The sequence below is a fragment of the Eleutherodactylus coqui genome, chromosome 7 (assembly GCF_035609145.1).
Source record: "Eleutherodactylus coqui strain aEleCoq1 chromosome 7, aEleCoq1.hap1, whole genome shotgun sequence".
NCBI classification, from domain to species: domain Eukaryota; kingdom Metazoa; phylum Chordata; class Amphibia; order Anura; family Eleutherodactylidae; genus Eleutherodactylus; species Eleutherodactylus coqui.
The window spans coordinates 136,075,042-136,363,399 of NC_089843.1; the positions used below are offsets into that span (position 1 = coordinate 136,075,042).

The 288,358-nt window shown below is 42.7% G+C and overlaps 1 protein-coding gene across 1 annotated transcript; it reads left to right on the top strand.

Moving 5' to 3' along the window:
• The first annotated feature begins 3,233 nt into the window (after positions 1-3,233).
• On the top strand, positions 3,234-223,468 carry SLC7A11 (solute carrier family 7 member 11). Its single transcript, XM_066573742.1, has 12 exons — positions 3,234-3,748; positions 26,946-27,072; positions 34,151-34,266; positions 49,694-49,819; positions 66,069-66,168; positions 75,004-75,048; positions 138,328-138,451; positions 141,234-141,337; positions 142,553-142,649; positions 175,731-175,880; positions 176,815-176,992; positions 219,224-223,468. The coding sequence occupies exons 1-12, from the start codon at positions 3,460-3,462 to the stop codon at positions 219,286-219,288; spliced, it is 1,521 nt and encodes a 506-aa protein (XP_066429839.1). The 5' UTR covers positions 3,234-3,459; the 3' UTR covers positions 219,289-223,468.
• Positions 223,469-288,358: the final 64,890 nt, after the last annotated feature.

Below are 288,358 nucleotides of genomic sequence, written 5' to 3' on the forward strand. Positions count from 1 at the left end.
CATGACTAAAGTTTCTCTGCAGGTTATCATTATTGTTTGTTTTATAGCATGCAAGTGATATTCAGCTGCTGATTTATGTTTTATCACAGGGATTCAAGAACAGGAAAAGTGAGTAAAATATCTCTAGCCACATATTGATTTAGTCTTTTAGATCATACTTTACAAATCCAAAGGATAATATTCAGATTGTTAAAGGTGGTTTACTGTATACACACAGATTTTCATCTAACTTTAACCAATCGGCTCAATGTTAATCTAAATTGGGTTGAGTATATAGTACAGAATGCCTAAAATGTGATTAAACAATGTGATTTGATTTCCTATTATTCCAATTAAATATGTGATAATTAGAGATGAGCGAGTATACTCGCCAAAGGCAATTGCTCGAGCGAGCATTGCCTTTAGCGTGTATACCTGCCCGCTCGAGATGAAAGGTTCGGGTGCCGGCGGCAGGCAGGGAGCTGCGGGGGAGAGCGGAGCGGAACAGAGGGGAGATCTCTCTCTCCCTCTCCCCCCCCCCCCCCCCCCCCGCTCCCTCCTGCTGACAGCCGCTACTCACCGCTCCCCCGCGCCGGCAGCCGAACCTTTCATCTCGAGCGAGCAAGTACTTGCTAAGGGCAATGCTCGCTCGAGCAATTGCCTTTACCGAGTATACTCGCTCATCTCTAGTGCTAATGAACAGGTTATACCTGCCATTTAGGTATGGATATTGGCCTTAATTACTAGCCAATATCTGTGTGTACAAACCAACCCTAAAACTTATCATATGTATATAGGATCTACCTACAGTCACTGTTTGAGTACAGTCACATTGTACTCTTTGTTTTCTTCTGGATGGTTGGTCTGGCCACAAGTGGTTATCTTCCTCATAAGGAAATCCCATGTATGCTTAGTAGATGTAAATTTGCATGTTAATAGGAGAGTCAAGCAGGTTTCATTCTATGGATATGGCAAGGCTTAAGGTAGATAATTATGTTAGGTGACTCATGCTGATTTTGATGGCATAAGCAGACAACTTGATGTGTATTAGGGAAGTCTGATTGTTCTGTGTGGTGCCACGCTAGTAACCAGCACACATGGCCAGCCACCTCACCAGCCCACTCTGCCTAAGCAGCAACTTTTAAAGATGCAAGTATCTATAAATTAAAGAATCTAAAGAAAAATTCTTATAAAAACATGGAAGATTGAGTGGTATTCATGCCTGAGGAAGATCCCAGTTTGTGATTGAAAAGTGTTGCATATTTTTCATCAAGTATTCTCATATGGTTTTAATAAAATTGAATAGTGGTACTTTTAGAATCCCGGAATGACTTAGGATACTTCACTGTGAGTATAGCCTAAAGGAGTAGTTTTTTTCTTACATGTTGTATACTCATCGAGCCGTGTCACAGCAGCTGATCATCCTGAGAGAATGACAAACAACAAGGTTAATAATAATCTTTATTTGTACAGCACCAACTTATGTGAAAGCAGTGCTTTCAAAACACATGCAATGCAACAGTTAAGGCCCATTTAGACGGGACGAATGTCGGGCAAACAATGGCCAAGACTCATCCCCGCACATACTTGCTCTCGTGCTGCTGCACAGTATCACTGGCTCACAGCAGGGCAGCTGGAGGAGATTTCACTCTTCGCTCTCCTCCGCCCCTCTCCATTGACATAACATAGTGGCCGTTCAATACTGAACGGCTGCTCTTTACACTGAACGCTCATCATTCAACTCATCCATCATTTCTGCTGCATAAATGATGGACGATGAGCTGATCGCTAATCGTTCAGTATAAATAGCAGCCGTTCAGTAGTGAGTGTATGCAGGGACAAGTGAGTGTATGCAGAGATGAGTGTGGGGCATCGTTATCCCGACATTCGTCCCGTCTAAGGGGGCTTTTACATGTACTATTTGAATAATGGATGACAATAGTGGTGGGGGGCCTGAGCCAACAAGCTTACATATAATAAAGAGGAGGTGATGCAGGAGGTACAGGGGAATGGGGTGTACAAGGTAGGCAAAGTGGAGAATGTGGGGTGCTGTTGGAAGACAGTAGTCTAGGCATGCAGGAGGAGGGGGGGAGCATGTTGTTGGACATGAGTGGGTGAGATTTGTTAAGGAGATTTGATATTCTTCTTTGAAGAGGTGCATTTTTAAGGTGCATCTGAATTTCTGCGTGTCAGGGGTTGTCTGGATGCTTTGGGGTAGTGTGTTCCAAAAGACTGATCCAGCTCTGGAGAGGTCCTGGAGGCAAGCATGTGAGGTTTGTATTACAGGGGCATCTAGTCTGAGTGTGTTTGCAGAGCGGAGTGTGCGGGATGGGTGATGTATGGAAAGGAAGGAAGCGATGTATGTTGGTGCGGTGCCATTGAGAGCTTTGTGAGTGAGGATAAGGAGTTTGAATTGAATTTTGCCTACCTAGGCACACCCCCAAGAGGTGAGTGCAATCTGTTTAAATTTTTCTTTCCAAGATATTTTAATAGTATTAACAGACTCCTTAGTGCTGTGCAGACAATGTACCCCTATAGACACTACACATGGTGAAGATAGTTAGGATACTAATAAGCTAAAACCTGTTTTTGAGCATAGGAGGAAACCAGCATACCCAATAAGAGTGTGAATGTATAAAATCCATATACAGATATTACTCTAGTTGCATCCCAGTAAATGGGATGAGACATTGCCACTGAGCTATAGTACTGCTCTAGGTTAAAGTTCTTGAATTTCTGGTTTATAGTGACAGAAATGTGTTCTAAGGAGAAAGTTGTGAATTCTATACCGTTCCTTGTAGACACATCAGCAGATTATATAAGTGAATGCAGAAATTTCAGCATCTTACTGTACTGGATTTCCCTGTTCCTGCCAACATTTCTTCTGCACATGGAACAGCTATTAAAACTTTTATTTCTAGGTGTGTGCATAGTCACGGCGATCAGACACCACAATCTGGAGCGAGGAAAAGTGAATTAGAAACACAAAATGTTTAACTTTCATAGATAGCTTGTGAGTGAATAAATAGGCTTAATTCCGTATCTTGAAAAGCAGATTTGCAAGTCACAATGATCTGCTTAGAACCACAGGAGTTCCTGTAACTCCCCCAGATTTTGTGTAAGAAGATCAAACTTTTCCTTGTGCAACATGCTTCTTTGTAAGGAGAACTGCTGAGTAATACAAACTTTTTTTTTTCTTGTGGCTGATGCAAACCTGGGGAATTTGCATCATCACTCGGCAGCAATAACCCGGTGTGACAGCAGTCTAAATGCTATACAAATCATCAAACCCATGAGGAAGCTGACTTGGTCTCCAATTATAGGGCAGCGAGGCAGCAGGTGTTACTGAGAAGCAAAAACCCAGCAGCTACAGGTTGTAGCAGTTTACATTGCTGATTATACATTGCAGAAGTGGAGACAAGTTCTACCTGCACTGCACTTTTTTTTCTATTTCGCTTTGATACATTTGTTATTTTAACCATGTTTAAAAAATCTGCTTCGGCTGATGTGTCCGTAATATCCAAAGGCAGCTGCCACCTGGCAAAGGAATCGCAAGACATGTTACCCTTAAAAAAGGGGAAAGAACCTGACAGAACTGGAAAGGTAGTCCTCAAAAAGAAAGTGACCCTGCTAAGAGGAATCTCTATAATTATTGGGACGATCATAGGCGCAGGGATTTTTATCTCCCCTAAAGGAATCCTACAACATACCGGCAGCATAGGAATGTCCCTAACCGTGTGGACTGCGTGCGGCATTCTCTCTCTTTTCGGTAAGTCATCGTTTGTAATATTCGTATTATGTTGTACCCGTGGACTCTTACTGTACATCTGTCATTGAGAATCTTCTCATGTGAATACGCTAAAAGTAATTTGAACTGTTAGTAGCCTGAAGGACATGATAAAATGTCATATTTAGTGACTTCAAGTGCCTTTGGTTAATTTCATTAAACTTTATATTAGTTTATACAATGATTAAGTTATGGCTAATTGAATTTCCTTTGTGTTAATATCTAGTTAATGTAATATAATGACAGATTTTTGTGAGAGTGACAAATCCATAGGGACGGCCTTTGTATCGGAGACTTGTACATACACTTCTGCTAAATACATATATGAATACATCTGCTCTTCTCTGGGCAAACTGCTACTAGTGTGACGTATAGAGGGTGTGTCGGTAAATAATAGGTCTTACCTTAGTCACATTAACCTGCTCCTTACCAAGTTCCTTAACTACATCTGTTGTAGAAATGTGGTTTGAAGGGTCTTTGTGGCCAAAAAAAAAGAAAAAAATCAAAAGCAAGCATGTTTTTAGATATTAGCACGGGGCATGCTGTGTAATTGGTTGTATCCACAGCAGTCCATATGTTTAAGGTTTTCTTCACACTTGTGTATGTGTATTTGCATGCAATACGCAGAAAATGGAGCTCATTGATTTCATTTCAATGGGTTTGTTCACATTACAGTGCTTTGAATGTGCATTTCGGTTGCACAAAAAAATTACAACATGCTTCATCTTTCTGCGTATGCGCACCAAAGGTCCCCATAGATGTCAATGGGGGTGCATGTGCAATATGCAAGGAGATGAGTGAAATACTGCGTTATTCTGCTAAACTACAAGAACACATCTGGAACCGATTAGCCATTTCAATCAATGCATTTGTTTGCTGTGCGCAAATGAACATGTCCTGTGGGCAGAAAAAGTACAGTAAAGTATGTCGATGCGTGTGCAAAAAAGCCTCGTTCAGTGTGCAAAGGCACACGCAATTACACTCACGCTCATGTGAAATCGCCTAACAGTAGTAAAGTAGGAAAAGTGGTATGTGTATTTTATAAATGGCATATAAAGAATTGCTGCAGTCTATTACAAGACTAAATACCAAATGTGACATTCAATATATGAATTCAATAAATGCAATATATCAGGGAATGGCTTAGTGATTCCTGGAATGTTCTTATTGTCGCTTCATGCGGATGAACATTGCAGTAATTTTCATAGATGGATTCCATAGATGCTTTATAGTATATGTATCCGGCACAAAGTATAAGGCTCCTTTTGTCTCAATGTTTAGCACATATGCCATGGAAATCTTCCAACATATTTGCCGAATATATTCCTCAAACAAATGCAACATATTCCATACAGATATACATCGTTCATTGACTCTCACTGTAAAACCTGTATACTGCATGGTGCACTTTATTCTGCAGGTGAACATAAACTTTCAACATTTACTTACATAATTCAATGCTTGCAAGTAATATTACAATATATATATATATATATGCAATATTGTAGCCATGTCATTGGAAATAACTATTGATTGCTCTAAAACTTTGAAAACCCCTTGAAGTTATGTAACAAATTGTTACATAACTTCAAGAGTTTTTCCCGTGACTTAAAATTGCTTCACAACATGTGACTGCAGCAGCCAATCACTGCCTATAGAAAGTTACTGCTGTGGCCAGTAATTGGCTGTCCCATATTCTGGTCAGACACAATCAGGGTAGACAAAGTGGTTGTGAAGCAATTTTAAGTTGTAGAAAACCTGTTTAACTTACACTAATACCAGATGTACATGTTTTTTGCAAGGTTTATTTACATTGACCTGGTCAGGTTATTTTCAAAGGTATTCACCTTCTCTACACAGGACTTATCTTAATCTAGATGGTGTCCTGTGAGATACTTTTTGTTGGTGCCCTTTCCACCATATGGTGCACTGTCATTGTGCATATAACCATACCAAAGAGTGGATAAGTATATTCAGCACAAAGTACTCTAAAATACTATATGACCCAAATAACAGTGCCACATTCTGGCCAAATAATTCCTCCTAAATAGCAATTATTTGGCCACAATACAATGCCAAAATAACATAATCTACAATGTCTAAGGAGCCACACAACAAGGAGGTAAATAGCACTATACAGTAGTTCTATAAAACCCACATAGTGACCGAATATAAGCTCCAATCTAATGAACGTGCTACACATTGTCTAAATAATATGGATATACAAATAATATATAAGTTCATGATGGCCATACATCTTGCCTTGTACCAGGCCATCTAAAATGCCCCCTTTAGCAGGTGAAGCATCCTATGTGAGCACAAAGATCACACATCGCATGCTTTATCAATGCGTAACTCCTCCCAGACAGGATCATGCCCTACCAACTGATGTAGACAATTGGTCCACATTGCCCATTAATTGCCCATTGACAAGACCATTCTAAGACAAATGATTTTGGTACCATCCAGGCTGTAGAGAACATAGCCTATGGCATTTATAACATGAGTAGTTCCCCTTTAAAGAAGACAATCTCAGACCAGATTAGGTGTAATCAATTCAACTTTACAGAACATAACTGTAGTTACAGTTTCACAGAGGTCACTGTCACAACATATGTTGGACAGCACATGGACACCTGTCTGTGTGCTGTCCATTTTGCACTTCGACATTCATTAGCATGTCCTATTCGTTGTCCAAGATATGGATAGGAATAGGACATATGATGAGTTTTTTGGTCTATGCGAAAACATATCCATGTGACTAGCCTCTGACTATAATGCATTAACACAGCCCCATATTCACTAGTATTGTGGTGGCCTAAGGTCACAAGCAAACTACTGAGCAGCATCAGTTCAATAATAGAAAGATGTAACCATCAGTAAAGGATACAACTGCAGTCCATGCGCTATTAAATGGTATACAGTAGTAGCTATACAGTTTATAAAAAGTTTAGTTTGACTGGGTAATATCATCCGTCCATCCAACATAGAAGTGTTATAACGGCCTACATCCAGCAACTCTAATCCAGGTATCTTTATTTGCCAGAAAGGGGATGACAGCATTGGCGCGTAGTTTTTTATGGTCAGTGACATGCCATCTAGGCTTTACTCCCAAAGGTAATTCCACACTGAGCTTTTATTATTTTGTTAAAAATCCACATTTTTAGTTATTTTCTTTTAGCCAAAGAGAATCAACAGAGAAGAAATCCTCCCTTCACATATGTTTTAAGTCCACTCTTTGCCTTAAAAAACATGTTAAGAAACTGCCACAAAATAGTTTTTTTTTCTTTAACCTGTGTGAAACTATCTTAATATTTGGAAAATAGCACCATGAATTAGGAAAATGACAGGCAGTAAACCCAGCGAGAATAGGGAAGCAGCTTAGGGAAGAAGTTTAGCTGAGGTGGGCTGTTTAACAGCAGTTGTCTATTCTTTTGAAGTCTAGACATGTTTTAATTTCACAGTCTATCAAAGCCATATACTTTCCCAGAGCTATGCAGAGGCGTCCCTGCTTTTCTAGGTTGATGCATCTGAAGCCTCTGAGACAAGTTGATTGAGTTGATTAAAAACACAAATAAAGTTTTGATCATTTGCAAATTCCAAATATATTCATCACTTTCTATAAAACTACAGAACTCATACGAGAAATTTCAAGTAAGTTTCATGTTATTTTACTTCCGTTTTTAACATATTTTTATTGCTTTATGTAATGATACGATTTTTAACCATTTCCAATCCACTGTCTGACGTCTGAAGACATTCTGATTGAAGGCTGTACAGATCCGATGTCAGAAGACGTCCGGCAGGGTATTCTTACTGTATGTTACTGGCCACTCTGTTGTCGGGGGCCTCTCCAGCATGTCCCATACCGCAGTACTGGCTCTAGCCAGCAGATGGCACCATTGTATAATGGCAGAAAAAGAAAGCCCCCTAGGAAACCCTGTATCCAAAATTGGATTGCAAAGGGTTAAAGTGGCATTCCAAACATGTAATGTTACGGAATATACCTTAGCAAAGGTGATTTCACATACATCACTTCTCAGGAAAATGTCGCTGTTTTTGTGTCAATTTTTTCTTGTGATTTTTGAGCCTGAGCCAGAAGTAGATTCAAAAAAGTATGGGAAACAGAAATGAAGGTTTTATATGTCTCCTTCCTGCAGGATCCATTTCTGGCTTTGGCTCAAAAAAATGCATGCAGTGCGTATTTCCAAAACACTATGGATCAAATTTACTTTGACCACAATTTTTACGCCAGTCTAAGTAAATGCTGCACTCAAGTGAAGTGTGGCAAATGTATTATGAGGCACACATCACTTAATACATTTGGTGCATCCTCCGTTTTTCTGTGATCCAAATGTGAATCCTAAGGCAACTGCAAGCTGGTGTAAATTTCAGTTACAATTTATCCCAGTTCCTAGTGTAAATCATGGGAACTGTGAGAGACCACAAGCAGCCACACACTTTAATGCTAAGCCCCACCCACTTAAAAAAAAGGAAAATGCAAAAAGTGCCACATTTTTGCTCCTATGATGGCCTGCACTAAAATGTACAACCTTTCTACTCCAGTTTTCTACCACAAAGGCCTTTGATAAATCTCCCCCTGTATATAAAACCACCTTAATGGAAGCAAACCTTGAAGAACCTCCAAAGGCCCATTTAAACACCACGATTATCGCTCAAAATCTACTCAAAGGCCGTGTTTTGAGCGATAATCGTTGTGTCTAACTGCACTAACATCGTGCAGTTTGTGTTAAGCCGTCGCTCATTGCTGTCTTTCAGCGTGCTGAAAGACAACGATCAACCTTATTAGGGATTCACAGCTGGATACAGCTGATACTATTGTTTCAGCTGTATCCCGTTCCCTGATGATAGGCTAGGTATTAAGAACAGAGTGATTCAGCTGTGTTCTCCATATCCAGCTCGGAGCGCTCGGCTGTATAACAAGAGAATAAGGCCGCCTGCAGACGAGCGGGTCGGATCCGGCGGCGAGAATTCTCGCCGCGGGACCCGACCCGAGCGCCTGCAGAGAGCAGCGCATACTCACCCGCGCCCAGCGGCCCCGGCTCTTTAATGTGCCGGCTGTCGGGCAGCCGGCGCATGCGCAGACTGGAGCCGGCGGCCGGGTGAGTGACGTATCTGTGCGAGGCTCTGCAAGCCCCGCACAAAAATAGGACATGCCGTGGTTTGTTTGCCGCGCGACATTTCGCGCAGCCAAACCGCGGCCGTCTGCATAGGAGTGCGTATTGTAATGCACTCCTATGCAGGCTTTGAGCGGCGGAAATCCCGCGGGAAATCCCGCCGCGGGATTTTCTCCCATGTGCAGGTGGCCTAACAGAGAATAGCTGGATGCAGAAGACAAGCAGCCCCGATCAGTCAACGTTTAAACAATCATCTTGTGCTGTAAATGACACAACGATTATCGCTCAAAAGTCACTCAAAATATATCTTTTGAGTGATAATCGTTCCGTCAAAATAGGCCTTAACACTATAGTCTACCAAATCTGCATTTTTTGAGGTATATCTTTTTATTATTTCACATGTAGAAAGAACAAACATTGCCTTGTTGTGTTTAGAATGTTTTGTAACTTCCTGGGTGAGAAAGAGTAAGACAAAATGCATTGGTAAATTTCCACCACATATTTAAATGCAAATCAATGGCAAAATCTGCAATTGTTACACTTGTTTGTTTTCTTCTGCTGATTGTTGGCAGATTGCATTGAAAAGGGGGATATTTTTGCTGATTGGTCAGTAGCATAACAGAAAAACATGTTGGGGATTTGAAAATCTGCTGTAAGCTCTGATTTCTATGTGGAAATTTTCCGGGTTACCACAGCCCCCTCCACTTGTACTTGTGCGGTAAATTGCTATATACTAGGTCTATAGCAAATTCACTACACCTGGACCGGGCCTAATTCTCCATTTTTAGATGACTAGTGCTGTGGTAATTCTTCAAATTTTTGTAACCAGTTTTTATAACTTTTTATTAAGTACACCAAAATCAAAAAGTAGGAAAGCTTGGCTTTCGGCCCATTTACATGCAATGATTGTTGTTTTGAATGAATGACTTTTTTGCTTTCAAATGATGAGTGTTTACACGTAAAGATAATTGTTTAAAATCCTCACCATTTCCCTCTTTTGCGGTCCTTTGGTAGTGTTTTTTATGTAAAGTGGACATAGATAAGATAAGATAAGTGGATGATTGTCCTCTCAGGTGGGTGTGTATTTGCAAAGAATCTCTATGTGGGTGGTTTTTAATTAGTGTAAAGAAAAAGCCATTGTCTACTGTGGCAGTATGTGAATTGGCTTTTGAATGAGTCATTTTGTTTAGCTGGGCAAACAATCATCCCTCTCCTCAAGTTGTTTGAAGGACTGAACAACTGCTGTTTAAATCTAACAACAAATGAATATTTCTATACAGGCTGAAACTCAGCAACCAACGGCAAGTGAACAAATAGTGCATGATGGCTTTACATTTACACTTAATGATTATCGCTCACTCTCGCTTGTTTAGACATATTTTGAGCAACAATCATTGCGTGTAAATGGGCCATTTGCTCATGAAGAGCCTAGAACACCCTCCTTAATTACTGCTTAGATGAAGCAGTATACATGTATGTATATGCATTTAAGTATTTACATTTTTAATCTGTTTATAGATGTATGTTTTTCAGACTGCAGACTAGTTCTGTATTTCCATAACGGATGGCGCTCACACGGCAGTGTGGCAAGCTGCTTCAGTCTTCTCCCCACTGTCATCTCCTTGGCTTGGTTTTGAATTCCCCCACCGTCAGCGCTGTGTAACTAAGCGCTGTGATTGGATCGCGCACCAGCCAATCACAGCCAGCGCTTGATCATTCACAGCCATTCAGTGAATGACATCACTGAATAGCTGTAATCGGCTTAGTTACTCAGTGCTGACGGCGGGAGAATTCAAAACCAAGCCAGGGAGATGACAGTGGGGAGAAGTTTGAAGCAGCTTGCCGCAGCGCTGAGGAAAGCATCACGCCGGGGACACAGATGCCGGCTGAGAGGTGAGTATTGCGTTTTTGTTTTTTTTTACCTAGTATATACTCGATTATATCTAGGCTTATACTTGAGTCAATAGGTTTTACCTGTTTTTCGTGGTAAAACTTATTGACTCAGCTTATACTCGGGTCGGCCAATACTCGAGTATATACGGTAGTTTCTTTAGTTTGACTCCTTTGCCTGAACAAATAACGGCAATGTAAAATCTACTTTGTTTTACTTCCAGTGTGAAACTAGATTTATCTAATTTTGAGACGTGTTGAGGACGAGATGTTTGTTAATTATCTCCTGATATGTAAGAAAACATATTTCAAAGAGAAATTACTTTTTGTCACATCAGTGTACTTATAATTGTCAACTTTTATTTTATTGTAAATTCAGTTATGCTTATCGCTGTGCCGATCAATATTTTAATAGAAATTTCATACTCATTATTCTGTCTCATACTTGTTTTTTTTAGAACTCATTTCTTATTTTCTTATCCAGGTAAATGCCATTGATCTCTTATTAAATGTTTCATCTAACCCCTAGACCCTTACAGTCTTATCTGTGTGCTATGAGAAGTTCTAAACACAATTCTTGTTTTCACGTTCATTAAATTATATGTGATTATACCGTACTTGGGTACTAGCGGGTATTTTTTAAGTTTATTTAAACTGTGCCTGGAAGCTGAAGACAATCTAAAGAGATTTTTTTTATTTTGCAAAAGACTTTAATTACTTGAGTCTCATTAGTAATCTCTCAGGGATAGTTTCTAATGTAGCAAATAATCCAAGTTATCCATTATTTCTCTTTTATTGCTTTTACTACTAAATAATTGCTCTTGTTTGTACTAAATGTTATATCTACTATGTTATCCCTAATGGAATGCTCTCAAGTAAATCCATAGACAAATCTAAAGAATTATGTGACAGAAACATTTAGCTGCTATCTACTTGTAGAGGAGATAACAATGTGGGACACTAGAGAGTCAATAATCAGCTCTTCATCTTTTGGTCTAGAGATAATTACTATTTGTTTTCTCATCCTAAAAATAACACATAACTTTTGATCATAGTTCTTAGGACGGGCACAACAAAGGAGTTTTCTCTTCTCTCCTAACATGTAAATAGTGGCTCAATGGCTAAGTGTCCTGAATGCAAAACAACACACTGGGCTCATAGCTGGAAATGATGATCCTGATCCAAATCCTGCTGTTAGCTAAACATCAGTTTACTTCTCTAGGCAGGAAAGCTGTAGGAAACGCTTTGTAAAGAATGATTGTAACTTCAACCATTCGTGATCATTTTCCTTGCTGTTCAAATCCTATCTATGGTAAAACAATTAATGGTGAAAGAGTAAAGGCCTATTTAGACGCAACGATGTTCGCTTAAAAATCGCTCAAACGACACTTTGAATGACAGTTTTGAGCGCTCATTTTACATAAACTGCTAAGTAGCTACTCAGCTAAGAGTTTATTAGCGTGCAAATGAAGCCTTTCGGCAGATAGCAGCTGGCGGTCTGTTATCTGCATTCAGCTCCATTGTTTTCCAGCATGATAGCTGAAAGAATGCTATCAGCGCTAACCGTGCATACAGGCCCATTTACAGGGAGCGATGATTGCTCAAGAATTGCTAAAAAAGCAATAGTTTGAGCGATAATCATTGTTTTGCGATCGTGCACTGCTAGCTGTTTGTTAAACTCAGTCCAACCTAAAAATCGTCGTTTTGCCTTATCAACAGTTCTCCACGGGTAGTGCTGATAGCATTGCTTCCAGTCGGAGAACAAAGGAACTGAAAGCAGATAAGAGCCCTCAGGCTATTAACTGCTTTTAGCTAAAGGCTTCATTTACACACTAAATTGCTGTTAAGTAGCCGAGTAGCTACTTAATAGTTTATGCACTATGATCGCTCAAAGCTGTCACTTAAAATGTTGTTTGAGCGATTATTGCTCCGTGTAAATAGGCCTTAACTTAGCATACGGTTCGGATAAGCAGGAACAACAGTTTTCAAGCTAGTTTGGAGTCAACAATGCTGCTTCTTTCAAAAACAACACCCCACCCGTATATGGGTTGTGTCTTGTATTGCAGCTTAAGGAATGATTATCGTTCAAACGAGCAAAAATTAATCATTCAGTATAACTGCAGCCAATGTTTGAATGACGAATGATAGATCATTTGCTTTTCATTCATTATTCATTTTATGCAGGCCTAAAAATCATGGTGGGCTTCTTCACTCACTAATAATATGGTTTAAATACTGATTGTTCAGTCATTCTTCATTGGTTTTTCAATGACGGAATGATTTCTCATTTGAACAAGTCAGCGATGTATCTCTCTGTATTAACAGGCTGCCCGAGTAAATGAGCAAACTCTGACTTTTTTGCTCACTCCTATGACTAATCGGCAAGTCTAACCGGACCTTTAGCTTCTTTTGATGTGAAAGGAGCTAAGCTGCAAGACCACACAGCACTGTCAACGGGTGGGGTGCGCTTTTTGGAAGGCAGCCGTCATTTTTTCTATTATAGATAACCCTTTTAAGCCTCACTATGCATCTAATTGAACTAATACTTCCAAGAGACTATTAATATTTCAAATAATATGAAAAACACATGATGCATTATTGCCTTTTAGCACTTGTATATATTCCAATTGTGTAACACTCGTATGACAATATAGTATATATTCCAATTCTTTTGTGACTTCCATTATTTTTGCCCAGTGGCCTTTCCTTACTATAAAACCACATTGTAAAACAGCATAAAAAGTAGAGAAGAATAGGACATTACTCTGACATATAATTTTTGTAATCAGGTATGCAGCGAAATCTGTCAGCAAGCACTTTATCCCCCTGAAACTCCACCATGGGGTATATTGAAGTGACCAAATTTTTGTCCCAGTAGCAGAGGGGGCAGAAAATATGTTACCTGCAGTTATTCTTCTATGGCGTCCATCCAATCCGCTGGTTTGAGGCCCTGCTTTTGGCCATCCAAGAAAGTATAAGTAGTGTACTCAATTAATATATATATATATATATATATATATATATATATATAGTCTTATGGTTCCATTACAGATTTCTAGACCCATTTTCTAGACCCATTAAAAAGCTGAAATATATCTAATGGTAGTCATATTGTGGGGACTTCTTACTGTATAATGCATCGTATAGCTGCTATAACATCCAGTGCAGAATATCCTTTAAATCATGATTCACATCTGTCCTTCAGCCCTTTTCTAAACATAATGAGTAATATGGAGACTTACCACACATTGAGATACATTGATGTAAATGGTTATTCAGTTTGTTCATTTTACATTTGATAATTATCATTATGTTTTTCTTCCATAATTACAAGGCTTCTTTCTAAAATGTCAAATCCATTGCTCTTCTTTTTACTGCTTCCCAGCATTAATCAAATTGTACACGATGTAGAAAATGTGAAAGCTGACATTGAAGCTAAATTCACTGTGTTGCTTAGTTTCTTATAGATGTTACATTGTATCAAAATCATAGAACTTAGTTTGAGGTAAATGATAAACCCTTTTTAAACACTTTTGCACATACTAATGAACACTTGTACATCACGTTTTGGTGTGAAAATGTAACAAATCTTTGCACAAACAGGTATTTACGCAAAGTTTTGTGATTTTTTTTATAGCTCTTTGGATCAAGTAGTGTAGAATAAACGGACAAGGCAGAGGTGAGATTTAGGGCGCCCACCCACTGGCGATTTTTTTTTCTTTGCGTTTTGCGTTTTTCCTGCAGAGCAATTAGAATTGAATGTACTCCTGTCCACTGGCGTTTTGCGTTGCGTTGCGTGGCGTTTTTTAACATAGGAACTGTCAGTTGCATATGTGTCCTTATTTTTCTCCTAATGCACCCATGAAAGTCAATGGAAATTAATGGAAAAGCCGCGAAAACGCTGCGTTTTTCACGCACGAAAATCGCAAACGCCAGTGGGTGGGCGCCCTTAGACACAGCAAATTGTAGGTTACATGAAAAAGAAAACAGACCAAATGAAAAATCTGTGATCCCATGTACAATATCAGGTTATCCCCTATCCACATAGAGGGTCTCACCACTGACAAGCTTACCAATCTCAAGAACTGGGGTCCCTTTTCCACCGTCCGCCTCACTGCAGATTTACTGCACCCCTCTCAGTAAGTAGGAGACTGAACGGAGTGCTGGTCGCTCAAACCCACTAGTGCTCTATTCACTTTCAATGGGACTACTGAATAACCGAGCAGTCCACTCCTACTGAAATGAATGCAGTGCCCCCACAGTGATAGGAGAATGGGATATGGGAGTCTCATTCTCCAGATTGGCAGGGATCTCAGCAGGAAACCCCACTATATACATTTATGATGACACATAAATGCTTTATACAAAGGTACGTGCATAGTACTGTACATATTTTAGTTATATTCCTTATAGTTGAGCAATAAATGTACACATTGAATAGTTGTGTAATAGGTTAGACTGGTATAAGGATGCAGTTGGGTGGAAGTTTCTTTCTAACTATAGACACCCAATGTGCATTCGGGATACATTCACAAGGCCCATCACACCCATTGCCCTTTTACACCAAACGATTATCATGAATATTTGCTGTAAATATTAAGTAGGGGACAATGAACATATACCGTACGGTATATTATGTTGGTGAGGTGATAAGCATGATGTGATTAGATACAATATGCTGCCTTGGACAGATATATAGTACATGTGTTAATATGTCTCTGCAGCCTAATATTTCACAGTTTCACCCATTATAGCCAATTGTTCTGTTCTCACTGTTTCTATGATTTTATCAAAGCTCCATTAGTTCAGTGTTTTAGGCTAATAGACATAACCTGGTTTCAAGATCCTGTATAGAATGTATGGATAACAAAAAAATGAAAAAGATGCAGAAATATTCATGAAAGAGCCTATTGTTTAGCTAAGTCACGAATCCAGTCTCAATAATTACATGACATTTAGCATTCACACGGATGACTTCCTTTGCTTGCATGCATTAATTCTTAAAGAACAGTTTTTTTTAATATATACAAAATAGGTGATTCTAAACATTTTTGCAATAGATTCTCTCAACCTATTTTGAACATTTTACTTACAAAATCCCTCTTCAGCTGTGCAACTTAGTGAAGACGGTGCTAAGACAGGGCTAGGAAATCCATCTTCACCTCACTGCATAGCAGTAGGGAGAGCTCAATCCAGCTGTGTCTGCTGCCGTTCTCTATAGAACAGCTGTAGACATGATGTTGCCAGTATACAGTTCCATGTTTATTAATAGTTGCATTTTATTTAATGTTATCTCAGTTCTCCTGTGTCCCCCAATGTGTTTATCCCACCAACAGGGTGTTCTATAACTCTTCTGGCTTTTGCCATTTTGCTTGGCGGCATACTGTGTCAAAAGAAGCCATTCTATTTTGCAGATGGTTTCTCCTCCTCACTGTGTACCTGCTCACTTCCAGACCCGATGCACCGTTTTTTGCAGCGATTTGCGGATGCGCATGCGATCTGCGCATATATAGAACCATTGCTTCGCAATGGGATTGGTCACATGTCCGCTTTTTATGCGGATTTGCGATATATTATAGGACACGAGGAATCGCAGATCATGCCTATCTGCGTTCTGCGATTCCTTGTGTTCTATATATGTGCTCAATGGGGCCGGCAGCAGCAGCGCCGACCCCATTGAGAACATATAGTATAAAGATCATTCTCCTCTGCCACAGCTGTTACAGCTGTGGCAGAGAAGAACGATGTTCACCCATTGAATTCAATGGAGCCGGCAATATAGCTGGCTCCATTGAAAGCAATGGGCTGCCGGCAAGTGCAGGATGAATTTTCGGGAAGGGCTTAAACATATAAGCCCAGGTATCCAAGCAAAACATAGACACCAGCTGACTCGCAGAACTAGAGTTGCTCTACCCTATGGCTACTATAGGGAGTTCTGAGCCAAAACCAAAAAGCACCATTCAGATAAAAATAGCAGGATAAGTATAATACATGGAGCCTTTGCTGTGTTATACTGTATGTTGGACGTGTGGCACTAGTGTGGACAACCAGACTTTAGCCACAATTATTTGCTGTGCACTTTTTAGCCAGCACAGTCTTTCTATAATCTCTACCTTAGATAGCTGATATTAAAATGATAGATTTCTTTAAAAAATAAATCAGCAGCTGGAATTACAATATATCAAAGTGCTGCAATTGTCTAATATTCATAGCTCATTATTACTTTATCACACCTTGTGAAACAAATGTATAACAACCATTTAATCATCCAGTGCTGTCAGACAGGCACAGGGCACTTCCTGGATGCTGCAAAATTCATTCACCTAAATCATGGGATTTTCCTAGGATATAAATCTTCTTATTAAGCATTAATATTGTATGGCAGAACTTGCAGTAAAATGCTCCCTGTGGGAACATTCTGAAACAAAAAGGACTTAGTTCTATAATTGAAGAAGCTGGAATATTTTGGAGAGTACAGACATCTCTCTGTGTGATTACTTGACCAACATGGAGAAAAACCGATAGCCTCACAAGTCCCATTTACAAAATGCATAGCTGTGTGTGCTTTATATACAGTAGTCACAAGCCTATGAATCATGTAGAACAATCATTAATAAACAGGACACCATTACAATTGTGCTGCAAATGCTAAGAAAGCATGACATCGCACAATGCAGCTCCCCACCCTCTGAAGTCTACACATTATTTAACTCTTGATTCATCATACAAATCCAAAAAGAATTATGCAACTTAGTTTATACTTCTAAATCAGCCACAATGACTGTAATTAAAACAATATATATAAAATTTGTTATATAGTAACAAACAGAAAAGTTCTGAATTTTATAAGACCTGATATATCACTGGAGGGCAAGATGACCGGACTCAGGATCACGGATTTTGGCCATGTAATGCGAGCAGAGTCACTAGAAAAATCTATAATGCTTGGAAAGAGCTGTGGCAAAAGAAGACCCGGCCGGCAAAGAACACGATGGCTGATACCCCTTTAAGGTCACAGAGGGTTGTAAACTACTAAATGGCTAATAACAACAACAACAATATATATATATATATATATATATATATATATATATATATATATATATATATATATATATATATATATATATATATATATATAGTGCAAAGTAAATAAACACCAGCATAGCGAAAAGAGCCCTGCTATAGTGCTGAAAAGATTGCGTTAACGAGCTACTTCAAGCTACGTGAACTAGCCCATTCACACGAACCGAGGAGGCGCTTTCAAGGCTCCCATAGGAGCCTATGGAAAGCATGCAGCAAAGATAGGACATGTCCTATCTTTGCGCACACCTCAGAGCTGACATGTGAGTCTGCACTCCCATGTCCTATCTTTTTTAGATGCGCTAATTCAGTGCATCTAACAATCCATGTGAACATCCAAGTGACGCTTCTATAGGAGCCTATTGGTTCCTATAGAAGCGCTTCTGTGTGCTGCTAACAGGGTGAGGATAGCGCTCATCTGAACAAGCCCGTTGTTCCTCAGCCCCAGGTGAATTGGGAAGTGCTTCATCTTTTCTCAGCACACAGTAATGCTATATCTACTGTAGAGGCGATGCACGCAACTGTTTTGCAGCCAAGATGGGAAGGATACAAAGCATTAAATTCATTTCCCTGTCTGCTTAGATACTGTCAAAGCAGGTGCCTGCAGCAACCACTAGGGCCAATGTACTGCATACGGATTTACACAGCTCCTACTTATTTGAATACTTGTATAAATTTTTATGTAGATACAGTTGTGTCTTCCCTTAAGATTTTCTGTTTGCTCCACATATCCCAAGATGACTGGCACATATGAATGGCATAGGCTCACATGTTAAAAACGTATACCTGTGGTAGTGCCTCTGACGGATGCTATACGTTGGCCTTCCGTCTCTCATAGACTTTCAAATTGGAAAACAAAAAAAAACTTTTAAAGGGAATCTGTCACCATTAGAGATGAGCGAGTATACTCGCTAAGGCACTACTCGCTTGAGTAATGTGCCTTAGCCGAGTATCTCCCTGCTTGTCGCTAAAGATTCGGGGGCCGCCGCAGCTGACAGGTGAGTTGCGGTTGGGAGCAGAGGAGAGAGAGGGAGAGAGAGATCTCCCCTCCGTTCCTCCCTGCTCTCCCCCGCAGCTCCCCGCCCCGCGCCGGCCCCCGAATCTTTCGGGACGAGCGGGGAGATACTCGGCTAAGGCACATTACTCGAGCGAGTAGTGCCTTAGCGAGTATACTCGCTCATCCCTAGTCACCATCTTTTTGTAGCCCCCACAGAGAGCAGCACAAGGTAGCAACAGGCTTGCTGATTTGTATCTGTGTGGTAGTTTGGGAGAAACTTGCATTTTATTAGTAGCAACCATGCAGAAAACTAGTCCTTGATATTCATGAGCTTCAGACTAGCCACACCCACCGCGTCCTCCAGCCCATGATTGGCAGCTGTCTCACTATGAAGCAGTCATTCAGTGATTGGAGGGAGGGCTCAGCGTGGCTAGCCACAACTCATGAGTATTGAGGACTTTTTCCTGTTGTCCTGTGTCTAGCTGCTACTAGTGAAATCCAAGTTTCTCCCAAACTACTGCACAGATGCAGTGAGTCTGGAAAGTCTTTAGACCCTTTCACTTTTTTAGATTTTGTTATGTTGGGGCCTTGTGCAAATTAAAATAAAAGTTTTTCCCCATCATTCAATACCCCAAAATGACAAAATAAAAACAAAATGTTAGAAGTCTTTGAAAATATTTTTAACCCCTTAAAGCTACAGGATATAAGGTTACATCATTCTGTTTTCACTTTGCCATAATGGGTTATTTAGTGTAGAGTGATGGGGAAAACTTTTTTTTTTAATTTGCACAAGACCACAACATAACAAAATTTAAAAAGTGGAAGGGTCTTAAGACTTACCATCCCCACTGCAAAAACCACTGCAATCAGTGTGACTGTCACTATCTTTTGCTGCCCCCAGAGATGCCTCTGAAAAGATGGTAACAGATTCTCCTTAAATAACCTGTCTGGTCATCTGACAAGTGTGACTGGCTGCATACGTTTACAGCTACATCCCATCTGATTTCGCCAGTGCCCTGATTTCTCTTGTAACACCCCTGTCCACCTGCAATGGCTCCTGCCATTTATGCCCCTGATAGTAGTCTACTGTCATTGGCTAATTTCCATCCCACTCCCTAGCAATGGCTGACATAACATTTGATTAATACTGAGCATTGGAGACTGCTCACTTGATAGTAGATTAGTAGCATGCGCTGGAAGGAACAGGAGCCATTGTAGGAGAATAGGTGATGCAATCAACAGGGGCATGGCTATAAAGGTATCCTGTCTGTCCTTTGGGTCAGAAGATCTGACAGGTTCACATTAACATATGTACATTTTTTTACGGGGTGGTTGTGGCAGATATCTCTAACAGTTGCCATCCATTGCTTATAGGTTCCCACGTTAAAAAGGTACATTTAAGCTATATGTTTTTTACTGGGAGGTGCAAGATGATATTTATTTTGCATCATGAGAAATTGGAGTCCTTAATGGAATTCAACTAAGTTAAAGGAATTTTCTGAGTTATTTATTTTATATAGTTGTGGGTCTTCCGTGATCAAAACTGTATACAATAAATATACTCCAATAACCTAGGAAAATGTCTTTAAAGGGGTTGTCCCGCGCCGAAACGTTTTTTTTTTTTTCAACCCCCCCCCCGTTCGGCGCGAGACAACCCCGATGCAGGGGTTAAAAAGGAACACCGCACAGCGCTTACCTGAATCCCCGCGCTCCGGTGACTTCTTACTTACCGGTTGAAGATGGCCGCCGGGATCTTCTCCCTCCGTGGACCGCAGCTCTTCTGTGCGGTCCATTGCCGATTCCAGCCTCCTGATTGGCTGGAATCGGCACGTGATGGGGCGGAGCTACACGGAGCCCCATTGAGAAGATAAGAAGACCCGGACTGCGCAAGCGCGTCTAATTTGGCCATTAGACGGCGAAAATTAGTCGGCAACCATGGAGACAAGGACGCCAGCAACGGAACAGGTAAGTGAATAACTTTTGATAACTTCTGTATGGCTCATAATTAATGCACAATGTACATTACAAAGTGCATTAATATGGCCATACAGAAGTGTATAGACCCACTTGCTGCCGCGGGACAACCCCTTTAAATGGGTTTTGCCAGAATAACAAGTTATCTCCTATTCACAGGAAAGGTGGTAACTTGCTGATTGGTGGAGGTCTCACCTCTGAGAGCCCCGTTGATCTCGAGAACGGAACTCCCTTGTCTACTATGAATAGGGGATAACTTGTCATTCTGGTAAACTCCTTTAAGGATGGACACGTCTATAACTCCTCAAAGTGGTGGCTGCATGAAGTCAGAATAATATAATTTATCAAGTTAAAGAAGCACTTACTTGTGCAGAAATGTTACAAAATTATTCAACACAGAAGTTTAGATCTAATGTTGGACATCTGCAGTCGGTGCTTAATTGTATACATGAAGTTCTGTCTATTGTGATTATCTATTAATTATGCTCAAACTCAGACATGTTGCTCCCTCTAAATATAATATCGATATGTAGCAACCCATTACTTTGTTTACAAGGATAAAGCCTTGTTTTCTCATTAGAGACAACCCCTTGAGAATGCGGTCTTCTGGGCAAATAGTTGACCACCCCAGGTCCAGCTCCCGATACAGCCAGGAAACAGCTGAGTCTGCCAGGGAAGCTGTAGCAGGCCAGGCATTTTTCCTGCAGTGACCACTGCATGGAAAGTGTTATAGTGTACCGTATGATTGTCATTCAGATGAATTGCTGTCTTACAAGGGCAGCTTAAAACCCACCAAAACAACTCCTACTCATACAAGGAGATCCTGCTTTATGACTTTCATATGTCCTAATAGGGCATAAAAACAGAGGTTGTCTTCTTGGGTACCCCTTTTAATGTCCTCTTTATGTTGCAAACACAATTAGTTAGGGGGTCCTATACTTTATTTTTATTTCACGCCTTTTATCATATTTGCAACCATGAAAAAAAAAAAAAAGAAATGCTCTTTGAGAATTTTCATGCAAAAATGCATAGAAAACTGCTTCATTGTATCCTAAACCTGTTAAAAGTAGCAATATCAGTGATACAATAAATCCTGCATAAAAGAATGGTCTTCTTACAGACCCTTATTTTCCATTTTTTCCTCTAAAAACATATACTGTTGTTTTCATTAGATTATTTAGTAGATCCTATCTTGGTCACTTCTTAATTTTCATAACGTTCCTAATGTGTTAACATTGTGGTTGTGAAATATCCTGCTACAACTGGGAAAGCACCTTAACTGTGATGCACTTTGGTTTGCAACACCCAGTCTGGGCATCACATGTAGGAATTGGGCTGTCATTATATTGGTGATTATGGAAGCAATTTCCCCAGGACAGAATTAATTATGTTGTTGATATTGTGCAAGTTTGTAGCATCAGTGTTGTAGTGGGTGGCTGACAATATGTCTTGTCATTTCCTCTTATGTAACACGAACATTTCCTCTTAAACCGATGATTCATATACCTCAGTATGTCATTTTGGTCTATTCATATTTGAATGCTGTATTTATTAATTTATTGATTTATTTATTGATGTATTTCTTAACTACATCTCGTCTTAATTACATAGAATTGGTGGTTACAGCTTACACATAGGTCTGCAAAATGATAGCAGATTTTTAAGTAAGACAGTTTGCAAAGTTGCTTCATTTTTCATTTTAGTGACATTAAAACAATAACATAAATAGTAAATTTGTGCAAAGCATTGAAGTAATGATTGTATTCATAACTGATCTTTATCTTCATGAAAAAGGTGTGTATGTATATTCATGTACTTATGAAACAAAGCACATACAGAATGGGAGGAATTGGTCTAAGCAGCACATGTGAAAAAGACTTGGGTATACTAATAGATCATAGACTGAACATGAGTCAACAATGTGATGCAGCAGCCAAAAAGGCAAACACAATTCTGGGATGTATTAAGAGAAGCATAGAGTCTAGATCATGTGAGGTAATTATCCCCCTCTACTCTTCCTTAGTCAGATCTCATCTGGAATACTGTGTCCATTTCTGGGCACCCCACTTTAAAAAAGACATAGACACACTTGAGCAAGTTCAGAGAAGTGTTACCAAGATGGTGAGCGGTCTGCCAATCATGTTCTATGAGGAACGGTTAAAGGATCTGGGAATGTTTAGCTTGCAAAAAAGAAGGCTGAGAGGAGACTTAATAGCTGTCTACAAATATCTGAAAGGCTGTCACAGTGCAGAGGGATCAGCCCTATTCTCATTTGCACAAGGAAAGACTAGAAGCAATGAGATGAAACTGAAAGGAAGGAGATGCAAATTAGATATAAAAAAAAAACTTTCTGACAGTGAAGGTGATCAATGAGTGGAACAGGTTACCACGGGAGGTTGGGAGTTCTCCTTCAATGGAAGTGTTCAAACAAAGCTTGGACAGACATCTGTCTGGGATGATTTATTGAATCCTGCACTGAGCAGGGGGTTGGACCCCCATGACCCTGAAGGTCCCTTCCAACTCTACCATTCTATGATTCTATGATACAGGGTTCGTTCACATGGGATAGAATTGGTAGGGAAATAAATTGCTGCCTACTTGCTGTGGAATTAGTATTGAAATCCATAGTGGAATCTCAGCAAGACACACTTGCAGATTTTGCTGCATATTCCATCTTGCTCATTCAGAGGCATGAAATCCACATTGATAATGCACACAAACAATTGACATGCTGCTGAATTAAAATCCACATTGCATGTCAATTCCGGTTCTCTGGTGACTTTTTACATAGTGTGTGCATTTGTTCAAATCTCATGCACTTTGCTGCTACTGTAAATACTGTGGATTTTCCACCCAAAAAATTCAGACAGAAAAGCTGCAGCAAGATAGGTCCTTGTATATATATACCAACGTAAAGGTGTTTAGTATAACACAAGTTTGGATGGAAAAGCTGATGGTCATAGATGCAAAGTGTTCTTCTCTACTGCAATTTAAGTCCAAGATGTAAAAATGAAGCCAGTTATTTTTTCTTAAGGGCTTATGTCCACAGGCGGATCGGATCCCTCAAGCAGGAGCCCGTAGTGGAATCTGACCCTGTCCAGGTCTTCTGCATGCTGTCCGGGTCTTCTATTGCAGATGCATGCGGAAGCACCAGCGCATGTGCGCTGTACTTTTGTTTTTTTCCTGCGGACATCAATGGAAGCTGTCCGTGCAGGATCCACACTGAAATGGAGCATGCTGTGATTTTTTTTTTTGGATTCAAAGGTCTGCAAATCAACTCTGCATGCTTCATTTCATTTGCGGTTTCCCATTTATCCCTATGGGTGGATTGACTTGCGGATCTTCTGCACGGTTGACCCGCGCGGATTACAAAAATCAGATCCGCTGGTGGTCATTGGGCCTAAGTCATGCTTTTAGTTTTCAAACAGATGGAAACTTTAAAAAAAACTATACTGTATATATTTGGCATTACCGTAAAAGTAAATTGTAAAGGCCTATCCAGTAAAGAAGCTTGCGCCACCTCTATGCATTAGATGGAAACCTAGGCCAGATACATTTCTGGTGTATATTATAGTAAATATGATGGGCTATGTGCTTACCCCCTTACACTAGACCACACTCAGTTTTTGAAAATGTGTTGGGAGCTGGCATAAAAGCTCCAAATGTCACAATTTTGGCATGTTCACCCAAATTGTGAATTTTTCACATCAGAACACTGGCATACAAAAGTTAATAGATATGTCTCAATGTCTAATGTACAAGGCGCAGTGTATGGCATAACAAATTTCTAAAACTGTTGCATTTTCACCTCCTTTCCCACAATTAAGAAATTACTTAATTATATGTTTATGTCAAAATGGTGCCATTAAAAAATAAAACCTGTCTCTCCTCCTAATTGTCCCTCCCCTCAAAAATATAAAAGATACAAAACAATTATAAAATAATCTCCCGATAGTACAAAACACCAGATCTTCTCCACAAAAGACTCAACTCAAAATAACCCATGACCTGTTGGAGATGCCTCAAAGCGAAAGGCACACTTTTACACATTTGGTTTTCATGCTCATCCTTACAACCACTTTGGCTTGAAATGCAAAAGATATTAAATTTTATCCTTGGTTAAGGCCCATTTAGACACAATCATTTTCGCTCAAAAGTTGCTCAAAAGACACATTTTGAGCAATAATCATTGTGTGCATTCACATGGCAAGATGATCGCTAAAAATTCGCTCAAATGGCAGTTTGAGTGACAGTTTTGAGCGTTCACTTTGCATAAGTGTGTAAATGAAGGCTCACGCTGTATGCTGAAGACAAGCAGGAACGCTGTCCTCTGCATACAGCTGTTGTCTTCTCAGAGCATTCAGTGGTATACAGCTGAATGCTCCGAGTGGCATATGCAGAAGACAAGCAGGGCCGCGTGTCTTCTGTATACAACTGTTTCCTTCTCGGAGCGCTCAGCTGGTATGCAGCTGAGCATTCCAAGCGGGGTATACAGAAGACAGCTGGTCCGCTGTCTTCTGCATACTTCTGCTGTGTTCACAGAGCATACTGCTGGTATATAGCTGAGCGCTCCGAGCAGCGTATGCAGAACACAGCTGGAGCGCTGTCTTCTTCTTACTCTGGCTGTGTTGTCCAAGCAAGATACCAGCTGAAACAATAGTATCAGCGGTATCCCGCTGAGAACTCAGCGCGCGGCACTGTCAAAGCTCATCGTTCTCTTTCAGCTTGCTGAAAGAGAACGATGAACGACACGTTAACTAAAACTGCATGATGTCTGTGTAGTTGGACTCAACGATTCTCTCTCAAAAGTTGGCTTTGAGCGATTTTTGAGTGAGAATCATTGGGTCTAAATGGGCCTTTATGAAGTGGTACTCTTACCCAAACTTTTCCTGCTTAACATGATCCCCCCCAACTGAAACTGAAAAGAGAAATCCATTGCTCCTGTTCCTTTTCGACGCAGCCAAAATAATAATTCTTAGACATTGAAAAGAAACACACACCCCTAGCATTCAGGAATGGCTCAACGAGGTCTACAGATTAAACAGCTTAGAAAAAGCTGATGTCTCCAAGAAGGAAATGAGGAGAAATACCCTAAAACATGGACTAAATGCATCTCTTACAGAACTAGATGATTCCTACCCTATGCTCACCAGCCAGATAATATACTCCTTCAACGTTGTTCATCTATTGCATAACCCTCAATCTGGATCATAAAGCAAAGCTACCCGAATCCCCTTTTATTCATTTTCTTTTTTCTACCTCTTTTACTCTTCTCACATTTTTTTTTATTACTTGTATTGCAAGTGTAATTATAACATTAATGATGTGAAAAGGGTTTTTTCCTGCAATCCCCATATCCCCTCTTATCTATTCTTTTATGTACCCATTCCAATTTTCATAAATAAAGAATTTATATAAAAAAATACAAAACAATAGACTAGCTTCATACAGCGAATACAGCTATACTGACCGAGAAGCAAAAAAAGGTGGCTGTCGGAATACGGTGATGAGAAAAAAAAACAAAAAAAAACAATGTTTTTACTGCCCTTAATAAGCTGCTTGTAAAGGAATTAAAAGAACTTGATTTCTTTTGTTTAATTTTCCTGCTTTTCCTGTTCTTAACAAACTTATTCTGTACAGAATAAAATTAAACCAAATGTCCATCATGTTTGACAATTCCGTCTTGGTATTCTAATATATGATATAGCTAGGCCCTTTGTATTTGATACTTGGGTCTGTACTGTAAAGTGTGATTGTTCTCAGTAAGAGAAACCAAGTAATCTTGTAGATATGATAGCTTTTAATGGCTAACAAAAATACATGATGTTATAGCGAGCTTTCAAACCTCTCATGCCTGAGGAAGAACCCTGTAAGATTTGAAAGCTCACTATAACAGCATGTATTTTTGTTAAGTATTAAAAGGTATCATATCTATAAGATTACTTGGTTTCTCTTACTGAGAACAATCACACTTTACTCAACTGGCTTACACGGTACTAACTTTAGCCTGTACTGTCGCATAGACACAGTATTTGTACAATATTTGACACTGAGCTCTAAATAAAGTAAAATAACATACTGTGGGTTTTTTTTATAGGTGCTCTTTGCTATGCAGAACTCGGAACATGCATAAAGAAATCTGGTGGCCACTACACATATATCCTGGAAGCATTTGGCCCATTACCTGCATTTGTGAGAGTATGGGTAGAACTACTTGTTATTCGGTGAGTAGTATATTTGCATTTCCCCTGGTTTAGTTTGTTCATAAAACTGAAAATTTTAACTTGCTCAGGGATGCCTTCCAATGGCAGATTGTAAAGGAGGTGAGCAGCAAACTGAACATATTAAAGTGGAATTCTAAAAAGTTTTAAAAGTGACATCTGCATGGAGTTTGTATGCTCTCCCTGTGCTTTTGTGAATTTCCTCCCACACTTCAAAAACATACTAATAAGCACTAGCATAACTATAGGGGATGCGGTTGCACCTGGGCCCAGGAGCCTTAGGGGGCCCATAAGGCCTCTCTTCTCCATATAGCGCATCTAGTACTATGAATAAAGCATTATAGCTAGAGGTCCTGTTACAGATTTTGCATTGGGACCCTGGAGCTTCAAGTTACGCCTCTGTGTTAAGGGGTTAAGAGATGTTGGGTGGCCCCAAGATAAACCTTTGCACCTGGACCCATGAGCCTTTTGCTACACCCCTGCTAATAGGTGAATACAAATTGTGAGCTCCAATCAGGACAGAAACTATCAAGAGACATATAGTCCTGTGTAATATGTATGTGCTATATAAATAAAGGAGATTATCATGAAACACAGAAAGATCATACACACTCCTCGCAGATATTGTCAGACTTGAACCTAAGACGGTGCTAACTGTTGAGCCACAGGACCATCACCAATGTTATACATCAATTTTAGGGGTATTGTTGAAATTCCGGCTTGGTTCAAATTAATGTGGACCAAACAGTACATTTTACCTTGAAACCATCATAACCGAACTTTTCAAAGTTTGCTCCTCTCTAGTTAAAGGTGGTTTCACACCTGTGTTGGAGCCTCTGGTCAGAGGTTCTGTCGCAGATCCGGCTCAAATTACAGGAAGAAAAAGAGCTGCACACAGCGCTTTTTGTTCTGTCTAAAAGCCGGGCAGCTGAGTGGAAACTGATAATAGTCAATGGCATCGGCCAGGCACTGTTCAATTCCATCCTGAGATGGACCTCTTCGGCCACAGGGATTCCCCTTTCCTGCTCCCTGATCGGGACAGGAAAGCAGAACCCTGGGTGTAGGTGTGAAACCACCATATTACCTTCAGCGTGAAAACAGTTTAAGGCCTTATTCACATGAGCTATTTAGCCGCGATCGAACATGGGACGCAAATCGTGACCATGTGAAGCATTAGATTCCAATGTATTCATTCACATGGGCAATTTTCGAGCATGTTAAAACTTCAAATTGGTGGCATTTTCGGTTGCAAATTTTCATGCTGCTAGCTGCGTCAAAAGATAGGTCTTGACCTATTTTTTGACGAAAATCGCTGGAGTCTCCCATAGACCCCTATTGGAGCTGAAAAAAAGGGAGGGGGGGCGTTTACCTGCATTCGCCACTAGTAAAAGAAGACAGGTGCCTCTAAGCATTAGAAGTCATTCTGGGGACTATTGCCGACCGACGGAATTCCGCGATGCAGCATGTTTTTCCCACAATACGCCCATGTGAATGGACGAGAAACCGCTAATTAATCTCAGGACTCGATTACGGCTATTCTATGCGATTTTCACCCCCGATGCATCCAGCATAAAAACGTATCGCCCGTGTGACTGAGGCCTAAAGTGGCTCCTAAATTCCTTCCACTGTTATCAGACAATTAGATAATAGATGCGAATTATTCTTTTTGGCTGATCTGGTGATTGCTTATAGAAATTAGGACATGTGGTGGTCACAGTAATTATGATACTATGTACTGTATGTCATTCTCATTATTGTAATTGGCCAATTCACAAGTCAGAAAAAAAAAATGGGTCATTGTGATGGATACAGAAAATGTGATGGAAGTAAAATTACCCCGTCTCTATTCAGGATATGCTAGCAGAGTAATGAGTAATAGCTAATCACATGTACATAAGATAAGCATAGGTTTTAAAATCTCTTGTGTTTCAGATAATACAGAAATTGCTGCATTCAGATCTGTGCATAGTATTATACAAGTGACTTCCTTTGAGAGATGGAAGATTACAGAGTAGAAAGCTTTTAAAAAATATGCAATATCGTTTCCCTATTATCTATCATTTTAGAAAACTTTTGAGCGTCCTATAATTGCTGCATTTTCTTGACTATAATCTGAACCAGTATTTTCATCTATTTTCCCAGTCTTATGCCACTAGGTATTTCCACAATTTAAGCTTGAAAGTAGATTCCACTCTAAAATCTGCTGCAAGGTTCTTTTAACAAATTTCCTCTACCTCTGCATAGATCACAAATGGGAGTTGAAACACATCAGCTACAGAAGCGATATCACAATTGTCTCCATTCACTTTTCATATCTCTAATGTTTTACATTAAGGCTGGAGTTTTGAAAATTTACGACTATTATGTCACCTTAGGCAAAATTCATGACCAAAAATGACCAGTAGAGTCAAGCCATTACTTCTCAATAGAAACCCCTAAAATCACTGTCAAGTATTACAGACCACTGGCTTGTTTCATATCTCATCTTTGTTCACCACAAAGATGTTCGCTGTTTAGGAGATGAAAACAGCGTGCTTTGCAGTTTTTATAAAAAAAATGTAATCTTATAAAATGTAATAATCTTATAATTCTACTTTGCCAGATATTTGGAACTCAGTGGTATATAAGTGTAAGGGCTCTTTCCCACCAGAATATATTGGCTGGTGTTTTCACAGCCGACCGATATACACTATCATCTGGGGGCGTAAAAGCTCATGAACGGGTGCATAAATCTAACATTTATGTGCCTGTTCACATGGCATGAGCCACAGCGCATTTACGCCAAGGTCACCATGCCATTGCCCCTTTCCCATCCTTCCCCATCGCAGGCTTACTTCTGCTCTCTTCCCCACTCGTTCTTTGCAATGGGAGGGGTCGGGACGGGGCTATAGACAAGGCCTGGGGAGAGAGCGTGAGCTTAGCTCTGTTCATGCCCTGCCCCTTGTCCGCAGCCAACAATGGGAGCAGGAGGGACGGCACTTAGCTCCGCCCCACCTGCCCTCTCCCATTGCAGAACGAGCTGGGATGAAAGCAGAGATGAGCCTGCATGGGGGGAGGAGAACAGAGGGAGGGAATTTAGCAGCCACGCTGCTAAACTTCCTCCCGCCGCCGACCGCTGCCATGGGCTTCCATAGGAGCCCATGTAGTGGCCGACGTATTCCGGCTCAAAAGATAGTTTCAGGACTATCTTCTGGGCCCGACGTAAAAACTCCCAGCGCTATATTGGCCCGGCCGGGCGCTTTTACATCTCAGGAATACAGCCATGTGATCTGATGCATTGGTATCCAATGCATCAGATCACAGCGTGAAAACGGCCGTCAGATATACGCTCATGGGAAAGATCCCTAAAGAGAGACACTAGATTAGACTGTGACTACATACTTTACCTAGACAGGATACTCTTCATTGAGCATAATGTTTCACACTAATTGCATCCAACAATACTGAAAGGAACAGTAGCATGCCAATTTTCATCACACCTATCAGAAAATAGTCAATGGTTCCATCACTTCCACATACTGTACATGTATATACATGCTAGTGACCTAATTAGAATGAAAAACACTGAGAATTAGGCCATAAGATTAATACGGAATTCAGACAGCAAAAACCATTGGCAGAATCCTACAGACTGCCTGCCAAGTACTGTAGTAAGTGTGTCTATTTTTTATTTGCTTCCAATAGTTTGGCATCTCTGATAATCCTGTACTTTGGCTCTCTTGAGGATGCCAGATTATTGGAATTTTACAGTATTATCATGAAAGCATTAGAAAACAGCAGCGTCTGACAACAAGCCTATAACTTCAAGCACTGCTTAAAGTTGGTAAGTAGTAAGATTTAAAAAATGCTACTTTTCAGCCGTGGTTTCAGTTGAAGAACCTCTTATTCTGAGACTAACGTGCAAGCAGACTGGTGCTTAGCGCCAACAACGTCCTCTCCAAAGACCTGTCACTCCTCTGCTCTTCACATCATTAACCTTTATATTGGTTAACACATAGGCCTTCTCACGAGAGCCTATTCTGCCTCTTCTTCACCTGCACAACTGCAATCTAGCCGTACAAGAAAATAGTGCAATCCAACAAAAAATGTTAACTATGGAGTGGTTGTAAATATCAATGAGCACAATTTAGCCACAGGGGCTAAGTAACAGGGTACCCCTCTTATATTCCTGCTGGGTCCTACCATGATCAGCTGTTATTTGTTGATCAACCCAACAGTAAGTATTCCATTTCCACCAAAGGGGGAATTAAGTATTACACAGTGCCCAATCAAATAACTGATCAGATGTCATGCTTTCGGACAAGGATGCAGAGTTACATGGTGGTAAGCAAGACCAAGTTGGATTTAAGAGAGTTAGAAGAAGCTCGGTAACAAGGCAGCGAACAGTTCCAGAAGACGTTATTAGGTTGTTGAAGGGTAACCTGGATTGCGGAGTCTAAGGTATACTCCGTTCTTCAGCTTTAAGCCTCACACATGAATATTAGGTTGAAAAGTGCTATCAGAAGACAGGATTAGAATGTCAGGTGTACAACATGGAATATCCAAGAATAAGCAAAGTCAGGCAAGCTGGGTCAAACACAGGAAATCACAGAAATGCAAACAGTAGAATAGTGAAAAACTTACACAAGGCAGACTATTTGACTAGTTCCCCTTACAGTTCATTGGAAATGATATCTCAATGTCACAACTGGGTGTTGGAGTTACACATCACACATAGCAGAGAGCCATGGTGTCTGGTGGTCATAGGAATACCATGGCTCCAGAAGGCTGACACACCATCCACCGGGTAGATAAAGCACTCCAACAGATCCTGTTAGCCCATAGCTGACAGAAACATTGTTTGGAGCCGTTCCTGACTTTGGCCAAGAAGTGAGGATTATGAACAGGATATAACCCTTATTTATCTCAGAATTTTCTCAAAGGGGGAATATAAAAAATGGATTTCTAAACTGGACAATGTTTAAAGACTTCAATGCCATTGTGTAGCATTTCAAAAGTGTGATAAGCAAAAGATGTTGTCATGGTCCGCTGGTGCCAGTTTCTACTATGTCTTGGGATTGGTCCAGAGTGACGTCACAATATCAGTTCCAAATCATGTGGTGCGCCTACCGACATACAGATGTTTCAGTCAGTTCTGGTCCTCAAGGGTTAAATATTTACCTTCTGCTGTTTTGCTGAAGGAACAACTGGCAATTAACAATCTAGTCAACTAATCAGTAGTCTTATTAGAGTTGTTTAGTTGATTGGCTGGCTAGGCTGATTGACAGCTGAGGCAGCCAGTCAGCAACTTTCTCATGATATGTAAACTATTTCCTCCTTTCTGAGGGCACTGACTATGCTTCTTGTATTCTGGCCCTGTCAAGATTCCTGCATACCTGTCATTCTTGGGAGCTTCAAGGTGTTCCATTCAGAGATCTGTATCCCAGTGTTTTGTCCGGTCCTGCACCTAGCTACCATTATTCTCCTGCATACATCTAGTGGAAAGAAGGTTTCTACACCGACATAGAAGGGGGTTTTTTACTGTAAGAGCAGTAAGACTATAGAACTCTCTGCCTAAATACGTGGTGAGGGTAGATTCTATAAAAGAGTTCAAGAGGGGCCTGGATGTCTTTCTTGAGTCATACAACATGTAGTCGAAACGTTGCCTTTTACTATATGGAGCAATAAAAGGATTTTATACTTTATTCTACACCTTTGATGCTGCCGCCTCTGCTTTACTACTATGTATTGACCCGGGATTGGAGGTCCATGATCCCATTGACTGGTGGCTGTGCATATACCTATCTCGCCCATCTGGGAAAGCTGTGTTTGAGTGCTGCCGGATCTCTATGCATTGGATGGTGTCAGGAAGGAATTTTTTTCCCCTAAGTGGGAAATACTTGCCTCTACATCATTATTTATTTTTTACCCTCCTCTTGATCAACATTGGGGGGTAATAGGCAGAACTGGATGGACATATGTCTTTTTTCAGCCTTACTATGTTACTATGCACGCCTGTCCAGACAGCTCTGATATCCTGCCCGGCCTAGTTTTCTCAGCAGTCCCAGACAGATGTGACAGATATACTCCAACCTATGAATTGGACAAACATACAAGTAATGTGAAATATGGGTATTTAGATAAAACCCGTAATGGTGGAACGTAGTTGGACTTGAGAACTGTTGGCAGTGTTGGCCTTGTACAGTCACACTTTTCTTCTGAATTTCTTCTGGCAGTGTTAAGTGGCATTTGGCCTTGCACAGAGACACTTTTCCTCAGAATTAAAAAGACTTTGACAGGAAAAAGTGGATTTTTATAATTGCACAACACTTCAGCATTATTACTTTACGTGTTTTTGAATATTTCTTATGAATTCTAATGAATAGTTCAAAGGGTCAAACAATCTCTCTGCTGGAGAAGCAATACCAAGGCAATTTACGTGTCTAAAAAGCAAACTTTGGTGAGATTTAAACCTATAATTTATCTACTCATGTGATGGCATAAGACATGTCTCAGCAGACTGAGCTAGCTTACTGGATGAATTCCGACTGTCTACAACACTCACTGCATGGCTGATCCTGTCCTCACTAATTGCCCTAATACACATCAGTAATTCATACATTCTCTTCTCTCACTTATTCTCCTAAGAGATGTGAGATTTCTGTCAGTTTTCGCCTGTTATTGAAGCCAAAAGGCAAAATTTAAACCATGCAATTTGTTTCAGTAACAGTTTCTGCTCAATATAGTGAAAATACCCGACGTAAATCGTATAAAATGGCCTGTCTTCTCCAGCTGATTTCGCATTGACAAAAAAAATGCACTTTAATGAATAGTCCTATAATCTTTACCTTCACGGTCAGTGCTACATTTCCACAGAAACTAACAGTTATAATTATATCTCTGTGCATCTGCTTGTAAAACTACTATACAATAAATGTATTTTACTTTCCGACTATGCATAATGAGAAAGATGTGCTATAGAACAAAGCAGACCGAAGAAGCAGCTTCTACCACAGAGAATGTAATGCATTTATAATCCTTGCTTTGAATTACTATATACTTTACATTACAATGATTCTTTCTCTCTATTTTTCGGTTTTAGGCCAGCTGCTACAGCAGTGATATCACTAGCATTTGGACGCTATATCCTAGAGCCCTTCTTTATTCAATGTGAAATACCAGACCTCGCTGTCAAATTAGTTACAGCTACTGGAATAAGTAAGCATCAACTTCATGTAACTTACTTTTGTTAGGAATGATTTCTACATCAGTGAACTCAGCAGGTTTGGTAAGATACCCAACGCATCTATGAATTTGTACTTCAAGCCAGTTTTCTACTCTTCTTATAGCTTTTTGCACTTGGTCAGTTGAGTTGATCAGCAGCGGGTACCGAAGTAATGGACATTAATGTGGTAAAAAAAAGGTCATCCCCATTCTAAGGGCATGTAAGAGTATACTGGGCACTGATGCATAATATGTAACTTGGCCGCCCACATATTTCGCATGTCACCGTACAATTGTAAAGTAAAGGACATGTGACATCATAAAATGGCTTCAAAAGACCTATTGTTTAAATCAAGCATTTGGGCTATATCAGAGGTGTAACTTGAAGCTGCTGGTCCCAGTGCAAAATCTGGAACTGAGCCCCCAACTATAAAACTTCATTGATAGTATTGGTTTACAATATGGAGAAAAGAGACTCTATGGGTCTAGGTGCGACCGCAACCTCTGCACCCCCTATACTTGCAGCCATCGGCTATATATATTTATTTATATAGTTTTGGTGATTTTTTTTGAACTTTTCATGTCACTATGTATATTTTTTAATGATCCCAATATCTTGCAATTTTCACTCTGGCCACTAAACCTAATAATATAATTTAATACTTTCTATCTCAATGAACTATAGATAAGTAGACATTAGATAACTTAATGAATTCTATGCTTCTATGGGAGAGTATTATGGGCATGTTCTGAGATCTGTGCAGAGGTCAGTGTACAGTGACAGGGAGGAGGTGAGCTGTGACTCTATTGTGAATGGTGGATCTTGTGTTATCTACATATAGGTACTATTTTTCAGCTTGCATGTGATGATAATGAAACGACGGCTGAAATGTTTTCTTTGCAGAAAACGGAGTGTAAAGGCCCATTTGTACACAACGATTATCACTCAAAAGATGTCTTTTGAGCGACGTTTGAGCAATAATCGTTCCATTTACAGAGCAAGGTGATCGCTCAAACGTTGAGCGATCACCTTGTGCTCCAAACAGGGGATACAGGAGACAAGCGGGGCTGCTTGTCTTCCGCATCTAGCTGTTCTCCTCACAGAGCGCCCGGCTGTTATACAGCTGAGCGCTCTGAGCGGAGGATGCAGAAGATGAGCTCTCTAAGCAGAGGATGCAGAAGACAAGCAGGGTGTCTCCGCTTGTCTTCTGCATTCAGCTGTTCTCTGCTCGGAGTGCTTGGCTGTTATACAGCCGAGCAATCTGAGCGGGGTATGAAGAACTTCGCATATCGATTACGTATAATCCAAAATATTACAAAATTATTTAATGAAAATCTCCCTTTTGAATCATTTACAACACTTCCAAGTTGACATCTACGTAAAACAGTTGGGGGTTTTCTGGGGCTCGAAAAAATATTTATAACTAAAGATGAGCGAACGTGTCCGTTACGGACACATCCGCACCCGGACACCGGCTTTGCCGAACACTGCAGTGTTCGCGCGTAAAGGTCCGGGTGCCGCCGGGGGGCGGGGAGATGCGCGGCGGCGCGGGCGGCAGTAGCGGGGAACAGGGGGGAGCCCTCTCTCTCTCCCTCTCCCCCCCACTCCCCGCCGCACCCCCCCGCGCTGCCACGGCGGCCCCCGAACTTTTTCGCCCGAACACTGAAGTGTTCGCAAAGTTCGGTGTTCGGGCGAAAAAGGGGCGGGGCCGAACGTGTTCGCTCATCTCTATTTATAACCATAGAATGTTGTTAAAGAAAGAAAAGTCATACCTACTTCAGTGGCACCCTGTCCAGCCCTGGACTCCCCACCGCACTGAACCTGGAAGACACCGGCTATGAGTATGTGCGGTTACGGTAATTGTGCATCTGACTGCTCAACCAAATACAGGCTTAAGCAGTCATGGCAGAATTACTATTGCAGCCTGTGATTGACTGAGCGGTGACATGAACCATGAACGGAATTTGGCCACAGCTGGCTACTTCTGGGTTTGGTGGGGACCGAGGCTGAAGCGCTGGATAGGTAGACAGTGTAGGAGGTGATTTTGACTTTTTTTCCTTATTTTACAACATTTCACGGCTGTAAAAACCAAAAAATAAAAAATTGAGTGCCGAAAAACCTGTTTGAGAGACTTAGCATACATAAAGATGTAGCAAATGTTTAACTTGACATTTAAATTCATTACGATTACTTGACTACAATGTATTACAATGGCTGTTAGTAGAGGCTACCACAATGTACTAGTCATGTTAATGACCGCTACATCTGTAGGTTTGGTAAAGACTAATAGAAGTTTTTGAATGCCATATTACAGCAATATAATATAAAAAATGGAAATTGTATAGTATTGCAATATGGTCATGTATGGGGGGGGGGGGGGGGGGGGGCTTTAAGAGAACAGTATGGCCACATAGAATTGTATGCTATTTATGGACAGGTGCATCTCTATATTTCCGGATTCTTCTTTCCCAGTTATAAGTTGCAGTTATATGTATTCTGTGCTGTCCTATCTACATCTAGCAGTGTGTTAATATTTTCTCTTTGCAATCATATTTTTCTCAAATTTCTAATAATGCTGTCTGCAAACCCCACGGAGACAGTTATCAGCAGCACTCTAATTGCTCTAATGAATCCCATTGCTTCTGTAAAAAATTGTAATGATAATTGTCATGACAACAATGACACAAATGCCTAATATGTAATCTCATTAAGACAATAGGTCATAGTGCACTACACATGAATGCATAATTAAATGCAAAATAAATATTTGCAAAGGATAGAACATTTTCATCGGGTGCATGCGATGGAATGACAGTGAATTAATTGCTAAACTGAATGCCAGTGCCTTCAAAATGTCAAGTATAGCAAATCTTCAGTTTTTGGAAACAAAAACTTATTTTACGTCTTTTTTCTAAACCTCCCATAAAAAAAGACAAAAAAACAAATTAGCAAGCCGACCACCTGTTATAAGTAAAGACTTATATGAACACATGGGTATTAGTAATTAAATGGTGGCTGAAATGCCAGATTGAGTTTTTGAGGTTAATTAATTTATTCATACTTCTTTATAAAAAAATGAGAAAACCGGAACATAGCAGATGTTGAAAAACATCAAGGTCACTGAGATCATAGGAGCGTGAGAAAAAAGCCCTACAGGCATAGCAGTGCTGCTTGTAAATTCATCACAAAGTGAGCCCTCAAAACGCTGTGTAGTAATGTAGACTGGTGTAAGTAATTATGGACAAACATATTGCCAGAGGGTGGAGTTGTCTTGTTTTTTTTCTTATCCTAGTAGTATAGAATGAAAAACAAACTTTGTTTGGATACGTTGCGACACACAAAACTATTATCATGAGGTGGTGTTACTTCTTCCTTCACATTACATTGCATCATCCTGAGTGTTACTTCTTGGAAGGGGTGTGACTCAGTGATTCACATCAATGTCTGTGCTGGGAGCTGTTTCATTGGAACCATGGTGGTTTTCAGGATTGCAGATCTTATTACATCTTTCCTGTAGATATTATATAATATAGTTTAGTATATGCCAAATGCAATGCAATGTCATTCCTTGCTGTGGGCTACATCAGTGTTTTCATGAAGACTGGTGTGGGCTTAGCTTCTCTCATGGAGTAGGTAGAGCAACAAATTGCACTGCATGGCATTTATTGAAGAACGATACATTATGTTTCAGCATATTATTTCTGACCTAAGGAAATCACAGTTGCAGGGGAGTAGAAAAATCTGGACCGCTATCACTGGCAAACTCCTTAAAACGTAACCTTTATTTAGACATTTATAAAAACTGAGGGGGAGCGGCTTTCAAACAAAGACAACCCAAACATGTATAATGCAGAGACAGGCACTCTGCGTGGTATCTGATTCAGTAATTGGTTACAAATTGCAAACACAACTAGTGTAATGCCGATTACTGAAATGAATAATACAAAAAAAGGTGGTGGTCTTTAAAATAGAGATGGGAAGGAAGAAACCAATGTTTAAATTCCCTGACCACTACAATCCCGCCTGTTCGCCCATAACTAACGTAAATTTAGGCCCGTCCACAATAATTAAGGACCCACAAAAATAAAGATGAATGATATAGAAATAGAAGGGGAAACAGATCCGCCAAAGGGATGCACCAGAAACGCGAATATAGAGTGGTTATAAGGCCCGGAAGAAATTTTTATTTTCTGGGTAACCCTTCAGTTTAAGTATCTGATTCACCATAAACCAGGTATGTAATAACTCATCTGGTGTAAAGCACAAGTCAGACCCAGGGCCCCAGGATGACTTAAAGTAAAAGGGCGATACCCTATCTAGGTTGCTGCTAGGCTCTGTCTTTATTATTTTGGGTTCCTTTACCTATACACTTTCTTATGATCTATGACCTAGGCCATATTGGGCCATAATTCTAGGTGCTCCTATTTAGTTCCTTGCATATTTTTCTGCACTAGGGAACTTTAGGAGGGTAGGTGTTTGGTATCTCATTTTTTATCACCAGCAATTTTTGCCAGGTGTATCTACACCTGTTAGGTGATTCTTGCAATAGGCAAGTGGATACTGACCCTAATCAGGGACCTTCATTCCTAGCAGTATAGGGTATCGCCCTTTACGTTTAATTTTTTTCCCTAGGTTATTTCTAGGAACTACCAACCTGCTTTGTACACCAGGCAGTTGAAATTAATAAATATCAAAAACCTCACTATTAGGTTCTGTCCTCACGTTTTAAGGAGTTTGCCATTATTTCTGACCTAAGTGATGAAAAAATCTAATGATCTGTTAAAAAAAATATATTTTTGCATCAAGAACTCTCGAAGAGAGAATGGCAAAGACTATTATTCTAGAAACAATGACAGAAACAAATGCTGAATTAATTCAATATCCTCTTACTGTAATCTGCATTTCTGAATTCTATAGGTGGTCGAATACATTAGACTGAAGTTGGTCGAATTTTCTGAATTAGGTGGAACCATTCAACAATCTGATGACCACTGTCTGATGGTCATTTGGCAGATATTGAGGGGAAAGGATTGGGCATGTTGGCTTTCAGCATGCCTAATCCTTTTGTTCTTAAGGAAGCATTTGGCTTACTCCTCTCTCCCTTTTGAGAACATATGCACATGCAACAAAACCAAGCATGCATGGAGGAAGATCAGGTAGATCAGCTATTGATAGCCTCCCCTGAAAAACTAAAAATATGCTACATTGCATACAAACTTTTGTATAAAAAACTAATTACGGTATATACATGGAAGGAAACATTAAGAAATCTCCGAAAGAGTTCACTGCACTTATCTAAATGTGCCATTTTCAGCATCATTTCACAATACATCTTTAGTGAGGTCAGAATCGTATTCTTCACACACAGACCTTTGAATGTCCTGCTAAAAATGGAGTTTCTCACAAAAGATGACAAATAAAAAATGTGTCATAATTCTTTGGAGCAATTTCCTGTATAAAACAAATTTTAATATATTTGTGCGGCAATGTGGCACTTAAAGAAATCACAAATAGTAACACCAAACTAAGGTCTTATACAGTTAATCTAAAATGTAATAACAGTTTAAATGAAATAGTTCTCAGGATCCTTTAAGTCTTCAGGGCAAAACTGAGTGGTCATCATGGGTTTAATAAAAGAAGATACATAGATATATTTTGTATGTCAAATTAAAGTATGTATCCTATGCAAATTAGCATGGCACCAGCGACTCAATTTCCATAGCCATGACCACGTGCTGCCTCTCAATAAATGTACCGTATTTTCCGGCATATAAGACGACGGGGAATATAAGACAACCCCCGACTTTTCGTCTTATATGCAGGGAATACAGTGTTAAAAAAAAAAAAAAATCAATACTCACCACCGGCGGCCCTGCTGCAGGCTTTTACTCCCTCGTGCACGCTGGCAGAGCATTGCTTTCTGCAAGCGGGCTTGAATGCCCCGCCTCCAGAAAGATAATGCTTTGATTGGCTAACTTAGTCTGGCGTTAGCCAATCACATCCATTCAATGACATCATGAATGGCTGTGATTGGCTAACACCAGACTAAGTTAGCCAATCATAGCATTAGCTTTCTGAAGGCGGGGCATTCAAGCCCCACTTGCAGAAAGCAATGCTCTGCCAGTATGCACGAGGGAGCGAGAGCCTGCAGCAGCGCCGCAGGGGGTGAGTATTGATTTTTATTTTTTTTTTGGGACATGTAGACCCGGCGTATAAGACGACCCCAGACTACAGAGCAGATTTTTTGGGGTTAAAAGGTCGTCTTATACGCTGGAAAATATGGTAATTATTATTATAATACATATCCATCTAGTAGCATATTGGACCTCTTCTGGGCTTCAGAATCTCAGCAATTTATGATAGCATAGATTATACTAAGTATTGAACTGTTGTGTAGGAATATTGGCCCTAACAGACAGGATAGCTTCTTGCAGTTGTGACAAAAATTAGACAGAGATACTGACATACTTTGAACAGCTGATATGAAGGCGTGAACAATTTATGCTCCTATGGCTAAATTCTGATCCCTATCAGCTTTGTGTAACAGAAATCTGGATTCATCTGACCAGGAAATATTTTTTTACTGCTCAGTAATCTAATTTTTGTGCTATTTTGCTCACTGGAGTCTTGTCTCCCTGTTTCTCTTAGATAGCAATGGCACTCAAACTGGTCATTTGCTGCCATAGGTAATCTGTGCCAAGGAACAATAATTGTATGTTTGGACACATCAATTGGAGCACCGACAATGTATTCAGCTGCAATTTGCTTGGCTGTGCATTCCCTGTTCATCAGAACGATTCCTGACAACCTTCTTTGACCCATTTTGTTGATGAGAAGTCTATGTCCATAGGATCCCTTTATGCTACATGTTATTCTTCAGTCATATCATTCTCAGTACACTCTCGACACCGTTGCAACAAGAAAACCCCCCAAGGCTGTCAGTCTTTGAAGTATTGACCCTGCTAGTGTAGCAATGATAACCATGCCTACTTCAAAGTCACTCAGATCACTCAATTAGCCATTGTAATGTTAATTCACACTTAGACCGGCTGCAGACGAACAAGACAGATTCCACATGCGGGAACCCGTAGCAGAATCCGGCTGTGACCCTGGTCAACAACCCCGTGTACCAGCAAAATCTGTATTTCGGATGACCATAGAGGCTCGTTGCCGGTTATGCGCAGTACAGATTTTTAAAAATATATATTTGTATTTCCCGCACCATCGCTAATTGCTGATTGGCTGCAAGTCAGATGGCCTACATTGACTTCAATGGAGGCCATCCATGCAGAGTCCGTAGCATGCTGTGATTTTTCCTCTGCTCGCAGGATACGCAATTCGTTTCCACAAGTGTGAAGGAAAAAAACGAAAGTACATACCTTTCAATACGTGCGATTTGCTGAGGACGCTAACTGCAGATTCCACAATACGAATCAGTTTGTGTGAAAGTGGCCTGAAAGGGATCCATTGGAAATTTACTCATTAGATTTTATATTGTACTTTGGGGTCATGTGTCTAATTACCAAACAGTTAAGCTCCAATTGCAAATGAGCAGGTGTTTGTAATAAGTAGCCAATGTAGATAGCACATTCGGGGGTTATCTTCAAGCCTCCAGGTGCCATAGCCACCCATCAGACCCACACAATAACATTGCGGAAATCCGATGGGTTACAGAGGGAGCCCCCTCCACCACTCATTTACATCTTGCAGTCGCATTGACCGTTCCATGTAAAGGGTTACATTTCTGTGATTGGTGGTTTCTCCAATCACTGTTGTTTAAACTAGTGCCAGCTGTGGTTAGACAGCAGAACCCCCTCTTCCTCCAGCAAGGTAAATCAGTGCTAGGCTTTCAATGTGGCACCATAAAAAGGAATAAAGCCCCTCAACATCTGCCATGAAAAGACGTATGGCTGGTTGGTAAAGGGTTAAGATATCTGAAGGACTTTCAAAGTAATAATTGCAATGAAAACTCAATTTGCTACCTAAATTCCTTTTTAAGTAGATGTATTATAAGGTAAAACACCTGGGGACAGCCAGCTAATCTTAGGAAATATACATAATAGCATAGAATGAGAGTGGGAGATGAATGGAAGAAATACTTATTAGTGGTCATAATCCTTTTGTAGCTAGGCACAGAAGTATTACCTCTGACTCACAGCATTGGTGAAACATGAAACTATGTGCTGCAATCTCTTTATGTTCTCAGAATAAATAACTTTTTCTATGATCCCAAGATATGACATCTTGTGTCAAAATGACCAGAGCACAACATATTCGCAGCTCCTTGACCTTCTAATATCCTCAGTATCCTTTACAGAGAAGCAAGTCACAATCTGATCTAATCTCGCTGAGCTCTTGGCAAAACGGAAGTAAACAGAAAGAAAAATGAAGCCCTCTGTACAAGCGCTGCTCTTGTAATGCAGCTTAGACAAGATATTGTTAATCCATATTTAAAAGGTCACTGGTACAGCCAAGCGGGGCGAGGAGCGAACCCCAACCTAACCGGTTTCACTGAGTAGAAGGCTATTTATGAGCTTACACCTGGCAAACATATTGCCTTGTGTATTCTTGAAGGGACATATTGCCAAAAAGATTTTTTCATACTTTAGTTGTTTTTTTTACTTTGCTTTTTTTTTTTCTAATTACAATATGTTATACTGATTTAATTTGCTTTATGCCTCTTTTTAAACTCCGGGAAGCAATATTGAAGTGCAACTCCTCTCTTCACAGCGAAAGATGCTTCACAGTTAAGTTAATGGATTCTCGAACAAGCTCCCCAGATAACTGTACAATAGTCCTGTCATCCTGTCATCAATCCTCTCTATTCTAGTGTTAATGTAATGATAACATCCGCTTCTCTATAGACTTAACACCAAATACTTTCGTAACCAGTCTTTAGTGGAGCCTTATTGGCCACTAGATGTCAGCACTTGTGATAACTACTATATTTCGGAATGCAGTCTAAAGCCCCATTTACACTGATACATGATCGCTCAAAAGTCCCTCAAACAATAGTTTGAGTGACAGTTTTTAGCAATCATCTTTGCATACTTTATAGTAGCTAATTAGCTGCTATAGAATATGCAGCCTGAGAGGGAAACAGCCACTAATAGAAGAATACAACTGTTTTGCCTATGCAAACAGCTATAATGTTCTTGGCTCTGACTGCCAGTGTCCCCACTGTGAATTCACAGCAGGATACAGACACAGAGAATCTTATCAGCGCAGCCAGCTGTTATAACAGCCTGCTCTGCTGATAACAGCTGATCGCTTAATTCTGGCAAGCTAGAAATCAGCAATCAGCAACTCCTGCACAAAAACTGCATGATGTCCCTGCATTTAGACAGAACGAGAGTCGCTCAAAAGACTGCTATGAGCAATTTTTGAGTGATTCTCGTTGTGTCTAAAAGGGCCTTTGCATGGCCAGACGTGACAAATCTGCACTTTAATTTTTTTTTAAACTCTACTCATATGCAGCCAACTAAAATAGTCATAGATTATCCAGAATTCGGAGGAAATTAAAATGCACCCTAAATGACTCAGATTTGCTTGTTTGTGCCAAAATGAGTGAAATATGTGGTCAAATTCACATGTAAATCCATATTATCAATAAATAACAAGAAAATAAATCATTGGTAGAATGTGCTGTCATTTTCCTACTTTAAGTGCAATAAATTTTGATGACAGAATTTTTGGTTTTGAGAACTCTTATGCTGTAATTAAATGTAGAGAAGCAAAGAAATGAGTAAATGAGCCCACACATATAATTAAGCGTGCTAAGATATTTACTTTTTAAAATACTGGCAGAAAGAAATGGATTCAGACCAGTATCAGAAAAAGTAATTCTGATGCCCAAGGCAAGGTTGGCAAAATGCACCAATTAGAGCTGGCTTACCATGCTAACCATTACTGCTTTCTCTAAATCTTCAAGTAGCGCTTTTTGCTCTTTGTTTGTTTTTAGGATATAGTATATTCTGCTCTGTGGGGTTTTAAATTGAAACTTGTGCACTTGGGAATGTTTTAATTTGACAGCCTTGCTCTCTTCTGTAGCCAAGAAGTGCGCCCAGGATCAGCTATGGTGCCCTGCAGCATGTATGGGATACTTTTCCAGGAGAACACGAAGGCGCTCCAATAGTTCTCTTTTTGTTTGCATTTTCTTGCTTGATATTAAGTGAACAAAGGACTTGCTGTTAAAGAAAACACAGGAACTTCAATACTGCCTCTTCAAACACCTTACAGAACCACAACTATTAACTATAGAGTCTCCCAAGAAACGTATACACGCTGTATCAGTTTATAATTCACTATTTCACTGGGGAAGGTAAATCAAAACTGATGCAATGGAAAACCCGCTTAGGTGCCCATAACAACCAATCAGATTCAACCTCAAGAAAAGGAAAGCAAAGACCTGATTGGTTGCAATGGGCAAGTAAGGCAGTTTTCATCTGCCCAGGTTTTTTAATTTATCTCCCCCACTTAATTTTCACTCCTTTTTAGGCTTATCTGATTAGAAATAAGACTTGAACTAAGATTTGAACAAAGGAAACTTATCCTTAAGTGCTCCTGGAAGTTTAAAAACACAGTTAAAGTGCAAAAGACTGTTTTGGACAGTGTTTCAATTAAATCCACATATGTAACTCACTATCACTTGAATCGGAGGAACTAGAGATAAGTTTCCAGCAGATGGAACCATTCAGAATGTTGACAAGAAGTGTTTCAGAAGATTGTGGACATCAATGAGCCCCACAGAGCAAGAAGGATTGAAAGAAAAGCATGTCAATAGTCCAAGAAAAGCTGTGCATCAAGTAGGGGAAAGAGGAATTTCAAAATCGACTGTCCATTGCTTTTTAAAGCACTGTTATTGGAAGATTTAAATTCCATGAATAATCCATGATCTCGAAGACGATGATCCAGACCAGAAAGTGCAGTTTTACGAGTGGTATTTGGCAAGATGTGCGAAGGATGCAGTTTTCAAGAAAGATTGTTTAAAGTGATGAAGCTACATTTAAATTAAATGACACCATTGTACTTACCGGGGCCTGAGAATCCACATATTGTGGAGGAACATCAGGTTAATTTACCAGGAGTTACAGACTGGTGCAGTTTATGAACAAAGGGATTCATTGGATCATTCTTTTTTTATGCTACTGTGATTGGTGCCGTTTACTTGAACTTGCTGCAATCTGTTATGCCACACAATCAAGAGGACTTCGAGGTTTAGGAGTTTTATTTCCGATAAGATGGATCATCCTTCACACTAACATCATGATGTAAGGGTCTACCTTGATGACAATCTGTGAAACAGATGGATTGGACGAAGAGGAACAGTAGAATACACTGTGCGCTCACCGGACCTCACGCCACTAGATTTATGTCTTTATGAGGATACTTAAAAGATAAAGTTTATTGCAAAGAAGGGTGGCCTCTGAACAAGCATGTGCACATATATAAATGAAATGATGTTTGATTCCATTGCTTCATGTTATCTGCAGTGCCAGGACCAGAATGGTCATCAGTTTGAAAACAGGCATGACAAAAAGACAAAAATGATTAGACAGACCGCACACTCTGCGCTGCCCGGAAAGAGCTTATAACAGCTGATTACATTGTCTCAGCTGTCAGCCCCTATGGCAGATCAAAGGGAATGTAATCAGGGAACAGCGGGTGATCTGTTCCCTGAATACAGCTCCAGAGGGCTCACATGCTACTAATTGGTACTAATAGGCATTAGTACCAAGTAGCAGTTTATGCAAAATGATCACATCTTTCCTTAACATATATGTGTCTGAGATAGGGTAATTAGATTGTATGGTAAGCCATAAACATAAGAAAAGTATCATCCAGAATGCTTCCTAACAATCATATGAAAGTTCTGGCTAATGTGCCAAAGTATAAGGGAGTGGGCTTGCAAAAAGTGACAAATGATTGATTTGAAGGGAAATGACTGATCCAGTCATGCTATACACTTGCATTTTCAGATGATAGTGGTTGAAAAATCCCACCTGAAAGATTAAGTAGGCAATGAATCAGAAAATAACCTCAGCGGTCCAGAAGGCAAGCCATAGGCTGGTAGTGAATAGATAAGTCACTTACTTCACTAGGGTGTCTCAGATGAGAACACCCCTTAATCCTGGTAGACAGTCAATCACAGGATGGTTCCACAGTAATCCAGCAGGATGGGATTTCAATATTGTTTATTAAGTTAAAGTGTTCATCTTAAATAGCTATGTAAAGACAAACAATAGTTTACAAACACATCCACTGGTGAGCAACGCGTTTCAGTGTTATTTTAACACCTTTATCAAGCCTCCCACATGACAAATTGCACTTTTTGAAAACAATAATCTATCATTGGCCATTGTGATTATTTGTGTATAATTTTTAAACAATCATCGCCCAAAATGCCTAAAATTAGCCATTCCAGATAACATTTATCTTATCTACAGCATATGGGCAGTTAAGCCCTACTGGTGCCAACAATTGATATAAGTGATGACTATCTCTGTACAGCACTGCAGAATACGTCAGTGATAGGCAAGCATGAGGAAATTACTAATAATATGTCGGTAAAGAGTGGCTTTACAGTCACCACTGATGTACGGTGTTTTCCCACATTTCTTTAAAAATTGGCAATGAATAACGCCAGCTGAGATCTGCATTTATTCAGAGGGCGCGTTGCGTTGGTGAGTACAACAAACATTACAGTTCCGAGAAAAGTGTAGCATGCAGATATTTTGATAGTTGCCATTCATGACCCAAACTGAGCCAGTCACTTGTATTTGTTATGGTTTATTAGTTTAGTCAACCTCTGTTGACACATTGGAATGACGTTTAGCAGCTTCTGACTCAGATGTGTAGTGCTTAGTCCGTTTGTATTGAGATTACATCAGGGTAGTTCATACAAAATAATCACTCTACTCCCTTTTCAGTAGTTCAGACGATAGTCATATCTTCTTATTTCAATGGGTACCGTACGTTCATATGAAAATACTTACGGAAACTGACTAGTGCTAAGGTTGAACTCACCTATATAGGGGTGCACACCACTTTCCCCATGCGTGATGATGTGCATCAGGCACTTGTTTAAATGCATTGGCAATTATGCAAATGATCTTATTATACTTTCTGTTAGTCCATACATTACTTACAAAAAATATTTTGATACTGGAGGTTTCATTAAGACCTTTTAGTTGCATAGCATTTAAACTAGTGCCCATTCCACGACATCATGTATAAGGCATAGCATGACTGGGGGTCTGTGTTTGTGAGTTGGACCTCAGCACTAGCCAGTTTCTGTAAGTATATTCCTATATGAATGGCATTACCCACTGGAATAAAAAGATAAGAAGAAATTCCTATAATTTGAACTACCGAAAAGTGAGTAGTGTGATTATTTCCTATGTGCTACTTAGATATAACCTGAATACAAACTGATAACTATTGCTGAACACAAGGAGAATGACTCTTGGAAGCAGGTGCGGAGAGTTGCTAATTAAGTCTTTTGCTCTTTACTATATAGTGTGGCCAGATGTATAGTGTTCATGTCCTGGTGACTAGTGTGCAGTTTTCTTTGTCGTATAATCCAGAACTGCGATATAAAGTTTTGGTAATCCTAACTCTAGGGTACAGTAAAAAAAGAGTTCTGTGGTCACTTATAGGCCTTTAGGATCCAATGGCAAATATATATGCCTAACTTTTGTGTATTGATATAGAACAACCTCTACTATGGTTACTTCATTAATTTTGTTTGGTTGTAAACACACTGAACCTGTACTCAATAAACAAGTAATATGCCATTTTTATATATTTTAAATAAATTACCATAATCTAGCTGACTCACATCTTATACTACAAAGAGTGAAAAAAGCAGGCTGTTACAGCTGTGGCAGAGGAGAATGCTTTGTCTAGTATATGGGGTCGGCGCTGCTGCCACCGGCCCCACTGAGCGCATATAGAGAAGAACAGGAATCGCAGATCGCAGATAGGTGCGATCTGCGATTTCTGTTCTATAATTAATCGGACGAGCGCATAAAAAGCGCTCATGTGTCCGATACCATTGCAAAGCAATGATTCTATAAAATCGCCGGACGCATGCGCATGCACAAATCGCATGAAAAAATGCCCGTCTGACCGAGGCCTTAGGGAGTATAAAAAAGAAAGAACAGGTGATAAGGAGGGCTACAATGGGGGGAAAGTGAAGTGTGTTACAATATCCAACCGAACATCTTCTCTTTTTGTTTCTTATTCCTCTCTCGCCTTTCTTTCCCTCCTTTCCTCATCAGAGAAGAAAAAAGAAAGCATGATATATTGAGATTAAACTAGGATAGGTTAACTTCTTATTTATATAATATAAGAAAAAATCAAATCAAGATAACCAAGTAAAAAGAAGCAGTCATTCCAGGCATCTCGCTTATGCAGGGCCATTCTTGAAGGCATTACTAAAAAGTTACCCAGAGAAGAGAATGATAAATACCTAGTATAGGTAGACATAGTTGGACACCCGAAAACAATGAAGAAATAAACATAGTCTGTCTCATTGATATGCCCTAAATTCTGATGTCTCTAAATAATATCCTAAGCTCTTGCTCACAACCTGAAGGTTGCAATTTCAATCCTTGCATGGTTCAGGTAGACGGCTCAAGGTTGACTCATCCTTCCGAGGTTGATAAAATGAGTACCCAACTTGATGGGGGTAAGAAATAAATTACTTGAAAGCGCTGCGGAATAAGTTGGCACTATGCAAATCACAAGAATTGCTTTTAATTTTTTTTACTACTGGGTGAATCCAGGCTATTGGCTGACCATTTCTAAGTGCCTATAGAATTAATTCTGCATCACCCTCTATGTTTTTGTTTATTATTTTCTGTCTGCTTGTGATCTGGGGTTCATATAGATTGATATATATATATATATATAGATTGATTCTTCTGTAAATTTAGGATGATGGAAGAAATCTAAGATTCTGGTTGCTACAACAGACATGTGATATAATAAGCAACTGGGCAAAGCTAAGCCACCAGTGTGTTTCTTTCTGATCAACATGGATTTAGCTACTCAGGAAGGTTTGTTAGCCCATATAAATGCAGAAAATAATGCAGAGAGTTTTACAAGAAAGGGTCTGAGAAGGACAGAGGGGAGTAATATATATGGTTTTATACTGTGTGCAGGAATGGTAATTACACCACTATGCTATCTATCTATCTATCTATCTATCTCATATCTATCTATCTATCTATCTATCTATCTATCTATCTATCTATCTATCTATCTATCTAATCTAATCTATCATCCTCATCCTATAAATCTAGCCAGAATGAATTCTCATAAAGGACTATTATCAAATTATTGTATTCGCATTATAGTTACTGTAATGCTAAAAGGGTTCTAATGCTATTCTTTTTCCTTGTCTGTTTCCTTTAGCCATTGTAATGGTCCTGAACAGTATGAGTGTTAGCTGGAGTGCTCGGATTCAAATATTCTTGACCTTTTGCAAGCTTATAGCAATTCTGATAATTATAGTCCCTGGAGTTATGCAGTTAATTAAAGGTAAGCACTAACATTTTTGTAACAATTATTGTACAGTATGTGTACTTCTGTTAAAGTCTGCCAGGTAGTATATGCACTGTATAGAAATCATCATCTTTTCTCTAAAATCAAAAATATAACAAATAAGACATATAATGTACAATTCTCATAGAGTGCTCTAACCACAAACTATTTACCATATGTATTTTATAGTATTACATAGGAACAGTGGGGTAAACTGACAATGCTCATTGGATAGAAAATGTATGTTCATCTTTGAAGATCATTTTGTTAATTGCTATAAGTATTGACTCAACAATTGAAAATAGTCTGTAAATGTATAGATAAAGTCAGTATGGAACTGAATTACATTGTATCTACAGCAGGAAACCATTCTGAGGGCCCACCTTTTATCCATACAGAACATGTGCAATTTCACTTTAAGGGCGCCCACCCACTGGCGTTTTTTTTCCCTGCGAAATTCGCAGCATTTTTTTCTCTGCAGGGGTCTATGGGACTTGTAATGTTAAAATCGCGATCGCGCAAAATCGCGATTTCGCGGTAAATTGCGATTTTGCGCGATCGCGATTTTAACATTACAAGTCCCATAGACCCCTGCAGAGAAAAAAATGCTGCGAATTTCACAGGGAAAAAAAACGCCAGTGGGTGGGCGCCCTAAGGGCTCAGTCACACAGGTGCATTGGCACCCGTACACCGGCGCTGATGCACCCATGTGACTGATCCCTCACTGCAGGAAGAAGACAGCCGTACTTTAAGACGGATGTCTCTCTGCCGCGCTGAAGAAAGAACACATGACCGGCAATGAAGCCGGTCACATGTTCTTTCTCCCGGCGCTGCAGAGAGACGTCCGTCTTGAGGTACAGGCGCCTTCCTCCTGCAGTAACACGGGCGCCGATGCGCCCTTGTGACTGAGCCCTAAAAGAGTTTTCATCATCAAATCGTCCCAGATCCTACTTCCAGCAACCCTAACAAACTGTATATTCTGAGAGAGACCCAGCCAGCCATGCTTTTTTACTGCATCAACCATGTAGTTTTACATGGTAACCATTCAGATAAATGGCCATCCATGTAATAGAGTAGGACATAGGAGATTTTCTTCATAAGTGCATCATACACTTTTTTTGTCAGCGATGCACAGTCATACCATCAAGATACAAACGACCACTTGTCTGTGAGTGACTGAGTGAGTTACATGCTCCAACCCTGATGACATGACGGTGAGGTCATCACCGGTCCTTCATTCCAGCCACTATGTCACCTCATGGACCATCTGAATCACCGGAGCTCTGAGGTTCTCCCCTGATGACATGATGGTGACTTCATCACAGGTCCTTCAATATTTTTACCAACTCCAACCATCATCACAGGTCCTTCAGGGAGTTACATGTGATGATGTCATCCACTATAGTATAAGTGGCACATTGTGCCACCAGAAACACTTGTACTATAAATAATACTAATAACTAGTATAATTATAAAGTCTAAGAAGATACTTATGAATACACTCAACAGAACCTAGTATTACATAATTGTCTTCAGAAATGACCTCATATAAGATTAGCATCTGTTGGACCTTTGAGCCCATTGGACGTTCTTTTAGTGGGCCACTATTTCTTCAACTAAAGGGTTTATCCACTCACAAACAATCCCCTTAATATGAGAACTGCTATAGTAAACGCTGATTTTTCCATGGAAATTTGCAGTTAGCTGTTGTCTTCCCTCCTAAAGCGCTGACTACAGGAGAGATGTAGAGTATGTTCATATGGAGGAGTTCCACCTATACAAATCACAGCAAAATCCAGCTCAGAAAATCGTATTTCTGCATCAAGAACTAATATGTTACTTCTTGACACTGAAACAAGTGGAAATATGTTGGAATTCAGCATGCAGATTTTGCCCATTGACGGGCCTGAATCTGTGCACGCATCTGCGGCAGAATGTTGTGGATTTTGCAGCAGTTTTAACCCTTTCCAATCCACTGTCTGACATCTAAAGACTTTCTGAATAAAGGCTGTACAGCTCTGATGTCGGAAGACGTCCGGCAGGGTATTCTTACTGTATATAACTGGCATCTCTGTTGTCGGGGCCTCTCCAGCATGTCACATATCGCAGAACTGACTCTAGCCAGAAGATGACACCATTGTATAATGGTAGAAAGAAAAAGCCCCCTAGGAAATCCTGAATCCAAAATTGGATTGCAAAGGGTTAAGAGTCGAAATTCACATGGAAAATTCCGCTGTGTGAACATACCCATATAGTTACATGTTGCCATTCAAGTGAATTCCGGTATATGCAAAATATGCAGAAATTGGGCCCGGAACAGCAAGAGCTGATACTTGTTAGTAATTCTCCGCTTTGGCTTATATGCCCTATAAAGCCATCATTTGCTTCAAAATGTAATCAAATAACCCCATAAAACTCTGCCAAGTGTAAGTCTACAAAAACTGGCATCAAGAAACTTAGGGAAATAAACATATAACATAATATTGCAAAATGTGTTATAAAGTTACTCACAGATGTTATTACTATAGACAGCTGTGCGCCTGAATAACATGTGCAAATGTCAGAGGAAAACACGTACAACGCTGTGTTAATGAGTGTTAGAAATTCTTGGCAGTATAACGCTATTTGATAATATATGAGTGCGATATATTACAATGAAAAATAGCCAGCCTTGGCAAGGTTAGTGACATGCTTGGGAGCCTACAGATGTATCCCCTGTCATAATCATGCACTTTGATTACATTTTATGTAACAAGTACCTAGTTCTCAAAGAAACTCAATGTCAGGATTGCTAACAAAGTGTGATCTTATGTGAAATTCTGAAATGTGGTGATGATTTATATATTAACGTATGCATCTAAATGTACAATTTAAGTCTTCACTGCTGCAAGTATTTCAGAAACAATGTGAAATAATAGGGTGCATTAGTATATTCGTATCATGTAATGGGTAGACCCACAATGTGAGACTCCTAGTTTGTGTGCTGGGATTTTATATATGCCTTTACATTTCTCATTATTGGTATACAATAATGAGAATCTCATATATTGGTATCTCAGTACTGGTTTACAGGTATTGCTTATTGACTAACATTTCTGTATACATGTAAAAACTATGTATGTGTGTTAAGACGAAGATGCCATCCTTAGGAATAAGAGATAATGGTCCCTTGCAATAATGCAAGAGGTCTTTGTAATGCATAAAATCCCTTATAGTTAGAGTTTAGACACATGGGCGTGTTTTTGTCCAGTTTTGTGGGCGTGATTTCAATAGTTTTGTTTTCACAGGATTCTTGCTCATTAATACCACTTGTGAGAAAAGTTAGGACTTGCCCTAGCTTTCTTACATGTAGTTAATACATCATCCAAGAAAGTTAGAGCAGGACCTATCTTCCCCCTTTTTTTTTCAAACTCGCGTGCAATAGTGCGAAGTTTGAATAAGCTAAAGCGTATTAGCGCATGCACCCATCTGTTTAAAGGGGTTGTCCCGCGCTGAAACAGGTTTTTTTTTTTTTTCAATAGCCCCCCGTTCGGCGCGAGACAAACCCGATGCAGGGGTTAAAAAAGAAAACCGCATAGTGCTTACCTGAATCCCCGCTCTCCGTTGACTTCTTACTTACCTGGTGAAGATGGCCGCCGGGATCTTCACCCTCGGTGGACCGCAGGGCTTCTGTGCGCTCCATTGCCGATTCCAGCCTCCTGATTGGCTGGAATCGGCACGTGACGGGGCGGAGCTACGAGGAGCCGCTCTCCGGCACGAGCGGCCCCATTCAGAAAAGAAGAAGACCGGACTGCGCAAGCGCGTCTAATCCGGCGATTAGACGCTGAAAATTAGACGGCACCATGGAGACGAGGATGCTAGCAACGGAACAGGTAAGTGAATAACTTCTGTATGGCTCATAATTAATGCACAATGTACATTACAAAGTGCATTAATATGGCCATACAGAAGTGTATACCCCCACTTGCTTTTGCGGGACAACCCCTTTAAGCCCTTAAGGTATCTTCACACAGGGCGATTATTGTCGGAATAATCACTGGAAACAGTCCTGTAGAAATGGCCAACGACAGGTTGGTTTCTAGCAGAACCAAAAACCAAGCGGCTATCGGCCCATGGAAACAGGAGTCGCTTAATCTTGGGCAGGTGGGCAGAAGAGATCTCTGGCCCATTCAACCTCCATTCACAGAACTACTATTGCTCTTGTGTAAAAGCTCAAGCGTAATAGTTGCTGAGACAGCTGTCAAGCACTAATGCACCCAACAATCGTCCGATGAAAAGGGACCTTTAGTTGGAGATTTCCTTCACTGTGTTAATACATTGAAACCTTGACCAAAATTAGCACATCTTGAATTTAGTTGGATACTTCCATCACAGAACACAAAACTTGCAATTAAATTGCAATAGCACAGTAGCGCAAATTTTCAAGGCTGTGCGCTTTACAGAATGATTCCTTTCTATTCCATAATAGTTGAGGGAAACATTTCCCCAATGGTGGCAGTTAGATGTCCTTGTTACATGGCAGATGATCAAAAGTTAATTGCCCATTTAAAGGTCTTGTCTTTACTTGGCCATTCCTTTTCTGATATCAGTCACCCCAGCAGTAAATTGAACTCTGTAGGTCAGTTTCTGAAACAACCACTCATTTCTCCTGCACAGCAGCTATAGAATTACGTGGTGACAATTTGAATGAATAAATGACCATGACAAGTCTTCTACTGGGAATATAATCTTTGTTAAGGTAGCCATTAGAGATGAGCGAACACCAAAATGTTCGGGTGTTCGTTATTCGTAACGAACTTCCCGTGATGCTCGAGGGTTCGTTTCGAACAACGAACCCCATTGAAGTCAATGGGCGACCAGAACATTTTTGTATTTCGCCGATGCTCGCTAAGGTTTTCATGTGTGAAAATCTGGGCAATTCAGGAAAGTGATGGGAATGACACAGTGACGGATAGGGCAGGCGAGGGGCTACATGTTGGGCTGCATCCTAAGTTCACAGGTCCCACTATTAAGCCACAATAGCGGCAAGAGTGGGCCCCCCCCCCCCTCCCAACAACTTTTACTTCTGAAAAGCGCTCATTAGCATGGCATACCTTTGCTAAGCACCACACTACCTCCAACAAAGCACAATCACTGCCTGCATGACACTCCACTGACACTTCTCCTGGGTTACATGCTGACCAACCGCCCCCCCTCCCCCCCACAGCGCACACCAAAGTGTCCCTGGGCAGCCTTCAGCTGCCCTCATGCCACACCACGCTCATGTCTATTTAGAATTGCGTCTGCCATGACGAGGGACCGCAGGCACACACTGCAGAGGTTGGCACGGCTAGGCAGCGACCCTCTTTAAAAGTGGCGGAGCGATAGCCCACAATGCTGTACAGAAGCAATGAGAAATAGAATCCTGTGCCACCGCCATCAGGAGCTGCACACGTGGGCATAGCAATGGGGAACCTATGTGCCACACACTATTCATTCTGTCAAGGTGTCTGCATGCCCCAGTCAGACCGGGCTTTTTAATTCATAGACACAGGCAGGTACAACTCCCTATTGTGAAGTCCCTGTCGACCCACAGCATGGGTGGCTCCCTGGAACCCACCGGTGGTACACAGAAATATCCCATTGCATTGCCCAACACAGCTGAGGTAGTAATGTCGTGCTTAATGCAGGTGGGCTTCGGCCCACACTGCATGCCCCAGTCTGACTGGGGTTCTTTATAAGTGTACAGATGTAGTAAAAACTCCGTGTGCACCTACAGCATGGGTGGGTGCCAGGAAGCCACCGGCGGTACATAGAAATATCCCATTGCATTGCCCAACACAGCTGAGGTAGTAATGTTGTGCTTAACCCTTTCCAATCCAATTTGTATATGGTTTTCCTAGGGGGCTTACTCTTTTTCTGCCGTTATACAACGGCGCTATATGCTGGCTAAAGCCAGTACTGCATGAGCTGACACGTAGGATAGGCTCCGACAGCAGAGAGGCTGGCAATATACAGTAAGAGAACCCCGACGGACGTCTACCAACAACGGAGCTGTACAGCCTTAAACCCTAATGTCTTCACGGGTCACACAGTGGACTGGAAAGGGTTAATGCAGGTGGGTTTCGGCCCACACTGCATGCCCCAGTCAGACTGGGTTTCTTTATAAGTGGAAACAGATGCATTTATAATTCCCTGTGGACCCACTGCCTGGGTGGGTGCCAGGAAGCCACCGGCGGTACATAGAAATATCCCATTGCATTGCCCAACACAGCTGAGGTAGTAATGTTGTGCGTAATACAGGTGGGCTTCGGCCCACACTGCATGCCCCAGTCAGACTGGGGTTCTTTAGAAGTGTACAGATGTATTAAAAACTCCGTGTGCACCTACAGCATGGGTGGCTCCCTGGAACCCACCGGCGGTACACAAAAATATCCCATTGCATTGCCCAACACAGCTGAGGTAGTAATGTCGTGCTTAATGCAGGTGGGCTTCGGCCCACACTGCATGCCCCAGTCAGACTGGGGTTCTTTACAAGTGGACACATGTAGGTTAAACTCCCTGTGGACCCACTGCCTGGGTGGGTGCCAGGAAGCCACCGGCGGTACATAGAAATATCCCATTGCATTGCCCAACACAGCTGAGGTAGTAATGTTGTGCGTAATACAGGTGGGCTTCGGCCCACACTGCATGCCCCAGTCAGACTGGGGTTCTTTAGAAGTGTACAGATGTATTAAAAACTCCGTGTGCACCTACAGCATGGGTGGCTCCCTGGAACCCACCGGCGGTACACAAAAATATCCCATTGCATTGCCCAACACAGCTGAGGTTACGTCAGCTGTAATGCAGGTGGGCTAAAAATTAATTTGATTACACTGTAGGCGAGGGCCCACAAAAATTGCTGTATCAACAGTACTAATGTACATCCCAAAAATTGGCCATGGCCAGCCAAGAGGGCAGGTGAAACACATTAATCGCTTTGGTTAATGTGGCTTAAGTGGTAACTAGGCCTGGAGGCAGCCCAGTGTAACGAAAAATTGGTTCAAGTTAAAGTTCCAATGCTTTTAAGCGCATTGAAACTTTTAAAAATTGTTCTGAAAAATTATTTGACTGAGCCTTGTGGCCCTAAGAAAAATTGCCCGTTCAGCGTGATTACGTGAGGTTTCAGGAGGAGGAGCAGGAGGAGGAGGAGGAGGAATATTAGACACAGATTGATGAAGCAGAAATGTCCCCGTTTTGGATGGTGAGAGAGAACGTAGCTTCCATCCGCGGGTGCAGCCTACGTATTGCTTACGTATCGCTGCTGTCCGCTGGTGGAGAACAGAAGTCTGGGGAAATCCAGCCTTTGTTCATCTTGATGAGTGTTAGCCTGTCGGCACTGTCGGTTGACAAGCGGCTACGCTTATCTGTGATGATTCCCCCAGCCGCACTAAACACCCTTTCCGACAAGACGCTAGCCGCAGGACAAGCAAGCACCTCCAGGGCATACAGCGCGAGTTCAGGCCACGTGTCCAGCTTCGACACCCAGTAGTTGTAGGGGGCAGAGGCGTCACCAAGGATGGTCGTGCGATCCGCTACGTACTCCCTCACCATCCTTTTACAGTGCTCCCGCCGACTCAGCCGTGACTGGGGAGCGGTGACACAGTCTTGGTGGGGAGCCATAAAGCTGGCCAGGCCCTTAAAGACTGTTGCACTGCCTGGGATGTACATGCTGCTCGATCTACGCACATCCCCTGCTACCTTGCCCTCGGTACTGCGCCTTCTGCCACTAGCGCTGTCGGCTGGGAATTTTACCATCAGCTTGTCCGCAAGGGTCCTGTGGTATAGCAACACTCTCGAACCTCTTTCCTCTTCGGGAATCAGAGTGGGCAGGTTCTCCTTATACCGTGGATCGAGCAGTGTGTACACCCAGTAATCCGTCGTGGCCAGAATGCGTGCAACGCGAGGGTCACGAGAAAGGCATCCTAACATGAAGTCAGCCATGTGTGCCAGGGTACCAGTACGCAACACATGGCTGTCCTCACTAGGAAGATCACTTTCAGGATCCTCCTCCTCCTCCTCCTCCTCAGGCCATACACGCTGAAAGGATGACAGGCAATCAGCCGGTGTACCGTCAGCAGCGGCCCAAGCTGTCTCTTCCCCCTCCTCCTCATCCTCCTCATGCTCCTCCTCCTCCTCCTGTACGCGCTGAGAAATAGACAGGAGGGTGCCCTGACTATCCAGCGGCATACTGTCTTCCCCCGCCCCCGTTTCCGAGCGCAAAGCAGCTGCCTTTATGGTTTGCAGGGAATTTCTCAAGATGCATAGCAGAGGAATGGTGACGCTAATGATTGTAGCATCGCCGCTCACCACCTGGGTAGACTCCTCAAAATTACCAAGGACATGGCAGATGTCTGCCAACCAGGCCCACTCTTCTGAAAGGAATTGAGGAGGCTGACTCCCACTGCGCCGCCCATGTTGGAGTTGGTATTCGACTATAGCTCTCCGTTGTTCATAGAGCCTGGCCAACATGTGGAGCGTAGAGTTCCACCGTGTGGGCACGTCGCACAGCAGTCGGTGCACTGGCAGCTTAAAGTGATGTTGCAGGGTGCGCAGGGTGGCAGCGTCCGTGTGGGACTTGCGGAAATGTGCGCAGAGCCGGCGCGCCTTTACGAGCAGGTCTGACAAGCGTGGGTAGCTTTTCAGAAAGCGCTGAACCACCAAATTAAAGACGTGGGCCAGGCATGGCACGTGCGTGAGGCTGCCGAGCTGCAGAGCCGCCACCAGGTTACGGCCGTTGTCACACACGACCATGCCCGGTTGGAGGCTCAGCGGCGCAAGCCAGCGGTCGGTCTGCTGTGTCAGACCCTGCAGCAGTTCGTGGGCCGTGTGCCTCTTATCGCCTAAGCTGAGTAGTTTCAGCACGGCCTGCTGACGCTTGCCCACCGCTGTGCTGCCACACCGCGCGACACCGACTGCTGGCGACATGCTGCTGCTAACACATCTTGATTGTGAGACAGAGGAGGAGGAGGAGGAGGAGGGTGCTTTAGTGGAGGAAGCATACACCTCCGCAGATACCAGCACCGAGCTGGGGCCCGCAATTCTGGGGGTGGGTAGGACGTGAGCGGTCCCAGGCTCTGACTCTGTCCCAGCCTCCACTAAATTCACCCAATGTGCCGTCAGGGAGATGTAGTGGCCCTGCCCGCCTGTGCTTGTCCACGTGTCCGTAGTTAAGTGGACCGTGGCAGTAACCGCGTTGGTGAGGGCGCGCACAATGTTGCGGGAGACGTGGTCGTGCAGGGCTGGGACGGCACATCGGGAAAAGTAGTGGCGACTGGGAACTGAGTAGCGCGGGGCCGCCGCCTCCATGATACTTTTGAAGGACTCCGTTTCCACAACCCTATACGGCAGCATCTCAAGGCTGATGAATTTTGCGATGCGGACGGTTAACGTTTGAGCGTGCGGGTGCGTGGCGGCGTACTTGCGCTTGCGCTCGAACACTTGCGCAAGCGACGGCTGAACGGTGCGCTGAACTACACTGCTGGATGGGGCCGAGGACAGCGGAGATGAGGGTGTGGGTGCAGGCCATGAGGCGGTAGTGCCTGTGTCCTGAGAGGGGGGGTTGCATCTCAGTGGCAGGTTGGGGCACAGGGGGAGAGGCAGGGGTGCAAACCGGAGGCGGTGAACGGCCTTTGTCCCACCTTGCGGGGTGCTTGGCCATCATATGTCTGCGCATGGTGGTGGTGGAGAGGCTGTTGGTGTTGGCTCCCCGGCTGAGCTTTGCGCGACAAAGGTTGCACACCACTGTTCGTCGGTCGTCAGGCGTCTCTGTGAAAAACTGCCAGACCTTAGAGCACCTCGGCCTCCGCAGGGTGGCATGGCGCGAGGGGGCGCTTTGGGAAACACTTGGTGGATTATTCGGTCTGGCCCTGCCTCTACCCCTGGCCACTGCACTGCCTCTTGCAACCTGCCCTGCTGATGCCCTTGACTCCCCCTCTGAAGACCTGTCCTCCTGAGTAAGCGTTGCACACCAGGTGGGGTCAGTCACCTCATCGTCCTGCTGCTCTTCCTCCGAATTCTCTGTGCGCTGCTCCCTGGGACTTACTGCCCTTACTACTACCTCACTGCAAGACAACTGTGTCTGATCGTCATCGTCCTCCTCACCCACAGAAAGTTGTTGAGACAGTTGGCGGAAGTCCCCAGCCTCTTCCCCCGGACCCCGGGAACTTTCGAATGGTTGGGCATCAGTGACGATAAACTCCTCTGGTGGGAGAGGAACCGCTGCTGCCCAATCTAAGCAGGGGCCCGAGAACAGTTCCTGGAGTGCTCCCGCTCCTGAGCAGGTGTTATTGTAGTGGAGTGAGGAGGCTGGGAGGAAGGAGGAGCAGCAGACAGAGGATTCGGATTGGCAGCAGTGGACGGCGCAGAACTGCGGGTAGACGATAGGTTGCTCGAAGCACTTTCTGCCATCCAGGACAGGACCTGCTCACACTGCTCATTTTCTAATAACCGTCTCCCGCGTGGACCCATTAATTGGGCGATGAATGTGGGGACGCCAGAAACGTGCCTCTCTCCTAATCGCGCAGCAGTCGGCTGCGACACACCTGGATCAGGAGCTTGGCCTGTGCCCACACCCTGACTTGGCCCTCCGCGTCCTCGGCCGCGTCCACATCCTCTAGGCCTACCCCTACCCCTCAGCATGCTGTATTACCAGTGATTTGATTTCACAGGCAGGAAATAAATTGGCGCAAGACTGCAGGCCAAATATAATTTTTGCCCTTTTTGGAAAACGAAAGGCCCCACTGCCTCTAGTGAATGAATTATCTAAGTTTAATAACTGTGCTGTGTCCCTGCTTATGTGTCACAGAACGTGAGGGTAGCAGAGTTATTATAACTCTGGCAGAGCAGGTATTTTTTTTCCCAATCAAGGAAAGCAAATGGCGAAGCCAGCAGTAAAGCGTAGCTGGGTGCGTATGATTTAGCACTGTTCTTCACGCAGCTCACACGTCTCCACCGCCCGTAAGGACGGACAGAGGCTGGACAAATAGATTTGTTTTCAGTTTTTTCCCACCAAAAGGCAGCACTGCGTATATTCTATGAACATGAGAAGTTTAATAACTGTGCTGTGTCCCTGCTTATGTGTCACAGAACGTGAGGGTAGCAGAGTTATTATAACTCTGGCAGAGCAGGTATTTTTTTTCCCAATTAAGGAAAGCAAATGGCGAAGCCAGCAGTAAAGCGTAGCTGGGTGCGTATGATTTAGCACTGTTCTTCACGCAGCTCACACGTCTCCACCGCCCGTAAGGACGGACAGAGGCTGGACAAATAGATTTGTTTTCAGTTTTTTCCCACCAAAAGGCAGCACTGCGTATATTCTATGAACATGAGAAGTTTAATAACTGTGCTGTGTCCCTGCTTATGTGTCACAGAACGTGAGGGTAGCAGAGTTATTATAACTCTGGCAGAGCAGGTATTTTTTTTCCCAATTAAGGAAAGCAAATGGCGAAGCCAGCAGTAAAGCGTAGCTGGGTGCGTATGATTTAGCACTGTTCTTCACGCAGCTCACACGTCTCCACCGCCCGTAAGGACGGACAGAGGCTGGACAAATAGATTTGTTTTCAGTTTTTTCCCACCAAAAGGCAGCACTGCGTATATTCTATGAACATGAGAAGTTTAATAACTGTGCTGTGTCCCTGCTTATGTGTCACAGAACGTGAGGGTAGCAGAGTTATTATAACTCTGGCAGAGCAGGTATTTTTTTTCCCAATTAAGGAAAGCAAATGGCGAAGCCAGCAGTAAAGCGTAGCTGGGTGCGTATGATTTAGCACTGTTCTTCACGCAGCTCACACGTCTCCACCGCCCGTAAGGACGGACAGAGGCTGGACAAATAGATTTGTTTTCAGTTTTTTCCCACCAAAAGGCAGCACTGCGTATATTCTATGAACATGAGAAGTTTAATAACTGTGCTGTGTCCCTGCTTATGTGTCACAGAACGTGAGGGTAGCAGAGTTATTATAACTCTGGCAGAGCAGGTATTTTTTTTCCCAATTAAGGAAAGCAAATGGCGAAGCCAGCAGTAAAGCGTAGCTGGGTGCGTATGATTTAGCACTGTTCTTCACGCAGCTCACACGTCTCCACCGCCCGTAAGGACGGACAGAGGCTGGACAAATAGATTTGTTTTCAGTTTTTTCCCACCAAAAGGCAGCACTGCGTATATTCTATGAACATGAGAAGTTTAATAACTGTGCTGTGTCCCTGCTTATGTGTCACAGAACGTGAGGGTAGCAGAGTTATTATAACTCTGGCAGAGCAGGTATTTTTTTTCCCAATTAAGGAAAGCAAATGGCGAAGCCAGCAGTAAAGCGTAGCTGGGTGCGTATGATTTAGCACTGTTCTTCACGCAGCTCACACGTCTCCACCGCCCGTAAGGACGGACAGAGGCTGGACAAATAGATTTGTTTTCATTTTTTTCCCACCAAAAGGCAGCACTGCGTATATTCTATGAACATGAGAAGTTTAATAACTGTGCTGTGTCCCTGCTTATGTGTCACAGAACGTGAGGGTAGCAGAGTTATTATAACTCTGGCAGAGCAGGTATTTTTTTTCCCAATTAAGGAAAGCAAATGGCGAAGCCAGCAGTAAAGCGTAGCTGGGTGCGTATGATTTAGCACTGTTCTTCACGCAGCTCACACGTCTCCACCGCCCGTAAGGACGGACAGAGGCTGGACAAATAGATTTGTTTTCAGTTTTTTCCCACCAAAAGGCAGCACTGCGTATATTCTATGAACATGAGAAGTTTAATAACTGTGCTGTGTCCCTGCTTATGTGTCACAGAACGTGAGGGTAGCAGAGTTATTATAACTCTGGCAGAGCAGGTATTTTTTTTCCCAATTAAGGAAAGCAAATGGCGAAGCCAGCAGTAAAGCGTAGCTGGGTGCGTATGATTTAGCACTGTTCTTCACGCAGCTCACACGTCTCCACCGCCCGTAAGGACGGACAGAGGCTGGACAAATAGATTTGTTTTCAGTTTTTTCCCACCAAAAGGCAGCACTGCGTATATTCTATGAACATGAGAAGTTTAATAACTGTGCTGTGTCCCTGCTTATGTGTCACAGAACGTGAGGGTAGCAGAGTTATTATAACTCTGGCAGAGCAGGTATTTTTTTTCCCAATTAAGGAAAGCAAATGGCGAAGCCAGCAGTAAAGCGTAGCTGGGTGCGTATGATTTAGCACTGTTCTTCACGCAGCTCACACGTCTCCACCGCCCGTAAGGACGGACAGAGGCTGGACAAATAGATTTGTTTTCAGTTTTTTCCCACCAAAAGGCAGCACTGCGTATATTCTATGAACATGAGAAGTTTAATAACTGTGCTGTGTCCCTGCTTATGTGTCACAGAACGTGAGGGTAGCAGAGTTATTATAACTCTGGCAGAGCAGGTATTTTTTTTCCCAATTAAGGAAAGCAAATGGCGAAGCCAGCAGTAAAGCGTAGCTGGGTGCGTATGATTTAGCACTGTTCTTCACGCAGCTCACACGTCTCCACCGCCCGTAAGGACGGACAGAGGCTGGACAAATAGATTTGTTTTCAGTTTTTTCCCACCAAAAGGCAGCACTGCGTATATTCTATGAACATGAGAAGTTTAATAACTGTGCTGTGTCCCTGCTTATGTGTCACAGAACGTGAGGGTAGCAGAGTTATTATAACTCTGGCAGAGCAGGTATTTTTTTTCCCAATTAAGGAAAGCAAATGGCGAAGCCAGCAGTAAAGCGTAGCTGGGTGCGTATGATTTAGCACTGTTCTTCACGCAGCTCACACGTCTCCACCGCCCGTAAGGACGGACAGAGGCTGGACAAATAGATTTGTTTTCAGTTTTTTCCCACCAAAAGGCAGCACTGCGTATATTCTATGAACATGAGAAGTTTAATAACTGTGCTGTGTCCCTGCTTATGTGTCACAGAACGTGAGGGTAGCAGAGTTATTATAACTCTGGCAGAGCAGGTATTTTTTTTCCCAATTAAGGAAAGCAAATGGCGAAGCCAGCAGTAAAGCGTAGCTGGGTGCGTATGATTTAGCACTGTTCTTCACGCAGCTCACACGTCTCCACCGCCCGTAAGGACGGACAGAGGCTGGACAAATAGATTTGTTTTCAGTTTTTTTCCCACCAAAAGGCAGCACTGCGTATATTCTATGAATAATAACTGTGTTGTGGCCCTGCCTATACAATTCTTTCCCTGCAGTATCAATGGAGGGTGGAATGCTCTGCAGAGGCGATTTTGAGAAGCCCAAAAAAAATGCAGCACAGCTAACAGCAGCCTGGACAGTACTGCACACGGATAAATATGGCCCTAGAAAGGACCGTTGAGGTTCTTGAAGGCTACACTCACTCCTAACACTCTCCCTGCCTATGCAGCACTTCTGTCCCTAATGCCAGGTGCAACGGTCTGCAGAGGCGATTTTGAGAAGAAAAAAAATCCCACTGCTAACAGCAGCCAACACACAGCTATCAGTGGCCCTAATAAGGACCTTTGGGGGGTCTTGAAGCCTACACTAACTACCAATTCTTTCCCTACAGCAGCTCCGGTATAAACAGCACTGTCCCTCATCTAACTCACACCGCATCTGAGGCGAGCCGCGGGAGGGGCCGACTTTTATATTAGGCGAACACCTGATCTCGCCAGCCACTCACAGCAGGGGGGTGGTATAGGGCTTGAACGTCACAGGGGGAAGTTGTAATGCCTTCCCTGTCTTTCAATTGGCCAGAAAAGCGCGCTAACGTCTCAGGGAAGGAAGTGAAAGTAACCAGAACACCGCATGGTGTTCGTTACGAATAACGAACATCCCGAACACCCTAATATTCGCACGAATATCAAGCTCGGACGAACGCGTTCGCTCATCTCTAGTAGCCATGCACATTATATAGCTGTTGGCTGAACACTAGTAGTTTGGCCAACAGTTATATTTCCTGACACTCCTATACATTTGGATGCTTAGTTGAGCATGCATGTGTTTATTCATTTATTTTATGCATACTTAATATGCCGCACTGTACATTACTTGATGTCCCATTGAAGCTCACAGTCTAAATTCACCTATTAGTATGTTTTTAGAATGTAGGAGGAAACCAGAGTACCCAGAGGAAACCATGTAAAAATGGTGAGAACATACAAACTCCATGCAAATGCTGTCCTTGTTGGGATTCGTATCCATGACCCCAGGGCTGCAAGGCAACAGGGCTACCCACTGAGCCTCCATGATGCCCAATAAAAAGGGGTGAAAAGCCACAGCCAGACAACTCTGGAAGTGTTTTTTCTCCCCAAGAACAAAAGGATCAGACAGTTGAAATCCAACTGTATGAGCTGTATTTTCTCCAATATCTGCTATTAGCTAATGAGAGGTCACCATTCAGATTAGAGGATTGTCCAAGCCTGCCAAAATAAGCAGATTTGACTGCTATACTTTAGCACTGTGGCTAAAAGGGAAGGGAAAGCAGTATTTACCAGAAGAAAGTGATACTCAGGACTGCGACGATAACAAAAGGGCATCCGCTATGTCTAGAAGAAAGCAGGTTTCATCACCAACATAGAAGGGGGTTCTTTACTGTAAGAGCAGTGAGACTGTGGAACTCTCTGCCTGAAGACGTCGTGATGGCAAAATCAACAGAGGAGTTTAAGAGAGGACTATATGCCTTTCTATTACAGGATATAGACATTAGGTGACCAGCGTTGATCTCAAATGTTGATCCAGGGATTACTCTGGCTGCTATTCAGAAGTCAGGAAGGTTGCCTTTCTCTGGACCAACAAGGGAGGGGTTGAAACAGGCTTAACTAGATGGATACTGTCTTCATTCAGCCTAACATACTATGTTACTATGTAGAACAAGTGTGGAAATATTTTACGGCATAGATTCTAGACATGTTAATTCTAAAGACATGAGCATTGTAAATGCTGCTCACAACCTTTCATGTAGCTGGTAAGAAACTTGTCAAATCTATCAAGACATTTCTGACAGCATACATGTGCTGAACAAGTTAATCAATTATGATTTATAATTGTACTTGTTCTTGGTGCACTTTTATTGACATCCTTCAAAAGGCACATTTATCTCTGCTTCAATCTGTGTTGTTTAAATAAAGCTGGCTATTGGGAATGTCGGTAGATGGGCACTTATCTACATAGTGTCTGACAGCTACATGTTTATAAGTGACCCATGCCATGCATAATTCTATGTAAACAGCATTGAGTGACAAACTACCTTATTTCATGTCAATAAAAACTTGTGCATTTCAGGAGAGACGCAGAACTTCAAGGATGCCTTTGTTGGGAAAGATGTCAGTGTTATGGGGTTACCCTTAGCGTTTTATTCTGGAATGTATGCATATGCTGGCTGGTAAGTAGAGGGAAATATCAACAAGAACATCTATTCATAGAGCGAGAGAATAATTATCCCTCTAATTAATGTATTCTATATGCCAAACACTCATTAAATCAAACAGGAATATTAAAATATATGTTCGCCTTTCAACAGCATTTCACAGTTTATATATGAAATTAATCTGCAGTACATAAATAGTTGAGTAACTTGTAAATACATTGCATTACTTATTTTCTACTGATCCTTCAACTCACAGCATGTCTTGCTGCTTCAATGTCAGAATCTGCTCTGGTATTTGTATTCTGAAAAGAGAAATTACATAAAGATCTGTCATTATTTCTATGACCGCTTGGCTGTACGACTCCAGATTTATCATTCTCGCCATAAACCAGCTTGGTAAAAGGGTCGTCTAGGACTTATTTAGACATAATGATTATCGCTTAAAATTAGCTGAAAAGCCTTCTTTTGAATGATAATCGCTGTGTCTAAACTCCTGCCCATTGTGCATTTTGTGCACTATTCGTTCATCTCTGACTTCAAGCCAGCCTGTCAGTGATGAGCCTTATCAACGCTGCACGCTGAGTTCTAAGTGAGATAGCACTGATAGTATTCTTCTGCTCAGAGTTCTCAATGGGATACCGCAGACAGCTCACAGAACAAAGCAGCTGAATGCAGATAACAGATCTCCAGCTGTTATCTGCATACAGCAGGGGCCTCATTTACACGGTAATGAACTCTTAAGTAGCTAATTAGCTACTTAAGAGTCTATGCAAAGTCATCACTCAAAACTGTCACTCAAACTGCCGTTTGAGCGATAATCTTTCAGTGTAAATGGGCCTTTAATGGTGGGGTTTCAACTTATGGAACTCCCACTGTTCAGACGATTGAAGGCATCATAGCGCTTGGAAGAGTACTGCTGTCTCTTCTTCAACTTGTGACGTCACATTCACAAGTCACATTGTTTTTCTCCAGCTCATTCCCATTCGTGCGAATGGCATTGAGTTTTAATACCAGGCTCTGTGCATGGTATATAATGAAGAGTCTGTGACGCTCAACTGAGTGCCATTGATCTCTTCAAGCAACTGATTGCCTGAGGTGCAAGTGTTGGGCTCCACTGATCTAATATTGGTGACTTATCGTATGGCTTACCCCTTTTTACTGAAGAATTGAATGTAGTCAAGATTTCAACAAAATTGGAAATCTTTAATAATACTGGTGCACACTACTGGTACATTACTAGATTGATCATCAGTCCATAAATGTCCCTTAATATGTTTGGTGTATGTGCCAAATATGCACTGTAGGTGCATTGTAAGCATAACCTTAGGTATATGTCAATCAACATACTAGTGGACAGCTATGGACTAATAATACTGGCTGTAGCTCGAGAGCAGTACATGAACATATATCACTATATTACAAAAGTAGGTGGACAACCCTCTTTATTACTGAGCTCATGTATTTTGCCCACACGTGTTACAATCCAGTGCATAAAGTGAGGTACATGGCTAAGCAATCTCTATAAACAAACATCTGAAAAGATAATAACTAGAGATGAGCGAGCATACTCGCTAAGGCAAACTACTCGAGCGAGTATTGCCTTAGCCGAGTATCCTCCCGCTTGTCTGTAAAGATTCGGCTGCCGGCGTGAGTGACAGGTGAGTTGCGGTGGTGAGCGGGGGGGAGAGAGGGAGAAAGAGATCTCCCCTCCGTTCCTCCCCGCTCTCCCCCGCCGCTCCCCGCCGGCCCCCGAATCTTTACAGACGAGCGGGAGGATAATTGGCTAAGGCAGTACTCGCTCGAGTAGTTAGCCTTAGCGAGTATACTCGCTCATCTCTAATAATAGCATAATGAAAAATATGACAAACAAATGTCCCATACATAATCCTACAAAAGAAAACGTCACTTGATAGATGAAAAAAAATAAGAGTACAAATAACAACATAGAACTTGTAGCACTAGAATAAAACTGACATAGTTGTTACACTTTTTCTAGTGCTATTTATAATGCAAATCTTCTTGCGCTCGTCTCTTTATTCTTGCTGCATACTCTTTAAATCAAGTGAACTGATGGTTGGAACCAGCTATCAAGCTGTCTGCAGTCGTATAATGTAATCTGTCAGATGCTTAACACACCGTTTCTTAATAACATAGCAAAATGTAACAAATTTGTTTTCAAATGTGATGGATTTGATGCCACATCCACAGGCAACACAAGGTTAACGCATGTTAGAAAAATAATGAGAGTAGGTAGAAGTATAAAATCACATTAAAATATGTCACAAAATAGCTCCTTTTTACTATATCACAGCATGTAATTATCATCCAACTAGAGGAAAAGAGAGAGACAACTGGAGGGTGTTTGAATTTATCAAAAAGCCTTACCAGTATATTGCAGGCTGAATAGTTCATAAACTATAATATAAAACATTTCGAGATCTGTGGGATGTAGGAACTGCATTGTAAATGATGATAGGTTAGTGCAGATGGCGGGTGCTGGCATAGAACCACTTGAACTAAAGATGCACGTAAGTCTACAAAGGGAATTGAACTAAAACAGTCTTGCCTCTTAAAGTAAAACTCTAGCATAGATTAACAGGAGTAGTCAGCAAATTTAGCACATAGTGTCCCACAATCATATGGACCCCGTTGAGTTTGGACATGGAGCACTGCAAACCACTCATTGCATGGCACATAAAGCAACTCTTTCGACAGAACTCCCTCTATAGGATATCCTTCCATGTTGCATATAGAAAGATGTTGTCTGCATTGACAGATTCATTAAAGAGGTTGTCTGGGGAGATAAAAACTTACCCAATCTAGTCTGAATTGCTAACAACTCCACTTCCAACCGGTTCCAACTCTGGGTCATGTGCTATGCATTCTTCCTCTCCCTTCTCGTTCGTGACATTATTGTAGTGGGCTGGCTGACTGGCTTATTTCAATAACCAAAGACCCATTTACATGCAAAGACAATCTTTGAAACGATTGAAAGATTGATAGTTTTAGCGATCGTTTTGCACAAAGTGCTAATGGACACTTATGTCCATTAGCACTTTATAATCTTTTTTGTATAAATGAGCCTCCGGGAGCTGTTTGCAGAGCTCAGCAGGTGGTCTTAGATTTGCAGACAGCTCCTTTGTTCTTGCAGGGGCTGTCGGCTGAATACAATGTAATCTCTGACTTCCATGCACAACACAGTGTGCTGTCTGTATTATCTACTGTCCGTCTGAACAATGGATTTTAAGCTCACCTTAAAATCATCATTCAGCTAAAAAGTAAACAATGATAGCATTGACATGGAACAATTATCGCTCATATGCCATCGTTTGAATGAATTTTGAGCTATAATCGTTACTTGTAAATGGGGCTTTAGTCAGCTCCCTTCTCTGTCATGGCTCATGGGAAAGGAAAAACCCATAGCACATGACGTTGTATTGGAACTGGACTGGAAGTGGATTTACTGGGACCGCTAGACCCAGACTGGATTGGGTAAATTCTTCTCTCCCTGGACAATCCCTTTAACTTTTTTTGTTGCCTTCACTTATATTATGACTTGGCAAGTAGTCTATTTCTTTTTGGAAACCTGTTGACATCTACATTAGTTACATTTAATACTGGAGAGCTGGTGCAGTAGAAATATTAATTTATCTGTCATAAGTTCCTAATTAATTTCATTTGTCTTTTTAGTCCAGCATCCAGTAAGTAATAGCACACATCCATCTTCCGAAATAATAGTAATAAAAAAGTCTCCACTGTTAATATAAGTTCTTGAGTTGTTTTCTTTTTGCTAATTATTTAATTTTCTATTTATCCAAAGAATTTACAGTTATGGGAAAGGCAAGCAGGCTTGGCAGTCAACAGGTTCTACAATCCAGCCCAGAATGATGCCAAACTATGCAGTGATGCAGGAACAAAAAACTGTGACAATATATGTATAGTTATTGTCCGAGTAGAATTTCAAAACAATTTTACACTTAAAGACAAATAGAACTCTTTCGAAAGTTAAATATTCGTCGAAATACCAAATTTTTCCCATTTCTAACTCTTTCTAACAGTCCCCAACAGTATATTCTCGTTATATGGTGGTAATAACTAGTAGAGAAAGTTAAGTAGTTGCTGATCGCAATTAGATTCCTGCTCTCATTTTTCTGATTTTTTGGAAAATAGAAGCAGCATCTGATTTGGGCAACTATTCAATGTTTCTGTTATAAGCCTTTTTCAAACATTCCCTGTTTTTATTACCTATCTTCTACTTCTTCAACCTGTATAATAACGCAGAACTCTATTCTCTGTTTTCCTGATTGTCATTTGAAAGAGCTTATTGTTCAGCCGGCCACACCGCGAACAAAAATCGCATGGACGAAAAAAAGTCGTGACCAAAGTCGCGGCTACAACTTGTGTTTTCTTGTCCATTCACATGGCTGGGTGCTGCGTATATACACCGCAGTTGGGAATTCCTTTGGCCGACATAAATCCTTCTAATGGCTCAATAGAGCCAGCTGACATAGTTTAGCAGTGCTAGCCGCTGCTAAACTCCCTCCCCCTCCCTTTGCTGGCAGCTCCCATCGAAGCCTATGCGAGCTGCCGGCTGATCCCAGCCGAAAGATAGGGCAAGATCTATCTTTTCTGGATGCGTCAAAACATCGTCCGGCATTTTCAGCCGCCAGTGTCCTATCTTTGCCGACTGGACGTTTTCACATGGCTAATACTCAGCCAACTAAATAAATGCATTGGAATCCAATGCTTCCGATGGTCGCGATGTTTTACTACTGTTCAATGGCTGGTGTAAAGAGGAAATTTCCCTAAATTACCAGAGAAAGCCCTCTATCGACATTGACTCAGCAAAGAATGTTGGGAGTTTTAACTTCGGAAACCTGCAGAATTGTGAATGTAACTCTTCACAGTAATAGCATAAGAAATTAATTGTTTTCACAAACCTATTTAACTGTATAGGTAGATTAGCTCTATACATAAACTGTAAAATAATATTCAAAAATGAGCATTCAGTTTAAAACTTTAGCCAATAAATATTACTAGTCCTCATCATGGATCATAGAGTCTATTGTTTTTCAACCTATAGAAACATTACATGAACAAAACTGGAACAATACACTAATTTCTAGTCAAACTATGCTATAATAGCTTTGTGAGCAGCAAAATGGTGCCAAGCAAATGGACTGAAATTTAATCTGACTCCTATTAAAATACCAATTTGCATAAAATTAATTTCCATCAAAGCTTGTACAACCTGCTACATTTTACACAGAATAAAGAAAGAAATCCCATTTCCATTCGATTTAAGGGAGACATCCGACTAGCACGAATTCTATAACAATGTGTGATTTCCCATATTCTGAAGTATTTCCAGAGATGGTTTAAGAAATCTCCTGACCTTCTAATTTCTGCAGGCATGTCTGAACTTAGATAATGCTGGCATTTGTTTTAGACTGAGTCATCAATGGCTTGAAATTAATATGAGCTTTGTGAAAGTAAAGACCAGTAGTTTTAGCTGCTGATAATGGAATGGATATTGTACTGATACACTATTGTACAGGCCTAGAGGAAAATGAAAATGAAAAATATAGAACATACATAGAATGATGCAAACACTGAGCCAAATATCACAATGAACATGAAATGAATTAAAAGTAAAAGACTGAAAAGAATAAACTGTAGCCAAGAAAGTTAATAAATGCCATATTGCAGTAGCATCTGACAAAGGCCCAAGTGCCAAATATCCGTTTCTAAATTGACAACTATTTTTATCTTAAATCTACGAGCATTTTAACATCTTTTTTAGAACATATTTGAAAAATCTGTTTAACAGAAAAAGAACACCTAACGTACAAAAACCCCATAGCGATTAATGAATAAGTACAAGCTATATTGGCATCCTCCACTATAGGGATCTTTCACACGTGCAGAATATTTTTGCAAAACACAGTTAAAGATGTAGAGAATTCTGCACCAAGATCCTCATGTATATATCCCGCTTATGGAGCAGATGTTCACAGCAGCGGATTAGGCTACATCTTTAGGTACAGCTTTAGGTGAGTCTTGCAGAACGATTCTGCACGTGTGAAAGGTCCCATATAGTGGCAGCTAAAATTATCTGTGTACTATCACTCACAGACCTACCCATAGTGTTAGCCCATTTTTTATTACTTTCCCTTTAAAGAGATTTTTTTTCAATTATGGGAGGCAGAAAAAGCTAGTAGGGTCCTTTTACAATACAAGATGTAGCGCCAATAGCAAGTAAGATTGATCAATGAGATTGATGCTCACCTACCCAGCCTTTAGAGTCTGATTCCGACTCTATGAAGGGACAAATGATCATTCATTTAATCATTCGTCTGCATATAGTATCATCAGGTAGCCGGCTCAGGTTCAGGTAGCCGGCTCAAGGTGGACTTAGCTTTCCATCCTTCTTCGGTCGGTAAAATGAGTACCCAGATTGGTGGTGGTGGTGGTGGTGGGGGGGGGGGGGGGTAATAAATAAATTACCTGAAAGCATTGCAGAAAAAGTTGGCACTATACAAATAACAAGATTTTTTTTTTATCATTGTTGGCAACACATCCTCCCTCCATTTACACAGGGGAATGTATTACCAGTAACAATTTTTTTTTTAGCCCAAAAAGGTGCAATCACCCGATGAACACATATGTATTCATATGTCAATTGATTGGCAGCACATTCAGAAGTGTTAATTATCAGGCAATCAAATATTTACGTGAACAATTGTGAGTGATATTGGCACAGTGAAAAAGCCTTTAAAATAAAGAATAAAGCTATTGTCACTTCCATGCGGCATACAAGCACCACGCTCAGCATGGACACAGGGTGTCGTTCACAACCACTGCAGCAGATAATACTTTGCACTGTAGAACAGTGCACACCACAATAGGAGTACGAAAACCAGTATGTGAAGCCCGTGCGACACAAGAGTACTATGCTCAGCACGGTGACAGCGAACGTACACACTGCTGTAAAGAGACGCCCACCACGCTATGCTGAACAGTTATACCACTCCAGGGAGAAGAAAGCCTGGCCCTAATCTAACTGGGGGGTGAAAAGTCCCTGCTTAGAAGCGGAGTAATTGCCTCGATAGAGGCAGTCCCGCGGTCTTTTTCCTGGGCCCTGATTTTCCCTATAGAGGCCCCTGGAGCGATGAACAAAACAGCAAAGTAATACAGGAATGAAAACAGAAAATATAACTGAAAAGTAAACTGCAGCAACTTATCTGGAAGTAGCAGTACCCTCAGCACAAAAGAGCTCCACTACTCCTCCATGGAGCTGAATAAGCAGCTCTGAGCAAAGGGAGGGGTGAGAATAAAAGGCTACTGCATGCCTGAGGAATAACAGAGCAATTAGAGAACCGCGCCTCTAACCTTCTCCCAGCATGAATAATCTAGCATGCATCCATGCAGCAAAGAGAGACAGCACCCAGCAGTCTCTGCACATGGTGCATTAACCCTTGTCCTGCATAGCAAGGTGACAGGTCTTGGCCAGTGTCAAGGCCACCATGCCACGATGCTGTCGCGACTGACAAGCCGTGAGAGCTATACTTGCCTTTCTATTTCTCTCTGCAGCCCAGAGTTGCCAGTCTGATCCGAGAAGCAACTATAGTGGTCACATACCATTTATCTATCATGTGACAGATCAGCCAGTCACTGGTCTTATTGGGGCATTTGTGCATGAATGCCACATGACCACTGAGGCCTGTGATTGGCTGAGTAGTCATGTGAGCAATAAACAGCATATGAGTACTGTAAATGCGAAGACTGAACAATGTCTTTGCAGCTCCACCTATTGGAAGACAACATTCCTGCAAGTCAGTATCAGGCCTTTTAACAAGACTTATAACAATGACTGGGAATATAAGCCAATGACAGAGTCTTCTCTCACTGTAAAATATAAACTGTAGACAGATATTTTGGGGTACTTCCTCTCTCTCACTCTCTCTCTCTCTGTGCAGTAGATTATCTAGCTGTTTCGGGGTACTTACTCCATATCAATGTGTAGTAGGTTTGCTGGCTTGGCTAAGTGAGAGGCCTTTGATGTAGTATAGCTTCATCTTAAGGCCCATTTACATGCAAAGATAATCTTTTAAACGATTGAAAGATTGAAAGTTTTAGTGATCGTTTTGCATAAAATGTTAATGGACACTAATGTCAGTTAACATTATATCAGCTTCATTTGCATGTAAATGGGCCTCCATGAGCTGTTTGGAGAGCCCAGCATGTGACTAATTACACACCCTGCTGTGCACACAGCTGCATTGTTCCCCACATGGCCTCCGGCAGAATACAAAGTAATCTCCCGTCTCCCGCGGGGATAACAGCCTGCAATCTGTTGAGAGATACTTTATCTCTCTGCAGCTGATGGATTTTAAGTTTACCATAAAATCATCGTTCAGACGAAAAGTGCCCGATGGCAGTGTTTACATGTAATGATTATCGCTCATTTTCGGTCATTTGAACGAAATGTGAGTAATAATCTTTATGTGTAAATGAGCCTTAAGGGAGAGCACTATTGAGGAGACTTATTGGGCCATCCACACTCCTCTGAGTATTGTATACAAATGGGAAGATGGAAAAACGCCTCTACAGCACCACCTATCAGAAGTCTGCATTCCTGCAAGTCAATATCAGGGGTATTTACCTCTCATTAGGGTGCAAATGCATCCTTAGCCGAACTGAGCATGTATGTGTATTGGGTTGGGAGGAATAGGACGAGAATTCAACTGACCGATATCTAATGACTTTTGCCACTATTACTTGTATAGCCTATGAAGCTTTATAGTTATAATTGAATTTACCAATGTTTGGTCTCCTTTATTTTTTTAGGTTCTACCTTAATTTTGTTACGGAAGAAGTAGAAAATCCTGAGAAGTAAGTGACGATACAAACAATATCTATTATTTTACCAGCTGAATTACAAAGCTGCTAATTACTATTGAAAGGATTGCTGCTAGAAGTTTAATGTTCTCCCTCGTTTACTTTTAATGAATGTGTCCACATGTTGCACCCTTTATATCACATATATTTCAGGATAAAATGTTAGATTTTAGTGTCTTGAATAAGAAACCAACAATGGGGTTGGTCGGGGTTCCACTGCAGTTTCTGCCATTTGCTATGAAAATAACAGAACTGCATATTTTCTAGTGCCGAGTAGCTTAGCCTCAGCCCCCGAATCATCTTGTACATGGGCAGTGGGATGATTCCTGCTACTATACAGACCAGCCAATAAGAATAAGCTGCTTCTTCACACCAGCCCTGGACATATTAGGTAAATGTTCTGAGAAGGAATGAATTGAACACCATCTGGGGCCACAAAAATATCTAGAATCAGAAACAAAATTAAATTGAAAATATGCTTTATTTATTTGATCTTACAGAGAAAATAAATATTTAATTGTACAAAACCCCCTTTAGGCCTTAGTCAGACGGGCGTTTTTAGCCGCGATTTGCGCATGCGCATGCGTCCGGCGATTTTATAAAACCATTGCTTTGCAATGGTATCGGACACATGAGCACTTTTTATGCGCTCGTCCGATAAATTATAGAACAAAAAATCGCAGATCGCACCTATCTGCGATTCCTGTTCTCTTCTGTATATGCGCTCAATGGGGCTGGCGGCAGCAGCGCCGACCCCATTGAGAACATATAGAAGACAAATCATTCTTCTCTGCCACAGCTGTAACAGCTGTGGCAGAGAAGAACGATGTTTGCTCATTGAATTCAATGGAGCGGCAATACAGCCGCTCCATTGAAAGCAATGGGCTGCCGGCGTGCGCGGGGTGAATTGTCGGGAAGGGGTTAAATATATAAGCCCTTCCCTGCAATTCATCCTAAAATGTGTTAAAATAAAAAAAAATTGTATACTCACCTTTCCGCTGCAGCCGGAGTCCAGCCGCGGCCGCTGTCAGTTCTCCTGAACTGCTTCTCCGCACTATTCAGCCGGCGGGGCTTTAAAATCCCCGCCTGCTGAATGATCTGCCTCTGATTGGTCACAGCCCTGACCAATCAGAGGCCAGTTTCACTCACACACCCATTCATGAATTCATGAATGGGTGAGTGACTGCTGCCTCTCAGCGCTAAGCCAATCAAGGGCAGGTCTGACTCACATCCATTCATGAATTCATGAATGGGTGTGAGTAAGGCATGCCTCTGATTGGCTCAGCGCTGAGCCAATCAGGGGGCAGGTCTGACTCACACCCCCTTCACACCCACTGCAGGACGGCCGCGTGGAGCTCCGGCTGCCGGGAGAAGGTGAGTATACAATTTTTTTTTTATTTTAACACATTTTAGGATGAATTGCAGGGAAGGGCTTATATATTTAAGCCCTTACCGACAATTCATCCCGGGCTCGCCCGCAGCGCATTGCTTTAAATGGAGGCGGCTCTATTGCCGTCTCCATTGAATGCAATGCGCTGGACAGCTCCGGCCCGTGCCCGTTTCTAATGAAACGCGGCTAGGAGCAGATTTTCGGGCGATTTGCGGGCGACTTGCGCGCACCGGTCACGCGATTTGCGGATGCGCATCCGTCATGCGATCCGCAAATCGTGCGAAAAAACGTCCGTCTGACTAAGGCCTGAAAAGGAATGTTAAAATTGCATACTATTTATTAGGGTTTTATTATAGATATGCTGTATTTTTTTAATTTTTGGTGGTGTTTTTTAATTTTGTTTTGTTGCTATTCATGTAAAAAAATATTCCAATATTTATTCTAGCCACTTATGCAATGAAATAAATTTGACAGCTTTTCTTTCTAGGGGGTTCCTCAAGTTTCTGTGGTCTCAGGTTACAATATTTTGAATAAGCAATCATCTGTCCTGGACCATCGTAACTTGAAACCACATTCAACACACAATACCATAAATACTGTCAACCATTGGCATGTGTGATTGACTAGACGATCCAGCCAATCATCATGGGCATTTTATTGGAAAACACCTGTATTACTGTATTAATACATCTATATTACTCAAATGCATGCACTGATTTTCTACCTAGTAGAGCCTCTCTACATTACAGTCAAGTACTTCATGCCAGGATAAGCTAGTCTTTTGAACACCAAGTGAAGGCGGCTTTTCTAATTGTACACTGTGTATTACACAAAATGCTAAAGATGCTCCTGTCCTCTACATAGTAAGTGAGTTGCAAATCTTAGGTATAACACACCCTAAGGGCTCAGCCAGACGAGCCAATGTATCACACATGTATAGGCGTGTTTTCAAAATGGATCTATTAGAACCAATGCTTTCCAATGAAAGCGGTCAACTTGACGGTTTTTTACAAGCAGAAAAAATTAGCACCTACAAAAGATAGGACATGTGAGTGCAAATGCACCTGGTCATGCGATTTTTTTTCTACATGCGATGTGTGATTTTTTTTTCCCGCGCATATACATGCTTGAAAAGTCACTCGTCGGACCGAGTCCTTAGGCTAACTTTACATGGGTGATCGCGATAACAGCCTGGCATCACTTTGGGGATGCATGGATCCTTCGGTGCAGCTGTGGAGGATAGTGAAGTTTCTCCCATTGTTTTCAATTGGAGATCTCGCATTGCGTGCACCTAGCACATGGTGTGATGCTACAGTCGGCCCCATTGAAAACAATGGGAGGTGCGATGAGAGAGCACGCACAAGATATTACATGCCACGATTTGTTTCCCGCATAGCACTGAATAGCGGTGGGATGCAGGAAAACAACGGTCATGTTATGACCCTATTCAAAATAATGGGGTTCATTGTTGTATGAAATATGTGCGTCACGCAACTCACAAATCTCACGCAATTTTATCGCCCATGTGAAGCCAACCTAAATCCTGTCTTGGAGAAATTTTCAGCTCACCCAGCCTTGCTATTCCACCCCACCAAGTGTACGGCAGCAAAGAGCCACTGCTAGTGGACATAGAAGGAGAAATGAAAATTTTCCAGCAACTTGAGCAGTATGAAAGGATTCCTTTACTTCAACACTTAAGTTAAAAGATGGACAAAAAAAACCCAGCATGGATATTTCGAACGCCTACATGTTTCGAGTAAGAGCTCTTAGTCATGGCAGATGAGAGTGGCTTTTATATTGTACACTGTGTGCTAAACAGGATGCTAAAGATGCTCCTGGCCTCTACATACAAAGTGAGTTACACATCTTGCCTTTTCTAAGTAAGGACTTAGGGTACTTTTATATGGGCCAACTATCACCTGAAAAAAACACTCAAATGAGAGATTTTAAGCTATAGTTAAACCTGAGAGGATACTGAGTGAGAAATCACTATAGTGACTAGTCGCAAGTCATTTTGTTTCAGCTCGAAGTGACTAGCAGGCAAATTCTCACTTAGTGTAAAGAGGTAGTCGCTCATCTTTGAATAAATGACTATTCTCAGTGAATGGAGGCCAGAAGAGATCTCTAGCACACTTCACTTTCATTCACTGAATGATTATTGCTCCTGTCTGAAAGCTCAGGAGAGATAGTCAGTAGGACAACTGTTAGTTGCTTCTGTATTTGTAATAATTAATTATCTACTTTTTTTTTTTTTATTAACATTTTCACTTATTTTGGGATAACATGTTGGGGATTTCAGAATCAGTTGATCAGCTGAGGTATGCAACTTGGGTTCCTGATCAATAGTATTTGCCCCAGAAGACCCCCTTAAATGCATCTATTGATAGTAAAATTTAATATATCACATATTCCTTTTAAGACTTTAAGATGAAATGATCTTTAGGGCTCAATCAGATGAGCATTTTTTTTTTTGCACACCTATGTGTGCAAAAAAACCACCATTCCACGCATGTTAAAAACGCGCATGACCGAAGCTTCGTGCTCATTGCTTTTAATGGTGCCGGCGCTACTGCAGCCAGCCCCATTGAAAGTAATGGGAATCAGGCAACCCCTGCAATGATTTTCGGGGAAGAGCTTGAAATATAAGCCCTTCCCTGAAAATCATCCCTTACTGGTTTTCAAAAATGAAAAAAAATATATACATCACCTTCCACCGCTGTGAATGAGGGGTAAGGATATCTGTGTCCAGGTTTCCTGTCTATTTAGATTGTTCGACTCGGTCCTCAGAGCTGAACAATGAAAGTACCAGAACTGGCACATGTAGACCAGTACAGTGCCGGAGGACCTCACTAACTGTAATGGGATCCGTCCAGCTTCCCACACTCCAGCTGGCATTTTTACAAACAAAATAGTCATCTTCATCACAATGATCCTTACAGTTAGACTGAGAACGTTCATTAATTTTATCATTTTTCTTCAGTCTTCTCTTTTGTCATTGCCTATTTTTATTTCCAGTCTGTAAAAACAAATGCATGAATTGTGCTGATAATTGGCCTTTGGGTTATATGTATGTCCATCCAGTTTTTTGGCCACTGCTAGGGTTGACAAACTTTTCAAATAAGCCAACTTTTTTTTGACAATCACACTGGTAATCTTGTATTGAGTTTTTTAGAATGCATCTGCACAGAATGATATGAATGAGAACAAATAGTGATAATGAGCCTTGATAAATATCTTGATCATGCATATCATTTTTATCTTGCACATGTAAATGAAGGTTGACGCCTCTTCTTTGCTTACCAACTCATGAGAAATCTGTTTATCTAATCTCCCTGCAAGATGGTGATGGTTCACTAATCACTGGATTGTTTGCAGAAGTTTCACTCTGTTGCTATTGTACATTTTAAATTAATTGTTTAAACAGGCAGATGCTTTTACTATGTTTCCTCCAGCTGCTGGCACTGAGAACAATCTGCCTACATTATTGTCAAAAGCATTTACTGTACTCTTTTTTTTCAAGAAGACATATCATTATTTCTTATAAATTGCACAATGCAATTGTGTTGCAGATAATATTATTGTTACATGTGAAAAGAGACAAGAAGACATTTCTAGTTTCGAAAAAAGCCATTACAGATAGAATGATATGCAGAAATTCCCTAATAGTCAAATAACTAGACAAGGAAGTGAAAAGATTTTGTGAGGTGACTTGAGTGCATACAGTGGATATAAAAAGTCTACGCATCCCTGTTAAAATGCCAGGTTTTTGTCATGTTAAAAAATCCAAAAAGGATGAATTATTTCAGCTTTGTTTCCACCTTCAATGTGACCCATTTATCTGTACAATCCCATTGAAAACACAAACTGAAATCTTTGGGGTGGAAAAAATAAATAGTGTGGTTAAATATACACACCCTAAAACTAATACTTGTTGAAGATGCGATAGTTCCATGACTAAGATAGTACAATACATTACTTATGCAGTGCATTATAATTGGATCCTCACATGCTTGCCTCCAGGACCTCTCTAGAGCAGCATCGGTGATCTGGAACGCACTACCCCAAAACATCCGGACAATCCCTGATGCATGAAACTTCAGGCGAGCCTAAAAACACACCTCTACATGGAGGCATACCAAATCTCCTGATCCACTCCCCTAGCCCCCACTACACCACAACATGCTCCCTGTCCCTCCCTATGGCTCCCACACCTTTCACTTTGCCTATCATATACATCTTCTACCCCTGTATCTACTTATCTGCCCCCATTCTGTTTCCTAATAATTAAATACTATATGTAATTTTCGTGCCTCCTCTCCTACCCCCGTACCTCCTGAACCACCCCACACCGTCTCTCTCCAAATAAGTGCATACCACATGTAATTGTCTTGTTTGCGTTCCCCCGTACTTTGAAAGCACTGCGGAATAAGTTGGCACTATACAAATAAAGATTAATATTATTAAGATTAATATTCTACTAAATCTACGTCAGGAGCCTGTTAGACTCTGCCAGCGGTGGGGTCTAATAGGCTGAGCTACATGGCAGACAAAGCAGCCTTTATCAGGCTTCTGGCTGCTATGGGTACTCACTGGTGCAATCACACTGCAATGGGTGACAGAAAGACCCCTTTCCCTTCTGTTATCAGTTTGAATGCTGCAGTTGCTTTACATTGTGACATGTATGGGGATAAACTGCTAGGATCTGAGGTTTCTCTGCATATGTTGGTTAGAGCAGGAGCCTGGCTGTCAGTAGTTAGCTGAGCCACCACCTTAAAAATATGTATATGCAGATTAAAATCCCATTAGTGATGTCAGTAGAAAGGGGATAATACATTTTTAGCAGGAATAACAGGGTTCTAAGAAAAGATGCAAAATTCTTATTTCAAGAGGAAAGCAATGAACAGTATTTATTAAAACAGTCATGTCAGGAGAATTGATAGGTCCTCTTTGAAAATCCAACCCCGCTGTCTGAGTGCGTCCGACAAACCCCAAACTAACACCTCTATTTCTTTTATATTACTTTAGAATTTTTTTGTGATGTTTTTTCTGTATTTTTGGGACACTTGACCTGTCCTGTTTTCTGCAGCTCATGTTCCAGGATGATGTGGTAAAATTCCATATAGATGTGTAATATCTTTTAAATCAATGGAACCAATCTATTAGCACAAGTGTTTACTATGTTATGTTTTTGGAATAGGCTAGGTACTTAAGACCAATGAAAGAAATTCAGCCAATAGATCCAAAGCCTTTCATCCAAGTTAGGAGCTATTTCAGATCTTCAAAGAAACAGTTTGTGCCTTTTTGTAGAGTTCTTTGAATTATGTATGCACTATAAGATGGCAAATGGAAACTAATAGGCTACATGAATATCAGTGCAATCTATATAAATCATTCCAACATCAAAAGTAAAATTATCAATAACTTCCAACTCTCCATGACTCTTACAAGAATTGAGTAAAGTGTAGGGGAATGTAGCTATCAGCGTATAAGGACTTGCAGCAATACTAGAAATTGCTCTTCTATTCCTCCACTAAGCATTCATTTCCCATTCGCTTTCATTCACTCAATAGCAGCCATCTACTATGTAATGATATGCCACTGTCCATTTAAATGACATACTGGTATTGAGAAATACAGTAGCAGGAGAAGATGCATCTAAAATGTAACGCGTACACAATCAGTTGTTGAAAAATATGGGCTGGAGGTCCCCATTGGCAGGGTTTATATGTTCATTAATAAAAATAACAATGCTACATCCCATATAAATTATAGCATGCAGACATCGCCAAGAGGTATGAACTCCTATGCACATTATTAACAGCCGTGATCATAAAACAGAAGATAACAGTCCCAAATCAATTTTTTCATTGAATTTCATCCTATGCAGTTCCCTTGCGGAGGCAGCAGCATAAAAGAAGTGCACTGTACCAAAGAAATAATGTAGACTACATTACAGGTTACAAACAAAGCAGAAAATAAAGCTTGAGAAAAATAATATACCCAAGAATAACAGACGTTTTAATTAAAATCGAACCATAGGAGTGCTGAATGGATTGCGGTAAATGAGGCTTTAAAGAAAAATGCATGACATGTATTTATTTAAAATAAGGATCTAGTGTTGGTTTTACATTTATTCCCTTGCTTCCTGGTCTAGGAGATAAAGCTGTAAATAGCATTGCTTGTTCTGCATGTTTCAATATTACCCATCCTTCAAATGACCTCTTGAATTCATATCACTGTAACACTCTCAATATGAGTCCTATGCTGATAGCATGGGGTATGGGGGCAGGAGAAATAAAGGGAGCTAATGGCTCCTTAAAGGGAGGTTAGAGCTTACCAGTCACATTAATTCATTGAGAAGCTAGAGATGAAGACTGGAGTGTTCGCTGATATCTCATTGGTCTTAAGGGATTGCTTATGGGCCATTAATATTAGCTACAGTAGATTTATTCCTAGCGACTCACCTATGTGCTTTAAGGTTCATGCACACTAGTAAATTATGGCTCTATACAGCCTCTAAGATGTACAAAGCTCTTAAAAGGCACACATAGATCACAATAAGCCTACAATTTTGAAATATTGGTATGCTCTATCAGATGTCATGATTTTTTTTTTCCCCTAGACTTCGTGTCTCTCCTTCTGTAAAGGAGTATGCCAGTAATGTAGTTCCAAATCTTTTTATATGTAGCATCTAATTTTCTTCCTAGTACCAATTCAGCTTTGTAATGGAAAATCAATGTAGGGGCTACTTTAAAGACTATATAAGGAATTGACATAAATAGTAACTCCGTAATGTGTTGTTACAGGGAATTAATCTTATAGTAATTACAAGGGACTGCAAGGAATTCAAATTTCTTTAAGCTTCCGTGTAGATCTGTATCACAGAATATAGTCTGATATCCATTAGCAGACTAGTTACTGGAATTGCATATGTTGCATTTTATGTGTGTGAATGAGACTTGAAGAAGCAGTAGTAGAAGAACTTCATATATTAGAACTGTTTCTTTAAAGGCCACATTGGTGAAAACACATTTTTCCCGTCTGATACTTATCAGGCCTCATCTTGATGATGAGATTTTTCCTTGCTCACTTTCTCTACGCTATGCTAACACTTTCATGATGCATCAGCACAGACTGGACTATCTCTGCCTGCAGGGAGGACACTATCATTATCCTCTGTACTCTATATTCACTTACATAAACTAGAGAGCATACATATACAGTCAGGATGATGAGCTGTCATGTCTTCTATTATAACTGTGTGGCAGGAGCTGTGTGATCATAATCAGTAACTATGAGAGGAGTGCCTGTGTTGTCCATCTAAAGAGTTTGTGGGGTACAGTCCATGTAATTTCATCACACAGGGATTATACTGACTGAAAAACTGATTAATATGAAAATACATAAAGTCAGTTAAAAGTGAGTTGGTTAGAATTGACATCACATGACTACTGAGGAGAAGGAGGCCAAGAGTTTCAGATTAATAAGAAATAACTAAACAAGGTAAAATTAGTCGAATGGGGACATAATGAATGATTTATTTTTTTTTACTGGAGTGGCCCTTTAAAAAAATGGGAGTAGCCATGATTAATATTAATATGCCATGCTTTTTTGCTGTGTGATTATGAAAGTGGTATTCCAAAAAACTAAATATGAGCATGGCCTTAAAGGAATATTCCAAGATCAGGAAATAAAACCTATTTATCGCACAACCCCAATTTAAAAAATGTTGGCACGCTGTGTAAAATAATAAGAGATATAAAGAAATAAAGAATCCAATAATTTAGGAAACTCATCTAATCATAATTTATTCCCAACAGAACATAGAACACATATCCAAAGCTAAAAGTGAGACATTTTTCCATTTCATAAAAACAGAATACTCTTTTACAAATCTGTGACAGCAACACGTCTCATAAGTGTTGGGACAGGGTTAACAAAGGGCTGAAACATAAGTGGTACTAATGAAAAACAGCTGAAGGGTCAATTTTGTACTAAGTCACATGACTGTGTACAAAAAGAGTATGTTAGAGACGCAAAGTCTCTCAGAAGCAAAGAGGGTCAGAGGTTCACCAGTCTGTGAAAAACTGTATCTAAAAATAATGGAACAATTTTAGAAAAATGTTCCTTAACATACAATTGTGAAGTCTTTAAATATATCCCATTATGTACAGTACAAAATATCATCAAAAGATTCTGAGAATCTGGAGAAATTAATGTGCACAAGGTACAAGGCCGAGGGTCAATATTAGATGCTTAAGATCTATGGGCCCACCGGTGGCACTGCATTAAAAACAGGCATGATTCTGTAATGCAAATCACTGCATGGAGTCAGGAATCATGGTCTGTGAACACAGTTCACAATGCAATCTATAAATGCAAGATAAAGCTGTATCATGCAAAGAAGAAACCATATATTAGTACAATTCAGAAACACCTGCGTCTTCTATGGGCCAAAGCTCATTTAAAATGGACTGAGGAAAATAGAAAACTGTTCTGTGGTCAGATGAATCAAAATGTCTTATATATCAGCTCATCAGCTCCTCAAAGTTTCTGCTTGCAAATCACTGCATAAAAAATTGAATTGTTCAATTCTTTACATCCAGAGGTTGAAAATCTGCCCTGGTCATGTGGTGATCACTCATCTGCGCAGAACCGATTACATGTAGGTAGAGGTGAGCGAGCACCAAAATGCTCGGGTGCTCGTTACTCGGGACGAAATTATCGCGATGCTCGAGGGTTCGTTTCGAGTAACGAACCCCATTGAAGTCAATGGGCGACTCGACCATTTTTGTATATCGCCGATGCTCGCTATGGTTTCCATTTGTGAAAATCTGGGCAATTCAAGAAAGTGATGGGAACGACACAGCAACGGATAGGGCAGGCGAGGGGCTACATGTTGGGCTGCATCTCAAGTTCCCAGGTCCCACTATTAAGCCACAATAGCGGCAAGAGTGCCCCCCCCCCTCGCAACAACTTTTACTTCTGAAAAGCCCTCATTAGCAATGCATACCTTAGCTAAGCACCACACTACCTCCAACAAAGCACAATCACTGACACTCCGCTGCCACTTCTCCTTGGTTACATGCTGCCCAACCCCCCCTGCACGACCCAGTGTCCACAACACACACCAAATTGTCCGTGGGAAAGCCTTCAGCTGCCCTCATGCCACGTCACACTCATGTCTATTTATAAGTGCGTCTGCCATGAGGAGGAACCGCAGGCACACACTGCAGAGGGTTGGCACAGCTAGGCAGCGACCCTCTTTAAAAGGGGCGGGGCGATAGCCCACAATGCTGTACAGAAACAATGAGAAATATAATCCTGTGCCACCGCCATCAGGAGCTGCACACGTGGGCATAGCAATGGGGAACCTATGTGCCACACACTATTCATTCTGTCAAGGTGTCTGCATGCCCCAGTCAGACCGCGTTTTTTTATAAATAGTCACAGGCAGGTACAACTGGGAATCCCCAACTCCGCAATGGGAATTCCGTGTGCACCCACAGCATGGGTGGCTCCCTGGAACCCACCCGCTGTACATAAATGTATCCCATTGCAGTGCCCTGGACAGCAGAGCTAACGTCAGATTAAATGCAGGTGGGCTTCGGCCCAAACTGTATGCCCCAGTCAGACTGGGGTTCTTTAGAAGTGGACACATGTAGTTACAACTCCGTGTGGACCGACAGCATGGGTGGCTCCCTGGAACCCACCGGCGGTACATAAATATATCCCATTGCAGTGCCCAGCACAGCTGATGTAACGTCAGCTGTAATGCAGGTGGGCAAAAAATTAATTGGATTACACTGTTGGCGAGGGCCCCAAAAAATTGGTGTACCAACAGTACTAATGTACGTCAGAAAAATTACCCATGCCCAACCAAGAGGGCAGGTGAAACCCATTAATCGCTTTGGTTAATGTAGCTTAATTTGTAACTAGGCCTGGAGGCAGGCTAGTTAAAATAAAAATTGGTTCAGGTGAAAGTTTCAACGCTTTAATGAGCATTGAAACGTATAAAAATTGTTTACAAAAATTATATGACTGAGCCTTGTGGGCCTAAGAAAAATTGCCAGTTCGGCGTGATTACATCAAGTTTCAGGAGGAGGAGCAGGAGGAGGAGGATGAATATTATACACAGATTGATGAAGCTAAAAGGTCCACGTTTTTGATGGTGATAGAGAACAATGCTTCCATCCGCGGGTGCAGCCTACGTATTGTTTAGGTATCGCTGCTGTCCACTGGTGGAGAAGAAAAGTCTGGGGAAATCCAGGCTTTGTTCATCTTGATGAGTGTAAGCCTGTCGGCACTGTCGGTTGACAGGTGGGTACGCTTATCTGTAATGATTCCCCCAGCCGCACTAAACACCCTCTCTGACAAGACGCTAGCCGCAGGACAAGCAAGCACCTCCAGGGCATACAGCGCGAGTTCAGGCCACGTGTCCAGCTTCGACACCCAGTAGTTGTAGGGGGCAGAGGCGTCACGAAGGACGGTCGTGCGATCGGCTACGTACTCCCTCACCATCCTTTTACAGTGCTCCCGCCGACTTAGCCTTGACTGGGGAGCGGTGACACAGTCTTGCTGGGGAGCCAGAAAGCTGTCAAAGGCCTTAGAGAGTGTTACCCTGCATGTGCTGTACATGCTGCCTTATCTCTGCACCTCCCCTGCTACCTGGCCCTCGGAACTGCGCCTTCGGCCACTAGCGCTGTCGGATGGGAATTTTACCATCAGTTTGTCCGCTAGGGTCCTGTGGTATAGCATCACTCTCGAACCCCTTTCCTCTTCGGGTATGAGAGTGGAAAGGTTCTCCTTATACCGTGGGTCGAGCAGTGTGTACACCCAGTAATCCGTAGTGGCCAGAATGCGTGTAATGCGAGGGTCCCGAGAAAGGCATCCTAACATGAAGTCAGCCATGTGTGCCAGGGTACCTGTACGCAACACATGGCTGTCCTCACTAGGAAGATCACTTTCAGGATCCTCCTCCTCCTCCTCCTCCTCCTCCTCCTCAGGCCATACACGCTGAAAGGATGACAGGCAAGCAGCATGGGTACCCTCAGCAGTGGGCCAAGCTGTCTCTTCCCCCTCCTCCTCATCCTCCTCATGCTCCTCCTCCTCCTCCTCAACGCGCTGAGATATAGACAGGAGGGTGCTCTGACTATCCTGCGACATACTGTCTTCCTCCGACTCTGTTTCCGAGCGCAAAGCGTCTGCCTTTATGCTTTGCAGGGAACATCTCAAGAGGTGTAGCAGAGGAATGGTGACGCTAATGATTGCAGCATCGCCGCTCACCATCTGGGTAGACTCCTCAAAGTTTCCAAGGACCTGGCAGATGTCTGCCAACCAGGCCCACTCTTCTGTAAAGAATTGAGGAGGCTGACTCCCACTGCGCCGCCCATGTTGGAGTTGGTATTCCACTATAGCTCTACGCTGCTCATAGAGCCTGGCCAACATGTGGAGCGTAGAGTTCCACCGTGTGGGCACGTCGCACAGCAGTCGGTGCACTGGCAGATGAAACCGATGTTGCAGGGTGCGCAGGGTGGCAGCGTCCGTGTGGGACTTGCGGAAATGTGCGCAGAGCCGGCGCACCTTTCCGAGCAGGTCTGACAAGCGTGGGTAGCTTTTCAGAAAGCGCTGAACCACCAAATTAAAGACGTGGGCCAGGCATGGCACGTGCATGAGGCTGCCGAGCTGCAGAGCCGCCACCAGGTTACGGCCGTTGTCACACACGACCATGCCCGGTTGGAGGCTCAGCGGCGCAAGCCAGCGGTCGGTCTGCTGTGTCAGACCCTGCAGCAGTTTGTGGGCCGTGTGCCTCTTATCTCCTAAGCTGAGTAGTTTCAGCACGGCCTGCTGACGCTTGCCCACCGCTGTGCTGCTGTGCCACGCGACACCGACTGCTGGCGACGTGCTGCTGCTGACACATCTTGATTGCGAGACAGAGGTTGCGTAGGAGGAGGATGAGGAGGAGGGTGGTTTAGTGGAGGAAGCATACACCACAGCAGATACCACCACCGAGCTGGGGCCCGCAATTCTGGGGGTGGGTAGGACGTGAGCAGTCCCAGGCTCTGACTCTGTCCCAGCCTCCACTAAATTCACCCAATGTGCCGTCAGGGAGATATAGTGGCCCTGCCCGCCTATGCTTGTCCACGTGTCTGTTGTTAAGTGGATCTTGGCAGTAACCGCGTTGGTGAGGGCGCGTACAATGTTGCGGGAGACGTGGTCGTGCAGGGCTGGGACGGCACATCGGGAAAAGTAGTGGCGACTGGGAACTGAGTAGCGCGGGGCCGCCGCCGCCATCATACTTTTGAAAGCCTCCGTTTCCACAACCCTATACGGCAGCATCTCCAGGCTGATAAATTTGGCTATGTGCACGTTTAACGCTTGAGCGTGCGGGTGCATGGCGGCGTACTTGCGCTTGCACTCCAACACTTGCACTAGCGACGGCTGGACGGTGCGCTGACAGACATTGGAGGATTTGGCCGAGGACAGCAGAGGTGAGGGTGTGGGTGCAGGCCAGGAGACGGTAGTGCCTGTGCCCTGAGAGGGGGGTTGGATCTCAGTGGCAGGTTGGGGCACAGGGGGAGAGCCAGCGGTGCAAACCGGAGGCGGTGAACGGCCTTTGTCCCACCTTGTGGGGTGCTTGGCCATCATATGTCTGCGCATGCTGGTGGTGGTGAGGCTGTTGGTGGTGGCTCCCCGGCTGATCTTGGCGCGACACAGGTTGCACACCACTGTTCGTCGGTCGTCTGCACTCTCAGTGAAAAACTACCAGACCTTTGAGCACCTCGGCCTCTGCAAGGTGGCATGGCGCGAGGGGGCGCTTTGGGAAACAGTTGGTGGATTATTCGGTCTGGCCCTGCCTCTACCCCTGGACACCGCACTGCCTCTTGCAACCTGCCTTGCTGCTGCACTTGCCTCCCCCTCTGAAGACCTGTCCTCAGTAGGCGTAGCAAACCAGGTGGGGTCAGTCACCTCATCGTCCTGCTGCTCTTCCTCTGAATCCTCTGTGCGCTCCTCCCTCGGACTTACTGCCCTTACTACTACCTCACTGATAGACAACTGTGTCTCATCGTCATCGTCCTCCTCACCCACTGAAAGGTCTTGAGACAGTTGCCGGAAGTCCCCAGCCTCATGCCCCGGACCCCGGGAACTTTCAAAAGGTTGGGCATCGGTCACGACAAACTCCTCCAGTGGGAGAGGATTCGGAACCCTTGCTGCCCATTCTGGGCAGGGGCCCGGGAACAGTTCCTGGGAGTCTGCCTGCTCCTCAGAATGTGTCATTTTCATGGAGTGAGGAGGCTGGGAGGAAGGAGGAGCAGCAGCCAGAGGATTCAGAGTTGCAGCAGTGGAAGGCGCAGAACTCTGGGTGTTTGATAGATTGCTGGATGCACTTTCTGCCATCCACGACAGGACCTGCTCACACTGCTCATTTTCTAATAAAGGTCTACCGCGTGGACCCATTAATTGTGAGATGAATGTGGGGACGCCAGAAACGTGCCTCTCTCCTAATCCCGCAGCAGTCGGCTGCGATACACCTGGATCAGGAGCTCGGCCTGTGCCCACACCCTGACTTGGGCCTCCGCGTCCTCGCCCGCGTCTACGTCCTCTAGGCCTACCCCTACCCCTCAGCATGGTGTATTACCAGTAGTGCAGAAACAGAACGCTGTAATTAAATGTGCCGCTTCTTGGCCTGTGGTTGGAGGCTGACTTCGCTTACGGAACGCACAGCAGAGCCAGGAAATAATTTTGCGCAAGCCTGCTGTAACACTTAGCTGGCTGCGTATGAATTAGGAGGACAACTACCCCCAGCACAGACCCAGTACACTGAGGACAGTCACAGGCAGCCCAAATAGATTTTTTTTCCCAAATGTTTTTGGAAAGGCCCACTGCCTATATTCAATAAATATGTCTTCTGTCCCTGCCTCACCACTACTGGCCCTGGAGTTTGTAAAATAACTGCAGACTGTTGCACTGTGGACTGGAATACAGCGGTGATGTAACAGCCAACACAGAGCCAGGAAATAATTTTGCGCAAGCCTGCTGTAACACTTAGCTGGCTGCATATGAATTAGGAGGACAACTACCCCCAGCACAGACCCAGTACACTGAGGACAGTCACAGGCAGCCCAAATAGAATGTTTTTTCCCAAATGTTTTTGGAAAGGCCCACTGCCTATATTCAATAAATATGTCTTCTGTCCCTGCCTCACCACCACTACTGGCCCTGGACTATGTATAATTACTGCAGGGCGCAATGCTCTGCATGGCCGATATACAAAAATAAAAAAATGTGCAACACTGCAAAAAGCAGCCTCCACACTACTGCACACGGTTAGATGTGGCCCTAAGAAGGACCATTGGGGTTCTTCAAGCCTACAATAACTCCTAACACTCTCCCTATAGCAACTCCTGCAAGACAGCACTTTCCCTGATCTCTGTCAGAACGCATCTGTGGCGAGCCGCGGGAGGGGCCGATTTATATACTCGGGTGACACCTGATCTCGCCAGCCACTCACTGCAGGGGGGTGGTATAGGGCTTGAACGTCGCAGGAGGAAGTTGTAATGCCTTCCCTGTCTTTCTATTGGCCAGAAAAGCGCGCTAACGTCTCAGAGATGAAAGTGAAAGTAACTCGAACATCGCGTGGTACTCGTCACGAGTAACGAGCATCTCGAACACGCTAAAACTCGAACGAGTATCAAGCTCGGACGAGTACGTTCGCTCATCTCTACATGTAGGCTCTTTTCACACTAAAATCTCAGTATACATTTTTCCTATGTCTGATAAAGCTCCTGTTGCTTATGGTAAACTAATCCTCAAACCTCCCCATTCACTCGAAGGAGATCAATTTGACCACTGTTTGTGTGAGTGGTATCCATCAGGATTGCCATTTTTGTACTGCATGGAATAATGCCTTTTAGAGGCATCCAGTAAAGTCATATACTATGCAGTATACATTTTTTTTTTTACAATGGCAGTCTATGGTTGTTGCATACGACTAAGTGGCCATTAAATGTAAACATCTAAAGTTTCCATCAGAAATCTTCCTGACTAAGAACTTAGACGAAATGTATCCAGACAAACATCTGTGGATCCATTATATGTCAGACAGATTTCAAACCATTGGAACTAAACAAAATATAATGCCCTTTATAAGACTGTAAATCGTAAAAGTATAGTGTTTGACATATTTTGTCACACTGCTTGAAAATGAAGTAATTAATTCTCCGTTAAGCACCGTTCACATTAGTTTCTTGGCTTTCCTTCATAATGGAGCCTATGTCAGTTCAGTTGTCAAATTCTCGAAGAATTATGATGGACCCATCAACTGATATTTTTGATGGCAAGAATATTACTGCAGAGAAAGAAAATCCCTCTATGAATATTACATATAGTTTACCTGATTCCAAATGCGATATTTTCTTCTAATAGTAAGGCTAAAGGAATAGTCAGGCTATGTACCAAACCTCTGTGCTTCACAAGCAGTAAACCAGCTGTGGTCACTCAGCACGATAAAACTTCCGGTTTAGATCACTTATCAACTAATACTGCAACAGATGGTATTTTTTCTCCCATATTACGCATATTGTCCAATCCCCACACCAATTACGTCTATTACATATATAAACACAGCACGGTAATTGATTTTTTTTATCCAAGATAGAAGAATGCTTTATAGGAAGCATGTGGACACAGTAAGAGACCTGGCAATGGGGGGACAAGAATTGCAATTTCTAATAGAGAACATCTGCTCACAACATGCAAAGGCGCTTCCATTATAAACTGTCATTAAAGAACATAACTCACACTGACACGGGCTGAATGTATACTTCTTCACTCCTATTAAATAGCCCTGCATTTATACAGTGTTGCTACTGTGAAAGATTACTTACTGTAGATCATTACGGGAAATACTATTGGGAAGGTATATTACACACATATTCTAGCTTGTTAAAGAGCAAAGTGATTGCAAGTACAGACTATGTGGGGGAGAATTGATTATCTGTAGTACAGTCTTAGTGACAGCTAATATGTTGGCTTCATGGCGATTATGACACTCGAGCTCGAAGCTATTATTAAGTCCCTTGCTGGCAATCATGTGACTACTGATTAGCAGAGCCAGCTTGCATAGTAATTCTTAAAAAGTGAACTATGAGTAAACATTGCATATTTAGAAATTGGGCTTAACTCCTTAGGGACTTAAGGTGGCTTCACACAAGCGTGTTTTTGTGCGTACATAGGTGCGTACATAAGTGCGCACCCATGTACGTACAAAAACACGCGTGAATGCCAGTCCGTGTATTGCCTTCAATGTAGCCACATCTGCTGCCGGCGGCTCCATTGAAGGCAGTGGTCTGCCGGCACCCCTGAATTGTTTTCCACGGAAGAGCTTTACATATAAGCTCTTCCGTGAAAAAAAACGAATTTGAGTGTAAAAAAAAATAATAATAATGCACACATTCTCTTCAATGGAGCCATGGCTGCTGCCGGCGGCTCCATTGAAGACAATTGTCTGCCGGCACCCCTGAATTGTTTTTCAGGGAAGAGCTTTACATATAAGCTCTTCCCTGAAAAACAAGAATTTTAGTGTAAAAGATAAAAAAAATACTTACCTGTCCACCGCTGCTGTGTCCCCATGGGGATGAAAACACATCTGCCACATGTGGCAGATGTTTCCTTCATCCCCGCGAGGAAAAATAATTCCCTGCTGCATCTGCCGCATTTGAGACAGATGCAGCAAAGGAATTCTTCATCCCTGCGGAAAATAAAGAACTCCCTACCACAAGTTCCAATGCATTTCAATGGGGAAACTAACTATATATAGGAGAAAGCCCTCACTTACTCACTCACTGACTCACTTGTCACTAATTCTCTAACTTGCTGATGTGCAAATGTAAGATTTAGCACGCCCATTCTTTAGGTCCTAAATAGGAAAGGTAAAAGGGTCACAACTTGATTATTCAATACTAGGTGCAAAAGTAAGAGCAACTCTATGTAATGTACCTAAATTAATTCAATAACTTCCTGATGTCAAAGAAACATGAAATTTAGCATGACCATTCTTTAGGTCCTAAATAGGAAAAGCAAAGGGGTCAAAACTTGATTATTCAATTCTAAGCATGAAAAACTTCTCCCTGAGAAAGAGACTAGTGTCTCGATACGCATTGGAGTTTTGGGGGCTTTTTTAGCTTCCAAAGTGAGGCTAGGTAATGTCACCCCCAGCCCGCAGTATCTGTGTCTGCAGCCCCTACCGTCTGCGGCTCACACTTGTGCTCTGTGCTTTTGCTCAATTGCTGGCTATTGCTTTCTGCTCCCATTCTCTATCCACTGATGCTGGGTGAGTGTTTTTACATTGACATATTGTTGTTTTTTACTTTCACTGTCACTTTTTTCTTGTATTTTTTAACACTGCTATAATGCCTTTTGTACTACATCCTGCAGCGTGTTATATGCCTCTTTTCTTCATTATACTAATTTAGGCACATTCATCAAGTTCAGCGTACCATTTGTACGTTATTGCTTCTGAAAAGTAAAGGGGTCACAACTTGATTATTCAATTCAAAGCATGAAAAATGATGCAAAAATCTGCAAACTTGTAGAGAGTTCTTTTTTCAGAAACCATGACGCCTAGAGAAATAATTTCTATACTGAGGAGAATCTACCTTACCTCTATTTGTATATACTGAGGAAAATCTAACACTCTTCTATGTGTTTATGCTGAGGAGATTCTACCTCACCTCTATGTGCATATACTGAAGAGAATCTAACTCACCTCTGTGTGTATGTACTGAGGAGAATATAACTGACCTCTGTTTATATATACTGAGGAGAATATAACCGACCTCTGCGTGCATATACTGAAAGGCTGTAAAGTATATAAGGAAGTGGCTATGGACTGCATGCCTTTAAGGCAAGAAGGGGCTACAACCTCCAGTCTGGGGGTAAATCTGAATAAAAAGAGGCATTACCTTTAAGGGTAAAAAGTGAGGAGAGTGGAAGGGGTAGCACATTCTGCAGAGGGACATTGGTACATACCAATGAGAAGAATCTAACACTCCTCTAAAATATACATATTTTATTCCTCAGTTCCTCTGAAGTAACCATGACTTCATAAAATTTTCCATGTGGACAACAGGTAAACACTTGTACGAAATTAACTCAGGCGAAGCCGGGTATATCAGCTAGTAGTCTATAAAGAGTTTATTTACATGCTAAGTAGTTATGCTTATGGAAGTACTCAATGAAGTCAAAGCTGAAATGAGGTGTCACTAGATGGAACTGGATAGATAATGGTATGTCTTACTAATCCAAGGTACAGTGCTATAGACACACTTCAACTATTTCGTAGTTGAACAGTGTCACATGCTATTCCCCTATGTAAATGTTCCTGTGCTCTACCACATTATATTTTTGACATGTTGTACTAAGCAAAGCTCCAAAATTGAGATCTAGTCCAAAATCGGGATGTACCTTGAAATGTTTTGCTTGCAATAGACAGTCTACAGAAGTCCAGTATTGGTTTTTCATGCCACAACATTCTATATTTCATTCCATTACCTTATGGTATCATACGTTGCCCACTAGAAGCAAATTATTTCGTCCCTTAGTAATAATGAGACACTTTTTAGTTACCGTAAAATGAATTACATACAAAATCGCTAAAGTTTAGACTTGTGTCAGCTATAGTTTACCATGTATTTTTATATTTAACATGCCCTACTTATTGGAAATGTTGCTTCAGACACATTTGGGAGGAGTTATTATGGGTTTTTTTTTCATATTTTTTACTATTATTTTACTACCGTTTGGTTTGTACAAATGTAGCAAACATTAACTTGACATTTACTGCATTATAAGAACTCAACACATTTGTATATATTATTATTTTAAATTTTGTCCTCCCCCCTGCAACTGTCATAGCATATGGTTGTATATAATTAGGGCTGTGCAGGACCCAGCAGCACCATTACCTTCCAGTAAAAACGTTAATAAGTCCTTTTAATAATTGTAAGCCAGCCTCCCAGTATATTTAAATCAGTATAACCTTGTTTAGTAATTCCTTTTTACTTAAAAAATTCCCTTCAGTTGAGTCATGTGAGTTCATGGTGACCTCCAGGGCATTACTTGCCTTTCTGTTCTCTCTAGGGGCCACTATAGCTCAGATACAAGAACTTCCTGTGTGATGAAATTACATGTAATGTACAACGCATCCTGTTCTCAGGAGGACAGAAACGCCTATCACAATGCTGATGATGATTGGAGGCTCCTGTCACACAATTATAAGAAGATAATAGTTCATTCTTCATGAGTATATACTGATGGGCTTTAGCTTATTTAGGTGAATGCAGAGGTTAAGAATATATACACTGTCCTCTCAGCAGGCAGAGGTGGTAAAGTCTACAACTGCACATTTAATGCTGTGCTGATGCATCATGAGATTGAGATTAAAATAGTACCTGAGAAGTATCAGGCAGGAGGCTGCACTGCATGGAAGTGACTGCAATATACATAGGTGATATTCAAAGTGTGACAGGCAATCAGGTGTGTGTGTGTGTGTGTGTGTGTGGGGGGGGGTGTCAGGAATGGAAAAATGTATTTTCAGGCAAGTGCTACTTTAGGCACAACACACTATGAAAACAGGGCCACCAACGTATTACACCAAAAACGACATTTGTCTAATAACCACAAAAAAGGAATACAGTGTGGAATTCTGTCAAGTGCATTTCAATATCAGGTATTTAGGGCTCTGTGTATAGAGATAGTGCTTTAACCAATAAAGAAAGATATATATAAATAAAGGATTCAGCACAAAATGTTAGATCTATACTCAAAATGATGATAAAAGATGGATATTCACTTTAAGATTTCTGAATAAAAGCAAAATGTCACTGTTACACTTGTAATAAGTCAACTTTCTGCAAACAGTTAACAATTAATATAAAACCGCAGAACAGCACCTGAATTAATCTTTGTAGGAATGTAATGGAACAAAGTGAGAACACACTGGTACATTTTCAAGTACATTATAAATTATCTTCTCCTTCCATATAGAAATAGAAAAGATGTAATGGTACAAAAGAAAGACTGACACAAAAGAGAAAAACATTCAATAAAGTAATAAATCTAAATGCATATTCTGGAAAACCATGACATAAAGTACTTGACATATAATCAAGGTGATAGCTGGATAACTGTAAGCGATTCTTTGACGACGTCAACAAGTAAACAGAGTATTCTTTGTCTCCATCTATAAAGTGTATGGGTTTACAAAATAATGGGCGCATCTGGAGAAGAGCTTTTAAGAGATTAGAGGTTGTCCAGTGTTACAAAAACATGGCTGTGTTATTTTACAGCACCATACCTGCCCACATCTTATGTACGGTTTTACACATTGACCCCATTCTCTTCAATACAGCTGTGCTACAGTACTAGACATAACTCATGGATGGGTGCGGATAAACACAGCCACGTTTCTATCATCCTGCATACCCTCTCTGATACTGTGGATTTCATCTTAAATACATAAATGTGCCACTTTGTTAATTATGTTTTCCAACCCTTGGTTGTGTAGCTTAAACATATGACCATGTCTTCTATTGACCATTAGCCACTTTATTCACTTGACTAATTCACTTAACCCATGGGTGTTACATCACTAGGGATGGGACATCATCACTGTCATATTGAATATACTTTATCACTAGAGATGAGCGAGCATACTAGTCCGAGCTTGATACTCGTTCGAGTATTAGGGTGTTCGAGATGCTCGTTACTCGAGACGAGTACCACGCGATGTTCGAGTTACTTTCATTTTCTTCCCTGAGAAATTTGCGCGCTTTTGTGGCCAATAGAAAGACAGGGAAGGCATTACAACTTCCCCCTGCAACGTTCAAGCCCTATACCACACCCCTGCAGTGAGTGGCTGGCGAGATTAGGTGTCACCCGAGTATTAAAATCTGCCCTCCCGCGGCTCGCCACAGATGCCTTCTGACATAAATCAGGGAAAGTGCTGCTGCTGGTGCTGCTGCTATAGGGAGAGCGTTAGGAGTTATTTTAGGCTTCAAGTACCCTAACGGTCCTTCTTAGGCCATAGAAATCGCAGATCGCACCTATGTGCAATCTGCAATTCCTGTTCTCTTCTCTATATGCGCTCAATGGGGCCGGCGGCAGCAGCGTCGACCCCATTGAGAACATATAGAAGACAAATCATTCTTCTCTGCCACAGCTGTAACAGCTGTGGCAGAGAAGAACGATGTTAGCCCATTGAATTCAATGGAGCCGGCAATACAGCAGGTTCCACTGAAAGCAATGGGCTGCCGGCGATCGCAGGATGAATTGTCGGGAAGGGCTTAAATATATAAGCCCTTCCCTGCAATTCATCCAGAAATGTGTTAATATAAAAATATATACCGTATATACCGGCGTATAAGGCGACGGGGCGTATAAGACGACCCCCCAACTGTCACCTTATACGCCGGGAATACAGCGGAGCAAAGAATAAAAATCATTACTCACTTCTCCTGGCGTTCTGCGGCGCTGCTGCAGGCTGTCGCTCCCTCCTGGTCCCCGGCAGAGCATTGCTTTTTGGACACAGGGCTTGAAATCCCCGCCTCCAGAAAACACACGTGCCTTCAGCCAATCACAGCTAATGACAATGATGTCATTGAATGGCTGTGATTGGCTGAAGGCACGTGTGTTTTCTGGAGAAATGCACGTGTGTTTTCTGGAGGCAGGGATTTCAAGCCCTGTGTCCAGAAAGCAATGCTCTGCCGGGGACCAGGAGGGAGCGACAGCCTGCAGCAGCGCCGCAGAACGCCAGGAGAAGTGAGTAATGATTTCTATTCTTTGCTCCGCTGTATTCCCGGCGTATAAGGTGACAGTTGGGGGGTCGTCTTATACGCCCCGTCGCCTTATACGCCAATATATACGGTATATATTTTTATTGTAACACATTTCTGGATGAATTGCAGGGAAGGGCTTATATATTTAAGCCCTTCCCGACAATTCATCCCGCGATCGCCGGCAGCCCATTGATTTCAGTGGAACCTGCTGTATTGCCGGCTCCATTGAATTCAATGGGCAAACATCATTCTTCCCTGCCACAGCTGTTACAGCTATCGCAGAGGAGAACGATCTTTATGCTGACAGTGGGGGGGGGCACTCTTGCCGCTATTGTGGCTTAATAGTGGGACCTGTGAACTTGAGATGCAGCCCAACATGTAGCCCCTCGCCTGCCCTATCCGTTTCTGTGTCGTTCCCATCACTTTCTTGAATTGCCCAGATTTTCACAAATGAAAACCTTAGCGAGCATCGGCGATATACAAAAATGGGGTTCGTTACTCGAAACGAACCCTCGAGCATCGCGAAAAGTTCGTCCCGAGTAACGAGCAACCGAGCATTTTGGTGCTCGCTCATCTCTATTTATCACAGGTTTGAAGAACAGATGTGTTAGCAAAGTTTTTAGTGTTAGTGTAGGAGGGTAGTTGTGGGAATGGGGGATTGTGAAGGTCCTCAGCAGCGATGACCGAACTTTTGAAAAGTTTAGTTAGCCTATTGCCTAACATTTACAAAAGTTCGGTTCAGCCTGAATTAATTCAAACCAAATCGGAAGTTCATCAAAACCCCTAAAACTAGTTATAACAATGTTGAAAAGCCATGAAAGCCCTATATAAAAGTCTGACAGTTTTATATAAGATGTTTAATGCTCTTAGATAGTATTATATACCAGTGTTCAGAACTAGTGTTGAGCTAACTGAACCGGTGGAACTTTGTGCCAAACCAAATTTTTAGCAGAGCTCGACCTAAAAAAGGGTTCTACTGACTCGGTTCTCTGAACACTAGTCCTCAGTATATGGACAGTGTGTGTTGTTGATATGCAAGGTGCTGTGGATCTGTGTAGTGACACACTGTGCTGTGTAAGATAGCAGATGGTCATTTGAGTAGAGAGAAGCCTGCCTAGGGATAGGGCCCGTAATGAGTGGTGAGCATGTTTCCAACACATAGAGAAAAAATGTCCTCTAGTGTGTTGAGAGACTTGTAGCAAGCAGAAGAGAGAGGCCTGATGAAAGGGACGGGAGGATTGCTTGTAATGACTTGATGAAGAGTGATAAAAGTGAGCTCTGAGTTGAGTAGCTAACACTGGATGTAGTTGTAAGTCCGCTTTTGCTGCCTACTCCATGGTAATCCAGATAGAGTACATATTTTCTTGAGCTCCATACCACAGTGTATCCTAACATACTGAACTGTACCAGCATAGAGCTGTAATGATCCCAAAAGTCCAAGTTTATTGTTTGTAACTGTTTAGGACCTGAGCCACGAAAGGAGTACTATTGATTTTGCTGAAGCAAATTCCAGTCTCTTCCGATATAGTAACATAGTATGTTGGGCTGACTGAAGACAATGTCCATCTAGTTCAGCCTATTTCCACCCTCTAGTTGATCCAGAGGAAGGCAAAAACCCCAAGAGGCAGAAGCCAATTAGCCCTGGGATATATATATATATATATATATATATATATATATATATATATATATATATATATACTCCATGGGATATATTCAGACTGTAAGTTAATTTAACTCGTAACATTAGAATCATACTGTTCTAATTAATGGCATTTATTTTTTAACAATTTTTCATTATATTTTACATTTCTCCCATTAATTAACCCAATCTGATGTTCTATTTTCACTAGTGGCCTATATTTGTGTAATGTTTAATTGCAATGTATACTGAACAATTAATTCTACATACATATTGTACTAAGGAATTGCGACCTAGTGAGATTTTCCCTGAATAAAAGCAATATGTCATGGCTCAAGTAGTAGATAGTGCATAGAATATATTATTGAGATACATAGTGTTTCAAGATGTGGACTGATAAATCAGTTGTGATGCTGCTGTGAAATGAATTGGCTCTGTGTGACCTTGAGGTTTTGAGCTTATCACATTTGCTTATTATCATTTTTTTTCCTAAAACTTGTAATTTGAATTCTTTAGGTCCTTGGTATTTTCCTCTATCCAAAACGTTTTAAATCCATGTAAGATCTGTGTTATTATATTAAAGCTCAAATCTGAATTCATGTTTTAATATAGAAGCTTGTATAGTTACAATGTAAAAACAGATCAGTATAGATACGAATGTAGCAAAGTTTAACCTGACATGTAAAGTGCTAAGAAAAAGTTCTTGTTTCAAAGTGTATTTGTCTTTAATACATGGCTTTATTCTAAGATATGATAACGTGTTGTAGGAAGACAAGTTAAACTTTGCTACATTTGTATCCTTCTGTCTCGATAGACAACCTGCATTGTAAACTATACCACTTCTTTAAAAAGTAGGTTTTGAAGTGACCCTAATTGTCACACTGTCATGACTTTTGAGATGTAGATTCTATTGTGCCCACCCACGCTGCCTGTTTAATTTCCCATGAAGCATGAATAGGGAAATGCAACCCTGTAATCTGCGATTTAAAGTATTTTTAGAAAGTGTATGCAAAGAAAAATAGCAATAAGTGCAGTGGAAGTCATTATTTCATTATGGTTAATCCTCATTAGGTTACACTTTAGGCATGTATTTATAACTGTAGATCAATTCATCTATCCTGCTCTGCAGTAATTATTATATTTATGGTGTTGCTGTTATATAGTTATGGCAGACATTACAATGGAAATTTGATACAGTAAGAAACATGTTAGAGACTTTCACTTTTTAAAAGGGTTTTCCGGACAAATACTATTAATGACCAATTCTGAGGGTAGGTCATCAATAGTTGATCAGCTGAGGTCCTCCATTCGGAATCAGCCCGCTGTCAGCGCTACAACACACAGGGGTTCAAAGCAGAAGCAGTTAGCGCCAACCTATGTGTAGTGGCAGGCGCTTGTAAATGCAGAAGAAGCTCTCATTGATTTTAATGGGACCTGCACTTGCAATTATGAGCATCTGCTTCTACACTGGGGTCAGAGCTAACTGCTTCTGCTCCGTACCCCCGTGTTGTGACACTGACAGTGAGCATCTGATTAGTTGATCAGCCACTCAATTAACTATTGGCCGCGGATCATCGGTAGTTTGGCCGGGAAACCCCTTTAAACTACAATCCTAAAATAAATAGGAGTCAAGTGTTCTCATTGGAATGTACCCATAGTATGTAGTTAACCACTTAGTAGCCAGCCAATTGATTGCACTTTAATGATCAAACAACTTTCTTACAGTAGCTTTTCATTGTCACATTGCAAGAACCATAACCTTTTCATTTTTTGTCGACACAGCAATATAAGGGTTTGTTTTTTAGTGGCAGCACTTTACAGTACATATAATGTGTTTTATAGCGTCTATTAATGCTAACTAATAATAATTTAAAAGGGTTGTCAGGGAGTTATAAAAAGTTTTTAAAAAATAGGTCTAACTCTATTAAAATGATAAAAACAGCAGTACTTACCTGTCATCATACCTGATGATCCAGCGCTACAGGCTCAAGGTCCTCCTGGTCTTTGTTGTGGAATGGCTATCACCAGCCCACTGCAGCCAATCCGAGGTCTCAGCAGTCCGCTGTCATACTTCTGGCAACACTGCTCAGATGCTATAAGCGAATACGACCTCTGATTGGCTGCAGGAGCTAGGTAGTAGCCATGAAGTTTCAAAATATTAATAGGCCGAGTTCATACGGGGCGGAATTGCAGCAGAATTTCCACATGAAACTTCTGTCGGCAATCTTAAACCTGAGCCTAAGCAGCAAAGTGGACAAAAAAATCTCATCCACACGCTGTGGACAGTCCGTTGCAGACAAGCCGCAATGAAACTGATATGCCGCACGGAGTTTAAAGCCAATTGAATCACTGTTTCCGCTGCAGGCTCTCTCCTCTCTGTATGGAGAGATGGCCATGGGATTTATGCCCCAGTTGACTGCAGCCTTAGGGCTCTTTCACACGAGCGTATATCGGCTGCCGTTTTTACTGCCGGTTGATATACGCTACAATCTGATGCATTGGATCACTCCCTCCCTCTTCTCTACTCCTTACTCCTCCCCTCTGGCTTTTTGCAATGGGAGGGGGCAAGATGGGGTGGAGCTCCGCCCCTTCCCATTGCTGGCTACGGATAAGGGGCAGGGAGGGGGCGGGTGCTTAGCTCTGCCCCCATCTCACCCACTCCCATTTCAAACAGCCAGAGAGAAGGAGAGAGGAGGTGAGCCGACAAGGGGGAGGGAAGGGGAGGCAACTACATTGCGGCCTCAGCGTATATGCGCCTGGGCCTGTGCCATCTGAACGGGCGCACAAATGTTAGATTTGTGTGCCTGCTCATGCGTTTGAATGGCGTCCGCACGTAAAAACGCCTATGGCCATGTGAAAGAGGCCTTAGGGTGCACAAAACAACTGATTTGCTGTTGATTTTCAGCAGCAGAAAAAAACTGCAGCAAATCTACACCAAAATGTGCAGCCTTTTGCGGTGGATTTACTGTGTTTTTTTTCCACTGCATTAAATCAGCTACCAATCGTGTGAATGCATCCTTAGGCTTAGTGGTCAGTGGGAAAACTGCAATATTTTAGGACTTTTTAAAAAATACATTGAAAATTTAAAAAACATTTCTTAAACACGGTTAGGCTTGTCAGCGAAGCATGATCCCCCAAGCCAGACCTACAGTGTATGTTTAAGGTTGCCTTGTCTTCTGCTAATACTGTGGCTGCTGGAAGGGGTTAACTCACACATTGGCTGCCATATTACATGCTGAGGCTCTACATAGCAGAGCTTCCTCACTTCTCTGCCTGCCCGACTCTAGTGCTCTCTCTATTTGGAGCATTGCTTCCGGACGGGAAAGGGGGGATATTATTACTAAGCAGGGTGACAGGGGTTTGTAGAAGGGTGCATTTACATGGGCATTTGTAGTTTTGTTCCGTTTCACGGACTGAAACTGTATGTATTGCATATTGCAGGGTTTTTTGCATGCATATTCATTGCGTTTTATCATAAATGCAGGAAGGCTCCATTGATTTTAGGCATAAATACACAGGGAATATGCATGTATCACGCATACTACATATTTACACCATCCTTTTGACATTAGTGGGCAATTTCGTGGACAGAATTAGAACATGCTGTCTTATTACTAAGTGGGGTTAAATATTGGGTCTAATTACTAAATGGGGCCAGATTTGTGGTCTTATTATTAAACAGGGCCACAAACTGAATTTTATTACAAGGTAGGACCACATACGGGGTAATATTACTAAGCTGCGCCACAGAGAGGGTATTGTCTGGGATGATTTAGTGAGTCCTGCACTGAGCAGGGGGTTGGAGCAGATGACCCTGGAGGTCCCTTCCAACTCTACCATTCTATGATTATTACTATGGGGGACACTGAAATTTGCTTAGAGGCTGTAGCAGAAGGATGGGGAGAGTAAGAAGAGGGGAGTCATGGCTGTTTTAAGTCTCAGTGGCTGGCTGGCCCAGAAAGAAGAAAACTGAATACGGACAACTTCAAAAAGAGACATTATCACCTGTGATTACTGTGGGTCACTGAATATATATATTTTATTTCAGGGGTTCTGGTGCTGTATTTATGTAATTAGCTTCATTCTGCTACTGTATTCATTTTATGAGCTTAGTTCTGGTGCTATATGTATGCACTGAGTCTGGTTCTGGTACTATATTTATGAAATTAGTTTGGTTCTGGTGCTGTATTTATGTAGAGAGCTTAGTTCTGGTGCTCTATTTATAAACAGCTTAAGGGTGGAAGGACACGGTGGGGCTGGATAATGACTGCATGATTTTGTCAGTAATTCATGTGGCTATGGTTTTGCTGGGTGTGGACAGCTGCACTGTGTGTTCCTATCCTAAGGGTATGTTTACATGGAGCAGATTTGCTGCAGTCTTTCCAAAGCAGAAAGTTTTGAAGCAAATTTGCATTAAAACTCTACGTCGAAATCTGCAACTTTTTGTTGTTGATTTTAACGCACATTTTAGCATAGATTTGCAGTAGATTTTTCACCCCTTTTGTTAAAGCCTAAAAAAACACATAGAAATCCACAAGTGTGGATTTGCTGTGGATTTTTTTTGCTACAGAAAATCTGCAGTAAATCCACCAGGTGTGAATATACCCCAAGAGTGAACCACTACTCATGGGCAAGTGTTCTGGGCTCTGCCCCCCAGGCTACAATATGCTAGCCAGCCTCTGTTCCTAAATATGTTTAATATAAAAACTTGATTTACACAATACATCATTTTCTGATGGCAAACTCTCTTTAAGGGGATCAGGAAAATAAGGGGCAATAACCTTCAATGTGTATGAGGGGAATACAGTTGACTATATAGGGGGCATGTCCAGAATATGCAACACTGTATACAGTATGAGGGCTTAGTCACATGGGCGCATCGGCGTCTTGAAGTACGGCTGTCTTCTTCCTGCAGTAAGGGCTCAGTCACACAGGCGCATCGACACCCTACATGGGCGCCGATGCGTCCGTGTGACTGAGCCCTTACTGCAGGAAGAAAACGGCCATACTTCAAGACGGACGACTCCCCGCAGCACTGAAGAAAGAACACATGACCAGCAATGAAGCCGGTCACATGTTCTTTCTTCCGGCGCTGCAGAGAGACGTCCGTCCTGAAGTGCGGCCGTCTTCTACCTGCAGTAACACAGGCGCTGATGCGCCCGTTTGACTAAGTCCTCAGTAGAATGTGGCAATGTATTTAGGAGTTTTGTAATGTCACTATGTATGGGGCCAGATAGCTATTTCTATGTGAGATTCTGAGACTGTATTCACATTCTAAAGCTGACACTCGTGGTAACAAAGGACGTTTAATGTAATGTGTATCCTAGGGGTGGAGTCAAGACTACTTCTAAAGTCCCCATAATGTGGTGCTCTGTCCACTACTGTTCTGGGGGAGCCGATCATCAATGCTAAAGAGAACAAAAGAAATGGTTTACGGACCTCAGAAATAATAATACTGGAAAAACTGAAAACAATATTTATTTGATTATTTGTTTAACTAAATATATTTTTCTTTAGTCTTAACTTTGTAATATAAAAACCCGTATTGGTAAAAACTGTAACAATTTTTCTAACACAAAAGGTAAAAAAGTTAAATAACATGTAAAAGATGAATAGCAGTGTCCTCGCTGTTCCCTAGAATACGCAATGCAATCTTTCAATATCAGAGACATGGGTGGCCCATTGTAATCCAGTTTTGCTCAATTCTCCAGTTGCTTTGTGTCATATTGGCAGCTCAAGTCTTCGAAGAGGTTCATTTACTGTCATACTATGGCAAAGGAAAAAGAAATTACATGCAGTTTAGACCTCAGTAATTTCTGCCACTGGAGGCTTCTTTCTGACAATCTATATGACCTAGAATTATTTTTCTTCCTCAGAAGTGCCAGCTGCCTGTTCTTTAGAAGCGGATGACTTTTCTATCATGCTGGTGGCTGCCTCTAAAGTATTGTCTCTATTTTAATGCGAAAATGACGGAAGTGTGAAGCTCGGCAGTTGTGTTTGGCAAATTGGATACCATAAGAGACAAGCTATTTTAATAATGGACTAGTCCGGGCTCTGAAACTTGCTTCGAATATTATGGTCCTGGTGGGAGAAAATAACAGAATACAGAAAGAACTGTGCAGTGCAATAGGGAAAAGCAACAGTTGTGCTTTCATAGCAAATTAAATCATCACAGTAGGAAGGCCTGGCATGTAAGTATAGTTTACATAATGGAAAGAGAATCAAGAGCTGCTAGAATTTATGGAAAGCAGACAAAACGGTATAAAAGATCAAATATCTGTACCTGTTCACAATAGCAGCCATTCACAGTGATGACATTATTATATGGAAGTGACTAGCAATGAGATACAGTACATAGACAGTGTCTACAAGGTATTCAGACCCCTTAGAGGAAGTGGAGGAATCTTTACAAGTGGATTTACATTTCTTATGTTTATTTAACCTAAGAAAAACCAAAATTCTTAACTATTCATGACTTAAAATAAATATTTAGTCAGGGGTTCTTGAGTAGCCATTAGTCTTTTACCAGCTTTGGACATGTGGACACTTGTGTCAATTGTTATCAAGCTGTTAAAAGTTGGCCATACAGAATTTGATGGGATTAAGCGATGATCTAATAAGGACAATTTTGCATTTTTTGTTGTTAATAGCAACCAATCATAGCTCTGCTTTCATTTGTTATTTTGCTGAGGTAACAGGAAAGCTGCGCTGTCATTGGTTGCCATATATTATACTACTGAGGTAAAATAAAAGCTGTGCTGTGAGTGGTTGCTATAGGCAACAGCTTTTATTCCTCTTGGTGCTGAGATAAAATGAAACCTGTGCTGTGTTTGGATGCTATGGGCAACAGCTTTCAATCCTCAGTGCTGACATAAAATAAAAGCTGCTCTGTGATTGGTTGCTATGGGCAACAGTATTTAATCCTCTTAGTGCTGAGGTAAAAAGAAAGCTGCTCAGTGATTGGTTGCTATGGGCACCAAAAACTGATTTTTTTACTGTTTGTTGATTTACTTTTAGACAGTTTTGATAAATGAGGGCCGGTGTTTATAAGTTTGCTCCATGTATTCCTGTCTGGGGTCATGTCATTTTTGCAAACTGTTATCCACACAAACATCCAAGGCGAAATTAGGAAGGACAAAATGGGCAAATGATTGGTGGCTCCACCAGGGTTAGACTGGGGCTAAAAAGCAGTCCTGAAACACAAATTGTCAGCGCTCAGTATGACTCTTCTAGTGGGAATTACCTGTTGGAAATAACCAGCAATATTAAATCGAGTCCGTAGAATCCATTGGTGAAAGCAAATTTGGGGGTTGCTGCATTAAAATTCAAGCAAAGGCAAAAAAAATGCAAATAACGTCCAGACAACAACGTTTCAGATTTTCATTTTAGCCTATAAGCTTCCCCGGGTCGAGATTATATCAAGTGCAAAATGTGATGTCAATCAGTCATACAGTTTGTGCGTGATGCTCCAACAAACAAACAGATATTGACAACTATATGGAAGATATCTACTCTGTATGGAGTCAGGAGAGATAGTTGACAATTGAACAAGTTAAGTGTTTGGTCAACAGCTATTTATGATTTATGGCTAGCTCAAGTTGCAAAGAGACACACTGTCAGTCAGGAAAAACCTGCGCTCCTGGAATATGTGCAGTAGATGACAAAAATGATGCAGAGAAAGCAACAGAATGACACTAGAGATGAGCGAGCCTACTCGGCCACGCCCCTTTTTCGCCCGAGCGGCGCGATTTTCGAGTACTTCCGTACTCGGGTGAAAAGATTCGGGGGGCGCCGCGGGTGAGTGGGGGGTTGCAGCGGGGAGTGGGGGGAGAGGGAAAGAGAGAGGGCTCCCCCCATGTTCCCCGCTGCTACCCCCCATGCCGCCACGCCTCCCCCCACCCCCTGGCGCCCCCCGAATCTTTTCACCCGAGTACTGAAGTACTCGAAAATCGCGGTGCTCTATCGAGTAATTACTCGAAATGAGTAGATTCGCTCATCTCTAAATGACACTCTAAAGGGGGGGGGGGGGGTAGGGATTTTTCCTGTTTGGCTAGCTCAAGTTGGTAGAGTTGCACTGTGGGCATAAATAAATAAGTACAGTATTGGACTGTCCTAAAGGGGTTTTCTGAGTAGTTTTTCTTTTTAAACCCCATTCCCCATGCAATAAAATAACTAACCGGCATGTACTTACCTCTCACCGCTCTGCTCTGTCTTCTGCACTGCATTAGTTGTTCAGTTTTTTGCTTTCGTAAGGTGCAAGTGTGATTCAAGTGCAATCCGTCTTTCGTCTGCTTGAAAAGAATGATAGGTGGCCCAATTGATAACATGTAAAACTCCCATTGATGTCAAGGGGTGCATGAAAAAATGGAATGCACTCGCGAACCTTGGAAATGCATTTTTTTTTAATGCACCCACTGACTTGAATGGGTGAGTCTGGTCCAAAGATCACACTACAATAGGTCATGTTACGCCTTCTTTACATGGACCATTGGTCCGTGAAAAAAAAAAATCACATGTGAATATACAGATTAAATTTAATGTGTCTGAGTTGTGTCAATTTCAAATTCGGACAGAGGTCGGTCATTTTTTTTCATTAGTAACATAGAAGATTGATGGCACATGGTCCATCTGGTCTGCCCTTCTAATAACTCATTTTTCTTTCTTTCTTAGAATAGATATATTTTTATCCAAGGCATGTATAAATGCACTTACTACTGATTTTCTAACCACATCAGCTTGCAATGTTTCAATCATCTACTACTCCGTCTATAAAATTATCTATAAAGTTATCCCAAAACTCTTACAATGCAGTCCAAAAGTGTTGAATGACACATTAATTCCCTACTTCTCCATTACCTTATGAGTCACACTGATTATCTTACCTGAATGTTCCCTACAATCGTAACTGATATTAAGGTATAATAATGCATAATAACATTTAAGATGATAAATGTGCTGCTCGGATCCAGAACATTTTCATTCTGGATTGTAAATGGGGACTATGTGTTCCAAGAAAATCCACAGCAGTGAAATGAATCAGAAGCCGAATGCTCAGACATCAGAAGAAATCTCCATTCTTCTCAGCATGGGGTTTGTGATATTGATAAACAATGTGCCAAGATGCTATAAATTAGACTGGTTGCTATGAAAAAGCTATTTAGCGTTACCCTTTTGTACTGAACACTTTCGTCAAGGAGTATTGTATTGGTCTTTACGTACAGTACGTGTATACACAATAAATATACTGTTTTAATGCAGCCTTGACATTTCCGGCTTCAAAACAGTTCAATCCACAGGGTCTGCAAGAGAATACTATATTACAATTTATACAAGTCCATTACATAAGTGACGCCTAAAGAGAACCGTGGGTACAAGCGACATGATTTAGTTGCTGATATGTGACTCCCTGAACTGTCGACGCACAAATAATCACCTCTGCATTCTAACCATCTTTTTAATTGAAAATTCAGAGTACAAATGATATTTTGGCTTGAGAAGTAAGTGAAGATAATTATAATCAATATTGCTATAGTACTTGCAATGTCAGGGGGAAAGGAGATTAGTGCTTATTGCTTCTAGATCTTACTTTCCAAAAATATTTTCTGTAGCACATGCATTGGGAAGAAGAGCGTATGGTTGAATGCAATTACCCCTCAGGCCGGGGCAAAGGCACAGTGTCCATTGTCAGGCAGTGAAAAACTGCGCTGCATGTACTATTTCAATGGCGGAATAAAACACCGCTCATGGATAGTTCATCTGGAAGAATCATGACCTGTACGGTCACTGGAACTCCTTCTCCTCCTCCGTCATGATTTAATCACACTCATGCTTTTTGTAAGAACAAGGCCATACATTTATTCAATTACAAAAGGGACAAGGTGACCCTACTGGGATACGTGTCAGTTATTCGGAGACTGTGACTATTCTGCACTTTCTGATGCCAGGCTCAAGTCAAAGACCATTAATGTGATAGAATGATGAAATTCTCAACAGTATTTTGGTAAAGAAATCATGAAGCTTGGTTAGGAAAAAGTGACCTGTTCTGCGTGCTACAGATGTAACGGACAGACAAAACCACTTCTAAGGAATGGCAGCGGTCTTGCCTTGCCTCGCCTCCTACAGAAAGTGGAGCTGTTACTTCAGTGAGGAGTGCTTGAAGGGTCAACTTGGCACCTACTACCTCCACCACCACCACCCCTACAGACACATTCTTTACCCCTTGCCTTCTTTCTTTATGTTTTTTTTATTTCGTTCTTTTCTTTTATTGTTTATGTTTTAGTGTAGTTTCATGTAACTTAGTAATTTGGAGAAAACCAATGCTAGCTGCATAAGGCCTGCAAATACAAATTATAATTTGTAGTAGACGACTTTGATCAACGTCTTTTGCTGCTTCCTTGTTTGGGTCTTTTTGCTTTATATTCACAAAAATCCACCGCCAGCTAACTAGGCTGCAGTCCCTGGGAGGCATGATATGTGAGACCAGAAGGCCACAGAATATAGGTGGTATATGGTTAACTGTCCCTGTTTTGTGCACTGTAAATTAATTCACCTCTACCCCACTGCTGGAGGTGTAAGGCCTGCAAATAATTTGTATTGGCCGGAGTTGCAACTTTGAACATCTGGGCCCACAAGCAAAGAACTGCAATATCCGCCCAAAGCATAGTTTGTCGGTCCGTTTGACTGCTCTATATGGTGACAGCAGTAGAAATATATGCTCTGCAGAATATCTCAATGTATGCAACACATATTGTAGATATAAACATGATGCAGCTTCTTTCTCCGATCCCTCCGACACAACTCCATTCAACTTCTCTGCTGGTATGCAAGCTTTTACACCAGCAGCAATATATCCTCTACAGAATATCTCTCCTAAAGTGCAGATAACATTTTATATAGGCATATAAACGTGATGCAGCTTCTCTGTCCTATGCTCAGCTGTAAAAGGGTCGCTGTTTACAATGTGCCTATGTCATATATGACTAGGTCATGTGATGCAGTTGACCGATTAAACTGCTGCCCACATGCAAGATGGAGGACACATTTGGTGACATCATCATCATGGCACCCTGACTGTTGATTAGCTGCACTCTTACCTTTGTATCAGACATTTTAGGAAATTTCAATTTCCTGCAATTTTCATCAAAAAATGGGTTGGACTTACCCGATTCAATTTAGCAAAACTCGGGGCGATTTTACCGCCCAGCTGATCATGACAAGCAACACTATTAGTATTGCCATTGCTGCAGCAAGAATTTGAGAGCAGCAAGGCACCGATGAAAAGGAAACAGCAAAAGAACAGCTGAGTTAAGACTTATTTTATATTCTTCCAGCACTCTGAGTTGCTTTCATTTTTTTTGTTAATTTTGAATGATCTTCTCTCTCACTGCCGGTGCCCCCCTCTCTCCCAGCGGCTGAGTCACATGCACAGGCAGCGCCCCTAGCTCTACTCCTGCCTCAATATCACCTTTGTTCAGGAGGTATGTATACGTGAGAGTCAAGTAAGCTTTTAAAGCAACTTTTTTTGAATATTCTAATGGGATTGTTACCATGGCAATTTTCCGATCGTATAGTTTAATTGATTTGCAAAGGTTTCTATATTGGCTACAATGTGTAATTCTAAAAAAGCATCTGTGCTTCTGTGCTCAATGATGACTTTCTATTACTATTGTTTTGTTGGTTAATGATATTCTGGTTACCATGGTGCTGCTGAGGATACAAGCGGCTCTATTCATAAGTGAATGGTGCAATTTCTATTATTACTGTAATATCATCGGTAGCATACATCAGCAAATTGTTCCTTTATGATCCTTGACGCTGTTAAAATTCCCTCTTTAGAAATTAAATGTCAAAGATTCTCAATAATATTAAAATCCAGCCTGAGTTTCTTACCCTTATGAACTTTCGTAAATCAGCTTTTCTTATTAAAATGCTTATACATTACAAGCTCTCTTTCTGAAAACATGCGATTTGTTTTGCTATTACAGGCAGTATTTTATCCGGCACCTGTTGATCAGTTTGTGTTGGGTTAAAGGGATCTCGAGATTATTTGAAGTCTTTTCATTTTTACTTTGCTGTTTTTAAAATAGATTTCAATGGGCAGAAGAACGTTATGGCTCTTAAGAATCACAGCAAGGAAAATGTATTTCTTTACTCGTGCTATACTATGGACATCTTATTCCATTTTACATCCATCGATTGCCTACTTGTAGAATGAAATAAGCCTGTTAGCTCTTTGAGAGGTTCAGCACATCCAGATCGCCAGTAAAACAGCAATTTCTGGTAGTTTTCATAAAAGAAGGTGCAACTATGAGTACAATTCAAACTGTAACACAGAATATGTCTTGACCCTTTCCAATCCAATTTCCTAGGGGGGCTTACTTTTTTCTGCTGTTATACAACAGCGCTATATGCTAGCTAAAGCCAGTACTAAATGAGGTGACACGTTGGATAGGCTCCGACAGCAGAGAGGATGGCAATATACAGTAAGAGAACACCAAAGGATGTCTTCCAACATCGGAGCTGTACAGCCTTAAATCATAATGTCTTCAGAGGTCAGACAGTGGATTGGAAAGGGGTAAAAGTAACACTGTAGAAAAAATTTGGGCTGATGGGCACATACAAGGGGGACTGCCCCTTAAACAATTCACAAAACCTTACACGCAAACTACTAGTAGATCCTTGGAGTTGTCGCTAAAGCTATTTTACTACAGGAGCAGCTTTCACTGACTATGGTGATGGGTCCTTTTCAGATAGGGAAGTATATGGGTTTATGTGCATATCCCACCAGCAGATGCACTTCAAATAGTGCATGCAAATACAAGGGCATCTATACCAACAGCTCCTGGTGATCTATTAAAAGTCCTGGGATTTATAATGATTCCTCAATATCTAGATCTTGGTCAACTTTATCAATAAAACATCACTTATTTTAATCCAAAACTATGACCAGCTACTTTTAGAATGGTTGGCCATTGCCTTGATTACAGATCAGACATTTCATGTTATTCATTATTTGGTTGTAAGTGTGGCAACAAATACAAATATTACATTAAAAATGTAATATTCAATCCAAGAACACTTTGTTAAATCTAACTACTATAGGCCAAAAATGATGTGCTTATTACTCTGAGAAGAACTCAATTCTTTTCTGGTGTGGAGCTCCAAATCCATGCAGAATTGTAGAGTAGATAATGAGATTCTGACTGCCTGCAGTCACCACTAGGGGGAGGTTAGGAGCTCACTGTATACAGTTTCCACATTGAACTATACAATAAAACAGTGTGCATTAATCTTGTAGTCTCCCCCACATGAATAATTATTTTTTTAAATCTAGGTCTTTGCAGGTAGCTTGCAGCTGTGTAAGGCTATATTTACATAGGTGAGTGTGATATACCAATGTAGCAGTACTAACGCATGCTGCGTTAGCACGCTACTTTAATAGTGAGTCATGTAGAGCATCCACGCGATGCAGCTATGCTGATTGTGAAGCGCGGCTACTGTTTCAAGTGAATGGCAGAGGCCATACTATGCAATTAGTGTAGCATTGTGTATAGGTGTCGGATGGGCTGTGCTGCAGATATAATTTGCCATCCTTGAAGGATGGTCCTGCTACATCGGTAGGTTTGAGAAAATCTGACTTATATTGCACTTGTTTTCTCTGCAATTTTGCTACATCTGTAATGTGTTATAGCATTAAAAATGCACAATTGACATTGCTGTGCATGCATTTTTCACATGCATGAAAAAATTGCAGGTGTTTCCAATAGTTAGGCCACTCCCACACTGGTGCTTTTTACCGTGATTGGCGCGGCTTTTTAAACACTGAGCTAATGACGTTATGCCACCCCTATTGATTTCAATGGGGGATCGCAGACCTGTGCTCAAACACGGCGTTTAGAGCGCTGTCTGTTTTATTTTTGTGCATTTTTGCATTTTTTAACGCACCTCATCACCCATCACAATGATGGGGTGTATCAAAAAGCACTGTTGAACGCAGTAATCTGCATTGGAAAACGCTGATCATAATCGGTTCAAATGTGGCGTTTTACTGATGCGGTGTGTGAGTGGCCTTAAAATGGGAAAAACACTGTGCACTCGCATGCAAATCACATGGCATGCAAGTGGGGTGTTTTTTCATGCTCCCATAGAAAATAATAGGTGATTCTTACAGCGGAATCACCCCAAAATAGGACATGCAGCCATCTTTTGATCTCTCGCAATCAGTGTGAGTGAAAAATCGCTCATGTAAATTATCAATTGAAAATAATGAATTCTTTTCATGTGCCAATTCTGTGCATCTCACAATTACATAGAACTTGTTCGTGAATTTCACCTGTGTATACACACCCTTAACCCTTTGCTATCCAATTTTGGATTCAGGGTTTCCTAGGGGAATTTTCACTTTCTGCCATTATACAATGGCGCCATCTGCTGGCTAGAGCTAGTTCTGCGGTACGGGACATGCTGCAAAGGCCCCCGACAATAGAGCGGCCAGTAATAGACAGTAAGAATACCCTGCCGGACGTCTTCCGACATCGGAGCTGTACAGCCTTCAAACAGAATGTCTTCAGACGTCAGACAGTGGATTGGAAAGGGTTAAATGAAGTCTCTACAAATATAAAGTATTCAATTCATCAGCACAGATCGTTTGACCTAACAATACAAGGTGGATATTCACTTTCAGGATGCCTAACTGTGTATTGTCTGTAGCTTCAATTCTTCTCACAGTGAATATGATTTTTCCATTATGATCTCTTTTTGTAAGATCCTACAAGGTTTACTCTATTTTTTCCCATTATTGGATAGAATAATAGACTACAATAGCATGTCATGCTATTAGGGTGATCAAAGAGCAATGGAAAGCTCACCAAAATGTGCGAACACAACCTTGGGCTAATTTCAGATGAGAATATTATGCGCACATTTTTGCCCCTACTTAATACGCCCATATAAAATGCACGTCTGGAAGCGGCCTAAATTGAGTTTTAGTTGTAATATTTATATAACCTGATTAAGATTCATTTTCATAATGAAATTGAAAGATGCAGTCCATGAACTGTGTATACAGACATGGTTCCATTGTTATTTTATGTTCGGAATGAATTTAAGGAAGCCTGACTTGTTTTATTAGAAATGATTTGGGCTTAAGGCAGTGTTATCCAGCTCATAAATCAGGTATTCAGGAAAATTCAATAATTCATTCATATGAGAATCTGCTGGGATAAAATACACATTTTCTAATGTTGTTAAAAATACCTTCCATTCTTTTTAGGTTTTTTTTCAGTATATATTTAAAGCTGGAATACTGTGCAAGCCAACTAAAAGAAAACCAAGAGCTGTATCTGTGTAGTACAGCTGGGCTTTGCTGATTAAAATAAATTATTTCTAAGTTTAGAAAAGAAAAATAGCACATTCTGGGCTTTTACCATGTCTCCAAAATTCTACTCAGTCCACAATGCACATTTTTTTCAAATTGTGTTTTCTTATCCAACTAGCAAAATATAACTGTGTACTGAGAAGCACTCCATAAGTAATGCAACCAAGTACTGGTCTACTGATTGGGAACATTTCTTCTTCATTTTTGGGGGCTCTACAAATTTTTTTTAATACATTGAATTCATTTATACAATAAAATTCTGGGCAAAATGTGGTACTTGTGGGATCAATAGGGATCATCCTTGGAAATATAAGATCACTAAAATCTTTCCTGTTTCTGATTCCACCGGGCAGCATGGGAAGAGTGTCCACTGCAGGGGATTTAGTTTCTGTTGGTGTTGTGTGTTGGCTTTAAAAAGTTGCACACCATCATAAGAAGGAAGCGTACATAGAAAGACCCCTAGTTCTTGTCTGCCAACGCGTATTGATATAATGGTGGTGGTGGCACTGGGCAGCTCTTGTAAAGAAGTATCACTTGCTGCATTTAATCTGGTTGCTACAAGTTGTACATTTAGACTGAGGGCCCTTTTATACGGGACAACTGTTGGGCACAGAAGCGCCTCACTGTCATCCCAGTGATACTCACTCCTGAGCTTTCACAGAGGAGTGATGGTGGCTCAGTGAATTGAGACAGAGAGGGCTGAAAGTCTCTTCTGTCCGCCAACCTCTACACACTGTGAACAGGCAGTTGTGCATAGATGCATGACTGCCTGTTTACACGGGTCGATATAATTTGATTTTATATTTGCAGACATTTATACTAGACATTTTTTTCAGCGTTTAGCGATGCGCTTTCAGCACGGCATTAAATGCTTCCATTGTTTTCAATGGAGCCTCCCACACAGCCTCAGACAGCACTTTTTTAGTGCCGCGATTTTTGAGCGGAGTTTGTTCTATTTTTGGACGTTTAGCGCTCCTCATCCAAGAGTCAGCATTGGTCACAGCATCGTTGCGGCCAAAAACAAAAGTAAAACGTGGCAAAGCGCCAAAATTGAAATTGCAACGCTTTAATCAATTCCTGTGTGAGGGGGGCCTAAGGCTCCGATGATGGTATAAGCCACCCTTGGTCAAGAGAGTGCAGTCAAGGCCCTGGATGACATTTTTATGAAGAACCTGATTGTAGCTAGCCTTAAATATTGTTAGAATGTAAGCATGTGATCATATTGTGTTTTTCATGTGGACCTGTATGTAGTTAATCTATATAGAGGGGTAGTTTTCCATCATGACATGTATGTTTTTGTTCTGGCTGTAGACAAATATGTTTAGTTGAGAGAGCCAGTGAAAAAGCTGTGAATGTAATGTGATGCTGTGAAAGGATATTCCCATCTCGGGAATCCTATTTCAATGTGTTAACATTTTGCAAAAGACTGCACACACCCATAAGATGTTTATTTCCAAAATGCTCTGTTCTCCAGATCTTACAGCTATTGATTCCTCTGTTCTCCGATTGTTACTGCTTGTTGCTAGGAAACAGATCACCTTTTCTATGGAAAAAAATAGTATAGGAGGCCAGCACTTGCACACTTCTTTCATCTAAATATGATGGCTAGTATCTCGGGAGCACATCCACACTAGCTTTTGGCCCAGGGCCAGCAGCCACCATTGTGCTCTGCTGTTTCTTTCCATATCAGAGGTGGTTGGTTTCCCTGGCAAAAAGCTGTAAACAACCAGAGGAATCAATGGCAGCAAAATCTGGAGAACTGAGCATTTTGGAAATAAACATCTTATGGGTTAATGCATTGTTTTGTGATTTCAAATACATTGAAATAGGATTGCCAAGATGGGAATACCTCTTTGAGCCCAGGAAAGCTGTTGCTGAGATCATCATTGAACATACACTCCTGCAACAAATGTTTTCCCCTCGAAAGAGTGGTCCATCAGAGTGGGTCAGATGGAATACTCTGACTGAAAGTGTGTCTATGGCAGCTGAGAGAAGCCAAATTTGTCAGAAGGGTGATCAGAGCTATGGGCAATGTGTCTGAGACAGGAGGGCAGAAGGAGACAACTGACTGGACACCAAGTAACTGGGTGAAGCTGAAGTGGGAACAGTTTTGTTGAACATCATCCCTGAGACCACTACACTGTACAGCCTGTTGTAATACAAGTATTGTGCCTCTCCTACTACAGGAGAACAACATTTGCTTACACCAAAGACTTGAAAAACTGTCAGGAGCACCTAAGTTTAGGACATATAAGAACAACATACAACCTTATACATTATATTTTGATATGTTACAACTTACAGTATCCATATAGTTTATTATACATACTGAGACAGTACTAGGCTATTTTTAGTAGACATAAAGTAATATAAGTACTGGATTTAAAATGTCATCAAAGCAGGTGTAACTGCTAGAAGCACACTGGAACCTATGAGGGAGGAACATTGGCACTTAGTAAAACTCAGCACCCCATTTAGTCTAGGCATCATGTTTTCCAACAGTCCAACACTCACCAATCTTATATGGATAGATGTAATGTACATGCCATTGGTGAATGAAACCCTTTATTTGCCCACTTCCTTAACAGAGAGTAGAAGAAAATTGGGGTAGGGAGAACAAGAAAACAGGGGCAACAACAACTGGTCACCCTTAACAGCCTGCGATGTGAACTGAGATCTGCCATATGTCAGAATCTCAATGCCAAAAAAGAAAAATAAATTGTGTGTGTCAGGGGTTGGGGTGCGTCCGGCCTCACCGCTCATTTAACTCAATTAAGTAAGATAGGAGTATAATTGGTGGATTCTAAATGGCAAGCTGGGTTGAGTATGAGGATTTAACAAGTATAGCCTGAGAACTTCAACCAATTCCACCACTGTTTTTTATATTTCTCAAGGCATTCTAGTTTGGACGCAATCATATGCTCCATTACACAGTTGTATTGAGGCATGGAGAAGATTGTAGATATGCCTGGGATTTTAATGCTTCTTCACTCTCTAGCTATAGCTATTCTTGTAGCACTAAGGAGGTGTGAGACAACCAGAAGATCCCCATGACCACATCTCTCAAGCCCCAATGAGAGTTATACTGAGCCTGGCCCCCACTCAAGATCAGTTTGAATGATAGAGCAAATTGCATAATGTAATTGCTCCCATAGGGGCCTGATGGCGCTGCATGATAACCACATATATAGAAGGGAACCAATTTCTTTATTACATCTCCAGCATATGTTAGAATTTTGTGCTGATAATTTTGCCTTGGTTGCCCACTTCTAAACCTTCTCCAGCTCTGGTTTTGTATCTTTTTAATCTAAACTGGTGCCCAAACCTATGCACAATGTTACATTGTTGTATTATGCACCTAAAAATGTATATATTTATAAATAAATTATCTGCCCCTTATTGCCTAAACCGACTTCCTGACTTAAAAAAAATAATTCTTTCAATTTTTTTTAAATTTTTTAAAATTATTTTTTAAGACACTAGCTGCAATCCCATTGGTACTACAGGATATTAATTTCTGCCCAAAACATCACAATTCATTGAAAATCTGTCTACTGTCTTTAAATTTACTTCAACCATCATCCCATTTTTCCAAAATATTGATTTAACTTGATAAAACTAGCCCAGAACACAACAGGCACCACGAAAAAAAAAATCTATGTACTATATAATCTTTAATGATAAAGACTGTTATAGTGGTTAACTGTTCAATACCTATTATAATAATCTGAAAACAATATTAAAATGCATAGCTTTGCCAAAGTGAGCTTCTGTGAAGATCCCGCTGTGCCTCTGTGGAATGTACACCAAGGATACACATAAGCAAGATAAACACACTAAATAGAATGAAAATTGAGCTGGTATAACATGCTGAATAAATAACCTTGATTGCTGCATGTTGTCTGCAAACAATTAGGTACAGTAGATGCATAATCACCCAAGAAAAACTTCAGGAATGAATAACATGTTTATGCAAACAACACTGTTTTGCTTAAAGTTTGAAAGTCTGCATAAAAGCAAGAACAAAACAATTTCAAAAGATGACCCTTTGGTAACAATCCCTACGGCACATCAATTTAGACCTAAATTAATGCTGCTTTTCATCATGGTAAAATGATTACTGATCTGCCACGCAACCCCTGGGAAATTCAAGCCTTGAATTTGATGATGATAAATAAATTCAGTAGGAAGAACTTTTTTAAAGAACTTACAGAAAAGTACAATTGTATTATAGCTATAATAATGGCCCTGCTCTAAAACATTTAGAAGCATTTTATTCCCAAATTATAATATCTAGGATTGTAGAACTAAAAGCTTATAGGCAGTAATAAAAGAACAATCCCAAATGTCCACCATTGCCACTTTTTAACTTCACAGTTAAAGGAAATGTCTGGATTACCACTATATACTTTCCATGTGTGTACTGTATACTCATATGAACAGAGCTCACTCTGGAAGTAACGGTGTTGGCACTAAGGGAGATGGGCTTGTAGTAGAGCCAGGGGGGGAAGAACGAAACCGGAAGTACTGCGCGTAAATAAACATGGTGTATCATGAGTGCTATGGGAGGTGGCAGCAGAGTGACAAAAACTAAAATTACATAATGGGCATATATTTTGACAATTGGGATTGATTTGGCCAGTTTTGGGATTTTATTGTACCCTCAGACAACACCTTCAATTATAGTCATGCAGCCTGGAGCAGCAATAGTTGAGAACCTCTTTGAAGAGTAAAGGCCCATTTAGATGGGATGAATGTTGGTCAAACGATGCCTGACACTCGTCCCCACACATACTCTCCATTAAATTAACATAGTTTCTGTTCAGTACTGAACGGCTGCTATTTACACTGAATGATCTGCTCATCGTCCATCGTTTATGCAGCATAAACGATGGACGATGAGTTGATCACTGATCACTCAGTGTAAATAGCAGCTGTTCAGTACTGAACGACCGCTATGTTATGTCAATAAAGAGGGGTGGGGGAGAGAGAGAAATTTCCTGCAGCCCCCCGCTGTGAGCCAGTGATACTAGCTCCTGTGCAGCAGCACAGGAGGAGTGTATGCAGGGACGAGTGTCGGGCATCGTTTGCCCAACATTCGTCCCGTTTAAATGGACCTTAAGATTACCCTTAATTGCTTTAATTATTTCCCTAGAGGCAATTGAGCTGTGATCGGAGTTACATTGAGGTTGTTGTGCGCACAAAATGACAGGTACACAAACATTAGGTAAATGTCAGATGAATCTGCTGATTTTGGCAATGTGCATGGGGAACATGAGATGATCTAATGTGCGGAGTAAACAGAAAGAAGGATTGGGTTGTTTGATTTCATGCTTGACCTTTTCTGTCCACAGGAGATAAACCACTGCTATTGCAGTCTAGCAGTGGCTTATACCACTCTCCCCATTGAAATCACATAGACGCTTGACTAGGTCAAACCTACATACATATGGGATTGCTGCAGACCAAATCAACGTTTGATCAAGAAGTATATGGACAGCTGAAGTGTTCCGTTTGTATTCATCCTTCTGGTTAAAATTGCACATGTAGACTATGTCATCAACAAGGGCAAAAAGATTATGAATCACTCTTTGTAACAAATGGTTACCTCTACAACGGGTGTCTTTTGCTGGACCTTTAGGGACTATAATTGACTTAAGATTTGGACTCACTATAGAACCTCTAGATTTCTGATGGGCCAGTTTGTTATTCTGATATTAAAGGGGTTGTCCCGCGCCGAAACGGTTTTTTTTTTTATTCAATAGGCCCCCCCGTACGGCGCGAGACAAACCCAATGCATGTGTTAAAAAAAAAAAACGTTTAGTACTTACCCGAATCCCCGCGCTGCGGCAACTTCTTCCTTACCTTAGCAAGATGGCCGCCGGGATCTTCACCCACGATGCACCGCGGGTCTTCTCCCATGGTGCACCGTGGGTTCTGTGCGGTCCATTGCCAATTCCAGCCTCCTGATTGGCTGGAATCGGCACACGTGACGGGGCGGAGCTACGAGGACCAGCTCTCCGGCACGAGCGGCCCCATTCACCAGGGAGAAGACCGGACTGTGCAAGCGTGTCTAATCGGGCGATTAGACGCTGAAATTAGACGGCACCATGGAGACGAGGACGCCAGCAACGGAACAGGTAAGTGAATAACTTCTGTATGGCTCATAATTAATGCACGATGTACATTACAAAGTGCATTAATATGGCCATACAGAAGTGTATAACCCCACTTGCTTTCGCGGGACAACCCCTTTAACCCCTTAAGGCCTAGGCTGTTTAGGACCAGACACTTTTTAGGGATTTTAACCATGTGGTAGTTTTACTGCCCTATTCTTTTTCCTTCAGCTACCAAAATTATTTTTGCAGCGTTTTTTTTTTCCCGAGACATATAGGGCTTTTTTTTTTAAATATTTTTTTCACTGACTTTTTTTCCCCGTTTTTTAGTTTTATTGGGAGTAAAAGGCTAAAAAAAATATTTTTTTTAGCATTTTTTTAAAATTAGTATATTTACACTAAAATAAAGTATGGGAATGGGTTCCTCATTTTGTTTCGGACGTTTTGATATATAATATGTATGGTTTTAGTTTACAGGGCGGGTACGGCTATGGTTTTGGTTGGCATCGGTTTTGGGTTATTTTCTTTCTTAAGTATATATTGTTGTTGTATTCTGTAATTTTTATCTACTGAAGTATATAATTATGTTTTTTTACTATCTATGTACCCCATGATGTCATGTAAGACCTCATGAGTGAACACTACCAACGACTGAATAAAATACAATAATTTGTTTGTCTATTGTTCGTCGTTCAGTTACTGCAGACAGAAAAATTAAAAGCCAAGCTGCCTGTGTGAACAGGCAGTCATTCATCTATGAACAACTACCTGTTTACTGTGAATGGAGGCGGGTGACCAAATGCAATCTCTGGCCAAACCCCGCCTACATTCACTGAATAATAATCACTGGGACAACTGCCCATACAGCACCAATTTACAAAGCAAAATCGCTATAAACATAACTAACCTAAAGAGTTCAGTATGGGAGATAATGGAAAAGGTTTAAGCTCAGTTGACCCCTTATTCTAGGATTTAGTGGACTTTTTGTGTTTTCCTTGTGTATACCTATCTTTTAGCTTTTATAGACTTTTCCCTTAAAAGATTTAAAAATGGTAATAGCATCTTCAAGAAACACTAATGCTAGTATGAGGTCACATTATACACTTTCTTTAATAGAACTAAGTAATACTTTTCAAGATGCTACTATATTGAAAGGCTGTACAAGCAGCTCCTCTGATATGTCCAGGGACATGATCGACAACCACCATCCATACCATATATTCTGGTTTTTAGCAGTACTGTGCCTTAAATGGTGTCTATTAGAGATGAGCGAGCATACTCGTCCGAGCTTGATGCTCGTTCGAGTATTAGCGTGCTCGAGATGCTCGTTACTCGAGACGAGCACCACGCGGTACTCATCTCGATTAAACGAGCACTGACCATTGAATTCAATGGAGCCGGCAATACAGCCGACTCCATTGAAAGCAATGGGCTGCCGGCGATCGCGGGATGAATTGTCGGGAAGGGGTTAAATATATAAGCCCTTCCCTGCAATTTATCCAGAAATGTGTAAAAATAAAAAATATATATATACTTACCTGGTCCCGGCAGACGGAGTTCAGCGCGGCAGGCTGCAGTTCTCCTGAACTGCTCTAAACAGCTGTGAGTAGTATTCAGCAGCCGGGGATTTAAAATCCCCGCCTGCTGAATGAGATGCCTCTGATTGGTCACAGCCTGACCAATCAGAGGCATCCCTCACTCACACCCATTCATGAATTCATGAATGGGTGAGTGAGGGCTGCCTCTGATTGGCTCAGGGGCAGCTCTCAGCTGTCCCTGCGCTTAGCCAATCAGAGGCAGCCCTCACTCACCCATTCATGAATTCATGAATGGGTGTGAGTGAGGGATGCCTCTGATTGGTCAGGCTGGGACCAATCAGAGGCATCTCATTCAGCAGGCGGGGATTTTAAATCCCCGGCTGCTGAATACTACTCACAGCTGTTCAGAGCAGTTCAGGAGAACTGCAGCCTGCCGCGCTGAACTCCGTCTGCCGGGACCAGGTGAGTATATATATATTTTTTATTTTTACACATTTCTGGATGAATTGCAGGGAAGGGCTTATATATTTAACCCCTTCCCGACAATTCATCCCGCGATCGCCGGCAACCCATTGCTTTCGATGGAGTCGGCTGTATTGCCGGCTCCATTGAATTCAATGGGCTAACATCGTTCTGCCGGGACCAGGTAAGTATATATATATTTTTTATTTTTACACATTTCTGGATGAATTGTAGGGAAGGGCTTATATATTTAACCCCTTCCCGACAATTCATCCCACGTACGCCGGCAACCCATTGCTTTCAATAGAGCCGGCTGTATTGCTGGCTCCATTGAATTCAATGGGCTAACATCGTTCTTCTCTGCCACAGCTGTTACAGCTGTGGCAGAGGAGAACGATCTTTACGCTGACAGTAGGGGGGGGGGGGGTCTCACTCTTGCCGCTATTGTGGCTTAATAGTGGGATCTGGGAACTTGAGATGCAGCCCAAAATGTAGCTCCTCGCCTGCCCTATTCGTTTCTGTGTCGTTTCCATCACTTTCTTGTGTTTTGCAGATTTTCACAAATGAAAACCTTAGCGAGCATCGGCGATATACAAAAATGCTCGAGTCACCCATTGACTTCAATGGGGTTGGTTACTCGAAACGAACTCTCGAGCATCACTGAAAGTTCGACTCGAGTAACGAGCACCCGAGCATTTTGGTGCTCGCTCATCTCTAGTGTCTATCATATACTGTGTATAAGAATTAAGCAAACTATTGAAATATATGAATAATGGAATAGAAGTCACAAATCTACATAAATTAAGTTATGTGAAAGGTTTTGTTGTGATGAAGCATTGTTAACCTTTTCCAATCCAATTTTTCTACCACCGACATACTCATAATCTGCTGAGAAACGACGAGTGCTATCTGCTGGCTAACACATTGGACAGACTCCGACAGCAGAGCAGTCGAGTAAATACAGTTAAAAAAAACCTGTTGGACGTCTTCCGACAGCAGAGCTGTAAAGAGTAAATCATAATGTCGGAAGACATCCGATATTGGATCGGAAAGGGTTAAGGTTTTGGTGTTTTAAATCACCAAATATTAGAAAAAAATCATGATATATTACTACATAATGAAGAATCCATAGAACTGATCTGTCAGTTCATGTTATGGGGAGCATGTCATCTTTAAGAAATGTAAGGGAGAGGCACATGTGAAAGGTCCATAAAGGCTCCTTTAGATGAGTGTGTTTTTGCTTGATTTTGCGCAAAGAATCTCGCCCACAAAACACAGAGAATGGAATTGATTTGGGTTCATTCTCACTTCTTTTTTGGGAACCCACTATATTTTATGCATATTTGCATACCAAAGAGCCCTATGGGAGGTGCATAAACACACACACATCTGCAAGTTCGGATATGTGATAAATATTGTGCATAACTGCGATCCCTGGCACCTCGTTAGGCTAATTAGCTATTTAAATCAGGGCAGGGTGATTCCCTCACCTGTGAGAAAGAGCATGCAAAATACATTCCTTTTCTGCGCAAACAAAATGTGCAGGAGTCAGTGTATTGCAAAACACGCTGTTCTGATGGGCAAATACGCCTGATTGAAGCCACCATAAGGGCGCCTACCCACTGGCGTTGCTGATTTTCGTGCGTGAAAAACGCAGCATTTTTTGCGCGTTTTCCGCACGGTTTCCGCGCCTTTTTTGTTAATTTCCATTGACAATCATGGGTGCATTAAGAGAAAAATAAGGAGACATATGCAACTGACAGTTCCTATGTGAAAAATTGCAACGAAACGAAAAAAAAAAAAACAAATGGACAAGAACACATTCTATGCTAATTGCTCTTCAGAAAAAACGCAAAACGCAATTTAGCATCGCAGGAAAAAAAATCGCCAGTGCCTAGGGTGCCTACCCACTGGCGATTTTTTTTCCTGTGATGTTTTGCGTTTTTTCTCAAGAGCAATTAGTATAGAATGTGTTCTTGTCCATCCGGGGTTTTTTTTCCGTTTCGTGGGTTTTTTTCACATAGGAACTGTCAGTTGCATATGTCTCCTTATTTTTCTCTTAATGCACCCATGATTGTCAATGGAGGGCTGCAAAAAATGCACAAAAAACGCGCAAAAAACGCCGCGAAAAACGTGTGAAAACGCCGCGTTTTTCACACGAGAAAATCGGCAACGCAAGTGGGTAGGCGCCCTTAGAATGACTACCCACTAGCGTTTTTTTACTGCGAAATTGCAGCGTTTTTTTTTTTTCTGCAGGGGTCTTTGGGCTATGGGACATGTAAAGCTAAAATCGCGATCGCGCAAAATAGCGATTTACCGTGATATCGCGATTTTGCGCGATCGCGATTTTAACATTACAAGTCCCATACACTCCTGCAGAAAAAAATAAACGCTGCGAATTTCGCAGTGAAAAAACACGCTAATGGGTAGTCACCCTTAGGGTGCCTACCCACTTGCGATTTTTTTTCCTGTGATGTTTTGCGTTTTTTCTCAAGAGCAATTAGTATAGAATGTGTTCTTGTCCATCTGGGGTTTTTTTTCCGTTTCGTGGGGTTTTTTTCACATAGGAACTGTCAGTTGCATATGTGTCCTTATTTTTCTCTTAATGCACCCATGATTGTCAATGGAGGGCTGCAAAAAAACGCGCAAAAAACGCCGCGAAAAACGTGTGGAAAATGTGCGAAAACGCCGCGTTTTTCACGCGCGAAAATCGGCAACGCAAGTGGGTAGGCGCCCTAAGATATGCAGGTTTTGATGCAGATTTGTGCTTGGCTTTGAATCAGCATTAATATCAGGGTTGAGAGAAGAGGAGGGCCCATCATCATACTGGATGGCCCCACTGTGACCTGCCCCAGCCCCTTCGTGACAGCATATTGTTTTTCAGTGGAATGCCGCCACCTCTCAGATGGAGAGTCCGGTCTACTGGAGGATTCCCGACTCACCAGTTGGCCAGTCCGAGCCTGCCCCACTCCCTCGATGATGTTGGCAGTGACGCAAGTAGTGGCTGCTTCAGCAGCGATAGGCTAATAAACAGTCTCTCTCCTGCTGCTGTCATATGTGGGCATGAGTAATATCCCTATCTGGAGACTGGTGGTCACAAGAGCTCATACTCTGGCCCATGCAATAATCCTTAATGGCCACAGAACTCTGGGGAGAATGATACCCTTAGTAAATGGCCACCACTGTAGGAAAGGAGACCCTAAGCTAAAATAGTCACCCATTACATTGCCCCTGTACCTGAAGAGGTCTCATTTGTAACTAACAGAAAGACAAATTCGAGACTTTGTATATAGTTTACCCCATAGGTAATTTGTTTCCTAAACAATCTGACCCTTCTTTTCCAGAGGTCCCGGTGGTTTATTTAAGTGTAAAAACAATGTATTATTATTCTAAGAAAAGCAAATATAAACTATATAGAGTCTATTAAGACCATTCCATTGTTCAGGTAAAAGCTAGATTACTACAGTGTTTCAATATGCTTACTTCTTATTGTAAGGACGTCCTTGTCCTTCTTTTCTCGTTTTTTTTTGCACACCTTATAAAATGAATACAAACCTACAAACAAACAAAGTGATTCAGCTCCTTGGAGTCTTTTTGTTTTCACCATGGGACAAGGCTGGGCAACGTTATATCACAAAGAATAAAATCATAAGGATATGAGCATGCAAGATTGTTTCCTGCTGCAGATAAGATATATAACCTATAAACAATGTCATAGAACTTTTTACACATGGGATACACAGTCCTGCATCTTCTTTTAGTTCATGAAACAGTTGGCTGTGCTGTGCCTACCACAAATATATTTTTTACATTTTCCCTTTGAGCCTCATTATAACAGTGATCAATGTTAAAAATGTGTTGAACAATTGTTGTCACAGTCACATGACATTTACCATTAATTTTTTCATTGAGGGCTCAGTCAGATGAGCGTTTTTTGTACACATAAGAATTCAATGAATGGCTGAGAGCTGTGACCAATCACAGGCAGCGCTCAGCTGTCATTTAATGAATGGCTGAGCACTACCTGTGATTGGCTGAGTGCTCAGCCAATCAGACCCAGCTCTTGCAGGAGGCGGGGATTTTTAAATCCCCAGCAGGAGACAGAGCTTCAGAATACTGCCGGGAAAGCCAGCGAGAAGACACGCCAGAGCTGCATAGCGGCAGAGAGGTGATGTATATATATATATTTTTTTTTTACAGCAGCTAGGGATGATTTTTCAGGGAAGGGCTTATATTTCAAGCCCTTCCCCAAAAATCACTGCAGGGGTTGCCAGCATCCCATTGCTTTCAATAGTGCCAACTGCAGTGCCGACCCATTGAAAGCAATGTGAGAATATTGCGATCCTCTGCCATAGCAGTGACAGGGGATTTCGTTGTCCCCGCGGGGAGTGCCCTTATCACTGAACACTTAGATAGTGCTGTTACAGTGTTCAGTGAGGAGGAGACTCCCCATAGGGAATATTTATGTGCCGCACGGACTTTGCTACTGCACGTGTGTCCTATCTTTTGCACATGCAAAGAATTTGCGCCAATAAAAGACAGACATGCGAACACTGCATAGGGAACCAATGGTTCTATCAGTTGCAGAGTATTGTGATGTTCTCCCATTGCTTTCAATGGGGCCGGCGTTGCAGCCGCCCCATTGAAAGCAATTGGAGGCAGGCCACCCCCGCAGTGATTTTGGGGGAAGGGCTTGAAATATAAGTCCTTCCCTGAAAATTATCCCTAGGTGTAGAAAAAAAAAAAACATTACTCCCCTAGTAGCGCTGTCCAGGCTCTGGCACTTCTTCTCTCTTGCATGCCAGCACTGATCTAAAGCAGTTTCTTCTGGCTCGGGATTTAAAATTCAATGAATGGCTAAGAGCTGCCTCTGATTGAAAGCAATGGGCACAGAGCTCATCTTTCTCGCACATGGTTTATCCACCTGCAAGGACAATAGGGCAGGATCCATCTTCTCGCTTCTTTTTTTCAAGCCTGTGCACAATAGTGCAGAGTACTAATAGTCAAAAAGAAATCCAGATTCATGTGCTAAAATGCTCCATAGCGGCTAGCGCATTAGCTCATGCACCCATCTGTTAAGCCCTTAATGCGAAATTTTATAGGGTGTGCAGTGAGCATGATTGGTCATCAGAGGTTACAACTGTTCCCCATCACACCAAAAGAGGAGGGATAATGGTTCCCTGTTAACATAATCAGTGGTGGTCCCAGCAGCCATGATGATAATAGGCTTTAAGTGCTAATGAGGGAATACCTCTGTAATGCAGTCCTATGGTTGTGGCTATAATACACCTTCAGATATGTGCTTAATCTACTTGACTAACCTCTTTGAAAGCACGATAAAGATGAGCATAGAAATACCCTTGCAGTGTACTATTTTGTTAGGTTTCATTTTGCCATTGGTTTTACTTTTGCATAGTTTTTGTTCTTCACAATCACATTTTTGTGTTTTTGACCCTGTTTGTAAACTGAATTACTTGCTAAGGGAAGTTCATAATTCTACGGTACAAGCCTTTCCATTTCTCCTCTGAGCTGCTAGTGAAATCTCACCAGACTAAAGAGATTTCTATTACAAATGTATTTTTATTTATAAACTCAGATGGAGACTGAAGAGCAAAGAAGAACCATAACCATAATATAGTGACATTTTCGCATGATATGAAATTGTCATTCATCACAAACATAGGCCAGTATAAGCTTTGATAGATAATATTTGTAATTAGTTTACAACCTGACCTTTGTAATATCATCATACAAATCACAGAAACGATGAATGAGCATTACTCTTACCTGACAGACCATTTATAAAACGCTTCCATTGCAATTTGAAAAGAACAACTTTCTTGCACATTGTAATCATAATTCCAGAATTACTCCATTTGCCGATAAACAATGCCTTAAGTTGGTTTCGAAATAGTAAGAAAAATGGTCGCAGCTGTACCAGACCTTCCAATGCCTATGAGGCCGTAAGGCACCTATGTATCATAATAGAACAGCACCACCATAAGTGTTCAGTGATATATTGTATAAAGATTTGTCATTATGACCTTATAACACTCGGATGTGAATAAGATCCATATTGTGCACTATATTGCATTCAGGACTCTTGTATGAGGGTTCAGTTTAGCGCACTGTTAGTTTTTAAAATGAAAGTTTACTTTTGGACAAATTGAGATCATTAGCCATAAAATATTACAGTATACTGTACCACTTTATGATATACTTGTGACCTATTAATATTAACATATTAATGACCTATTTGTTGCATATGGTAGTCTTGTTCCATTCCTGAATATATTTGCTGCTGGTGTACAGAACTATGTGCTAAACTAGTTGATCCTGACTACAAACAGTCTTCTCTGTAGTCAGGATCAGTAGAAGCAGCTATTAGGTTTCCCAAAACACAGACTGCTTTAATCATTGATATCGTATATCAGATATCACACAGTGGACTACAGTGACTGAGAAAAATCATCTCTGCAGCAGATGTAGAGAGGAAGGAAAGATTGAGAAGACAGCCTAGAGTGGAGAGAGGAGGTAGTAAGAAGTGAGCTGCCTCAGAGTAGGAGTGAACGATTTCATGCAGCAGGCTCCAGATAGAGACTATGTAGTAGGTTCCAAAATTTACTTAACTATGATAAGGGATCCTCCGTCTACTGGGCTTCAAGTACTATCTTAGTACCCAGGGGGGTAAATATAGGGAATGCGGTTGCACCGGGGCCCAGGAGACCTAGGAAGCATATAAGGCCTATCTTCTCCATATAGGGGGCCCTGTACTATGAATAAAGCATTATAGTTGGGGGCCCTATTACAGGTTTTGCATTGGAACCCAGGAGATCAAGTTATGCCTCTGCTAGTATCCAAATTATCGTGGATACATGGGAATACGGACATATCAGATGATTTTTCTTTGCTTTATTCTTTCATTATGCTTGTACAATCAGGTACATGATACAAACAAGCGCGTTTCGGCGCAATGCCTTGAACAAGGCATTGCGCCGAAATGCGCTTGTTTGTATCATGTACCTGATTGTACAAACATAATGAAAGAATAAAGCAAAGAAAAATCACCTGATGTGTCCGTATTCCCATGTATCCACTATCATTTGAACAAGCCATAGGACCGAATGGCAGAACGAATGTGAGTATGATTTTCTCTGCATGCACAGACTACAAGCACCGCAAGCAGCTAAGAAGGTGAGACAACTTCTTATTATCCAAATTATCAGCTCACTTATGAGGTAGTATATTCTTTATTACCTCCCGGAAAACATAACTACGCTATTTTTCTACACCCAGTGGAGTTCTTCAAAACTACAATAGACACTCAACTGTGGTTTTTCCCACCAAAGATAAGGTGGCAGATCTCCTGTAAACTACCGATTTGAGGCTGTGTTCACAGTATTTCAACCTACAACCTGCGGTTCCTTCCTGGGGATTGAGAGGAAACCCTAAGAAAGAAACATAGGTTTCCATTTCACATGGAGACCCATAAGTTCTCCACTTCAGCAGCTTTCTGCTTTGTTTCTGGCATTTATCCTGGATAGAATAACGTAGTAGACCACCCTTTTTGGTCAAGCACAAATGCCAGAAATTTGCTCAAATGGAGTACCTATGGTTCTTTATTTGAGCAATAGAAACTTATGGTTCCATCCTGGAGTTTCATCTCAACCCAACCTTCAGAGATTCAGATGGAATCCGGAGATGGAATCCCAGGATAAAGGCTGAAATACTATGTGAACACAGTCTAACAAATGCAATGTGTAGATAATAATAATAATAATAATAATAATCTTTATTTATATAGCGCCAACATATTCCACCATGCTTACAAGACAGAGGGAACAGAAACAAAACCACGGTTACATGAAGTAATCAATTGATGGAAACAGTAGAGGTTAGGGTCCTGCTCCAACGAGCTTACATACTACATATAATGGGGTGATACAGAAGGTAAAGGGGCTGGAGATGTGCATGGTATGGTGAGGTGGAGAGTGAGGGATGCTGTACACATAGACAATGGTCAGACTTAAGCCGTATAGTGGCTGAATTGGTATGACTGCAGGGATACAGCTAGCAGGGATTGCAGTCAGTAAGTCAGGGAGCATGTTATCAGGCAGAGTGCAGAGGGGTTTGGTTTAGGAGATATGGTATGCCTCCCTGAAAAGGTGCGTTTTTAGAGCAGACATAAACTTTTCTTCAGTGATAGCGTATTGCCTTAAAATATTACACTGACATTGCACCTCAGATGGCAGTTTTTGTGAATTACTTTGTATGCAGTTTTGTGAACTTGTAGATAAAGGCCACATATCCTGCGGGTTGTTTATTATGGTTACTTCCCTCTCTCTTGGCTGGCTGAAGCTTTCCACATTTAACAAGGGTCACTGTTACCTGTTAGTATACAGGACAAAAGCACAGCTGGCAAAATGCATTGTACTTAGCAAAATGGCATTTCATTATTGACTTCAGGCTCCCATTTTCATAGGAAGTGATTGTTGATAAGTAGCTAGCAAAATGGTAGTTCTTCCTCAGGGAGCTTATAGTTTGCAGTCAGGAAAGGTAACCTAAGTTTTCTTGTAATAACAAAGGTCAGTCGCTTAACAGTTTTCTGTTCTGTATCTTTCCTAATGGTTCCACACTTACCTATTTTATTCTTTGTGTTTTCAGCTCTTCTGTTAAAAAATACATTATTAGAAAAAAAGTGTTATTTAACAAAAAAGCATTATTAAATTCTAGTCGTCTACCAAGAACAATTTCATTCAGAGTAGATTTGACAAAGGGTAAGAACATTGCATCAGCATTTTAAATGTCATATAAAAGTCCTGAAGAAGTTCCTTTCCGTGAGTTATTTTTGATGGGGCTCATTTTCAAAGGTTATGTTCCCTCTTATTCCCCTCCACAACTGTAAAAATATCAAGATTAGTAAATGTGTGCACTGCAGTCCTCTATTTGATGTACACTATATATGTGCAGATTGCATCCTTAGGCAAACAAAAAACAACTTCAGTATAGCCTATGACTAAAGAAAAGCTGAAATATGGAGATATGTTTACTCTGGAAAGCTTCCTTAGCTTCTGCTATTACATGAAGTATATGTGGTAGTAAAGTGGAAGTACTAATTTAAACTTGTGTCCATGAGTAGTCAAAAGTGCTAACTATTTAGGCCAGTTAACCCTACCCTGCTGTCTTCTTCACAGAGAAACAAATTACTAATAATTACATTAACCCTTTCCAATTCACTGTCTGATGTCTTAAGATATTTTGATTTAAGGCTGTACAGCTCTGAAGTTGGAAGACGTCCGTCAGGGTTCTCTTACTGTATATTGCCAGCCTCTCTACTGTCGGAGCCTATCCAACGTGTCACCTCATGCAGTACTGGCTTTAGCCAGCAGATAACGCCATTGTATAATGGCAGAAAAAGAGTAAGCCCCCTAAGAAAACCAGGATACGAATTGGATTGGAAAGGGTTAAGGGCTTAAATAGATGGGCGTGTTTTAGTCCGCATAGCGGGATGAAACACAGCTATTGATTTCAATGGTTTCATTTCCACTATCAGGAATCTTGCGCATTAATACTACGTGCAAGAAAGATAGGGCAGGACTTGTCTTCCCACTTTTCTTTTTTAAACTTGGGCGCACCAGCGCGAAATTCGAATAGTCAAAAAAAAGCAAAAGCGCTAATATGCTCTCTAGTGGCGAGCGTACATGTGCCCATGTGTTTTTGCTCAAAGGATGTGTTCGAAAGTCACTGATTTGCTATGGATTCTGCAGCAGATTTCACCCTTTTTCAATTGAATTCAAATTGAAGGGTGAAATCTGCCCAGATCTGCATTTAAATGTGCAAGAAAATCCACAACAAATCAGCGACTTATGAGCACACTCGAAAAAAGATGTTTTCCCACTAAACAAAGTTTTTTTGATGCATGATTACCCACATGTCGGATACATTTTAATGCAAATGGGCCATTATTTTTTTTTAATACTTACTTTTTCACACTTTGTGCATCTCTACGGGCTTTGATTATTTCTGAGCTGTATATGGGTGGGCCGTGTCTTTCACCCAGTATTCCACTTTCCCACAATTCCCTATTGCAGAGATCATGTGGCTCATACAGTGATAGTACCTTGGGCCTCGGTCACACGGGCGATTTTTCACTTGATTTGCACATGCGATGTGCGATTTTATAAAACCATTGCTCTGCAATGGTATCGGACACATGAGCGCTTTTTATGCGCTTGTCCGATTAATTATAGAACAGAAATCGCAGACTGCGCCTTTCTGCGATCTGCGATTCCTGGTCTTCTCTATATGCACTCAATGGGGCCGGCGGCAGCAGCGCCGACCCCATTGAGAACATATACAACACAAATCATTCTCCTCTGCCACAGCTGTTACAGTCATTCAATAGCTGAGAGCTGCCCCTGATTGTTCCCTGCGCTGAGCCAATCAGAGGCAGCACTCACTCACCCATTCATGAATTTATGAATGGGTGAGTGAGAGCTGCCTCTGATTGGTGAGGGCTGTGACCAATCAGAGGCAGCCCATTAAGCAGGCGGGGATTTTAAATCCCCGGCTGCTGAATACTACTCAGAGCAGTTCAGGAGAACTGCCGGCCGGCCGCGGCTGAACTCCGTCTGCGGGGACAAGGTGAGTATATATATATTTTTTACTTTTTACACATTTTTGGATGATTTTCAGGGAAGGGCTTATATTTTTAAGCCCTTCCCGAAAATTCATCCTCAGATCGCCCGCAGCCCATTGCTTTCAATGGAGCTGGCTGTATTGCCATCTCCATTGAATTCAATGGGTTGGACAGCGCTCCACTGCTCGGGCCCGTTTCAAAGCGGAAACGAAACGCGGCTAGGAGCAGATTTTTCAGGCGATTTTTCGGCCCCGGTCACGCGATTTGCGGATGCGCATCTGTCATGCGATCCGCAAATCGCGGCAAAAAACGCCCATGTGACCGAGGCCTTAGGCTGGCTCCACATGTGCGATTGGGATTTTGCCGCATGGATAATACAGGGAGAGTACCCAACTCTTGGAAAGTACTAATACATGGCCATGAATTCAAAGTGTCACTGGTGGACATTACCACCAGCAACAGATTCACAAACAATATTAACACACAGGGCACTGGTTATTACTTAACGTTTTAAAAAATAGACATAAATGACTTAAATGTTATCATTTATCAAGATTTGATTTAGATCTGCTTGTTAGTGGGGAAAACCCATTTAATGCCTTAATGAAGGTTCATTGGGTTTCCTTTATTAGAGCTACAGTAATTCTCTTGAATGTTTTATACTAATTGGTTTATTATGAGCTTTCTATAATAATCAATTACCTTTGTATGATAAATAAAAGTACTGGGGGCCCTTGGTAGTTTAATCACTTTACTGTATGTAATGAAGGGGCTGGGTTATACATTAGGAAAACAGAACTTTTTAAAACAGGATTAGGATGGTTTTGACTAACATAACATACATCCAGAATATCATGTACAAGTTCCCTCTACCAGATTGTTGCATAGTAACAATGAACAATAATTATAAACTGAATGACAAAAATAGTGGCTTGTAACTAAAGGCTTGTTTCTGAAACTGACACAGGATTTTCTCTAAGATTGGATGTTAATAAATGAAGGTTGCACAATTCACAATGTCCCCCTGTCTACATCAGTCAATCAGACAACATCATTTCCCTTCCTGCAGACACTCTTGGTGAGTGTAGTAGAGCTACAGTTCTGTGTAGACATACACTACCGTTCAAAAGTTTGGGGTCACCCAAACAATTTTGTGTTTTCCATGAAAAGTCACACTTATTCACCACCATGCGTTGTGAAATGAATAGAAAATAGAGTCAAGACATTGACAAGGTTAGAAATAATGATTTGTATTTGAAATAACATTGTTTTTACATCAAACTTTGCTTTCGTCAAAGAATCCTCCTTTTGCAGCAATTACAGCATTGCACACCTTTGACATTCTAGCTGTTAATTTGTTGAGGTAAGCTTGAGAAATTGCACCCCACGCTTCTAGAAGCATCCCCCACAAGTTGGATTGGTTGGATGGGCACTTCTGGCGTACCATACGGTCAAGCTGCTCCCACAACAGCTCAATGGGGTTCAGATCTGGTGACTGCGCTGGCCACTCCATTACCGATAGAATACCAGCTGCCTGCTTCTGCTGTAAATAGTTACTGCACAATTTGGAGGTGTGTTTAGGGTCATTGTCCTGTTGTAGGATGAAATTGGTTCCAATCAAGCGCTGTCCACTGGGTATGGCATGGCGTTGCAAAATGGAGTGATAGCCTTCCTTATTCAGAATCTCTTTTACCCTGTACAAATCTCCCACCTTACCAGCACCAAAGCAACCCCAGACCATCACATTACCTCCACCATGCTTAACAGATGGCGTCAGGCATTCTTCCAGCATCTTTTCATTTGTTCTGCGTCTCACAAACGTTCTTCTTTGTGATCCAAACACCTCAAACTTGGATTCATCCGTCCACAACACTTTTTTCCAGTCTTCTTCTGTCCAATGTCTGTGTTCTTTTGCCCATCTTAATCTTTTTCTTTTATTGGCCAGTCTCAGATATGGCTTTTTCTTTGCCACTCTGCCCTGAAGCCCAAAATCCCGCAGCCGCTTCTTCACTGTAGTTGTTGACACTGGTGTTTTGCGGGTACTATTTAATGAAGATGCCAGTTGGGTACCTGTGAGGCGTCTGTTTCTCAAACTAGAGACTCTAATGTGCTTATCTTCTTGCTTAGTTGTGCAACGCGGCCTCCCACTTCTTTTTCTACTCTGGTTAGAGCCTGTTTGTGCTGTCCTCTGAAGGGAGTAGTACACACCGTTGTAGGGAATCTTCAATTTCTTAGCAATTTCTCGCATGGAATAGCCTTCATTTCTAAGAACAAGAATAGACTGTCGAGTTTCAGATGAAAGTTCTCTTTTTCTGGCCATTTTGAGCGTTTAATTGACCCCACAAATGTGATGCTCCAGAAACTCAATCTGCTCACAGGAAGGTCAGTTTTGTAGCTTCTGTAACGAGCTAGACTGTTTTCAGATGTGTGAACATGATTGCACAAGGGTTTTCTAATCATCAGTTAGCCTTCTGAGCCAATGAGCAAACACATTGTACCATTAGAACACTGGAGTGATAGTTGCTGGAAATGGGCCTCTATACACCGTTGTAGATATTGCACAAAAAAACAGACATTTGCAGCTAGAATAGTCATTTACCACATTAGCAATGTATAGAGTGCATTTGTTTAAGGTTAGGACTAGTTTAAAGTTATCTTCATTGAAAAGTACAGTGCTTTTCCTTCAAAAATAAGGACATTTCAATGTGACCCCAAACTTTTGAACGGTAGTGTATGTCTGAACTAGGGGATAAGTAGAAAACAATGGTATTACCAGGGGTGTAACTATAGGGGATGCAGAGGATGCGGTTGCACCCAGGCCCAGGAGCTTTAGGGGGCCCATAAGGTCTATCTTCTCCATATAGGGAGGCCAGTACTATGAATAAAGCATTATAGTTTGGGGCCCCATTACAGGTTGTGGATTGGGCCCCGAAGCTTCAAGCTACACCTCTGGGTATTAGTATTGTACATAAAGCTAGGCATTCAAATAGGTTAGTAAAGGGAAGAAATTGGGTGGAATGAGGTTTAATTTGCACATAACAAATGTAAAGGTACCCATATACCTTCAGTTGTTGACTGAATACACATTTAACTGACAGCTGTTCAGCTGCCCCACTTGAATGCTCAGCTCAAAGGAAAAAATATGGAAATACCATACAAAATGCATGGGATTTTAGTCATTAGCACTAAGCTGCCCTTTTGACCCTTGCTTCGTTGAGAGCTTTTCTGCCAAATTTGTGTTTACTTCACCTCTTGCCCTGCTCTGGGTGGCTTTGGGAGCCAGCTAATAACAGCAGCGGAGTGGCTCAAACCCCTGACCAATGGAACCTTGTTGCTGAGGCAGATGTTCACTTCTGCTTGACAACATCTGTGTCATATTACCTCCACTCACAATCAGTCTCTACATATCTTCTTGAAATATGATTTATATTCCCATGTAGCTTAAGGCATTTATTTCGTACAGTGTTTCCATATTTTTGTCCACCCCCTGTATGTGTCCAGTAGGGAGAGGGAAATCATCACCAGATGCCTTTAGGAGCTTTTCCTTCCCTGTGAAAACAGAGGATCCTGCATGTTAAAATTTTCACATGCTCACCTTTTTTTCCACCATCTGGCATCGTCTGGATCCCCCTATGCACACACAAGATAATCGGACGGTCCTGGCAGAATTGTCATGATCAGTCATTAGAGATGAGCGAACGTACTCGGATAAGCACTACTCGTCCGAGTAATGTGCTTTATCCGAGTATCTCTCCACTCGTCCTGAAAGATTCGGGGCGCTCCGCTGCTGACAGGTGAGTCGCAGCGGGGAGCGGGGCAGAGCGGGCGGGAGAGAAGGAGAGAAAGATCTTACCTCCGTTCCTCCCCGCTCTCCCCTGCAGCTCCGCAGCGCGTCCCGAATCTTTCAGGACGAGCAGAGAGGTACTCGGATAAAGCACATTACTCGGACGAGTAGTGCTTATCCGAGTACGTTCGCTCATCTCTAGTAGTCATCTTTCCTTTAATATGTATGGCCACCACTCAGCTAAACTAATGTTACATACAGAAGTGAGTCTGAGAAAGATTATTCTCAGATTAGAAAATGAATTTGTAAAGTTTAAGCCAAAGACTGAAAACACAACTGAAATTCAACTACATTGTGACTAAAATGAACAAGTATAAAGCTAATTGTTTTATTCTTCTGACAAATACTGGGAATGTGATATAAGACGTAGAACAGAAATAATGTCATAATATAAAACTATTAATGTAACCTTTCTCCTTTTCTTCATCAGAAACATACCTTTTGCAATATGTATATCAATGGTAATTGTAACAGTTGGATACGTCTTAACCAACGTGGCCTACTACACAACCATCACGGCAGAAGAGCTGGTCCTCTCCAGTGCAGTTGCAGTGGTAAGAAAGCATAAATGGACACAATGTAATCAATATACATCACTGATATTAGCTCGAATGAAGATAATCATCTTGCCGTACTTCTATAGTGCGCTGTAGATAATTTTTAGGGCTCCAAAATGTCAAACACTTTCATTGCAGGAAAGGGTGATGAGTAGAGTTGAGCGAACGTACTCTGTTGAGCTTGATGCTCATTCGAGTATTAGCGTACTCGATGGTGCTCATTACTCGAACAAGCAACAAGCCGTGTTCGACCCCGCCCCAGTTTTTGGCTCCTCCCCGCTGTGACGTGCCTGTTTTGGCCCCTCCCCGCCGCGATGCAGCACGCGTCATTGCAAAAATTTTTTGTCTGGTAGTGGAGAGAAAGAGCGAGAGAGTAGAGCTCTCAAACTTTACGAAAAGCTTGACTCGAATAACGCGGACCCGAGCATTTGGGTGCTCGCTCATCTCTAATGATGAGCAAAGTCTTTTCTTGCTGCAGATACTTGGAGGTCAATACTGAATCTATGGAACTGTAAGGCCTCTTCCACACGGATGACAGCGATATCGCTGCTATGTACACGCAATTTTGAAGCGTCAGTGATACTTCTTTCTCGATAAAATCGCACAATTTTATAGCAAGAAAGTTAAAAGCTTTCTAATATTAAAATCGCATTGCACGAAAATCGCAAGTTCGTGCTATGCGATGCGATAAATAAGAAGGCTCCGTAGGGAAACGGGCTACAAAACCTCGCAAATCGTGACAATATTTAGCAACCGGCAATTTTTTTCTCGCACTGTAGCAGGCTACAAAACATCACTAATATGAAGGAACCCATTGGAAAGCATGACTTCACATACATGCGATTTGTAGCACTGTCACATGGGGAGAAAATCGCACAATTTTGTCATCAGTGTGAAACCGGCCTAAATGATATTTCTGACCTTGCTTAGAGTAGAAGGCATGCGTTTCAAAAACACATATGCAGGTTTGCATGCAGTTTCTGAGCCCTTTATGATAATTTAGCTGTTCCACTCATCTGATTGGACAAGCAGGACACTTCTGTCACATTCATAGCAAGTTACAACATTAGCAGCAGCTGTTATAGATGGGTGTCTGCTCTGGTAACATATTTTCCTTGCATTCTCACATTCAGTTTTTAGTTCAGCTTTTGGTGTATTTTTAATGCAGTTAATTAAGCCAAAGCCAAGAGTGGATCTAGTGGGGAGAGAAATATACAAGATTGACCAGGGGCGTAACTATAGGTTGCACCCAGGCCCAGGAGCCTTAGGGGGGCCATAAAGCCCCTCTTCTCCATATAAGGAGCCCAGTACTATGAATAAAGCATTATAGTTGGCGGCCCCGTTACAGGTTTTGCATTGGGGTCCAGGAGCTTCAAGTTACGCCTCTGAGATTGACTAAAGCCCCATTTGCACTGGACAAATGTTGGGCAAACTATGCCCGACACTCGTCCCCCGCATGTACTCGCTCCTGTGCTGTCACATAGGAGCAAGTATTGCTGGCTCTCCGACAGAGCGGCCAGCAGGTGTTTTATGGTGCGTTCACATTTGCTGCAGATTTTGGTGCAGATATGCAGCAGATTTCACCCCTTCAATTTGAATTCAATTGATGAGTTGGGATCTGCACCAAAATCTGTGATAAGATCTGCAAACCACCTACATAAAGGTTTATGAATTGTACATTATACCAGTATTATAATATACCATAACATAATTAGAGACTTGAAAGAATGAAGCAATTCTAAAATCTGCAATTTTGTTAAGTATCACATAGCCTTTACATTTTACATGGAAACATGGAATTACTTAGCAACAAACAAAACTATTGACATTCATAGAAATCATTTAAATAAATTGCACAGTGATTATATTTCAGCTGCGACTCCCTCATATAGTTACACAGCCAATGTATGCATGGGGAAGGATACAATTCAAAGGCTTCGGGCAATTCAACAATTTTAGAGTAAATTCTGTACAGATAATCTAATTTGAATGCATATTCAGTTGTATAGAAAATGACAGGATAACTTTTGTATTATACAAAAACTCAACCCAGTATATCCCCCCCCCCCCCCTCTCAATACTACAGCTATGTGATATGCAGTGCAGATAAGAAGGTGGTAAAACAAATAACTAGACAAATTATAAAGGCTCTAAAAGATAGGGATATTGATAAGAGACTTTCTGTTTGACCCAAGATGGTACTTTGTAAATAGGAATTGAGCCAACAATGGAGCAAATCTGAAGTGTACAGCTAGGGGGATTAGTCACTCAGGATCTTCATCTTCCTACATAGGATGGTTGACACATACATAGAAACTCAATGTAATACTAGAAACTCCCTCTTTTCTAGCTTCAGCCGGCTGTATTATTTATTCACACAGTAACAGTGTATAGCATGTAAACAAACATCTGGCCATCTGGTCTCTAACTAAACATTCTACATTGCACTTACTAACTGGCTAATGTGCCCCAGAACAAACATGTTCAGTTTCCTTCAATGACATAGGCTCCCACAGGTCCTAGCCACTACATAGGCCAAAATAGAGAGGCTCACCTATATATTTCAAGAGCCCTCTCAGGTGTCTCCTAATCAGGCTCAATATACAGACTAACACCTTTTTTTCCTCTGGGTTTCACTCTTATTATCAATTACAACACTTTACAATTAGGCCACTTTATTAACTGCACCCCTACAATGTTCGTTGTCAAGCATCTTATAGTGAATAACCTCTAGCAGAATAAATTTAAGATAAAGTTTCTTCTATCAAATTCTTTTCAGACATATGCAGAACGTCTCCTGGGAAATTTCTCTCTGGCGGTTCCCATTTTTGTTGCTTTATCTTGCTTTGGCTCAATGAATGGTGGAATTTTTGCTGTTTCAAGGTGAGAAATATAAAAAAAAACCACTCACAATCATTATTGTCAGAACATAATGAGTTGTGTATTGAGGTCATAACATTTGGGTTTGGTAAAGTTGACTTCAGGTAGCCATCAGAATATTTTTAATACAGTGATACATTGGGTTAAGAGTGCCTCAGCTTACAAGCTTTATGACTTGAGAGCAGGCTCTCTCCTGAATTTTTGCTCTGATTTAAGAGCAAAAACTTAGCTTAAGAGCCTTGCTCTCAATGGGGCCGCTGCTGCTGCTGGTGGCCCCATTGAAAGCAATGGCCTGCCGGCAACCCCTGCAGTAATTTTAGGGGGAGGGCTTAAAATATAAGCCCTTCCCTGAAAATCTTCCCTAGCTGTAGTAAAAAAATATATACTCACCTGTCCGCCGCTGCCGGGGCTCAGACGTGTCTAGCCGCAGCTTATTCTCCCTTCATTTGTAATCCCCGCTTGCCGAAAAGCTTCAGAGCAGTGCAGGGAGAACAAGCGGCGTCTAGACTCGCCTAAGTCCGAGCATGCAGGTGAGTACATATTTTTAAAAATTTTTTACTACAGCTAGGGATGCTTTTCAGGGAAGGGCTTATATTTAAAGCCCTTCCCCAAAAAATCACTGCGGGGTGCCAGCGTCTTATTGCTTTCAATGGGGCAACGCCATCCCCATTGAAAGCAGTGGGTAAGTTTCGCGATCCGGAACGGATTAATGGCTTTTCCATTAATTTTAATGGGGAAAATTGATTTGACTTACGAGTGTTTTGGGTTGAGAGCTCTGTCACGGAACAAATTAAACTCTTAACCCAAGGCACCACTGTACAGGGCTATAGAGGTGATTTGGAACCTTGCATCAGAAAAATAGAGCTCCAAAAGCTATAAATAAATATTAACAAACTAATGAGCATATCATATTAGAAATGATGATAAAAGGTGGAGATTTGCTTTAAGGCACATTTCCACATAGAAATTATTGGTAAGATCTCAGGAAAAAAAAATAACCAGATAAAACCATAATGAGCAGTTGCTTCCCATAAGCAAGCCTTTAGCATTGCACTATCTGTCGGTTAAATATTGAAAGCATATTCAAGTATGTGAATTTTTCGCTCATAGTAAAATAAATTTGGCAGTTCTCATATCTCTAACATTTTGCAAAAATTATTTAAAAAACTAACTCAAAATATGTATTGCTATTTGTAACATTTGTATTTATTCCATCAGGATGTTCTATGTTGCCTCTCGAGAAGGTCACCTTCCAGAGATCCTCTCTATGATTCATGTACACAAGCATACTCCTTTGCCAGCTGTCATTGTTTTGGTAAGCTAAGAACATCTTTGACTGTTTCTACTCGCAGTGATCTTAATCGCAATTATTTATTGGTGTTTATTAACGGCAATATATTCACTTACGCTTTATATACTCTGCCACAGCACATCTTCAAAGATAACATGGTTATTGTAAGTGTTTTGCAGATGCTAGCACCATAGACCAGACTTTTCATTAGCTAGGTTTAAACACATTACTTGACTGCATATACATAGTGTAAGAATTAAAGATGAGCGAACACCAAAATGCTCGGGTGCTCGTTATTCGAAACGAACTTCCCGTGATGTTCGAGGGTTCGTTTCGAATAACGAACCCCATTGAAGTCAATGGGCGACCCGAGCATTTTTGTATTTCGCCGATGCTCGCTAAGGTTTTCATGTGTGAAAATCTGGGCAATTCAAGAAAGTGATGGGAACGACACAGCAACGGATAGGGCAGGCGAGGGGCTACATGTTGGGCTGCATCTCAAGTTCACAGGTCCCACTATTAAGCCACAATACCGGCAAGAGTGGGCCCCCCCCCCCTCCCAACAACTTTTACTTCTGAAAAGCCCTCATTAGCAATGCATACCTTAGCTAAGCACCACACTACCTCCAACAAAGCACAATCACTGCCTGCATGACACTCCGCTGCCACTTCTCCTGGGTTACATGCTGACCAACCCCCCGCCCCCCCTCCCCCCCACAGCGCACACCAAAGTGTCCCTGCGCAGCCTTCAGCTGCCCTCATGCCACGCCACACTCATGTCTATTTATAAGTGCGTCTGCCATGAGGAGGAACCGCAGGCACACACTGCAGAGGGTTGGCACGGCTAGGCAGCGACCCTCTTTAAAAGGGGCGGGGCGATAGCCCACAATGCTGTACAGAAGCAATGAGAAATATAATCCTGTGCCACCGCCATCAGGAGCTGCACACGTGGGCATAGCAATGGGGAACCTATGTGCCACACACTATTCATTCTGTCAAGGTGTCTGCATGCCCCAGTCAGACCGGGCTTTTTAATTCATAGACACAGGCAGGTACAACTCCCTATTGTGAAGTCCCTGTGGACCGACAGCATGGGTGGCTCCCTGGAACCCACCGGCGGTACATAAAAATATCCCATTGCATTGCCCAACACAGCTGAGGTAGTAATGTCGTGCTTAATGCAGGTGGGCTTCGGCCCACACTGCATGCCCCGGTCAGACTGGGGTTCTTTACAAGTGGACACATGTAGGTTACACTCCGTGTGCACCTACAGCATGGGTGGCTCCCTGGAACCCACCGGCGGTACATAAAAATATCCCATTGCATTGCCCAACACAGCTGAGGTAACGTCAGCTGTAATGCAGGTGGGCTAAAAATTAATTTGATTACACTGTAGGCGAGGGCCCACAAAAATTACTGTATCAACAGTACTAATGTACATCCAAAAAATTGGCCATGGCCAGCCAAGAGGGCAGGTGAAACCCATTAATCGCTTTGGTTAATGTGGCTTAAGTGGTAACTAGGCCTGGAGGCAGCCCAGTTTAACGAAAAATTGGTTCAAGTTAAAGTTCCAACGCTTTTAAGCGCATTGAAACTTTTAAAAATTGTTCAGAAAAATTATTTGAGTGAGCCTTGTGGCCCTAAGAAAAATTGCCCGTTCAGCGTGATTACGTGAGGTTTCAGGAGGAGGAGCAGGAGGAGGAGGAGGAATATTAGACACTGATTGATGAAGCAGAAAAGTCCCCGTTTTGGATGGTGAGAGAGAATGTAGCTTCCATCCGCGGGTTCAGCCTACGTATTGCTTACGTATCCTTGCTGTCCGCTGGTGGAGAAGAGAAGTCTGGGGAAATCCAGGCTTTGTTCATCTTGATGAGTGTTAGCCTGTCGGCACTGTCGGTTGACAAGCGGGTACGCTTATCTGTGATGATTCCCCCAGCCGCACTAAACACCCTTTCCGACAAGACGCTAGCCGCAGGACAAGCAACACCTCCAGGGCATACAGCGCTAGTTTAGGCCACGTGTCTAGCTTCGACACCCAGTAGTTGTAGGTGGCAGAGGCGTCACGGAGGACGGTCGTGCGATCGGCTACGCACTCCCTCACCATCCTTTTACAGTGCTCCCGCCGACTCAGCCTTGACTGGGGAGCGGTGACACAGTCTTGGTGGGGAGCCATAAAGCTGGCCAGGCCCTTAAAGACTGTTGCACTGTCTGGGCTGTACATGCTGCTCGATCTCCGCACCTCCCCTGCTACCTTGCCCTCGGTACTGCGCCTTCGGCCACTAGCGCTGTCGACTGGGAATTTTATCATCAGCTTGTCCGCAAGGGTCCTGTGGTATAGCAACACTCTCGAACCCCTTTCCTCTTCGGGAATGAGAGTGGGCAGGTTCTCCTTATAGCGTGGGTCGAGCAGTGTGTACATCCATTAATCCGTTGTGGCCAGAATGCGTGCAACGCGAGGGTCACGAGAAAGGCATCCTAACATGAAGTCAGCCATGTTTGCCAGGGTACCTGTACGCAACACATGGCTGTCTTCACTAGGAAGATCACTTGCAGGATCCTCCTCCTCCTCCTCCTCAGGCCATACACGCTGAAAGGATGACAGGCAATCAGCCGGTGTACCATCAGCAGTGGGCCAAGCTGTCTCTTCCCCCTCCTCCTCATCCTCCTCATGCTCCTCCTCCTCCTCCTGTACGCGCTGAGAAATAGACAGGAGGGTGCCCTGACTATCCAGCGGCATACTGTCTTCCCCCGCCCCCGTTTCCGAGCGCAAAGCAGCTGCCTTTATGCTTTGCAGGGAATTTCTCAAGATGCATAGCAGAGGAATGGTGATGCTAATGATTGCAGCATCGCCGCTCACCACCTGGGTAGACTCCTCAAAATTACCAAGGACATGGCAGATGTCTGCCAACCAGGCCCACTCTTCTGAAAAGAATTGAGGAGGCTGACTCCCACTGCGCCGCCCATGTTGGAGTTGGTATTCGACTGTAGCTCTACGCTGTTCATAGAGCCTGGCCAACATGTGGAGCGTAGAGTTCCACCGTGTGGGCACGTCGCACAGCAGTCGGTGCACTGGCAGCTTAAAGCGATGTTGCAGGGTGCGCAGGGTGGCAGCGTCCGTGTGGGACTTGCGGAAATGTGCGCAGAGCCGGCGCGCCTTTACGAGCAGGTCTGACAAGCGTGGGTAGCTTTTCAGAAAGCGCTGAACCACCAAATTAAAGACGTGGGCCAGGCATGGCACGTGCGTGAGGCTGCCGAGCTGCAGAGCCGCCACCAGGTTACGGCCGTTGTCACACACGACCATGCCCGGTTGGAGGCTCAGCGGCGCAAGCCAGCGGTCGGTCTGCTGTGTCAGACCCTGCAGCAGTTCGTGGGCCGTGTGCCTCTTATCTCCTAAGCTGAGTAGTTTCAGCACGGCCTGCTGACGCTTGCCCACCGCTGTGCTGCCACACCGCTCGACACTGACTGCTGGCGACATGCTGCTGCTAACACATCTTGATTGCGAGACAGAGGTTGCGGAGGAGGAGGAGGAGGAGGGTGCTTTAGTGGAGGAAGCATACACCTCCGCAGATACCACCACCGAGCTGTGGCCTGCAATTCTGGGGGTGGGTAGGACGTGAGCGGTCCCAGGCTCTGACTCTGTCCCAGCCTCCACTAAATTCACCCAATGTGCCGTCAGGGAGATGTAGTGGCCCTGCCCGCCTGTGCTTGTCCACGTGTCCGTAGTTAAGTGGACCTTGCCACTAACCGCATTGGTGAGGGCGCGTACAATGTTGCGGGAGACGTGGTCGTGCAGGGCTGGGACGGCACATCGGGAAAAGTAGTGGCGACTAGGAACTGAGTAGCGCGGGGCCGCCGCCTCCATGATACTTTTGAAGGACTCCGTTTCCACAACCCTATACGGCAGCATCTCAAGGCTGATGAATTTTGCTATGCGGACGGTTAACGTTTGAGCGTGCGGGTGCGTGGCGGCGTACTTGCGCTTGCGCTCCAACAGTTGCGCAAGCAACGGCTGGACGGTGCGCTGAACTACACTGGTGGATGCGGCCGAGGACAGCGGAGGTGAGGGTGTGGGTGCAGGCCATGAGGCGGTAGTGCCCGTGTCCTGAGAGGGGGGTTGGATCTCAGTGGCAGGTTGGGGCACAGGGGGAGAGGCAGGGGTGCAAACCGGAGGTGGTGAACGGCCTTCGTCCCACCTTGTGGGGTGCTTGGCCATCATATGTCTGCGCATGCTGGTGGTGGTGAGGCTGTTGGTGTTGGCTCCCCGGCTGAGCTTTGCACGACAAAGGTTGCACACCACTGTTCGTCGGTCGTCAGGCGTCTCTGTGAAAAACTGCCACACCTTAGAGCACCTCGGCCTCTGCAGGGTGGCATGGCGCGAGGGTGTGCTTTGGGAAACACTTGGTGGATTATTCGGTCTGGCCCTGCCTCTACCCCTGGCCACCGCACTGCCTCTTGCAACCTGCCCTGCTGCTGCCCGTGCCTCCCCCTCTGAAGACCTGTCCTGTGTAGGCGTTGCACACCAGGTGGGGTCAGTCACCTCATCGTCCTGCTGCTCTTCCTCCGAATCCTCTGTGCGCTGCTCCCTCGGACTTACTGCCCTTACTACTACCTCACTGCAAGACAACTGTGTCTGATCGTCCTCCTCACCCACAGAAAGTTGTTGAGACAGTTGGCGTAAGTCCCCAGCCTCTTCCCCCGGACCCCGGGAACATTCGAATGGTTGGGCATCAGTGACGATAAACTCCTCTGGTGGGAGAGGAACCACTGCTGTCCAATCTGAGCAGGGGCCCAAGAACAGTTCCTGGGAGTGTTCCCGCTCCTGAGCATGTGTCATTGTAGTGGAGTGAGGAGGCTGGGAGGAAGGAGGAGCAGCAGACAGAGGATTCGGATTTGCAGCAGTGGACGGCGCAGAACTGTGGCTGGACGATAGGTTGCTCGAAGCACTTTCTGCCATCCACGACAGGACCTGCTCACACTGCTCATTTTCTAATAACCGTCTCCCGCGTGGACCCATGACTTGTGCGATGACTGTCGGGACGCCAGAAACGTGCCTGTCTACTAATCGCGCAGCAGACGGCTGCGATACACCTAGAACAGGAGTTCGGCCTGTGCCCACACCCTGACTTGGCCCTCCGCGTCCTCGGCCGCGTCCACGTCCTCTAGGCCTACCCCTACCCCTCAGCATGCTGTATTATCAGTGATTTGATTTCACAGGCAGGAAATAAATTGGCGCAAGACTGCAGGCCAAATATAATTTTTTCCCTTTTTTGAAAACGAAACGCCCCACTGCCTCTAGTGAATGAATAATCTAAGTTTAATAACTGTGCTGTGGCCCTGCTAATGTGTCACAGAACTTGAGGGTAGCAGAGTTATTAACTCTGGCAGAGCAGGTATTTTTTTCCCAATTAAGGAAAGCAAATGGCGAAGCCAGCAGTAAACCGTAGCTGGGTGCGTCTGATTTTTTAACGTTGTAAACGCAGCTCACACGTGTCCACAGCCCTTAGGACGGACAGAGGCAGGACAAATAGATTTCTTTTCCCTTTTTTTACACCAAAAGGACCCACTGCGTATATTCAATGAACATGAGAAGTTTTATAACTGTGCTGTGGGCCTGCTAATGTGTCACAGAACTTAAGGGTAGCAGAGTTATTAACTCTGGCAGAGCAGGTATTTTTTTCCCAATTAAGGAAAGCAAATGGCGAAGCCAGCAGTAAACCATAGCTGGGTGCGTCTGATTTTTTAACGTTGTACACGCAGCTCACACGTGTCCACAGCCCTTAGGACGGACAGAGGCAGGACAAATAGATTTCTTTTCCCTTTTTTTACACCAAAAGGACCCACTGCGTATATTCAATGAACATGAGAAGTTTTATAACTGTGCTGTGGCCCTGCTAATGTGTCACAGAACTTGAGGGTAGCAGAGTTATTAACTCTGGCAGAGCAGGTATTTTTTTCCCAATTAAGGAAAGCAAATGGCGAAGCCAGCAGTAAACCGTAGCTGGGTGCGTCTGATTTTTTAACGTTGTACACGCAGCTCACACGTGTCCACAGCCCTTAGGACGGACAGAGGCAGGACACATAGATTTCTTTTCCCTTTTTTTACACCAAAAGGACCCACTGCGTATATTCAATGAATAATAACTGTGTTGTGGCCCTGCCTACACAATTCTTTCCCTGTAGTATCAATGGAGGGTGCAATGCTCTGCAGAGGCGATTTTGAGAAAAAAAAAAATATGCAGCACTGCTAACAGCAGCCAGCACAGTACTGCACACGGTTAAATATGGCCCTGGAAAGGACCGTTGAGGTTCTTGAAGGCTACACTCACTCCTAACACTCTCCCTGCCTATCCAACACTTCTGTCCCTAATGCCGGGTGCAACGCTCTGCAGAGGCGATTTTGAGAAAAAAAAAAAAGTCACTGCTAACAGCAGCCAACACACAGGTGTTACTGGCCCTAATAAGGACCTTTGGGGTTCTTGAAGCCTACACTAACTGCTATTTCTCTCCCTACAGCAGCTCCGGTACCAGCAGCACTGTCCCTCATCTAACTCACAAGGCATCTGAGGCGAGCTGCGGGAGGGGCCGACTTTTATATTCGGGTGACATCTGATCTTCCCAGCCACTCACAGCAGGGGGGTGGTATAGGGCTTGAACGTCACAGGGGGAAGTTGTAATGCCTTCCCTGTCTTTCAATTGGCCAGAAAAGCGCGCTAACGTCTCAGGGAAGGAAGTGAAAGTAACCCGAATACCGCATGGTGTTCGTTACGAATAACGAGCATCCCGAACACCCTAATATTCACACGAATATCAAGCTCGGACGAATACGTTCGCTCATCTCTAGTAAGAATCTTTAAATAGTGAGTTCTTTGCACATTAGTTGGTGCTCTTTTCTGGACTCTACACTGTAAGCATATTTTAATTATAACAAAATGATCAGCAGATATAGTTGAGGAAAGTCTTAGTGGAGAAGAATTTATCCACATTTTTTCTGATTTATTATTAAATAGGTAAAATATTATGAGTATGATATACGACTACTGTGTGATCAAGTATTAAGGGGACCGTGGACCTGGGGTTGTTCAAACAACTTAGGCCAAATGTAAAATATTCTCTGGTTGACCATTAAATAAGCAACCACAACAATAACCATTGGGTGCAGACTTTGTAGTGGATCTGCACTATATTTGACCCCTTTAATTGATAGAGTGATATCTCCTGTGAATCCATACCAAAATCCATGTCAATGTCTGCATCAAATGGTGTGGATTTTGACACGAATTTTCGTGTGGAGTTTCTAAGGATGTTTCCACTGTGGAACATTTCCAGCAAATCCGCTAAATGTATATTTGCTCCACTCCCCCCCCCCCCAAAAAAAAAGAAATATATTCTATAATATACACCACCCTTTATAATGCAGCAGGTTAAAGGAGATGTCCCGAGGCAGCAAGTGGGTCTATACACTTCTGCATGGCCATATTAATGCACTTTGTAATGTACATTGTGCATTAATTATGAGCCATACAGAAGTTATAAAAAGTTTTTTACTTACCTGCTCCGTTGCTAGCGTCCTCGTTCCCATGGAGCCGACTAATTTTCGCCCTCCGATGGCCAAATTAGCCGCGCTTGCGCAGTCCGGGTCTTCTGCTGTTCTCTATGGGGCTCCGTGTAGCTCCACCCCGTCACGTGCCGATTCCAGCCAATCAGGAGGCTGGAATCGGCAATGGACCGCACAGAAGAGCTGCGGTCCACGGAGGTAGAGGATCCCGGCGGCCATCTTCACCGGTAAGTATAGAAGTCACCGGAGCGCCGGGATTCAGGTAAGCGCTGTGCTGTTCTTTTTTTCAGTCCCTGCATCGGGGTTGTCTCGCGCCGAACGGGGGGGGGGGGGGGGGGGGGTTTGAAAAAAAAAAAAACCCGTTTCGGCGCGGGACAACCCCTTTAAGGGCTCGATCACATGAACGCTGTAGGTGTGCAGTATAGCGGTGTGCAAAGATCGCAGCTATACTGCTCTAAAGATCACATGAACGTGTTAATTCCTGCTACTTGAAGTAGCCTGTTCACACAATCCAAGGTGTGTGGTGTCTGCTTTCCAGCTCCCATAGGAGTCTATGGAAAGCATGCACCAAAGATGGGTCAGGTCCTATCTTTGACCGCACCACGGAGCTTAGATGCGACCTGCAGTCACATGTCCAATCTTTGTTAGGTGCGTGAAATTAGCGTGCCTAACAATCGTTCATGTGAACGCTTTTATAGGAACATATTGGTACCTATAGAAGCACCTCTAATGCCAGTAGACAGCACTCAGGTGAATGAGGCCTTAGATACAGCTTAGCTTTAGCATACCTCTAAATAGTACAGTTACCGTACAACAGACTCAAATATTAGTTCTACACAGGGATAGTGATTGTAGTGCATTTACCTCTAATGATCACAGGTGATGTCATCTCTGCTTGGAGTCATCCATATTTGGTTTTCTTCTCTCAGGACCCAGACAACCATTGAGATTTCTTCAAGCCATGACTCACTTCCCTCTTGCACTCTATCCCTATCCACCTGCTGCAAACCCTAGGCAAATTTCAGTGCTCCCCATAGTACTAATGAGCCTGCTGTGGCTCCACTTAGTAATAATGGTACCAAAGGATTCACTGTGTGCCTGACTTAGTAATAGGACCTGCTGTTTCCCCCAAATTAATAATAGTGATCCTCTCTGTGGCCATACTTAGTAAAATAAGCTCTGCATGCCCTAACTAGTAATAGTGATCCCATCTGTGGCCCCATAGTAATAGTGTTCTATTACTATGGCGCCACAAAAGGGATCCCTATTACTAAGTAAATCTCATGACCATAATTAGTACTAGGGCACTCTCTGTGCCCCCAAATAGTATAGAGCCTCATCTGTGGCACTTGTTGGATGGTAGAGAACCCTTTCTACATCTGATGGCCTAACTCTCAAAAAAACATGACATAGTGATTATGGGAGATTTTAACTATCCAGGCATTTGTTGGGAATTTCTCTCATGTAAAAGTAATGGATCCAACAAATTCTTATCAGCTCTTGCTGACAACTTTATCTTACAAAAAGTAGAAGAGAAAACAAGGGGATCTGCTATCTTGGAAATAATTTTTCTACCAACAGGGAGGGAATGGTTGAGGAAGCAAATGTGGGTGGGACCTTAGGAGGCAGTGATCATGCTACCCTTGAATTCTGGATAAAAAGGGGGGAGACCTGAGAAAACTCAGACCTCAAGGTTGGATTTCAGAAAGGCAGATTTTAATGGACTCAGAAAGAGGGTAGGGAAAATCCAATGGCTAGATGTTCTTAAGGACAGAAATGTCCAAGAAGATTGGGAAATACTGCAAAATGAGGATCTCAAAGCACAATCGTTAACAATCCCTAAAAGAAGGAAAAATGGGAAGCATTTAAAGAGACCAGCATGGATAAACACAGAACTTGCACACATGTTAAAAATGAAGAAAAATATGTTTATCAAATGGAAAGATGGGGGAATATCTAAAGAAGAATACAATGCGGTCTGCAGAAACAGGGCAAGTGTCAGAAAAGCTAAAGCTAATAATGAATTGAGGCTTGCAAGAGAGGCCAAAAGCAATAAAAAAAGGATTTCGGAGGTATGTCAAAAGCAAAAGAAAAGTCAAAAATGCTATTAGATGCTTACAAGATGAAAATAGTGAATTGGTTAAGAATGATGTTGAGAAGGCCCAACTTTTATCTGTTTTCTCTCAGAAAGTAGATGTAACATCAACTGATCTTCCCTGTGCTATTGGTGGAATGAAAGAAGGCTATCTATAGAGAGATGGTGAGGGAACACATAGCTAACTTAAATGAAATCACATCTCAAGAACCAGATGAATTACATCCTAGGATACTAAAGGAAGCAGCAGAGGTAATTACTAGAGATAAGCGAGCACCAAAATGCTCGGGTGCTCGTTACTCGGGACGAAATTTTCGCAATGCTCGAGGGTTCGTTTCGAATAACGAACCCCATTGAAGTCAATGGGCGACCCGAACATTTTTATATTTCGCCGATGCTCGCTAAGGTTTCCATGTGTAAAAATCTGGGCAATTCAAGAAAGTGATGGGAACGACACAGCAACAGATAGGGCAGGCGAGGGGCTACATGTTGGGCTGCATCTCAAGTTCACAGGTCCCACTATTAAGCCACAATACCGGCAAGAGTGTCCCCCCCCCCCTCCCAACAACTTTTACTTCTGAAAAGCCCACATTAGCATGGCATACCTTAGCTACGCACCACACTACCTACAACAAAGCACAATCACTGCCTGCATGACACTCTGCTGCCACTTCTCCTGGGTTACATGCTGCCCAACCCCCCTCCCCCCTGCACGACGCAGTGTCCACAGCGCACACCAAACTGTCCCTGCGCAGCCTTCAGCTGCCCTCATGCCACACCACCCTCATGTCTATTTATAAGTGCGTCTGCCATGAGGAGGAACTGCAGGCACACACTGCAGAGGGTTGGCACGGCAAGGAAGCGACCCTCTTTAAAAGTGGTGGGGCGATAGCCCACAATGCTGTACAGAAGCAATGAGAAATATAATCCTGTGCCACCGCCATCAGGAGCTGCACACGTGGGCATAGCAATGGGGAACCTATGTGCCACACACTATTCATTCTGTAAAGGTGTCTGCATGCCCCAGTCAGACTGGTAATATGTACCTTAACAGTAACCGCGTTGGTGGTAATGTGGTGGTGACTGCGGACCTAGTAGCGCGGTTGTATTTTGTTGGTTTTCGGAATGTGGCCAGGATTAAGTTGGCCGTGGCAGGGGATGTTTTTGAGGCACTACGTGTCCTCTCCACGTGTCCATGGTTATATGCACCTTAACAGTAACCGCGTTGGTGGTAATGTGGTGGTGACTGCGGACCTAGTAACGCGGTTTTATTTTGTTGGTTTTCGGAATGTGGCCAGGATTAAGTGGGCTGTGGCGGGGGGATGGTGGGGGGGCTCTCTTGTTGTGTCGGTAAAGGTGAAATTCTTGGACTGCCACCAGACGAACCAATGCAAAGGCATTTGCCAAGAATGTTTTCATTGTTGGAGGAGGAGAGGGATGTTTTTGAGGCACTACGTGTCCTCTCCACGTGTCCGTGGTTATATGCACCTTAACAGTAACTGCGTTGGTGGTAATGTGGTGGTGACTGCGGACCTAGTAGCGCGGTTGTATTTTGTTGGTTTTCGGAATGTGGCCAGGATTAAGTTGGCCGTGGCGGGGGATGTTTTTGAGGCACTACGTGTCCTCTCCACGTGTCCGTGGTTATATGCACCTTAACAGGAACCGCGTTGGTGGTAATGTGGTGGTGACTGCGGACCTAGTAGCGCAATTTTATTTTGTTGGTTTTCGGAATGTGGCCACGATTAAGTGGGCCGTGGCGGGGGATGTTTTTGAGGCACTACGTATCCTCTCCACGTGTCCGTGGTTATATGCACCTTAACAGTAACCGCATCGGTGGGAAATGGCCTCGCCGCCATCATGTCTTTGGGAAGCCTCTGTTTCCACACCCCAGAGACATACCATTAGCAGCGGTATAGGCAGAGCCCATAATTCGTAACATTTCAGCCGTAGCATTAGGACAGGCCCCACTAACATATCACTAGCAGCATTATAGGGGGAGCACAGTATTAGTTCCATTTCAGAAATAGTAGCACTCAAGACAGGCCCCAGTAACAATTCCGAAGCAGCAGTATAGTGGGAGCGCAGTCTTCGTTCCATTTCAGTAATAGTAGCACTCAAGACAGGCACCAGTAACAATTCTGAAGCAGCAGTATAGTGGGAGCGCAGTCTTCGTTCCATTTCAGTAATAGTAGCACTCAAGACAGGCCCCAGTAACAATTCTGAAGCAGCAGTATAGGAGGAACATAGTCTAAGTTCCATTTAAGTAATAGTAGCAGCCTACACAGGCCCCAGGAACAATTCCGAAGCAGCAGTATAGTGGGAGCGCAGTCTTAGTTCCATTTCAGTAGCCTTAGTATAGCCAAGGCCCAAGTTACATTTATGTAGCTAAAGTGTAGGCCAACCCCACACACCTTTCTGTACCATGAGTGCAGGCGAAGAACATAGAAATTGCTATGATTACACTGTAGGTGAGGGCCCAAAAAAATTGGTGTACCAACAGTACTAATGTACCTCAGTAAAAATTGGCCATGCCCAACCAGGATGGCAGGTGAAACCCAATCGCTTTGGTTAATGTGGTTTAAGTGGTAACTAGGCCTGGAGGCAGCCCAGTTTAACGAAAAATTGTTTCAAGTTAAAGTTCCAACGCTTTTAAGAGCATTGAAACGTATAAAAAATTTTTAGAAAAATTATATGAGTGAGCCTTGTGGCCCTAAGAAAAATTGCCCGTTCAGCGTGATTACGTGAGGTTTCAGGAGGAGGAGCAGGAGGAGGAGGAGGAGGAGGAATATTATACACAGATTGATGAAGCAGAAATGTCCCCGTTTTGGATGGTGAGAGAGAACGATGCTTCTATCCGCGGGTGCAGCCTCCGTATTGCTTAGGTATCGCTGCTGTCCACTGGTGGAGAAGAGAAGTCTGGGGAAATCCAGGCTTTGTTCATCTTGATGAGTGTTAGCCTGTCGGCACTGTCGGTTGACAGGCGGGTACGCTTATCTGTGATGATTCCCCCAGCCGCACTAAACACCCTCTCCGACAAGACGCTAGCCGCAGGACAAGCAAGCACCTCCAGGGCATACAGCGCTAGTTCAGGCCATGTGTCCAGCTTCGACACCCAGTAGTTGTAGGTGGCAGAGGCGTCACGGAGGACGGTCGTGCGATCGGCTACGTACTCCCTCACCATCCTTTTACAGTGCTCCCGCCGACTCAGCCTTGACTGGGGAGCGGTGACACAGTCTTGGTGGGGAGCCATAAAGCTGTCCAGGCCCTTAAGGACTGTTGCACTGCCTGGGATGTACATGCTGCTCGATCTCCGCACCTCCCCTGCTACCTGGCCCTCCGAACTGCGCCTTCTGCCACTAGCGCTGTCGGATGGGAATTTTACCATCAGCTTGTCCGCCAGGGTCCTGTGATATAGCAACGCTCTCGAACCCCTTTCCTCTTCGGGAATGAGAGTGGGAAGGTTCGCCTTATAGCGTGGGTCGAGCAGTGTGTACACCCAGTAATCCGTAGTGGCCAGAATGCGTGTAACGCGAGGGTCACGAGAAAGGCATCCTAACATGAAGTCAGCCATGTGTGCCAGGGTACCTGTACGCAACACATGGCTGTCTTCACTAGGAAGATCACTTTCAGGATCCCCCTCCTCCTCCTCCTCCTCCTCCTCCTCAGGCCATACACGCTGAAAGGATGACAGGCAAGCAGCAGGGGCACCGTCAGCAGTGGGCCAAGCTGTGTCTTCCCCCTCCTCCTCCTCCTCCTGAATGCGCTGAGATATAGACAGGAGGGTGCTCTGACTATCCAGCGACATACTGTCTTCCCCCGCCTCCGTTTCCGAGCGCAAAGCATCTGCCTTTATGCTTTGCAGGGAACTTCTCAAGATGCATAGCAGAGGAATGGTGACGCTAATGATTGCAGCATCGCCGCTCACCACCTGGGTAGACTGCTCAAAGTTTCCAAGGACCTGGCAGATGTCTGCCAACCAGGCCCACTCTTCAGAAAATAATTGAGGGGGCTGACTCCCACTGCGCCGCCCATGTTGGAGTTGGTATTCCACTATAGCTCTACGCTGCTCATAGAGCCTGGCCAACATGTGGAGCGTAGAGTTCCACCGTGTGGGCACGTCGCACAGCAGTCGGTGCACTGGCAGCTTAAAGCGATGTTGCAGGGTGCGCAGGGTGGCAGCGTCCGTGTGGGACTTGCGGAAATGTGCGCAGAGCCGGCGCGCCTTTACGAGCAGGTCTGACAAGCGTGGGTAGCTTTTCAGAAAGCGCTGAACCACCAAATTAAAGACGTGGGCCAGGCATGGCACGTGCGTGAGGCTGCCGAGCTGCAGAGCCGCCACCAGGTTACGGCCGTTGTCACACACGACCATGCCCGGTTGGAGGCTCAGCGGCGCAAGCCAGCGGTCGGTCTGCTGTGTCAGACCCTGCAGCAGTTCGTGGGCCGTGTGCCTCTTATCTCCTAAGCTGAGTAGTTTCAGCACGGCCTGCTGACGCTTGCCCACCGCTGTGCTGCCACGCCGTGCGACACCGACTGCTGGCGACGTGCTGCTGCTGCTGACACATCTTGATTGCGAGACAGAGGTTGCAGAGGAGGAGGAGGAGGAGGGTGCTTTAGTGGAGGAAGCATACACCGCCGCAGATACCAGCACCGAGCTGGGGCCCGCAATTCTGGGGGTGGGTAGGACGTGAGCGGTCCCAGGCTCTGACTCTGTCCCAGCCTCCACTAAATTCACCCAATGTGCCGTCAGGGAGATGTAGTGGCCCTGGCCGCCTGTGCTTGTCCACGTGTCCGTTGTTAAGTGGACCTTGGCAGTAACCGCGTTGGTGAGGGCGCGTACAATGTTGCGGGAGACGTGGTCGTGCAGGGCTGGGACGGCACATCGGGAAATGTAGTGGCGACTGGGAACTGAGTAGCGCGGGGCCGCCGCCTCCATCATACTTTTGAAGGACTCCGTTTCCACAACCCTATACGGCAGCATCTCAAGGCTGATAAATTTAGCTATGTGGACGGTTAACGCTTGAGCGTGCGGGTGCGTGGCGGCGTACTTGCGCTTGCGCTCAAACAGTTGCGCTAGCGACGGCTGGACGGTGCGGTGCGAGACATTGGTGGATGGGGCCGAGGACAGCGGAGGTGAGGGTGTGGGTGCAGGCCAGGAGACGGTAGTGCCTGTGTCCTCAGAGCGGGGTTGGATCTCAGTGGCAGGTTGGGGCACAGGGGGAGAGGCAGCGGTGCAAACCGGAGGCGGTGAACGGCCTTCGTCCCACCTTGTGGGGTGCTTGGCCATCATATGTCTGCGCATGCTGGTGGTGGTGAGGCTGTTGGTGGTGGCTCCCCGGCTGATCTTGGCACGACAAAGGTTGCACACCACTGTTCGTCGGTCGTTAGGTGTCTCTGTGAAAAACTGCCAGACCTTAGAGCACCTCGGCCTCTGCAGGGTGGCATGGCGCGAGGGTGTGCTTTGGGAAACACTTGGTGGATTATTCGGTCTGGCCCTGCCTCTACCCCTGGACACCGCACTGCCTCTTGCAACCTGCCCTGCTGCTGCCCGTGCCTCCCCCTCTGAAGACCTGTCCTGTGTAGGCGTTGCACACCAGGTGGGGTCAGTCACCTCATCGTCCTGCTGCTCTTCCTCCGAATCCTCTGTGCGCTCCTCCCTTGGACTTACTGCCCTTACTACTACCTCACTGCAAGACAACTGTGTCTCATTGTCATCGTCCTCCTCACCCACTGAAAGGTCTTGAGACAGTTGCCGGAAGTCCCCAGCCTCATCCCCCGGACCCCGGGAACTTTCGAATGGTTGGGCATCAGTGACAATAAACTCCTCTGCTTGGAGAGGAACCACTGCTGCCCAATCTGAGCAGGGGCCCGAGAACAGTTCCTGGGAGTCTGCCCGCTCCTGAGCATGTGTCATTGTAGTGGAGTGAGGAGGCTGGGAGGAAGGAGGAGTAGCAGCCAGAGGATTTGGATTTGCAGCACTGGACGGCGCAGAACTGTGGGTGGATGATAGCTTGCTCGAAGCACTTTCTGCCATCCACGACAGGACCTGCTCACACTGCTCATTTTCTAATAAAGGTCTCCCGCGTGGACCCATTAATTGGGCGATGAATGTGGGGACGCCAGAAACGTGCCTCTCTCCTAATCGCGCAGCAGTCGGCTGCGATACACCTTGATCAGGAGCTCGCCCTGTGCCCACACCCTCACTTGGGCCTACGCGTCCTCGGCCACGTCCACATCCTCTAGGCTTACCCCTACCCCTCAGCATGCTGTATTACCAGTGATTTCCCAGGCAGGAAATAAATTGGCGCAAGCCTGCAGGACAAATACAATTTTTCCCTTTTTTGGAAACGGAGGGCCCACTGACTATATTCAATCAGATAAGATATGTGTTGCACAGAAATGCAGTTATATGAAGTGCAGCAGAGCGGAGACTTTTCACAGGCAGCAAATAAATTGGCGCAAGCCTGCAGGACAAATACAATTTTTCCCTTTTTGGGAAACGGAGGGCCCACTGACTATATTCAATCAGATAAGATATGTGTTGCACAGAAATGCAGTTATATGAAGTGCAGCAGAGCGGAGACTTTTCACAGGCAGCAAATAAATTGGCGCAAGCCTGCAGGACAAATACAATTTTTCCCTTTTTGGGAAACGGAGGGCCCACTGACTATATTCAATCAGATAAGATATGTGTTGCACAGAAATGCAGTTATATGAAGTGCAGCAGAGCAGTTACTTTTCCCAGGCAGGAAATAAATTGGCGTAAGACTGTAGGACAAATACAATTTTTCCCTTTTTTGGAAACGGAGGGCCCACTAACTATATTCAATCAATAATATATGTCTTCTGGCCCTGCCTACACAATTCTCTCCCTGCAATGCTCTGCAGACAACCGATTTTGAAAACAAAAAAATATGCAACACTGCTAACAGCAGCCTGCACAGTACTGCACACGGATAGATGTGGCCCTTAGATGGACCGTTGGGGTTCTTGAAGCCTACACTCACTCCTAACACTCTCCCTACCTAACCACCACTTCTGTCCCTGTAGTATTACTGCAAGGCGCAATGCTCTGCAGACTGCCGATTTTGAAAAAAAAAAAATTTGTGCAACACTGCTAACAGCACCCTCCACAGTACTGCACACGGATAGATGTGGCCCTGAGAAGGACCGTTGGGGTTCTTGAAGCCTACACTCACTCCTAACACTCTCCCTACAGCAGCACCAGCAGCAGCACTTTCCCTCAGCTAACTCACAAGGCATCTGAGGCGAGCCGCGGGAGGGGCCGACTTTTATACTCGGGTGACATCTGATCTCCCCAGCCACTCACAGCAGGGGGGTGGTATAGGGCTTGAACGTCACAGGGGGAAGTTGTAATGCCTTCCCTGTCTTTCAATTGGCCAGAAAAGCGCGCTAACGTCTCAGAGAGGAAACTGAAAGTAACCCGAACACCGCGTGGTGCTCGTTAAGAGTAACAAGCATCCCGAACACCCTAATATTTGCACGAATATCAAGCTCAGACGAGTACGTTCGCTCATCTCTAGTAATTACTGAACCACTTGCCATAATCTTTGAAAATTCCTGGAGAACAGGGGAAGCCCCAGAAGTTTGGAAGAGGGCAAATGTTGTCCCTATCTTCAAAAAAGGAAAGAAGGTGGATACAGGAAACTTCAGGCTTGTGAGCTTGACTTCTATACCGGAAAAGATCTTTGAACAAATTATTAAACAGCATGTATGCAAGTACTTGGATAAGAATTGAGAAATTAACCAGAGCCAGCATTTGTTTGTAACAAACAAATTATGCCAGATGAATCTAATTTCCTTCTATGACAGAATCACTAACTGGGTTGATCAGGAAAATGCTGTAGATATAGTATATCTTGACTTTAGTTAAGCATTTGACAAAGTATCTCATACCATAATTATTGAAAAAAATGACTAAATATGGGATTGGCAAGGCAACTGCTAGGGCAATTCACAGCTGACTGAATGATCATACTCAATGGCTGCACATCCAAGTGAAAGAATGTATCAAGTGTGGTACTACAAGGCTCTGTCCTAGGCCCAGTGGTGTTTAACATTTTTATAAATGATCTGGAGGAGGGAATTGATGGGAAACTGATCAAATTTGCTGACAACACAAAGCTAGGAGGGATAGCTAACACTAGGGAAGAGAGGGTATTCAAAAAGATCTAGAAAAGCTTGAACAGTGTGCAGCACCTAATAGAATGGTATTTAACAAGGAGAAATGCAAAGTCTTACATCTGGGCAAAAAAAATGAAAAAAGCACATACAGAATGGGAGGAATTGGCCTAAGCAGTAGCACATGTGAAAAAGACTTGGGTATACTAGTAGATCATAGACTGTAGATTAGTCAACAATGTGATGCAGCAGTCAAAAAGGCAAACACAATCCTGGGGTGTATTAAGAGAAGCATAGAGTCGTGATCACGTGAGGTAATTTTCCCCCTCTACTCTTCCTTAGTCAGAACTCATCTTGAATACTGTGTCCAGCTATGGGCACCCCACTTTAAAAAAGACATAGACAAACTGGAGCAAGTTCAGAGAAGAGTTACCAAGATGGTGAGCTGTCAGCAAATCATGTCCTATGAGGAATGGTTTAAGGATCTGGGAATGTTTAGCTTGCAAAAAAGAAGGCTGAGAGCAGACTTAATAGCTGTCTACAGATATGTGAAGGGCTGTCACAGTGCAGAGCAATCAGCCCTATTCTCATTTGCACAAGGAAAGACTAGAAGCAATGGGATGAAACTGATCAATGAGTGGAACAAGTTACCACAGGAGGTGGTGAGTTCTCCTTCAATGGAAGTCTGCAAACAAAGGCTGGACAAATATCTGTCTGGGATGATTTAGTGATCCTGCACTGAGCAGGGGGTTGGACCCGAAGACTCTGGAGGACCCTTCTCACTCTACCATTCTATGAGTCTATGATTTATACCTATGATGCCGAGACTCAAAATCCTCATCTAAACATCATCTATCGGCCTGTGAACAGGTCCATAGAGTTTTCTTACTAGACAGTGAGACCTACAATATACAGGCAGTTGACAGCATAATATAGTGTAGTATCACAATGATAAAAGAAAAACATCTCACATTGTTTTATCTTGCTATCATTTTTTTTCAATAATAAATACTGCAAAAGCAAAAGCACCCAGAGATATTTCGTATGGCATTCAAAGTCTTAGATTTATGCAATTGCTAAAAATAAATCCTTTAATTTTGCCTTGACGACAATGAGTTATTAATAATTATTGATTGTCTCTTTAAACAGTATTTCTTGGTTCTCTAGAGATCTAAACTTGTCTATATTGCTTAGAAAGAAAATGATAAATCATTAGTGTAACATTACTTTTACTTTTTTCCATTATTTTATTACATTTGAAGGCCATGCAGCATCATGCTGTTATCAGTTTCACTGGCAGATTTGTGCATCTGCTCCTGGTATTTAACTCTCAGAGGCAGGAAAGTAAATCACTTCTTATTAGTGTGTGTTCCCTGGGATTGTATGGATGGAAAGGGACTGATTATTTCAGGCTCCTTCCCAGACATGAAGTCTTTTGAAACAGAGGTATGACTAATAAAAGCTAAATTTGCTTAATTGGAAGTGAAGTAAAGCTCTATCTTCTGAGAATTCGCAATGGGCTCATCAGAGGCACCACTGTAATGAAGGACACAAACAAGTGTACACATTTATAATGGAAAAAGACTAGTCAGTAAATTGATTCTGTGGTTAAAAGTATGTTTTACAGGCAAAAAAAAAAAAATAAGATATAAAAACATACGCTTAGAGAGAGGAGAAGGAAATAAACCACAAAGTATGCATTTCATTGAAAAAGTAGAGCATCGAATTGTATAGAAGATGCATTTCCTTGAACAAAATAATCCTAAATTAGCCAAACAATTATTCCATTATCAAGAACACACTTTCATTGTTTACAATATTAACAGTGATACATGTACGCCAATTAATTAAAATGCACTGGTTGAGAAAACACAACATGGTCATTGCTTTAAATTAATGAGTACTCATAAGGATTCTAGCAAGTTTCTAAAAATGGTTAAAAAAAAGAAATCATTGGATATGCCTCTGATGAACCATTATCTTAGATTTCCTGGCATAAGATCTTTTGTGATATTTCAGAATAGCATATGCAGAAAGTGGCTACAGGGGCGTATAGGTGGCAGTTGCACCTAGGCCCTGGTGAGGGGACCTAAAGACTGCTCTCTAGAGATGAGCGAGCATACTCACTAAGGCAAACTACTCGAGCCAGTAGTGCCTTATGAGAGTACCTGCCTGCTCGTCTCTAAAGATTCGGGTGGCGGCAGGGGGCGGGGAGCAACGGGGGAGAGCGGGGAGGAACGGAGGGGAGATCTCTCTCTCACTCTCTCCCCACCGCTCCTCCCTGCTTACTCCTGCAACTCACCACTCTTCCCTGCCGGCACCCAAATCTTTAGAGACGAGTGGGCAGGTACTCGCATAAGGCACTACTCGCTCGAGTAGTTTGCCTTAGCGAGTATGGTCGCTCATCTCTACTGCTCTCCTATATAAAGAAATGAGTATTAGAACAGTAGATGAGGGTTCCTGTTACAGGTTTTGTATGAATGGTCCAGGAACCCTAAAGGAAATGTGTTATCAGATAATGGCCTACTGTTTTTTAATCAGGTTTTTATGTTAAACATATTTTTATTACATCTTTGGTGATTTTTTTTCATTTTCCTACGACATTAGTTTTCTCTTGTAGCTATATATAAATAACATAAGACCCACAATTGACAATAGGTGATGATCAGCACTCACCTCCTCTCCCTCCCTAAACAATAACCTGTGCACAGATCACATACCATGCCCACAGCATTCTACCATAGAAGTCAATAAGCCCTTCCATATGGTCTATGAAGCTGCTGTACAGAACATAAAAAATCAGCCTAATATTAACCCTTTCCAATCCACTGTCTGATGCCTTCCTACATTCTGATTAAAGCTTGTAAAGCTCCAATGTCAAAAGGCATCCGACAGGATATTCTTACCGTCTATTGCCAGCTACTCCGCTGTCGGAGCCTCTTTGGCGCACACTCACTGGCTTTAGCCAGCAGATGGCACTGTTGTATAACCGCAAAAAGAGAAAGCCTTTTAGGAAACTCTGAATCCAAAATTGGATTGGAAAGGGTTAAGTTAAGTGGCCAGAATGAAAACTGCAAGATATTAGGATTTTTTTTCCAATATTTTATAGTGACATGGAAATTTAAAAAAAATACAAATATACAAAAAATATGCCTAAAGGGACACTCCTGTGATTTTTTTCCCCTATTCATTATGTATCTAGTCCCTCAGTATATAAGTCAGCTATCTGAAAAAATATTTGTAATTAGGTTATGTGATCTACTGCTGACCCCCTATTTTATTACTTGCCTTTTTGTTCCCTCAAGGGGTCACAAGAGCTTTTTTTATTATGAAATTACATTGTTAGGAAAATATACAGGGTAATGATGATCACACTGTCCTCCCAGCAGTCAGAGACGGTACTGGATCTAGCTGCTTATGTAATGCTGTGCTGATGCATCACAGGGTTGTTGGCACACCAGAGAATAAGAGAAAGCAAGGAGAAATCTAAAAAGCAGGATGGTGCTTGACTATTATGAAATGGAAGTGACTACAATATACATAGGAGACATCCAGAATGTAATAGATGATCGGATGAGGGTGCAATGATAGAAAATGTGTTTTCACTGGAGTTTGTCTTTAACATAAAAACTTGATTTAACCCCTTAACGACGGCCCCATCGGGAAACTACGTCCTCAGAAAGTGGGCCTTAATCCTAGAGGACGTAGTTTTATGCATCCTCTTTGGATTGATGCCCACTGGCCTGAGGACGTGACAGCTCCATGCTGTCGGTGCCCGCAGGTAGCCGACAGCATGGAGCTGTCATCCCAGGATGCGGGCAGTCCCCCCCGGCATTGCGATCGGCGCTATAAAATGAATAGCGCCGATCGCAAAAAAGTAAAGAAAACAGTGTGAAAAAGTAGTAATTCAGCTGCTATGATGGATCGGATCCATCACGGCAGCTGAAAATACTCACACGGCTTGTCGGCGGTGTCCCCCGGAGATCTGGTCCTCCCGGACCCGCCGACGGCCTTCTGCGCATGCGCGCCTGACGATGACGTCACGCGCACGCGCAGAAGCCCGGGTGTCCCCGGCAAATTTTAAATCTCCTGGCTCCCGGCTCCTGAAGGTAGCCGGGAACCAGGAGGTGTTACCGGGGACCACTGTGAGCGGTCCCCGGGCCCGCGATCACCGCTATCCATTGCGATAGCGGTGATCGCGAAAAAGTTTAAAAAGTAAAACAAAAGTAAAGTTTCACCTCCCCTCATGGATCGGATCCATGAGGGGAGGTGAAGATACTCACCCCCGGTCCTCTGCGATGTCCCGATGTCCCGGGACCCGAAATCCCCGTCTGCGCATGCGCGCCCGATGATTGACATCGGGCGCGTGCACAGAGGGGCTCGAGCCCCGGGAAATTCAAAATTGCTCTGCTCCTGGCTGCCATGTGTAGCCAAGAGCAGAGGGATGTCACCAGGGACATGATCACTGTCATCCAATGGATGACAGTGATCATGTAAAGTAAAAAAAAAAGTGCAAAAAGTAAAAAAATAAAAATAAAAAAAGGGGTAAAAGGTAAAAAAAAAAAAAGTGCAAAAAGTAAAAAAAAAAAGTTTAAAAAAGTTAAAAAAAGCTTGCGTTTCATCTCCCCCCACGGATCATATCCGTGAGGGAGGATGAAATGACGTACCTAAGGCCTGCGGATTTATCCGCGGACCTCAACCCAGCTTCTGCGCACGCGCCCGTCACCAATGTGGCAGGCGCATGAGCAAAAGCCGTGGTTTTTTAAAATCTCCCTGCTCCTGGCTACAAAACTTAGCCGAGAGCCTGGAGATTTCACGGAGAGCCGCGGTGAGCGGTTCCTGATCACGTGTTCGCTGTTATCCAAAGAATAATGGCGATCACGTAAAAGTTAAAAAAAGGTGAAGCTTCATCTCCCCTCACTGATGCGATCGGTGAGAGGAGATAAAAATTTTTACCGGAGGCCTCCATATTTGCGCCCCGACGCAATCTTCTTCCGTGAACTTTCCCGTATTCTGCGCATGCGACCGCTGGCAAAACACCGGACACATGTGCAGGAGTCGGGGAGCCCAGGAAACTTAATATCTCCTTGCTCCCAGCGACCACCGGTCACCGAGAGCCTGGAGCAGTGACGGGTGGCCGCGTTGAGCGGTCCCCGGTCACGTGAAAAAATGGTAGCGATCTACCTTTGGCCGGTCTCACATGACCGGATAGGAATTACGGATTCCGCATGCGTCTGATCCGCGGTAATACGCAGATCAATCGCATTGGATTACACAATTCCGCTCACATTAGCGGGTTGGAATTGCGTAATCCACTCACAGAAAAGAGAACGCAGTAGGTTCTATTTTACCGCGGATATCCGCAACATAGAGCCCATTGTGCTCCATGGTCATGGATATATCCGCTGCCCATACGCAACTACGTTGTATACGGGCTGCGGGTACCCGCGTCATCGCTAAGCGACGGTGCGGGAAATACAAACAACAAAAAAAAAAAGTGTACTGCGCATGACCGCCCGTGTAAGTACGCAGTTATGCGCAGTACATTACGCGGCCGTACGCAGGGTCACAGCCGGGCTCACAGCCGGGATCCACCTACGGCTGTGTGAGCCCGGCGTTATTCAGACCGCTACCTGTAATACGCAATTTACAAGAAGCCCCGGGAACGCTCGCCTTCCTGCAGTTCCAGGAGCAGCTTGTTGAGCGCCTTCTGTGTGAGACCGCCGCACCTCATCAAGCTTACGGAGACTCACAGAGCGCCACTTTTTACACCCCATACCCGCCACTGAGGTCAAAAAATGACTCCCAAAAAGCATGAAAGGAGGGGGGATACCCGGTTTTATTGCCCCATGTGCCCATCCCAACCAGCCTCCATAATTACCCGTCTTTGGAAATACTACACAGTTCACATTATTACTTTTATCTAAGATTTGGGGAACGCTGAAAAGGGCGTGGAGGGGGGGGGGGGGGATTTTAGGGAGTCAATTTTTATTCCGTACAAATGAGCAATGGGGCCTGGAATTTATTCAGTTATGCCCTGCAATCCAGCTGGTGTTCCCTCCATTATAGGCCTTGCCATGTTTCCTGTAAGTAGATTAGGGCCACAATGGGTATGTTTTTGAACACGGGACAAACGGGGGTATCCATTTGGGGGTGAACGTCTTCATTCCTATGTAAACTGTACAAAAAAAAAGTTTTTAAATTGACAAAATTGACAAAAAAATGAAAATTGTAATTTTTTTCTTCTGCTTTGCTGAAATTTATTCAAATACTGTGTGGTCAAAATACGCAGTACACCCCTAGATGAATTCGTTAAGGGGTCTAGTTTTTAAAATGGGGATATTTGTGGGGGTCTTTATAGTTTTGGACGCTCAATGACTCTATAAGTGGGCAATGGGGCCTGGAATTTATTCCGTTGTACCCTAAAATCCAACGGGTGCTGCTTTCATTATAGGCCTAGCCATGCGTCCTTTAAGTAGATTAGGGCCACAAGGGGTATGGTTCTGAACACGGGACAAACAGGGGTATCCATTTTGGGGTGAAAGTCTTCATCCCTATGTGTGCTGTACAAAAAAAACTGTTTTTAAATTGATACAACTGCCAAAAAAATGAAAATTGTAATTTTTTTCCTACTGCTTTGCTTAGATTTATTCAAAAATTGTAGGGTAAAAATACACAGTACACCCCTAGATAAATTCGTTAGGGGGTCTAGTTTTCAAAATGGGATCATTTGTGGGGGTTCTCTGTCGTTTTGGCCGCTCAAGGGCTCTACAAGTGTGCAATGGGGTCTAAATCACCTTCATGCTACATTTCTGTTCTGAAAGCCACCGACTACTCCTTTCATTTTGGGCCCCGTTGTGCATCCATACAAAAGATTAGGGCCACAATGGGTATGTCTCTGAACACGGGACAAACACGGGTATCCACTTTGGGGTGCAAGTCTTCATTCATGTGTGTGCTGTACCAAAAAAGCAGTTTTTAAAACGACAGAATTGCCAAAAAAACGAAAATCACAATTTTTTCCTTTTGCTTTGCTTCAATTCATTCAAAAACTGTTGGCTCAAAATGGGCAGTACACCCCTAGATAAATTCATTAAGGGGTCTAGTTTTCAAAATGGGGTCACTTGTGGGGGTTCTCTTTGATTTTGGCCGCTCAAGAGCTCTACAAAAGTGCTATGGGCCTAAAACTCCTTCAAGGAAAATCTATGTTCTTAAAGCCACCGACTACTCCTTTCGTTTTGGGCCCCATTGTGCATCCAGACATAAGATTAGGGCCACAATGGGTATGTCTCTGAACACGGGAGAAACAGGGGTATCCATTTTGGGACGAAAGGCTTCATTCATGCGTGTGCTGTACAAAAAAAGCTGTTTTTAAAATGACAGAATTGACAAAAAAATGAAAATCACAATTTTTTCCTTTTGCTTGGCTTGAATTCATTCAAAAACTGTGGGGTCAAAATGGTCAGTACACCCCTAGATAAATTCGTTAAGGGGTCTAGTTTTCAAAATGGGGTCACTTGTGGGGGTTCTCTTTGGTTTTGGCCACTCAAGAGCTCTACAAAAGTGCTATGGGGCCTAAATCGCCTTCAAGCAAAATTTATGTTCTGAAAGACACCGACTACTCCTTTCATTTTGGCTCCCGTTATGCATCCAGACATAAGATTAGGGCCACAATGGGTTAGTTTCTGAACACGGGAGAAATGGGGGTATCCATTTTGGTGTGTAAATCCTCATTTTCATGGGCTCTATAGGAAAAAAATATGTCTTTAAAATGACATATTTGCAAAAATATGAAATTTTATTTTTTTGTCCCCTAAATTGAACTAATTCCTGAAAAGAACTGGTGGGGTCAAAATACTCATGACACCCCTCAGTGAATACACTAAGGGGTGTAGTTTTTAAAATGGGGTCATTTGTGGGTGTATCTATTATTCTGACACTTATGAGCCTCTGCAAACTTGGCTTGGTGCAGGAAAACAAAGTGCTCCTCAAAATGCTGAAAAGTAATGTTAAATTTGTACGTCCTCTAAATGGTTAAAAAAAACACAAAAGTTTTTCAAGTGTGCATTCAGAATAAAGTAAACAGATGGAAATACATATCTTATCAAAAATTTGTACAGTATGTTTGGACATATTTGAGATATTACGGTTGAAAATGTGAAAAAATGACAATTTTTTCAAAATTTTTCCAATATTGGTACTTTTAATAAATATACACAAATTATATCGGTCTCTTTTTACAATCTAAATGAAGTACAACATGTGGCGAAAAAACAATGTCAGAATCACTGGGATATGTAAAGCCTTTACGGAGTTATGCCACGTTGAACGACGCATGTCAGATTTCCAAAATTTGGCTCCGTCACTAAGGCGCAAACAGGCTTCGTCACTAAGGGGTTAAACAATAGGTCATCTTCTGGTGACATATTTTCTTTATCTTATTGCATATTTACAGAAGGAGCCCAACTCACGTTTTGTGAGACAATAGTCCATCCAATATGTTCTTGCATACCTTTTAAGTAGAAGTAAGAGAGGGAAATTTGTCTTTGCAGGTACTTGGCAAATCTTACTATCCAGTGAGAAAATAATCTGACTAATATATTTGGATTAAGCTTTTTTTCTTGTTTTTTAAAGGGGTTGTCCCGCGCCGAAACGGTTTTTTTTTTTTTTTTAAACCCCCCCGTTCGGCGCGAGACAACCCCGATGCAGGGGTTAAAAAAACCACCCGCACAGCGCTTACCTGAATCCCGGCGGTCCGGCGTCTTCATACTCACCTGCTGAAGATGGCCGCCGGGATCCTCTGTCTTCATGGACCGCAGGGCTTCTGTGCGGTCCATTGCCGATTCCAGCCTCCTGATTGGCTGGAATCGGCACGTGACGGGGCGGAGCTACACGGAGCTACACGGAGCTACACGGAGCCCCATTCAGAAAAGAAGAAGACCCGGACTGCGCAAGCGCGGCTAATTTGGCCATCGGAGGGCGAAAATTAGTCGGCACCATGGAGACGAGGACGCCAGCAACGGAGCAGGTAAGTATAAAACTTTTTATAACTTCTGTATGGCTCATAATTAATGCACAATGTACATTACAAAGTGCATTATTATGGCCATGCAGAAGTGTATAGACCCACTTGCTGCCTCGGGACAACCCCTTTAAGTCTATCCAGATTCTTGTGAGGGTCTTTAAGGGGGTCTTAAAAGGGATCTTATCTGATGCCAATTATTATTTGGCTGCGCTTTGTGGTTTTCCCATTGCAAAACAACATTGGAATGTTACAAATACAGAGCTCTACAATAACCCCAAACATCTATTTGGTACAGCGCGCTCTGTACATGTTACCGATGAAAAAACTGGAAAGTGTCGAGAAAACCTGTCAAATCATAAATACAGAACAGACCTGACTTTGTTTAGGTTGCTTTATTTCCCAGCAAAGCATATCAGAAAATAACATAAAAGAGCAATGTTGCAAATTCTCCAACTTAGCCCACAGTACACGAGTATTTACAGTACTTGCACTGAGCTTCCTATAGGATCATCCCCTTAACAGAAGATTGCCATAAATATTTAACTAGACATAGAAAGACATTCACTTCTGCTGGTCTCAGTAGGTAATGTCTGCATTCTGTCTTATAGCTACAATATGTTTCTGCAATCCCCTTACGTTTTGGTAGCAAAAAACAAAATCCAAATGGAAAAAAATAACAATCCCAGTGATAATCCTAATTAATTTAATTTAATGGCAGAAATGATTGAGTTCCTACCATTTTTTTTAACAAAGATTATAAAATCCGTATTTTTATTTTAAACTATTGAGTCACGTCAAATAAAATTGTATAGAACAATATGAGTGCTAACACTCAATCTCCATAAATGTGCTTTTATATAAAAAGAACTGATGGAATTTTTATTCTGTGTAGCATTAAGTATTAAAAAAAATAACAAGTGTGATCCACATTACAGCACTGACGAATCCAGAGTGACAATCATACAACCATTTAATAGCCCGTTTCATACATAAGAAATAATTCATGCATTGCTTGAGGATGGATTAAGGCTTGTCTGAAGTACCTGCTATCAGGAGACGGGCTAAGCCTATTGAGTGTGCAGCATACACACATATACCCATAAATCTACCTTGAAATGAGAAAATCTGTGGATTAAACATTTTCTGTAGTTTTAAAACAGTTTGGGAAAATAACAGTCTTGGTTCTCCAAATTGTTATAGTTTTGACCTTGAGTTGTCAAATGTGCAAGTATGAAGTTGGAGAGAAACAGCTACATTTATGTTGTCTTATGTACAACGTATTGTATGAGCCATTATAATAAAAGTGTATCAATTTGCACCATATGTACTCTATTCAATGTCTATGAGATTGATGGAAATGGGTAAGTACAGCACTAGTTCACATGCATTAATACCATTCTATTCTTGTAGGGGTCCCAACATTGGGGGTCCCAGCAGTCAAAACCCCAGCGATCATACATTTACCCTGTTTCCCTGAAAATAAGATCTACCCAAAAAAATCAGCCCTCCCTGATTTTTGGGGATTTTCGCGGAGGCTTGAAATATAAGCCCTACCCCGAAAATAAGCAGTTTTACAGCCAATTCATATATCCTGCCTCCACAACGCGATGATCTATCTATCTGCCTCATATCTATCTATCAATCCATTTCACATCCCTCTATCTGTCTATCTCATATCTATCTATCTATCCATCCATCCATCTCACATCTATCTATCTATCTATCTATCTATCTATCTATCTATCTATCTATCTTACATCTATCTATCTATCTATCTATCTCATATCTTTCTATCTATCTATCTATCTATCTCACATCTATCTATCTATCTATCTATCTATCTATCTATCTATCTATCTATCTATCTATCTATCTGTCTCATATCTATCTATCTCATATCTATCTATCTCATATCTATCTATCTCACATCTATCTATCTCTCCCATATCTGTCTATCTATCTATCTCATATCTATCGATCTATCTATCTATCTATCTCACATCTGTCTATCTCATATCTATGTATCTATCTATCATCTATCTATCTCATATCTATCTATCTATCATCTATCTATCTCTCTCATATCTGTCTCTTATCTATCTATCTATCTATCTATCTATCTATCTATCTATCTATCTATCTATCTCATATCTATGTATCTATCTATCTATCTATCCATCTATCTATCTATCTCATATCTATCTATCTATCTATCTCATATCTATCTATCTCATATCTATTTATCTATCTATCTCATATCTATCTATCTATCTATCTATCTATCTATCTATCTATCTATCTATCTCATATCTATTTATCTATCTATCTCATATCTATCTATCTATTTATCTATCTCATATCTATCTATCTCATATCTATCTATCTGTCTCATATCTATCTATCTATCTATCTATCTATCTATCTATCTATCTATCTATCTATCTATCTATCTATCTATATATCTATCTATCTGTCTCATATCTATCTATATCTATCTATCTATCTATCTCATATCTATCTATCCATCTATCAATCTATCTATCTATCTCATATCTATCTATCTATCTAAATATAGATTTTACATAGACAAATACATACAAAACATCCATGAAATACCTCGATATGTTGGGCTATATTTTCTTATTTTGGTAATTTGGAAAAATCTTTCATTTTGAGTTGTCTACACACTGCAATAATTGGTTGATCTATCACAAACGTGAATCCATGGTGGTGCTGAGTAAACAGCTCCATGTCTCCTTTGGCTTGTGTACTGATATATATTGCTCTCCATCTTTCATTGTTATTGTAGTATCTCGACAGGTTTTATTTCCAGAGCTGAGTGCTTCTCATCTCCACTACTCAGGGACCAGGAAAGGTCAGGTTTTAAGGCTATCTCTCTGACTGAGCACAGACAGTCTAATGCACTAGATTGGATCATTGCTTGGCATTGATCAAATAGGATAAAACCTAATGTCTGCCCAATTTGTGCCCATTCATTAACCTGTATGTTAACTTTTATAAATTAGCTACCAACCAAATGATGAATATGTTGCAGACATAGTTCAAAGTAAAAACATCTATAAATGTTTACTACTTTTAATACATGAAACAGAGATGGTAGAGCTGGATGAGTTGTTCCAATTAACAGCTCAGCCCTGCTACATCAACTCACTGCATTAGATGAAATGTTGTCTTTAGCAGAACTTGCAAGTAGGGAAGATTGTGTTTGCTATTTGGTTTCCTGTAAGACTGCAGGAAATCCTTCACTGCAAGGCTACATGCATGCGGACGTGTTTTTCGTCTGATTTTTTAACAAAAACGGTCCAAAAATCAGATGAACATAGCACCCATTCATTTAAATGAATGAACATTTTTTAAGTTGCATGAAAAGTTGAGCAAAAAATAAAAATTTGCAGCATATCCTATTTTTTTTGCGATATATGGACAAATATTGTACATGTCAATGTGTGGTATCCTGCACATCGAACAGCACACGGACGGGATGTCTGTGTGCTGTCTGACACATGTACACAGATTAATAGAAAGTTGTACCAAAGTTTCTCAGGCACGACTTTTTATTAGTCTGTGGGCATGTAGCCTAAACTGTAAGTCCCCTACTAACATTGTACAGTTTTAGGGCTCCTTCAGACAAGCAGAGAATAGAACCCATTGATTTCAAAGGGTGCATTTTCATGTATTTATTTTTTTCACGACAGGCGCAGAAAATAGAACCTTCTTTATGTTCTGTGATTTTGCACACAAAAGAACCTCATAGAGGTCTATGGGAGGTGTGCAAATGTGCACATATGTATGCACGGGTATGCACTTTTGCAATACACTCATGTGTCTCTGCCCTGCAAGGGGTATTCCGGAATGTTTTTATTTTTTCTATTGATGACCAACTGCGGTCATCGCAGGAAGCAGAGTGCTGATCATACCTCAGTGGCTCAGGTTGGTATTGCAGGTGCAGATCCCATTGAATTCAATTCCAATCCTGACCCCTGAGCTATTGTCAGTGCTTTCTGCTTCTTGCACGGATATCAACGACGGTAGCCCTGGGAATCAGCTGATTGGTGGGGGGATCCAAGCAACGTATCCCTGATGATCATCCATTGATGACTTATCAGTCAGCAATGAGTCCAATTCTTCAGATGGTATGCAAAATAGCCACAATAAAACGCTTGTGTGAATGTAGCCTTAATCTGTATGCAAATATATAAAAATGTAACAAAAGCATTCATGTCTTATTCGCTCCTCATTCATACACACAACTGCTTATAAACTTCTAACATTTGCTCTTGGAAAACAGACAATTTTCTGTCTAAAATGTGACCTATTATGAAACTTAAAATATATTGTGAGTTTCCGAAATGCACAAATATAACACTAAATGCCATATTCACCTCTGCTGCATTTGTAAATAAGCGCCCATTTCATGTTTAGTCTTACATCCTATATTCCGCTTGCATTACTAGTTAAAATGATAGATTCTTCTCAAATGCAATCCAGGTATAAGAATAATATATGAATCCACTGAAGCATCATCATAATAATCCATTTGCTCCTCCTCAATCTCACTGAAGCATGATGAATGGCTAATAAAAGCCTCAACAGCTGGAGCGTTAACTATATCCTGTTACTAACTGCTGGTTACAACAAATTGACATAAATGAGCATCAACCTTTCGGCTCCATGAATTGTAAAACACATCTTGCATGATCAGTATTTAGTTATGTCTTATGCCACCGCACACTGCATTAGATTCACATAATCATTGATTTACTTTTGGCAAACACTATTTAATTTCCTCTTTTGTTCTCAGTAAGTAAAAATCTGGGTGAATATGAAGCAGATACAGTATGTCACCGCATTATGCTGTCCAGTTTAACAGCAACATTATGGGACAGGTCCACTATACTAGAATGGATATTTTGCAGTCAGCAATCCCTGGGGAGAGGTCGGAGGAGTGCTGCCCTCATTAATACAGCAGACTGATAACTGTTAAGCTCTCCTTACACATTAGGAAAATTTGGCCAATCCCGCCATTTTTGGCTATCACATGGAAGCTCCCAACTGTATCTCGACAGATGATGTGGAGGAAAAAGAAGGATCAGGCACATTGAATTTCAATGTCTGATTATTTTGTTTCCCCTGAATTTATGCTGTGACAATAACTGTCCGAGACAGCTCTCTCCACTCTCCCCATTGAAAGTAAATGAACTCTCAGACAAGCCGAGCATTTATGTGTATGGGGAGAGTCAGGAAAATAGTTGTCAGCCAAACAAGGGTTTGAGTAACAGCTATGGAAGGTGAATGGGCATCTGTAGTCCACTTTATTCTTGCGGAGCTGCTTTTAGCCAAATGGCACAATATTTGTTTGTTCCATTTTGGCTAATAGTGCAGCTGACTTGTTCCCATACTATACTGCCCAGAAAATCTTCGGGGCTTGCTGCACTGACCATGCAGTTAAACCCTGGAAGATTTCTGTGGACAGCTCTAGTGCTGAAATGTGCAGAACACCAAGCTGTCATCTGAAATCTTCCAGGGTTTTTACCGCATACTCAGTGCAGCAAGCCCCCGAGATTTCCCTGCTATAATATAATAATAATAAACATGCCACTGAAGGGGTTAATCAAGACAGGTCATGAGCGAGAGCTAAGGACTGCATTTCTGTTGCCTTAACACTCTGCGCCACACAAGACTCTAGACTGCCTACTCACCGTGTCTGAACCCAAACTTAGGCCACTTTCACATGCCAGTATTTTGGTTACTGTTTTACCTTAGTGTATAAATCCAAATCAAGAGTGGGTCAAAAACAATGAAGGAGTGCTGATAGTCGCGTTATACTGGTTTTAGCTTATAAGTGTAGATGCAAAAAAAACTGACCAAACTACAACTGTGTGAAAATGGCCAAATGGTACCTATATTCTGCTGATAGACAGAAACCTTATGCCCACTGTACGCTATTACCAAATGGTTACCATTTACAAAGGGACCTATTAGCACAAATAACTACTATTAAGGCAGGGCCCTAATAAAATAAAGTGCTTTTCAATGTAGAGCTTCACTTTAACAAGTGAGTAATTCAGTAATGATATATTTTCAACAAGTAGTTCACATTTTGTACTAATCTATAAATAAGGCTATAAATAAAGGGGAACATGCAGTGACCGGTTTATAAGCCAAAACTGATTTATAGATTTGATAGCATTTTTAGTAAACACACAGATGTGGATAATCCTTTCTACCGGAGTGTATTGATTCTGTAAATAATAATCTCTTCTTTTGCAGTATCCACTAACAATGGTAATGCTTTTCACTGGGGATATCTACAGCCTGCTGAATTTTCTCAGTTTTGCTCGGTGGCTTTTTATTGGCCTGGCTGTTGTTGGACTCATTTATCTACGGTACAAACGACCTGAGATGCATCGCCCTTTCAAGGTACACTCACCTCTGTGTCTGACTGACATTAATCTTGATATGCTGCACAGAACCTTTCAGTGTCAGGGGATATTGAGGAAGATTGTGTATCGCCAACTAATATTCATCCTTCTGTATGTGTAATTGTAGTAGACAACATGGCTAACCACTACTAGGAAATGGCTTGGCAAAGTTTGCAGCCTAGGCACAAAGTTTGTGTTATATCATAGAGTATTTGGTCTCTGACTTTAAAATAAACTGAATATTTCCTTATAGTTTTTTATAAGTAAGAAGCAATAGGCTTTATTTATGATTTTTTTTAATGATTTATAGCTGTTGCTGGGTCATAAAATGTTCTAGCATAAGATGGTTGAAAGTACGATATTAGCATATTCTCATCCAAGCTTTAGTCGCGGTACGTCAGTGGTTCAAAACCTGCTTTTGAATGATGATGCTCTCAGCTAATATTTCAAAAGCATGCCAACTTAGTTTACCAGAAACCATGCTTATTTATGCTAGAATTATTTTGAATGATATTTACATAGTTTTAGCTCCAAACTCACTTACACTATACATTATTTTATGTGCTTCTTAGGCTTGTTAATGGTGTGATTTTCATTCTTGTTGACTGCCTGTGGCATGACCATAAAAAAGTTTCGAACACGGTTGAGAGTGTAGATAATACAGTATGTTGATACAGTTATCGATATAATTTGGAAGCTGTAGGAACGCTATTTTTTTATGGCACCATATATTAAGAAAAGAAGGAAAAAAATGGGGGATGGTTCAGTCTCTTGCCTTATTCGCAAATCTAAAACCCAACATGTAGGACTTAACTCAATGTGATACATTTTCATTAAGGATACGTTAAAGGAACTGTGTGTATAAAAGGCAAGCTAAACATAGCAATGTGTTGGTATCTATGTAATTCAACTTTTCTTCTTCTTCTTTCCAGGTGCCAATCTTTATACCAGCTTTGTTTTCCTTCACCTGTTTGTTTATGGTCACGTTATCACTGTATTCAGACCCCATAAATACAGGGATCGGTTTTGCCATTACCCTGACTGGAGTTCCCGCTTACTATCTCTTTGTTATCTGGGACAAGAAACCAAAATGGTTCAGAAACTTTTCAGGTAACGTTGGTCAAGTTGCACCATAAATCATAATTAAACAGAGTTAATTACATTTTTGATTATTTTCTTTAAAGGGATGTAGAGAACGTAAAGGGTTTTTTCCACTACCTAAAATTGCTTCACAAGCACTTTGTTCTTCCTGGCTGTTTCTGACAAAGACATGTGACTGCTACAGCCAATCAGCAGTCACAGCAAGTCAGACACCCTGGTCAGCAGCAACCAGGGAGGAGAGAGTGATTGTAAGGCAATTTTTGGTAATGGGAAAACCCCTTTAAATATTATGGACGCTGTCGTTAGAAATTATTTTGTACAAATCCATGTATTTTTGCATAAAAAAACATTTGTCTACAAGGTTGTCGTTAAAAATTTTGAACTACGATTTTCAACTTTCGTACTTCTTAGCTGTACTTGCAACATATTCCAAAACACTGCAAGCTGGAGTCAAGCAGATTGACAGATTGCATTTCAGCTCTGATTGTAATGATAGGAGGAGGGGCTAAAGAAGACGATGGATGAATAGTTAATTGTTGGGCGTAAAAGAAGTTCAGCCTGCAGTGTACATCACATTACCAGCTGCCTGTGGCTATAAAGGAGGGCAGACTGTGCAATGTCTTGATCATGCAGTAGGACATAGCACAGCAGATTCACAGGGAAAGCTCTCCAGCACTGCATCTACTCTGCTCTGTACTACTGTAAGATCAGGACATTGTACTGTGAGCCCTCCCTCCTGCCCACAGATAGATGGCCTGTTCATTCCAACTCTATGCTACTATGCATATTGCATGTCTACCTGATAAATGGTTTTGGTTCTATATAACGTTGAAAGTGTCTATTTCTGTTATAGTAACCTTGTACATTTCTCATAAGGCATTATCAATACACAATGCATCTGTGCAATGCTTGACTATTACTACAGTATTACTTAAAGATAACCTTGCGCAATGCTCACTAACACTATAGCATTTATCCTATTACACTGGCTTTAACTATCATCACTACAAGGCCAGGCTCACACGAGTGGGTCGGATTCTGCATGCAGGAGCCCCGCAGGGGAATAGAGCTGTGACCCCGGCCGGTGACTCTGTGTATGGCTCTTTACTGTATTGCCTATGACTGGAGAGCCATACAGGCGGTCATGTGCAGTATACGTTTAAAAAAAAATTCTTAGTATTTTTCGTGCCATCGCTTATTGATGATGCGGGTCACATGCCTCCATTGACATCAATGAAGGCCATCTGTGCGGAATCCGAGGTAAAATAAAGCACACTGAAATTTTTCTTCCGCTTGCGAAATACGCAGTTCGTGTGAAGGAAAATTCAAAAATACAAGCCTGTCAATGCCCACATTTTACAGTGGATCATCCGCACAGATGCCGATCATTGCCGAGTCTGCAATTCAAATCCGGTCGTTTAAAACCAGCCTAACTTTCTACATAGACTGACAGTCCTCCAGCTTGCAGTGTATTGGAACATGTTGCAAGCACAGCAAAGAAACTGTTGAAACTTTTTAATGACAAGCAATTAATGCCAGATATATAGAGCTAGTACTTTGTTCCATATTCCACTGTTATTCAATTTATGAAAGACTTCTAAGTGGAGTGATATGGATATAAAATAGAGATGAGCGAACGTACGCGTCCGAGCTTAAAGGGGTTGTCCCGCGGCAGCAAGTGGGTCTATACACTTCTGTATGGCCATATTAATGCACTTTGTAATGTACATTGTGCATTAATTATGAGCCATACAGAAGTTATAAGAAGTTTTTCACTTACCTGCTCCGTTGCTAGCGTCCTCGTTCCCATGGAGCCGACTAATTTTCGCCGTCTAATGGCCAAATTAGCCGCGCTTGCGCAGTCCGAGTCTTCTTCTCTTCTCAATGGGGCTCGGTGTAGCTCCGCCCCGTCACGTGCCGATTCCAGCCAATCAGGAGGCTGGAATCGGCAATGGACCGCACAGAAGAGCTGCGGTCCACGGAGGTAGAAGATCCCGGCGGCCATCTTCACCGGGTAAGTAAGAAGTCACCGGAGCGCGGGGATTAAGGTAAGCGCTGTCCGGTGTTCTTTTTTAACCCCTGCATCGGGGTTGTCTCGCGCCGAACGGGGGGGCTATTGAAAAAAAAAAAAAACCCGTTTCGGCGCGGGACAACCCCTTTAATACTCGTTCGAGTATTAGCGTGTTCGAGATGTTCGTTACTCGAGACGAGTACCACGCGATGTTCGAGTTACTTTCACTTTCATCTCTGAGACGTTAGCGCGCTTTTCTGGCCAATAGAAAGACAGGGAAGGCATTACAACTTCCCCCTGCGACGTTCAAGCCCTATACCACCCCCCTGCAGTGAGTGGCTGGCGAGATTAGGTGTCACCCGAGTATATAAATCGGCCCCTCCCGCGGCTCGCCACAAATGCATTCTGACAGAGATCAGGGAAAGTGCTGCTGGTGCCGGAGCTGCTATAGGGAGAGCGTTAGGAGTTATTTTAGGCTGCAAGAACCCCAACGGTCCTTCTTAGGGCCACATCTGACAGTGTGCAGTACTGTTGAGGCTGCTTTTAGCAGTGTTGCACAATTTTTTTTTTGTATATCGGGCGTGCAGAGCATTGCGTCCGCAGTCTGCAGTCATTGTACAGAGTATAGGCCAGTACTGGTGAGGCAGGGAAAGAGATATTCAGGCTATATAGGCAGTGGGCTTTTTCCCAAAAATTGGGGAAAAATACTATATTTGGGCTGCCTGTGACCGTCTTCAGTTTACTGCGTGTCTGCTGGGGGTAGTAGTCCTAATTAATACGCAGCTAAGCGTTAGAGCAGGCTTGCGCAAAATTGCTTCCTGGATCTGCTGTCTCTGTTACATCAGCGCCGTCATCCCGCCAGAGGGAAACAGTATACATAATATTATACGCTGCCTACAGTATCTATCTGCTGGGGGTAGTAGTCCAAATTAATACGCAGCTAAGCGTTACAGCAGGCTTGCGCAAAATTGTTTCCTGGATCTGCTGTCTCTGTTACATCAGCGCCGTCATCCCGCCAGAGGGAAACAGTATACATAATATTATACACTGCCTACAGTATCTATCTGCTGGGGGTAGTAGTCCTAATTAATACGCAGCTAAGCGTTACAGCAGGCTTGCGCAAAATTGTTTCCTGGATCTGCTGTCTCTGTTACATGATCGCCGTCATCCCGCCAGAGCGAAAGAGTATACATAATATTATACGCTGCCTACAGTATCTGTCTGCTGTATCAGCTCAGCATTTAAAAAAAATAGAAGCAAAATACTTAAGGCCTACTACTGGCCTTTGGCCACTTGACTGCTTCTGCGCTGTGAATTCCACTAGCTCACTCATACGCACCTATGTCTCACTACAGGCGTGCGCAAAATTGTTTCCTGGCTCTGCTGTGCGTTCCGTAAGGGAAGTCAGCCTCCAACCACAGGCCAATAAGCGGCACATTTAATTACAGTGTTCTGTTTCTGCACTACTGGTAATACAGCATGCTGAGGGGTAGGGGTAGGCCTAGAGGACATGGACACGGGCAAGGACGCGGAGGCCCAAGTCAGGGTGTGGGCACAGGCCGAGCTCCTGATCCAGGTGTATCGCAGCCGATTGCTGCGGGATTAGGAGAGAGGCACGTTTCTGGCATCCCCACATTCATCTCACAATTAATGGGTCCACGCGGTAGACCTTTATTAGAAAATGAGCAGTGTGAGCAGGTCCTGTCGTGGATGGCAGAAAGTGCATCCAGCAATCTATCGACCACCCAGAATTCTGCGCCGTCCACTGCTGCAACTCTGAATCGTCTGGCTGCTACTCCTCCTTCCTCCCAGCCTCCTCACTCCATTACAATGACACATTCTGAGGAGCAGGCAGACTCCCAGGAACTGTTCTCGGGCCCCTGCCAAGATTGGGCAGCAATGGTCCCTCTCCCACCGGAGGAGTTTGTCGTGACTGATGCCCAACCTTTGGAAAGTTCCCGGGGTCCGGGGGATGAGGCTGGGGACTTCCGGCAACAGTCTCAAGAGCTTTCAGTGGGTGAGGAGGACGATGACGATGAGACACAGTTGTCTATCACTCAGGTAGTAGTAATTGGAGTAAGTCCGAGGGAGGAGCGCACAGAGGATTCGGAGGAAGAGCAGCAGGACGATGAGGTGACTGACCCCACCTGGTTTGCTACGCCTACTGAGGACAGGTCTTCAGAGGGGGAGGCAAGTGCAGCAGCAGGGCAGGTTGGAAGAGGCAGTGCGGTGGCCAGGGGTAGAGGCAGGGCCGGACCGAATAATCCACCAACTGTTTCCCAAAGCGCCCCCTCGCGCCATGCCACCCTGCAGAGGCCGAGGTGCTCAAAGGTCTGGCAGTTTTTCACTGAGAGTGCAGACGACCAACGAACAGTGGTGTGCAACCTGTGTCGTGCCAAGATCAGCCGGGGAGCCACCATCACCAGCCTCACCACCACCAGCATGCGCAGACATATGATGGCCAAGCACCCCACAAGGTGGGACGAAGGCCGTTCACCGCCTCCGGTTTGCACCGCTGCCTCTTCCCCTGTGCCCCAACCTGCCAATGAGATCCAACCACCCTCTCAGGACACAGGCACTACCGTCTCCTGGCCTGCACCCACACCCCCACCTCCGTTGTGCTCGGCCCCATCCACCAATGTCTCTCAGCGCACCGTCCAGCCGTCGCTAGCGCAAGTGTTGGAGCGCAAGCGCAATTGCGCCGCCACGCACCCGCATGCTCAAGCGTTAAACGTGCACATAGCCAAATTTATCAGCCTGGAGATGCTGCCATATAGGGTTGTGGAAACGGAGGCTTTCAAAGGTATGATGGCGGCGGCGGCCCCGCAACATTGTATGCGCCCTCACCAACGCGGTTACTGACAAGGTCCACTTAACAACGTACACGTGGACAAGCGCAGGCGGGCAGGGCCACTATATCTCCCTGACGGCACATTGGGTGAATTTAGTGGAGGCTGGGACAGAGCCTGGGACCGCTCACGTCCTACCCACCCCCAGAATTGCGGGCCCCAGCTCGGTGGTGGTATCTGCGGGGGTGTATGCTTCCTCCACTAAACCACCCTCCTCCTCCTCCTACACAACCTCTGTCTCGCAATCAAGATGTGTCAGCAGCAGCACGTCGCCAGCAGTCTGTGTCGCGCGTCCTGGCAGCACAGCGGTGGGCAAGCGTCAGCAGGCCGTGCTGAAACTACTCAGCTTAGGAGAGAAGAGGCACACGGCCCACGAACTGCTGCAGGGTCTGACAGAGCAGACCGACCGCTGGCTTGCGCCGCTGAGCCTCCAACCGGGCATGGTCGTGTGTGACAACGGCCGTAACCTGGTGGCGGTTCTGCAGCTCGGCAGCCTCACGCACGTGCCATGCCTGCCCACGTCTTTAATTTGGTGGTTCAGCGTTTTCTGAAAAGCTACCCACGCTTGTCAGACCTGCTTGGAAAGGTGCGCCGGCTCTGCGCACATTTCCACAAGTCCCACACGGACGCTGCCACCTGCACACCCTGCAACATCGGTTTCATCTGCCAGTGCACCGACTGCTGTGCGACGTGCCCACACGGTGGAACTCTACACTCCACATGTTGGCAAGGCTCTATGAGCAGCGTAGAGCTATAGTAGAATACCAACTCCAACGTGGGCGGCGCAGTGGGAGTCAGCCTCCTCAATTCTTTACAGAAGAGTGGGCCTGGTTGGCAGACATCTGCCAGGTCCTTGGAAACTTTGAGGAGTCTACCCAGATGGTGAGCGGCGATGCTGCAATCACTAGCGTCACCATTCCTCTGCTATGCCTCTTGAGAAGTTCCCTGCAAAGCATAAAGGCAGACGCTTTGCGCTCGGAAACAGAGGCGGGGGAAGACAGTATGTCGCTGGATAGTCAGAGCACCCTCCTGTCTATATCTCAGCGCATTGAGGAGGAGGAGGAGGGGGAAGAAACAGCTTGGCCCACTGCTGAGGGTACCCATGCTGCTTGCCTGTAATCCTTTCAGCGTGTATGGCCTGAGGAGGAGGAGGAGGAGGAGGAGGAGGATCCTGAAAGTGATCTTCCTAGTGAGGACAGCCATGTGTTGCGTACAGGTACCCTGGCACACATGGCTGACTTCATGTTAGGATGCCTTTCTCGTGACCCTCGCGTTACACACATCCTGGCCACTACAGATTACTGGGTGTACACACTGCTCGACCTACGGTATAAGGAGAACCTTTCCACTCTCATACCCGAAGAGGAAAGGGGTTCGAGAGTGATGCTATACCACAGGACCCTGGCGGACAAACTGATGGTAAAATTCCCATCCGACAGCGCTAGTGGCCGAAGGCGCAGTTCCAAGGGCCAGGTAGCAGGGGAGGCGCAGAGATCAGGCAGCATGTACAGCACAGGCAAGGGAACACTCTCTAAGGCCTTTGACAGCTTTCTGGCTCCCCAGCAAGCCTGTGTCACCGCTCCCCAGTCAAGGCTGAGTCGGCGGGAGCACTGTAAAAGGATGGTGAGGGAGTACGTAGCCGATCGCACGACCGTCCTCCGTGACGCCTCTGCCCCCTACAACTACTGGGTGTCGAAGCTGGACACGTGGCCTGAACTCGCACTGTATGCCCTGGAGGTGCTTGCTTGTCCTGCGGCTAGCGTCTTGTCAGAGAGGGTGTTTAGTGCGGCTGGGGGAATCATCACAGATAAGCGTACCCGCCTGTCAACCGACAGTGCCGACAGGCTTACACTCATCAAGATGAACAAAGCCTGGATTTCCCCAGACTTCTCTTCTCCACCAGCGGACAGCAGCGATACCTAAACAATACGTAGGCTGCACCCGCGGATGGAAGCATTGTTCTCTATCACCATCAAAAATGTGGACCTTTTAGCTTCATCAATCTGTGTATAATATTCCTCCTCCTCCTCCTGCTCCTCCTCCTGAAACCTGACGTAATCACGCCGAACGGGCAATTTTTCTTAGGCCCACAAGGCTCAGTCATATAATTTTTGTAAACAATTTTTATACGTTTCAATGCTCATTAAAGCGTTGAAACTTGCACCTGAACCAATTTTTATTTTAACTGGGCTGCCTCCAGGCCTAGTTACAAATTAAGCCACATTAACCAAAGCGATTAATGGGTTTCACCTGCCCTCTTGGTTGGGCATGGGCAATTTTTCTGAGGTACATTAGTACTGTTGGTACACCAATTTTTTGGGGCCCTCGTCTACAGTGTAATCCAATTAATTTTTTGCCCACCTGCATTAAAGCTGACGTTACATCAGCTGTGCTGGGCACTGCAATGGGATATATTTATGTACCGCCCGTGGGTTCCAGGGAGCCACCCATGCCGTGGGTCCACAGGGAGTTGTAACTGCATGTGTCCACTTCTAAAGAACCCCGGTCTGACTGGGGCATGCAGTGTGGGCCGAAGCCCACCTGCATTAAACATGACATTACCTCAGCTGTGATGGGCAATGCAAGGGGATATATTTATGTACCGCCGGTGGGTTCCAGGGAGCCACCCATGCTGTGGGTCCACAGGGAGTTGTAACTGCATGTGTCCACTTCTAAAGAACCCCGGTCTGACTGGGGCATGCAGTGTGGGCCGAAGCCCACCTGCATTAAACATGACATTACCTCAGCTGTGATGGGCAATGCAAGGGGATATATTTATGTACCGCCGGTGGCTTCCTGGCACCCACCCATGCTGTCGGTCCACAGGGAGTTGTAACTGCATGTGTCCACTTCTAAAGAACCCCAGTCTGACTGGGGCATGCAGTGTGGGCCGAAGCCCACCTGCATTTAATCGGACGTTACCTTAGCTGTGATGGGCACTGCAATGGGATACATTTATGTACAGCCGGTGGGTTCCAGGGAGCCACCCATGCTGTGGGTGCACACGGAATTTCCATTGCGGACTCGTACCTGCCTGTGACTATTTATAAAAAACCGCGGTCTGACTGGGGCATGCAGACACCTTGACAGAATGAATAGTGTGTGGCACATAGGTTCCCCAATGCTATGCCCACGTGTGCAGCTCCTGATGGCGGTGGCACAGGATTATATTTCTCATTGCTTCTGTACAGCATTGTGGGCTATCGCCCCGCCCCTTTTAAAGAGGGTCGCTGCCTAGCCGTGCCAACCCTCTGCAGTGTGTGCCTGCGGTTCCTCCTCATGGCAGACGCACTTATAAATAGACATGAGGGTGGTGTGGCATGAGTGCAGCTGAAGGCTGCGCAGGGACACTTTGTTGGGAGGGTGGGGGGCCCACTCTTGCCGCTATTGTGGCTTAATAGTGGGACCTGTGAACTTGAGATGCAGCCCAACATGTAGCCCCTCGCCTGCCCTATCCATTGCTGTGTCGTTCCCATCACTTTCTTGAATTGCCCCGATTTTCACAAATGAAAACCTTAGCGAGCATCGGCGATATACAAAAATGCTCGGGTCGCCCATTGACTTCAATGGGGTTCGTTACTTGAAACGAACCCTCGAGCATCGCGAAAATTTCGTCCCGAGTAACGAGCACCCGAGCATTTTGGTGCTCGCTCATCTCTACTGCTGTATTCTGACAGCTATAACTTTTAAAATTTTCCGACATACTTGTGTGCAGGATCATTTTTTGCGGGATATCATATAGTTTCGATGGGATCATTTTGTACTACATATGACTTTTTGATCGCTTTTTATTACATTTTTTCTTGGAGATGGGTGACCAAAGAAAGCGCAATTCTATCGTTTATTCTTTTTCTGACAGCATTCACTGTGCGGAGTAAATAATGTGTTACTTTGATAGATTGGACTTTTATGGATGCAGCAATACCAAATTTGTTTTGGGGTTTTATTATTTAGATTCTTTTATATTAAATATGGCAAAAGTTTTTCTTTTAAACCTTTATTAACTTTCAGTTTTTTAAATAATTAATAAAACTATCAGAAAGCCTGTCAGAAAGCCCCTGGCTGCTATGGCAACCCACGATCTCGTGGTGGGTGGTGGGGGAGGGGGGGGGGCAGTGTGGGCCCCCTGAACATTGTTCGAATCCTTTAAATGCCACTATCAGAATTTAAAGGGTTAACAGCTCCAATGAGCAGCACTCCCTATCAGAGCTGTTGCGGGCAGATGTTGAAACAGCCAGCACTCGCATTGTATGGAATAGCACAATTACCATTTGTGCGTATATGTAGAGATTAAAGAAACAAAACTGGTGGCTCGGCTCAGCGCTCCAGGAGCAATAAAATTTGGAGAGCAATTGGGTTCAATGTATATGTAACACTGAAGTCCAGAGGGGTATCATCACTCCTTAAGGAGAGCATCTAGAAGGTGAGTAAGGAGACTTATAAGGCCATGCATGCTCCTCTGGGAAATATATGCAAATAAGGAAGACATACTGAGGACATACATGCTGTCTGTCATTTTTAATCAGCAACTACAACAAACCCCATTATGTAATGATGCACTGCAGCACTTTAATATGAGTCTTTCTTTCTGGGTGTTGTCCTTTTACGAGTGAAAGTCTGATCTTTGCATTTTCTCATCTCACTCGATAGTAGTACAAGGATTAAAGTGCTATTTTTACATCCAGTAATTACTGAGAGTTTCCTAAAGATTTAGATAGCATGGAGCAAGGAGAATAGTTATCTAAATGGTGCTGAAGAAGTCAAGGCGGTGCTGGGCTCCAGTGAATCAGACACTGCGAGACAGATTTATAGGTAGAACTTATTCCCGTCTATTAAAACGTAAGATGTACTATTTTACCCAGTAAATGGTTTGGTTGCAGCATATTTTTTAACCCCTAGTTTGGTATTTAATAATAAGGTGATTTTATGTTTTTTTTTATCTCCACTTTTAAATGTGATAACTTTTTTATTTTTCCGTCAACATTGCCGTATGTGGGCTTGTTTTTTGTGTGAGTTGTATCTTTTATTGGCACCATTTTAGGGGCATATAATATATCATATAAAGTTTACTAATTTTAGAGTGAAATACACAGCAACTCTGCTATGGTTTTTTGTATTTCATTTTTATGGTGTGCAGTATATTGGCATGATAACTTTATTCCGCGGGTCATTGTGGTTGCAAAGATACCAAAGTTGTGTGTCTTTTAAAGGTTCTTCTACTTTTCCACAATAAAAACTTTATTTTTGAAGTAGCTGCATTCAAAAACCCATAACATTTTTCCATCAAGCCAATCACAGGCAGCTCTTGCCCGTCATTCATTCTGGGAGAGCTGCCTGTGATTGGCTGAGCACCTTAGCCAATCAAGTTCAGCTCTTTCAGCTGGCGGGGATTTTAAATCCCCGTCTTTTGATAGATCAGCACCACAGTGCAGGGGACAGCAGGAGAAGACCCGGCTGAGCCCCTGCAGCTGAAGGGAGGTGAGCATCTATTTCTTTTGTTTTTTTAAGCCACTTTTACTTGATTTCCAGGGTAGGGCTTATATTTAAAGCCCTTCCCTGAAATCAATTGCCGGGAGCAGAATCCTCTACCGCAGCTGACATGTGTGACAGCTGCGGTAGAGAATTGAAGAATTCCCCTGCTGCATCTGCCACAGATGTGGCAGATGTAGCAGCAGGGAATTCTTTTAGCTAGTGGGGATGAAGGAAACATCTGCCGCATGTGGCAGATGTGTTCTACATTCCCACAGGGGACACAGCAGCGGTGGACAGGTAAGTAATTTTTTTTTTTTTTACACTAAAATTTTTCTTTTTCAGGGAAGAGCTTATATGTAAAGCTCTTCCCTGAAAAACAATTCAGGTGTGCCAGCAGACCGTTGTTCTCAATGAAGCCTCTGGCAGCAGCCTGCTTTTTTTTTTTGTACACCAAAATTTTTCTTTTTCCAGGTAATATGTAAAGCCTTTCCCTGAAAAAGAATGCAGGGAGCCGGCAGACCATTGTTTTCAATGGAGCCGCCAGCAGCAGCCGCGACTCCATTGAAAACAATGCGTGCATTCCCTATGGTGCACGCATGTCCTATCTTTGCAGGCACGCACCTGCAAAGTACGGACATGTGCACACACCACAGGAAATGCATTGTTGCAAATAGAAGCGTGTTTTTGTGCATGCGTATGTATGCACAAAAACACGCTTGTGTGAACGCACCATTTTAGTTAGGTGGTACAGGACGCCTCAGTGGCTCTTTGATCACAGGCTAGCGACGCAGAGCAAGTGCTGGAGATGCGACGTTGGAGTGGGCTCATACCTGCACATTTGGTGGGAGTGCCCGATTATGACTCCTTTTTGGCTAGAGGTTGAGGCGACTCTCCGGAAGTTCTCACCAAAATTTACACTTACCCCAGAGATCTTGTTTCTCTGGAAGCCCTCAGTAGGGTTCCATCCACTGAGACAGAGGCTGATCGCCCACTTACTTGACGTGGCTAAGGCACTTGTTCCTCTTTTTTTGGCTCCAAAAAACCCCGCCCTCTGACCCAATGGAAGGACAGAGTAGATCTAACCTACAACCTGGAGGAACTGGTCAGCTGGTCGAGGGGCACCCATGATGGATTCCTGGAAACATTAAGTCCCTGGTATAAAATAAGAGCAGGTGTTTAGTCCATGGGTGACACGGTTCTGGGTCCAGGAGATCTGTGGGGTGGCTGTCTGGGTCTGTCAGTCTGGAGACTGTGCCACGGTCTAGCTTTCCCCACGGTGGAGCAGGTGTCCATGTGCCCACCAAGACAGCCACATGCTTTTGCCTTTATAGGCGGCATGTGGTCCCCCTCCCCCTGCTTGAAGCCTCATCAGCCAGGTATGCCCAATTACCTGTATGATGCACCAGAGAAGAACATAACATGGAGCACTCAAGTGTTGTTCCCAAACTCTTCTTAAAGAGCCCACACACCAGAGTTTTTATTGCTAAAACTAGAACAAGGAAGTCTAGAATAGACCTATCATAAGTGGAAAATACCCTGTGTTACATCGTTTGCAGTGTTAAAGCAACAAATAATTATAAAAAGTTTGATAACACATAATATGCTGCTTAAATACATCCTTATGTGATAAAAAGTGCAAAAATTCAGACACAATGAACTTTATGAACTGCTCAAACTCTTCCAGGATCCCAAAGACCCAATGTGTCCATAAGGTTCACTTGAACTGCTATATTACATATCAAGCAGCCCTCTTATACAGCCAGCTGCTGTCAGTATGTAACATTCTACCATGTAATATAGAAGGCTCCGAATAGAAATATTGCTAAATAATGGGCAAACTATATAAATTCTTATGCTCACCTATGGAGTATAATATAAGTAAGTTGGTATAGGTGGTTAGTATGGAATGGCTGCTATTAATTGCCATCAATGAGAGCAAATTCTCTGTCCATTAGACGCTGCTGACTATGATCCAACCTGTCAATACTTCTTTTAGACTTCTTGTGTTCCCCTTTAAAATAATGGACTTGATAATTTTATATAATCTATAGAACTATAAGCTACTCTATTGAGCAGTCAGTCAGCTCTGAAAAAATAGGCATAAAGTTTCCCCTGGAGAAATTTCGATAAACTGGGATTGTCCCTTGGAATAAAATACTGCTGACATTAATATTCCTCTGTTTGTGAAAAGGTCAAATACATAATTTGTTAGCAAATCTGTTTTTGTGGCTTGAATATCACATAAAACCCTGCGCACACGATCAGTCTTATCTGGGGTTTAATAAAGAATTATTTAAATGGTTGTGCAGCACATAGTTATTAGGTTCATTTACAAATAAGCATGCATCGTCCTAAATCAATACATGAAGCAGTACATATGGCCAGAGAGGTCTCATTTGTTATCAGCTGCATAATTACAGGGGAGACGGGAAAGTGGCAAATTTGCAATGCAAAGCATTCTTTCCAATAGATGCAGTAATCTTTAAATTAGTTGATCCGCTGCTAAGGACATGCAAAATGTTACCTGTCACATTCGAGTTAGCTAGCCCAAACTATACTGGCCAAAACAATTTAACCCATTCTATCTCAAGGTTAGTGAGGAGGACAAACTTCAAGCTCCTTTATTTCTGATTATGTAAGAATAGATTTGATCAGAGCTCTTAATTGACACTAATACATGTTACCCATTAATGTACCTGTGCATAAATATGGCGTGTGATTTTGCCTCGGTCTATAAACAAAAGCTGAATAAATTGGATATGAGATTAACAGAACTATGTGATCCTAGTCCATCAAGCGTGAAAATCTATTTTCATAGTATTATAGGTAGGAGTCGTGAAATTATACAGTTTTGAACTATGGATATGTTTACAATCTGCCAAAGCTAATGGCAGTTCCATGGAGCAGTATCTGAAAGATGACCTAGGAACATCAAAAGAAAATCCTTTTACCATGGCCTATGATTGGGCATGGACATTCATAGGAACATCCATTTTCCGTATCATTGGTCTGAGTGAATTTTGCCCACTGTCAGCCAACAAACAGGCAAACGCTTGGCAATATTAGATCTTATATGCAGGCATAAAAAATGCTCTCTCATCGATGGCACATCTCCCTCTGTAAAAGGGGTGATGTGTTGCTGACAAACGCAATGTGTATGGGGATAATCGGCCATAATAACAATCTTTTGTTCCATACTAGCAATCGTCCACCATGCAACCAGCTGAATAAGTGCTGATCAACATACTGTATTGCCAGTCGATGCTCGTCACCACGGGCAGATTATCTGCCCATGTAAAGCACTTAGTTAAGCCAACTTTCCTATTGAATCCCACTCCTGAAATGCTGGTCACGGGCTGAACATATTTGCTTTCTTATTAGGTTTAGGTCTTATCTCAAGGGGACACAGAAGACTTAAATGGGTATTCCCATTGGAGACATTTATGGCATATCCACAAGATATACCATAAATAACTGAAATATGTAATGCTATGGTAAATCTGCGGCAGTCTTTTAGGGCATCAATACAGGCAATTGGCCCTTCAGGTTTCTAATGCACGTCACTCAAAAGAGTCAGAGCCCATGACTCATATGTACAGTCCACCAAACAAAGTAGGAGTGATAGCATATCTGGCGGGGGGAGAGAGCGGGGAGGAACGGAGGGGAGATCTCTCTCTCCCTCTCTCCCCCTGCTCCACCCTGCTCACTGCCGCAACTCACCTCTCAACCGCGCCGGCAGCCGATCCTTTTCTTCCGAGCGGGCAGGTACTCGCTAAGGGCAATGCTCGATCGAGTAATTGTCCTTAGCGAGTATGCACGCTCATCTCTACTGGTCACCTCTTCAGTTTGCCGTGCTCTGGACGTGGCAGGCAGCATAGGATTAGGAGACTCATGAGTCTAGGTTCTGTTTTTGCTTCTACTAGACATTTTTTGCATGTCATGCGGATATTCCATAAATGCTTCGGATCAGAATATTCCCTTAACAAGTTGAATTGTTAACTTTACTTCACTTGTTTTTCCTGACATGAGGTGTTGGTGGACAGGTGGACTAACTATTTACTCTGTCCATACCAAAAAAGTACACAGTTGTACCATCATGTTCCCATTCACTTATATGGGGTTAGCCTATGCTAAATAAGTGTCCAGGTTTACATCTGGATATATTTTAGTACTTAACAGCATAGCCTACTTTTGCCCCATAGCCCACCTTGACCTAAGTTTGCTAATTTTTTACCTGCTCTAACTTTTACTTCACCAGGGAAAGGGCATTCCTCTTCTATATTCCTCGCTGGTTGCTATTTAGTAAGAATGATTTCACCAACTAGTTTAGCCAGACTGTGGGGTTGGTTTGGGGTAGTCAATCTTAAAAGGCTGCATTTTCCTTAGTTTGATCATCAAGTATGTATTATTTAAACATCATGAACATGGCCATGAGCATATTTTGAGTTGATGCACTTCTACATATTAATTTTAGATGACTTTAATGCATATGATAGCTAAAGAGAGAAAACACTGATGGCAGCTAATGGCTGGTGGCAGAGATCCAGAAAGAGTGATGTGAGGTATCTATAGATGGCACTCTGGGATCTAACTTTAAGTCTATGCTATATTCTTTTATTGTAGTTGTAAAGTTATCAATAAACAGAAGCCTTAAAGAAAACCAGTTACAAATTTCTCCTCACTTATTTCCTGCTAAGGAACCATATTTCAGACAATGAAGGCTAAAATATCTTGAAGCTTGCAATAATTTTAATTGGGTCAAATTTTGCAAATTGGTGAACTTTTAAATAATTAATGTTTTCAGCATTTCTAATTGGATATTTCAACTATCCATCAAACTCCCTTCTCTATGAATTTGGAGAAAGCTTTCTAGAATAGGGTTAGATGTATATGAAAATATTCAATATCGGAATGAGAGGCAAGATCCATACTAGCACTTTATTATTTCTCTTTGAATGTAAAGATTTTCCTCTAACTTGACTAGTCTTCTGATTTTTAGGCTTTGAAATCAGAACACTTATGGGGGAAATGAAAGGAATAGATATTTCAAGTTGTATGAGGTTTTATTATAGAAAATTGTTTGTATAGTGAGAAATATTGTGCAATTGCTTTGTCCTACATATGCTTTGTGAGGAAAGAATTCCCTATATGATTATAGTTCTGCTTGTCTGCGCTCTAGGCTGCAGTGGATAGAACCCACTTTGCTGATTAGATGAAATAACAAAAAAGGAAGAAAAAAACCACAGTGGATAAGCCTTTAAAATTAAGAAAATAATGTTACCAAAATAGAGGTAACGTACTTCTGAAAGGGGATATTTAGATCATATTAAGTTGCCTCTATTTTTAGTCATGTTATTTTATGATTTTTTAAGGCTTACCCTTGAAAAGCAGTTTTTTTTTTTCTTATATGTTGCTTAGTCTAATTCTCTGGTACCAGAACCATTGTGTTATGTCCAACCTGGACGCAATTGCGCATACGTAACACCAAATGATAGTGAACTGCAAACTGGACTCACAGGCAGACATACAGAATGACTAACAAATGACCAAAACACTCACCTAGCATACCTGCATGCAAAACCAGATGGAATAGAGCGGTAAATGTATTAGTTCCGATTTTGGCCAAGACACTTAAGCCCATAAGCCCGTGACAAGGGTCCTCGTTGTCTCATGTGTCCCTACTCTCACAAGACAACTTGTCCAATGAATCCTGCCTTCAAGCAGGGTGATCATCCCCATAGGGACAGCCCCATGCTGGAACCTGAGGAGCTAACTAGCTCTAGATGGTAAATAATCCAAGCAGACAGGACACAGTTCACACCAACACACCAGGGAATGAACACCACACAGAACAGGACTGTTCCTACCACATGTCGGCCCAGCTGCTCAGACCCACAGAACATGTCACTGCTCACACCATACAGAACACCATGTATGGAAGCAAACACCAGGGTGCTGGGAAACCAGCATCCTCTAGCCAGAGAGGTCGGTATATATGTGCAGCAGACCAGTGGGGATTGGCTTACTGGCAAAACTCCACACCCAGCCAGCTCAATTATTCTCCACCTATGAAGGTGTGCTCCTGGAAATCCATAGTACTACAGGTCCCAGGAGCACAACCTAACACATGGATTTTTTTTAGGACAGCATTAATGCACTCTATTTGATGTCTGATTGGACTAGGGGTATTCATCCATCAAGTCAATTAGTTATTATTGAGAACAGTTGTGGGCTCTAGGTGTGATGGTCTGTCTAGGCAGGGCAGCACCACCATACCTGGTGAGCCTTTCGTATAATTACTATCTACTAATCTCAGCTGCAGTTCTGTCTTTTTTTCTTCCTTGATTGCTGATTCTTTTTCCATTTTGGAGATGGGTGTAATGCTTTGTAAATGGGGCTACAACTGCTGGTATATTCTATCCTAACTTCACCTTCTACATTTGTGGTTTAGTGACTTCTAGGCGGTTGCATGACACTAGTAGCTATTTGGCCGTTAGTATTTAATTGTACTGTATTTTCAATTCATTAACAATGGATAGAGAGTTTTTGCAATGCTCTGCTCTTACACAAACTTGCTCTCACTCACAAACACAAGTTTGAAATTTTAGTTCTTACCGTAGAAAGAATTGGAATAATATTTGACTTAGCATGTCTCCAAGAGGCACATTTAAAGAAAAGTTTTGCAACGTATCTTAAATGTGCAGTAATTTCATTGCCATAAACATCATCACAAAGTATCATTAGATATGATTTTAACTACCACTGCAGTCCAAAGCAATGCTGGCACCGGCGATTAACTATAATTAAAACTCATCTAATTAAAATATGTCTTTCTAGCAAGCTGTTCGTTTTATGCAGGTCAGAATTCTTTTGAACCCTCTCAGCAAGGGAGAACGGGGCACCTTAAAAGAACAGCTTGCCTCTTTTAGTACACGTACTAGCTAAATGCCTTTTCCTAGCTATTTATTACACACAAAATCACAGCCAAATCTGTAGTGTTCCTCAATTCTGCTACACATAACATTATGTTCTTCTCATGACTCAGAATTAAATCCCAGAAAACACTCTGCATGTAGAGGATAACTAGATGTATGCAGTGGAAACACTTTGTGCCTTGTGTATGTGCGGTATTATGTAGTTATCTATACGTGTTCTTCTTAAGTGCAGCTTATAGTCTCTGTGTCTCTTGAAAGCCTTGCTCACACAGATATAATAGCTCTATGCGTTCTGCATCTAAATGGAAGTAAACTATGACCATAGTTCATTGATAGAATAGTCCAAGTCGGAGCGAGAGGAAAGCTATGTGCATTGATGTTGCGCAATTGTTAAGTATGGATAACAAATCTTTTTCTTTCTCGCTGGTTGGGAGATGATTTCTACTTAACACATTATGTTAAGATGTAGCTGTACTGTGTGGGGTTGCTGGTTCTTTTAGATGGCACAGAAATATGCAGGAAGAGACAAGGTTCAGTTTTCAGCAAACTTTAATTTTTACCATACATGATATATACAAGTGTATAAGAATAACACAGGGTATCCATAGAACAGTAAGGCCAGCATTTGGTAGAAAATCCAAACAAATCAGTATTGTGTATCACTCCACCATATATTAAATTACAGCACAAAAGAATGGAGTGAGAACTACATACTATATATTTTTTATTATTATTAGGCCTCAGTCACACGGTGCATCGGCACCCGTACACCAGCGCCGATGCGCCCGTGTGACTGCAGGAAGGAGACGGACGTACCTGCAGACGGCCGTCTCTCTGCTGCGCCGGAGGAAAGAACACATGACCGGCAATGAAGCCGGTCACATGTTCTTTCCTCCAGCGCTGCAGAGAGACGGCCGTCTTCAGGTACGGCGGCCTGCTGGTGTCAGTCACACGGGCGCATTGGCGCCGGTGTACGAGTGCCGATGCGCCCGTGTGACTGAGGCCTAAAGGTCAACACAAACCTCCAACATGTGGTGTCCTCAGGGCCTATATGCTCACGAGCTGGTCACTCCCAACAATTAAATAGACATGGCTAGGTAGCCATGGCGTATGAACGGCCAATTCAAACATAAGGTCAAAACCCAATGAGTGGCTCCACAAGTGATAATAATTAGAGTGCTTGATGGATGGATTCTTGTACCTATCTGCATGCCACTGCCGCGAACACCAATCATTACTGAGCATTCGCTTCTAATGGGCAGCTTAATATGGCAATCTCAGTGCTCCTATAGCAAGCGCTTGATATAGTCGGGCACTAGCATCAATAGTAGACAGACGCTCGCAACTGGATAGTTGAAGTAACTTCCGCCATTTAGCGCGCATGCACCCTGCATGTATTCTGACACAAGTCCATTACTTTCAATATCGGATTTAGAAAAAAACTCATTCAAATATCAGTTGGTACTGGAATTTTAGCACAAAATTAGCACTTAGAAGTGGTATATAGACCAGGTACAAAACATTATATAGAGCAGGTATTGAACCCATGTAATTCAAATATGTTGAAAAGAAGCAGGCTGACTATGAAGTTTGTGTGATACATAATACATATCCCAAATTTGGGATACTTAAATATTAAAAATGTAGGGGCTGTTACACCATCAAATCTAATAGTTTATAGTATTGATAAATACACCCAACTAGGGTGAAATCTGTGATTGCCTTTTTTCCAGCACTGTCATTGTTAAATTAGTTCTGCCTCTTCCACCCAGCTGCAGATTGTTAATCATCTCTTTGCCACTATACAGAGCCTCAGACCTGACAGCTCCTGCCGCAGTGTATGAGCCCTCATATATGCACATGTCTCAGCTGCTCCTGTTTGTTCTGTGTTTGCAGTTTATGCTTTGTCTTCAGTTTGCTCAATACTTCCAGCTTGGTCCTGAATTTACTCACTCCTTGGCTCTACAGATGACGGGGTGTTATCCAACTTCCTGGCTTCCTGGTGATTAGTTCTGACAGGGTTAAAGGGGTTGTCCTGCGAAAGCAAGTGGGGTTATACACTTCTGTATGGCCATATTAATGCACTTTGTAATGTACATTGTGCATTAATTATGAGCCATACAGAAGTTATCAGAAGTTATTCACTTACCTGTTCCGTTGCTAGCGTCCTCGTCTCCATGGTGCCGTCTAATTTTCAGCGTCTAATCGCTGGATTAGACGCGCTTGCGCAGTCCGGTCTTCTTCTCTTCTGAATGGGGCCGCTCGTGCCGGAGAGCGGCTCCGTGTAGCTCCGCCCCGTCACGTGCCGATTCCAGCCAATCAGGAGGCTGGAATCGGCAATGGACCGCACAGAAGCCCTGCGGTCCACCGAGGGAGAAGATCCCGGCGGCCATCTTCAGCAGGTAAGTAAGAAGTCACCGGAGCGCGGGGATTCAGGTAAGCACTGTCCGGTTTTCTTTTTTAACCAGTGCATCGGGTTTGTCTTGCACCGAACGGGGGGGCTGTTGAAAAAAAAAAAACCCGTTTCGGCGCGGGACAACCCCTTTAATCAGCACCTAGGTTCCCACGCAGAGCCGCCCTTGTCAGGGCGAATTCTCTGCTGTTGATAGGAAGGGACATTGCATCTCCTGCTTCCAGCATAGGGCTAGATCTCATGGTCACATTGCATTCCAAGTCACGCCTTCCAGCAGTGAGCATCCGGCTTTCCAGAGTTGGTTGTCTGCCCGGCCCATCTGTTCCATCTATTGGTTGGGCAACACAAAGGATCCACCTCAAATCCCTAACAGGCGCTAAGACCCAATTTGCCATTTGCTTGTCACTCAGGACCCTCCCTGCTTCATCAGCTACTACAGAAAGTGAGATAAATGCAGTCCGTGTGCACTATGCCACACTGGCTACACAAAATAGTGCTCTTCATCCAAGAGGCCCACAACTGTCTTATTGCTGTCTGTTATTTACATTGGTGGTGCAGAAGCACCATTTAGCAGTTGGCGTGAGTAAATACCCCACTGCACAAAAGTCCACTATGCCTCCCCTTCTTCACGGTCTGTTCTTTCAGTCAGGACACAGTGAATTGGCACCGCTGCTCGTAACTCTAGGACTTCCCCCAACTTACATAGTGCAGCAGAGTTTGGTATTGCATGCTGTCAAAAATCACAGTTTCCAATTAGTTGTTAAAGATGGAGGTCATTAAAATTGTGGTGTTTAATTAGTTTGAATCAGTGGCGATATAAAAAGAATTTCCAAACAATGGAACTAATTTTTCTCAGGGAATATCTTTCTGATCATTACTGATATCTGGCTGTATGTGACCTTTTTTCTAGCTGCATCTGATTCATGTTTGCTTTTCTTTAAGCTTTTAACCCTCCGCCCACCCCCCATGTATGTTTACTTTCTAAATATGATTTTATATAGTTGAGCTGTCACAGTAGTGGTAGGGGACTAAGTCTTCAGCACACGTTCATTTTTATGAATGCAGGATGTCCACAGGTAACCGGTTGATGCTACCTTGACAGCCACAGAACAAGCAAAATATTTTACATACTACAGAAGTATGCAGATGAAGAAAAAAGGGGGAAAAAACAGCAAGGTTTATATTAGAAGTGTTTTGTTTCAATGAAAAATCTATTTAGTCCCATTTTTTATACAGCATAGCACTCCATGAAGAAGTTGGCCCATTAGAATAAAGCCCCATTTAGACCCAACGTTTCTCACTCAAAATTTGCTCAAAGCTATCTTTTGAGCAATAACCGTTACGTCTAAATGAACGGGCATTGTGCAGTTTTCACGCACGAGTCGCTCCTGCTCAATGCTAGTTTTCTAGAATTGAGTGATGAACTTTTATCAGCAGTTCAGGCTGTTATCATAGTTGGCAGCGCTGATAAGATTCTTTCAGCTTGTGTCCCAGTGATAGTTCAGAGCAGAATGTGAGCTGTAAGTGCGGAGAACAATGCAGCTGTTTGCTTATGCAAAACAGCTGTATTGTTTACCGAGCGATAGCAGTGGTGTTCTGCTTCACCTGCATAGCTCTTTAGTAGCTACTTAGCTACTATAGACTATGCACAGATGATCGCTCAAAACTGTCACTCAAACTATCGTTTGATTGATTTTTGAGTGATCATTTTTCAGTGCAAATGGGGTCTAACCCATATCCATGTGCTTTATGAAGACATATAGAGGGATGTCCTTTTCTCAGGACACCCTATTTATTAAAAGTAGTGAGCTATTGTAACATATGTCTAGCTTTGGAGAACTCGGATCTACTATATACTACATGGTTGCCCATTCATTTCAATAAGCACCATATGATTTTACACTACTATTATCACTCCAGGAGACATATACAGCCAAACCGTTTCTTATGGCTATATCAACTTACTGGGAATCTCAGCTGCTGATTCAACTGATCATCTTTAGGACCAAAGTAGTTGGCTAAATAGTATAATCCCAATATTAAAAATGTTAGGGGCTAAATTATAGCATTTGTGCAAAATAATCTGTTGCATAAATAACATTTATATGTTATACATGGTTTTTAAAGACTTTTAGTGGTTATGATTTAAATTTTTGATGCCACACCCTGTATTTAAGAAAAAATCCTAAAATGTAGTTTTCACACTGGCCACTAAGCCTAATAATAGTCTGACACTTCTTGTTCTGTAGAGAAAACTTTTCAGCCCCCATCTCATTATCATCACAGACAGAATAGCAATGAAATCTGAAATAGGTGATGGTCACAGCTCACCTCTTCATCCTCTGCACAGGTCACAGAAGATGCCTAGAATATCTCCCATAGGAGTCATTGGGTGAGCTCCTGTCTATTGTGTGAATCAGGCTACTGTAAAGCTTCAGCTTAGCCACTAGGGCAGCCCCCATAGTTATATACAGCTTAGAAATATGTTTCACTATCTGCTTTTAATTTGTAGGAAAAGAAAAAAAAAACATATATAGGCAATACATTCCCTTTAAGTATACATATCTACCGTTAACTGTCAATGATGTTTATATGCATGTCATTAAGCATTAATGTCAATCCCTTAAGTGTGTACGTCTCGTATTTACCTATTATTTTCAGTCTCAGACAGAATACATATCTCTTTAGCTGCTAAAATCCCAGTATAATAGAATGAATGTTTTTTTTTTCTGCATCAGTAGGCTTTTTATTTTCTTTGCATTGTCCTGCTCAGTAATTCCAGCTCCTCTAGTCTCTGGTCATATTTCTTTCATTGATTTTTCTTTTTGCATTGTAGGTGGTTAATCCTCACCTTCTAACGATGCAAATCGTGGCACTATCTGACTTAAAATGTAATTTCCTGCAGGAGTGCCCTGATCAGCACTACTGGAGTTTAAAAATAATAACATGCTCTATCACACTGTCACTTCTGTGCCTAATACCCTGACTCTTTTATCCACTTGTGTCAGAATATTAAAATAATTGTCTCTGGGGGATCAAGGAAAGTATTAGATGCTATACTTTTTCTCTCTGCGTGTCTACGTAGACATTCCATCATGTACATACAGAGCAATGCAAATGCTTCCGTTATTGACCTGAATCAATATGAACTATATTTATAAATACTAATATCCAATATCTTTATCTGTATTTCATCATACCTTCATGTGAATCAAGTATCCTGCATCATATTCATAATAGTACCATTTGTATAATGGTGATAATTTATATAAAGCAGCGCTACATTTCCAGGACAAAATTCTGTCCCGGGACTACCGGTGGTATATAACTTGGATTTATTCTTCTCTGCCAAACTTCCAAGCTGCCTGTTTTGGGTCCAAGATGACTGATATAATCTTAAAAATATTTAATCCCTGTAAAGCATTGGTAGTGTTAGACTACCAATGCACTATACCTGTTCTCTGATTGGCCAGTGCTGCTCACATGATCAGCACTGGCCAATCAGGGGGCAATCAATGCACAGTGTGCATTAGCTAGTTAGAAAAGATGGAAGTAGACATCTTTGATGGCTAAAAACTGGCAGATTAAATGGAGAGAAGAACAATGCAGCTAATATACTCCCAACCCCAATGGTCACAAGGACAAAATTTTGTCCTGAACCTGGGTGGTCACTTTGACCCCTTAAAAATGAAACAGATTTATCTGGATTACAAATGAACTGATTACGCAGCTTCAAACTAGTATGTTTTTCATAAGTATTCAAATCTTACTCTGTGGAAGATCTAAATTTATACAGATTAAAGAGAATCGAAAATTACCTATTTTATAAATGAAGTATTTATGTTAAACTTATGTTTAAGTTGTTTTTTTTTATTATTCATGTTACTATGTTCATTAAAAACATATCCTAATATTTAGCGCTTTTAACTCTGTCCACAAGGCCAAAAATTATAGACTGACACTTCCTGTTCTGTATAGCAGCTGTATGGATTATAAACAGAATAGACAGGGAATGACTCATTGACTTCTATGGGAAAGTGTCTTGGGTATGCTCTGTGACTAGTGCAAAGGTCATTATGCAGGGTGGAGAGGAGGTGAGCTGTGACATCACCTATCATGAATGATGGATTCAGTGTTAACTATATTTTGAGGTTAACTTTCATTGTATTCCTATCTGTGATGATAATGACATGACTGTTGAGAAGTTATCTTTACAGAACAGGACAGGTCAATTCATTTGACTCAGTGGACAGTGTGAAATTGCAGGATTTTAGGATTATTTTTTAATATACATAGTGACATAACATAAACAAAAACTTGATTTAAACAATAGGTCATTTTTAGAGATGAGCGAGCACCCAAATTTTTGGGTCCTCGTTATTCGAATCGAGCTTCTCGTAAAATTCGAGAGCCCTACTTGAGTAATGAATGCCATTGACTACAATGGGAGACTCGAGCATTTTTGTATGTGGGCCACCGGGTCCCGAGCTTTTTTTTTTGATTCGTGTGTTCTCTCTCTCTCTCTCTTTCTCTCTCCTAAATTTGCCGTTGACATGCGCTGCGTCGTAGCGGGGAGGGGCAAAAACTGACACGTCACAGTGGGGAGGGGCTAAAAACTGGGGCGGGGTCAAACACATAGCGAGCACCATCGAGTATGCTAGTACTGAAACGAGCATCAAGCTCGGAAGAGTACGTTTGCTCAACTCTAGTCATTTTCTGATGGCATATTTACTTTAAATTTATTGTCCTACCAATTGGCTTTACAGTTGGCATCTACCATGCTTCCCTGATAATAAGACACTGTCTTATATTAATTTTTGCCCCAAAAGAGGCACAGTGTCTTATTTTCAGGGGGAGGGGGCTTATACTCTCCTGCCTTGTGCTGCTGATCTCTGGTGCCTCGCGTAGATAGTTTCCCACAGCGATGTGGCAGTGTGCCGTGTCCTCCGAGCTGAGATATCCCTTTCTTTCTGGTGACGGGGCTTTGAATACCCTGCCTTTTCGCAAAGCGAGCACTGCGATTGGATCAAGTGCCAGCCAATCAGAGTCGGCGCTCGATGAACCAATCACAGCCATTCAGTGACGTCATTCACTGAATGGCTGTGAATGATTGAGCGCTGGCTCTGATTGGCTGCAGCAGCACTGGGGACCATTGCAAGGGACTCAAACTCTGCTAGCCAGGTGAGTATTGAAGGGTTTTTTCATGTACTTTAGCTAGGGCTTATTTTTGGGGATGGCTTAAATTTCAAGCATCCACCGAAAACCAGGGTGAGGCTTACTTTTCGGGAAACACGGTACCTGTGAATCAATTCAGAAAAAAATCATGTATAGATAAAAGACCCCTTAATTCAAATATTACTGGTTATATTTTGAATATGGAGGAAAGCTGTGAAAACACAGACCAAGGAGCATTGTTAGGAGAGTAAGAAGAGAGTTACAGTATAGACATCCGACAAAGGCTAACAAATTAGATCCAGTTGTTTGGAATGTCCTAGGCAGCTTTATGGAGGGAGCTAGCCTTTAGGGTCACCGAGGGTCGTGAACGACTAAACAACTAGCAACAACAAGGCAGTGCTGGTGGATAAATTTTGAGAAAACTAAATAGAATCATATTACCTATCTAAATTCAGCAACAGAGCAAGTAGGAGATGAAAAAAAAAACATGACTGAAGGAAAATTCACATGAAGGCATGTATGGATTTTGGTGTCCTAGCTAAAATGTATAGGAAATATTTTTGGTCAGATGAAACAAAAATGGAGCCTTTGTGGTGCAAAAGTACAATTGAAGTATGGGGCTGGCAGCATCATGTTGTGAGGATACTATAGATTCCTTGCATCACTTTGCGTAAGACTTAAAATCTATCAGCATGCAGTTTTATGGGATCTTTCATCTTCTTTTTTTATATCATTGAGGTTCAAGGGGTTGACCACTATTCTATACAGTAAGTATAGCTACAGCACATGAATTTAAATTAAAGGGGTTGTCCGGCCATAAACATTAGGTCTCATTACTTCTGTTTGCCCATTTCCATGCACTTTGTAATATACATTGTGCATGGAAAATGAAGCAAACAGAAGTTTTGGACTTACCTGAAGGGATGCCCCCCCTGTGTTGCTCCTCCGTTGTCCCTGGTTACCACAAGAATCTTCTCTTCTTCTTGTCGGGCCGCAGCAGCTCTTGTCGGCGCGGGAACGAGCCCCTTCTCATCCGCGCATGCGCAGTTCTTCTCTCTGCAGCCGGGACCGATATACGATCTTCTTGTGTGCAGGGGGGGGGGGGATGATGGAAGAGCCTCAGAGCAGGAACTGAGCTCCCGCCCCCTCTCTGTCTCCTCTCCGCCCCTCTGCACTATTTGCCATGGGGAGAGCCGAGACGGGGGCGGGGCTAATTCTCGGACCTTATCCCCGCCCCCGTCCCGCCTCTCCTCATTGAAAATAGTGCAGAGGGGCGGAGAGAAGGCAGAGAGGGGGCGGGAGCTCACTTCCTGCTCTGAGGCTCTTCCATCCTCCCCCCCTGCACACAAGAAGATCGTATATCGGTCCCGGCTGCAGAGAGAAGAACTGCGCATGCGCGGATGAGAAGGGGCTCGTTCCCGCGCCGACCAGAGCTGCTGCGGCCCGACAAGAAGAAGAGAAGATTCTTGTGGTAACCAGGGACGACGGAGGAGCAACACAGGGGGGGGCATCCCTTCAGGTCAGTCCAAAACTTCTGTTTGCTTCATTTTCCATGCACAATGTATATTACAAAGTGCATGGAAATGGGCAAACAGAAGTAATGAGACCTAATGTTTATGGCCGGACAACCCCTTTAAGGGAAAAATACATTTACTAATCCCATTACATTCATGAAAGGGATGACGTTCAGTAGTGAGGTCATGTGATGATCTCTAATAGTACCACTGGCTTCTGAATTATTCTTCCCCCAATCACTCTGATAACTCAGCGTTTTTCTGCCCAATGCAACGGAATGGATGGTGCAGTGGAGATAAAGGAGTAAATCGAATTTCTCTACACCGATTCCGATTCATCAATGCTGCGCTGCCCTGCCTGGACCGTGGAAAATCGGCTGTGTGTGGTTGCACAACCAAGCTCAATATTTTAGCTTGATAGAGCATTGTGCAGCACTGTACTTGTGACAGATAATCCCCAACTTTTCAGCCATAGATGAGCTAGGACAACCCCTGTCCAATTGCTCTGTTAGGGCTTAAGGACATCATAAGGAGAGGTCTTCTGCTCGAGACCTCAATCTTTTTCCCACAGGTGTAGCAAACTTTAATGGTCCATTTACAGGCAAAGATGATCGCTCAAAATTCGTCAGAAACTGACAGTTTTAAGCAATCATTTTGCATAGGTACTAATAAGCTAATCAGCCCATTAGTAGCTGACAAGCTTCATTTGCATGTATTTAGAGAACAGCAGGTGGTCTGTTCTCTAAATATATCGCTTTTGTTCTCCCATGGGCTGCCGGCTGCATACAATGCTATCAGCGCTGCCCGTGGAGAACACAGCATGCGGTCCATCTTATCAGGGATGAGGTCTTTTATGCTGAGCTGAATCAGCCATGGATGAAAAGTGCACGATAAGTGCATGATGGGCACACATTTACACGCAACGGCTATCGCTCAAAAGCCATCATTTGGGCAAATTTTGAGTGATAATTGTTGCGTGTAAATCAGCCTAAGGCTTCAGTCACACGGGCGCATTGGCACCCGTACACCGGCGCCGATGCGCCCGTGTGACTGTAGGAAGGAGACGGACGTACCTAAAGACGCCCGTCTCTCTGCAGCGCCGGAGGAAAGAACACATGACCGGCAATGAAGCCGGTCACATGTTCTTTCCTCCGGCGCTGCAGAGAGACGGCCGTCTTCAGGTACGTCCGTCTGCTGGTGTCAGTCACACGGGCGCATCGGCGCCAGTGTACGGGAGCTGATGCGCCCGTGTGACTGAGGCCTCAACTTAACACATTAAATAGTTTTTTCTGGGCATTTTCAACAATCACCTTTTAATTCCCTTTATTTATATAGTGTATGCATTTTATGCAGCACTTTTATATCATTTGATATTGGGTTCTGTTCACTAACTTTTCAATAGCTTTTGTTGTGTTAAGATAACTTGTTGCAGCAAGTTATCAGTGTTGAAATCACAGAAAAGGGAAATATTACAGAAAGCGGCCATATACATACTGATAAACTGACACGAGAGGGCAGGTAAAGATACAAAGATACCACATATCCCTCAATATGCGGACAGCCAAACTGCCATATGAAGGAGCAAATAGCACGGGTGCAAGGTACTGATGAACAACCACTCACGCACCTTCCGTATATTGAGAGGGGGCAGCTGATTAGTACTATTCCTGCACAAAAAAGCAAATACAGGGTGTCAGGCCGCATAGTACCTATTAATGATGCCATATTTCAATCCAGCCGGTTGTCCTGCACCACAATTTGGCTGTCTGCATGTGAAGGGTTATGTGTTATCTTTACCTGCCCCCTTTTATCAATCAGTATATCAGTAAGGCCCAATGCACACGGGCTTATTTGCATTGTGGAATCCGGAGTGGGTGTCTGCTACTGGTTTCCGCAGCAAATACTGCCCATAGACATGCTATGACAAAATTGCTTTTCCATGTCCACAAGCGGAAATCAATTGGGATTTTCCACTCATGGAAGGAAAATCACAGCATGTGCTATTCCAGCATAGATTCTGCGTGGACGGCTTCCATAGAAGTCAATGGAAGCTGTCTGATCTGCAGCCCTTCCACAATGACATTGCGGAAGGGTCGCGGATTCATCGTAAACGCCTAGCGACGGCACAGCATTTTCTGTACTGTACATGTGCGCCGTTGCATCAGCCGGCACATTTGCAATACAGAAAAGATGACTGTGGACTGGTTCACTGGGTTCCCCACCCGGGCACCGGGTCAGACTGACACGGCCGTGTGCATTCGGCCTAAGTATAGTTATCATTGTTTTTCAACATCTGTATATGAGCAAGAATGCTTGTAAGAAGCGGTTACATTGACTCTACCAGACGTAGTATTACATGAATGGTCATTCATTTGAATTGTCTGAAATAATCCTATGTAGTGACCACTGCAAGGGAATTGAGCAGCCCACGTCAACTATTAACATCCGCTGTTTGCTGGGGGTCTTGGGAGCTAGAACATCATTGATCAACTGATTGCCACTTCTCCGATACAAAAGGGGGGTCTGGAATGAGACTCATCATTGTAAACTGTTCATTCTAATTAGTGCACAACTTTAGAGCATTTTTTGGTAAATTGTCAGCTTAAGGCTAGCCAAGGAGGTTTTTATGAGGGATTTCACATGACTATGGCATTGTTAGGAGGTTCATTAACATAAGTACACGTTTCTCCAGATAATACTGTATGTCTTATTATGTTTAAGCTGTTTTCTGAATTAAGTAAAGCAATTTTTAACAGGTTGCTATGGTTAATACTAGACTGGCATGTTAATGAGACTTAAGATGATTTTCTTGCAGTGCTGAAATTTCCATAAGTGTTTTATAGCAATTCTTGATGAAATATCTGCACAGCACAGTCTATAGTTCCTACTTATACCAAATGATTTGGTGCAGTTTATGAAATGCAGATACCGGGAATTATCTTTGTAGCTATTACCATATTCTGTATCCTCTCTCCAAAACTTCAGTACAAATGCCGCTGGTTTTTAGCTGCTCTTGTATATACACCGATTATGGAGCTGGATGGTTTTCTGTTTGAAAGCTGATAAATCTCTGCTTTTATTCATCTGCAGATGTGATATTTGTACCACTAGATGGCAGTGTTAAATCAGATTTATCTAGCTTTTATTTGACATAAAAGAAGACTTGTTTTTAAAGGCACTTAAAGCATTTCATCTGTCGCATATACTCTCTGCCTATTTCAGGTAATAGATAACTGTTTAATTTATTTATTAGATAAATATAGCATTCCTTCAACCATCTTTATATCTCTAATGGTACAACAAATGAGAAATTGGAATCAGCAGTAGATAAATAAGGAATTATCCATCTGTCTGTCTATTTACCTATGAATATTCACTCAGTGCAGTCTCAAGAGTTAAAGACAAAATCAGCTTGGTTGCCAAAAAGTAACACAGCTGCAATCCAATAAAGGGTGTAGTAGCAGTCACATCCACCCTGTTGTCTGAGTGGGCTGTGATGTGGGCTTATATTATAATAGCATATGTTAGGTGGCGTGTGTGTCTGTGTGTGTGTGTGGGGGGGGGGGGGGGGGAGTGTGCACAGGGGCTAAAGGGCTTCAAGTTACACCTCAGATATCATGAGCATATTTTAAGCTGCTGTGATGAGGCTCCTATTGGTAAAACGTACAAAAATCACTAATGTTATTAACAATTTACTCGTTGGTAAATAATGTAATTAGTACTCCTTAAACCAGCTTCTGACATGATGATCCCACCTTTCTTTTTCCTAATATTTTTAGTTTTTTTGAGCCTCTTCAAACAGGAGCTTTTGATGGGACACCCGACTTCTGGCACTTTGACTTGTTGGCTTCTTTATATTTCATCATTCTTCAAATTATGAAGATACTAAAAGTTCTAAAGTCTTGAACTCTTTTTCATCTTAGCAAGAAGTGCACATCCACGTGAAGTGGACTCTAAAAAGTGCCCCATCTGAGACTCTTTGCGATGGAGCCACTCCAGAGAATGCAATCAGCATTCGCTCATAGGCCAGATGGCTCTGGTAGCCCACAGGGGACAGGCCATGCAAGAAGAACCCAAGACTGCGTCCTTACACTTTCACTATCAGACCTACTCTGTCCACTCCCGGCATCCCCTACTGATTCTCCAGTCCTGCACACCTGCTGACATTCTTAAAGTCATATTACACATTTAAGTAACAGAACATTTACTTATAGATTTTCACAACCCCAGAACGCTCCCCTCTTACACTGTAATAGTGCCCCTTCAGTGGCGTCCACTTAGTAGAAGGCACTAAGAAGACACTTGCACTAAGTAGGAGGCACTAAATGGATACATTTCCTAAGTGAAAGTGTCCCCTTAGTGCCTTCCACATAGTAATAATACACTCAAAGTGGAATAGTGTGCCTACGTAATCCCCAGCACCATACAATTGCTTTGCTAGGCCACCTATATCAATAGTGCAACCTCAGAAAGCTCCAGTACAGTAAAACTGTCCCATTATTCCCACGGTCTACAAATAATAATAGTGTCCCCTAAGAACTCCCCAACACAGAAAAAGTGCCTGCCAAAAATAATACCCACCCGTTCCCATGATTAAGGTTTCTTCTGGCCTGTAACTTCCACTGTGAGTGACACATCACAGAATGGCTTGATAATGTCATTGCATTGCGTTGGATTGCTCTGAGATTCCACCGTCTCGTAGGTCTGTGACATAAAGCAGCCTATGGCCTACAAATACAAATGGTGGGGCAAGAAGCTGATGGACTCCTGCTCTGACATAGTACAGTATTTAGCTGCACCCATATCCTGAGGGCTCAGTCACACTGGCATTTTTGGTCCGATCTGCAGACGCGCTTGCGATCTGCAGATCTATAGACCCAATGCATCCCAATAGGATCGGTCAAATGTCCGCTTTTTTTGTGGATGTGCGATAAATTATAGAACACAACGATTCGCAGAACACGCCTATCTGCGTTCTGCGAATCGTTGTGTTCTATATATGCGCTCAATGGGGCCAGCAGCGCCGACCCCATTGAGAACATATACTGAAGATCGTTCTCCTCTGCCACAGCTGTAACAGCTGTGGCAGAGAAGAACGATGTTCGCCCATTGAATTCAATGGAGCCGGCAATACAGCCGGCTCCATTGAAAGCAATGGGCTGCCGGAAAGTGCTGGATGAATTTTCGGGGAAGGGCTTAAAATGTAAGCCCTTCCCTGAAAAGCATCCTGCAAATGTGTAAAAAAAAAAAAAGTATACTCACCTTTTTCCAGCAGCCGGAGTTCAGCCGCGTCCGGCCGGCAGTTCTCCTGCACTGCTCTGTGTAGTATTCAGCAGACGGGGATTTAAAATCCCCGCCTGCTGAATGGGCTGCCTCTGATTGGTCACAGCCCTCACCAATCAGAAGCAGCTCTCACTCACCCATTCATGAATTCATGAATGGGTGAGTGAATGCTGCCTCTGATTGGCTGAGCGCAGGGACCAATCAGAGGCAGCTCTCAGCTGTCATTCAATAGCTGCGGAATCTGCAAGAAAATAGAACATGCTGCGCTTTAATTTCTGTGAGTGGAAATCACTATTGCTGTCCGCTCATGTGAGTGGACATAGTGAATGTTCTACTTTCTCAATGCATGTGGAATACTGCAGATCGTCTGCGTGGGTGACGATCACAAATTCCACAATGCAAATCTGGTCGTGTGAGACCAGCATAAGAAGAACGGAAGAAGAAGGATTAATAAGAATCAATACTATGGAGTAAGGACCACATTCTTCTCCATAGGTGTTGCCTAACTCTCCGGGCCAGCATCTTATTACACTGCCGGCTTCCTTATATGGCAGGTGTTGGTAGTAGTTCAGGCTACAAGTCTATCTTCTGACCTGTGGTCAGATCTGTCAACGACATGATGCAGGTGAACACAGCGCCTCCTTGGCTCCTTTTATGATAAATCGTTTGCACAATTGAATCATGACAGAGTTTGCCCGTTCAGACAGTTTATACAGGCAAATAAATCTTTATCATTAATAGAGATGAGCGAACGTTCTCATTAATGGCGATTTCGCAATCGAGCATCACTATTTTCGAGTACCTAACTACTCGGGTGAAAAGATTCGGGGGACGCCGGGGGTAAGCGGGGGGTTGCAGAGGGGAGTGGGGGGGGGGGGGGAGAGCTGATACCCCCCGCTCCACCACGCTGCCCCCCGCCCCCGGTGCCCCCCCTAATCTTTTCACCCGAGTAGCCAGGTACTCGAAAATAGCGATGCTCGATTGCGAAATCACCCTTAACGAGTACGTTCGCTCATCTCTAATCATTAAAGATTAAATTAAATATTCATTTGTTTAGTCCTTCACATTGACCGCACTGGTGAATGTGAACGACTAAACGATTGCTGTTTACAAACAAATGAGCAAACTTATTTTTATGCTTCATTAAATAAACATCAAATGAATTCTCATTTGTTGTTCAACTGTTGGCCATCTTCACACTGAATAATATAGTTCAAGTTTGTACGACTCAACTTTTTTTTGAAAGATAGTCGCTCCATGTAAAAGGGCCCTTAGGCTGCAGTCTTAAGTAACCTATGGCCTGTGAGAGTGAATGGTGAACAGAAAGTCAATGGCTTCCTGCTGTACATAGCATTTGTGCTCTGAGGACATGGATGTAGTCGAAAGCGGCAATATGCAGCATTTCTCTTTTTAATAGCATCCTGCCAGCCAACAAAAAGTGCTGGAGTGATGCCCGGGCCTGATGAGCCCTATGCTTAGTTTTTGTGTGCAGGTAGGCAGTGACTTCCTTTCGCTTTGAATGTAGTTTTCAGATAGTGACTTTCTTCAGGGATCTTATTTACAGTTGGAAGTGATTTTCTTCGGCCTTGGTTATTGTATGAAAGATCACGATTTACGTATATAATGTATGTTAGCGTGGCAACGGATGAATACGTAAATGGTGGCACTTAGTTAATGAATGCGCTTGTCAGATTATTGTCTTTCTTTGTGTTCCTTTGTTTTGTTCCCTTGCTTTGCACTTCCAATATGTTTCAATTCAAGCAGCAACTACACATTTTTAAAAGCTGTTGTGATCAATATCACATTAGATTACTGTATTTTATGACACTACAACTTCCTGAAAAATGTTATTATCCTCTGGAACATGTTTGCAATGCAGCTGCTGTTGAGGGTTTATTTTTCAATAAATTTCAAGTACTTAAGTACAGTTTACCATCTCCTCCAAAGTAATAAAGTATGTTCTTAGGAAAACAGTATCTATAGCGCATTATAGTTTTCCTCTGAAGCAATGAATGAAAAATGCTCTTTACTGCAGTGTCGAGTTCACTTAAGTTGATACTCTTAAGGTCTGGAGGACAATACATTCAGTCTATTGCAGTATTCTGGCATTCCTGCTGTCCTTTGCAAACTAATTGAACCAAACAGAACTGTGATAAATGTGCCATCCTAATTGATTCAATGCACTGTCTTTCTTTCCATAGACAGCAGTGTGGCCCAGATTCATTGGTATAGTCTACTGTATTGCGTACAGATCATTTGATGGCTTCATTTACATCACTCTCAGCCTGCGAAATTAGTAGTCTAATAAACACATAGTTTTGTGCGCGTCTTTCATTCACTGTGTTAGGAATTCATTAATAATTTACACTAAAAGCCTGTATAAAAACTACTATATTCTATTTATTGTATTTAGTAGAAATGAATACATTCCTTCCCCTATATGCTAAGAGATATTGCTAGTTACTTCTCTTAGTATTAAGTAGCCTCCATAAGTTGTATATCTGGATTTGAAGCGCATAGCTATAACGGAATATAGTAAATCTTCACATAGGAAATATTCACGTTTACCCTTAAATGAGCAAAATACAATTACTCGCTTGCGTTTGATAGTTTTCTTCTTTAATGACTGAGTGGTGTCATGCTGATGAGTGGGAGGCATTGTCTGTTTTATAAATATTGTTTTACACTTTAGAATAAGGAAATTCTAAATGATCGCACAAGTAGAAGGAATATTTTGATGAGATATATCTTATATTGTACTTATATATAGATATCTATTTAACCACACGCCTTCATTTATCAAGCTACTTCGAGATAATTCAGGTCTGTCTCTAAAAACTACAGCTCCAATTCAATCCCAACTCTTCTTTTAGCAATAGCATGAAATCTTTTAGTGTTGTTTTACGGTAATGGTAATGGTAACCATTGGCCGACAATGAGCATGTTGGTCAGCTCTCATTTTCTCCGTGTCCATGGGCAGATTATCTGCTCTACGGGCATGAGTGATTATTAACATGATCATTTTTTTGCCATACAGCTACCATTGATCAGCTACACATCTTCCCATTTACACGGAGAGATGTGCATCTGACCAACAAGCACTTTCATGCTCCCCTAAGCAACACAATTAGCCTACAAACTAGCGTTTGCTCATGCATCAGCTAATTGATTGTCCTTTTACATGGACCGATTGTCAGGCGACGAAGCGTTCATAGGAATGTTCAGGAATCAGCCTTGTAAAAGCATCTTTAGCCTGTTAATACTTTTCATTGTCATGTGCAATCCTATAGTTTTTCAGAGCAGGAATTTGATATATTAACCCTTTCCAATCCACTGTCTGACGTCTGAAGACATTCTGATTGAAGGCTGTACAGCTCCGATGTTGGAAGACAATCCGGCAGGGTATTCTTACTGTATATTACTGGCCGCTCTGTTGTCTCGGGGCCTCTCAGGCATGTCCCACACTGCAGTACTGGCTCTAGCCAGCAGATGGCGCCATTGTATAATGGCAGAAAGAGACAAAACCCTAGGAAACCCTGAATCCAAAATTGGATTGCAAAGGGTTAAATAAAATAAATATAAATCTTGTTATTGGTATAGCGCCAATTTATTCCACAGCGCTTTCAGGTAATTTTATTTATCACCTTCCACCAAGCTGGGTATTCATTTTACCAACCTCGGAAGAATGGAAGGCTGAACCAAGAAGGGATTGAACTTGTAACCTTCAGGTCGTGAGCGAGAGCTTAGGACTAGAGATGAGCGAGCATACTCGTCCGAGCTTGATGCTCGTTCGAGTATTAGGGTGCTCGAGATGCTCGTTACTCGAGACGAGCACCACGCGGTACTCGTCTCGATTAAACGAGCACTGACCATTGAATTCAATGGCGCCGGCAATACAGCCGGCTCCATTGAAAGCAATGGGCTGCCGGCGAGCGCGGGATGAATTGTCGGGAAGGGCTTAAATATATAAGCCCTTCCCTGCAATTCATCCAGAAATGTGTAAAAAAAAAATATATATATATATATACTCACCTGGTCACGGCAGACGGAGTTCAGCGCGGCCATCGGCAGTCCTCCTGAACTGCTCTGAACAGCTGTGAGTAGTATTCAGCAGCCGGGGATTTAAAATCCTCGCCTGCTGAATGAGCTGCCTCTAATTGGTCACAGCCTGACCAATCAGAGACAGATTCCACTCACACACCCATTCATGAATTTATGAATGGGTGTGTGACTGTTGCCTCTGATTGGCTCAGCGGGACCAATCAGATGAGAGACCCAGCTCTCTATATCCCTATAATTTATATCGTTCTCATATGGATTGGGTTGAGCCAGAAAGTGGGCTTGGTCGACTTTAGTTTTTAATCATATTTAATCTAGCCATAAAATTCCCTTTCTCCCCAGACACCCTAATATCTCCCATACCTTTCCATATACAATTTGAAGTTCTCAATTGCTTCTATCGCTAAATATTACAAAGGGGGGGGGGGCTTAGGAATCTCAGCCGATGTTATTTTTTACTTAAAATATTTTATTATAAAGCACAATAAAGTTTTACACAATGCATAATGACTGCAGTGTTATAGACAGGTGCATGGGTTAAAGGGCTTGTCCCACCAAAAGGCATCCCATATTTACATTAAAGGGAAAAACTATCTGATTGATGGGGGTTTGAATGCTGGGGTCCCCTATTGATACCACAAACTGTGTTTCCAAAAGTCACGTATGTACAGCAAAGCTTCATTCATTTCAGTGCAACTGCCAGAGATAGCTGAATGCTTGAACTCCACTATTTTTGCCAGTCCTACTAAAATGAATGGAATGCCACTGTTCTATTCATTAAAGGACATTTGGAACCCTCAATCTTCTGATTGGTGGGTAATTCAGTGGTCAGACCCCATATATCAGATACTGATCCCTTATCCTGTGAGCAGGAAATAACCTATTTTCGTGGTACAACCCTTTCAACCACTGTTCTGATCTGTATTTGCACACAAACATACAGCTCCATTGGTCTAAGTCTCCAGTGCCCTACTGATGAAAAACACCTCAAGGTCCCCAGAGCTCAGCAGCGTTTCTATTTTACACATAGCACCTGGTCACATTTCCCATTCTATCTTATCCTCTTTTTTCTTCATATTCATCGTTATTCATAACCTGATTCAAGCTCTGGCTCAAAATGGCATTCACAACTACTTCTAGGCAAATAAATATTTAGTTTGTAAAGAAAAAAGTCTATTCATCTATTCTAGAATAAAATTAATGACTATATTTGCAGAGGAATAATGGAGTTCTGAGGGTTCTGTACAATATAGCTTTATAGGTTTGAGGGCAGTTGGTCCAAGATTTCTTGTCCTTTCATAAGTTTGTCCAAGGAAAACCTCATCCAGGTAGACATTACGTCCAAGATCTTCCTGCCCTTTGATAAGTTTGTCCAAAGAAAAACTCACCCGGTTGGACAATTCGTCCAATCTCAATTTGTCCTATACATCACTCTTTTACACTTTGCACGTTATCGCTGATAATAAAGTGAGGAGACTCAAATGGCCACGCACGCTCCTCTGGGTAATATGCAAATAAGGGAGATGGAATAAATCCTCCATAGTGCCACCTATTGAAAGGCAGCATTCCTTCGAGTCAAAGTGGGACTTTTTATACAAGTCTTCTTACAATGACTGGGAATCAAAAGCAAAGCCAGACTCCATGTACATACAGCTGTTTCCGGGTTATTGCCCATCATCAGTGTACAGTAGGAGTCTGGCTTTTGCTAGTGAGAGGCCTGGGACAGGGGTCAGAAACGCTGTTTTCTCCTTAGGGAGAGCAACTCTATACTATAAACTAAGTGAGGAGACTCAAATGGCCACGCACGCTCCTCTGGGTAATATGCAAATAAGGGAGATGGAATAAATCCTCCACAGTGCCACCTATTGAAAGGCAGCATTCCTTCGAGTCAAAGTGGGACTTTTTATACAAGTCTTCTTACAATGACTGGGAATCAAAAGCAAAGCCAGACTCCATGTACATACAGCTGTTTCCGGGTTATTGCCCATCATCAGTGTACAGTAGGAGTCTGGCTTTTGCTAGTGAGAGGCCTGGGACAGGGGTCAGAAACGCTCTTTTCTCCTTAGGGAGAGCAACTATATACTATAAACTAAGTGAGGAGACTCAAATGGCCACGCACGCTCCTCTGGGTAATATGCAAATAAGGGAGATGGAATAAATCCTCCACAGTGCCACCTATTGAAAGGCAGCATTCCTTCGAGTCAAAGTGGGACTTTTTATACAAGTCTTCTTACAATGACTGGGAATCAAAAGCAAAGCCAGACTCCATGTACATACAGCTGTTTCCGGGTTATTGCCCATCATCAGTGTACAGTAGGAGTCTGGCTTTTGCTAGTGAGAGGCCTGGGACAGGGGTCAGAAACGCTCTTTTCTCCTTAGGGAGAGCAACTATATACTATAAACTAAGTGAGGAGACTCAAATGGCCACGCACGCTCCTCTGGGTAATATGCAAATAAGGGAGATGGAATAAATCCTCCACAGTGCCACCTATTGAAAGGCAGCATTCCTTCGAGTCAAAGTGGGACTTTTTATACAAGTCTTCTTACAATGACTGGGAATCAAAAGCAAAGCCAGACTCCATGTACATACAGCTGTTTCCGGGTTATTGCCCATCATCAGTGTACAGTAGGAGTCTGGCTTTTGCTAGTGAGAGGCCTGGGACAGGGGTCAGAAACGCTGTTTTCTCCTTAGGGAGAGCAACTATATACTATAAACTAAGTGAGGAGACTCAAATTGCATATTACCCAGAGGAGCGTGCGTGGCCATTTGAGTCTCCTCACTTAGTTTATAGTATATAGTTGCTCTCCCTAAGGAGAAAAGAGCGTTTCTGACCCCTGTCCCAGGCCTCTCACTAGCAAAAGCCAGACTCCTACTGTACACTGATGATGGGCAATAACCCGGAAACAGCTGTATGTACATGGAGTCTGGCTTTGCTTTTGATTCCCAGTCATTGTAAGAAGACTTGTATAAAAAGTCCCACTTTGACTCGAAGGAATGCTGCCTTTCAATAGGTGGCACTGTGGAGGATTTATTCCATCTCCCTTAATCGCTGATAATAGCGCACTCATGCCTGGGACTGCAAACCGCAGACCCTGATGTCTTCTCCCTGCTACTACAGGACCTGTGATCAGTTAAAAATTTGTGAAATTACAACTTTTTTACTACAGTATTAGGTCAAGAGGTGGCGACGTCGTCCTTCGAACAGTGATTTCATATAAACTATATGTTCGAGAGGAGAACACACGTCTCTTTTCTTAAGTATGGCAGAAAGTATCAATGGTGAAATGTCAAATGTCTTACTGGACGAGGAAAGCAATTGGACGAAATATGGATAGGACAAAAGAAATTGGTCGAAATGTCCTAAAACCATTTTTATAAGACATAATTAGCTGTATAAGAGGAGTCCCAGTGGCCATAAACCATTATTAGATATTGTTACAACATTGGATGATCTGCACAGGTAGTCCGCACTCTTAGGGCATATTTACATGGGCTATTTATAGCATTGGGAGATGCTCAAAACCCGAACAAAAATAGAACTCAATTCAATGCTGCGAGATAGAGAGGTCATAGCATGCTCCAATATTTGGGTGACATCCCCCTTTATTACCTATGGACATTAAAAAAAAGTTGCACTCGCAAGGAGATGTAAGTTTTATGCGAGTGCGATGCAATTAATATGCTTCCTATAGAAATAACATGATTTTCACACGTGTGAATATCACATGTGTAGATATGTCATGTGATGCATTTTTCCAGCTAAACACATCCCACTCGCAGGAATACAAGCGTGATATTGGTCCGACTTCCTCGGACTGATATTGCGCTCATCTGTGTAAATACAGCATTATGGTAATAGAGTGTGTCGGCATTGACTGATTGACAGGTTATGAGAGTCGTGGTTCAAGATGGAGTACTGTATCGCACTATAAAGTCTATGCTATATCTGGAGTTCTACTGATCTTATAGCTGCAGTCCTGGGGGCTAGCAGGAGTGCAGGTCACATACATCAATGATCTTCATGTCAGATGAATTTGTCAAACAGATAAGATTCGAAGACTAGAAACTGTTTGAAGTTGAGTACAAAGTGATTTTAAAAAAGCATACTAAGTGTCTATTTGTAGGAATTTCCAGCAGTCTTTTAATATCTCTTACAATGAAGACGCAGGACTAGAGAACAGCGGGAAGCACCATGGTTAGGTCATCCTAGGATTTGTCACGGGATCCTCTATTCTATATGGCCATCAGAAATCCTGTCTTTGACAAACTGTTGACAGATAGAGATTTATTACTCATTTCTAATATTGATATTTGATACATTTGCTTCTTCTTACTGTAATACCTTTTCTTGAAGCCATTTTCTATGACCAGTCAGTATTATATAGTGTAGGAAACATTTTATACTATATGATAGAATGTTGTCAGTAGAGATGAGCGAACGTACTCGTCCGAGCTTGATACTCGTTCGAGTATTAGGGTGTTCGAGATGCTCGTTACTCGAGGCGAGCACCACGCAATGTTCGAGTTACTTTCACTTTCATCTCTGAGACGTTAGCGCGCTTTTCTGGCCAATAGAAAGACAGGGAAGGCATTACAACTTCCTCCTGTGATGTTCAAGCCCTATACCACCCCCCTGCAGTGAGTGGCTGGCAAGATCAGGTGTCACCCGAATATTAAAATCTGCCCGCCTGCGGCTCGCCACAGATGCGTTCTGACAGAGATCAGGGACAGTGCTGCTGATGCCGGAGCTGCTATAGGGAGAGCGTTAGGAGTTATTTTAGGCTTGAAGAACCCCAACGGTCCTTCTTAGGCCATAGTCAGAAATCACAGATCACACCTATCTGCGATTCCTGTTCTCTTCTCTATATGCGCTCAATGGGGCCGGCGGCAGCAGCGCTGACCCCATTGAGAACATATAGAAGACAAATCATTTTTCTCTGCCACAGCTGTAACAGCTGTGGCAGAGAAGAACGATGTTTGCCCATTAAATTCAATGGAGCCGGCAATACAGCAGGTTCCACTGAAAGCAATGGGCTGCCGGCGTGCGCGGGATGAATTGTCGGGAAGGGCTTAAATATAAAAGCCCTTCCCGACAATTCATCCCGCACATGCCGGCAGCCCATTGCTTTCAGTGGAACCGGCTATAAGCATGTAACCCAGGAGAAGTGGCAGCGGAGTGTCATGCAGGCAGTGATTGTGCTTTGTTGGAGGTAGTGTGGTGCTTAGCTAAGGTATGCATTGCTAATGAGGGTTTTTCAGAAGTAAAAATTGTTGGGAGGGGGGGGGCACTCTTGCCGATATTGTGGCTTAATAGTGGGACCTGGGAACTTGATATGCAGCCCAACATGTAGCCCCTCGCCTGCCCTATCCGTTGCTGTGTCGTTCCCATCACTTTCTTGAATTGCCCAGATTTTCACAAATGAAAACCTTAGCGAGCATCGGCGATATACAAAAATGCTCGAGTCGCCCATTGACTTCAATGGGGTTCGTTACTCGAAACGAACCCTCGAGCATCGCGAAAAGTTCGTCTCGAGTAACGAGCACCCGAGCATTTTGGTGCTCGCTCATCTCTAGTTGTCAGATACAGGTTGTATACCAGTATAGGTCAAATACACACGGCCAGGTCGGATTCCGCATGCGGGATTCTGCAGCGGAATCTGACCCGGTGCCGGGCCAGTGACCCCTGCGTACCTGTCCACAGTGTTCCTTATCTGTAATGTGGATGTACTGGCTGGCGCACATGCGCAGTACAGATGATGCCACTAGCGATGACACGATTCCACAGCCTGTCGGCAGTGACAGCTGCGGATGGGCCGCGGATCAGACAGCTTTCATTGTCTTCAATGGAAGCCATCCGCGCCAAAATAAGACATGCTGCGATTTTCCCTCCGCAAGCAGAAAATCGGAATTGATTTCCACTCGTGGACAGGAAAAAGCGATTCTCTGTAGCATGTCCTTGGGCGGTATTTGCTGCGGAATCCAGAGGCAAGCGCAATGCAATGCAATGCAAATACGCCCGTGTGCATTGGGGCTTACATAGTGATGATTATTTCCTTTTTTTCTTCCTTTTTCATTCCACACGTGTCATTGACTTTCTTAAAAAAGTCCTTTACTTTTATGCAAAACCATCATTATTATTCCAGTTTATCCATGGCTTTTAGCAAACTCTATGCATCTTTTTTTCTTTCTAGGCATTTATCATTATGCTAATGTTCTAATCTAATATCTAGGGCTTTAAGTCTAATATATTTTTCGGAAACTCCTCTTAGCATCAATCTTTGATTTTTCTATTTCATTTGTAGTCATTTGCAGTGAGACCATTGATTTGACCTTCCATGTTATTGGGATAAAGCATGCTGGGGATGGTGAATGTCACAGAGAGATGCCATGTAAAATAAAAATGCATTATGTATATTTTGTTATGACAGGTAAAAGCTGCACCAGATGATGAATACTGATGGATTAATCCATAGAGAAACTCCTCCTTCAGTATCCTCTACTTACTGGTATTATTGTCCTCTTTTACAGATAGGGTCACCATGCTGCTGCAGATATTACTGGAAGTTGTGCCAGCTGAAAAGAATGTTTCCTGAACAAAGCATATGCTGGAAGACGTCATGTGCAGTTCTACAAGTTGTTTCCATGGTGCCTTAACATAAAGTAGTATGAGATTTTGAGGACCAATCACTGCTTCTGTAGTGTTTAATGTTTTAATTTTCGTTAATGACGACTGAGCTGCTATTTTATTTATTCCACTGCACTTTTGTATTAAATTATTACCATCTACGAACACACATTAGCTTATTCTATAATCATAGTATTCACTTTATGCATATTCTCTGCCAATCAATATGCCACCCCACCCCCCGTTTCTGCACACATAATAAGAACATATGGTTATATTATGTTTCCAGCTCGAGGGAAGTGATACTATGTACCTGTCACCTAGCACTGACATCCTTCACTTGTCAATGATTTCCCTTTGGATTTTTTTTTTAATTTGACAACTAACTTTTTCGCATTTAATTTGTCACAGAAATGATGACATGCCGATGTAGCAGAGCTAAGTTAATGGATACAGTTGAATGATAAATTCACATCCACATCTGTATATGTATAACTCCATTCATGTTTTTTTTTTCTTGTATTCATTATAATTGTCACTATCTATATGTAGCAGGTTAGAAAGACTTGTCCTTAAAGTGGATGGCTACCTTTTATCATTGTCATTGTTAAGTTGAAAATTATGTGTTGATTCATTTTCTAATAGGTCTTTGTAGCAGCAGCAGTTCCATTTTTCTGATGCAGAGCTTGAAGTTCAAAATATAGACATAGATTTAAAAGATAACATATTGACTGCCTAGAGTCACCACTAGAGGGAGATGCACACTGTTTTATTAGATTTAGTTCAGTATGTATGCAATAAGCTTCCCAGCTCCCCCTAGTGGTGACTACAAGCATCATGCATCGAATATTTTAGTGCATAATACGTTATTAAAATATTTCATATACAAAAAAAAAAATCACATTTCAACACCTGGGATCCCCACATAGGGGGAGTAAACTTAGAAATACAATTCCAAATCCAGATCTAAGTCCATTATTAAAGAAAAAGCATAGCAAAGGTTCATGAAAACTGCAAAAATAGCCTTTTTATAATATTTCAAACAGAAAAAGGCTATGGTGCATGATATGGGGAGATAGAAATGACTTTTATGAAAGTGGGTTACATTTGGGACATAAGTGAACAAAGATATTATTTCAACGTGGAGTGGACTTTATTTATGATGATAGCATTAACCCTTTCCAATCCGATTTTTGATTCAGGGTTTCCTAAAAGGCTTTCTCTTTTTGCTGTTGTACAACGGTGCCATCTGCTGGCCAAAGTCAGTGTGTGTGCACTGGAGAGGCTCTCACAGTGGAGAGGCTGGCTATAGATGGTAAGAATACCCTGTTGAATGTATTCTAGCAGTAGAACTGTACAAGCTTCAATCAGAATATAGGAAGACGTCAGACAGTGGATTGGAAAGGGTTAAGTTGCGATAAGGTGTCATAAACCAGGGGACTTTAAATAGCAGACCCAGTAGAAAGGCTTCCATCGCATCTTACGTAGTAGCATGAATTGTCTCACATACCATCATATTTGAGACTCTGTGTACCTCACTGTAAATTAACTTCCATTGTGAAGCAGTATGTATCCGGGCCGGCCGCCATACATATATATTGTGATAATTTATGTGCAAATATATATGTGTATTGATACACAAAGGTTTCCATGGACTTTAACTGTAATTGTTACAAGTGTAATTATTCCATTTTTCACAAATGTTGCTTTGATGTTGTAGCTTTATGAAGTGAAGCACTGTTTCCCTATATTATACTTTAGCTAACTCATATGACTTATCTATCTAGAACTCTGGGAAATTGGCTGCATAGTGCCTTTTTATAGAGCAATAGTAATGTAATGCGCACTACAAGTCTCAACGTACTCTGCTCCGTGTTCTGGGCATGACCATCAACGGGAACTCAGTAGTTGTCTAATAGGCAATAGTTTGCAAACTTTGTGTAATTGTGAGAATAATTTTTTACAGTGTATTCGCTTTCTTGATACTGCATATTTTTGCCATGTAACAATGTACTGAATTATATTGTGTGCTTTAGTTAAGAGTAGAACACAAACTGCATAGAGTATCACTGCAGATACCCTTCATAATCAATTGTTCCCTGTGGCCCACTAAAGGAAAAATGAAGCATCATACAGTGCATATTGAAGTTAATGGATGTTCATTGACTTTACTGGACATTGGTGGTTGAAATAAAAAACTGTACTTACACTGATTTGTAAGGGGGTTCCCAATTAAGAAACCAAACTTTGTTTCTTTAACCCATTAAGGACCAAGCACTGTAAATTTACTGTTCTTGGTCCTGGGCTTTAATACAGCCGGTAGTAAAAAATATTATGTGGGATTAAAAGCTCCTGAGATGTAGCAGCTGCATCTCAGGTCCTCAGGCTGAGGGCCCGTAGGAGAAGACAGAAGTGGTTTTTAACCATTTCTGCTTCCCTCTTGCAGGCTATACATCACACAGTGAGGGCTATGTAGTGAATAGCAAAAGTGGGGAACACATGACTGCTGGGTGTTTCCTGCTAGGGCAGAGCTGCCAGGTCCTGGCAAACCCAGATCAGCTCTGTAAGTGACTACTGTTACACTAGAGGGATATATAACCCTGTAACTGGGGATCCTATGAAATCCCCAATTACAGTGGAAAAGTGTGAAATATAAAAAAAAAGAAATGTTAATTTCCCCCATAAGTCTTATATGACGTAATGGGGGTCGTAGATTTTACAAAAAAAATACTTACAAAGATAAGGGAAAGAAAATTACAGAATAAAATAAAAATAAAAAAATATATATATATGCATATATATATAAAGAAATCGAAGTCCCGCCTGCGCCAACCTCAACGGTCACCATATGAGCCCTGTAATTCAAGACTATACAAATTATATCTGTCTGAAACAGAATGAGGGACCCATTCCTGTACTTTATTTTAGTGTAAATATACCAATTTTAAAAATAAGCAACTATAAATAAAAAAAAAAATTTTTTAGCTTTTTTCCCCTAATAAAACTAAAAAGCAGAAAAAAATTTCTGTGAAAAAAATACAATAAAACATAGCCCTATATGTCATGAAAAAAATGCTACAAAAATAATTTTGGTAGCTGAAGAAAAAAAAATAGGGAAGTAAAACCACCACATGGGTAAAGTCTAGAGATGAGCGAGTACCCAAATGCTCAGGTCCTCGTTATTCGAGTCGAGCTTTTCGTAAAATTCGAGAGCTCTATTCGAGTAACGAACCCCATTGACTTCAAGCATTTTTGTATGGCATCCGCCGGTTGCCGAGCTTTTTTTTTAGTTCTCTCTCTCTCCCCCAAGCCAGCCACAAACCACCATTGACATGCACAGCGTCGCAGCGGGGAGGGGTCAAATCTGACACGTCACAGTGGGGAGGGGCCAAAACTAGGGCGTGGTTGAACACGGTGTGATTCTCGCTCGAGTAGCAGGCACCATCGAGTATGCTAATACTCGAACGAGCATCAAGCTCGGCAGAGTACGTTCACTCAACTCTAGTAAAATCCCTAAAAAGGGTCAGGTCCTGGTGGACTGAAACACCCTGGTCCTTAGGGGGTTGAAATGTCCCAATAGAGCTTTCTGCAGTGTTTTACCATGCCTTTAGCAGTGCTATTAGAAAGATGTTCATGCTCCCAATTATCAGTTTTCTAGCTTTGCTTCTGTGTAAGTAATTGGCAATATGGCAATATTCAACAGTATAGCAGTTTTTACATTGTGTATTCAGACAGCAAACATTTTGTAATATATTCCAAGCTAGTTGTTCTAGATCATACATGTTATTTGAATATCAGCCACTGTATTTTCTCACATTGAGAATTGCTTTTACTACTAGAAAACAAAATATGGTTCTTGAAAAAAGTATTTACCCAGAACAACAATAAATATTCTATTACACAAAGAGATTGTCTATTATTCCATATGACATTTATGTTTTAGGAGGATTACTGTTTTTGTTCCATATCTAATGTCAGAAATTGGTGGTTTCAGGAACCAAAGAGTCAAATCTGTTTTTTATTTTGCAAAATATGCAAATAAATATATTGTGTATGATAGCTCGCCGTTACATTTGACTGAATGAAAGAACAAGATGTATGAAGATTGAGTTTTTAAATACAAGAAAAATAAAAAAAGCCCTAGTTTATTATGTGTCAAGATGTCAACATAATTATTATTTTTTGTTGTTGTTTAACCGAAAATGCAAATATGGATAGAAACAAAGGGGTTTTCCATTTCTTAAATGAAATCTACAGTAGAGGTCATCAATAGCTCTTTGGCAGTGCTCACCAAAGCAAAATACTCGCACCTGCCAAAGATAGGACATGCTAGTGCAACTTGCATCTAGGGTCCGTGGTGCGCACAAAGATAGGATCTGACTAGAGATGACCGGGCACGCTCGGATAAATCAGTTACTTGAGCGAGCCTCGCTCTTCTCGAGTAACTGCATTCTTGTCCGAGCGTGCTGGGGGGGTGGGGGGCGGCGGGGGAGAGAGTGAGAGAGATCTCTCTCCACCTGCTGCCCCCCACTCACCCCAACCGCCCCCCCTAGCACGCTTGGACAAGAATGCAGTTACTCGAGAAGAGCGAGGCTCGCTCGAGTAACTGACTCATCCGAGCATGCTCGCTCATCTCTAGATCTGATCTATCTTTGGAGTGTGCTTTTCATAGACTCCTATTTGAGCTGGAAAACACGAACCATGCACCTCCGATTGTGTCAATGGACTACTTCAAATAGCTGGAACTCACCCGGTCACGCAATGTTTTCCACACGCAAGGGGTGATCTTTTCACATGCCTATTTGTGCGCGGAAAAAACGCTCTTCTGACCGAGGCCTTAAAATTGCAGCTTTGCCGGATCAAAAAACAGTATCTCGATTTTTTGAAGAAAAACATCTAGATCAGCTCCACGCTGTGAAGACCTTACCAAGCAACTTTCCATATGGTATTTTAACTTCCTGGATTCTTGCAAGTCATTATGGGAGTAGGATATTGTTAACTGCCAGTCACACATGGAAATCCATTTAGTTATTTATTGTTTTTGGCTTATTTTTTTGTCCCCTTTAATTTGAACAACTGTTATATCTTGTATTTGTCACTCTCGAATTGTCTTTTGTGACTTTCAGTACTAAGTGCCAAAATTGGTAACTAACCATGCTGTACTATTAACCAGGTCCGAAGTTAGTATTTTGACCTAAGTCACTGTATACAATATATAATTTCACTTTATCATTTCTTGGTTTTGATGCAAAACTTTAAATAAAGTTGTTTACTATACTATATATTACTTTATGTTCCAGTTGCACGTTATAATAGCCATTAAACGTTTTGAGCTAAAGTCATGATATGTCCAGTATATAATAGATACAGCCGCTCTTACTTCCAGAACTCTGTGATAACTTTGTGAGAGTATAAATCTTAGGAATTTCCTCATCTTCTGTTGTAGTCATGAAACCTTTCAAAATTGGGTTCACAGGTGCGTCACCTTTAGCTCAACAAGACTGTTTTCCTGACTTCAAGCATACTGTCTCGATCTTTTTCCATGTGCACTATGACCGAGGTTTAGAAAATGATAAATGTCAAAAAGATTTAGGAAATGCTCCCACTGAGAAGAAAAGAATGAATTGCTGTTGTATTGGTTCTGTTTTAATGTGCCTGAATAGTGTGATGTGTTCAGAGGCCAAGAAAACATTTTTAGTTTGTAGAGCTGTTTGTGTAGAAGCCAGAGGCACAAACCGAGGTACCGACAGACATCAACATTTAGCAAATGTAGATGAACCTGAAATAAACCTGTACACTAAAGCTACGGGGAATATGAGCTCCAGCCAGGTCGCTGATCTTAGATTTACAGTTGTTCTGCAGAGCAATATGCCCTTTAATTAAAAATATATGATAAGGATCATAAGGGCGATGTATGGGATTTACCATTAGCTAGAAAATGCAGCTTGAGTGAAAGGTAATGTAATATCTCCATATTACAGTCTAGGTAAGCTCTTTCTACATACATGAGTAACATGATCACTTAGTAAAGAAAAGCATTTGCATTGATGCTTTAGATTGAACCACATTGATGTCAATAGGAAATAACAAAAATAGAAATTTTCCAATATATATGTATTTATTTCTAGTTCCTTATATAGAACCAACATATTCTGCAGTGGTGTACAGAGATTACCATTAGTCCTATCAGTCCCTGTCCACAAAGGGGCTCACAATTTCAGTTCCCCATTCTTTGGGATACTTTCAGAGGCAGCCAATCAAGCTATCAGTGTGTTTTTGGAGGGTGGGAGGAAATTGGAGTACCTAGAAGACTCTGTCAAACACAGTGTGATGTCATTATCTGAATTCTACCCTCTAAAAGCAGAAACAGGAGCAATTCTACATGTTACAGAGAATATAAAATTAGCCACTGCTGTCTTTAGTGTAATATAAGCAGAAAACTACACTATGACAGCTCCTAAGGCTCCATAAACTAGGAGAAGTGGTGCTGAGTCCAAAGTTGTGATTTTTATACTCGTCTTCTCCTCGATTCCTGGTTATGCATCCACAAAGCCACCAATCCCTGCATATAGCAGATTATATGAGCGCATTAAGCGGACTAGTTCAGGTACAAAACCGGTGAACATGTGGGGGAGGAAGGGGGTGGATTTAAGTATAAAAATCACATTTTCAGATTTTGCCAACTTCGGCCTCATGCACACCGGTGGATTTTTGCTGCGGAATCCGGAGCGGGTGTCCACCTCCGGATTCTGCAGCAATAACTCTCCATAGCATGCTATGGAAAATGATTCTTCATGCACATGAGCGGAAACCTCGTTATCTGGGAGATGACAGAGTCCATTAAAGATATAGAAGTTCAAGTAGGTTACAAAGTTAGTGGAGTTATTTTCTTCTAGAAGCAGTCTCACTCTTGGCCAAAGTCTTTGGTTACGATTATTGGTCAACTGAAGGGAGCTGAGCTGCAATGTCAAATACAGCCCATAGATTGGAGTAATGCTGTTCCTGGAAAAGAATATACCATTTTTCTTATGTCATATAACACCTTTAATCCCTAATATCTAATTTAAGCAGGTTGTGATCTGAACAGGAGTGTGATGTTAAAATTATACTTTGTATGTATCGAAATACTGTAGGTTAAAAATGTAAATTCTGATTACAAGAATATATGATTGAGCTCTGAAACTTAGACCATTCATTTGTGCCTAAACTATCAAAACACATAAAACACTTATTATCCTGACACACATGGCATTAACTATTATACTATGTACAAGTGTGCAGATGATACGATCAAGGCTCTGTTCACATTAGAATCTTTCACTGGAGGAAAATTTTGGCAGTGTTTCCAAACTTATGCCTCCAACAGAAACTTTGCTTTATAGGCATACAGTGGCCTATATATGTCACCCAAGAAATCCCATTGTACAAAATGCTGTTTCTTTACTGGATGTCTCTATTTGGAACAGTGTAGTCTACAACACTCTTCCATACAGTAGAAGAAAGTATGCCAATGCAAACTGGAACAACAAATACCAAAATGTCAGTCTATACATTGGGTCAGCTAGGTGATATGCATACATTCAGCATAACAGGAAAATTTATAGATGTTAGAAAATTAAAGAGAACAATCTCTGTCGTTTCCTTCAAAATGTTCTAATTGCTCTAATTAAACAGACTGTATAGACCTCAATATCTGTTAGTCAGGTCAACTATGATGCTGTGGTTACTATTAATATTTTAGAAATAACACAATGGCAAGATTATCTGTTGATCCCATTGAGCAACTATATATAATGCTCTGTCCAGATTTCCATTTTTCTTCTATTGAAGAGAAAAACAAAAATAAAAGGTTGACGGGTCTGGCAAAATGATGGAACCCAGTGGTGCCATTAACTATGATGGGCTCCATCTGGTTCTGTCCAGCAGTTCTATCATCTTATCAGAAAAAATAGGGCAGCATGCTACACTATTTTTCCAGGATTGATGGCAGGACCCTTAGACAGAAAGAGCTGAGGGAACCTGAACAGAGCCTAAAATGTTCTTCAATGTTACTAATAGAGATGAGCGAGCACCAAAATGCTCGGGTGCTCGTTACTCGAGACGAACTTTTCGCGATGCTCGAGGGTTCGTTTCGAGTAACGAACCCCATTAAAGTCAATGGGCGACCCGAGCATTTTTGTATATCGCCGATGCTCGCTAAGGTTTTCGTTTGTGAAACGAAGCACCACACTACCTCCAACAAAGCACAATCACTGCCTGCATGACACTCCGCTGCCACTTCTCCTGGGTAACATGCTGCCCAACCCCCCCCCCCACGACCCAGTGTCCACAGCGCACACCAAACTGTCCCTGCCCAGCCTTCAGCTGCCCTCATGCCACGCCACCCTCATGTCTATTTATAAGTGCGTCTGCCAGAGGAACCGCAGGCACACACTGCAGAGGGTTGGCACGGCTAGGCAGCGACCCTCTTTAAAAGGGGCGGGGCGGTAGTCCACAATGCTGTACAGAAGCAATGAGAAATCCAATCCTGTGCCACCTCCATCTGGAGCTGCACACGTGGGCATAGCAATGGGGAACCTATGTGCCACACACTATTCATTTTGTCAAGGTGTCTGCATGCCCCAGTCAGACTGCGGTTCTTTAGAAGTGGACACATGCAGTTACAACTGAGCCTTGTGGGCCTTGTGGGCCTAAGAAAAATTGCCCGTTCGGCGTGATTATGTGAGGTTTCAGGAGGAGGAGCAGGAGGAGGAATATTATACACAGATTGATGAAGCAAAAAGGTCCCCGTTTTTGATGGGGATAGAGAACGATGCTTCCATCCGCGGGTGCAGCCTACGTATTGCTTAGGTTTCGCTGCTGTCCGCTGGTGGAGAAGAGATGTCTGGGGAAATCCAGGCTTTGTTTATCTTGATGAGTGTTAGCCTGTCGGCACTGTCGGTTGACAGGCGGGTACGCTTATCTGTGATGATTCCCCCAGCCGCACTAAACACCCTCTCTGACAAGACGCTAGCCGCAGGACAAGCAAGCACCTCCAGGGCATACAGCGCGAGTTCAGGCCACGTGTCCAGCTTCGACACCCAGTAGTTGTAGGGGGCAGAGGCGTCACGGAGGACGGTCGTGCGATCGGCTACGTACTCCCTCACCATCCTTTTACAGTGCTCCCGCCGACTCAGCCGTGACTGGGGAGCGGTGACACAGTCTTGCTGGGGAGCCATAAAGCTGTCAAGGGCCTTAAAGAGTGTTGCCCTGCCTGTGCTGTACATGCTGCCTGATCTCCGCGCCTCCCCTGCTACCTGGCCTTCGGAACTGTGCCTTCGGCCACTAGCACTGTCGTATGGGAATTTTACCATCAGTTTGTCCGCCAGGGTCCTGTGGTATAGCAACACTCTCGAACCCCTTTCCTCTTCGGGTATGAGAGTGGAAAGGTTCTCCTTATACCGTGGATCAAGCAGTGTGTACACCCAGTAATCCGTAGTGGCCAGAATGCGTGTAACGCGAGGGTCACGAGAAAGGCATCCTAACATGAAGTCAGCCATGTGTGCCAGGGTACCTGTACGCAACACATGGCTGTCCTCACTAGGAAGATCACTTTCAGGATCCTGCTCCTCCTCCTCCTCCTCAGGCCATACACGCTGAAAGGATGGCAGGCCAGCAGCATTTGTACCCTCAGCAGTGGGCCAAGCTGTCTCTTCCCCTTCCTCCTCATCTTCCTCCTCCTCCTCCTCCTCACCGCGCTGAGATATAGACAGGAGGGTGCTCTGACTATCCAGCGACATACTGTCTTCCCCCGGCTCTGTTTCCGAGTGCAAAGCGTCTGCCTTTATGCTTTGCAGGGAACTTCTGAAGAGGCATAGCAGAGGAATGGTGACGCTAATGATTGCAGCATCGCCGCTCACCACTTGGGTAGACTCCTCAAACTTTCCAAGGACCTGGCAGATGTCTGCCAACCAGGCCCACTCTTCTGAAAAGAATTGAGGAGGCTGACTCCCACTGCGCCGCCCATGTTGGAGTTGGTACTCCACTATAGCTCTACGCTGCTCATAGAGCCTGGCCAACATGTGGAGCGTAGAGTTCCACCGTGTGGGCACGTCGCACAGCAGTCGGTGCACTGGCAGATTAAACCGATGTTGCAGGGTGCGCAGGGTGGCAGCGTTTGTGTGGGACTTGTGGAAATGTGCGCAGAGCCGGCGCACCTTTCCGAGCAGGTCTGACAAGCGTGGGTAGCTTTTCAGAAAGCGCTGAACCACCAAATTAAAGACGTGGGCCAGGCATGGCACGTGCGTGAGGCTGCCGAGCTGCCGAGCCGCCAGCAGTTTACGGCCGTTGTCACACACGACCATGCACGGTTGGAGGCTCAGTGGCGCAAGCCAGCGGTCGGTCTGCTCTGTCAGACCCTGCAGCAGTTCGTGGGCCGTGTGCCTCTTATCTCCTAAGCTGAGTAGTTTCAGCACGGCCTGCTGACGCTTGCCCACCGCTGTGCTGCCACGCCGCGCGACACCGACTGCTGGCGACGTGCTGCTGCTGCTGACACATCTTGATTGCGAGACAGAGGTTGCGTTGGAGGAGGAGGAGGAGGAGGAGGAAGGTGCTTTAGTGGAGGAAGCATACACCGCCGCAGATACCACCACCGAGCTGGGGCCCGCAATTCTGGGGGTGGGTAGGACGTGAGCGGTCCCAGGCTCTGACTCTGTCCCAGCCTCCACTAAATTCACCCAATGTGCCGTCAGGGAGATATAGTGGCCCTGCCCGCCTGTGCTTGTCCATGTGTTCGTTGTTAAGTGGACCTTGGCAGTAACCGCGTTGGTGAGGGCGCGTACAATGTTGCGGGAGACGTGGTCATGCAGGGCTGGGACGGCACATCGGGAAAAATAGTGGCGACTGGGAACTGAGTAGCGCGGGGCCGCCGCCGCCATCATACTTTTGAAGGACTCCGTTTCCACAACCCTATACAGCAGCATCTCAAGGCTGATAAATTTGGCTACGTGCACGTTTAACGCTTGAGCGTGCGGGTGCGTGGTGGCGTACTTGCGCTTGCGCTCAAACACTTGCGCTAGCGACGGCTGGACGCTGCGCTGACAGACATTGGTGGATGGGGCCGAGGACAGCGGAGGTGAGGGTGTGGGTGCAGGCCAGGAGACGGTAGTGCCTGTGTCCTCAGAGCGGGGTTGGATCTCAGTGGCAGGTTGGGGCACAGGGGGAGAGGCAGCGGTGCAAACCGGAGGCGGTGAACGGCCTTCGTCCCACCTTGTGGGGTGCTTGGCCATCATATGTCTGCGCATGCTGGTGGTGGTGAGGCTGGTGGTGGTGGCTCCCCGGCTGATCTTGGCGCGACAAAGGTTGCACACCACTGTTCGTCGGTCGTCTGCACTCTCAGTGAAAAACTGCCAGACCTTTGAGCACCTCGGCCTCTGCAGGGTGGCATGGCGCGAGGGTGCGCTTTGGGAAACAGTTGGTGGATTATTCGGTCTGGCCCTGCCTCTACCCCTGGACACCGCACTGCCTCTTGCAACCTGCCCTGCTGCTGCCCTTGCCTCCCCCTCTAAAGACCTGTCCTCAGTAGGCGTAGCAAACCAGGTGGGGTCAGTCACCTCATTGTCCTGCTGCTCTTCCTCTGAATCCTCTGTGTGCTCCTCCCTCGGACTTACTGCCCTTACTACTACCTCACCGATAGACAACTGTGTCTCATCGTCATCGGCCTCCTCACCCACTGAAAGGTCTTGAGACAGTTGCCGGAAGTCCCCAGCCTCATCCCCCGGACCCCGGGAACTTTCCAATGGTTGGGCATCAGTCACGATAAACTCCTCTGGTGGGAGAGGAACCACTGCTGCCCAATCTGAGCAGGGGCCCGAGAACAGTTCCTGGGAGTCTGCCCGGTCCTCAGAATGTGTCATTTTCATGGAGTGAGGAGGCTGGGAGGAAGGAGGAGCAGCAGCCAGAGGATTCTGAGTTGCAGCAGTGGACAGCGCAGAACTGTGGGTGGACGATAGATTGCTGGAAGCACTTTCTGCCATCCACGACAGGACCTGCTCACACTGCTCATTTTCTAATAAAGGTCTACCGCGTGGACCCATTAAATGTGCGATGAATGTGGGGACGCCAGAAACGTGCCTCTCTCCTAATCCCGCAGCAGTCGGCTGCGATACACCTGGATCAGGAGCTCGGCCTGTGCCCACACCCGGACTAGGGCCTCCGCGTCCTCGGCCGCGCCCACGTCCTCTAGGCCTACCCCTACCCCTCGCATGCTGTATTACCAGTAATGCAGAAACAGAACGCTGTAATTAAATGTGCCGCTTATTGGCCTGTGGTTGGAGGCTGACTTCGCTTACGGAACGCCAGGAAATAATTTGGCGCAAGCCTGCTGTAACACTTAGCTGGCTGCGTATGATTTTGTAGAACTACTACACCCAGCACACACAGACCCAGAACACTGAGCACAGTGACAGGCAGGCCAAATAGATTTTTTGCCCAAATTTTTTTAGCAAAGGCCCACTGCCTATATTCAATCAATAATATTAATATGTCTTCTGTCCCTGCCTACGCACTTCTGTCCCTGGAGTATTACTGCAGGGCGCAATGCTCTGCACGGCCGATATACCAAAAAAAAAAAAAAGGTGCAACACTGCAAAAAGCAGCCTCCACAGTACTGCACACGGTTAGATGTGGCCCTAAGAAGGACCGTTGGGGTTCTTGAAGCCTAAAATACTCCTAACGCTCTCCCTGCCTAAGCACTTCTGTCCCTGGAGTATTACTGCAGGGCGCAATGCTCTGCACGGTCGATATACCAAAAAAAAAAAAAGTGCAACACTGCAAAAAGCAGCCTCCACAGTACTGCACACTGTTAGATGTGGCCCTAAGAAGGACCGTTGGGGTTCTTGAAGCCTACAATAACTCCTAACACTCTCCCTATAGCAGCTCCAACACAATAGCACTTTCCCTCAGCTATGTCAGAACGCATCTGTGGCGAGCCACGGGAGGGGCCGATTTTTATACTCGGGTGACACCTGATCTCGCCAGCCACTCACTGCAGGGGGGTGGTATAGGGCTTGAACGTTGCAGGGGGAAGTTGTAATGCCTTCCCTGTCTTTCAATTGGCCAGAAAAGCACGCTAACGTCTCAGAGATGAAAGTGAAAGTAACCCGAACATCGCGTGGTACTCGTTACGAGTAACGAGCATCTCGAACATGCTAATGCTCGAACGAATATCAAGCTCGGACGAGTACGTTCGCTCATCTCTAGTTACTAACCATTGGAAGAATGTAACTTGAATTATCTTGGATTTGGGAAAGATATTTTTTTTTCTTATTTTATCCTTTAGTTCAAGCTCTTGTCCTTCCAAATAATGACTGGGTATCATCTTCCATGAATTCTTCTGATCTCTCCCAAGACCCTGTTTGTCTTATTTATTCAAGCTAATCTCTTTATTACTTTCAAAAACTGTACACAGCCAGTATAAAAACATACATAGCACAGGACAGATTAAGGCCACCTGCACAAAATTTTTATCTCTCATGGGCCTTTGCTAGACCATGATGCCAATTGCGGAAGGGCTGCAGGTCGGACAGCTTTTATTGACTTCAATGGAAGCCGTCTGTGCGGAATCTGAAGGAAAATAGAGCATGCTACGATTTTACCTCCACTCAGGGAAACCGCAACTGGTTTCTGTGAGTGTGCAGTTAGAATCGATTTCCCATAGCATGCTATGAATGGCATTTGCTGTGGTAGATGGCCTTTTTGTCTTATTTTCTGTGGCCATAACAGTTCAGTTGTAGTCTGGCACACTGACATAGAAATAGTAGAAAAAGGAAGCATGCCAGCAGCACAACGTGAAAAACCGTTAACGGCGAGGCGCATCTCTATGCACAGCCACACTGGAGTCGGAATCACGACCCCACATACACATTCAGAAAAAAAGGGATATGCGCACCAGACATATCCCTTCTTAGGCCTTAGTCAGACGGGCGTTTTTTCACGCGATTTGCGCATGAGCATGCATCCGGCGATTTTTTAATACCATTGCTTTACAATGGTATCGGACACATGAGCGCTTTTTCATTGAATTCATGAATGGATGTGAGTGAGACCTGCCTCTGATTGGCTCAGCGCTGAGCCAATCAGAGGCAGGTCTGACTCACACCCCCTTCACACCCACTGCAGGCCGGCCGCGCTGAACTCCGTCTGCCGGGACAAGGTGAATATATATATATATATTTTTTTTTTTACACATTTCTGGATGAATTGCAGGGAAGGGCATAAATATTTAAGCCCTTCCCGACAATTCATCCCGCGCTCGCCCGCAGCGCATTGCTTTCAATGGAGCCGGCTGTATTGCCGGCTCCATTGAATTCAATGCGCTGGACAGCTCCGGCCCGTTTCTAATGAAACACGGCTAGGAGCAGATTTCTCGGGCGATTTTTGGGCCCCGGTCACGTGATTTGCGGATGTGCATCCGTCATGCGATCCGCAAATCGCGCGAAAAAACGCCCGTGTGACTAAGGCCTTACACTGACATAACAAGTGATTTCATTTGACTGACAAGCACAGACAGGATGACATTTTTGGGGCAGAAAGAAACATTACATAGTAAAAGGGGTTAATCATATTACATAACAAATTGTAAATATTATACTATATGCTGTTTCATCACTGAATATAGGGTTTAAAGGAATCTGCACTTTTATCATGTATTGCCTTATTTTCTCCACCTGTATTCTACTAAAATCAGAGAAAAACACATTCAACTTCTAAGTATATATCCATTTTAATCAGTTTTACTCTTGGCTTAGCCTTAAGCAGTTTAGGACAAGCTGTGTTTGTTCTGCAGGAAAAATACATTACAGTTTCGGACAAACAGAGCTCATTCTACTTTAAACGGCTATAGCTCTGATTCTATCAGGCCTACGAATGTGCTTTTGGTGTAATTTAAAGATTCTAAGATTTCTGGCTTAAATACAACACCAAAACCATAGCACTAACAGGACAGGAGCTGCAGCCATTTGAAGTGGGTTCAGGAATACTGAATTTACAGCTGTCACTTTTCAGTCAATGGGTGCAGAGCAGAAAGTGACGGAGAGGGAGAATGAGACTATAGCAGAGGAGAGCTGTCATTCTTGTGTCTCTCTTCCGTCCCAGGGAAAGGGTGATATGAAGTTTTTTGTTCATATTATAATCATCCCCCCATCAATCATAGAGCATATTTTCTCTCTGATTGTCACATATGGGGTCTTTTCTTCCCCCAGAAAATAAGTGAAAAGATGAGAGAGTGCTCATCCAATTACTGCAATACAACCTTTAAGGTTTTTATAAAAACAAGAACTCGTCCTACAAAATACGAATTGTTATATAGCTACATTGATGAAAAAATCTATAATAAAAAGGTGACATTTTTGGAAGGGTTTGTCCAATTGTTATGTATTATACAGCAGGGGGTCTGAAGACTGAATTAACAAATGCATTCCAAGTTCACAAGTCCAATGCTTATGGGTAACATTTGACTCTTCGAGCATACATTCAGTCAATTTCCATCACATGTTGCGAAATTATCTTTTACATCCACCTATTTCTCCCCCACAATATGACCAAAATGCACTTGTATTTATTTGCCCTCATGATGTCCTGTTTGAACAAATGTAACATCCTTCCATGTGGCTTACCATGAAGCAGACAAGTGTCTCACTTCTTTTGCTCCTCAATCCACTTCTCTTGCTCCTCTATGTCCTCTTTGTCTTCTCCCTAAACTATTTGCTGATTATTTAAGTAATAATTCTTCTACTAATATAAAAACTGCCTTTAGATCTGTGCACTGATCTCCAAATACTTACTTCAAATATACCTTTGCTTTACATATGACCTTTTTCTCAACTCTTTTAATATGTATAAAAAGAAATTCAAAAATGTAGTGAACTGAATACATGTTATTTTCTCTGGAAATTAAATATCTATATATGGATGTATTTTATTTCTAAACTATAGTCAACATTGTGTATCAGTAGATTATCTGCCCAACTGCATTTATGAAGTATAATTCAATTAGTTCAGACAAGGTCAGGAGGACAACATAGGACATTGCATTCAGTGGGAAATTTCTGTAGAACATATCTAAATTCAGTACTACAAAGACAGAACAAACATTACAAAAAGGCAATCACAAAAGCAAATATGGAAAGCAGAGGAAAATGCACTGCAATTATAGTGAGGAGCAATCATAAGAACATCTTTAAATGTAGTAATGGGAATGGATTATAACATACATTTAATTAAAGGACTTTTTGGGGGGGTCTGATGAGCAGGGATGTCATGAATGATGCAGATAGGGAAGAGTTAGAAGCAAAGTGAAAGCCATTAATTCAATATTTACTTTAAAAAAGTTAGATTCTGGCAACCACAACAGAGACAATAACTTTTGTTTCGGTCTAATACCTAATATGTAGATATTGTCTTAATAGCGCAAAGATAAAGGTAGACCAGGCATGATGGGCTTAGTAATATATTATTTTAGCTGCTGGAAGCTAAATGTTTCAGCTGTCATTTTGTATTAACACATCATAGAGTAACATCACTCCCATCCATCTGTCTAGTACTACTGTTGTCTCAAACAATTACATTTTGTATTGGAGCAGGTTGAATATAAACTACATTATAATTTACTCAGTAAACAGAAATATTGAAGTCTGATAGATTATTATTATTTTTGTCAAGCAAAATCCAATTTTTGATGATTTGAAGTTGAAAGCTTCACTTTCAAGAGGTTATATTTAGAGATGAGCGAACGTACTCGTCCGAGCTTGATACTCGTTCGAGTATTAGCGTGTTCGAGATGCTCGTTACTCGTGACGAGTACCACGCGACGTTCGAGTTACTTTCACTTTCATCTCTGAGACGTTAGCGCGCTTTTCTGGCCAATAGAAAGACAGGGAAGGCATTACAACTTCCCCCTGCGACGTTCAAGCCCTATACCACCCCCCTGCAGTGAGTGGCTGGCGAGATCAGGTGTCACCCGAGTATAAAAATCGGCCCCTCCTGCGGCTCGCCACAAATGCGTTCTGACATAGTTCAGGGAAAGTGCTGTCTTGGTGGAGTTGCTATAGGGAGAGTGTTAGGAGTATTTTAGGCTTCAAGAACCCCAACGGTCCTTTTTAGGGCCACATCTAACCGTGTGCAGTACTGTGGAGGCTGCTTTTTGCAGTGTTGCACATTTTTTTTTTTTTGTATATCGGCCGTGCAGAGCATTGCGCCCTGCAGTAATTATTCATACTCCAGGGCCAGAAGTGGTGGTTAGGCAGGGACAGAAGACATATATTGTAAGGCAGGGACAGAAGACATATATTGTGAGGCAGGGACAGAAGACATATTTATTGAATATAGGCAGTGGGCCTTAGCAAAAACATTTGGGGAAAAAAATCTGTTTTGGGCTGCCTGTGACTGTCCTCAGTGTACTGGGTCTGTGCTGGGTGTAGTTGTACTCCTAATTCATACGCAGCCAGCTAAGTGTTACAGCAGGCTTGCGCAAAATTATTTCCTGGCTCTGTGTTGGCTGTTAAATCACCGCTGTATTCCAGTCCACAGTGCAACAGTCTGCAGTTATTTTACATACTCCAGGGCCAGTAGTGGTGATGCAGAGAGAGAAGACATATACAGTGTATATAGGTAGTGGGCCTTTCCAAAAACATTTGGGGAAAAAAATCTATTTGGGCTGCCTGTGACTGTCCTCAGTGTACTGGGTCTGTGCTGGGTGTAGTTGTCCTCCTAATTCATACGCAGCCAGCTAAGTGTTACAGCAGGCTTGCGCAAAATTATTTCCTGGCATTCCGTAAGCGAAGTCAGCCTCCAACCACAGGCCAATAAGCGGCACATTTAATTACAGCGTTCTGTTTCTGCACTACTGGTAATACACCATGCTGAGGGGTAGGGGTAGGACTATAGGACGTGGACGCGGGCGAGGACGCGGAGGCCCAAGTCAGGGTGTGGGCACAGGCCGAGCCAGTGCGGTGGCCAGGGGTAGAGGCAGGGCCAGACTGAATAATCCACCAACTGTTTCCCAAAGCGCCCCCTCACACCATGCCACCCTGCAGAGGTCAAGGTGCTCAAAGGTCTGGCAGTTTTTCACAGAGACGCCTGACAACCGACGAACAGTGGTGTGCAACCTTTGTCATGCTAAGATCAGCTGGGGAGCCACCACCACCAGCATGCGCAGGCTTATGATGGCCAAGCACCCCACAAGGTGGGACGAAGGCCGTTCACCGCCTCCGGTTTGCACCACTGCCTCTCCCCCTGTGCCCCAACCTGCCACTGAGATCCAACCCCCCTCTGAGGACACAGGCACTACCGTCTCCTGGCCTGCATCCATACCCTCACCTCCGCTGTCCTCGGCCCCATCCAGCAATGTCTCTCAGCGCAGCGTCCAGACGTCGCTAGCGCAAGTGTTGGAGCGCAAGCGCAAGTACGCTGCCACGCACCCGCACGCTCAAGCGTTAAACGTGCACATTGCCAAATTGATCAGCCTGGAGATGCTGCCGTATAGGCTTGTGGAAATGGAGGCTTTCAAAAGCATGATGGTGGCGGCGGCCCCGCGCTACTATTTTCCCAGTTTCCACTACTTTTCCCGATGTGCCGTCCCAGCCCTGCACGACCACGTCTCCCGCAACATTGTACGCGCCCTCACCAACGCGGTTACTGCCAAGGTCCACTTAACAACAGACACGTGGACAAGCACAGGCGGACAGGGCCACTATATCTCCCTGACGGCACATTGGGTGAATTTAGTGGAGGCTGGGACAGAGTCAGAGTCTGGGACCGCTCACGTCCTACCCACCCCCCGAATTGCGTGCCCCAGCTCGGTGGTGGTATCTGCGGCGGTGTATGCTTCCTCCACTAAACCACCCTCCTCCTCCTCCTACACAACCTCTGTCTCGCAATCAAGATGTGTCAGCAGCAGCACGTCGCCAGCAGTCGGTGTCGCGCGGCATGGCAGCACAGCGGGGGGCAAGCGTCAGCAGGCCGTGCTGAAACTACTCAGCTTAGGAGAGAAGAGGCACACGGCCCACGAACTGCTGCAGGGTCTGACAGAGCAGACCGACCGCTGGCTTGCGCCGCTGAGCCTCCAACCGGGCATGGTCGTGTGTGACAACGGCCGTAATCTGGTGGAGGCTCTGCAGCTCGGCAGCCTCACGCACGTGCCATGCCTGGCCCATGTCTTTAATTTGGTGGTTCAGCGCTTTCTGAAAAGCTACCCACACTTGTCATACCTGCTCGGAAAGGTGCGCCGGGTCAGCGCACATTTCCGCAACTCCAAGACGGACGCTGCCACCCTGTGGACCCTGCAACATCGGTTTAATCTGCCAGTGCACCGATTGCTGTGCGACGTGCCCACACGGTGGAACTCTACGCTCCACATGTTGGCCAGGCTCTATGAGCAGTGTAGAGCTATTGTGGAATACCATATCCAACATGGGCGGCGTAGTGGGAGTCAGCCTCCTCAATTCTTTACAGAAGAGTGGGCCTGGTTGGCAGACATCTGCCAGGTCCTTGGAAACTTTGAGGAGTCTACCCAGATGCTGAGCGGGGATGCTGCAATCATTAGCGTCACCATTCCTCTGCTATACCTCTTGAGAAGTTCCCTGCAAAGCATAAAGGCAGACGCTTTGCACTCGGAAACGGAGGCGGGGGAAGACAGTAAGTCGCTGGATAGTCAGAGCACCCTCATGTCTATATCTCAGCGCGTTGAGGAGGAGGAGGAGGAGGAGGAGGGGGAGGAGCATGAGGAGGAGGGGGAAGAGACAGCTTGGCCCACTGCTGAGGGTACACATGCTGCTTGCCTGTCATCTTTTCAGCGTGTATGGCCAGAGGAGGAGGAGGACGAGGAGGAGGAGGATCCTGAAAGTGATCTTCCTAGTGAGGACAGCCATGTGTTGCGTACAGGTACCCTGGCACACATGGCTGACTTCATGTTAGGATGCCTTTCTCGTGACCCTCGCGTTACACGCATTCTGGCCACTACGGATTACTGGGTGTACACACTGCTCGACCCACGGTATAAGGAGAACCTTTCCACTCTCATTCCCGAAGAGGAAAGGGGTTCTAGAATGATGCTATACCACAGGGCGCTGGTGGACAAACTGATGGTAAACTTCCCATCCGACAGCGCTAGTGGCCGAAGGCGCAGTTCCGAGGGCCAGGTAGCAGGGGAGGCGCAGAGATCAGGCAGCATGTACAGCGCAGGCAGGGGACCATTATCCAAGGCCTTTGCCAGCTTTCTGGCTCCCCAGCAAGACTGTGTCACCGGTCCCCAGTCAAGGCTGAGTTGGCGGGAGCACTGTAAAAGGATGGTGAGGGAGTACGTAGCCGATCGCACGACCGTCCTCGGTGACGCTTCTACCCCCTACAACTACTGGGTGTCGAAGCTGGACACGTGGCCTGAACTCGCGCTGTATGCCCTGGAGGTGCTTGCTTGTCCTGCGGCTAGCGTCTTCTCAGAGAAGGTGTTTAGTGCGGCTGGGGGAATAATCACGGATAAGCATACCCACCTGTCAACCGACAGTGCTAACAGGCTTACACTCATCAAGATGAACAAAGCCTGGATTTCCCCAGACTTCTCTTCTCCACCAGCGGACAGCAGCGATACCTAAGCAATACGTAGGCTGCACCCGCGGATGGAAGCATCGTTCTCTATCACCATCAAAAACGGGGACCTTTTTGCTTCATCAATCTGTGTATAATATTCCTCCTCCTCCACCTGCTCCTCCTCCTGAAACCTCACATAATCACGCCGAACAGTCAATTTTTTTTAGGCCCACAAGGCTCAGTCATATAATTTTTGTAAAAATTTTTATACGTTTCAATGCTCATTAAAGCGTTGAAACTTTCACCTCAACCAATTTTTATTTTAACTTGGCTGCCTCCAGGCCTAGTTCCCAATTAAGCCACATTAACCAAAGCGATTAATGGGTTTTACCTGCCCTCTTGGTTGGGCATGGGCAATTTTTCTGACTGTTGGTACACCAATTTTTGGGGGCCCTCGCCTACAGTGTAATCCAATTAATTTTTAGCCCACCTGCATTACAGCTGACATTACATCAGCTGTGTTGGGCACTGCAATGGGATATATTTATGTACCGCCGGTGGGTTCCAGGGAGCCACCCATGCCGTGGGTCCACACGGAGTTGTAACTGCATGTGTCCACTTCTAAAGAACCCCAGTCTGACTGGGGCATGCAGTGTGGGCCGAAGCCCACCTGCATTAAGCACGACGTTACCTCAGCTGTGATGGGCAATGCAATGGGATATATTTATGTACCGCCGGTGGCTTCCTGGCACCCACCCATGCTTTCGGTCCACACGGAGTTGTAACTGCATGTGTCCACTTCTAAAGAACCCCAGTCTGACTGGGGCATGCAGTGTGGGCCGAAGCCCACCTGCATTAAGCATGACATTACCTCAGCTATGATGGGCAATGCAATGGGATATATTTATGTACCGCCGGTGGTTTCCTGGCACCCACCCATGCTGTCGGGCCACACGGAGTTGTAACTGCATGTGTCCACTTCTAAAGAACCCCAGTCTGACTGGGGCATGCAGTGTGGGCCGAAGCCCACCTGCATTTAATCGGACGTTACCTCAGCTGTGATGGGCACTGCAATGGGATACATTAATGTACAGCCGGTGGGTTCCAGGGAGCCACCCATGCTGAGGGTGCACACGGAATTCCCATTGCGGAGTTGTACCTGCCTGTGGCTATTTTAAAAAAAACGCGGTCTGACTGGGGCATGCAGACACCTTGACAGAATGAATAGTGTGTGGCACATAGGTTCCCCATTGCTATGCCCATGTGTGCAGCTCCAGATGGAGGTGGCACAGGATTGGATTTCTCATTGCTTCTGTACAGCATTGTGGGCTATTGCCCCGCCCCTTTTAAAGAGGGTCGCTGCCTAGCCAGCTCCAGATGGAGGTGGCACAGGATTGGATTTCTCATTGCTTCTGTACAGCATTGTGGGCTATTGCCCCGCCCCTTTTAAAGAGGGTCGCTGCCTAGCCATGCCAACCCTCTGCAGTGTGTGCCTGCGGTTCCTCCTTATGGCAGACGCACTTATAAATAGACATGAGGGTGGTGTGGCATGAGGGCAGCTGAAGGCTGCGCAGGGACAGTTTGGTGTGCGCTGTGGACACTGGGTCGTGCTGGGGGGGGGGGGGGGTTGGGCAGCATGTAACCCAGGAGAAGTGGCAGCGGAGTGTCATGCAGGCAGTGATTGTGCTTTGTTGGAGGTAGTGTAGTGCTTAGCTAAGGTATGCATTGCTAATGAGGGCTTTTCAGAAGTAAAAGTTGTTGGGAGGGGGGGGGCCCACTCTTGCCGGTATTGTGGCTTAATAGTGGGACCTGGGAACTTGAGATGCAGCCCAACATGTAGCCCCTCGCCTGCCCTATCCGTTGCTGTGTCGTTCCCATCACTTTCTTGAATTGCCCAGATTTTCACAAATGGAAACCTTAGCGAGCATCGGCGATATACAAAAATGCTCGAGTCGCCCATTGACTTCAATGGGGCTCGTTACTCGAAACGAACCCTCGAGCATCGCGATAATTTCGTCCCGAGTAACGAGCACCCGAGCATTTTGGTGCTCGCTCATCTCTAGTTATATTGCCAAATCCACCCATCGCCGAGTTGTAGATCTTCAAGCTCTTCATACAGTAGCTCCTTCCGACACAGAATGCTGGCTGTATTTTATGGCAATCTGTAGTTAATTTCTTCTAAAAAGTCAGCAGTGTGATACAGAATGATGAGTTTAATGGGAAATTGCATCACCTCAGAGATGAGAGAGTTAAAATGTCTCCATTTTATGAAAATTAGGTATTATTTTCCAGGAAACAGGGTAAATGGGCAGTCTCTGTGATACGAGCATCCCACTTACATTTATGAACAGGATGCTACAGTATTATAGTACTGTACAGCAGGGGATCCCAGGCCACAGCCAAAGTATACCACGCACTGTTCCAGTAGTTGTAACACTACTGCGTTCATGTCGATAATGGGTGGTTGCCTTTTTGGGTCTGGTTTTGTAGTACTGTACATTACAGGAAGTTTGCTCTGGTTAGTCGTGCAAGCAATGGGTGCCTGACTCTTCTTCTGGGTATAGTAACATAGTAACATAGTATGTAAGGCCGAATGAAGACAATGTCCATCTAGTCCAGCCTGTTTATCCTCCTATGTTGTTGATCCAGAGGAAGGCAAAAAAAAACCAAGAGCAGGAGCCAATTAGCCCTTTTGGGGGAAAAATTCCTTCCCGACTCCCCAATGGCTATCAGACTAATCCCAGGATCAACCCCTAATAGTTCCTACCTGCCTGTATACTCGGCTTAACAATTAACCTAAGATATATATCCTATAATATCCTTCCGCTCCAGAAAGACATCAAGTCCCCTTTTAAACTCCTTTATGGATTTTGTCATCACCACATCCTCAGGCAGAGAGTTCCACAGTCTAACTGCTCTTACAGTAAAGAACCCCTTTCTATGTTGGTGATGAAACCTGCTTTCCTCTAAACGTAGCGGATGCCCTCTTGTTACCATCGCAGTCCTGGGTATAAACAGATCAGGGGAGAGATCCTTGTATTGTCCCCTCATGTATTTATACATAATTATTTGATCACCCCTTAGCCATCTTTTTTCTAGAGTAATTAATCCCAATTTGGATAGCCTCTCTGGGTATTCCAGTCCCTTCATTCCATGTATTAGTTTAGTTGCCCTTCTTTAAACCCCCTCTAGCACTGTAACATCTTTCCTGAGCACTGGTGACCAGAACTGTGTGCAGTATTCCATGTGAGGCCTGACAAGTGCCTTATATAGTGGGAGGATAATGTTCTCATCCCTCACCCATATACCTCTTTTAATGCACCCCAAGACTTTATTGGCTTTTTTGCAGCTGACTGGCATTGGTTACTCCAGTTTAGTCTACAATCCACTAGTACCCCCAGGTCTTTTTCCATATCACTTTTCCCTAGCAGTACCCCGTTTAGTGTATATTGGTGACATCCGTTTCTGCTGCCCATGTGCATAACTTTACATTTTTCAACATTGAACTTCATTTGCCATTTTTCTACCCAAGCCCCGAGCTTATCTAGGTCAGTTTGTAGCCATACCTTGTCCTCTGTTGCATTGATTATATTGTATAATTTTGTGTCATCTGCAAATATTGATATTTTGCTGTGCAGCCCCTCTATCAGGTCGTTGATAAATATATTGAACAGAATGGGGCCTAATACTGAGCCCTGTGGCACCCCACTAGCGACGGTGGCCCAATCAGAGTACAAACCATTTATTACCACCCTCTGCTTTCTATCTCTGAGCCAATTCTTTACCCAATCCAAGCTGTCTCATTTTATATATCAGCCTATTATGTGGCACGTTGTCAAATGCTTTAGAGAAGTCCAGATATACGAGATCAATAGACTCTCCCAGGTCCAGCCTAGAGGGTATGATACATTACAGTTAGTTGGCTCTCATTACTGTTGTAATCCTGTAAGCACCATGCTGTACACATTTTTGTCTTCACCCCGCAATGATGCCTCCGAAACACAAATGTGATGTAAATGCTGGTAATACAGAAATCCATCACCATGGAAAATAAGGTAGAAATAAGAAAGAGATCAGAGAGAAGTGAAATGTAATCATCCATTGGCAGAGCATTTGGTTACAGTCAGTCAACAATCACAACAATTTTAATAGTTGAAGGTAGAATAATGGGACATGTGGAAAGCCATACCCCAATGATTGCTCCGATTATTACCTTGCAACACAGTGGTTTAATTATCAAGATGGAAAAGCGGTTGACAATTTAAATACAAGATCGAAGTCATCATATCCATCTTTCCTATCAAAGCCTTTTCAATGATTAAAAAGCTGCTCATGCAGCAAGTGAAGGCGATCGCAATGAATAATTTGTTGCAAATAAGGGTTGGTTCAATCGCTCTAAAGAAAGAGCAAAGTTGCATAATATTAAAGTTCAAAGTGAAGCAGCAAGTGCCCATGTAAGTGCTGCATGTAATTTTCCCAAGATATTAGAAGATATTACTGAAGATGGAGGTTATTTGCCAGACCAAATTTTTAATGTAGATGACTCTGGCTTGTTTTAGGGAAAAAAATGCCTCAGAGGACCTAAATTTCAAATCAGAAAAAAAGTGCATCAGGACATCAGTCATCAAAGGATAGGCTGACTTTATTTCTAGGGATTACCCCCTAGCAATAAATTTTCAAAATTTTACTTCTCCTTGGCAATGCCCATGGATATCCAAAAATTTTAGATGACATTCACCCAAATATAAAGGTGGTATTTTTACCCCCCAACACCACATATCTATTTCAGCCAATAAATCAGGGAGTCAAAGCCTCCTTTGTTGTTGTTACCCATTCAGTCCCTAGGCAACTATAAAGCCTCCTTTAAGGCCTATTATTTATGGAGGACATTTTTGCAAGCTGTCAGGGCTAGAGAGTATCAAAGATGGTTATAAACTTGTACTCCCAAATTATCCTGTGACATTGACATTTGAAGTTGCATTTTAGTATAGTAACTTTCATATCTTCTATGTTGTGTCCGTGCCTAGAGAAATGCTTGGCCACAGGTAATTCTGTCTTTTTTTTTTGTGTGTGGCGATGAGATCTCATCCTCGCTTTCAGTCTTTGCCCTGTTTCTCCAACATAAAGGCCACCAACAGGACATTTACTGCACAGGATCAGGTACACAACATCGGACGTGGATTATGTGATTATCCTCGGGGTTTTAAAGTCCTGTTGTGCATTGGGGATTTGTATTCTGTCCACGGTCAGTACATGTAAGCAAGTATTACAGCGCCTGACTTTGCAGGGATAAGTTCCTTTTTGTGTGTCAGAGGGCAATGCACTCCTGACTATAAAGTTACTCAAATTTGGGAGTAGCCTGTAACACAGAAGGGGAGGGTCCGGGAATATCATTTTCAGATGGTCATCCTTGTGTAGAGTATGACGGAGTTTCTTTGCGGCTTTCTTTACTACCTCCAGCTGTGAATTGTTGGTCACTACCGGAGGTAAATGGCCGTTTTCTTCCTTCATTTTTTTAAACTGATTTTTACATGTTTTTTAGTCTCCATAGGGGACATGAACTTGCGGTGGTTTGATCGCTCCTGCAGTATTAAATTATACCGTGATCTAAATCTTTGCAAGATTTATGACATTATTTTAAAACAAACACCACACCTTCTATCTTCTTTGACATAATTTTTGGTAGCTCATCAGCTTTTCCTTGGAGGAAGAGGAGTTGGAGGTCCGTGCTTGGCTGTTCTGTTTAACTCATAGAATTTGTCCTGAAAATGTATGACATTGCTTTTAAAACAAGTGCCACACTTGCTATCTTGCTTGGCATAATTTTGGTAGCTCTACAATAATTCCTTGGAGCAGGACCATGCTTGAGTGTTCTGGTCACCTTTAGCTGCATTGGAGACCTTCTGGAGAGCAAATTAATGAACTAAATTTTTACTTCATTTTTATTCCCATTGACATTTAGATTCACAATGATTTGGGTGAAATTGTCCCAATCCCAACAAGAATTGATTATTCTACTAATCATCCTTCCCTGGTCACTTATAAAATTAAAGGCTATCAAGAGAGTATACGAGAGTATAATTAGCATACTCAAAGGCATAACAATCAGTCTTAAAAGCTAAAAAAACATAAATCTACTGTATCTTTACAAAAAATGTATTTGTATTTTTAGCACACTGTATACATTTTTCATTAACCATCAATATAGATTCCATGCTGTATCAGTAAAATCTATTTGTTTCATCAGCTAATGTCACTGGAGAAAAACCATAAAGCCCATAAAATGTAGAAACATTTTTTAAAGCACAGTAATGATCACGAGGCAATGTACAGTAATTGCATTTTACTTGAGAAAGCTCTCTTTTTTATCAAACACCAAGCAACATTCGCAATGCTCTTTTCATCATGGACTGTTGTTGTTCCCAGCTATGGTTTCATCAAATCCTAATGACTTTAACATCACAATGTATTCTTTGTGATGTGAAGTTCCAGCTATGCTTCTAAGGCAAGTAGTAAATTTCTGAATTTATTCTGGCGTGATTTGTATTTGATTCAAAGAAACCATCACATCTAGCCACAATGTTCTCTCACTCTGTTTCTAGTATCATAAGGTAAAATTGTTGATGTATCAAGATGTGCAATAAAGTAACTAATGGTGAGAAACATATATGTACATATGTGATACGTATGGGACACGATTGATTGAATGGTTGTGTCAAGGGCATAGGGAAATTAAGGTAATCAATAACTAATTGTCGTATGGGTTTACCATAAGCTCAATGAACTAGTTCAATCAACTAGTTCAGTGAACTAATGATGACCTTGTCTGACTGCTCTCCTAACATTTGCTAAAAAGCGGAATATTTTGGACATATATGGTCTAGTGAAAAACAGCAAGAATGACTCATAGTTATCAGATATTGTAAGTAATAGAATGCAGATGTCGATAACTTCATGGAGAAAATATTTAGTATATTTATATTGCCAAGAATCTATCGAGCATGCGTAGAACCTGATTAGTCATATAAGAATGACGTATATACTCATAACTGCGCAGAAACAGATATGCCACGTAATGTAAAAGTAGTATAAAAGAACACAATCCCTAGCAGAGCTTTGGGACTCGATTTGTGGCTGACAGACGTGTCAGCATTCCTCCTACCAATCGTACCTGGAGATCCCCCGATTGCGGAGTGATGCTACAATATCCAGTGACGTATTGATGCTTATCTTTGTTACCCATGTGATCTGAATGCCTATATGTTAATTAACTATTTCACTTACATATACTAAAGAGTAAATAAACTCGTGTTTTATATTTGTCTTGCCTTAAAACTGTCTCAGTATGCTTAGTTGGTATGCTAATGAGGTTGAAGAATCGCTAAAACTTGAGCAGGTAAGACATAAATTGGCGTAGTCAGCAGGATATATTGTTGTCTTTGGTAAGGTTATATTACTGTATAATTTGGTATTGTGACAGTGCTTCTCAGTGCACGGGGGGATTGCTGTCGCCATATTAGATTTTTGGCCCATTGCCAAGGGGTTCAAATGGTTATAACTTTGCTTTGATAAGTGATAGAGTAATAATAGTAATACACATTGATAGTCGTAGTAAGTAGTCCTTATTGAACCCATTGGCATACTGCCAAAATTTTATAAGTTCTGTAACTTTGAAGCAGGACGTAGGAGATTGGTGCCAGTTTGCACGGTGGTGTCTAGCAGTAAGGGGGACCTCTGTGCAAAATTTCACCAATTGGCACGTTGCCAAAATTTTCGGAATTCTGTAACTTTGAGACAGGACTTGGGAAATCGGTGCCAGTTTGCAGGGTGGTGTCTCGCAGTAAGGGGGACCTCTGTGCAAAATTTCACCAATTGGCACGTTGCCAAAATTTTCAGAGTTCTGTAACCTTGAGACAGGACTTGGGAAATTGGTGCCAGTTTGCAGGGTGGTGTCTCGCAGTAAGGGGGACCTCTGTGCAAAATGTCACCAATTAGCACGTTGCCAAAATTTTGTGAGTTCTGTAAAATTGGCATTTTGCCAATAAGACAACAATATGTTTACAAAAAGAACCAAGAAAGATAAAACTAAAATCGTTCAGAAAGTAGACATCCCCGGTTGGTCCGAGGGTCCCTATGATATATTAGCTCAGGAGTTGATGCATAGTGGGCTTGCAGAATCATGGTATAGTAAGCTAAAAGATTCAGAGCCCCTCGACGTTGTTAAGGTACTCGAGGAGACCCCTGCCAAGGCAGGTGATGCAGTTCAGTTGGGTAGGAGGAATTGGGTATTGGCCTCAGCCTATAGGAATATCCATAAAAAGAAGTCCCAACTAATAAGAAAACTTGATTGAGCGGAACAAAAGTTATTAGAATCTGAAGGAAAGAGAAGGGTGTTGGAATGTTACCAAAGTCTGATAAAGGAAAAAATAGAGCATTATCAGAATATTGCAGAAAAGGCTGTTGTAAAAGTTGCTCAGAATAAATATAAGGGACGTAAAGGTAAAGTTGATAAACGAAAGGTATCAAAAGTTATAGCTTCTGCTTCTGTAAACTGGGACCCAGATAAGTGGGATGGAGACTTATGGGATTCCTCATCTTCTTCGGGGGAGGAGGACTGGCATAAGGGGGATTGGGAAGACCCACCCAATCCAATAATTGATCCACCCGCTTTAAAACGTGCCCAGCCCATTAGCAGAAGGAAGGAAACTACTGAATATGGACCTGATACTCAGCCTATCCTAGGTCATGATGGGCAAAGGCTGCCCAGGTATGACGATCAGGGAAACTATATGTACGATGCCGATGGGAGACTGTTGGTGCAAGAAGAATTGGTGCCACATAGGCGCACCAGGCTTACCCTAGAGGATTTTTCTCAGTCAGAAGTTGATGATATACTGAGTAGATTTAGGAAAAAGCCTGGGGAATCTGACATACCATGGTTGGTCCGTCTATTTGAGCACGGGGCGACTGGGGTGATGTTGGATCCAAAAGATGCAATAAGATTTGTTACTCTAACTAGAGATCCAGTAATCTGTAGAAATTTTAGAGAATACTTTCCTAATCATCAAGGAGAAAGTGCTATTTCCCTGTTTAATATAGTAACCAATGGGTTTCTTAATAAGTTCCCGACAGAGGCAGACATTCCAATCAATGACAAACCTTAGTACACTATCAGGGATGGCATTGAAAGGTTGAAGGAGGAAGCTATGAGGGTCTCACTAATTATCATCGAGCAAATCGATGATTATTTGGAGACTCGGCTGACAGCAGGAATTAGAAATCGTTTAATTAAGACTGCACCTCCGGCTTATAAAGCCGTGATGATGACCCTACTTTTATCCATGACTAATGAGCCAATATCTGCGGTCGTGGCTAGAATGTGGGAATTGCAAGATATGGGAAACTGGGATAGAGAGGAAAAGCGAACAGATCGTGATAGGTCTAGGAATCCTAGTTCCCAGGGGACTGGTGATTCAGGAGTGCCAAGGGTATCTCGCAGAGATATGTTTCAGGCTCTCCTGAAAGCTGGAGTCTCCAAGGACGCCATTGACGGAAAATATACAGGTGATTTGTGGCGTCTTTATAAACAGAAGGTATTATCCAACAAAAAGGTGGATAAAAGGGAAGATTCAGTGGCCCCAAAAACTTCTAAAAAGAAAGAGAAGCAGGTCACTAATTCAGAACCTAAGAAATTAGAATGGGAGGACTTTCAAAAGATCTATCCATGGAAGGAGATGGCTGCAATGGTAGCTAGCCAAGTGCAGGACCATATGAAGCCATCTACTCCGCTCCTGGAGGAATCAGATTCTGATTCCGCATAGGTAGCAAGCCAAGCCCCTGTCTGGGTTAGGCGGGATGACAGACCCTATGTCCCTCTAGCCATACATTGGAAAGGGGGTAATGTCCAAAGGGTCCCAGCTTTAGAAGATACAGGGGCAGAGGCTACTCTGATTTATGGAAATCCAAAAAAGTTTAAAGGTCCAAAAGTTAATATTTCAGGATTGGGAGGAAAAGTTACCGAAGGAGTACAAACACAGGTAACTTTGAAACTGGGCAATTTGCCCTTACGTAAATACACGGTGTTAGTAGTACCTATTCCGGAATATATAATTGGCATAGATATTCTGAAAGGATTGACACTACACCTCGAAGATGGTAAGTTTGCCTTTGGCGTAAGGAAAATAGGGATAAAAGCTTGTCCAGTTACGGTAGGAAAGGTTAAAATGCCACCTGTACATATCCCTCCTGCAGGAAAACTGGTTGCTATGAAGCAATACAGAATTCCTGGAGGTCACAAGGAAATAGGAGAAACCATTAAGGATTTGGTCGATGCTGGGGTTGTGAGGCCTGTAACCACAGCATGGAACAATCCGGTATGGCCTGTGAAGAAAAGTGATGGGTCTTGGAGGATGACTGTCGATTACAGGGAGTTGAATAAACAAACACCTCCCTTGACGGCAGCTGTCCCAGACACCATTACAATTGTGGAGCAGATCCAAAGTCACAGTGCACAATGGTACGCTGCGATTGATATCGCACAAGCGTTCTTCACAATTCCAATAGAAGAAAAGGCACAAGATCAGTTTGCCTTTGCGTGGCAAGGACGTCAATATACGTTCACTCGATTGCCACAAGGTTGGATACATAGTCCAACCATCTGTCACCGGACGGTGGCAGAACATTTGGATGAGTTTGATTTACCATCAGAAATGCAGTTTTCACATTATATCGATGATATAATGATTCAGGGACCGGATGAACAATCTGTAAAGAAACAATTGGACAGATTGTTACATCATCTGCGAGAAAAAGGATGGGAAATAAATGATAGCAAGGTGCAGGGCCCCTCTCAGACGGTGAAATTCTTAGGAATTCAATGGAATAAGGGCCATAGGGAGATTCTCCCTAAGGCAAGGCAGAAAATCTTAATTTTTCCCACTCCGAAAGACAAGAAGGAAACACAATCCTACGTTGGATTGTTTGGATTCTGGAGACAACACATTCCGCATCTGGGGCAGCTTCTTGCCCCTCTTTACAAGGTGACTCGCAAGAAGTACGAGTTCACGTGGGGAGAGGAGCAACAGGTTGCATTTGAGGCAGTAAAAGAAGCCATACAACAGGCCGTAGATTTATGGCCTTTACAAGATGGTGAGATAGAACTTCATGTATCAGTTCAGCATATGTATGCAAACTGGTCATTGTGGCAGAAGCAAGGGGGCAAAAGAGTGCCACTGGGCTTCTGGAATCGAAAATTACCAGATGCAGGAGAAAAATACACTCCACTGGAGCAACAGCTGTTGGCATGTTATTGGGCCCTGGTGGATACTGAACAATTGACAACAGGACACATAGTCCTTCTAAGGCCGCAAATACCCATCATGAGCTGGGTATTATCTAATCCAAAGTCCAATCGGATAGGACATGCCCAGGAGCAGAGTATCATTAAGTGGAAATGGTACATCTCGGAAAGAGCGAAAAAAGGTGAAGGGGGAATAGCTGCCCTGCATGAAAAGATAGCTGATATCCCTCCAGATGGTCAGGTTACACCAGTAGCACAAATGGAGGAATCCCCAGTAAAGTGGGGAATACCTTACTCTGAGTTGACAGACTCCCAAAAAGAGCATGCTTGGTTCACGGATGGTTCGGCCAAGTATATCAGTGGAAGGCGTAGATGGAAAAGTGTAGCCTTTAATCCAAAATTAGACAAGACGTTGGTCATGGAGGGAGAAGGTAAGAGTAGTCAATATGCAGAACTTTGTGCGGTATTCTTAGCTCTTTTATTCACTGAGACAGTAGGGTTCTAGTATTGTATAGATTAATTCACTGAAAAGGACCCACTAGAAAATCTAATTTTTATTATTAAAAAATAACTTTTATTTATCCTATTAAAAATTGACAAACATATATGACAACAAAATTTTTTTTTTTTAAAATAATGCCTCCGTTATCAATGCTGTGTTAGCAAAGAATAACAGTAATTTTGATATTTGTTATTTCTTTTGTGGAGGTATAAAAGTGTAATAGGGAACACCCTGAAATTGGTCTGTTACCCAGAGATACAAGGGTCACAGAGTAACCAGTTGGCCCAGATTCGGCCTTGACTGTATTAAGGAATAAACCGAAGGTCTCGTATAATTATTCCACTACTTTGGTGCAGTTTATTATAATTTGTTGAAACTGGTACACACGTAGTTATTCACAAAAAAACGTGGATATTTAGGAAGATATTGCACTCCTAAGGCGCAATGATTGATATTTTTTTGCAATCGATGCGCCTTCTTTTGTTAAAACGATCGACGCGTTTCCTCGGCTCCTAATTATTTAGCCGATTCATCAGGATCAGAGTATCATGTTGTATTATTGTCCACTCAGGGATATATAACTGGGTGTTTACAAGATCGCACGAGAGGCGTGATGCTCAAATTACGATAAAGAGCAGTTAATTTTCCTAGCAATAATAGCCCACTTTGGTTACCAAGTTAGAGGCTACTTTACTGGAAAAAGAGATGTTTGCTCAGATACAGATATGCGATTGAGTCTATGATGACGTCTGATGAGTTTAGGGCGCAATCATAGAAACATGTAATGCACTGCGGTGCTGTCATGCGTGTTATGTTTGCCGTTAAAGAGGCAATTATAGATGAGTGTATATGTTTCCACCATATAGTGCTGTAAGGTTATTCAAACGCCGAGAATGAGCTGAGGTAGCTGAATGAGCTAGATAACATTGCTCATTGAAAAGTCAGCTAACCACTGTATAGCTCAAATGAAATAATTGAGGCGCTATGAATCAGCTAAGGTAGCTGAATGAGCTAGATACTATTGCTCATTAAAGGTCAGCAAACCACTATGTAGCTCATTGCAATTGTTCAAGTGTTATGCATCAGCTGAGGTAGCTGCATGAGCTAGGTGATATTGCTCATTGGGGGTCAGCTCACCACTATATAGCCCATTGAAGTTATTCAAGTGCTATGAAACAGCTGAGGTAGCTGACTGAGCTAGATAACATTGCTCATTGGAAATCAGCTAACCTCCTAAGTTGATTCATGCCTATGCAAACGTTTGGAGTGTTTAGCTTGATGTTGCCCACTCCAAATGTACACACATACACACACACACAATCGCAGAGCAACCGCTGAGATCTGTGTCTCATGATATTCTGGCCTTAGGAGTGCAATATCTTCCTAAATATCCACGTTTTTTTGTGAATAACTACGTGTGTACCAGTTTCAACAAATTATAATAAACTGCACCAAAGTAGTGGAATAATTATACGAGACCTTCGGTTTATTCCTTAATACAGTCAAGGCCGAATCTGGGCCAACTGGTTACTCTGTGACCCTTGTATCTCTGGGTAACAGACCAATTTCAGGGTGTTCCCTATTACACTTTTATACCTCCACAAAAGAAATAACAAATATCAAAATTACTGTTATTCTTTGCTAACACAGCATTGATAACGGAGGCATTATTTTAAAAAAAAATTTTTGTTGTCATATATGTTTGTCAATTTTTAATAGGATAAATAAAAGTTATTTTTTAATAATAAAAATTAGATTTTCTAGTGGGTCCTTTTCAGTGAAGTATTCTTAGCTCTGAAGCAGGAACAAGGGCAAGAATGTCATTTGTATACGGACTCATGGTCAGTTGCCAATGGTTTGGCCACTTGGATCATGGGATAGAAGAAGAACAATTGGAACATTCATGGTAAGGAATTGTGGGGGAAAGAGCTTTGGCAAGACATAGAGGAATTCATTAGGAGTACCAAAAGTACTGTGTTTCATGTTGATGCTCATGTCCCTCTTGACTCATTGGAACGTTTATTTAATTCTCAAGCAGATGCGGCAGCATCGATCTCTGTTGCCGTACAAGAACCTGACAAGGAAAAGGAAGCATGGCTTCAAGGTACAGCTGTTTGGGCTCACCAAAAAAGTGGACACTTGGGAGAGAAGGCCACTTACAGGTGGGCACAAGAAAGAGGTATCCCATTGATGGTGGACATGATCAAACAAGTAATCGCGCAACGTCCAGTATGTCAACATGTTCAAAAACGAGAAGTGCCTCATACAGTAATGGGACACATAGGGAGAGGCCAGTTGCCAGCGCAGATTTGGCAGATGGATTTTGTAGGGCCCCTCCCTGAGAGCAGAGGATGTAAGTATATTTGTACAGCAGTAGATACATTCTCAAGTCTGATGGTGGGATTCCCGTGTAAAACAGCAACACAATGGAGTACTTTACGCACTCTGGAAATTATTACCCAGTACTATGGGACTCCCCTGCAGATCCAGACAGACAATGGTTCACATTTTACCGGTAATCAGGTAAAAGAGTATGCCAGTAAAAACAACATAGAATGGGTATATCATATGCCCTACTATCCACAAGCCGCGGGCTTGGTGGAACGAATGAATGGGTTATTAAAATCTACCCTGAAGAAACTTACTGAGACTGACAAATATGGTCAATGGAGAGATAATCTCACTGATGCTTTACAGATTATCAACAACAGGCCCATCACTGACTCCATGACACCCTTAATGTGCATGCTAACACCTAATCTCAGCATAGATGTAGCTAAGGTAGAGACAATCTTATACTGGAAAATAAATCCAGATGCGCAGGCACCTTATAGAGCTATCCCTGCCTCTGCAGGTTTGGATCTATACACTCTTGATACGGCGGTGATAGCCCCGGGAAAGGTGAGTACTATTCCCACAGGGATAGGATGCAAGATCCCGGAGAATCACTTCGGGCAGATAGCTACTATATCACGTTTTGCTCTGAGAGGTGCAGTAGTCCTAGGGGGAGTCATAGATGCGGATTATCAGGGGGAAATTAAAATAATCATGATAAATTTAGGAACAGATCCTCTGATAATAGGAAAAAAGGAGCGCATGGCACAGCTGCTATTAATACCAGTGTATCTGACACAAGTAGAAGAAGGGGCGGCTCCCACTGAACTTACAGTAAGAGGAGATAAAGGCTTTGGCTCAACTGATGTTACTAATGTAGGGGCCAAAATATGGGTTCAGAATCACCAAGGACCGCCCTCCCCGGCAGAGATTATTGCTGTGGGGAAAGATTGAACTTAGCTCATTATGCGACCCGGAGTAGAGAAATGGGAATATGTCCCACAAGAAAAGTGCTATTTGCGGGAATAATGCTTGTTTCCTTGCCTTCTCTAGAATCACATAATCATTTTTGGAATCCTTGGCGTCATGTGTTTGGTGTTCACAGTACGTGATGCGTGGACGCCAGGGATCCGCGTCAATGACACCGGAAGGAATGACTATTCGTGGGGCTGGAGGAGTTCAACCCGAACAAGGAAGCAAGACAACTTCACTTGTGAAGCCAACCAGAAATGTCATATCGTGAATATTACCTTTGATGGGACTATCTGGAGTGGAAATCCATTATCGCATATAAGTTCGACCTACCGTCCTTCATATGCACTGCATAAGGCCACGGGACAAATAAACATTACGTCACTTGTGAAAGTGTCTTGCTGTCAGAGACCAAAAGAGTTGCCATATCTCAATTACTCCCTGGTGATACAATATGTTCAGAATTGTACAAATATGGGAGTGCAGTTTTCATTTCCTTTAAATGAGACAGAAGTAATTACATGTGGGAATGCAACGAAGATCGAGAATCGGACCATGTGGGGCCAGTTCCTGGTATTCATGAACATTAATGCTTCTAAAATAGATCCTGGACATATAAAAAGGGTTCCATTCACCTGTCGCCAGGTGGGACGAGATGCTCAAAAGACTGTTATACAAACCTCCGTGCAGTTTCCACCCTCAAGGACTTGTTCTACCAAGCGTTCCCGTCGAGCTTGGTATGATACCTTACTCGGAGGCTATGGAGCGCTTTCTGGGACTATTAATGGTTTTGATATAGAGACGTTAGCTAATCAAATGCATAACGCGGGAAGTGGTATTAAAGATGTGCTCACATTGCAGGCTAACTGGATGCCCACTATATGGCAGCCCTTTAGTATGCAAACGGATGTGGACACAATAATGCTTGATTTGCAAGATGCATCTAATAGGTTTTCATATGAAATAAATTCTAACATATCTAACTATGTTAATTGGTCAATATGTACCTTGCAGACCATTTATCAGCAACAACAAAAGAACACACTTCAAACTATGCTCATGACTGGCAATGAGCAGGTGTGGAGGACCGTGTTCAATCAGACTATAACTGAGACTGATTGGATACAGTTGGAGGCGCAGAAAATGGTTTGCAATGATACATTATGTAAAGGGACCATATTTATATACAATGTTACTAAAAAGAGTGTGATGTGTAAGTTTGTAGTTCTCCCCTTACTTATAGGTGTTCCGGAAGATATGCATTTCTGGGTACCTAGATTTAACGGGATTTACATTGATGACCAAAATAGAACTCATGATTTATCATTGTGTGATGATACATTAAAAGGGACCATATGCAAGGTCCAATCGGCTGTTTATGAACCATGTTTATTACAAAATACAATCAATGTATGTGAGTGGACTGTGTTGCCACTCACTTTTAAGATGATGGTTGAAATAGCCCCACAGGAGGTATGTTTGGCAACTAATCATCCTGTTGTACCTGGGATGATTGTCCCGTTTTCAGGATGCTTGCGAAATGTATCGGCACTTGTTTGGGAAAATGAGACCTTTGTCTTATTACCTGAACAAGACAAGACAGTGGCTGTCAATTGGCAACCACTGCCTTTAAATGTGTCAAATTGGGATCTAAATTTGACTAAATTCAAAAAGCTGTTAGAAGACACAGAAAAAGTACAACAACATATTAAATTGCTTAATAGATCTTTGGCAACGTATATTGTAAGTACAACTGTAATAGCTGGCAAAATTGTAAAGATGGGGTCGGCTATTGCTGATGCCACGTCACACCATTGGTATGACATCTTTATGGGTTATTCATCATCTGCACAAACCACCCTTAATTGACTAATACATCCTGTTTTGGTATTGGCCATAGTAGTAATACGTTTATCGCTATGGAATTGTTTCATGGCATATAAGGTATTCTGTAGAAAACCAAAAGTTTTAATGGTATCATACGGCAAATAGTGAATGATTAAGGACCGATTGTGATACGTATGGGACACGATTGATTGAATGGTTGTGTCAAAGGCATAGGGAAATTAAGGTAATCAATAACTAATTGTCGTATGGATTTACCATAAGCTCAATGAACTAGTTCAATCAACTAGTTCAGTGAACTAATGATGACCTTGTCTGACTGTTCTCCTAACATTTGCTAAAAAGCGGAATATTTTGGACATATATGGTCTAGTGAAAAACAGCAAGAATGACTCATAGTGATCAGATATTGTAAGTAATGGAATGCAGATGTCGATAACTTCATGGAGAAAATATTTAGTATATTTATATTGCCAAGAATCTATCGAGCATGCGTAGAACCTGATTAGTCATATAAGAATGACGTATATACTCATAACTGCGCAGAAGCAGATATGCCACGTAATGTAAAAGTAGTATAAAAGAACACAATCCTTAGCAGAGCTTTGGGACTCGATTTGTGGCTAACAGACGTGTCAGCATTCTCCCGGATTCCTCCTACCAATCGTACCTGGAGATCCCCCGATTGCGGAGTGATGCTACAATATCCGGTGACGTATTGATGCTTATCTTTGTTACCCATGTGATCTGAATGCCTATATGTTAATTAACTATTTCACTTACATATACTAAAGAGTAAATAAACTCGTGTTTTATATTTATCTTGCCTTAAAACTGTCTCAGTATGCTTAGCTGGTATGCTAATGAGGTTGAAGAATCGCCAAAACTTGAGCAGGTAAGACAACATATCTATTACCTCCCTTGTAGATCTATTTATCTATCACCTATCTCATATCTATCTATCTATCTATCTATCTATCTATCTATCTATCTATCTATCTATCTATCTATCTATCTATCTATCTCTCTCTCTCTCTCTATCTATCTATCATCTATTCAGCTCCTATCTATCAATATATAGTATTATCTATCTGATATCTATCTATCTATCTATCTATCTATCTACCTACCCTTAGAATAGTCTGCAGGAAGCAGACAACTCTGTTCTCACTATAGTGGTCAGGCAGGGTATTGCAGGCAAAGTTCTCATTCACTTCAATGGGAACTTTACTTGTAATGCCAAGCCTGGCCACTGCAGTGAGAATGTAGCTGTGCTTTCTGTAGAAATCTGCACAGTGTACAAGCACATTAGCTGAGCTAATAGCTGATTGTCGGGGCTTCAGGGCAGCAGACCCCCACAGTTCTACTAATAAGGCCTTTTTCTAAGGATAAACTATCAATAGCTTTTTAAATATACTTTAAAGGAATTTTTTAAGTTTTTTTTTTAAATGGTGCAGTTCATGGCCAAAGAGAATATGGAAAGGCTTTGCTCACCTGTCTAAGGTCCCTCAGCTCCAGCACCCCTTTTGCACAATAAACCCCCATAGGGCTCGGTCAGACGAACGTGGTTTTACATGCTGCTACAGCAGCATGCAAACCATGTTTCTATAGCAACCAATAGGTTGCTATGAAAGCACTCACATGGACCCTTTTTAGAAGCACAGAATCTGCGCTTCTAAAAAAGAGCAGACATCAAGTGCTGACCCACCTGTCAGCTCCGTGGTGCGCACTGTCCAGGGTGTTTACCATAGACTCCTATGGGAGCTGTGGAAGTAGGCTTCCTGCACCACAGACATGTAAACTGGCTGCTCTGCAGAGCTAGGGGCAGCCCTTTTACACGCAGAATTCCCTGCATGTCAGCAGATTTTAGCGCAGTAACAACATGGGCAAAGCAAGCTGATGATGTCACCCCTTTCCTTTTCCCTCCTGGGAGAATAGAATGCTCAGTTCAAAAATGCGGTAAAATGCTGTACCAAGCATTCTGCCACATTTTTGGCAGCATTGAAAATGCTCCCCATTCATTTCAATGGGTGACACATCACATGCTGCAACTCCTGAAAATAGAACAGACAGCGCTGGAAAAATGTGTCGTTAGAAGTGCTGCGCTTTAGCACTCTTCTGAGAAGCCCCATTGAAATTAATGGAGGTCTTTTAAAGCATTTAGCACGGCGTTTGACCTTAGTCTTGTTAGTGCATTAAATGTTTCACCCTGTATTCATTTTGTATCCACCTAGTATGCCTCCGTCATCTCATTGCCCTCTTCCTTTAACAAGAACTGCACAGATGCACTAAAGAATAAAAAGCACCTTGATGGTTCAGAACATTCCATACCAAAGAGATAGAGAAAGCAGACTCACTGGCCCGGGGCCAGAGCGGACTGTTCTCATTTGTTCCTAAACATCTCATTGTTGCAAATGTCTTTCTGTATATAAATTCTGCTTGGTAATTGAATAAACAGAAGGCTTCCAATCACATCAGATTGCATGTGGTTTGCAAGTTACTTCAAACTTAAATATAAAACAACTTATTTGGAAACATACCTTTAAAGCAAAACTATCTTGCTTCCACTGACAGTCTTATACAGCATAAGGCCTTAGTCACACGGGCGTTTTTTCACGCGATTTGCGCATCGCATGACGGATGCGCATGCGCAAATCGCGTGACCGGCGCCGAAAAATCGGCCCACAAATCGCCCGAAAATCTGCTCTTAGCCGTGTTTCATTAGAAACGGGCCGGAGCTGTCCAGCGCATTGCATTCAATGGAGACGGCAATACAGCGGCTCCATTGAATGCAAGCGCTGCGGGCGAGTGTGGGATGAATTGTCGGGAAGGGGTTAAATATATAACCCCTTTCCCGCAATGCATCCTGAAAAGTGAAAAAATAAAAAAAATGTATGTACTTACCTGCTCCCGGCAGCTGGAGATCCCGGCGGCCGGCCTGCAGTGGGTGTGAAGGGGGTGTGACTCAGGCTTGCCCCTGATTGGCTCAGCGCTGAGCCAATCAGAAGCAAGTCTCAGTCACACCCATTCATGAATTCATGAATGGGTGTGACTGAGATCAGCCTCTGATTGGCTCAGGCTGAGCCAATCAGGGGCAAGCCTGAGTCACACCCCCTTCACACCCACTGCAGGACCGCCGCGGGGATCTCAGGCTGCCGGGAGCAGGTGAGTACATCCTTTTTTTTAATTTTTTCACTTTTCAGGATGCATTGCAGGAAAGGGGTTATATATTTAACCCCTTCCCGACAATTAACCCCGCGCACGCCGGCAGCCCATTGCTTTCAATGGAGCGGCTGTATTGCCGCTCCATTGAATTCAATGGGCAAACATCGTTCTTCTCTGCCACAGCTGTTCCAGCTGTGGCAGAGAAGAATGATTTGTCTTCTATATGTTCTCATTGGGGTCGGCGCTGCTGCCGCCGGCCCCATTGAGCGCATATAGAGAAGAGAACAGGAATCGCAGATCGCAGATAGGTGCGATCTGCGATTTCTGTTCTCTAATTTATCGGACGAGCGCATAAAAAGCGCTCATGTGTCCGATACCATTGCAAAGCAATGGTTTTAAAAAATCGCCGGACGCATGCGCATGCGCAAATCGCGGCAATAAACGCCCGTGTGACTGAGCCCTTACTGTATAGTTGCCTCTCTGGCCTTACTTTTTGAGAAACCAAAACTTGCCAGAATCTCACAGCTTTGTAACATACAGTACTGTGTTATTGCATTATAGTATAGTGTCATTGCTTTGTTTTAGTGTTTTTTTTTTCTTTTTTGAGGAAAATTCTTTTTAAGGTTAAATAAGTTTAAATGGCTTTTGGCCCTCTGGCTTTGACTGTGTGGTTCTTTATTTCAGTCTTCCTTTAATTCAGCTGCAAGGCAAAGCACAACAGATTTAATGCAATGATAGGTTATATCAATAGTCATTTATATTTTAGCAACACATGCAAAATGTGAGTTTGAGGCATAAACACAGCACAAATACGTCTACAGGAATTTAGCTTTCAAACTAAATCACGTCCATAACATCTATTTCTGCCCATAACATCACATTATTTGATCCAATGGTTAGTGGCATTCCTTGGGCATCATTTATTTCTACGAACGAGTCACTTTTCATCATATCAATCACACACAAACAATAATCTGACTTTTTCTTTTATACATATGTATTGAATCAGCTGGACAAAAAAATACCAATGCTAGCTAAACTAAGGGGAATTTGTCTAGTCAGTTTTCATCCCTCTGATCATTTGATAACTATAGTAATATTCTGGCTTCTGGAAAGGACAATTTATACAAACTCATTTACTTTTATGCAATCTCTAAATTAAATCTATTCAAAAAACATAAAGCCTGGGTTGAGTCTGATTCGGAAAGTCAGTTCTTATCTAAATGTAACTATTTTATTATGCAGGGACATATTCAAAGTGGCCCTTTGTTCAACCTCTATTAAACCAGTAAATATAGCCAAGTCTAAACTGTATTGGAACAGTCAGGTGCCGGAGAGGTCTTTTACAAAGTAAGTCCTAGCTGAAAATTTCATAGTTAAATCATATTATGATTCATTTCACATTTCTTTAAATGGAACAAAAATATCAACCAGGTTCCTGCTGTTAGTCCCATGAAAAGGCCTTTCACAGCTGAGCAATGAGCAGGGAACGGCAGATGGTAAGACGTGAACACACAACAAACTTACTATCTATGAAAATCATGCGGAGACAGAGTTTTTATGTAGAAGAGAATGTCAATATTTCGTTGAGTTAGTTATGATTTGAAGTTTACTTAGTGGCTAACTGGGGTAAAGCTACAATGTTTGCAATCTCACTCAGGCCCTGGTATATAAGTGGGCAGCAGTATCGTCTGACACCAGTCATAGATTGCATATGGTAGGTAGAACCCCTGTTACACATGTTGCACAAGGGCAAATTTTTGCAGTGGAATCCGGAACAGTTGTCCACATCCGGGTTCCGCAGCAATAACCCTTCATAGCATGCTATGGAAAAATGATTCTTCATGCACACAAGCAGAAATTACGGTCCTGTATAGAGGGGGATGGCTGCTTGGTGTATACTCCTGCACAGAGTAGATACAAAGTGATAGATCATTCTGATACATGTAGTCCACCATGCACACTAGCAACCTATTAATGATGCCGTAATAGTTCGGCGGGCTTTTCTGCACCTCAAAGAGTGAACCCCATTGGTACTGCCACCCTGGGGTCATTAATAGCTTGCTAGTCTGCATGGTGCACCACATGTATCAAAATGTTCTGACGCTTTCTATCTACTCTGTGTAGGAGTATACACCAAGCAGCCACCCCCTCTATATAGGAGGTTGTGTGAGTGGCTGTCTCATCGGTGTCCTCCACAGCCTCCCTCATTTGGCAGTGTGGCTGCCTGCATGCTGAGGTTGGTGCACGTTTGCCCTCCTGTGTCAGTAAGTACATGGTCGTTTTCAGTGACTGTTTGTCTTTATATTTCCCTTCCTGTGATATGGCTTTAAACAGACGAACGTGTTTGTGGAGGTTTTTGCATATGTGAGTCTCATGCCCGTAAAACGTGATGAAGCAAAGCCATTTATTTCATTGGGTTAGTTTGCACGAGTGTGTTTCTTGCGTGTAAATCCTAAAACTATTTTGTTAATTATCACACTGGCTAGTAATTTATTTATCCAAAATTACATTTTTGTGCTGAAAAATCCCCCTAAAGTGCTGTCTCTCTTCTCTCTGCCTTGCTGTCCATGTCTGCTAGCTTTTGATTGACAAGGGAACACTAAATGCGGAGCAGGAGAGGAGTCTTCAGTGCTCATTGAATTGTATACAGAGCGAAGAGAGAAGAGGGTAGGAGAGCCACTCACACATGGAGAGCTGCAGGTAGAGCTAATGGGGAGATCTTCTGCTGTTTATACACATATACACTACTAAATCTCTCTGTTCCATCCTGCCAAATGAGGTTATGTTTGGGTATGTATGTAATAGGCATTTAGAAAGCTAGATCTGTGTAGTTCTCTGTGTTTTGTGTATAGAACACAGCATCAGCTACTCCCACCAATTCTGAGAGGATGAAGAATCAGATGCACACACTGCACAAGGGAAAGTGTAGGATATAAGTCATTTAATGGGCAGAAATAGTGTCATTCCTCATGTACACACATGGCAGCTTATCCCCACCTACCTTTTCCAGCAGCTCTCATAGACTCCAGTGTATTGGAATCCAATACTTCAGATGGTCACGATTTTCAGCTGGCGTGTTATTGCGGCAAAATAGCCACGATAAAACACTTACGTGAATAAAGCCTAATGTTGTGTACCCAGTTCTGTGCATTAGATGTCCTATTGGGGGTCTTTATATTGGAGAGACAGGACAAAAAACAAAGAAGAGGTCTCACTGCTACACAGTTCCAGACAAAAAGAACTGAAACTCCGGCAAATAGAACAGACAGTGAAAAATGAGCTTTGCTTTAGCACTCTTCTGAGAAGGCCCATTGAAATTAACGGAGGCCTTTTAAAACATTTAGCGCAGTGTTTGACCTTAGTCTTGCTAGTGCAGTAAACACGTCATCCTGTATTCATTTTTGTATCTACCTAGTATGCCTCCATCATCTCATTGCCCTCTTCCTTTAACAAGAACTGCACAGATGCACTAAAGAATAAAAAGCACCTTGATGGTTCAGAACATTCCATACCAAAGAGATAGAGAAAGCAGACTCAATGACCCGGGGTCGGAGTGGACTGTTCTCATTTGTTCCTAAACATCTTAATGTTGGAAATGTCTTTTTTGTATATAGACTTCTGCTATATACAAAGATGAGGTCTCACTGCTACACAGTTCCAGACAAAAAGACTTGTTTACCCATGGCTGAACATTTTTGTAGCCAATTATAACATAGTACATATGAGAGTTGTTTTATTAAAAGTCAACTTCATATTCCACAGTCATAGGAGAGTGTGGGAGTACAAATCTATAAAGATGTTCCATACATTACACATAGGATAAAATCTTTCTGAAGGATTTATGATGGGTTATATATGTTTGTTCAGATAGACTTTGTAATACCAGCCTGATGATGTTGCTCAAGTAGCCTTGAAAGATTGCATGGTTACCATCATTATATTTGTTAGCTGCATTTTGCCTGTGTGCCATATATAACATCCACCTACGTGTTATCCTTGCCAATAGTCTGATGTTTGTTAGCATTTCATGTTTATCAAAAATGTTAATAAAAGGAGATTTGCAAAAAAAGGTATCACATTCACAAGATTATTTTGTTTGTCTTACTGAGGACCATAACATTTTGTTCTATTTGCAAACATGGAACCAAACATTTTCTTTTTAGCTACAATATTTGTACTATACTTATATGTGTAATGGATCCATACACTATACTTGTACAACAGAAGACTTGCATCTTTCTCTTGGGCCTAAAGCCCCATTTAGACACAAAGATTATCGCTTAAAATTTGCTCAAAAGTCGTCTTTTGAGTGATAATCTTTGTGCTTAAATGGGCCCATCTTTCAGTTTTCTGCCAAACAATGGTTTTCAGTTCTACAGTTCTCCAGAACAGCTGATAAGCAGGACTGCAAGCTGTGCTCTGCCAGCAGAGATCTGATAACAGCTGATAACATTGCTGCAGCTGTTCTCAGTTCTCACTCTCCCTGAAGAAGAAAAGCTGATTAGCAGGACTGCACACTGTGTCTGCTGTCCATGGTGCTGAATTCTCCAAGGGCAGCCCGCGGCTGAATAATATAGCTAATTACAGAGCTCAAACCTCCTGCTGAGTTCTGTAACAGCTGCCAGTGAAGCTTATAGCAATAAGTGCCTATTAGTACTTTTATGCAAAACGATCGCTGATCTTTCAATCTTTTGAAAGATATCTGTGTGTAAATAGATCTTAAAGGGGTTGTCTCGCGAAAGCAAGTGGGGTTATACACTTCTGTATGGCCATATTAATGGACTTTGTAATATACATCGTGCATTAAATATGAGTCATACAGAAGTTATTCACTTACCTGCTCCGATGCTGGCGTCCCCGTCTCCATGGCTCCGTTTAATTTCAGCGTCTAATCTCCCGATTAGACGCGCTTGCGCAGAAGGGTCTTCTGCCTTCTGTTCGGTCCGGCACGAGCGGCATTCTGGCTCCGCCGCCTTCTACGCGTCATCGTGTAGCTCCGCCCCGTCACGTGTGCCGGGAGATTAGACTCTGAAATTAGACGGAGCCATGGAGACGGGGACGCCAGCGCAGGGAAGGTAAGTGAATAACTTCTGTATGGCTCATATTTAATGCACGATGTATATTACAAAGTGCATTAATATGGCCATACAGAAGTGCTTAACCCCACTTGCTTTCGCGAGACAACCCCTTTAAGTTTATCCAATGTACTTAGGATGAGTATGAACTAGCCTTTTCTGCTATATAGCCTTGGGCATGTGAGAAAAGTGCCCACCCAAAACAGAGGCAGTCACCACTCCTAAAATGTTATGAAAGTCTTTTAGCCTTCTTGGTGTGACAGGATTGACTATTCATTTGAATTACTACATGAAATACTACATTTTCAATGCAGTGTCTGCCACAGGTGACTTGGAGGCAGCAGCTTCAGCTTAGTTAGAGAGTATCTTTATGTCAAGACAAGGTTGCGTCTTGGAGAATTCTTCATTTTCTTGCAACCATACAATTGCATCTTGGAGAATTCTTCATTTTCTTGTAACCATACAATTTATTCATACATTAGTTTTTGGTTTCTGGTTTCATGATGCAACTGTGTCATTACCAAAGTGCCAAAGGGTGCAATAAGTTCAGGTACATCCACATAGTCCTATTGCAACAAGAGTTAAAGAAATCTACATTCGAGAAAGAGAACTCATTTACTGTTTTGGGGCTTATTTTATGTCACATCTAATAAAGCATCTTATACAAGTGCTCAAGCTATTTACTAATGTTCTGATGCACTGGTGCAAGTAAAGGGGGTGCAGAGGGTGCGGGCGCACCTAGGCTTAGGAACCCTAGGGGGCTAATAACGAAACCAGATTGAGCGCCCCTTTAATTCGAACTTCTCATTCCCGCCTCCAAGACTTCTCCAGAGCAGCACCGGTCCTCTGGAACGCACTACCAAAGGCTACCCGAGCAATCCAGGACTTGCAGAACTTCAGGCGTGCTCTAAAAACGCACCTCATCAGGGAGGCATACCGAATTCCCTAAACAAACCCCTCTGTACTCCGGCTGATAACATGCTCCCTGACCTACTGACTGCAATCCCTGCTAGCCGCTCCTGCAGTCATACTGTTTCTGCCGTCACACGGCCAAATGTCTGACCATTGTCTATGTGTATATCACCCCTCACTCTCCACCTCGCCATACAGTGCACATCTCCAGCCCCTTGTAGTATGTAAGCTCGTTGGAGCAGGACCCGCACCCCTATTGTTTCCATCAATTGATTACTTTGTAACCGTGGTTCTGTAATGTTTGTACTTTTGTCTTTCTGTATCCCCTGTCTATGTAAGCGCTGCGGAATATGTTGGCACTATACAAATAAAGTTTATTATTATTATTAATAAAGTCTCTCTTCCCCATATAGCAAACCAATACTATCAATGAAACTTTATAGTTAGGGGCCCAGTTCCAGATTTTGCCCTGGGGCCCAGCAGCTTCAAATTACACCTCTGTTCTAAATATATTGATAAAATATCGTCATGATATCAAAATGCTGCCTTGATCAGAAAACATGTGCCTACATGATTGCATTCAGGTATACTGTACTTTTCAGCCACTTTCTCCAGGAGTTTTTTTCAATTTTTGTGATGTTACTGTATTCATATCTGCACATTTCAAATATACAAGGTAATTGTAGTCAGTACAAATGTTATCTTATGCTTGCAGGCAAATAGTGTATGCAGGGCTGTTTTAGATGCTATAGTTGACAATTGCAATGACTAGCAAGTTCTCAAATTGTTCTTGTAAATTACTGCAGCAGAGCAATAGAACAGAAGGCAGATGCTCCATTCATCTTTCCTTGACTATTTTATTAACACAGTTAAAAATTCAATTGGAGTTTTACACAGGATAACTTGTTGCAGCAAACACTTTCACAAAAACTCACATTTCCAGTACGGTAATAATAATAATAAAAATATTCCCAGTAAAAAAATAACTCCAAGATATTTTTCACAAAATAACCATCTCTGTTGCATCGACACTATGTTAATTGCCATATATGCTCTTGAGAGTACAAAACTCTGACAATTCACTATATCCGTAGCTTAAAAGTGCTGAGATTTGTACTATTTCTTTACAATAAAAATAAGTCTGCATTCAAATTGTCGAACAAAGGAAATGTGATCCATGAATCATTACAGTTGAGGATTCATGTGCAGCATCTCAAATTATTACCTGGAGCAAAATCCAATTTTCTGCACGAATTTAATAAACCTTGATAACTTTAGCACATAATAGTTCTACTATTCTGGTTGATACAATATGCAGTATGTTTCCATATAATTTACTGGAGTGATAAAAGTTCTATAGCTTTGCTGAATTAAAAGTACTACTGTTCTAGATGATAGCTTTAGAGGACGCTACGCAATTACACCAAGGTTAAAAGAAAATGCTGAACAACTGTCAGGATTTACATGGCAGAAGTGATATATCTGTTGGCGTTAATTGCTGTAGGATTAGCTGTTGCTATATACTTGCTTACAATTAACAATAAAGAATTCACGCAGCAATACTTAGACTAGTAACATTATATACTGTAAAATACTGGTTGACAAGTTAAAAGAAAGTACTGATAGCAAAACTCTAGTCAAACTACTAATGACCACTTGTCTGTATGTATGTATGTGAGTGCTTCTGATGCTCCGCCCCGGGTAACGTCATCGCTCTGCCCACTGGTGATGCCATCGAACGTCTTATAACATATATAAAACACAGAGTCTGACCGACAGAAGAACAACACAGTTAGGGCTCTTGGAAGGGGAGGACAAAAATAACAAAATGAGAATACAACTAAGCCGTTATTATCTCAGAAGACAGAATTCAGCAGTCCTGACAGAACACATTGACGTACCTCCATCACAGAGATTCGGTGGGCTAAAGGATCTGTGGTGATCTCACTGCTATGGGAGGAACCAAGCTCTGTGTGTGATGTGTGGGGTGTAGTAGAGCTGTGTGTGCAGGTACCACGTAGCAGAGCTGTGTGGTGCACTGCTACTATAATTTCCTGCACAACTCAGCAGTCCTGACAGAACACATTGATCTACCACAGAGATCCGGTAGGCTGAAAGACCTGTGGTGATGTCACCACTGCGGGAGGAGCCAAGCTGTTCGTCTTTTGTGGTAATCAAGCTACTGTGAGTGTGATGTGCCACCAGAAACACTGGCACTATAATGTGCTAATAATTATTATTACAATAGTAATTTCAAACTGAATTGTCCGTTTTCACTCACTTGTTGATGAATGCTACACATACTTTACTATGAGTGCAGATTGTGTAAAAATTTTAATGAAGACCAGTAGATGCCATTTTTTTTCGCCTTCCATGTGAATACCACACCACACCACTTCAAAGGTCTACTTGTTCATTAGTATGCCTTCCTCCAGTAGCAATATGGGGAAACAGTAGTTTAATTTGTAATTAAATGTAAGCGCAGTCTAAGGACTCTTTCACATGGCCGTAGCTGCCACTGGTGCCGTAAAAATACGTGAATGGACATACAAATCTAACATTTGTGTGACCGTTCAGATGGCACATGCCCTGGTGCATATAAGCCAAGGCTGCAATGCCGTTGCCTCCCCTTCCCTCACCCTCACTGGCTCACTTCCTCTCTCCTTCCCTCCGGCTGCTTGCAATGGGAGTGAACAGGATATTGGCAGAGCTAAGCACCTGTCCCCTCCCCACCCTGTCTGAAGCCAGCAATGGGAGGGGTGGAGTGGGATGGAGCTTAGCTCCACCCCCATCCCATTGCAAACAGCCAGGGAGAAGAGAGGAGGAGAGAAAAGGGAATTTAGCAGTCACGCTGCTAAACTCCCTCCCACCTCCCTTCTCCAGCCGCTGTCATTGGTTCCCATTGGAGCCCATGCAGCTGCTGATGCAATCCGGCTGGAAAGATAGTTCCAGGACTATCTTTTCGGTCTGGCGTGAAAGCGCTCGGCTCTATACTGGCTTGGCGCTGTTACACCACTTGAATATGGCCATGTGATCTGATACATTGGAATCCAATGCATCAGATCCTAGCATATATCAGCCGTCCGTGAATGGATCAGGTAAGTACAATTGGTGGCTTTATTTACCATCATTTGCTCTTCTCCTCATTCTGATCCAGCAGCGCAGTAGAGGATCATAGGTAAGTAATAATATTTTAAAAACATCTACCATGAGGTCAACTGAAAATACTGATATTTCTTATATTATCTCCTCCAGAACCATCCCTAAATCCATGAAAAAACAATTCTATCACATTCTGTAAGGTGAACATATTTTTTTTAATTCTAATGTGCATGTAAAGGGGCAATGAGGAGCATCAATATTATTAAAATGGGGGAATAAGGGACAATATTATAGTTAAAGTGTCATTAGGGACAATTATTATTGCAATACAGGGGTCATTATGGGACAATTATTATTACTAAATTGAGGCCATAATGGGGCGATTATTATTATTAGACAGAGGCCATGAGGGGCGTTTTTACTAAAAGGGGGTCATTATGAGGGTAACTATTTCTGAATGGAATCCATGAGGGTCTCTCTTACTAAATGGAGGCCATGAAGTCCATTTTTAATGTATATGACAGAAAAGGGCACTAAAATTAACAATTACTGTATGGGGCCTACATGTTGCACTAAAAGCAGATACTATTACTATGAAGGGTACATGGCATTATCACTACCTGAGACACTAAGCATTGGGAGGTTGTCTAGAGGTATGGAAAAAAAGGCAGGTGGCTGTAAAATTAGAAGTAAAAGATTTTTATGTGTCAGATTCTGCAGAGAAACTTTGTGAGAAGTCATCATTATGGTCTGAGGCAGATGGATAAGAAAAGGGAAAGTTAATGACCCCAGTCAGAGGAGACAATACCTGTGGTCACTGGAGGTACTTATACAGTCTGCAGTGTGCCTGTGTAAAACTAGTATGTACTGCTATATGGTCACTGTATTGGGGTAATATTGGTCTTTGTATATTTTTGGTTCAGAAACACTATGGTGGTATTATATGGTCACAATATAGGAGTATAATATGGCCCTCATATAGTGTATTATTGGTAATATTGATCTTTGTAGTGGTCATTCAATAACAGTATGGTGGTATTATTCCAGGGGCGTTACTATAGAGGAAGCAGGGGATGCGGTTGCACCCGGGCCCACAAGCCTTAGGGGGTCCATAATGCCTCTCTTCTCCATATAGGAAGCCCAGTACTATGAGTAAAGCATTATAGTTGGGGGCCCTGTTACTGATTGTGCATTGGGGCCCAGGAGCTTAAAGCTATGCCTCTGTATTATTCCATTACTGTATGGTAGTGGGTTGAAAAGAGGGAAAGAGAAGCCTTATGAAGGAACCAATGCAAAAGAAAAAGACAAGAGCATGTGATATCTAGTTCAGTAAACATTCCACTCTACACAGCAAAGAAAGAGCAAGTAAACTATTAAGGAAGCCAATGAATCAGAACTCAGTTCTAGTTTAGATAATAAACTTACCCATTTAGCTCATTTGCTATATCTTCATCTACAAAACCTTTTTAATAATGACACTGACAATCACATTCTTTATCAAGACAATGAATGTGAGGTTGATCTATACGCTGAGCTACGCAGAATAACAGTATAATCAGCTACCTTTATACTAAATTTTGAAAATATATTGATTAAAAAAAGCTTTACTGGGAGCTATGCCTGCTATACTATGTTGAGCTACAGTGAGGTTAATCAATGTGTGGAACAGGTTACCATGGGAGGTGGTGAGTTCAATGGAAGTCATCAAAGAGAGGTTGGACAAATATCTGTCTGGGATGACTTAGTGAATCCTGCACTGAGCAGGGGGTTGCACCCGATGACCCTGGAGGTCCCTTCCAACTCTACTTATCTATGATTCTATGATTCCAATGCACAATGTAGGAAGCTGTTTGCAACGTACTCCATAAACTGAGAATGTGGCCTAGAAAACAGCTGATCAGTGAGGATCCTGGGCGGGGATACCTCTCTATCAGTTATTGGTGATCCAACCTGAAGATAGTCCATCAATTTTTCCAGGCAAGACAATCCCTTTAATCTCCATGCATGACTAGATTGAGGATGACCTAGGCTTATTCTAACATTGTATGAACTCAGAGGAGGGGCAATCTAACAATCGTGCTGAGACAGATGGCTAGATAAAAAGGATTTTAATGATAGAGCTATCCAATAAATGATAAAAGTTAAACTTATTTAATACATAAGATATGAACATAGTTACCAAATATATTTCAGACACTAACAAGTAACATGGAAAGAGATAATGAACATTTGAGAGTGTTGAAACATACTGATTTCTACAACAAAAAAATTGAGAATGTGTGAATCAGAAATAACGTTATCTAGCAGTAAACAGCTGTAATTAATAGGAAGTTTGTAAGGATAACATATATATTCACTTCCTTCTTCACAGCTTAGATAGAAAATGTACTGCTATAACTGATAATTTGCAATGAATATGATCTACACACTGTAATCTGATTACTATCATTGCATACCATACATAATTACATTTCTCAAAGGATATTCCCAAGGGTATATGCATTATAGAGGAAATATGCTATACAGCGGTAGAGAGGGGCCAAGCTCTCCATTTGTTTTACAATGGAGAACCTGTGGAGAATTCTCTCAACGAAGAAAATTGGTCTAAAGGTCATAAAGAGTAAGTCCTCTTTCACACAGACAACAGCGATATTGTATCTTTGTTCGATGTAATATCACTGTGTTTTCTCGCGGCGATATTGTAATTTTGGGTCGCTACAAAGTCGCACGACTTTGTAGCAATCTTTTTCCGGGATTTTCAGGGGCTTTAAAAGACTAAAAGTAAGCCCTGGCTGCCTTTAAAAAAAATAAAAATACATAATCTAAGAGGCGCTGTCAGCTGCGCCGCACATCTCCTCTGCATATCTGTTAGACTTGCTTGTAGTTTTCAGCAAGTACTTCCTCATTTGGAGGTTCAAAATCCCTGCCACCAGGAAGTGCTGGCTGCGATTGGTTCTCGAGCGGTACGGCTAAGTCAATCACTGCAGCACTTGATCAACCAATCACAGCCATTCAATGCAATGGCTGTGATTGGTTCATCAAGTGCCGGCTCTGATTGGCTGAGCCGTGGCACTCATGAACCAATCACAGCCAGCTCTTCCAGGAGGTGGGGATTTAGAACCTCCAAACCCGGAAGCGCTTGCTGAAAACTACAAGAAAGTCTGCCGGAGATGCAGAGGAGACATGCGGCAGAGCTGACAGCGCCTCTTAAGTGAAGTCTTACTATTATTATTTTTAATAGAGCTAGGGCTTATTTTTCATCTTTCACAGTAGGCATTTACTGCGTTTTCATACGATGCGATGTGACAGAAAGGAAGGCTCAATAGGGAAACATGGGCTGCAAAACCTTGCAAATCGCAGCAATATTCAGCAACCCGCAATTTTTTTCTTCCAATGTAGCAGCCTACAAAACATCACTAATATAAAAGAGCTCATTGAAAAGCATGGGCTTCACATACATGCAATTTGTAGCACTGTCGCATCTAGAAAAAATTGCACAATTTTGTCGCTCGTGTGAAATCAGTCTAAAGTAAACATGTGTGGCCTCTATTCTGGGTGGTCTGACCATTTTAAACTTTGCTGCGAGTCCCCTACTTCTTATACACCACTGAATGTTGCATTAGAAAATGGTTCCTTTTTGTAATAGGTGTCTATGTCAGACAACCAAACACAATATTTTCCCAACAACAATATGGCCAGTCTGAAAACAAATGTAAAGAATAATGTAAATCATGATATCGTACGTTTTTGCGCACACATTCCGCATGCGCAAAAAAAGCAGCATGCCCTACTTTTGAGCGCATTTGATAGAAGCCTATGGGAGTGCGCAAATGAGCACCCCGATAAATTGCAAATTATGCTACACAATTTTGCGAAAAATGAACACACCTGGAAGTAATTAGGCTGCACAGCCTTTTTATCACAGCACAAGTGTGTTCTGTGGCCATGTGAAAGGTCCCAATCAGAGCAAAAAAGTGCAGTAAAATCCGGTAAAACATGCACAAAAAAGACTCCTTATGCTACTGTGTGCGTTTTTGTGCATACACTATTGGGAAGCCGCCATCAGGGCTTATTCACACGGCTGTTGGCGATTTTATGTGCACCTGTTCAGGCGGTTCGAGCCCGGCGCATATACGCTGAGCTCGCAATGCTGTTGGCAGGGGGAGACAGTTTAGCTCTGCTAAACTGTTCTCTCCTTTCCCTCCCCCTTGCCGTCTCTCTGCAAGGGGAGAAGGCGGGAGCTAGTCTGCTAAGATCCCACCCCCTTTCTGCCCCTTGTCGCAGCCAGCAATGGGAGGGACAGGATGGGGTGGAGCTTGGCTCCACGCCACCACACCCGCTTCTATTGCAAACAGCTGCTAAACTTTCTACCATCTCCCTTCTCCAGCAGCTGTCATAGGCTCCCATAGGAGCCTATGCAGCCACCACCAGTGTAAAAGCGCTTGGCTAAAATACACAATCTTGGTCAGCCGGGTGCTTTTACGTAGCGGAAATACGCCCACATGCACTGATGCATTGTAAACCTGTGCATCAGAGGGGCAGCGTATATGTCTAAATCTAGCCTATGGCTGTGATTATTATTATCTCTCTGTTTGTCCATCTATTAATTTATTCTTCCATTCATTCAGCATGCTTAAATTCATGTTTATATACAGTACATCAGACATTTGTATTCACTTGTCTAAACCTGAGCATCATTTACTGCTCTCATTCTTAGTATGTGTATATTTGGCTAAGTGTCAGATATAGGACATTCTTTTAAAGCCTTTTAATGCAATCTATGATAACTGGCAGGAAAGTAATACATGGGAGAAAAACAACAGACAACCAGAACAAAATTTGGCCAAGCGGCAAAACTAAAAGTTCTTCCAGGGTGAAAAGAACTAACGTTAATTACTCACATAAGAGGGATAAACTGTTGAGCTGTAATTGAATTTTTATGGAAATAAATAGGCAGCTGATTTACTGTGGCAGAAGTGTTAGCAGGGGGTAAAACTCCAGAGTCATATTAACTGTTTCACTTAATAGATACAATTCTCCTCACACAAAAAAAATCAGGACGCTTAATTCTACCAGTTGGATTCCAAATCGAAATAAAACTTGTGTGCCCAAGTACAGGAAGTGAAAGGGCATCGTGCCAGCCTCCTGCTGTCTGTCATGCTTATTAATTAACCTATATAGCATGAAAAAGTTTAAAAAAAATTAAGACATAGGCAGGCAGAGCAAAGACAAAAAGCTGATGGAGAGAAAGCAGCAGAGAGAGACATAACGCACCAGTGTTTTAATTAATCCTCTCTGCAGCACATCTTTTCCATGCAGATATTACAGAAGGTCCATGATCGAAAAAGAAGATTGGAATGCATGAATGAGTTTTGCTTTGGACTGTGCTACCCCTAGTGCTTACAGATAAAACTGCAAACAATGTTGCAATTTCTGTATATAATTGCAAAAATAATTGTAAACAATAGCCACTCAACAAACAACAATGTATCTAAAATACACAAACCCAATACTGTTCATGGACATAGCAGGTTTTCATTGCATAAGGTTTTATTGATTGGGTGAAATATACATTAAAGTTTTAAAACATACATTTATTATATATCTTTTGGAATATACCAAAGGCTCCCAAACATAAAGTAGATGAAACTCTACAATTGGAATTACATTTCCAAGCATCACTATGTCGCTTGATAGTTGCAGTAGTTTGTACTATTTGGCACAACAAACTGTATTAATAACAACAGAGTATATAATTATTAGGATACCCTGAACAACTCGTGCCGGGAGTAATCCTAGATTTCATGCTACTGTACTGTGCCATAGACCCATGTGTCCACCTAGCTGACATCAGGCACTATTACGAATGGCACTTTTGTTTTAGAGCTGTACAAAATTAATATGTAAGCATTACATAGCATTAGAATTTAGGTTGCGTGGGATAATTTTGCACTGTACCTTAAAAGCTCTTTTACATGACCTGATCAGGCATGAGTGTATGTAGGAATGTTAGTTTTCCAGATCTTATAGCCTTGTGAATATTTCTCCAATTAGTCAATAAATGGGTCAATGCTTGCTCACTGGCTGATCAACTTGTCTGTGCTACAGTAAAAAATCATCCTGGTGTGAACAGGGGTATGCTGCGGACAGCGATGATATTGTTCATTCCCCATACAGCCAGCAGCAGCTTGTGTAAAGGTCATTTACATGAATGCTGATCTTGTTGATCACCTTCATCGAATGACAGGAAAAGGACCCTTCAACACTAAATGCTAGCACGTTATTTATGAGGAATAGTAGACTTGGACCAGGACTTCTTTTATTTTACTGCTGTTTTAGTTGTTTAAATTATGTGTCATTCTACTTGTGTGTTATTGTGAAGAGCTGCTGAATATGTTGGCACTATATAAAGATTATTATTTAGTAGCCAGTGTGGAGCATGCTAGTGGATGAATCCAAATATACAAAAACTGTCATGAGAAAAAGTATTGTCATTAGAGATGAGCGAGCGTACTCGGAAAAGAACTACTCGCTCGAGTAATTTGCTTTATCCGAGTATCGCTGTGCTCGTCCCTGAAGATTCGGGTGCCGGCACGGAGCGGGGAGCTGCAGGGGAGAGCGGGGAGGAACGGAGGTAAGATCTTTCTCTCCTTCTCTCCCGCCCGCTCTCCCCTGCTCCCCGCTGCGACTCACCTGTCAGCCGCAGCGGCACCCGAATCTTCAGGGACGAGCACAGCGATACTCGGATAAAGCACATTACTCGAGCGAGTAGTGCTTTTCCGAGTACGCTCGCTCATCTCTAATTGTCATATATTGTGAGATACAATACAAGTTGTATGTGCTTGCCGTCCTAGGCTAGCCTTAGATCTAATCCTCATACCTTTAAAGCTGTGTTCACACGGGGCCTAAATCCCGCGGAAATCTCACGGTATGACCACAGCGGGACCGCACGGAAATAGAAAGAGATTTCCGCAGCAGAAATGCCGCTTCAAAACTCGAGGCATTTGGCGCGGGTTTTAAAGCAGCTTCGCCACCTGCATTCTGCTGTGTTTTGTATGAAGGTTTACATGTCCAGTTTATATAAAATCTGGTATGCATGTAGGATCTATTGAGTGTATTGATCTACAGATACAAGCTCACTGATACTATCTGAAATTATTTACATCTTTATGACGACGGATTTTATGCGGGCAAAATATCAGCGATGAACTAATATTGAGTGAAAAATGCACGACTGCCTGTGTTTACACTTGTGAAGGCTATGGGCCTAAAACATATACGTATATATTTCATCTTATCTCCTATGAAAATCTCTGATATACACTTATACATTCATATGTAGTTTGGACAGTAAGATTGGATTGTTACAGGAATAGAAATAAAGAATAGTACTCAGCAAAAGTATATATCTTACATTCTTCCTTATCTTCTGTTACACTGTTCAAAGGTCAGTGTGCAACAGTGTCCATTAAAGACAATGCCTTAAAGGGGTTGTCCCGCGAAACAAAGTTGGGGTATACACTTCTGTATGGCCATATTAATGCACTTTGTAATGTACATCATGCATTAGATATGAGCCATACAGAAGTTATTCACTTACCTGTTCCGTTGCTGGTGTCCTCGTCTCCATGGTGCCGTCTAATTTTCAGCGTCTAATCGCCCGATTAGACGCGCTTGCGCAGTCCGGTCTTCTCCGTGTTGAATGGGGCTGCTCGTGCTGGAGAGCTACTCCTCGTAGCTCCGCCCCGTCACGTGTGCCGATTCCAGCCAATCAGGAGGCTGGAATCGGCAATGGACCGCACAGAAGACCTGCGGTCCACCGAGGGTGAAGATCCCGGCGGCCATCTTCGCAAGGTAAGTAAGAAGTCACCGGAGCGCGGGGATTCAGGTAAGTACTATCCGGGTTTTTTTTTCAACACATGCATCGGGTTTGTCTCGCGCCGAACGGGGGGGGCTATTGAAAAAAAAAAAACCCGTTTCGGCGCGGGACAACCCCTTTAATGATTAACTGCTATCTATGTAAAAGCATATGACTGACTGAAATGTACACATATTGACAATAGACCACTCTCCTTTAAAAATACTATATAAAGGAAGATGTTTTGTAATAAAGACAGATTGCTTTTAGACACAGTCCTGATCACAGTCCATTGCTTTCTCACGACGGCCACCATAACCACCTCTGATTTGCAGCCTCACAGCATATTGACGGAACGATTGAATTTCGATAACACTCTTAACAATTATCACTCACTTTTGATCATTTAAACGAATTTTGAGCGATAATCGTTGCGTGTAAATGGGCCTTAACACATGTACAAATTTCTTCACCCCTTACAGCTCCGTGTAACATTAAATGGGTGTACCTTTATGATGGAATGTTGCTGTCCTTTTGAGATAGAACTTAGCCAGTATACCAAGCATGAGTAACTTCAAGAAGACAGGGAGTAGTTGCAGTTCAAGTTTCAACTATAAGATTTATGGTTTTACATCTACAGAACAGAGGTACAACATGCTTGATGGTTCTTAGCCATTAAAATGTATAATTTCTACAAGATTACTTTGTTTCTCTCACTGAGAACTATGACATTTTAACCACAATCTCCAAACAGCTCCACAATAAACAGTTCCAGTGTCCCACAAACCAGGCTCTTATCTTTCCTTAAAACAACCTTTTCTCCTTGGACAACATTTGTCCAGGACCTGGAGGGACAAACTTATATTACCTGGTGTTATCTTCTTCCCGGTCCAGCCGATCCTCTTGTTCCTAAGTCGCCATTTCATATGTCCAAGATGGATACACCAGTTCTTAGATTACCTGATGCATGCTGAGCACTGGTGTAGCATTGGTAGTCAAATATGTTACATATTGCTCTGATTAGCCAGAGCTGCTTATTTGAGCAGCACTGACAAATCAAGAAGTGGCATGCACTGTTTGACTACAGATGCACAGTGTGCATTGAGCAGTAACAGGTTTGCCATGCCCATGCTGTACATATAATGAGGGGTCCAAGGAAGAAGCCGATAGGTGGCAGAACTAAGAAAAGGACAGTACCAGGTAATATAACTCCTCCTGTAGGATTCTAGCAGTCTTGGGACTCTCCTGGGGGCTTTTTTGTTCCATAATGTGCCAAATGTTTTGTATTGGTGAAAGGACTGGACTGCAGGCGGCCAGTTCAGCATTCAGATTCTTCTTCTGTGAGGCCAGACTGTTGTGAGGGGTGCAGTATGTGGTTTAGAATTGCCTTGCTGAATTATGCAAGGCTTTCCCTAAAAAAGATGTTGTGTGGATGAGAGCATACGTTGTTCTAAAACCTCTATATACTGCTCAGCATTGATAGTGCCTGTCTAGTTGTGCAAGATTCTCATGCCATAGGCAACAATGCCACCTCATACCATCAGAGATGCAGGCTTTTGAACTGTGGGCTGATAACAAGCTGGATGGTCCTTGCCTCTTGAGTCCACAGGACACGGCAACAGCATCTGTGGTTTCCAAAAAGAATTTAACATTTCGATTCATTTGACCACATAATAGTTTTCCATTTTACCTTAGTCCTTTTGAAATGAGTTTTGGCCCAGAAAAGATGCCGACATTCGTTTTGATATACAACTTCTTGTTTTGCATGATACAGCTTTTACTAGAATTTATGGTTTACATGGCAAACTGTGCTTACAGACAATGATTTCTGTAAGTATTCCTGAGCTCATGCAGTGACTTGCATTACAGAATCATGCCTGTTTTTAATGCAGTGACACCTTAGTGACACCTGAGGGCCCATAGATCTCGAGCAACCAATATTGACTGTCAGCCTTGTCCCTTGTTTACACGAATTTCTCCAGATTCTCTGAATCTTTTTATGAGGTTATATACTGTAGTTGGTGGGATATTCAAGGTGTTTGCAATTTTATGTTGAGGAATAGTATTCTGAAATTATACTACAATTTTTAGACATAATTTTTCATAGATTCGGGGATCTCTGACCATCTTTGCTTCTGAGACACTCTTACTCTCTATCATACTGTTTTAATACACAGTCATGTGACTTAGTAGAAAATTGACCCTCCAGCTGTTTTTTATTAGTACCACTTACTTTTCCAGCCTTTTGTTTTGCCTGTCCCAGCATTTTTAAGATATGTTTCTGCCATCAATTTCTAAATGTGTCAGTTTTTAAAAATCAAATAGAAAAATGGCTGGCTTTCAACTTTTCATATGTGTTCTATGTTGCACTGAATAGTTATTTACATTTTACCCAACATCCCAACTTTTTTGGAATTGGAATTGTACATTATAGGCAGCTGTGAAAAAAATGTAAGAATGCTTTCAAAAAAATAAGTGTTAATAGTTATTTGGCAATTAGCAAAATTCAAAGTGAATGAACAAATGAGAAATGTAAATCAAATCAATATTTGGTATAATCAGCCTTAGTCTTCAAAACAGCATTCATTCTTCTAGGTATACTTGCGTATATCTTTTAAAGGAACTCAGCAGGCAAGTTTTTTCAAGCAACTTGTAGAACTTAAAACAGAGCTTTGATAGATGTAGCCTTGCTCAAATGTAATTCTTCATGTAATTCCAGAGCTCTATGGGGGCCATATCATCATTTTCAGGACTATCTATTCTTCTTTATGCTAGCTAGCTGTTAAAAACATTGGCTTATTTGGGGTTGTGGTTGTGTTGCAGAATAAATTTGGAGTCAGTCAAATGCCCTCTATTTTTGCTAAAAATTCTGACTGCAGCATTTTTTCCCCACCTGCCTAAAACTTAATAAACCAATACCAGAATTAGTAGGTGTACACCATATAGTAATCACAAGCAAATATGCAGACCACACTGGCTAGGAATAGTAATCCACTGAATTCAGAATAAAGTTGGAAAGCTTCATTAAGAAGAATATTTATATACTCTCAAACTTAGGTATATGCTTAACCAATGGTGGGCACAGAGAGCTCATGTTTGTGAGTAGGAATAGGTTGTTTCATATAGAAATAGTCTCTATCCATAAACTGATATATAAATCATAACACCATTGGCTGAAGACTGATTTCCAGGGGTTGCCTTCTATTTAAAGAATTGGGGGTGCAATGTTACTCATGAATATACGCAAATAAGGAAGATGGAACAATGCCTCTTCAGCGTCACTAAGAAGGTGAGTGAGGAGACTTATAAGGCCATCCATGCTCCTCTGGGTAATATGAAAATAAGGAAGATGGAACAATATCAAGGTGGCGCAGTAGAGGTATTGTTCCATTTTCCTTATTCCATTCTACCCAGAGGAGCATGAATGGCCTAATAAGAATTTTACATCGTCTTTGATCTTCGGTCTGATTTATCTCCTATAATCATTACTGCTATTGAGAATTTCGACAACTGTATAAATCTGTTTTCAACTTTTTCAAATCAACTTAAATTCTGAAAACTTTTGCTGTAGTTAATGAGTAAACACAGATATGAGACATTTTTAAAGCTTTGCATTTTCCATACTGCATTCTTGTGATGTTCTTTATTTTAGTGGCATATGAAAGGATCTGTCAATTAAGTTAGCGTTCAGTATGTTACCAGTCATGAAAAAGACACAACAAGGCCCGCTGCCAGCATTAAAGTAGAACATTCCTTTATTAACATCCTTTTACATACATACTTTTAATCGTTCCACAATTTTGCCTTAAGAAAACAACACACAAACTGTCAGTTCTGTTCAAAGGCTCATCACATCAATGTGGGATACTACTGGTGTTTGGCAATATGTATGTATTATACTTGAAATATCGTAAATGTATTTACTGAATAATTAACAAAGGCCGTTGACAAAATACGACACTTAGGATATACATGCACGGGAAATTCTTTAAAGGCGTTTTTCAAATTTGACTGAGGCCATATTCATACTGGTGAGTGTGATTTTGGTAATTGAAAAATTGACCATTTTCCATAAGGTTTTAATGCTATTTTCATGCATATTTTTCCCGTGCTTCAAAAAGCACGTTTTTATTGCCCATTTTTATCTGCTCTGCACTTTCTGGTTCTTTTTTTAATGTGGTTCCCATAGTATCCTGTGTTAAAAATGTATCATACTCATGCGAACATCACATGCAAATCACTTGGCATGCGATGTGTTTTTTAACACTTCCATGGAGCGATTTTTCTAACTCGGACTATCGAATTCAGCCTTTTACATTAATGCTTACTAACATAAGAGGGCAAACATGTGCACCACCTCAACATGCAGGCAGCCAAAACTGCCAAATGAGGGAGCCAACTCAGACCTGTGGAGGACACCGATGTCACCTTGGGTTCCCCCGGCATTTTTAAAGCCACACTGCATGTGAATAATACATAATAAATGCAAGGTATTGGTTGGATTTTGGCCAAAATACTTGAGCTCACAAGTTTTTTAGGGCACACTATAGATTACTATTTACTTTGGAACCATAGTAAGTAGTGTTATTTTCAGTTGACACAGTGTGTGGCACTGTTATATATGGGCAGTAATTTCTGAAGAAGCAAGAATCAGCTGCAAGATGTCAGGGTCTGGACCAAATGCAGAAGAAGTGACAGAAGTTGTGGTATTGTGATTAGCACATTGTGAGGTGTAATCTGATATGGACATCAAAAAACAGGACTATAACAGTATCAAGTCTCAAAGGGTATCATGCATTCTGCTGATGGTACCTACAGAATTGTCCAGTGATGTTAATAATTGCATTATGTAAGAAAAGTGTTTAGAATGTAGTCACTAATATATCTATGACAATAGCTCTGAACCAGAGTGCATATATGCACATGTATATTATACATATATACACATGCATACAGAAATACATACACTGTACACCAACCGGAAAAAGGGTGGACGGGGTCTGGTGGGGGTCAAAACCACAATGCCAAATGAAGCTCATAAGCACATCAATAAGATGGTACCCAAAGACGGACTGTTGAGAAGATGCCAGAGGCTGCGGTAGACTGTCATGTGGCTGACACCAGATTCATAGAAGTAGGGATCTTTCACACTAGACAGAATCCAAGGTGCAAATTGTGCACAAAGGCCTCAGAGACAGTCCAACACATAGTGGCAGGACGCAAGTAGGAAGAGCACAACCAAATATCATAAATTGTGTACAAAAACATTTATACTGTATATGGGCTAAACCCTCCCAAATTCAGATGGAAAACTCTGAAGAAGTTGTGAAGAATAATAGGGCTACGATCCTGTTGGACTTCCAGATATGAACGAACAATCAGATACTGGTTAACCAACCAGACATTGTGGTATTTGACAAGGCCCAGAAGACAGAGGTGGTGATAGATGTAGTGGTACCAAGCGACAGCAACATCAGGAAGAAGGAGTATGAGAAGCCAGAGAAATACCAGGGCCTGAAAAACGAACTAGAAAGGATATGGAAAATGAAGGCCAAAGTGATCCCAGTAGTGGTAGTGTTAGGGTGTGCTGCTGGGATCTGTTGTTCCATATGGGTTTCAGTCATGGGATGTTTGAGCTGGCTGGGTGTGGATTTCTCCAGCCAACCAATCACCACCGGTCAGCTGCTCATATATACCAGCTCCTCTGCTAGAGGCTGCTGGTCTTTCCCTTGTTTGTTCAGTGTGTTAAGTGTAAATAGTGTTATGTTCCTGTTTGTCTGTGCTGGGTGCCAGACATGAGGTGCAGACAGTCCTGTTCAGGGTGCATGGTGTTCGGTGTGTTATGCAAATCCCTGGTGTGTTAGTGTGAGCTGTGTTCAGTCTTGCTGTGCTTCATTTGCCATCTAGGTCTAGGTAGGGCCCTGTTCATGAGAGCTTACAGATTACAAGGAAACATGGATAATACAAGAGGCAGCAGTGCTTGTTCTGTACGATAGTCCAGCCATCTTTTAAACAAATAGGGTACTATATATAAAGCTGTATGAGTCGGTCATCAACTGATTTCTTTATATATGCAGATATGAAGTTTCTTAGGGTGTATGGGGTTTGGGAGATAGAGTGGGCAATGTTAAAGTGGGGTAACCGGAGAAGAGTTAGTGTAACGTCTTACCGCCAATGGAGAGGAGCCGTGGGTGTAGCAGTTGTGTAGGGCACTAAAGAGTAGTCAGGTGGAAGCTAGAAGTCAGTAACAGGGAGTCTTGGTTGCAATGCAGTGGTGGGTAATGTAGTCAGGAGGAAAAGCCAGGAGTTGGTATTGAGAAATCTTGTAGTAATAGCAGGCAAATAGAAGCTGGATCAAATGCTCTGGAGCAGAATAATCTAACACTAAGGGAGTGTCAGGGCCAGCTTTACATAGGAAGTGCAATCAAAGACAGAGGCGTCGTCAGGACCACGAGGAAGGAGCTAGAGAACGGGGATCAGGGAACAAGGCTCAGGTATGCAGGAGAACATGTTCAGCAAGCTGGATAGCTCACTGGGGAGAGCTACTGACTGAAGTACAAGAAGTAATGGGTTTGAGCCCTGACAGGTAGGAGCACTTGTGGCTTTAACTCCTAAGCTGTAGAAATTGCTCCAACAAATCCCAGGAACATCATCCAAATATAAACCCACAAACTCCAAGGCCACTATATGTATGTAAAGACAGAGACACACACTCAAGGGTTGGGCAAAAATATGGAAGCAATATGCATGGGATTTTAATCATTAGCACTGAGCTGCCCTTTTGATCCTAGCTTGGCTTAGAGCTTTCCCGACAAATTTGTGTTTACTTCACCTCTTGCCCTGCTCTGGGTGGTTTTGGAAGCTAGCTGGTAACAGCAGCGGAGTGGCTCCAACACCTGACCAATGGAACCTTGTTGCTCAGGCAGATGTTCACTTCTGCTCAGCAGAATCTGTGTCATATCACCTCCACATAAAGAAAAGAAATCAGTCTCTACATGTCTTATTGAAATATGATTTATAATCCCAATGTAACGTAAGGCATGCATTTCGTATGGTGTTTCCATATTTTTTCCACCCCCTGTATATATTATATATAATTTTTTTTTTTTTTCCTTAAGCACACTCGGACATGTTTCAAATCTTTTTTATTCCTTCCAAGCTTTCCATTTTGTATCCATTTTAGTGTATTGCAGCACAGCATATAAAGCACAATGTAAATGGTAAGATTCCAATCATGGTATTGAATTTCCTGGAACCAAGTAATCTTTGATCTGAGGCAGCCATTCATCTTGCTTCACACATCTCTCCTTCTGATCTTTACCTACTGGAGGCATCTCATACAGAAGAGAGATTGTACTATATTTCATAAACATTCATTGTTACCGCTAAGGGACAGTCCCATCTGTTATTTGTTTTCAGCTTTGCTTACTGATAAAACAGGATGGACAGCTTGCTGATGGGCTCTTTGAAGCAAAAGGCTCCACTCTTTCCTCCAATTAATGCCTATAAATTATTTGTTTAGGAGACAATATTGGTCCTTGCTGAGGTCTAGAATTACCTGTGCTAAATTAAATTCATTCATCTCACTTGATTTATACATTGCATGATTTTAAATCAAAGATCCAAACGGGTATATCTTCATTTTTATAGGAACATTATGCTGCATTCAGTCCCTGTCTGCTGCTTTGTTCATGCTCGTGTCACCTTAGGGGTAATGGTAAAGTTTTCAAAGAGATTTTCTCTGCTACAATAAACTATTGTACTATGCTGTACACTTCCCAAACATTACATGGTCCTTAGGGAATATTTTTACATCTATATTTTTGTGTGTTCACAAAGAGCTTCAAATTCCTAATCTGCCAGATTTGGGGTTTGTGTCTTGTATAATATTTCAGAGTTCCAAGAGGGATTCCCCTGTGGAGGGACGTCTACCATCTTCTGTCTGCGAACCATGCCAATGCACTTTCAGCAAGTATATCTCAGACACACATTCATACACTTTGTATCCTGCCAAAGTCATTCTGTTGTGTTTTCCCTGCCAAGAACTGGGGAGAGGAGATATTCCAAAACCTGTCACATCAATCTGATTTCAAATAGGATTCCCACAAACACAAAACTGTTTATTATTTAGAAATCACCAGAAGGATTCTGCATAGTGTTATGTTAATGACATTTTCATGTGCTCATTGGTTTGTTGCATTTCTGTGGTTTATATAACAATGCACCTGTTATAGTAAATATCTTTTATAGGTCCCCGCTTTAAGAAATAATTGTATAGGCCTTGGGCTTTCATGGATGCAAATGTTTTCCCATTAACTATGTGCCTTATATCTTGTCACAGAGCCAGCTGTGAAACAAATAATCAGATGTATCCTAAGAATTATTACCATTGGGAACCCATCAGCAGGGGGCTGGCTGTAAAATGTTAGCCTGGGTGGGCAAGCATATAGCACTGCATTATCAGTAGCAGCATGCCCTCAATCCATCTTCTTCTACCCAATATGTGTGTGTGTGTGTATATATATATATATATATATATATATACGGTATAGTAACAGATATTCTGATTTCAGCGGTCTGTCACTTATACCAATCAGGTTAGAGTTTTTTGGCAATTTGACTTTTCAAACTTTGCAGTGCCAGACTGTAGTCGAGTCCAATAACACTCATGCATATTTATATAGTTGTGCTCCGCTCGCCCTCCTCCTCCCTCTAGACATGGATTGTCAGGTTTCTCTGTGTTACTTTGCACAACCATGACCTACTTGCAAAGGAAAATGGACACCAAGATATGGGACCATTACAGGACAAGTGCTGAGGATACTGCTTTGCATTGATACTCTCATTAGGCATAGACAGGTGTGTTTGTCAAGTATTCCAGTGTGCACTACTACTATACATGCACAAATAGAAACAATAAGACCTCCATACAGTGATCAGATATCAGGTCTAAAGAAGCGGTCTGCAGAGCATTATTGTGCTGTAGGCTATACAAGAGAATATAGCACTGATCAGATGCAGTCACAGGCAAAATAGGGAAAATAGCAATTGAAGACAGTGCTGTGGCTATAGGGGCTGCAACTGGGCTTCTAAGCCTTCCCTGCCACATTAACTTTCACTGCAGCACTGGGAGTGCACTGCCACCGGCGCTTCTGCATCGATCAGCCTCTATAACACACAAAAAGGGTTCCAGTACAGCCTCCTTCTCCTCATCCCTTGGCGGCCATGCATCTTCCATTCAGCGAAAGGCCCTGTCACATCATTAAATCTGCAAATAAGAAAGATGTAACAACATCTTTGTAGCACCACCTATTGGATGGCAGCATTCCTGCAATAGGTGGCGCTGCAGAGGTATTGTTCCATCTTCCTCATTTGCATATATTTCCCAGAGGAGCATGAATGGTCTTATAAGTCTCCTTACTCACCTTCTAGGTGCTCTCCTTAAGGAGGGATGATACCCCTCCCGATTCATGCAATAGATCTCTCACTAGCAAGGCCAAAATCTTACTGCACACTGATTACCCCCCCCCCCCCCCTCCCGAAACAGCTATCTGTGCATGGATTCTGGCTTGGCTTTTAATTCCCAATCAGTGTTGCATAGACCTGTATAAAGGTCTTCCTCTAACTGCTTAAGGAACACATCTCTCTGATCTTCCATTCTCTTCAGGTTTGCACTAAGGCCAAGTCTCTGGTACATCTCCTCTTGCACCAGTTTCTGAGACTCTTGGATCTGAGATTCAATTTCCACTTGCAATCTATTTGCCTTCTCAGACAGCTCTATCTGTAACCTATTGCACCCTGTTATTTTTACTTGTAACTCTTAAAGCTGTATCTCCACCGTGTTTTTCTTGTATTCAGCATCCTGCTTGTCTTGCAATAGCACTTTTACCTTATTGGTCAACCGAGTACACTTACTTTCCAAAGCGTGTTTGGCCCTTTCCAAGGTTACTTTCCACTTTTCCGTTTGCTTTAGCTGTTCAGTCAGCTCCTAGATTTGGGTTTCATATACTTCAGCTTCCTCATCCAAGCTTATCTGTAGCTGGGTCACTACTTGCACATGGAGTGTTTCCTGGGCCTCTTTGAAGTCCAGTATATATTCCAAGACCCTTGTTTGTTTTTATGCCTGGCTGCAAGCAGCTTTCTCTGATTCCAGGTTTTCCTTGAGTTCACTTATCTGAGACTCTAGTTCCTTAAGAGTGATAATCTGGTGTGCAGACGCTTCCTCGACTCTGGCCACAGCAATATGCAATTTTCCTTCCTTCTTAAATAACTGCATTTTCAACTCCGCCATTTATACTTGCAACTCTGCAATTTGATTATGCAACTTGCAATGCATCATCTCTAAGGCCTCATGTCCATGTGCAGAATCCCATGCGGGTCCCTCCTGCCCCGTAGGCCAAGAAATAGATTATACTTACCTTTCCGGACACTGTGGATCTCCCTTCCGTCGTGGCCGGATCTTTGTTTTTCTGCCCAGCGGATGTGCTCGGCACGCCAGCAATGTTCCACGCACACTTTTTGTCCTTGAACTCCTGCTTTCCCATGGTTCCGTGGCACGGACACAGTGACAGCTGCCTCTATGCCACGGGACCGGACGGCTTCCATAGGCTTCAATGGAAGCCGCGGGAGCCGTCCGTGGGGGAAAACTGCACAAAATGGAGCATGCTGCGGGTGATTTCCCGCTCATGCGATCTGCGTGCCAGGAAAAAATTACATCCCCAGGTATTTAATTACCTGCGGGTGTCCAATAATTCCCTATGGGCGCGGATCATGCATGCAGGAGACCTGCACGGTTTTACTAATTCTATTTTTCCTATGCACAATGGGCCTAACTCTTGGGCTCTCATTTGCATTTTGAGATTCTGCATCCTTTCGTGAGCCTTTGAAAGATGTTCCTCATACTTCTTTTTCTAATTTTTCAAAGTCCTGTCCACACTGAGCAGCTTGTGGTTCCAGACATAATCTGCTATCAGCTTCATCTTTGGCTACATTTCTGAGGTTCTCGTTTTTTTTCCCTGACAATCTCAATTTCTGTTTTTAACTGAGCAGCTTCTTTGAGAGCATCTTTCCTTTGACTCTTGAGCCTTCCTGTTTCCTCTTCTACCAATAACCTTTGTCTCTTAGCTTCTCTTGCAATTAGACACAAGCTGGCAACTACCCTTTTCAGCTGCGCATCATATCTTTTATTTTCAGCTTGACATGTTTCTTCTGCAAACATCTTGGCCTTCAAAAGAATATATACGCAGGCTCGAATCTGTACAAGTTCTTCTTGAACTCTGAGCAAATCTTCACTTTCCTTCTTATCTTGGGCCTCTGGATCTGCACTGACATCTACTATCATCAGAGAACCAGTCTTTTTCTTCTTCTTTTCCTTTGTATTTTTACTACCTGTAGTCCCAGGGGACATTTGGT

What these genes read in the sequence shown, in the direction of transcription:
- SLC7A11 (XM_066573742.1), top strand. Translation starts at nt 3,460, where the DNA reads ATGTTTAAAAAATCTGCTTCGGCTGATGTGTCCGTAATATCCAAAGGC. An exon ending in ATGTATGCATATGCTGGCTG is followed by an intron (nt 66,169 to 75,003) that starts GTAAGTAGAGGG and finishes TTATTTTTTTAG; the next exon opens with GTTCTACCTTAATTTTGTTA. An exon ending in TCTCCAGTGCAGTTGCAGTG is followed by an intron (nt 138,452 to 141,233) that starts GTAAGAAAGCAT and finishes AATTCTTTTCAG; the next exon opens with ACATATGCAGAACGTCTCCT.